At 47.6% G+C, this 288358-nt stretch overlaps 1 protein-coding gene across 7 annotated transcripts; it reads right to left on the bottom strand.

The window, feature by feature from the left end:
* Positions 1–47943: 47943 nt before the first annotated feature.
* Positions 47944–285127, bottom strand: for (cGMP-dependent protein kinase for). 7 transcript variants are annotated; one of them, XM_065432857.2, is made up of 18 exons: positions 284406–285127; positions 96185–96351; positions 95467–95580; positions 94750–94855; positions 94003–94066; positions 92836–92913; positions 91792–91898; positions 90499–90570; positions 88712–88789; positions 86783–86870; positions 85175–85314; positions 82114–82203; positions 74597–74738; positions 74065–74228; positions 73049–73171; positions 53166–53228; positions 52857–52923; positions 47944–51811 (listed from the first exon to the last, which is right to left on the bottom strand). In XM_065432857.2, the coding sequence occupies exons 1-18, from the start codon at positions 284795–284797 to the stop codon at positions 51713–51715; spliced, it is 2154 nt and encodes a 717-aa protein (XP_065288929.1). In that variant the 5' UTR covers positions 284798–285127; the 3' UTR covers positions 47944–51712. The 7 variants fall into 7 exon arrangements, with proteins under 7 accessions (XP_065288929.1, XP_065288928.1, XP_065288930.1 ...); XM_065432856.2 differs by lacking the exon at positions 284406–285127 and adding an exon at positions 187594–188233; XM_065432858.1 differs by lacking the exon at positions 284406–285127 and adding an exon at positions 149885–150261.
* Between the last annotated feature and the right edge of the window lie 3231 nt (positions 285128–288358).

Raw genomic sequence — 288358 nt, 5'->3', positions numbered from 1 at the left:
CCTTTTAGCTTCTCTAAGTTTTAATGCATATTGTCCGAAAAGACTTGCAGGAGTTCGCCTTGCCATATCTTGACGATGTAGCAATTTTTTCGGACAGCTAGGAACAGCACGTATCGCACGTCAAACAGGTGTTCTCACGGTTGAGGGAAGCCGGTTTAACGATGAAGGCGGAGAAGTGTAGGTTTGGCTGTTCGCAGGTTACTTATCTGGGCCATGTTGTCGGCCAGGGAACGCGACGGGCGGCCGAGCTGAAAACAGCTGCGATTGGAGAATTATCACAGCCACGCACTACAACAGACATTCGTTCATTTTTGGGATTTGTGGGGTACTATCAACCGTATATTCGGAATTACTTGCAAATGGCAAGTCCTTTAACGGACGCCCTCCGAAAGAGAGCACCGAATAGCGTGCACTGGGATAAGGACAAAGAGAACGCTTTCCAAAGTTTGAAACGCTATTGGTTTCTCGTCCTGTGCTTCGTGCGCGAGACTACGCAAAGGAATTCATAGTTCAGTGTGACGCAAGCGACATGGGTATGGGCGTGGTACTTAGTCAAGTCGGCGACGATAATGAGGAACGTCTCATCATCTATGCGAGCCGTAAACTAACTGTAAGAGAGGAAGCATACAGCGCTTCATAGTAGGAATGTGCTTGTTTAGTTTGGGCAGCCCAGAAGTTGTCGTGTTACTTGTACGGAGCAGGTTCATCTTCGAGACCGACCACTGTCCTGTGATGTGGCTCAATCAAATGTCACACAGAAATGGCCACTTGCTCCGATGGAGCCTCACTCTTCAAGAGTGCTACTCCGTTAGATATAAGAAGGGAAAGTTGCATAGCAATGCGGATGGTTGGAGCAGGTTAATTTGAATTCTGAGTTTAGGGATCCTGCCTAAATTTTGGGATTGTTATTGATTTTGTTAAGCCAAGAAGATCCCCTCTCATTTAGCAGAACACCCTCAATGATTGCCCAATTTCTCAGCGCGAAATTCCTTCCAAATTGGCGTAGTGAAATGCAGCATTTGTTGTTTCTGCACTTATGTTTTCTTTGAAGCCTAGCGGGTCTAAAGTCAGATCCAAGATATGTTATCTCGGCACAGAGCCGTGTTGTGAGGTTCGTTTTGCAGTTGCCTGTCCTTGTTGGATGTTTTGGGGCGGTGTCTTCATTTCACAGCTGGTTGCTGCAAGCCAAGGCGTCCCCCCCTTGCCACCAGCCATTCTCTTCCTGCCCAGCGGTTATCAGCACTGGCCAGTCGAGATTTTCCGAGCCATGGAGGAGCTGTTACAAGCGGCCTGCAAAGGTACCGACCTACAAGATTTTCCCAGCCAGCTGCAGCTGCGGAGGTGGCGAGCTTCGCAGAAGCGACCCTGGAACCCTTCCCCACCTGCTGCGGCGACTCGTTTTGTAGGGACGACGATTTGCAGCGTCAACACCCCCTCGGCGCCGCTATGAGAGATGCGGTCGGCGGACCAAGTATTGTTAGTAGATTCGCCGTCACCGTCACGGCTTGTTTGAAGCGGTGGAACTTCTGGGAGAAAATGTCTTGTGGACGTCTCACGGGGCTTAGAACTCATGGACAGACGGGGCGGCCATTGTCTGTCTGGTCAACATTTGGATGAAGAGGCGCCTGCTCGGGGCAAGACCCGTGTCTGCGAAAACCTTCTCGCCGTACAACGAACGGAAGTGACCTGCTTCATCGCCCTCTCAAGCATGCTGAGGAGCCTTCTTCGTTGGCCTAAACTACAACGCTTTGCGCGCAAGAGTGTTAACGGCGTGGTTGCCTGTTACGTCAAAATGTGAGGGTAGCCATGGCTGCCCTGACATATTGCGAAAAATTGGTTTTACTATCGTTTTTCAGAGCACTGAAAAGCAGTAGTAATACCGATGTTTAGTAATTATTTTAAAACATTTTAGGCAAGCGGAATGCATTTGTCACAGGGCAACCTGCGTTGTAAGAGTTTCAGCTGTTTGAAAAATAAAACTGCAGGCTGCAGCTGGTCGGACTTCAGTTTCCGCAAGGCTGCTCCAGTGGCAACACTTTCACGTACGGAAGCTAGAGGACATGACGCGGCCAAGTCTGGCAGCCCATGAGACATTGAGAACCGAGATCAAGAAGCCGCTGCATTAACTCCGTTTTCTTTGTCAACTAAGCCGTCAATGTATAACTGGAGGTGGCGGTTGTACATTCTGTCAGTGTTCTGTAACACTGGAAATCTTGTTTGCGCCGAAGCTGAAAAGCGCTTGGTGCGAACATAACGAATGTTTAGCTGAAAGTCCTCCTGGTACGACTAAGGTGGGTCTTGATATTCTACTTTCCTAAATGAATTTGAAGGCCGAGTACGCGAAATGTGTTGACTGCCATGCAAGCGCGAGGTTCAGTACAAACAGTTATCTGATGTCTCTGGAGGACATAACGTGTGCGCGCGCGCGTGCGTGCGTGCGTGCGTAGACTGCCTGCATTTATTCACTTCACCACGTGCCCTCTAAACGTTTTCCTCGCCAGGGCTCAGGCGATCTTATTTGTCGCCCCGGCCTCTAAAGACAAAGTCATAGGCCACATCATCGAACGTGCCTGCGTGACGCTGAGGAATAGTGTCGTTAAGAATGCAACGGCTTCAGCTACTACTGGAACCGAGTAGTACAGGCTGAAATGTGAGGTCAATCGAACATGTCTAGTGAAAGTGCACAACTCAGGGTTAAGACCCATTCAAATCGGTCTTGTAAAGACTGATTTGAATGGTTCGATCTGGAAGGAAGAAGTCGACGAGGCCGTCACCATGTCCTGTGTTTGAGGCGACAATGACAACGTATACGCTCGGAAGACGTCATCTGCACATCGCAAGTGATGGTGTATACGGCAACCTAGCATGTAACCTACTTCCCGACTGTGAAATATGTCTAAAGTTTTACTCGGCGCTAAGATTGCAAAATTATACATGAGGAAGCGCAAATTTTGATCTGTATGATGAAAGGAAACGACACGTGAGCAGACACACGACGTGTTTTTGTAAGCGCGAAAGCTTCCTTCCTCGTAGACGAAATTAAAGAAAGCTTTTCGGCATGCGAGGTACATAAAAACCTCGCGCGTGTCAAAAATAGCGCTGCTGTGTTTACGCTTTCTTTGTCCTCATCGCTTTTGAGCTACGCTGTCCATGAGCAGGATCAACCATCCGAACCCACATGGGAAGTTCCGCGACCTTTTGTGGCAATGGGTAGTTTTTCTTTCTGTTCGTTAATAGCCTTCGCCAAGAAATAAACAGAGGAAAACGAAAAAAAAAGAAAAAAAAGCAGAAGACATCAGAATGCAAGTGGCAGTGCGCGGCCTATCTAATAGAAGCTTTAGTTCACATCTATACAGGGTGTCCCAACTAATGCACGAAGACCTAAAAATATGCAAATGCCACGTACCTGGACAGAACCAAGGTAATGTTGTTTGCCGTCGCTTGAAAATACTCAGATTATTTTTTGCACCCCGCCTAATTGCAGAATTTGTCATAATTAACTAATCAAATGAAAAGTGTCACTGAGAAAATTGTAGAGCGACATGAAAAACTCCCGATACAGTTTTCTATTGCTCAATACGTGCTACATAAAAGTTTCTTCCGAGCGTGAAAGAAGTCCGCGAATGCACGCGAAGTGCCCCGAGCGGCTACTCCCCCGCGCGCGCGCCCGTGCGTGCGTGCGTGCGAGATAGAGAGAGAGAGAGAGAGAAACAGCCGCAGCAATCTCGGGAGCCCAGCAAGCAGCTATCCTGGTCGAGATTGGACTATAGGGGCGAATTACAACGCTGGATGGCTGACTGTATAACAAACGTTCGGCGCGTTATATTGTGCATATATGTATACATTTTATATGTTATTTCTTATATGTTATATGCTATTCGTATTCTTATGTATGAATGTAATTTTCTGAGAAAATAAATTGAATTATGGGGTTTTACACGCCAAAACCACGATCTCATTATGAGGCACGCCGTAGCGGGGGACTTTGGATTAATTTTGACTACCTGGGGTTCTTCAACGTGCACCTTAATCTAAGAACACTAGACTTTTTGAAATTCGACCCCATTGATATGTGGCATCCACAGCCCGGATCGAACCCGCGACCTCTAGCTCAGCAGCTCTACGCAATAGCCACTGGCCTACCGCTGCGGGTTTAATGTAACGTTCGTGTCTATTTTATTGAGCATAAGATGGCGTCCTTTTTAGAGCGCAGCTGTCAGGCGCCCGTTCCTGTGTTGAGCGACGGCGTGCCTCGACGTCGTACCTCTTAACCGAGCGAACGAGCGCAGCGAAATATGAAAGCGTACGTGGAGCGCAGCCGGGCATGAAAGAAGAGAGCGCGAGGAGAAAAGTGGAGGAGGAGGAGGCTTCAGTGAAAGCATGGGGCGGAAAGTGGAGGAGGCGCGGAGTGGAAACGGCCTGCGCATGTCCTGAGTTGGCGCCGGCCACGGCATCCGCAGCCGCGTAGGCGATGTCATCTGCGCCTCCGACGAGGGGGGGGGGGGGTGGGGAGGCGGCGTGAGGTAGGGAGGCCTACGCTCGTCCGCGGTGTCAGCTGCCGAGGTCAGTCCGCGGTACCAGCGTGTGTGACGGGGATCACTGCTTCGATGTGATGATCCCTTAGGTGGTGTCGCCGCTGACACTGGTGGTACGATTTTCCCGCAAGGAAGTGCCGCTTTTGTCGTTGGTGGAACAAAAGCGTGAGAAGAAAAGCGTAGTGCAGCGCAAGACGGGCTGTGCGGCGACGGTGGTGACGATATGGCGCCAGCGGAGGTCTGTCTGCGGCGGCTGCTGTGACTCGCGCCCACGCGTCAGCCACGCGCTGCCTATCGCAATTTCTCGATTAGCGAGGCAGTCGCGCCGCACTTCGCTCCGTTTGCAACGTGCCGCACGAGACAGATTGTCCGCGCCAGCTGCGCTACTCACAGCGCTCTCTTCCTAATATAAGCCGTGTACCTATACAATCATAATACGAAATATTGACACGCGGAATGAAAACACTTGTAGAGCTGCGCTAAAATTTCGCATTAGGGAGTATCGTAATCGTCGGTGAACTTTTTTTCGTCCTTTAGTGTCGGTCCTTCTCTCGTTCGTCACGGACCTGCAGCGATAATACAATACTGACAGTTGTCACTGCAGGAACCTACAATAACAATATCACATTCGCAAAAAAAAAGTTTTTATTTTTTTTAACATAGCACGCCGCTACAGCTAACATGAAAAGAACGACAGAAGCAATGGCTCAGTTAAACATCTCTGGTAAACCATTTTATTTAAAGCTTTTAATTGTGCACATTGTGTGTTCAAATCAAACATTTGTGAAAAATCTCGGATTAATAAACAGTTCTTGCGGTAAGAAGAGGCATAAACTTACATAAGAGCAATGGTAAGCAAAGGTGGCTGAAATTTCAAGCTCGCACTTTCAAACTTGGGCACGAAAATAGTGAAGGAGGGAATTTTCTTCTTCATGTCATTCTGCGTCTTCGTTCCCAGTAAGTGCTCATTTTGCACCCATTTTTTTTTTACTTTCGTGGGAACAAAGTTTGTTTTGAAGAAACAAAAAAGAAATCAAAACTTCAACGATTTTTCCTTTCGTCCGCTAAGGTACGTAAGAGCTGGTTTTTCCAACATGCCACTTACGCTTCGCGAAGGATGCCTCGGATATATACAGAACTTTAGCGAGTGCTCTAAGGTCCGACCTAGGCTCATCAGTGAACAGCCGCGTGCACAACCCGGCCCGCGGCTTCAAGCGAACCCGAACCACGCGGGCACGCGGTCATCCCGGTCTTGCCAGAGAGAGAGAGAGAGAGAGGCGAAAAAAGAAGAAAAAAGCGATTAAGCTCGTAAACAGCAGCCATCTACTATACTGAATATATGCCTACATCGCTATATAATAACATTAGCCATGGTCTTTATATCTTCTCCCGCCATGGAACCTAAGCGTGAGCTCAGTACTTTATCCGACGTTGCGTGAAGAACGGATGCGAACCTGAACTCTTTCCTCGCTGGGCCAACCGGGCCATAGGAAATCGATCGACTTTTCCACACATTGTTTAGTATTGCGCACGAGCAACGCTGTGCGCCGTATAAAATAAAGACCGCGCTTGAACTTATGCCCAAATTTGGCAATAATGCGCATATTGAAAAGTTTTTGAAAAATCTAACTTCTAGAGAATCGAGGCATCGTCAAAAGAGGCCTCCACTGCTTACACTTCCCAAATCAAACAACGCAGCTTGTGCGCGTTGGTTTACTCCCATACATATTTTTTAAATGACAGCAGCAGTATTTCTTTTCAGTTCTTTATTTCAGACAACAAGGTCTCGGATACAAGAGCAAAAGGCAGATCTGATCTACCTAACGGAACCCGCACATACTCAGAGCATGCAGCAATGGAAACAAGAACACCATACACTATCGTTTTATAAACGGAACAAGGTGCATACTATTGCAATCATAGAGAAAAATTCATACAAATAACGAAACCTCACTAACATAAAAATTTCTGCTATGCACAACCTATTAATTATAGGACAGGAAAGGAGCTAAGCTTTAGCATTCGTGTTTTAAAGCGTTCAGGGACAAACATTACTGAATAATTTCTATTGCCTGTGTATGTCTGTTGAGAAGACTTGGAATTAAATATGAAAGCATTTGGGTTCCATAGTTGGTCCGCACAAGTGGAATTCTGTAATGGTCCTACCTTTATTTATAAGGCACATTACTACTTGAGTAAGGAACCAACAAACAAAGAAACCAAGGACAACATAGGAGAAATTACTTGCGCTTACTAATTGAATTAAAGAAATGATAAAGTAATGACAATTAAAGTGGGTGAAAAAACAACTTGCCGCAGGTGGGGAACGATCCCACGTCTTCGCATTGCGTGTGCGAAGCTCTAACCGATTGAGCTACCGTGGTGCCGTTTCCCCATCCACTTTCTTTGGTATTTACATTTTTACTGCAAGAACTAACCTTGGGAGTGTTAGCCAGTGCCACTACTCACAAACTTTGGCGGTGGATGTGGAACACCCTTTCTGCCGCAGGCGTCACGAGTACGTGATTTTTTTTGGGTGAAGGCAACTAGTCAATAAACCCACTCATGCTACCTGAAGGCCCCTCGGGTCCCTCGGTTAACCCCCTTTTTTCTCGTTCATTACTACTAGAGTGCAATCCAAGATATTTAGAAGTATTATGCTTGATTTCGTTAAAGAAATAAGAGAGAAATTTCAACTCATATAATTGATTCACTTTTACAACGAAGTGTTCTAAAATGTACAAACATGTGTGGTCGTTGTATGAAAGATTTTTGACATATCGTGTCGCTTTCTTCTGTAACGTTATGAATTTCATAAGATTACTTTTGGTTGTATGCCGTGTTAGGATCGGCCTGCAGGGGTACTGCTCTGCAAAGCTATTTCAGCCCGCTGCAGGTGCGTCGATCGATCCGCGGTGGGGGCGCCCTACAGAGAACCAGCGAGGACAGCGCTAACCAACCATGAACTTACTTCAGTGAACTGCGGACTACGGCAGCTCTGGAATTTAGAGGCGCCGGCTGGGGTCGGGCGTGACCACCTGGCTACGGGGACGCAAGACAATGGACAACCGACGGCCACGCTGCGGGGGTCAGCTCGGGGAACCCACGCGCCGTCCAAGACGCAAGACAATGGGCACCCCGCCGCGCTGCGGGGGTCAGCTCGGGGAATAAAGGGCACCTTTCCTGACACAAGCCCCGAGTTCTACAAAGTCCGTCTGACGTCGGCTCCGGACCGTGAACCTCGCGCAAAGAAGTGTGTGTGCGGAAGTGTGTGTGTGTAAACCGTCCCGCAGAGAGGCGGCTTGTTTACGATCACTGGACGAACGTTTTTGCCTCACCTAGGGATCTGGGGAACACGATGTGGTTATAAGCGGCTGTTGTCGGCTGCTAGTGTGTGCTCGTCGTACTCGTGAGCTGTGTGCTCCTATGCTGTATGTTCGTCTGGCGTGCTCCATTTGGGAGCCACGCTATACTGTTGAATGTATCCTCTTGTTTAAAATGTAAATACTGTAAATAAACCCTGTACGCCTAGTTCCTCCCAAGTTCCTCTCTACGACCTTCAACCCTTACAAATCCCCATCCAGAGTACTTACAAATGGTGGCAGCGGCGAGATCGTCCGACAACTCCTACAACTGTATGCCAGCGGTGGGATCGTCCGAGAAATCGTACATCTGGATGGCAGCGGTGAGATCGGCCTACGGCTCGTAGTTCGGCCTACGACTCGGAGAAAGCAACGGCAGCTCACGGACTTTGGAACATGGTGACCGACCGGTATCCTGATCAAGTTGGAGGTGACTTGAGATTGACCACCTCTTGCAACTGACTGGATACGGTGGAGAAGGACTGGTGATATGGTACTGCTTCAGTGGCTAAGCGTTTGGTTTTGGCTGTAAGATTTACCAGGCTTCAATTTGTCTGTGTGTGTTGATTTGATTCGCTGGGGATCTTTTACTTGCATTCTGATTTGCGTGGGTATCGCAGCAAGTATTGTGTGACAGCAGAGCCAAAGCTTAAAGTAGCGACCATAGTCCTAATGTGTTTGACGGGAGCTGACCTGTTGTGGTTGTGTGAAGAGTTCATGGTAGACGTAGAGGAGGACTTGACAGAAGCAGAAATTCGTAAAACCATTTTGCAAAGCGGCAATGATTTGAAACTCATCCAAAAACTATGTAAACGAATTCTAAGCAAAAGACAGGAACAGGAATCAATTAGGCAAGAATGCCAAGAGCGCGAGCAAAAACAGCAGGAGCTTGAAAAGGAAAAGGCAGCAGTGAACAAACAAATACAGGATTTGCAGCAGTTAAACGCACGATGTCAACAACGGCTTCAGAAATCTGTAAGCTGGACGCAGCGAAAATGGTAAGAAGTCGATAGCAGATTTCAGTCGAAAGCCGAGAAAAGTAGTACCTGCGATATTAGCAGCACGTTCATAAGTGAACTCGAAGTGCTAGCAGCTAACGATGCCTTAGTGGCAACAGAGGCCATTAAAGGCCGTAATGAGAGCGACGAGGTGCTGTGCCCACAGAGCACTGTAGAGACAGCTAGGCCAGCTGTGAATGAATTGGCACAGTTACCGCGCGTGTGCGTCGCTTGTAACGTTAGCGAGGTACAGAGTACTGTTGACCCGACAGACGCGAGCACCCATGTCGAGTCAGATCTGCGTGACGAAGTGAAGTGCGAGCGGGACGATGCAGTTGAGGTTAGTTCTCAGGATTGCGAGCTGCGTAGCTCAAGAGAAGACAACTGGATGGTTCAGGGATCGGTGCAGCTCTCCGCCAGTCTAGGTAGCCAAGATAGGGATGATATAGTGTGGAATCATTCGGACTGTGCGGGTGAGACAGCAATAGAGACCGACGGGCTGTGTGCCGATGCACAGCGTGAGCTGGACAATGCAGTAGAGGGCAGTTCGCAATAGCGCGAGTTGCATAGCTCGTGTAAAGACTGCTGCATTGTTCAAGAGTCGGTTGAGCTGTCCGCCAGTCGAGGCAAAGAGAGAGTAGATTTAAATAATAATCACTCAGACTGTGCGGGTAAGAGACCGATCCGGGCCGACGAGATGTGTACCGGCCAGCACGAGGCGCGAGACGGCGGTATGAAAGCGAGTTCAAAGAGAAAGCGCCGCAGAAAGAAGCGCCGTAAAGATCAGAAAGCGGTAAGTAAAGTAGCGCAGCCAAAGACGGCGAAAGACGCGAAAAGCCAGGGCGCGAGGAAAAGAAAGGTGCGGTCGTCGTTGAAGATGTTGACGCATCCAACACGTTGGAGCCACCGGTCAAAGTGAGACCGAGAAGCATGTTCTGCACGGACGCGGACAAAGGGCACGGGGCAGTTACGTTACGGGCAGTTACGGACAGTTACGGGGCAGTTAGACAATGGACACCCGACGGCCACGCTGCGGGGGTCAGCTCGGGGAATAAACGGCACCTTTCCTGACACAAGCCCCGAGTTCTACGAAGTCCGTCTGATGTCGGCTCCGGACCGTGAACCTCGCGCAAAGTGTGTGTGCGGAAGTGTGTATGTGTTAAACCGTCCCGCAGAGAGGCGGCTTGTTTACGATGCCTGGACGAACGTTTTTGCCTCACCTAGAGATCTAGGGAACACGAAGTGGTTATAAGTGGCTGTTGTCGGCTGCTAGTGTGTGCTCGTCGTCGTACTCGTGAGCTGTAGCTCGTATGCTGTATGTTCGTCTGGCGTGCTCCATTTCGGAGCCACGCTAGACTGGTGAATGTATCCTCTTGTTTAAAATGTAAATACTGTGAATAAACCCTGTACGTCTAGTTCCTCCCAAGTTCCTCTCTACGACCTTCAACCCTTACAAATGGTGGCAGCGGCGAGATCGTCCGACAACTCCAACTGTATTCCAGCGGTGGGATCGTCGGAAAAATCTTACAACCACCAAATCAGTATAGAACCGTGAAGATGTGAATAAATTAGCATGTAATGTAACGGCCACTTCATACATTTAGGAACAAGGTTTCTAATCTTGTACAATACGTAGACTGACTTTGATATATTGGCATGAATTTCAATAGTGTGCTGGTTCCAACTTAAGTGTTCTTGAAAAAGGTCATCTAAAAACTTGTAGAAAAGAACAGGTTCAATTACATTGTTTTCAAATGTAAGTTGAAGTTCAGAATCATCAAGCTTAAAATTATGGGGCTTTGCGTGCCAAAACCACTTTCTGATTATGAGGCACGCCGTTGTAGGGTACTCCGGAAATTTAGACCACCTGGGGTTCTTTAACGTGCACCTAAATCTAAGTACACGGGTGTTTTCGCATTTCGCCCCCATCGAAATGCGGCCGCCGTGGCCAGGATTCGATCCCGCGACCTCGTGCTCAGCAGCCCAACACCATAGCCACTGAGCAACCACGGCGAGTGATCATCAAGCTTGTTGCGTACTTTAGGGCACTATAACGTAAAACTATTCTTAACTTTTCTATTCCAATTCTGCAATCAGCCCTCCACGATTGGTGAAAGACATTTTTGGACCACCCCCACTTCACCTGTCTGTCACGGGACGTCATTAAAACCGCGATAGTTTCCTATCTGATATGACGTGTACACACTGATTTTGCATGATTTGACCGAACAAAAGAAAAATAGTTATTTCTGATTCGACGCCTTTTCGCCATTAGCCCTCGGATATTGGTCAAAAGCTTTCTGGCTGCACCCACTTCACCTGCCTGTCACATGACGTCACAAAACCACAAAAACTCACCGCGTCAAAGTGACGTGTGCGCGTTAAAGATGAATTAATATGCCGAACAATACTGAATTTTCTTCGGAATAGCCGCAGGCTGCCCCGTTCCGAAAGGAATAAAAGATGGCTGCCGCCGATCGTTTAGGCACTGGCTACTCGTACCTGCCGAAGAGCATGGGTTTATTTGCATGTAATAAAACTTTTTCGGGTGGCCGTGTAACGTTTTCGAGCACTATCGGCAAGTTTACGACCTCGTTCTGCCAACTCTTCTTTGCTGAGGATCCGTTTCAGCGTCATTTTTAAGCTGCCGTTGCATGCGGCCACGATTGTCGACGAGCCACCGTAAGCTAAGTAAGGGAAAGCGGACCAATCACAGACGCCGGCACCACCCTCTTCATCCGGTTACCGATTTTCAGCGCAGTTGCTCGGCCCCATTGAATCCCTCCCCACTTGAGCGTGCTCCTCGCCTCTTGTGAGGCAATTAGATAAGACAAGCCGCTCAGTGTAGGCAATGTTATTCGTTTTTCAAGCAAACAAAAGTGACCTCCTATGAACGAGCTCGGAGAACATTTGATTGGTCTATTGAGACAACCCTGTGGGTGACCGCCCGATACTTGCGTCGGCAGTTATGCAAATTTGACGTCAGGAGATTGGAATAGTTTTATGTTATAGGGCCCTTAAACACAATAACCTCTGTCTTACTAAAATTTAATTCTCGTTTATTTATATTCAACCATAAAGATAATTCTTGCAAGCATGTATTAGCTTCAACATGTATATTATCAAGATGTACACCAGAGAAAAACACACTGGTACCATCAGCATACAGAATTATTGCAGGAGTTCTTATTATCTGTGTCAGTGATATAGATAAAGAATATTGGACCTACAACAAACCCTTGCGGTACAACATATAATAATTGTTGCAGTTGTGACTGATGGCCATTCAAACATGTATACTGCACGCGACCGGAAAGATAACTACGAATCAGATTTAAGGCAACTCCTCGAATGCCATAAAACAGTAGCCTGTAAAATACAATTTCATGTTTAACAGAATCAAATGCCTTTTCGAAATCTAAAAAAAAGTCCGACTGTGAATCGTTTAGCATCGGTATTAGAAATTTTTTTTTCCTTTATGCTAAGCAGTACCATTTCAGTTGACTTCCTCTCATGAAACGCGAACTGTTCTTTCACAAAAAATTTCCTGCCGTCAAAACACATACAAATTATATTTCTTATCAAATATTCCAGTAGTTTGGAAAACAAGGGAAGGGGAGATTAGGCCTATAGTCATTTATGCTATTATAGAGGCCACCTTTGTGCAAAACAACCACTCTTGCAATTTTCATGCCGTCTGGGAAAAGACCTTGGTCTAAAGCATCATTGCATATATGCTGTAATGGCAAGCTGATTAGGTAGGCAACAGCAATAACTAGCATGGCCTTAATTTCACCTGCTCCTGCCGCAGTGGATTTATCTAGGTTTCTAAGGAACGTGAACACTTCATGTTCACTGCACGGATTTAAGTATATAGAACTTACAACTGGAGAGAGAGAGGCAGTGTAATGGTTAATTTCATGCTTTCCATCTTGTTTCTGAGACGATTCACCGGAGGATAGGAAATGCGCATTAAACTTGTCTGCCTAAGCAGCGCCACTGTAGTCGACGTTATTTCTGCAATTTCACTAGATAGGGGTCGATAAGTGCAAGCAACTATGGTTTCGGAACACTCCAAAGCAATCGATTCGTAGTGCGTACGAACAAGAGAAACGTCTGACAAAACTTGATACTGAAGACTTTACCAAGCAACGCCATTGCCTCTACGGTAGTCTCTGAACGCCCCTTAAAATTTGCACTGTTGGATCTGGAGGAAAAACCAAATTGCTGTCCCCCAGATATAGGACCTTGCCGTTGGGTGCGGGAGGTCGCCGAGGTTTAGGAGGACTTTAGATGTAAAACTGGAGGTTTATTTACATGCTTTACAGTGACAGTACAAAGAAATTAACAGTCATACAGTCATTACGGGCCGGCAGCAACTCGGACGCTGCGGCCCGTGGCAAGAAGCTCGAAAGAGATGAATGAAGGAATGCTCCTTTTCTGCTCCCGGTCTCTGGATTTTAACCCCTTCGGTGTCTCGAAGTCACGTAACGTTCGGCCAATCGGCGAGCCCGCTCAGATGGCGTCATTTTCGGCCAATCAGAGAGCCCGCTCAGGTGTCGTCATTTTCGGCCAATGGTAGGCGCCCGTGCGAGTGTACGTCACATTCGGCTCAGAGGGTCACTCCTTGTGCTCCAATTGTCCGAGGGATTATTTGTCTGCGGTATTGCCTCCCCGGTCTGCAACTGCCTTCACAAAGGCGGATGGGGGGATTGCTGCCAGGGCTTCACGGTGGATTACAGCCGTCTTGCCTCGGGACCCACGTTACCTGGAACAGTGCCAGGCTCTCGCTACACTTTCGGGAAGAGTCAAGCAGTGAATAGCTCCAGATGCGGCGCACGAGGTGGGGGACGCCAACTTGTTTGGACGTGCTGCGCATCGGGAACGTGGTAGATCTGCGTCTGCGTTCCTTACTTAGGTGTGGTTCGATTCGATGTGGTCTGGTGAATTCGAAGGAGGCTCAGGAAAAGATCCCGTATCTAACAGTACCCAGGAATGAATACACAATTTTCACTTGTAAACCACGTTCCCGTGTATGCTAGGATATGAAACCTGATTCAGGGAACCCAAAGCCGTCGGTACTTCAGACTGCTTATCTTTTTAGGCTTCTAATATTCACATGAAAAACAGACATCCTGCCATTTTCTTGAACAAGAGAACTGCGCACAGCAGAATTGGAAGATAAAGCATCATTGTAGAAAAGCCTGATTTGTGACGCTATGAAAGAAATTCACGATACATTCCACTCTGTGAAGGAGGATGACAGCGAAGCTGTTTAGCGCACGACAATGAGGAGACAGAATTTTGAACAAAGGTACGGACATATTTATTGTGGTTATCGTGACGAAACTTGGCAGCTGCGACAGCATATGGACCACAAGTACTAATCGGGCTCTTCCTCACGTTGCAGATCTGCCATCGGCAAACCAGCACAACCGCATCCGCATCGCTGCTGAACGGGCCTGCGTAAAGGGGTACGGGCGACGAAGCAAGGCCGCTGCGCAAAGCCTGGAGCATTCCAGTCCCGGCGGCGAAACACAGTGGGACCTCGTGACCATCGCTAGACCCATAAATAGACAGCGGTGCTCGTGGACAGATCACTTGGCAGCAGCGACAGCATATCGACCACAACTACTAATCGGGCTCTGCCTCGCGTTGCAGATCTGCCATCGGCAAACCAGCACAACCGCATCCGCATCGTTGCTGAACGGGCCCGCGTAAAGGGCTACGGGCGACGAAGCAAGGCCGCTGCGCAAAGCCTGGAGCATTCCAGTCCCGTGTCAGAGTTGTCGGACGATCTTTCCGCTGTCAAGCAGAAGTAGGACTCGTCGGACTACCTCGCCGCTGCCACCATTTGAAGGAGTCGAAGGTCGTAGAGATGAATTCGGTGAACAGGATTTATTTACAGGTTAACATATTTTAAAACAAGACATACATCGGCAGTCTAGCGCGACTCCCATATGGAGCCCGCAAGATTAACATTCAGCAAAACAGCATTCGAGCACACAGCTCACTACTACATTTTCAGCATAACAACGAGCACTCAGCTCCCAACGACGAGTACGACACGAGCACCAGCACGACACGAGCACGCTCTAGCAGCCGGCAAACGCTGCTTATAAGCCTCCGCTTGACGTCATCGTTCGGCGTGGACGGAGCACGAGTGGTCGGGAATGTTCGTCCAATCATTGTAAACTTGTCAGCGCCCCGCCGTTTGGCCCACACACAAAGGCTCCGGAGTCGACGTCAGAGGGCTTTGTAGAACTCTCGGTACAGCATAGCCCGTGGTGTCGTCGACCGAGGGCCTCGTAGAACTATGCGCCGTCCCGGGTGGCGCGGCGGCGCACCACATTCCAGAGCTGACCGCGCGCCACGTGGCCGCCTGTCATCCGTAGTTCTCAGAAGGCGCCTCGTCAGGGGGGCTTGGAACACGCGCAGCGGGCTGAGAGCTGGCACGTTGCTACCCCGTACGGCCATTCCTAACACCCGGCGGCGAAACACAGTGGGACCTCGTGACCATCGCTAGACCCATAAATAGACAGCGGTGCTCGTGGACAGATCACTTGGCAGCAGCGACAGCATATCGACCACAACTACTAATCGGGCTCTGCCTTGCGTTGCAGATTAGCCAATTTTCCATTTTTTTCACCTCATTAAGTCACTTGTAAGTGCTTCTGTCGCTGCTGCCACAGTGTGTTGTGAAACGTGTTTGCGCTTTGTCCCGGTCGCTAATAAATGTCGAAGGAAACGCAAAAGTGCTTCCAGGAATTCAAAGAGGAGCTTCGAAATGAATTCAAGAACCTCCGAGAATCTCTGGAAAGAAGTATCCTTCTAGAAGGAAGAAATCTTCGGGAAGATGTAGGAGAGATGAAACGCAGCATGACTTTCATTAGCAATGGCCTTGATGAAGCTAATAAGAGGCTTGAAGCCTCCCTGACTGAAAATAAGCAACTACAAAAAAGAAAACGAAGCGCTCCGACTGCAGGTCATCGCTCTCGAAAGCGACCTTACTACATGCCGAGCTGACCTATAGAGAAGTCAGCAATACTCGCGTAACCGGAACATGAAAATCAAAAACATCAAAGAAAACCCAAATGAATGCCTTTCAGATATCCTCAGCAAAACTGGCAAGGAAATCAATGAGCCAATTTCAGTCACTGACGTAGACGTATATCGCAGGGTTTCAACAAAAGATTTAAAAAAAAAGAACATCGTGGTCCAGTTCGTGAGACGAGATGAGTGGGACGAGTTTGTTGAAGCACGCAAAACAAGGCTCACAAACGACAAGTTGGGCCTGCCGACTGAATAGTCTTTGGGTTCATCGACAGACGAGCCCATTTACATAAATACGCATCTTTGTCAGTATATGAAGAGACTTTTGGGCATGGCTGTAGCGTGCAAACGCGAAGCCCGATGGAAATTTGTATGGGTTAAAAAACTAAGTGCCCTTCCACTCTGTGAAGAAGGATGACCAGCGAAGCTGTATGTGGGCCCCTTAATGGCGAACTGCACCTCTGCCGCGGGTCGGCCCGGCATTGCACTATCTTCGTGATCGGCCCATGTTTAACGCCTGCCTATCTTCCGGCGCGGGTCGAACCGGTATTGCACAGAATTCGGCATCGGCCTGGGGAGTGCTTAACGCCTGCTTCACCTCCGCCGCGTGTCGGGCCGGTTTCGCACTATCTTCGGCATCGGCCCACGTATGGGGAGTTTTCTGCTTACCACGCCAATGACCCAAAAATTTGCTTGGACGGTAGAGGTACACAGCTTCGCTGTAAAACGGCAACATTTTCGCACGTCGCGACGATAAATCTCAAATTGCAGCGACAAAGTGTGAAAGTGATCTCGGCGAGGTCTGCGCCGACGGCTAGAAATGCAACGTTTTCTTTGGGCAGTCTGCTTTCTGTTCCAGTACCAATATGGCTGCCGATTGTATTCCTCCTGGCGATATAACAAATCTTGTGCCCTGTGAACTACACAAACTGTTTACACTCTTTTACCTTAACACGAGATCCATTCAGCGGATTTATGATGACACTACTGTTTTATTAGAATCATTAAAATTTCTTTCGATGTAATGATGTTCACTGAGACTTGGTACAATAACAACTCTGATCATTTTGTTTTACCTCGTTACAATCATTTCTTTTTAAATCGTCCTAATAGCGAAGGAGGAGCGGTGTCGATACAGGCAGCAGTACCAGGTTTTGACGTCATAAGTGAATTTAGCATTGTTACTAGAGACTTCGAGTCTCGAGATCATCTGCGTTAATCGGGGTAGAAGGTTGTTTGCCGTGTAGTACAATGTCCTCGACTCTCTGCTTACGCGTGCTAATGAGTGCAAATGGCTGCTTACAATTGGGGGTGGGGACCTGCACATTGACATCTTAAAGCATTCAGTCCCCACCACAGAACTCTTACTCTTATTACAACAAAATGGTTTTGAGAACATTATTGTCACTCCAACGCGTGTAACTCAATCAGCGACATTTCTACTAGGCCTTTTCATTATTAATGCTGTTAGTGAAAAAATCGCAGCTGGTGTTGTAACTTGTGATATTAGTGATCACTTGCCAATTTTCTGCATGCTTAAAGGGACCCTAAAGGTTACTATGAAGTCAAGTTAAAGTGATAAAGCAATGCTCTAGAACGCCTAAAGCGTCAATGTAACCGCGAACATAGCTTTAGTAACCGAGAAATTGAGGTAAATGCATGGCACGATTTGAGACTCCCCAGCGACATTCCGGTACTAGCACTCCTCATCATAATTTATGTCACTAGTACTCAACTATTCGTATTAAAAAGATCATTTCATTAGATTATAAGAGGGAAGAAAATGGTACGTGTCTACTTCTATTCGATTCTAAGAAAAAAAAAACATTTTGACGTTACCCTTGAGTAGTATGGGTGATCGAGAGGTTTCGTTTTCGCTCGACTCTGCTCCGCGCGCGCTTTGGAGTTTCAGTTGTTTCGTTATCGCGTCGTGCTGCGCTGGTACTGCTGGCTCGCGAAACTTGCATTTGGAACAAGCAGCGAGAATGCCACGTCCATGTGATGTTGTGGGATGCGCGAACGGTCCGTGGAACTTGGCTAAGGGCAGTTGCAGCGGCGAATCCAACGTTACTTATCGATGTGTGCCAACGAGTGCACAGCCGTACCTCTGCCACAGCGCGCTGGCAAAGAGACGAAAAACCACGTAGTGTGCTCACTGCGCTTTCGTCTAGAGGATTACGAGTTCAACGCCAATTTACTGAAGTCGTGTGGAGTACCTTTCAAAGCAGGCCGCCGTCGTAGTACTACGCAACGACGCCGGCAGCGCAAGCCCTCAGCAGCACGTCACGTTCATCAGTGCTTAAATCGCTGAAGTCGGGCCCAGCGTTGTCAGGGTCGTCCATTGCAACGAGCGTCGAACTCGGCGCCATAAAATAAAGAACTAGCTTATCGTCGCGCGCTTTCCCTTCCGCTAGCCAACATAGTTCCGCTTTCGCACTGCTGTCGGCTCTGTCTAGGTTCTGTTTCTGGCCGCGCGTTCGCGTTTTGCGCAGAAAAGCCGTAGCGCCGTCTGCGGGCGCCGTTTTACTCACCGACGGCGGACGCCGAGACGCGCTCGCCGAGTCAGCACGGATCCACATCTGCTCCTCGAAGTTTTCACCCTATCAACGGAACCTTCTTCGATAGGACTCCACACTTGTGCTAAGAAGACGTCTCGAGGTACCCACCTTCCGGTGAGACGAACTTTTCAACGTTTCTCCGCAATTAATGGAAGAACTTGGCCTGCTTAGCCGGCCGCCGGCCACTAAGCCTAGTCCTTGGCTGGACGCCACCTCGACACCACCGACGCCACGCGCGTTCGTGGGCTTCTGAAGCATGGAAATCGAGCAAGCAGCGGCGTCCGCTTCGACACTCGGCCACTGGCGCACCGTAGGGACAACGCCGCGTCAGCCACAAGCCACCACTGTGATTGTTAAATTCACAGCATGCCTGAACCTTGCTGCAATCGATGTCGGTACCCTCGGCAACGCTATCCGCTCGGCGGCAGGACTCAACACAGTGGAACGCAGCGACACGTACTTCAAAATCCGCACCACACAAAACCTGGTGGCCGTTGACACCTATCGTCGATCTGCTGCCGACAAGCTCGCGGAACTCAAGAGCATCACTATGAACGATGCAGCTTACGAGACAAACACCTACGTGGCCGCTGATCCTATGAACGCACGCGGCGTCATACATGGAATACCCACCTCGGTCTCCGACGGAGAGCTGCAGAGTATTGTGGAAGTGGAACAAGCGAAGCTCCTGACAATCCGCCGAATAGGCACGTCCAACACCGTGATGGTGACGGTGGAAGGCCCACGTTTACCCAGATTTGCTCTTATTAATCGCGTTGTCCAGCGCCTCTACCCATTTCGACACAGAAGTTCACTGTGCTCGCACTGCTTCACGCTCGGTCACGCCACCGACGTATGCCCAAATCGTTCAACGTATTGCATGTGCCATCAATGCAGTAGAACATTTTCCAGTGCGCAAAGCATACCTCCCCATGAGTGCTTCCCCTACTGCCATAATTGCGGCGGAGAACATTCGCCGACTTCGAAAGACTGCCCAGCAAGAAAAGAAGCGGACCGCGCGGCGCGTTCGCGGGCATCCAAGCATCGTCACCGACGGATACGCAACACGAAGCCCTTCCAGTATACATCAGATTTCCCTGCATTGCCACCGGGGACACACCGTCCCCGTCAACAGGACACAAGAGTCACTATAAGTGACAAGACCCCAGACACCCCCATCGCTACTTCCAACCGGTTCTCCGTGCTTGGCCAGACGAGTCGCAGCCGGAGCCGCAGTCGCAGCCGGAGTCGCAGTCGCGGCCGCAGCCGCGACCGCAGTCGCAGCCACAGTCGCGGCCGCAACCGCAGCCGAAGTCGCAGTGCCAACCAAACCATCACAAAAAAATCTCCAAATGGAAGCCCGCCGTCAAAGGCCGCCAAGCGATCTACCACTCCGGAGCCAAAACGTCCCAGAAATGACAAGAGCCAGCCAGCCTCTGATAACGGTGAGCCAGTCCGTCCAAACCTCCCTACTAATTCCTCACAATCCTCACCTAACACTTCACAGTCAACCCGTTCTATTTTACGGACTCCAGTCCTTCATTACTCGTACTCTCAAGCTCTTCAGCGCCCTATGACACCATCTACAACACCATCGCACATGCCGGACCAAACAAGCATGCAGCGCCTTGAAAGAGCAGTCCAGGTTTTAACAGCTAAATTAGACAGCCTCGCGAATGAAGTTGCAGTGATTCGCACGGTACAGGCTGAAATGCAATATCTAAAACAAGAAATTGCACGCACTGATGTCGTCGTTCAACAGCTAGTAGCCAACGCGCAAATATTCGCGCGTGCACAGACATCCACGCAGTCCAAGGTCGATGAGCCCTCCGGCTCCGCAAATCTGTAATATGGCAGGCACTAATCGACCTTTAGTAATATGGCAATGGAATTGCAGGAGCCTTCGAAGGAAGAAGGCTCTCTTACAACAATTCATCTGCCGAGAAGCGCAGAAACCAGATATCATTTTAATTCAAGAAGCTTGCGGACTTATATCATTACCGGGATATGAACACTTTACCCAAGGAAGTATTACTAAACGAGACAAAAGAGCTCCACAGGGTGTGACCGTTCCCATTACCACTGTAACATACGTGGCCAAACATATCCCAGCTATACAAATCGATACTGATTCTATAAACAATTCGATTCAGGAGCACGTTACTGTCCAGTGCCGCTTCGGCAGCCGTGACGTTGTAATTATCAATGCATACTGGGTCCCAAGGCTCGACTGTCCTTCTCTGAAATGGTTGGACACGTACACAAAGCTACATAAGGACAAAGACATCATTATAGCTGGGGATTTCAATACACATAACATATCATGGGGCTACCAGCGCACAACTAAAGCAGGGCAGTGCCTCGAAAGGAAAATGCAAGATAACAAGTATACGTTTCTTAATGACACAACCGAGCCCACGCGCCAAGGAAACAGTGTTGAACGTGACTCTAACCCCGACTTAAGCTGGTACCGCGGAATCGGAAATGTAACTTGGGCGAATCTTCACGAAAGTCTTGGAAGTGACCATTACATCATTGAAGTTACTCTAAGTATTCCTCGTTCTAAGGCTCGCCTTGCTAACGCAGCTTCTAGAACACAACTTACTGACTGGCACCGATTCCGATCAGACCTAGACAGGGCCGACGAACAGCCGGACCTACATTCATGGGTGAAGTATATTAGCGAGACGAGGAAAAAATACACCAAAATGATTGCGCGTACTGCTGAAAACCCACACATAGACTCTCATCTGCTTAACTTATGGGATAAAAGACACAGGATAGTGCAGAACTGGAAGAAACATAAACAGAATCATAGCCTTCGCAAACTTATTGAGCAAATTACAGTAGAAGCACAAGAATACGCGCAAAAACTTTGCACCGAGAACTGGTTAGAAACATGTGACAAGCTCAACGGCCGCCTACATACTGCGAGAGTGTGGAATATCTTAAGATCACTTTTGGGCCAAGGAAAACCACGACACACCATGGACAAGATAATGATGAGCTCTGGCCAGACACGCGAAGAAATAACTGATGAAATTCGTCAGACGTTCTATCCCTTGGACCAAAATGCAGAACAACTTCCGGATTACCCAACTGAGTCACTGGAAGAGAGTACAACAGGCATAAACAGCCTGTTTACTTTAGCTGAGCTACATACGGCTCTATCTTCGCTGAAACGAAACACAACGCCTGGCAAAGATGGGATTACTTATAGTACACTTCGTAACTTACCCTCTTCTCAGTTAGAACAACTTTTAGAATACATCAACAATATTTGGGAATCCGGAATCCTTCCAGAGGAATGGAAAACGGCAATAATAATACCAATCCCGAAACCCGGTAAACCGGCCAACTGTATCACAAACCTACGTCCTATATCTTTAACGTCGTGTGTAAGCAAACTGATGGAACGCATGGCCCTTAACCGGCTCAACTGGCACTTAGAAAACAGCAGTGCTTTTCCTTACACAATGACAGGCTTTAGATCACATGTTAGCACTCAGGATACCATGCTTCGTATCTCGGAAGATGTGTATCAAAATCACAGTCTCGTACAAACCAGAGTAATCGCAGGTGTAGATATACACAAGGCGTTCGACCACGTGAAACACTCCGCTATCCTCAAGAACCTCTTGACCTTACGAACCGGCGCCCGCCTCTACAATTATATTAAAGATTTTCTTACCGGTCGCTCTATACAAATTCAAATCAATGGAGAGCTGTCAGCGCCATACCCTCTGAGTATAGGAGTCCCTCAAGGCTCAATCCTATCACCCACCCTCTTCAATATTGCTTTGCTCGATCTGCCTGCCCGGCTCTCTTCCATCGCACTACTCGAACACAATATTTATGCAGACGATATTACTATATGGTGTTGCAAGGGGTCCCTAGGTGAACAGGAGCACACCATCCAGTCAGGCTTAGATACCATTCACGAATACGTTAACGGTATTGGGCTTAAGTGTTCTCCAACAAAATCTGAGTACATAGTAGTAACTAATCAAATAGGCCGCCGCGCCGAAGAGCAGCGCCAAAGCATCAGTCTCCATATCGAACACAATGAAATACCGCGCCGATCTAACATCAAAATACTGGGCTTCATCCTTCAGGATGACGGCAGAGCTGAAGTATGGTTGGAAAAAACGATCCGACAACTAAACCAGATATACCACATGTTATCTAGAGTAACACGTAAACACAGAGGACTAAAGGAGCAAGAACTTCGAAGGATTATTGAAGCGCTTGTCTACTCCCGTGTGCTCTACCAACTTCCATATCAATCTCTCACTAAGACCCAGCACTCCAAATTAGAAACAGCGCTCCGCAAATATACGAGATTAGCATTAGGAGTACCCCGATTCGCCGCAAACGACCTTGTGGCCGCCACTGGGCTTTTCAACACACTTGATGAACGCATTACAATTTGCAGACAAGCGCAAATTCAAAGGCTTCAAACATCCCCACAAGGGCGCAAACTGCTCGAACATCAGGGATACCAGACAGGTGCCCTACCGCCTTTTCCACCGTTGTATTCACCACCATGGGACTCACTACCCAGATTCACGGTCCTACCCATACCACAACATATGCAGCCGCACAAACACGAAGCTCGCCGCTCCCAGTTAGTCAAACGAATAAATAGGGAAAACCCACTACCAGACACTACGTATTATTATACGGACGCTAGTCACTCGGAGGGTAGATGCCTAACTGCAGTAGTCGGCCCTGACTACGAGCATGTTAACGCACACATAGGAGTCCCCGACCCATCCGACGCAGAGGCTCTTGCTATTCTCGAAGCAGTCACCCGGCCTCATCATCCTACCCAACGCATCTTAATTCGCACCGATAGCCAAGATGCATGCCGCATGTTTCGCGACAACTTGCTACCTGAGCATATACACAGCCTACTTCAATGTCACTTGGATGCACACCCTTTGCTCTGTGTTACCTTGCAGTGGATACCTGGGCACCAAGGCATGGGGGGGAACTCCCGAGCTCATGAGCTCACCCGCGTAGTTAGTTTTCCGGGTCCCCCGTGTCTATGGCCATCCGAATTTAACCCAAGGGAACACAGAAAGACTTTGCACAAGGAGCGCACATCACTTTTAAAGCAACTTCGCGCGAATGCCGTCACCTTTATTACTCCCCCTGCTAACCTCTCGAGAGAGGACAGCGCTATTCTCCGAAGACTTCAAACAAACTCAATAGTGACTCCTCTTTTCCGTCACTATATTCAAGGCCTACCTGGGCCACCGAAATGCCCGAACTGCATGGAATATCCGTCCCTAGAGCATTGTCTATGGCATTGCCCTCACACTCAACCCAAACTGCAGTCAGCCCTCTCCATCATTCCCACTAACATCAAGCCACGGTCATGGACGGACTGGCTCACTCCACCACCCCATGCAACTCACATTCTCCTGCCGGTGCTTATCCAGCACGTCAGAGACGTGTTGGGTGAGGACTGGTAGCTGACCGACCAGGGTTGAGCGCCGGACGCTGGCGTAAAAATAAAAGTTTTCTCTCTCTCTCACCGACGGCGCAACGTCGCTATGAGACCATGACGTCGCCACTCCTCGATCGGAGGGCGGGTGATTTTAACTGCGCTAGAGGTACGCGGACGCTTCAGAACGCCTTTTCTCTTCTCTTCTTCGCACGAAACAAGCGTTTCGAGGTTTCTGGGATGGGATCTCAACCGGCCACGTAGACTTAATATTAACCTTTAGTGTCCCTTTAAGCGGCACAAAGACTTGCAGACACATGTATGGCCGGAGATAACATATTGTAAAATATCGCCACATACATTAGACATTCCCAGGTTGACTTTCCCAGGTTGACTGGAACAAAATGTATGCAGCAGGGAATAGCAACAAGAGGTACGACGCCTTCTTGAGCATTCTAAAAAATCATTACACGTGGTCTATCGATCCCTTTACACACGTATCGCAAGCAAAAAAGCTGCGCAAGCCGTGGATAACGTGCGACCCCATCAAGCTAATCAAACAAAAAAGCAAGCTTTTTTGGGTTCTTTCGTTCATCTCGGAGGCTCGAACAACTTAAAGAATATAAAACGTTTCTCAATAAGCGTAAAAAAATTCTAAAGAAAGCCGAAGTTGATTATTACAACCGTATGTTTGACGAAAATTCCCTTTGAAACAGTGCCATCTTATGAAAGAACCTTAACGAATTTTTGAACGACAAAAGTAAAGCAGCAGTTGATAACCTGACAATTGGAGATACGGTGGTCACAGGAACAGATCTTGCAAATTGTTTCAACGACTTTTTCGTCGGAATCAGTACTGTGCTGAAACGACCCGCCGCGGCTGCTCAGTGGCTATGGTATTGGGCTGCTAAGCACAGGTCGCGGGATCGAATCCCGGTCACGGCGGCTGCATTTCGATGGGTGCGAAATGCGAAAACGCTTGTGTACTTAGATTTAGGTGCACGTTAATGAACCCCAGGTGGTCCAAATTTCCGGAGTCCCCCACTACGGCGTGCCTAATAATCAGAATGTGGTTTTGGCACGTAAAGTCCCATAATTTAATACTGCGCTGAAACAACAATATTTCAAGAATACCACAATCAGCAATTTTTCACCCGACGAGTGTGAACGACATTATTGGCACTTTTCATGGACTAAGAAACAGCGGCAGTCAAGACTATTATGATGTTCAAGTTAGGCCAATTAAGTATGTGATTGATTTACTTGCGCCAATATAACTCACATATACGATTTGTCGCTCACGTCGGCCGTATTCCCGAGTAGAATGCAAATAGTAAAAGTGATTTATATATAAGAACGGCGATAAAAACAACTTGAGCAATTAATTACCGACCCCTATCTGCACTACCTATTTCTTCGAAAGGACTAGAAAAGGTCATTAACGCTCGCATAGAAAATTTCTCTAAAAAGCACAACCTCCTTACTGATTGTCAACCTGGTTTCAGAAAAAGACGAAGTACTGAAACTACACTCCTCATTCAAAAGCAAGCTATTCTGCAGAACTTCGAAAATAAGATCATGACGCTAGATATATTCTTAGACTTTAGCAAGGCATTCGATCGAGTCAACCATTTGATACTACTCGATAAATTAGAACACTGTTGTTTTAGAGAAGCGGCTTTGCAACTAATTAGAAGATATTAAAGTCCCGCCTACAATACGTCGAATTAATCACAAATGCAGGCTGATGCCCAACTGAATCCGGAGTTCCTCAAGGAAGCATATTAGGCCCAATATTTTTTTTCTTTTCTACATAAACGATATCGTACGAATTTATGATCAATCCCAGTACCTTATATATGCAGACGATTGCTCAGTCCTTATAGATGGTGTAAATATGGAATAAATACTACCTAAAGCTACGGCCTTTCATCAGCGACTATATGTGTGGTGCAAAAGAAATAGGCTTAGCCTAAATGAATTTAAAACGAAGTGTCCTGTTTCGTCCACAGGGATCTGGGGAAATAACAACTGGGTGCATAACCCTATCAAAGCACCATTGAAAGATCAGTAAATTTACTTGGAGTCGTTTTTACGGAGCACATGTCATGAAATGACCACATAAAAAACCTACTAAGCTGCCGGTGTACTAAGCCATTGTCGTCACATTCTTCCGACTAATGTTCAAAGGACTCTGTACTACGCTTTGTTGAGTTCCCGCTTGTACTACTACGCATCAGTATCGGGAAACACCACACTTACAGACCTAAATAAACTTACATTAATACAGAAAAAGGCACTACGGTCTATTGATAATGCCCCGTTTCTAGAGCATACAGATCCACTTTTATGTAAGGATAAAATCATAAAATCGGACAAAAATTTACACCCACACATTTCTAACGATCTATGAAAGCGCTCAACTCGGCAAACTTGACAAGTTTTTAGACCTAGCAAGTTTAAAGGAAACCATAGCGTTGTATTCCTTTAGGTACCAACCGCCATTTGAAATTCCTTTCGCTCGCCCACATTATGGTACAGAATGGGTTCGACACACAATGCCACTTACATTAAACGCATGCTATGCACGACATATGGATATGCTAACACTAACGAAGAAAGAAATGTTCGATCACTGCATAGCCCAAAGAAAAACGTTGTACCGTAAAATTGATCCACTTGATCTAATTATGCTAAGATATTTGATTAGTACTTATGGTATTACGCCAGAATTTTGGATGAGTGCTTATGGTAATTAGCTAATACGTGTCTTGATGCAGTTTTTTTTGTATTCTGTGCACTTCTGAAAATGTAAAAAAAAGAAAAATGCTTCTCTGTATGCTGTAATGGTTGAGGTCAGGCATGAAATAGATGGTAGCTGGCCCATGCCACCGTCCAACTTATCCACGCTGAGGACGTTGTTGAAGGGAAAGACTTGTTTTCATCGAGAACGACGAATATGGGTTTATTTACAGTATTTACATGAGAACGTTACAGATCATCAGTCTAACATGACTGAAAGAGAAATGCAAACTGAGGAGCCGCCAATGGCTCCTTAAGTACACTCTGTCCTCCCAAGATCCCTAGGTGAGGCAAAACGGCCGCTCCACCTTCGACCAAGGGGAGCGTCCAAAGTCATCGTCGTCGACCCGCCTTTGAGGGGGAGGGTTTACACACTCACTTCCGCACAGGTTTCACTCAACACACCGAGGTGAGAGGGTTTCTCGCAGACAGGGGTCTTGACCCGAGCAGGCGCCTCTTGATCCAAGAACTGACCGCGTAGTCAGTGGCCGCCGCGTCCGTCCATTGATTGACGACTTCTGGCACCCGTGAGACCGCAGCTGCAAAATATCTCTTTCCAGGAATTCCCCCGCTCCAAACAACCCGTGGTGGCCACGGCGAATCCACTAACAGTAGTTGGTCCGCCGACCGCGTTTAGTCATAGCGGCACCGAGGGGGTGTTGATGCGACACATCGTCGTCCCTACAAAACGAGTCGCCGCAGCAGGTGGGGAAGGGTTCCAAGGTCGCTTCTGGGAAGCTCGCCACCTATGCAGCTGCAGCTGGCTGGGAATATTGGAGGCGAGGAGTTACGGAGTCGCCATCTATCGGAAGCGCCTCGCTGGCGTAGTATGAGGGATCACGTGGCGCGCTCCTCGTAGGTTTTGCTGTCAGCGCTCACTGAAAACACCACGCGCGAGCTCTCCCGGACATTTCTGTAAGTACTTTCGAAACAAGAGAAGTTTCTTACTGTCTAAATAATAATCTTGGGCAAACTGAAAGCACACAATCGTTTACAGACGGTATCTCTTTACGGAATACGTACAGTGAACGCCACTGCGCGCGGTCGCCGCGATAGAGTCTCCCGAACCAGCTTCTTGCGTGAAAGGTAGGTAAACGCTGAGAGCAAACTATGTGCAATATGTTCTTATAGTGTTTGTATAACTTAATGGAGTGTAATAGAACGAAGCCTCAATGCAGCGATCGTGCAGATTCGCAGCGACCGACTGCGCATCTGCATGTTTGTCCGCGCACTGTTTCGCTTTCCCCGTGCGCGCGTTTTCGCACCGTGCCATGAGCTTTAGGCCGCAGAATATGAGCATTTGACAGTATACAAGCAACAATTGCCGCGTGGGCGCTATCACAGCTGTTCAAAAATACATGATCAAAAATAACGTACAGCGCAAAGGACAAGGACAGTGATAGACGACATACACAGCGCTGACTTCCAACAAGATTTTATTGCGTCGCCACATCGTGTGTATATACAAGAAGAGGCATGCGCAGAAAATATACGACAGTCACAGGGGGTGTCCTAACAGCAAGTCATTGAACTAAGAACATGGTCACCAAAAAAATTAAGCATTACGATTACTATTACCAACTAGCCCAAGCAACCACCCTAGTTCAAAAATAATTTCATTATAGAGACTTCGACGCCTACGGGGACTGTGATGTGCCGTCGCGACGATTCAATCTTTTTTTTTCTTCTAAATTCTTTGACCTTTCAATACTATTTCTCGAGTTGCGTCGCACTGTATGTTTATCGGTGTTCTCAGCGTGCAATTTCCCGCTGCTCCTTTTTTGTAATCCAGTGCATTAATTCATAACACAAACATGACCATATGCCATGCTTTCTTTAAATGTGCTTCTTACCGCTGCCTTTCCACTCCACTGAACTTACCAGTATCTATAGCATCGACTAGTTCATAGACCAAACCGTCACGACATTAGTCGGGCAGCGGACTCGGGCGAGCGTCTCAGTGCGCGTTTTCAGAACATCGCAGACCGGGCGCCGTAGCAGAAATCTTCCTCGCGTCTGTGCTTGCTGCATACCCGAGTTGTAACCGATGACTGTTTGCCGGTTTTATGTTTCGCGAGCCAAGCTTCACGCAGCTTCTTGTCCTGCGGCTACGTGTGAATAAGGCTGACACCGGCCTCCGTTACGTGCGTCCGGCCCTGCGGCACCGAGCAGTAGCCTGCCATGTTGCGCGCCTTCAAAGGCAGCCACTACCTATTGTAGTGCTTTCAAGCGTTGTAAAGGAGACACTCGAAGCGGGAAGATTTCGCCACTAAATGAGGACTGCAGCGTACGAGGGAATTTAAACTCGTTTTCAGCTTGCTTCGGCGCGCCCGAAGCAGCCGACGTGGCCGCTATGTCCACATGATCCCTCCTAGCACGTCACGTAGACGGTGGCGCCAGCTTTTCCAGTAATGGAGCTAGAGGCCAATATTGTAGTGTGGTACCCTTGCAGGCCGTTCGTAACAGCTCCTCCATGGCCCAGAAAATCTCGACTGGCCAGTGCTGATAACCGCTGGGCAGGAAGAGAATGGCGGGTGGCAAAGGGGTGGGGGGGGGGGTGCCTTGGCTTGCAACGACCAGCAGTGAAATGATGACACCGCACCAAAACATCCAACAAGGACAGGCAACTGCAAAGCGAAACCCACAACACGGCTCTGCGCCGAGATGACGGATCTCGGAGCTCACTTTAGACCCGCTAGGCTTCAACGACAACATAAGTGCAGAAACAACAAATGCTGCATTTCGCTATACGCCAATTTGGAAGGAATTTCGTGCTGACAAATTGGGCAATCACGGAGGCAGTTCTGCTAAATGAGAGGGGATGTTCTTGGCTTAACAAAATTAATAACAAACCCAAAATTTAGGCGGGATCCCTAAACGCAGAATTCAAGTTAACCTGTTCAAACCATCCGCATTGCTTTGCAACTTTCCCTTCTTATATCTAACGGAGAAGTTGTACTCTTGGAGAGTGGGGCTCCATCGGAGCAAGCGGCCATTTTTGTGTGACATTCGATTGAGCCACGTCAGAGGACAGTGGTCGGTCTTGAAAATGAACCTCGCTCCGTATAAGTGACACGACAACTTCTGGGCTGCCCAAACTAAACAAGCACATTCCTCCTCTGAAGCGCTGTAGTGTTCCTCTCTTACAGTTAGTTTACGGCTCCAAGTTGAAAAACACAACAGGAAATTTTCACAGTCTGTCGTATTTTGGGACGTTGTTTCTGTAGTTCTGTTGCCTGTAGTTCTGTTGTTTGTAGTGTGACGTCCTGTAGTAGAAAGTTCTTTAGTTCTTGATCAATATTTAATTAAAAATTGACAGAGACCCCCTTAAGGCTATGTAAATTTGTTAGTACAAAAAAGAAAAATATAAAAGTAAAAAAAAAACGTCTTTGCCTAGGATTCGAACTTGCCACCTCACGATTCCGAGCCCGGCATCTTACCACTGCACCAACCCCTTTTTTTCCTTTATTGCCTGTTTGCAGCACAAACCAAGAACACATTCAAATGCTAAAACATGTAAACCACACTTTGGCTAACATTATATATTAAAATCGCTTCAGCTTGATCAGTTCATCAAGAATAGCCACCCACTCGGGAGGCTCACTCTGGGCACGATATATTTCCCGAATATACGCGACACTTTCGATGAAGTTGACATGCTTTTCCAGTGTACATTTTGGCCATGTCAATAGTACGACGTGCTGATGCGCTGATGTTTACATTTGCATTTTAAGAGCCAAGATCCGCTATCACTCCACCGCGTCAAGTGCCGCATCTCTAGAAAATCAAGTGTTCGTACCATCGACAGGTACATCGTGGAGTGCTAGAACATCGATTTTGATGTACGATATCCATATTAAATAAGAAATTCAGAAATAGACAACGTTGACTTTTAGGGTTATTACTGCTAGTTTCGACAGTTGTCTCTCGTTCTTTACACTTTTGAGTGCGCATATAATTCGTGTGTTCAATGCAAAATATCTAGATAAACATTCGTGGACGAGAGTTCTTTCTGACAGCATACTGGCTTCTCACGGCAGCACTGTACCAGATTAATGAGACCCGAGCGAGACAGCTTTTCACGCAACTTTGTGGAACAACCCAAATCTTTTCCGCTTCGCATGAGCTTGTGAAATATTCCTGGGAAATTAACGAATGTGTCAGTGTAACAGCACATGTAAGTCCACAGGCCTGTGTGCCACATCTTACAAAAAAAAAAACGGATACGCAGCCATTCCCGCAGATGGTATGATTTTGATCAGCGGCCGATTTTTAGGAGGCCGGTAGGGCGTTGCTGGTGCCGCGTCGTCACGGCACAATTATAACTATTCGCCACGTCGACTTTAATACCGGTGTCGGTGCCATCAGCATTGCCGGCTTCAGAGAAGCGCGATTGAATACCGCGCAAGAGAAAAGTACAGTGTACACCACCGATGCGAAACTAACAATTTTAAAGGGCCGCGACGGAAAGCGCTTCTGTTGCGACTTCAGAACTCTTGGCCGTCGCGACCGAATGTTTCTGCTGCGACGTCAGAATTGGTGTCGTAACGTCGGAGTCGCTGTCAGGATATAAAGCTGTTGTTCCGACTTCAGAACTCTTGTTGTCGCGACAGAACGTTTCTGTTGCGACTTCATAACTATTGGTCTTCGCGACAGAATGCTTCTGTTGCGACATCAGAATTTCTGTCGTAACGTCAGAAATGTCTCTCAATTAAGAAATGTCACGAACTTCTGTCGTACAACAGAATTTCTGTAGTTGCGACAGGAATTCCTCTTGTCTTTTTCAACTGGGCACTACAGAAGCTTGTCGCATCGGCCAATTTCAGTGCACTTCTGTTGTCATCATTGGGTACATGTTGCGACGATAGGTTTCCGTTGTGGAACAGTTCTCTGTAGTACAACAGAAGTTTGTCCATTACTTCAGGAACACTTCTGTTATGACAACTGGGGGCCTGTTGCAATGACAGGTTTCTGTCGTACAACAACATTTTTCTGTAGTACAACAGAAGTTGGTCGCATTACTTCAGGAAAACTTCTGTTGTGACAATTGGGGGCCTGTTGCCACAATAGGTTTCTGTAGTACAACAGAAGTTGGTCGCATTACTTCAGGAACACTTCTGTTGTGACAATTGGGGGCCTGTTGCCACAATAGGTTTCTGTAGTATTTCAACAGCTCTATGTAGCACTACAGAAGTTTTTCGGGTTACTTCAGGAACATTTCTGTTTGGACAACAGGGTGCCTGTAGTGATGACAAATTTTTCTGTAGTACTACAAAAACCTGTTGTAGAGCTTCAGCTTTCTGTTGTAACAACAGACATACGACAGACTGTACTTCTGTAGTCACAACAAGAAATGTCTGTTGTACACCAGAAAAGTATGTCGCTCCATCAGGAATCTGTAGTTACTACAGAAAAATCCTGTTGTAGAACAGAAATTTCTGTAGTACTGAACACAACCTCTGTTGTCATTTTCAACTGGGCTGGCATAGAGGATAGGATGTTCCTCATTATCGTCGCCGACCTGATTAAGTACCACGTCCGTGCCCCTGTCGCTTACGTCACACTGAACTATGAATTCCTTTGCGTAGTCTGGCGCGCGAAGCACAGGACGAGAAACCAAGAGCGTTTTCAAACTTTGGAAAGCGTTCTCTTTCTCCTTATCCCAGTGCACGCTATTCGGTGCTCCCTTTCGGAGGGCGTCCGTTAAAGGACTTGCTATTTGCGAGTAATTCGGAATGTACCGTTGATACTACCCCACAAGTCCCAAAATTGAACGAATGTCTGTTTTCGTGCTCGGCTGTGAAAATTCTCCAATCGTAGCTATTTTCAGTTCGGCTGGCCGTCTCGTGCCCTGGCCGACAACATGGCCCAGATAAATAACCTGCGAACCGGCAGACCAACATTTTTCCGCCTTCATCGTTAAGCCGGCTTCCCTCAACCATGAAAACACCTGTTTGAGGCGCGATCCGTGCTGTTCCCAGCTGTGCGAAAATATTGCTACATCATCAAGATATCGCAAGGCGAACTCTTGCAAGTCTTTTAGGACAATCTCCATTAACTTAGAGAAGCTAAACGGCGCGTTCTTCAGCCCGAAGCTGAGTGCGAGAGGGCGAAAAGTGCCTACAGGTGGAATAAATGCGACATAGCGGCTGGCACTTTCTGAAAGGGCAACTTGCCAGTATCGCAGCACGAGATTTATAGTTGAAATGTATTTAGCAGCGCTAATTCAATCGATTTCTCCCTCAATGTTGGGTATTGGGTACAGCTGATCTCTAGTGATGGCATTTAACTTCCTGTAATCAACACACTGACGAGGGTCCTTATTAGGGGTTTCTACAAGTATTAGTGGTGACGTGTAGTCACTCTCAACGGGCTCAATAACTCCCAACTCTAGCATGCGCTGTATCTCTGCATGAGACTGAAATAATCAGAAGAATAAGAATGGGCTGGAGTGCGTTTGGCAGGCATTCTCAGATCATGAACAGCAGGTTGCCATTATCCCTCAAGAGAAAAGTTTATAACAGCTGTATCTTACCAGTGCTCACGTACGGGACAGAAACCTGGAGGCTTAGGAAAAGGGTTCTACTTAAATTGAGGACAACGCAACGAGCTATGGAAAGAAGAATGATAGGTGTAACGTTAAGGGATAAGAAAAGAGCAGATTGGGTGAGGGAACAAACCCGAGTTAATGATATCTTAGTTGAAATCATGAAAAAGAAATGGGCATGGGCAGGACACGTAATGAGGAGGGAAGATAACCGATGGTCATTAAGAGTTACAGAATGGATTCCAAGGGAAGGGAAGCGTAGCAGAGGGCGGCAGAAAGTTAGGCGGGCGCATGAGATTAAGAAGTTTGCGGGGACAACATGGCCACAATTAGTACATGACTGGGGTAGTTGGAGAAGTATGGGAGAGGCCTTTGCCCTGCAGTGGGCGTAACCAGGCTGATGGTGGTGGTGGTGGTGCTGGTGGTGGTGGTGGTTAATTTCGCTCTGTCGTGGAGACAGCCTGTAAGGCTTTGATCTTACGGGTTCGGTTGATGTCAGCTCTATTTCATGCGTTATTAGTTCGGTTCTACCTGGCCGATCACTGAATCTGTCGAGATATTCCCCCAACAGCCCTCTTGGCTCATCTAGCTGCTCGGGTCTAAGAGCGCGCGAGCTTACCGAATGTTTTATTACTTCTTCTAGGCTGATTTCAGGGTTGAAGGTCGCCTTATACTCATGATACTCAGCTTCAATAATTCCCATTTTAGCATTTCCTTGCGTACCTCCAGGCCCAGTTCCTCACCAACAATCAACAATTCGTCTCTCAGCAGTGTCCTTAACTCCATGATTGCTGCTTTACTGCCTTGATCCTGCTCGCTAAACGTACCTAGGTAAACACAACCATGCTGTCAATCAACAATCCAGCTTCTCTACTGTTCTAAACAGAACAACCCCAAAATAAAGCCTCGAGAGTCAAAGCAAGAACCAAGCACTCACCGCAGACACAGCACCACGTCTAAAGTTCGTCTCACCGTTGAGGACGTTGTTGAAGGGAGAGACTTGTTCTCATCGAGAACGAGGAATATGGGATTTGTTTAGAGTATGTACATGAGAACGTTACAGTTCATCAGTCTAACATGACTGAAAGAAGAATGCATGCTGAGGAGCCGCCAACGGCTCCTTAGATACACTGTCCTCGATCTATAGGGAGTACATAATCTATAGGGAGGACTAATCTACAGGGATCCCTCACCTATAGGTGAGGGAAAACGGCCGTTCCACCTTCGACCGAGGGGAGCGTCCAAAGTCATCGTCATCGACGTCTCACTTTCGTCCTTGTCTTTTTAACGCGCTATAAGCCTCACGATGTCTTACCAACAAGCCCAAATCACTGATTTACAGCTCAGTCAAGCTGCTACGAAGCAGTTTTTTTTCTTGCCACCTTTTTTGTTCTATCGTGTATACGAAAGACTGAAATAAAGACTGATCGATTGATGATTGATACACATTCGCGTATCACCTCTGTTAATGAATATGTCCGTCACGTAAGACAATGAATGGCTCATACCCCCGTAAACGCGGCCTCCTTTTTTTTTAATTTGCCGGCTTTGACATACACAAACAATACACAAAAAAGAAAAGATGTCAACAAGGATTTTGCTGGCACGACATATTAAAATTTTTTTAATGCTGCAAGTTTATCGAGCATGTCGATCCATGTTAGCTGTTCAGGGAGTGCCCGATGGACATCCCTGAACCGAACAACATATTCAATGAAGTGATCACGTGTAGGTCGCGAATTGGCATCAGCATTGTTGAACTGCGTTCTAGCTTTCCACAAACTGTGGAGGCCCAGGAGCATTATAGCGTCATACGGGAAAGCCTCCGTTTCTACCGGTAAGAATCTTATTCCATGTGGATCTAAAGGTAACTCTTTCTTTTAAGTCCTTTGTAGCACGTCCCAGAAAAATATGGGATCCCAGCAATCTAGAAACGCATGCTCTATCTTTTCAAGTTTCTTGCATAAGAAGCAGTTAATGGACCACGGGACAAAAATACCCCTGTTATGCATCCATGTTTTAACTGATATTGTGTTAGTGTGTAGTTTAAAGAAAAAAGTTTGTACTGAAGGGTGTACTGGCATTCTTTTAACCCTTTTGAGGACATCTCCTGGGCCTCCATGGTTTGACATACGATAAATCGGTACAGGGAGCATAGCGTCAATCAGGTCGTTATACAGTTTTTTCCTAGTAATATTGGCGACATACTGTACTGAAAACCGCACATGCAACATTCTGTACGCAAGCACAACTTCTCGCAGGTAACCTTTAACGGCACCATGCATTGCTTCACACGAGCATACAACAAATCCTGGAAGGTGACGACATAAAAGCACTTGCATGACTATGCGAAGGAACACATCATTCTGATCGCGAAGGTACATCAAGCGCGACACAACTTGTCGCACAAATAAATGTGCCAACCCAAGGCCCCCTTTCTTTACTGGCAACCCGCCGTGGTTGCTCAGTGGCTATGGTGTTGGGCTGCTGAGCACGAGGTCGCGGGATCGAATCCCGGCCACGGCGGCCGCATTTCGATGGGCGCGAAATGCGAAAACACCCGTGTGCTTAGATTTAGGTGCACGTTAAAGAACCCCAGGTGGTCAAAATTTCCGGAGTCCTCCACTACGGCGTGCCTCATAATCAGAAAGTGGTTTTGGCACGTAAAACCCCAAATATTATTATTTACTGGCAAGAACAAGTTTGTACGCCTGGTCCTTTCCCAAGTGGATGCCCATATGAAAACGGCGAAGATACGGTGGATTTTTTGGATGTTGATCCGCGAAGCACATAGCACATTCATGACATACCAATCTTAGACGTAAGAAATAGGTTACAGACTGTGGCGCGCGAGAACATTGACAGCTGTCGCCCCTGCCACGCGTTAGCCTTTTCCTTTGCTCTCGCCACTTGTTCATTCCAGTACGGCTCAGGGTCGCGATAAGAGTCGAGAGGCACGCCTAGGTAGGTTGTTGCAGTGATTGACCACCGAAGTCGAGCGAAGTAGTCTGGCGTTTCTTCCCATTCAACATGCCAAAACCCATAACTCTTCTCCCAGTTTATTTGAGCCCCGGTGCACTTGCAGAAGGATTCAACTACCGCCACGGCCTCACAAATACTATTTCTATTTGAACCGAATATGGCGATGTCATCGGCATACGCCAATATTTTTACCTGTGTTGACTGTAACCTGAAGCCAGTTATCCGTTCATTGTTTTGGATGGCCTTACACAAAGGCTTAAGGTAAGCCGCAAATAGCAGGGGCGACAGCGGACATCCCTGCCTCACAGAAGGCAGCACTAGCACGCTGTCTGTCAGGTCCCCGTTTACAATGACCCGCGTTGAGCAGTTAGCATACGCCATCCTGACACCATCTGTTATTACGCTTCCTACGTTGGAGTGCTCTAATATGGCGAAGAGAACGTCGTGGGAAACATGATCGAAGGCTTTAGCAAGATCTAGTTGCATCATAGCCACTTGATCGCCATATACATCACAACATTCAAGCACACTTCGAGCTACGTGTATGTTCGTGGCGATGCTGCTACCCTTTATACCACAGGTCTGATGCGTGCCAACCAGCCTCGTTATCACACCCTGCAACCGTTTGGCCAATCGTTTGGCAATCGCGGCCTCCCCATTACGACAACAGAAGTTAAATTCTATGCTGGAAAGAAGAGAGGCAACGGAGCCAGCTGTGGAAGAAGACGACGACGACGACGAACGCGTGAGCAGTGGCGCGAGCGCGTTGTCGGGGTTGGTGCCTAGAATTTAAAGTCCTTTTTGAAAAGGTCGTACATTTCTTTTTTCAAGAACATTTGTTCTTACCCTTGAGCCTGGGACGTCTTTGCGTCCGAGGTATGACAAGGGCAGTTCAAGGGCGCGTTACAGGTCCCCGAGCCAACAACGGTATGTGCCATTGAGCTTGGACCCTCTCGGCACTATTACCAGGATCGGACCACATGATCATAGTTTCTGAACACAGAAGCCAGGAAACCCCGAATCTGAGCCATATATAGCTTCGCTGTAAAAAGAAACGTGAAACAGATAAGCAAGACGCAGGAACAGCGGCGTCCATTTAGATTATCTCTTCGAGGTCAGTATCACATGCAATCTGTATTGCCAGTTCACCCTTGCACTTGCGCACAAATAGCTTCCCATTACTATGCCAAGCATATTCATACTGATTTTCAGTGGCCTTTGCCCTCATCATCCGCATGAGCTTCTTGTTCTGCGCTTTTAAATTATCAAGAAAGTAGACCGCAGACTTAGTTTCCCTCATACTTTGCTTCTTTGCCATTCATTGATTCTTCGTTACACGCGAAGAAAAACGAACCAAAACTGCCTGCGTTTTCCACGCTTAGTTTGGCAGTCTATGAAGGCCTTCTACGTCCTGTTCAGTCAAGTGAGCCAGTTCTAAGTCCTTTGCAGTAGCATTGATCTTTTGGAACAGATATCATTTTCAACATGCGCAAGTCCACGTACTTCCAAGTTATTCCTTCTACTATATTGTTACAGACTGTTTATTTGTTGTCGTAGTTCCACGACTACCCGATCAGTGTTCACTGAATCAATCTTTTCAGCTCTTTTCTTTAAAGCAGAATCTCAGATGACTGAAGCTTCATTTCTGCCAGCACATGATCGTACTGATCGGAAAGATGCATGCTGGACAGACCTTTCCATACTTTCCACAGTTTCTTTGACATGGAAAAGGAGATCTAGCTTCTGTTTGACATCTGGCAGTTCACAAAGCTTTTTGTTGATTTCTATTAGCATCTTCTCGGTGAACGACTGCTCGTTCTATACCTGCTTTGTTACTTTCGGGGGCCTCAAGCAGCTGAAATTGCACGTTTGACATCCTCCGCCTTTTTTTAGTAGTGTCTGCCATTGCTTTGTAGGTAGCCTTGTTCGTACCAGAACAGGCGCCTAACTGATAACCATTGTTAGATATGGGGCTGTTTCCTGTGCCTACTTCGAGTTCCCCAGACCACATCGAATCGCACAGCTATTGAGAAGCGCAGAAAACACGGAAAGCACATTCCAGAGGAGCGCCCGAGCAAACAAGTTGAAGGCCACAAGTTCACGTGCAAACAAGTTCGTACGCCGCCGGTGGAGCTATTCAATGCTTGAGTTTTCCAGAAAACGAAGGGATAGCCCGGCATTGTTGCAAGGAAAGTGGGTCCCGAAACAAGACGGCTGCGATGTACCGGGAAGGCCTGGCAGCGTCGCCCCCACCTGGCTTTTGTCAGCAAGTCAGCAAGGCAAGGGGGATCAAGCGATCAAGCAAGGGGGACCAAGCGGCGACTCTCTTCGCCGGGTATGACACCATCGCACGGGCGCCAACCATTGGCCGAAAATGGCGTCATCTGAGCGGACTCTCCCATCGGACGAACATGACGCGACTTCCAGTGCTCGAAGGGTTTATAAGAAGCCTTCCGAGAGAGACCAGAGCATTCCCCGATTCCCTGATTCACCTCTCTCGAACTTCTTGCCGCGGGCCGCAGCGTCCGAGTTGCTGCCGGCCCGTAATGACTGTACAACTGTTACTTGTCTCTCACCTCCCTGTATATAATGTAGAATAAATCCTCCCAAGTTTTGGTTTTCATCCGCGAAGTCCGTCCTTCAAACCCTACATCTGGTTGGCAGCGGTGGGATCGCCTCCGAATGCATCAGCTGGTGGCAGCGCTACGGAGGAACCTTCGTCGAGAGAGATCCTAAGGAACCGGGAAGAGCGAAGAAGAGAGAGCCTTCGTCGAAAGAGGTCCGAAGAAACTGGGAGTAGCGAAGAAGGAGCGAGCCTTCGACCCAGGGAGTCCGGAGGAACCGGGAACAGCGGACGAATGAACCGGATGGCAGGGTGCTGCAACCGTAAGTGAGCGCGTGGTTTTTTTCCTTATGATTCGCCAGACTCAAATGTTGTGTGTTCATTTTGATAGTTCTGGGAATCGGGAGTTTGATGCATTGTGTGTTTGCACAAATTAATTAAGGAAAACAGTTTTAACCACCTGTCGGGGCAGCTGCCATGGATCTTAGAAGGTTGACGAGGTTAGACTTGTTGTTGGTGTGCGACGATTTGGGAGTTGAGGCGGACGAACGGATGAAAACGCCAGCTATCATAAAGGCAATTAACAGATAGTGGCAATGATGACAAAAGCATTGAGCTTGCTTGGGAGGTGATACAGGAGCCACGGGAGCGTGAGCGTCGTGAACGTGTGCGAGAGCGTCGTGAACGTAAGAGTGAGCGTCGTGAACGTAAGAGTGAGCGTAAGCGTGAAGAACGCGAGAATGAACGGAAGCATGAGCTTGAAGAACTTACTCTTAGCTGTGAGCGTCACGAACGTGAGGATGAACGCGAACGTGTGTATCAGGAACGTAAGCGCAAGCGTGAGAAAAAGTATGAGAGAGAGAAGGCAGCACTGATCAAAGAGATACAGTATTGTGATCAGTTAATGGCACAGAGACAACGGCTGTCCGATAATTCTGTAGGTAGTACAGAGCGAAAGAATGAGGCAGCATCGAGCGGATTTTCGCCAAAAGCCGACGAGAAGAGTAGTGCCTGTGAGATTGGCTGCTGATTCATAAGTGAAGGGAAAAGGCTAGCTGCTAACGATGCCTTAGTGGCAACAGAGGCCGTTAAAGGCCGCAAGGAGAGCGACGAGGTGCTGTGCCAACAGATGACTGTAGAGACAGCTAGGCCAGCTGCGAACAAATTGGCACAGTTACCGCGCGTGTGCGTCGCTTGTAATGTTAGCGAGGTTGCTAGCGAAGAAAAGGGTACTGCTGATCCGACAGATGCGAGCACCCATGTAGAGCCAGATCTGCGTGCAGAAGTGAAGTGCGAACTGGACGATGCAGTTGAGAGCAGTTCTCAGGATTGCGAGCTGCGTAGCTCAAGAGAATACAACTGCATTGTTCAGGGATCGGTGCGGCTCTCCGCCAGTCTAGGTAGCCTAGGGAGGGATGATTCAGTTATTAATCATTCGGACTGTGCGCGTGAGACAGCGATCGAGACCGACGGACTGTGTGTCGATACACAGCGTGAGCTGGGCAATGCAGTAGAGGGCAGTTCACAAGAGTGCGAGTTGCATAACTCGAGTAAAGCCTGCTGCATTGTGCCAGAGTCGGTTGAGCTGTCCGCCAGTCGAGGCAAAGTGAGAGTAGATTTAAATGTAAATCACTCAGACTGTGCGGGTAAGAGACCGATCCGGGCCGACGAAATGTGTACCGGCCAGCACGAGGCACGAGAAGGCGACATGAAAGCGAATGTAAAGAGAAAGCGCCGTAAAAAGAAGGCGCGGTAAAGACTGAAAGTCGGTAACTAATGTAGCGCCGCCACATATGGCGAGAAACCCAAAAGGGCAGGGCGCGAGGAAAAAGGTGCGGTCGTCACGGACGATGTTGACGCATCCAAAACGTTCGAGCCACGGGTCAAAGGGGGACCGCGAAGCATGTTCTGCACGGACGCGGACAAAGGGCACGGGGCAGTTAAACTCCTCGTCGTTCCGTAGTTCTTTTCAAAGCTCAGCGTGCAGTTCGAAGAAGCGCAGGGTGGCAGGACGAGACCAGGTGGGGAGTAGCGACGCGGTCAATCAAGTTTGTGGGGAAAGCGGGCGCCAGGGCGCAAATTGGCAGGAGACCGTAACGTCTTGGGGGAGCTGATAGTGAGTCAGCCCTTTTGTTGTACCTTGGCAGCCAGAGTAGCTTTCAAACCGCGACCACCTCGAGTCCGACTCAAAGTACGAGTCAGACATAAGCGTTTGGAAAGGGAGGCCAAGAGCGCTTGCGTAGACATGAAGTGTTTGTTTTTTATTTTGAGCATCGGAAGGTTTTCGCGATTTGCGACTAGGATTTCTTTCAATGTGTAAGGTTTGAGCTTTGTTTGTGTTTTCGTTTGAGAAGCTTCGAGATTTGAAAGATGAGGTTTGTGTAAACATGTAGTCTCGTGAGTGTTGGTTAATGAGTAAATAGGCTTTCTTTTTTGTGTGTGTGAGTAACCTGAAGGTCAAGGTTATCGTTGAGAGGCCTATGGTAACGCGCGTGTTTTAGTTAACCTACTTTTTTTATAAGCGTTTTTTTATTTTCTAAGGTTAACCGCGTAGTTTTCAGTAAGTGCATCATTTGCATTGAGAAGCGCTCTTAGTTCCATTAGCGCGTGTCTTGTGTGGACGGATGGAAGCAGATTTATGACTGGGTTGCTGGTGTGTGTTGAGGGCAGCCGTATTCTGACTTCTTTAAAGGGACCCTGAAACGATTTTGGCGATTTTCTACAAACGTACTGAGTCTTTAGAGTAGGTTCTTCTGATCATTAATTGATGCATCTAAGTGCTCTGCGTAAAGCGTGTAATTTATTATAAGGTTTTAAAAATACACATCGCTGCCGATCGCAGCGCACTGTTCGGCGGAATTTTAAGCCGCCCCTACCCATATGATGCAAATAACCCATATTACGTCACATGGGCGAGCTATCTGATTGGCTGACCAGGGCGCGTGGTCGATAATTTTTCCAACTTTATGGTGAACAAATGATGCTCGTAATAGTTGGAATGTGAGTTACTTTGTTTTTGTAAAAAGAAAATAACTTAAAGAGAATACACAAGAATAGTTTTTTAGTACACTTCAGCACTTCCGGCACACAGCAAGTGTCATCTGCTTGTGTTACAACGTACTCCATTTTGACGAGAGCTCCGCGGTCAGAGTCGATCTCAGTCTTTTCGCGAGCACTATGATTCGACTTTGTTGCCTTGTGGACTGCAAACCTAGCGACCTGCAAACCGCGAGTCCAGTATTAGGGCAAACACAAGCGCAAGGGGACAGGGTCTGGCCGCTTGACTGTGCCGGGATGAGCCACGAGATGAGCAGAAGGGCAAATGTGAACGGTCTGCATGGTGCAGCCACCTGGTGGCACAGAGCTCAACCATACACAGTAGCAGCAACGAAGTGTATTCTTTGCTGCTGGTGTGTATTTTTCGCAGGAGTGTAATCATCAACACGTTGATTTATAAATGTTTAAAATGCTTTACACTTGGTTAGAGCAATATTAGCGCTTTGTTTGACTGGTTAAGCGCTGCGCCAGCAAGTGTCTGGACCGTGCAGACCGATCAGGCTGCTCACGTACGTCTACGCTAAAGTTCCTTCATCAGCTTGAGTTTATGCCTCCAGTCATTTGCCGAAATGACCAGCTTGCCTGTTTTTAGCGGAGTACCGGACACGTTCGGCGCTACGACAGAATGCTCGCAACGCACGCTGCTTCGATAGCTCTCGGTCGACGGCCAAGCGGCTAGCGGAGAGGTCTCGCGCGGGAGGGGGCGTGCTCCTAAACAACCGGAAGTGAGCGATGTGACGTCGCCTCGTGACGCTGAACCAGTGAAGGCGGAGCTTAGCGCCGCTTGCTCGGCGAGCGAGTTGAGGAGGAAAAGCATAGCTAGGGAGGAGGGTAACTTCTAATCGCTTGCAGCTCCATTAATACGTAACGCTTCACTTAAATTGTGGTGCGAATGTTCTAAAGCTGTACCCTACGCGCCTACAAAATTTGTCCGAACCGTTTCAGGGGCCCTTTAATAAGTATGCGTGGAACGAGTTATTAAAAGACGCATTATTTTAAGGGTCCTGCGGCGTGTGTAAATCCCGCAAGTTTAATTGTTCGTTTAAGTCACGTGTCCTGTAGGACTTTCAGGGAAGAAACGTGAGTAAGCGTAAATGAAAAGTTTGCCTAAAACGCAAGTACGCGTTCTGTTTAGTGACCACAAGGCTAGTGCGCTTGTGATTACGTACTTGTGAGGTTGACCAGATTGTTCAGTGGCACCAATACATGCGATAAGTACGCCACTGCGATAGATTGGAAATATGCTGTTCGTGTAGTTAGGCCACTTAAGTTATGTTCAGCTGTTTTCATTTGTTGTTTGCAACGTCAACGACCCTTTGTTTTGCAACAGCAATAGTACTCTGGTCTTGTCGGCATTCGGGGAGAAATGGATAGCTGTTTGGAAGGGTGGTTGGAACTGTTTAGTCAAAATTGGGGAAATAAAAGATCAGGGTTCATTTTGACTCAGTAATAGCCTGGCGAGTCAGGGGTGAAGAGCCTGCGCTTACACGTGGTGCAGCGCTGTGTTGTTTTGTTTGTTTGACGTATGTTCTCCAGGGCCCAGGATCCCGAAGTTCGTCAAACGAGGCTCGACACCAATACCCTGCAGGTTCTTTCAGCGTTCCTCATGGCCAGCGAATTGAGTTCACCGGCCATTCAGAAAAACCGGGGCCAGGACGAGTTGTTAGATATGGGGCTGTTTCCTGTGCCTACTTCGAGTTCCCCAGACCACATCGAATCGCACAGCTAATAGAAGCGCAGAAAACACGGAAAGCACATTCCAGAGGAGCGCCCGAGCAAACAAGTTGAAGGCCACAAGTTCACGTGCAAACAATTTCGTACGCCGCCGGTGGAGCTATTCAATGCTTGAGTTTTCCAGAAAACGAAGGGATAGCCCGGCATTGTTGCAAGGAAAGTGGCTCCCGAAACAAGACGGCTGCGATGTACCGGGAAGGCCTGGCAGCGTCGCCCCCACCTGGCTTTTGTCAGCAAGTCAGCAAGGCAAGGGTGATCAAGCGATCAAGCAAGGGGGACCAAGCGGCGACTCTCTTCGCCGGGTATGACACCATCGCACGTGCGCCAACCATTGGCCGAAAATGGCGTCATCTGAGCGGACTCTCCCATTGGACGAACATGACGCGACTTCCAGTCCTCGAAGGGTTTAAAAGAAGCATTCCAGAGATACCAGAGAATTCTGGATCATTCCCTGATTCACCTCTCTCGAACTTCTTGCCGCGGGCCGCAGCGTCCGAGTTGCTGCCGGCCCGTAATGACTGTACGACTGTTACTTGTCTCTCACCTCCTTGTAAATAATGTAAAATAAATACTCCCAAGTTTTGTTTTCATCCCGAAGTCCGTCCTCAACCCCTACACCATATCCACATTCTGAACAGATAAAGCATGGGCCATTTGTTGGAAGTGACTGCTCACAAACCAGACATATACTAGAAGTTGAACCAACCATTGCACCCGTGAAGGAAAAGCATGCGGCACTGAAACAGCAGTAAAGGCTCAAGCGCAGGCATACGCGCCTGTGCTTATGCAGCTGTAGCGCACCAGTACGTGCCACATTGGTCCGTTCACAAACTAACTAATGCTAACAGTTCCTTCGCCGCCCGATTCATGGCCGATCCCCCAGAGTGGGTTGCGCCATTCCACTAGGGTTAACAAGAACAAGGCGGAATCAGGCTGCCGACTGATTGAGCGGGCTCGTCTAACGATATAATTTGTGGACACAAGGCACCAGCGTCTGTCTGTTTTTTTTTTTCACCCACACAGTCAAAGTAAATCGGTAGCGGTATCACTGGAGTCGTTGCTGTTGGCTTTGTCTTGGCTCTGTTTCTGGCCGCGCGTTTGCGTATTGCGCAGAAAAGCCGTAGCGCCGTCTGCGGGCGCCATTTTACTCATGGACGGCGCAACGTCACTGTGAGACCATGACGTCACCACTCCTCGATCTGAGGGCGGAGCGATTTGAACTGCGCTAGAGGTACGCGGACGCTTCAGAACGCATTTTCTCTTAAAATAAGTCTCTTCTTCGCACGAAACAAGCGTTTCGAGGTTTCTGGGATGGTATTTCAACAGTCCACGTTGACTTAATATTAACCTTTAGTGTCCCTTTAAACAATATTGAAACATCACAAGCCGTTAAAACATGATGACCATGCAAATACTATAGGTAACAGAACTGCCTCTATGAGAATTAGTAGGGTAGTTGCATTGCACGAGAAATGTCACCAAACTATACTATCCCTCGACCTTGGTAGCGTGTTTTTGCAGTTCTTAACGCGTCTGATGACATTAGGTTTATGGTGCGTTCATCGGTACCTCGATAAAACTACCAAGATGCCTTTCCTACGTTGAGGAATTATATGAATGGAATTGAACTGCCCGGCAATTCCCGGAATGGGAATGAGCTAAGTTTTTTTTTCATTCCGAGGAATTGAAAAGCATGAAATTGCGGCAAGTTCTAGTTCCCCGGAATGGAAGTGGAATGGAATACGGTGCCCATTCCGCAACACTGGTACTTGCACTCTGCCGTAGTGAGGGCACGACTCGCATACGCAACTACTGTACTTATTCAGAGAAGCCCGGCTTTCGTTGGGCCAAGTCCGACAAGCACTGGCATCCGTGTTTACCTCGGTTGGAGTGGTAGGGCCGAAGTGACGTATATTAGGCGGTGAAGTCAGGAGATGACGCAATGTTGCGAAAGCTTCATCGCACGCCGGTGACCAACCAGACAGGTATCCAACGCCGGTGAGCAGCTTAGTCGGTGGTTCACAAAGGAGCGAAAGTATGAGCACAGACCAAAGTTTCGAAGCGCTTTTACGGTGGTAGGTTTCGGAAATTCAGCAACAGCGCGAAGTTTTTGCGGATCGGGAAGGGGTCCGTCCTTCGAGACTGCGTGGCTTAGTATGGCGAGTTGGCGAGCTCTGAACCGGCACTTCTTGATGTTAAGCTGAAATCCTACGCACGTCAAACAGCTTAATACTTCGTAAAGACGACGGAGGTGAATGTCGAAATCAGGGGAGAAAACGACGACGTGATCTAGGTAGGACAGGCATGTCTTACATTTTAACCCACGCAAGACACTGTCCATCATCCTTTAGAATGTTGCTGGGGCATTACATAGGCCTAAGAGCATAACATATATTAACTTCGTACAGCCCATCAGGAGTTACGAGGGCCGTTTTCGGGCGATCGGATGATGCCATAGGGACTTGTCTATAGCCGGATCTTAAGTCTAGTGATGAAAAAAATTCGGCTCCTAGCAAGCAGTCCAGGTCATCGATGTGTGGCATAGGATATACAGCTTTGCGTGTAACTTTGTTTAATCGGAGATAATCGACGCAGAAGCTGATCCAGTCTTTTTCTTTGACAAGAACAACTGGTGACGACCACGGACTGCAGGACGACTGAATGATGCCACGCTGAAGCATGTCGTCGACTTGTTCGGAGATCACACGACGCTCAGCAGGGGATAGGCGGTAAGGGCCGGCGCTGTCGCAGAGGCGCTTGGGAGCCGGTGTCAATCGGGTGGAGAACAGTGTGCGTTCGGCCAATATAATGAAGCCTTCTGGAAAGCAAACGAGCCACGAAACTGGTGCAGAAGTGCAAGAAGCTTCTCGCGGTGCGCCTCTGCAAGTTCGTCGACGATGGCGGAGTCAAACTGTATACTTAAAGGTGGGCGATCAGGCGTACCCGTGGAAGGTGCCAGGGCACTAAGTTGCAAGTTGTCAAGGCAGAAGATGGAGGACACATCAAATGCCTGAACTGTACCTATACACCCTCGACGGAATAAGGTTGAGGGTACTGGCAACGAATTCGTAACAAACAAGAATGTAGCGCCGTTGGGCATGTCGAGAACGGCAAATGGCAACGCGAGATTCGTGCGGTGTTGAACGGTATCGAAGGGTTTAAATAGAACTATGAAATCACCAACACCGGCACAGGTCATGGAGACAAGGGCTGTACTACTGGGTGGTATGTCCGTATCGTAGCCGACAAACAAACTTTGCCAACGTAGGTTCAGACGATACGGAACACAACGCACAGGACGCCACCTCGGCATGAGCACAGTGAATTACAGCATCATGGCGAGAGCGAAAACCCCAACCGAGGATGACATCATGCGAACAGACCGGTAGCACAAGGAACTCAATGGGATCGACGCACAGCATCTTCAATGACGACGATGGTTGTGCAGGCGGCTGACGGCTGAATATGGTAATAATAATATTTGGGGTTTTACGTGCCAAAACCACTTTATGATTATGAGGCACGCCGTAGTGGAGGACTCCGGAAATTTAGACCACCTGGGGTTCTTTAACGTGCACCTAAATCTAAGCACACGGGTGTTTTCGCATTTCGCCCCCATCGAAATGCGGCCGCCGTGGCCGGGATTCGATCCCGCGACCTCGTGCTCAGCAGCCCAACACCATAGCCACTGAGCAACCACGGCGGGTACGGCTGAATATGGTGTGCGCTGGCGGTACCGAGGGGCATCCCTTTGACGTCGTGGTAACCTTCCTCAGCAAGCGGCAGAGTTTTATATCTGTCACTGAAACGGCACGAGTGAGTGTCCACAAGCGCAAGGGTACGAAAGCCATCCACAAAAACTTCAACGAGGTTTGCTGGAGAAATTAGAGGGGTTGAATTATTCGACGTCGACGCAGTTCGTGCCTCGGGAACTCGCGTCAGAAGGGCACGGTCGATGGAGCATAGGTGACAGAGAGCGACGTCGGGGTGATGAGGGTCGGCGGCTAGCTAGGGCAGGAGTTCGGGCGAAGGGGATTGTTGTAGCCACGCTGTGCCGTCAACACGTCTAGATCGTAGGCACACGGGCGCATGGCATCACTTTTACGTCTTCGCATTCCGCGTGCGATCATCGCACGCGCAATACGAAAACGTGGGATGGTCACCCACCTACGGCAAGTTGTTTTTTCATCCACTTTCATTATCATTAATTTATCATTTCTTTAATTCAACTAGTTAGTACAAGTTCCCCTATGTTGTCCTTGGTGTGCACATTCACATGAAGAAAAACAAGCTGGCCAGCCTGGCAGCAAAATATGAATCCTTTATTTTCCTCCTAAGTTGATGCCACATAAAACGCTTGCACATTACACCGGTTCGTCTGGCACATGTTCCGTGAAGATTATTTGACAGCTTTCCTGAAAGTCAAGCTAGCCATAGAAAAAAAGACACATGGTCGCACACTTATTGAATGGCCTCCACATTTAAGACATGCTTTCCTATAAATGTGCAGAACAGCACAACTTTAATTCATCAATTCGAAAGTTCTTTGAGATTTCGTCTCTTTTTCACTATCAGTGAAAAAAAGAAGACAAAGAAGAGAAAAAGAAAATGAGCTGGAAGGAAAAATTAAACAGCATGTCGTAAGCTAGACAGAAGAAAAAAAAAAGACAGTGTCAAGCGCTGCAGCAGACTTGTGCCTGCTAAGAGTGGTACAGCCAGAAATATCTTAAGGGATGAGGGCTTTTGCGGCAGTTAGCTGTGTCTTGCCCTTGGGAGAGGGGAAAATAGGGCAATTTACAAGGTGGCTAGTAACATTTAAACAGGAGGAGGCAATGTGCCTGACTTGTTTTCAGTATGTCCAGGATAGATGACACTCTGAAAGCAGAAATAGAACCATGACATCAGGCCAGCAGGCTGATGATCCACATGTTCAAAAGGGCTTACTGGCAAGAGAGCAGTGACACTTTTATCACAGTTATGTCCTCTTCACTGGGTGCTTTGCATAGAAAACATCAGCCCACCAGCATGATGTGATAGTTCAAAGCTTCCAGGCCTCTTTTATTATCTATGAGGCATTGGTTTGCCCCTAACAATGCCATTATTCAGACAGACAAGTGCTTAATGTCACTGCTAAGAAGAATACAGCAGCCATACTAAGCCCATTTTGCTAATATGCACGTCAAGAACATGAATAGAAAAAAAGATAATTTTTTAAGCCTATAAAGGGTGTCCTAGTTATAACAGGCACAAAAAGCACTGCTCTGTACAATAACAAAACAATAAAGCTTAATATTGCGCTAAAACTGAGATAAAGCTTGGTATTTTTATATATAAACATTAACTACCTTGCTTACATGCAGCAATTATTGCATTCACTGTAATGTGAACAAAAAAAAACAAAGAACAGAAAAAACATATGGCTGATGCATTCAGGCACCACTAATCACGTGGACAAAAGTTTGCAGTTGATAGACAATGCATAGCATGTTCTTCACTCAATCATCGTTGCAAAGGAGTTTTTTACTATAGTCAAAGGTGAAATCTTTGCTTTTGGCACGAAGATGTTGAAAAACAAATGGCAAAGGCTCCACAGATGGATATGTTTACATTTGTGTTTGAAAACTTGAGCAAGCCGGTGTAAAAATAACATTACATAGAGAAACAGCAACACCTTTCACTGCCCTTCAAGCCCAGTCTTTATCGACCACATATACCTCAACGCAGTGGTGCAGAGTCAATATTAAAACATTTTTGATAAGGTCAACTTAATCTTTTCTGAAAGTAGCCATTTAAAGAATACTTAATGATCCATACATAATGCACTGCCGCATGCTGGCACATTATGCCAGCAGAAGTATGATGAACTGCATTGCGTAATTCACACATTAAGCACAGATTCTTTTGACTATTCTACATGTAAAGACAAGTGGTCTGGTATCATTACTGACTGTGTGCACAATTCATTAAAAAAGTACTGCACTGATAACACAAACTAACAAGAAGCCATAAACACAGTGATTGTGTTGCACACTTTGTATTGCAATGCACATGTAAGATGTTTCCGATTTTAGAGTCTCATCAATGAAACTCAACCCATGCCCTTACTGGACTTCTCATATACTTCTGTTTCCATTATGCTCTCCCCATATAAGTTTTAATGTGCCAGCTGAGCAGGTTACATCTGATTTCCGGCAAAATTCGCCAAATCCGCCAAAAATGCAGCCTCCATGTTGTAATCAATGATTCTTTAGAAGTAGAAGCACAACTTGGAAGGTAGCCTGCATATAAGTCTCTTTTTGCCTAAACCTCCTTGCCTTTCAATAGTGTCCACATGACATGCAGTTAAGAAAGCTGTTGTCAAAGTGATTCCATATTCATTTTGAACCAGTAAACTTTGAACCAGACACAACTTTTGCTATGTGCAGTGAGCTACTAAGTATGAAAACAATCATAACATTTGTATAGTGGGATTCCAAGAGGCACAGTTGTGGTGATTACATAAATGGAAACATTAGCTTTCTAGCACATTCTCAACATTCTGAGGCAGTCACTATTCAAATGCAGGCTGATTAGACTGAATAATGCCAAAGTCATAGAAGCCATACGGCTTGTAACATCTGCATTCTTACTAACAAGACCAACAAAAGAATGGCATTTAAGTTCTAAGGTACTGTCAACATATAACAGGAGAAGCACAATAACAGACAGACAGCTTATTGCATAGTAGAGTACAGAAAAGCTATTCTCAACACTTCATGAAACAAGCAAACTATTCGGGCCAAAAATAATCAAATTTTTGGCATAGTATGCAGTAGCACTTACAGAGCAACCATCTAAACCACTGTTCAGAAGCTGTGAAACAACATATTTAAATTTGGCTCTTTTCCATTGTGCTTTTCACTTCTACTTCAGCTGACCCTTTTATGATAGTCACATTTTGCCTTGCCATACAAATAAAAAAGAAAAAAAAAGCACTTTGCCATATGCACCATCTCTCTCTGCCCCAATTCATTGATTAGCACAGTGAGGAGCTGCAGTTTCATGCAAACAGGCAGTCACTATTTAAAAATGTAAAATCAAAACAATGAGTTTAAACCAAAACCATGCATGCCACCAACAAGACATGGCTTAAAAGCATGCAGTTCAAACACTAGTCTCCCTAAAGTTCTAAGGTTACTCATTTTGTACTGGCAAAGACAATATGTCTTCATTGCAGGTGTGAGTCCCACTGCACAAGATGTGATAGTGAAATAGAATGATGAAAACTAAGTTAAAACCTTGGGACTATTTGAAAAGCAAGCAATTTAGGTTTCAGAAACAATGTTGCCAGTTTTCTCACAAATGACTCCATATTTTCACTTTCAGGACAAATCGCAAAAGTAGAATGCTGGTGAACGTTTTGTGCATACAGCAGATCTGTGTGATCATGAACTGCTAGTTGTAGTCAATGCAGCTACTGCTACCCACATGTGGTCTAAATTGCCAATATAGCTGCATCTGTATACCTTCTACAGCTACTATGACCAGCAGTGAGGGCTTCTACTACTGGCCTTCAAAACACGACTACCCATTCAACCAGTGTAACAAACCCCAAGATCGGCCATTTCATTTCATGACCGCTGTGCAGCAGTGTCATACTTCACTGACACTTGTCACAATGTGGTTGCAAACGAAGCCAGAGGAGCTGGCGTCACAGCACCACAGCACGACGCATCAACTTCCACAGCCAGATGCAAAGACAAGACGCAGTCTTTGGACACGATCATCAAAGACTAGAGTCAGGGCCCTTCTTGTGACACGTCGTGAGGTGCCCGGTAGGGAAGGACACTCTTCTTAATGGGGTGTTTTTCACTGGGGACCACAATCATTCGGCAGCTGCACGCACCACTCTTGTGTTTCTGTCCGAAAGTAGGTCACATATTTTACCGGGTTCCGAAGGAGGACAACGGGCGAAGAGCACTGGAGGCTGTAGTGAATGGCCCGCTTGGATGTTCCGGCGGTTGGCAAGAAAGAGTCCATTTGAAAAAACACACAAGGTTTGAAAAACTGAGTCCTTTCTGTTTTAAGTTTCAGAAGTTGGCATCCCACCCTGTCATGTCATCAGGCGGCGGACCATCTGTGTCTGGTGGGTATCGGTCAAAGTTGCTCGTGTCCGTCATATGCCGCACCTGTTAAGAAATATAAGTGACTCAACGGTGTACCATTCAACTTTGACAAGGACTTGTGTTGTGGATTACACAAGTATTTAGAGCACAGCACAGAAAACACTCATCATTTGTTTTTGGTTTACAGAAGGAATTCTCTAGAAAGTGACTTTTTACAAAATACAAAAAGAAAGTGCAGATCTAATGCACATGCTGGAATCTATATGAAGCAAAGCTTTCACGAAGCAGCTCATTAAATGCCACACAAATTAATACAATGGCTACAACTGTGCTTGTTTTCATCCTATGTGATGTGCAATATTATACAATGTTATTTGTGCACCACACAGGCCAAACTTTAATGTCATGCAATGTTCATGTTTATGCTTTGCATTGTGTAGAAGCTATGCTGAAATGCAAACACCAGTTCATGCAGATGCACTCCATGAAATGTTGATGCCACGATGTGACAAAGGGAATGTCTCTCCTCATGACATGATGTTTGTTGAGGGAACAATAGTGAAGAGAGGTGTACGCAGAGAGAAGTATGACACATATATAAATACACACATTTAAAGCTTCTGATCACCTTGTGTAAAGAGAGAGAGAGAGACAAAGAGGAGGAAAGACAACCTTGTGTGAAAGTGGCCCATACACATCTGCGTGAATGGCCAAGTGTGGGCACATACCCAGTGGCCCAAGAATGTGGCAGGCCAATATAAGAAATCTAAGAAATTCAAAGGATCTGTTCAATATTGTGTACTATTCCATTGAGAGGTATGCAGGCTTCAGAGATACCCATCAGCCGACATTATATGTACAGGTTTTATTTGTGGTTTATTCTTTGATTGGCAGACCTCTGGTGGGTGCCACCCCACAAACACAACTATTCACCCCTGTCAGTACGCTGGTGCGAGGTGGCAGGTAAAGAAAGCTTTGCTTTAAAAAAATATGTATTCTCTGTATGTCTTAGGTCACAGGAACAAAATGTTGGTTTCTCATTTCAAGTTGAGTCTGCGGGAGAAAAATTACAAACACATATTAAGTTAGGAAGCAAATGCCCACATACCTGTGGAATTATAGGTGGCTTCAATGTTCTGGTATGGAGGCCTTCCCAATTGAATCCATCAAACCACCTAGAAAGGAAAAAGAAACCTGCTATGTGCCATTCAACACATGATGGAGGTCACACCAATGTCTACATTACTTAATTCATCAGATGAATAAATTTACATTACTGCATTTACTTTTAGTTTCATATGAAACAATGTGACACTGTTAGGAAGTATTATATTTGTATGCTAAAATTAAAGTGCTGGCACTTTAAAAAAAATATGCACTGTGACCAGGTTGCCAAAAGCAAGGCTGCCAAACTTACTTGTGTTTCATAATGTCCCTGATTCCTCCTTTACCATAGCCTAGCCTTTCATTTGGGTTGTCTCTGAAAGAAATTCACAGCTTTAGTTTTGCTGTTTCCTTGACTACATGTGTAGCAGATCATACTTGCTGCTGGCTCGACTAAAATAGGAGACCCAAAGGTTTCTAGATGTGAAGACAATATGAAATGAACATTTGCCAAAATAAAATAAACAATCAACATAAGTCAGATGGTTTGCTGAAATAAAGCTTCACAGCACTCACTATAACATGATTCATTAATAAAACATATGCACGAGCATAAACAAAACTATCATAAACTATCAGATATTGTTTGGGATATCACTGGCCTTAGCAAGATTAGAAGTGGTGAGGTTTATATACAGTGCTGACTAATGGCCATGTCCTCTGCTATAGAGGTCTCCCAGATAAGAAGTAATGCGGGGTAGGATTCCTAATCTATAAACACATAGCAGGCAACACTGACAAATTCTACAGCATTAATGAGAGAGTAGCAGTAGTTGTAATCAAACTCAATAAGACGTATAGATTAAAGGTAGTACAAACCTACACCCCAACATCCAGTCATAATGATGATAAAGTAGATCTGTTTTATGAAGATGTTGAATTGTGATGAGAAAAGCTCAAACTCAGTATACTGTAGTAATGGGCGACTTCAATGCAAAAGTGGGGAAAAACAGGCTGGTGAACAAGCAATCGGCAACTCCAGCGTCAACTCCAGAAATGCTAGAGAAGAGATGCTGGTAGAATTCGCAGAAAGGAATAAGCTGGGAATAATGGACACCTTTTTCAGCAAGCGTAGCAACAGAAAGTGGACCTGGAAAAGCCCTAATGGTGAAACAATAAATTAAATTGATTTCATACTTTCTGCCAATCCCAGCTTAGTGCAGGATGTAGAAGTGATATGTAGGGTGAAGTGCCGTGATCATAGGTTAGTGAGGGCTAGGATTCACCTCAATTTGAAGAGAGAAAGAGTGAAATTGGTCAAGAAGAAACAGGTCAACCTAGAGGCCGTAAGGGTAAAGGCAGACAAATTCAGGCCGGTACTTGTAAACAAATATGCAGCCTTGGAACAGAGACATGAAGATGACATAGAGGTAATGAATGAAACCGTAACTAGGCTCGCTTGAGAGACAGCATCTGAAGTGGGAGGCAAGGCACCAAGGCAACCAGTAGGCAAGCTCTCCCAAGTAACAAAGTACCTAATAAAGAAATGACAAAGAATGAAAATGTCCAACTCAAGAGATAAGATATAATTTTCGGAACTGTCAAAACTGATCAACAAGGGGAAAATAAGTTATATTCGAAATTATAATGTGAGAAAGACTGAAGAAGCAATAAAAAATAGAGCAGTCAGTGAGAAGGAAATGTGGCATAGGATAAACCAAGATGTATGCACTGAAAGATAAGCAGGGTAATATCATCAGCAATCTCGAAGGTATAGCAAAAGCAGCGGAAGAATTCTATACTGACCTGTACAGTACCCAGAGGACTCAGGATAACTCCATTCGAAACAGTAATGAACACGATACAGAAACTCCTCCTATAACTAGCGATGAGGACAGAAGGGCCTTGCAAGACATGAAATGGGGAAGAGCGGCAGAAGATAGAATAACAATCGATTTAATCAAAGATGGAGGAGACATAATGCTTGGAAAACTGGCGGCTCTCTATACGAAGTGTCTATCGACTGCAAAGGTCCCAGAAAACTGTAAGAATGCAAACATTATACTAATCCACAAAAAGGGAGATGTTAAAGAATTGAAAAATTACAGGCCGATTAGCTTACTCCCATCCCAGTATTACATAAAATATTCACCAAGATATTCTCCAATAGAATAAGGGCAACACTGGACTTTAGTCAACCAAGGGAACAGACTGGCTTCAGGAAGGGATACTCTACAATGGATCACATTCACATCATTAATGAGGTAATCGAGAAATCCGCAGAGTACAATCAGCCTCTTTATATTATTTTCATAGATTACGAAACGGCATTTGATTCAGTAGAGATACCAGCAGTCGTAGAGGCATTACGTAATCAAGGAACACAGACCACTTATGCAATTATCTTGGAAAATATCTACAGAGATTCCACAGCTACCTTAATTCTACACAAGAAAAGTAGAAAGATACTTATAAAGAAAGGGGTCAGACAGGGAGACACAATCTCTCCAATGCTATTCACTGCATGCTTGGAAGAAGTATTCAAGCTATTAAACTGGGAAAACTTAGGAGTAAGGATCGATGGCGAATACCTCAGCAACCTTCAGTTTGCCGATGACATCGTTCTATTCAGCAACACTGCAGACCAGTTACAACAAATGATTGACGACCTTAACAGGGAAAGTGCAAGAGTGGGACTGAAGGTTAATATGCAGAAGACAAAGATAATGATAAGTAACCTGGCAAGGGAACAAGAGTTCAAGATCGCAAGTCAGCCTCTAGAGCCTGTGGAGGAGTATGTTTACCTAGGTCAACTAATCACAGGGAACCCAGACCACGAGAAGGAAATTCACAGAAGAATAAAAATGGGTTGGATCGCATACGGCAGACATCGTGAGCTCCTGACTGGGAGCTTACCGTTATCATTGAAAAGGAAAGTATACAATCGGTGCATTTTACCGGTGCTGACATACGGCGCAGAGACTTGGAGACTGACAAAGAAGCTTGAGAACAAGTTAAGGACCGCGCGAAGAGCCATGGAACGAAGAATGCTAGGCATAACTTTAAGAGACAGAAAGAGAGCGGTTTGGATCAGAGAGCTAACGGGCATAGACAATATTCTAATAGACATTAAGAGAAAAAAATGGTGCTGGGCAGGTCATGTAATGTGCAGACTAGATAACCGTTGGACCATTAGGATGACAGAATGGGTACCAAGAGAAGGGAAGCGCAGTAGGGGACGGCAGAAGACTAAGTGGTGCGATGAAATTAGGAAATTCGCAGGTGCTAGTTGGAATCGGTTGGCACAGGACAGGGGTAATTGGAGATTGCAGGGAGAGGCCTTCGTCCTCCAGTGAACGTAAAATAGGCTGATGATGATGATGATGATTATGATGATGATTATGAAACAAATGAAGGCATTACAGAGTAATGCAAGAGCTTTCATAGAGGTCATTAGTTGGCATAATTCTTAATTTAGGTAAAAGAGTAAGGAATAGCATAATACTATTATGAATAGAATGGACACAAGCACTAAAACATGACTAAAATTTAGAGCACATGGAAAAGCATACAGATAAAGACAGAATGTTCGTGTCAAGCAGAGTTGCAAATTTTGCTGACATTTACTTGATATGAAAATTATGTTTTATGTTTGTACTTTTTTAGCTACCTTTCAACTGAACAAAATTTATTGCAAAAGGAGCTCAGGAATACGTAATACAGTGGCATTAGCTCTGCATTATTCATTCATATTAACAAGACCCTGTACACTTTAATGTCTCATTTCAACTACATTGCACACTTTGCAAAATAGAACCCTCTTTTAACTGCTTCAGGAATCTGGATGGCCTCACCTCATTACAAGTGACTGCTACTGTTTGGCTTATGGCAGGCTCACCTTGTCATGGATATGTCGAACACTTTCTGAAGGGTTCGTAACAAAAAGAGGCCATCAAAGGGTGTTTTTCCTTGAACAACATAGACGGCAGGAGCAGTTCTAACATCAGTGTTCTTACTGAGTAGGATTTTAGTGTGATCTGCATTCTTGGGGAATTTTACCTACTTTCTAGTTGGTCTCTCTGTATCTAAGCTCTTTCACCCACTGACCCAAGCTGTCTACAAGCTTTGGTCACTAATATGTGCTGGGTGCTTTCTTGTCGAGCAGACAACTTGCCGCTGGCTGCTGTCTGGCCAAGTAGACAACTTTGGTCACTGGGTATGTGCCACTTTGGCACTGCATATGTGATAATGGTATGTATGCGCCCATTCCTGGCCATTACACCAGAATGGATGTGCCTATGTGACACACGAGGTATGTGGCATTAAACATATCAAAGTGATAGTGCCCCCTCCACAATAGACCACTCCGCATCAAGTGTGGCTGCTTGATAGATAGTCATTGTAATAAAGTTGCAGCCAGGATACTAACGATAGTAGGGGTTGCTATGGAGTTTCAACTGGGGTGCAGTAATTACAAAAGATACTGTGCGATGGTATCATTCGGCATTGTGCTTAGCAGCGAGATTGCCACTCGAGGTTCTGTGGTTAACAGATGGCATGGGGATATGGCGTGAAGATACAATAATCAACATAATAATCAGTATAACATATGAGACACGTCACCAATTATACACGTATCATAAGAAAAATTGCTCAATGCATCAACGTCGCCAATAATCTCCAAAGGATGGATGCACCAATAATTTTGCACACCAGATGGCAGCTAGTAATCCCGACATGCTGTTGCATTGTCCGTTACATGGAAAGGGACCGCAATGGTAAGAACAATTCAATTCAAACAATCTTTTCCACAAAATTCAAAGAAGTGGTTTGGGAGGTTCATAACACCAACTTAACAATTATTATTTGTCGTACAAGGCTTCCAGATATCGTTATGTGTTTTCATTTTTAAACAAGTTTTAGAGTGCAGCTCTTAAGAGCCCGTTCCTGCAGTGAGCGTCGGCGGCGTAACCGAGCGAACAAGCGCCATGAAGAATGAAAGCGAACATGGAGCACAGCGGTAGATGAAAAGAAAGGTCACAGTGAAGAAAGGAGGAGGAAAGAACAGGAGGAGGGTGCAGAGGAACCATGAGGTGGAAAGTGGAGGAGGAGCGGAGGAGAGATGGCCTGCACATGTGCTGAGTTGCCGGCGCCCTTGGCATCCACAGCCGCTTGGGCGATCTCATCTGCGCTTCTGAGGTGGGGAGGGCTATGCTCGTCTGCGGCATCTGTTGCTGAGGTCAGTCTGCAGTACCAGCGTGTGTTATGGGGATCACTGCTCCTGCAAAGGGCGATGCCGAGCGGCTACGAGTAAGGCTCAACGTGACGCTCCCTTGGGTGTTGTCGCCACTGACACTGGTGGCATGACTTCCCCGCGACGAAGGGCCGCTCTAGTCGTAGGTGGAATGAAAGCATGAGAAGAAAAGCATAGTGCCGCACAAGAAGGGCTGTGCGGTGACGATGGCTACGATATGGCGCCGGAGTAGCACACATCCTTTGTATGGAAACAAAGCGCTGCATGAGAGGAGGTCTGTCTGCGGTGGCTGCTGTGAATCGCACCCATGCGTCAATCATGTGCGACCTCTCGTGATCTCCTAATTAGCCAGGCAGATGCGCCACACTTCACTCTGTTTGGAATGCCGCACAAGGCAGATTGTTCGCACCAGCCAATATACAGGAAAATGAAAACACATATAGAGCTACGCGCAAATTTTGCATCAGAGAGTACTGTAATAATTGTCGGTGAACTTTTGAAGTATTTCAGGTCATTAAAAAGTGAGCCAAATATTGAATCCTCTGCTAAGCAGAGCAAGTTTGCTTTTATTCTTTAACTTTTGCGCCTAACAGGAGTGTACTTCAATTTCTTTCCTTGTTACATGCACAAGCGTTCACTTCTGGTAGCATGCACCATACTGTCGAAGGCTGAGCACACCCAAAGCAAGGTGCATCTGTCAGGTCAATCAATCAGACTTGACTGTCCACATTGTAATTTTTCGTGCCACTAATACACTGTAAGGAATGACACATAGGAACCGCTATAGAGATAATATACTATGAGGTTATTTGTAGGCTTTTCATCACGTGCATCCAACACTTGAATTACTGCGACCACTGCTCCTTCCTAGTGCATGCTTCCAAGTGCACATCCATTTTAAAAGTGTTGTAGCACTGTGACAGTTCCCATAAGGAAGCTGTGCCAGTGTAGACAGCTCCGTCTAGTGGAAAGCCAGACAATATTTTAAGCATATCAGTCTGCGGGGGATTTCAAGCCTTTGTTGTGAAATCAGGTACTTCTTCACTTGGCCTTGTGCAGGGCTTCTCAAGCAATAAGGCTTAGGTAAAAAATTCTAATTAGAAAGTTATAGAACGGTTTGGAAAATGTCTGATTCAACAGTTTCTAACTTTCTATCTATTAGGTATTGGCGTTTTTCCGCTTACATCAGATGCCCAAGAAAAAAAAAAAAAGAACACATGACATGCTCGCTTGCACACCGTGATTGCAGCGCTCCCAAACGTTCCGCATACAAATAAACACAGCATCTAGCAGGGTGTGTTGCCACTTAAAAGGCAACAGGGCAGTGACGCAGGTGTTGACTGTGCTATTTACGCCAGCGATGTGCGTCAGGGAGAAGGCTGGGTTCAGGAAAGGTTACTCTACAATGGATCACATCCATGTCATTAACCAGGTTATCGAGAAATCCGCAGAGTACAATAAGCCTCTCTATGTGGCTTTCATAGATTACGAAAAAGCATTTGATTCAGTAGAGATACCAGCAGTCATAGAGGCATTGCGTAATTAAGGAGTACAGACCGCTTACGTAAGTACCATGGAAAATATCTACAGAGATTCCACAGCCACCTTAATTCTACACAAGAAAAGTAGGAAGATACCTATAAAGAAAGGGGTCAGACAAGGAGACAATTTCTCCAATGCTATTCACTGCGTGCTTGGAAGAAGTATTCAAGCTATTAAACTGGGAACATTTAGGAGTAAGGATCGACAGCGAATACCTCAGCAACCTTCGGTTTGCCTATGACATTGTTCTATTCAGCAACACTGCAGACCAGTTACAACAAATGATTGACGACCTTAACAGAAAGAGTGCAAGAGTGGGGCTGAAGATTAATATGCAGAAGACAAAGATAATGATAAATAATCTGGCAAGGGAACAAGAGTTCAAGATCGCAAGTCAGCCTCTAGAGTCTGTGGAGGAGTATGTTTACCTAGGTCAACTAATCACAGGGAACCCTGACCATGAGAAGGAAATTCACAGAAGAATAAAAATGGGTTGGATCGCATACGGCAACATTGTGAGCTCCTGACTGGGAGCTTACCGTTATCATTGAAAAGGAAAGCATACAATCAGTGCATTTTACCGGTGCTGACATACGGCGCAGAGACTAGGAGACTGACAAAGAAGCTTGAGAACAAGTTAAGGACCGCGCAAAAAGCCATGAAATGAAGAATGCTAGGCATAACTTTAAGAGACAGAAAGAGAGCAGTTTGGATCAGAGAGCAAACGGGCATAGATGATATTCTAATAGACATTAAGAGAAAGAAACGGTGCTGGGCGGGTCATGTAATGTGCAGACTAGATAACCGTGGGACCATTAGGATAACAGAATGGGTACCAAGAGAAGGGAAGCGCAGTAGGGGACGGCAGAAGACTAGATGGTGCGACGAAATTAGGAAATTTGCGGGTGCTAGTTGGAATTGGATGGCGCAGGACAGGGGTAATTGGAGATCACAGGGAGAGGTCTTCGTCCTGCAGTGGACATAAATAGGCTTGTCACACTGCTTCAATTCATACACAACACAGGCCTCACAGCACACATATAATACACATATACGCTCCAAGAATTATGCCTTAAGGGCAAGCCTTTATCGCAAAAAAAAAGGCTTATGATGATGATGATGTGCTTCCCTCACGATGGTTCATGATAGCGATAAGCAGACACAGCGGCAGCACACACGGCTAAATGCTATGTTCATTTGTACACAGAACTTTTGTGGGAGCTGTAATCACAGTGCGCGAGCAGGCATGTCCTGTGGAATCTTTACTTTGCGGGCATCTGCAGCAAGCAGGAAAACATTAATACTTAGTAGACAGAAAGTTAGAAACTGTTTAATCAGACATTTTTCAAACCACTCTACAATTTTCTAATTGGAATTTTTTGCTTAACCCGTTGGTTCTGAAGTTGGTTAATTAATCTTGACTAATTATGCAATTAAGCCCTACACAAGAAGTAGTGCGACTTATTACATACAATAGTCAGCAACATGCATTTGGTCGCATTGTCTTAGAATGCATCAGCATATTTTTAAACTCTGGCTGCAGTTAGCTAGGACACTGTGTATGTATGTATGTATGTATGTATTTATGTATGTATGCACGTGCGTGTGTGTGTGCACGTATGTATGTGCTGGAACTGCCTTCGTCAGACTAAGATGCTTGGCAAGGCCAAGAATCGTAGTTGAACAAGGGTGGTGACAGTCATGTGCAGTGCCTCGGGAAGGTGCATGCAAATGTACGACAATGCCTGCTTTCCTGCTTTTGCTCGTACCACACCAGCCGGTTAATCGCGATTAAACCATTCATAGAAAAATTGGAGCTAGAATTGCCCCTCACAAGGCATTACTGGCAAGAAAATCACCTCCCACACTTGTCGCATGGGTGCTGCAGTGCTACAGTTGACCTGCCAAGGGGGGGGGGGAGCCCCTCCTTAGAAATGGAGTGGGTGCTGGGCTCCCCTAGGCCCCACCTGACTTTAAGCACTGGCCCTGTGCTTTCAAGCAAACAGATATCATTGCTCCATGTGATACTGCTCACCAATGTATGAGTACATAAGCATGCATGTCTGGATATGTGCACTGCATATAAGGCGCGTGCACATACCTGTACACACACACACATCTTTGTATACATACATGCACATTGTCTGGACTTATAATACACCAATTATTCCAACAAAATGGTGGCACATACTTCATTATACAACTCGCCATCCTCAAGGCTTAATATTTTTTCAGAGCTTACTACTACTACTGCTACTACTACTACCGGTTGTTGCTGCTGCTTTAAATGTTCACTTTATGAAAGAAAGTTGTAGGAATGGTTAAGAAGGCATGGGAGACTATTAATATACTGGTTTGTCTGATGGCTCAAAACACGCTGATATATATATATATACATGTCTATTACGTTTTATGTGACAAACTGTAGAGAAATGAAAGAGGAAAAATGAAAGTTCAAATAATATCAATTAAAAAAAAATAATCACTGCAACTTTGCAAATGCTAAAACTTACCTCTGGGGCAAAGTGCAAAAGCAATATTAAAACACTGCTCACTTTTGCTGCATCATTTATCATTTTATATTAAAAACAAAATTAGCTTGAAGGTAAACAAAGACACTTAATGACATCTTAAATCTACATTCCAAACTTACTCACAAATACTACTTTTCCTTTTCGCTTGTACTACCTATGCTTATCAACTCAAAAGTGTAAAATCAGTAGTATTAGATTTGTCATTCTTGGTGCTTCGTCATGCATTTATAAGTTTGTTGGCTACCGAGTACTGTTTTGTAAGATATATTGTCATGCTACCATGTATCCAGTAAACTTGCTACCCTGTGTTTGTTAAACTAGTACTGTTTTCCTAGTCACTTGTACTACTCTGGATTATACTGTGTGACTTATTAGAGGTGTAGAGGTATGCAAATGTTCAAAATTCTAAATATGAATAAAATAGTCTTGGCTATTCAATTCATATTTGATTGAAATACCATATTTATTTGAATATGCAAGGAGTTATTTTTCCCAGAATTCTTAGCCTCCAAGTCACACCTCACCTTATGTGCTAGGCTGATAGATTCAGCTAATGTTTCATGAGGTGGCAGCAGCCTGACATTTCTAGTGATCCAGATTTTAGACAGCAAAGCAAACTGTAGCAACTAATACACCTTGGCAGATGAGGCAGTGGCATATTTTTTCGTGTATAACCCGCAGCGAGAATTTGAATAGTTTAGCAGTAAAGGCGGAGTGCGGGGTGTATGCGAATTTTGCCTTGAGATGCGACTTCATGGCAGCACAAATTTTTCCTCACAGTGCGGCTTTGCAGTGTGCTGCATGCTGCCATTAAGCCATACCATAGGGCAAAATTCACACGGTCATGAAGTTACACCCGAAGGCGACATTTGGATATAACCCACACCGATTATTCTGAAGGCTTTTAATTATACAGTATTCTAGGCAATTACCACCGAGTCCTAATAATCCATCAGCTAATCTATATCAAGTTGTACAACTTGATATAGATTAGCTGATGGATTGCACACCAATACTATTGATGGAAGTATGCACACTAATACTATTAGTGTGCACACTTCATTTCTTTTTCTCGGGTCCCCAAACTGCACCTGCACCTTATACAATAGAACGTCATTCATACGTTTTCGAAAAATGCGCAAGAAAAAACGCACTAACCGAGAAAGCGTACGATTATAAGTAAGTAAACAAATTTGAGTCTCAACTATGGTTAACATCTACGTAATGCGAAGCGTCGTGTGGATCGTTGCGGCACGAGACGCCTACGCGTGTGGAGCTGGTGGTTGTCCGGCGTCCCGGGACGCGTTTTGTTGTTTTCCTATCGCGTGGTATTTTAAGAGGGCGATACCGGATGCCGCCCACCTTGCCGCCGAAGCGAAACGTGATGCCCACATCGGGCCGCCTGCAGCAGGGAACGGCGGCGCGTTTGGATCATCGCCTGCTAAAAGCGTGCAGTGCGCTGCCAAACGCACCACGCGCTGTAAAACAGATAGGTAAAGATGCTTAACGCAATAGGTTTGACGGCTATAGCTGTGAATGTGGCGTGCGACGACCCCGGCGGAGATTTGTTCGTATCGGAATAATAAATTGAGCGCGCCGTCGTTTTCACATCGAGACAATCGAGCCATTCTCGATCACGCGCGCCTCGCGCCTTTTCTTGTTCACATGCGATCTAGCGGCCGGAAAAGATCGCAGTCTGCAGCAGGGAACGGCGGTGCGCGTTTCGCTTATTGCCTGTTAAAAGCGTGCGCCACGCTTCCAACAGCTCCACGCGCAGTGAAACAGATAGGCGAAGATGCTTATCGCAATAGGATTGGCGGTGATAGCTGTGAACGCCGTGCGACGACCCCGGAGAATATTTGCTGGTACTGTCAAGAATGGCGAGTTGCGCAACAAGATTGCCACCTTGCCACCCGATTACGACAAGGGGTGCAAGACGCGCACCTCTCCCTCTCCGTCGCCGCAGCTGGGAGGCGTTCAAAGAAGCGGCCTTTGCGCTGGAATCCGCCGCCTTCCTCCAGCCCCTTCGACATTGTGACGGGACGAGTTCGGTGCGTGGACAATGATTCCAGAGTTCCCCAACGCGGAGCTGATTTGACACGCCTGGACAAGCCGCCGTGGGGACGACGTATTTTTGTGCTTCTCACGGTTCGGAGTGGCGCGGAACAACGAGCGACGCTCGATCGGCAACGATAGTTTCCCGGAACGGCACCCCGCGCGGTTGCCTCTGTGTACAGAGCGCGGTTGCCTTTGTGTACGTAAACTGATCTTCAGAGCAGCTGCGAGTTGGTGATGTGTAAACGAACAGTCGCCGCGTCGTAGGAACGGCGGATCGAGTGTATAAAAACTGTGGTTGTGCGAATGCTGAGGACACACTTCTCTTGAGCAGTCATGTTAGACTGGTTCACTTCTCTCATGCAGTCCTGTTGGACTAATACTCTTTTTCTCAAGCAGTCATGTTAGACTGAGTTAATTTCTGTAAATAAACCCTTTTCCTCGTTCTCGATGAGAAGCAGTTCTTCACTTCATCAACGATCTCAGCGTAAATAAGTTGGACGACGGCATGGGCCAGCTACCTTCGAATTCATGCCGTACTCCAATCTTGGCAAAGGACCACGGACGATGGGATTGAGCCCCCAATCCTGACAACTGGCTGACAGCGGTGAGATGGACTTTGCGACATGGTGCTGTATCTGCGGTGAGTGCTTGGTTTTTGCTTTGACTCTCTAGGCTTCATTTTGTGGTTGTTCTGTTTAGAACAGTAGGGAAGCTAGATTGTTGTGTGTTAGCTAGGTTGTGTTTTCCTAGCTAGATTTAGAGAGCAGAATCAAGGCAGTAAAGCAGCAGTCATGGAGTTAAGGACACTGCTGAGAGACGAGTTGTTGATTGTTGGTGAGGAACTGGGCCTAGATGTACGCAAGGAAATGCTCAAATCGGAATTATTGGAGCTAATTTCCAATCAGGCCAGTGAGCAAGATATTGAAATGGGATTGGAACTTCTCAAAAAGAGAGAGAAACGGGAAAGAGAAAGAGAAGAACGGGACCGAGAAAGAGAAGAAAGGGACAGAGAAAAGCAAGAGAGAGAGGAACGCGATAGAGATCGCGAGTTTCAGTTAAGGAAAATGCAACTTGAACTTGAAAGCAAACGTTTGGAGTTGTCTCAAGGAAGTGAAGGCGCTCTGGGACGATCAAGTGAGGCAGAATCGTACCGCATGGACAGGCTATTAAAGCCATTTGAGGTCGGGACCGATATAGGCTTGTTCCTTTGCAATTTTGAAAGGACTTGCGAAAAGATGAACTTCGGCCCGAGTACATGGCCACAGCGGTTGCTGTCTATGTTGCCGTGTGAGGCAGCGGAAGTAATCGCCAGATTGAGTGTGCAGGATGCATATGATTATGCAAAAGTTAAGGCTAGTCTCCTGAAGAAATACCGCCTTTCAGCCGAAGCTTTTCGGCAAAGGTTTAGGAGCACAGGCAAGAAAGATAGCGAGGGCTATCCGGAGTTTGCATATAGCTTAAAGGCCAACCTAGTCGAGTGGCTTAAAAGCGCGGAAGCGTACGACAGCAGAGACATGATCATTGAATGCATGTGTCTAGAGCAGTTTTACAAAACCATCCCCCAAGCTGTGAAACTGTGGGTGCAAGACAGAGGTAACGTAAACACTGTGGAAAGGGCGGCTGAATTAGCCGAAGAGTACGCAACCCGTAGAAAGTTGAACGCCGAGGAGGGAAACTGGGACGGTCGAAATGGACCGCGGAAACCATTTCCGTTCAAAAAGGGTGCGCAAACTAGACGATCAGAGCCTGTAGACCTGGCGGAAAAGCCCGCAGAAAAGAGCGAGGAGAAACTTAACGGAGAAACCGCACAAAAAGAACAGAAAAGAAAATTCGAATCTGTTAGACCAATTCGCTGTTACAAATGCCACAAACTGGGACATATAGCTGTAAACTGCGAGAAGTCTAGCGTAGTTTTTTCCTACGTGGAGGAAAAAGATGAGAATATGGAACTTTTAAGTCCATATATCCACGACCTGCAAGTTAATGGAAAACCATGCCGAGTGCTAAGAGACAGTGCCGCCACGCTGGACATTGTCCATCCGTCTTACGTGATGGTAGAGGACTTCACCGGAGAAGTAGCATGGATAAAACAGGTTGTAGAAGAACACAGCGTGTGTCTGCCCATGGCCAAAGTCAAAATCAGTGGACCATTCGGGGAGCTAGAGACTGAGGCTGCAGTTTCCAAATTTTTGTCACTGCAGTATCCCTACATCTTTTCGAATCGTTCGAATCAGTTACTGCGTGACAAAGGGCTCAAACTGGGAGAGGGCATAGTACAGGCATTGACCCGAGGCCAAGCTCGTAAGATCGCGGCGCTTTCGGCTGAAAATGCTCAAGCTCCTCCAGCGGAAGCAGAAAAGGGGATAACTTCGATACCCGAATCCGAGCTAGGCCCGAGGGACAAAAGAACAGTTGAGGAGAGCCTGCCAGCTGACCAGCTCAATGAGAGCGTAGCACTAGAGTGTCAGAGTTCTAGCCTGCAGGAAGAGCAAGCAGACGCGCTCCCAAGCGAGACAAGGTCGTTATTATCACCGGCCTCAAAGAACTTTGATCAACTCTTACGCGTGGATAGAGAGTCACTGGCAGCTGAGCAAAAGAATGATGAGAGCTTAGCTAGATTACGTGACACAGCTAAAGAAGGCATTGCTAGGCGCAACGTAACGATACATGAGAGAGGAGGATTGTTGTATCGGCATTACAGAGATCGAAAGGGTAGGATTTTAGATCAGTTAGTCATACCTACTAAGTATAGGGAGGACCTTTTGAGTCTTTGTCATGGAAATGGGTGGTCCGGCCACCTAGGCATAAACAAATCAAAGGAAAGATTGCTTATGGAATACTACTGGCCTGGCTGTTTCAAAGATGTAGAAAACTTTGTAAGATCATGCGACGCCTGCCAGCGTTCTGGTAAACCAGGAGAGACTTGGAAAGCTCCACTGAAGGTAGTGCCCTTAATAACAGAGCCTTTCAGACGACTTGTAATAGACACGGTAGGGCCTCTTCCAAAAACAAAATCAGGCTACAGGTACTTGTTTACCATGCTGTGTCCGGCCACCAAGTTTCCAGAAGCAATCCCTTTGAAAGAGCTCAGCTCCACCGAAGTAGTAGACGCGCTTTTGACAGTGTTTGCACGAGTTGGGTTTCCAGCCGAAATTCAGGCAGATCAAGGGTCAGTATTCACGAGCGCACTGACTTCCACATTCTTGCAAAAGTGCGGGGTAAAGTTAATTCACAGTTCTGTCTATCACCCTCAGTCAAACAGTGTAGAGAGGTGGCATTCGGTGCTTAAGCGAGTTTTGCGTGCGCTCTGTTACGAGCACAAGGAGGACTGGGAGAACTGTCTGCCGGCAACTTTGTTTGCTTTGCGAACGGTTCCACATGAAGCGACAGGGTTCTCACCAGCAGAACTAGTGTATGGGAGGACACTCCGTTCTCCACTGAGAATGTTAAGAGAGATGTGGGAGGAAAGAGGGGAGAGTACAACCGTGGTTGAATACGTGCTAAATTTACTGGAGCGGCTAAGCGCAACCCAAGAACTAGTCGGAAAGAACATGGAAATAGCTCAAAGGAACGCCAAATTCTATTACGACAAGAATTCGAGGCTTCGTACGTTTAAAGTTGACTTAACGATGAAAGCGGAAAAGTGTAGGTTTGGTTGTTCGCAGGTTACATATCTGGGCCATGTTGTCGGTCAGGACATGAGACGGCCGGCTGAGCTGAAAATAGCTACGATTGGAGAATTTTCTCAGCCGCGCACGAAAACGGACCTTCGTTCATTTTTGGGACTTGTGGGGTACTATCAACGGTACATTCCGAATTACTCGCAATTGGCAAGTCCATTAACAGACGCCCTCCGAAAGGGAGCACCGAGTAACGTACACTGGGATAAGGACAAAGAGAACGCTTTCCAAAGTTTGAAAACGCTATTGGTTTCTCGCCCTGTGCTTCGCGCGCCAGACTACACAAAGGAATTCATAGTTCAATGCGACGCAAGCGACAGAGGTATGGGCGTGGTACTTAGTCAGGTCGGCGACGATAACGAGGAGCATCCTATCCTCTACGCCAGCCGTAAACTAAATGTAAGAGAGGAAGCCTACAGCGCTTCAGAGAAGGAATGCGCTTGTTTGGTTTGGGCCGCCCAGAAGTTGTCGTGTTACTTGTACGGAGCGAAGTTCATCTTCGAGACCGACCACTGTCCTCTAACGTGGCTCAATCAAATGTCACACAAAAACGGCCGCTTGCTCCGATGGAGCCTCACTCTCCAAGAGTACCACTTCTCCGTTAGATATAAGAAGGGAAAGTTGCATAGCAATGCGGATGGTTTGAGCAGGCTAATTTGAATTCTGCGTTTGAGGGTCCCGCCTAAATTTTGGGGTTACTAGTGTTAGCTTTTCTTTAGGCGAAGAAAATCCCCTCTCATTCAGCAGAATTCTCTCCATTAATTGCTGAATTTGTCAGCAGGAATTTGCTTCAGAAATTGGCATAGTGAAATGTAGCATTTTTTTTGTTTCTGCACTTATGTTGTTGTTGTTTTTTTTTGAAGCCTAGCGAGTCTAAAGTGAGAGCCAATGCACGTCATCTCGGCGCAGAGCCGTGTTGTGGGGTTCATTTTGCAGTTGCCTGTCCTTGTTGAATGTTTTGGGGCGGTGACATCAATGCACAAGTGGTCGCTGCGAGCCAAGACATCAATCCCCCCCCCTGACCAACAGCCGTTCTCTTCCTGCCTAGCGGTTGTCAGCGCTAGACAGTCGAGACTTTTCGGGCCATGGAGGCGCTGTCAAGAATGGCGAGTTGCGCAACAAGATTGCCACCTTGCCACCCGATTACGACAAGGGGTGCAAGACGCGCACCTCTCCCTCTCCGTCGCCGCAGCTGGGAGGCGTTCAAAGAAGCGGCCTTTGCGCTGGAATCCGCCGCCTTCCTCCAGCCCCTTCGACATTGTGACGGGACGAGTTCGGTGCGTGGACAATGATTCCAGAGTTCCCCAACGCGGAGCTGATTTGACACGCCTGGACAAGCCGCCGTGGGGACGACGTATTTTTGTGCTTCTCACGGTTCGGAGTGGCGCGGAACAACGAGCGACGCTCGATCGGCAACGATAGTTTCCCGGAACGGCACCCCGCGCGGTTGCCTCTGTGTACAGAGCGCGGTTGCCTTTGTGTACGTAAACTGATCTTCAGAGCAGCTGCGAGTTGGTGATGTGTAAACGAACAGTCGCCGCGTCGTAGGAACGGCGGATCGAGTGTATAAAAACTGTGGTTGTGCGAATGCTGAGGACACACTTCTCTTGAGCAGTCATGTTAGACTGGTTCACTTCTCTCATGCAGTCCTGTTGGACTAATACTCTTTTTCTCAAGCAGTCATGTTAGACTGAGTTAATTTCTGTAAATAAACCCTTTTCCTCGTTCTCAATGAGAAGCAGTTCTTCACTTCATCAACGATCTCAGCGTAAATAAGTTGGACGACGGCATGGGCCAGCTACCTTCGAATTCATGCCGTACTCCAATCTTGGCAAAGGACCACGGACGATGGGATTGAGCCCCCAATCCTGACAGTACCCAAATGAGAAATTGAGTGCGCGCCAGCGCTTTCACATGTTTTCACTTGAGACGGGCGGTTGATCACTGCGGTGGAGCCAGCTATATACTATTCTCGATCGCGCACCCCTCGCGCATTTTCTTGTTTACATGGGATCTAGCGACCGCAAAATCTATCATACGATCGCTGTTTGGCGACATACTGAACGGTGGTGCCGAAAAATCGTGTTTTCCGCGAACGCGTAACCGGCAAAAAATAAGCGTAACTCTAAGGTCATTTTTTTTTATGTGTTCTCGATTGCGAACGCTGGCGCCGCGAAAACGTACGTAACGGGAACGTATTAATGAGGTTCTCCTGTAATCGTGACCGCCTTATTGTCGCGAAGAGAGTATATCGCGAGCCCCTTTTCTTCCTTTCCGTGACTGTTGTGGGTTCGTCGATGAGGGGGAGGCCTTTGTGCGGGAATGACCGCGACGGTGCCTCCGGCATGTGCTCCCGCCCGGCCGACGCCGCCGTACCTGACAGTCACTTCGTGCACGTGTCGCGCGGTCTTCTCATGCTCGACTGTGTCAGGGGGCAAAGATTAATTAGTGTGCGAGTGATATGTAAATGGCAGAAAGGGAAAAGTACAGCGCCGTTACTGCCTCTCGTGCGAGGGCACCTCCACAGCGCTGTACGGGTGGGGGAAAGGGATAAAAAGAGCAGGGGAGAAAGAATGGTGGGGATATGGGAGAGGAGCCAAGCAGTAAGGGACGTACTTGAGATTAATTAGCCATGGGCTAATTGGCGGTGTGTGCAGGGTGTTTTCGCAACCATTTTTGGTCGCCTAAACGCTGGCCCCTATTGGATCTTGTCGGCCTGTCTGATTGGCTGGAGTAGGTCATGGGTGAAGAAGCCTGCGCCTCCCGCCAGTCCGCGGGTCCCTTGGATGCTGCAGAAACTTATTTAAGGAAGGGCTCTGAGTATTGGAGGAGTGAGCAAGGTGACGGCAGTTCATGGCGCCACTTCATCACGGGACTGTCCATTCCGCAGCCCGTTCACGGTCTTCTCGTGAAAACACGGCTGCGCATTCTAGGTTTCCAATGCGACCCAGACGGTCTGTCTCCTGAAAACTGGCAGCAAGCAATGGAGAAGTTTGAAACCAGGATTCAGGAATTCAGCTCATTTTCATGTCCATTGACGGCTCGAGCAACAATTCTTCGCTCGTTTCTGTTTTCCTTCCTTACATGTGTCTCCTGTTCCAACCCGAACCAAGCTTATCTTGGAAAGGGTCCTCTTTTGTTTCCCAACCAAGCTTATCTTGGAAAGGGTCCTCTTTCGTTTCCTCTGGAAAGGGACAACTGGTTGTGTAGTTCAGCAGGTGCTTAAGTTGCCCAGGGATAAGGGAGGACTCGGAATTCCTGACCTTAGCATCGTGGCTACTGCACTACAAATCAGGTGGACCCAGGTTGCTCTTAACTCGTATATGCTCCTGACTTGAAGCTTTACTTCCTTTTTTCTGAGTACCCGACTCCATGGGTGATCTCCATGGTTGTATGCCTTAACCTCTTTTGTGTTAAGGCAATCCGAGGGTCTGTCAGGACCGTGCCCTGTAAGACCGACATGGCTGTTTGTGTGTTGAGTGCAGTAGCTCAGTTGTGCTGCACCATAGCAGCCCCCTTGTCTGGGAAGGACCATTGGTCCGAACCAAAGCCCCCGCCCAGTCAATCCGGGTAGAGGGGGAGCGCCGGGGTCAATATACCTAATGATGTTGGGTTGACGAGTGCATGTAAGCTCTGGGACGCGGTACCTCGAGTGCTAAGTCCTCTTCCAATCTGACAACAGCACCAGGCTGGTCAGGCAGGCTGTCGACGACAGGTATGACATCGTTTTGCATGTAAATATGTGTACAGTGTAAACTTCAAGTAAAAGTAAATGCTGAGTTTACAAACCTAGTTACCCAAACGATACCTCTCGTAGCCTTCATACCTGCGGATCTGCACTTGCCCCTGCTGGAGCTCTTCACCCTTCATCATCATCTCTCTAGTGAGTTGATGCGTTAGAACACTAACAGCTGCATCACTTCGCTACATTATAATAAAATAAATACGATTTCACGATTAAGAATTGCTGAATATACGTGTCTATTTTAATAAAAGTGATAAGAATGCCTATTGGAGTCTACAAGGATAAAGATCAATGTAAGTAGTCACTGTTCCGAATGTTTATACTGTTGGAGAGCCGCTGTTGTTCTGCAGAGAGGCCAGCTCCTGAGCAAATGCAGGGGGAAGGTAACTTCTGCTCAATAATTTGCAATCGTTCAAAAAGATTGCCTGGTTTTTAGGTAGCCTGTGAATTTGTTGTCTGGATTTCTGGAGGGCAATTTATTACTATTTAGCCAGTTTCACCATGTTTGCATTCCTTTAAAGCAATATGCGGTGCTCAAGTACACTATATTCCTTCAACAAACACACATTAGTAGTACATGCATCTTGTGACATGTTGTTTTTTGTATCATTACTGTCATTGTCATAGTACACCAGATACGATCACTTTTCAGTTGTTTCTCGTTTACAGTTTAGCTTTTCAGTAGACCAGACATACAACTGTCCATGAGATTACACATACCAAATAATATAAATGAGCACTTCTTTTACGAAAAGGACAGCACACAACTATTATATTAAACACAGTGCAAAATGAATAAAATATTTGATATCTTATCCAATATTTGAATGACAAATTTTTTGGATATATTATTATTCAATCCTATTTGGAAATTTCTTCACTCAAACAACCTTATTTTTTTATTCATTGTGTTCTGTTGTATTATGATCAAAAGTTCTTGTGCCCTTCATGCAAAAATACTGTACAGCATTGGCAGCATGTTTAAACAAACAAACAAATGATAAAAATCACAACTTCTGGGTAGCCTGTAACTGCAATGATTGGCACGTCATGTTGTGATAAGAAGTAGTGATGGCATTAAGGTTGCTTCGAACATCTCTAATATGGGGGCATTCATTAAAATTAGTATGCCTTTCCAAACAACTTAAGAAAGCCATGAAAGAGAGAATGCATGAGGGCTCAATACATTCAATTGCAATTCTCACAGAACATGCTGAGCGAGTGGAGGAGCGTACTGGTACTGGGAAAGATGGACACACCCAAAGTACTTTATTGCAAACGGGACTAGCTACTTTGATTAGTTCAGTCTCTATGCAAAGTTAAGTTTAATCTACTGATCCAACCAGTGAGTATAGTGAGTGCTAACACTCTAACTGACCTTACCTGCACAACTTCTTGATAAGCGCTGTTGCATTGCGTGTGATGCACCTTGGGAAGTCTATAGCATCAATCCCTTTCAAAATGATGTTGTAGGTCTTCATGAAATCAGGGTCCGTAAATGGAGGTCTGCATCACAAGAACATATGCATATTTTTGCTTGCTCCGGCCTCATAAACAATGTTCATGAGCCCTTGGTGTTCTCCTAGCAAGCAATTGCAAGATTAGTGAAAGCAATACCTCCAATTAACAGCCAGCCCCACACAAATGCTTTCACTCTTGCAGCACGGTCACACACTTATTATACTAGTGAACAAATTTTAAATAGCGAAAGAGCAGCCACAGTTTACTTAAGGTATGAAGACTGGAAAGCAACTTAAAAATTGGACGGTGAATGCTTGTGTACACAAGTAGTCAATGTGACTCAAAAGTTATTGCTGCCTTTGTTTTTTAGGCAAGATCTGCATGGGAACTTTTTGATTGCTTTTACTCTGGCAGCTAAGCAGTCAAACAAGAAGCTGTACGGGTATAAACAATGCCACAGCAGAGAGGCTACTAAACTTGCTAAACAGCTCTATGTAGTATCTAATGCAACAACTCGCTGTAGCAATGGGCACCCTGTAAATATAGTACTAAACTCGAGCGTTACACAACTGAAAATGTCACGGATAGGTGTGCCGTTCCTTCTGTCATATGCCCTGCTGTTGGCTTATTCAACTGATGCAAACTCAAAGTGATATTCCTAAATTGAGCAATCAAGAATACAACCCGTGAATTACTGATGGAAACAGAGAAAATTAAACTAATCAATTCACTGGGACATAAAGCACTGACCACTACGAGAGCACTAATCACTACCACGAAGCACTAACTATGAGAAGATGACAACACGGGCACTGAGCACCCGCATCCTCATTTTCTCATAGAGCTGTTGTTAGCACTGTTTGTTCAGTACCTTAACAAGACTGATTGATGTTACGAGTTGGAGCACAAAGCCAGAGAGAGTAGGACAGCCAACTCACGCGCCAGTAAGCAGCTCAAACATGAGCACTCCCAGGGACCAGTAGTCTGCCGAGATGTCATGCCCTCGGTTCAAGATCACCTCAGGAGCAACGTACTCAGGTGTGCCACAGAAAGTCCACGTCTTACGCCCGTTCACCAATTTCTTGGCAAAGCCAAAGTCCACCTGCATACGTGTGCATTATCCAGTTTAACATGTGATGTCAATACTATGTCACGAGAATGCTATTCACATGGCTCAGTCCTCAGCAAAGATGGCTGCGCTAGAATAGAGCTGCCTGTAGTCGCTGAGTACAAGACTGGCATACAACGTAAATTATACACATAGCCTTTAAGAAAAAAAAAAAAAAACTGAAGCACAAATATCCGATTTCTTAAAAAAACACTCTGCACTTTTATTAAACGGCTTAAAAATGATAATGGTCATCCAGTAATTCTAAAACAAATTATAAATGAAAGTCCACAGCATAAATTTACACATTGGAAGCATTGTAATCGACAGAGACAGAGTGGAATACACTGATAAGTGCATACCAGTTTGATGTATCCTTGGACATCAAGCAGCATGTTCTCTGGCTTGAGATCACGGTAAATAATATTCCTTGCATGCAGGTAGTCAAAGGCCTCCACAACGCAAGCTGTGTAGAACCTTGTAGTGTTGTCATCAAAGTTGCCACTGCAGTAATGACAGTACTCGAGTCAGCTGACAAATACTGATGACAGCACAAGGCGTATGTGGCACTATAAACACAACTTCTGAACATTCCTCATTTACACTACAAAAGAAGGGCGGGAGGTATCTGCAATTGTTTTTGTGTTTGTGCGGCAAAGAAAAGTGTTTTCTTTGAAAAGAAACTTGGAAATAAACAGCATAATTCCTTAATTTGCATGTCCAGACAAAATTGCAACATCAACACAAGAAAGTGAAAAGGTCACATTACATCAATGAAAACCAGTGCCCCCTGTCAACAACAAAAGAAAAATGCAATGATAATTAATGAAAAAGAAGGTGGTGCCTCCATGGGGAGTGCACAGCCCCAGCCTGCAAACACAGAGTTTACAGGAGATGAACTGGCAAGTTATGACGATGCAGGAACAGATTGGCTGCGACCAACCCTCTGCAGGCACCTACTATACAAGGGTAGTCCCAAAAGTAAGGTCTTGTATAACTTTAGATATAGAAACAACCGTTTATTTACTACATGGTAGTTGCATCATTTTAAAGGTTGAAGAATGCTTTATTTTTCTCATAGTTGCAGTCAGTTTGAGGTTATGGAGTTGGTGTTGCTGTTGTTGCATTGCCCAGTTTATGTGAGTACAGCAGGCGCAGGATGATTTCACACACTGCTGTATCGGCCAATGACCGGAAACAAAGGACGCAGGTAGGTTCTGCGAACAGGGAATGCGGGAGACACCCACCCGTGGAAAGAAATCTGCTTAAGGGAGACAGTCCGAGCTGAGCTGAATGGGAGCATTCGGGGAGACGCGCGTGAAGATAAGAGGAAGGGGAGTGCTTGGAGTCACTGCCACCGCTAACGTCCACGCGCTTTCCACATGTCCCGTTGACTTTCTGCCACGACTGCGCTTTGCTTGTGGGGCCAGACAGGCAAGTGTAGTCATGGAAAGTAGGCGACACGACACATGCCCATCCGATTTGAGTGTCATTGTTTGGCACCCGCCCGTGCCTTTTGAAAATGCCTTGTGAAAACAGCAGTATTTTTATGACCACTTAGCCGGCTACGACCGATGAATGCTTTTGTGTGCGACCGCCATTAGGTCCCAATTATGGTGTTTGGAGCGTTCAAGAGAACCGGCCCACAACTACACGGGGGACCGAGTTTTCTTAGTACTGGCAAAGCAGCTCACTGTCCGGCAGACATGCCGTCAATAAGCCGTGGTTTCGTGGAAGCATTCTCGTAGCTTGCGTGGCGGGAGAAAAGAGGAGGCCATCAAGGCTGATACTCGGAGCCTAACGTAGGGGAGAGGAAGATGACACGTGTCTCCGAGCAAACCTATGCCCTTGCGTGTTGTAAAGTGTGCCACTGTTTCCACCAATGCTGTGTGGGTCACGAAGGTTGTGCTATTGGCTGCAATGGGGTGAACCTGCATGTGTTATTGGCTTGTTTGTGACTCTCTTGTGCAACTGAGGGTTTAAAAAATCATGCTTTGGTTGTGTGGGGAGAGCCGAGGTTTGGGCTTCGACCTGAACAGACACCTTGGCGTATCATTAAAGCGTCTCTTTGCCGGACAATGGCTTTTCCTTCGTGCTGCCACTGTGCACTCGAGTCATCGAGGGGCGCCGACTTCGGGCCTTAAACACCTTCCCTCCTTAACTAGTGTTGAAGCTAGCAGAGGATAAAGGGAAAGGAAATTAACTGTTGCTATTTCGGTCGATGCATTTTTATGGACGCTGTGGCAGTTTTACAATGCCCATGTCACACCAGCTCACCACCATGTCCTTGACGAAGCATTGAACCTCACCTTTCACCTTGTCGTCGGAGCAAAACCACCATCCAGACAAATTTTCCAACTTAGAGAACAGATGGCAGTCACTTGGTGCCAAGTCTGGACTGTATGGTGGGTGGGTGATGACGTTCCAACCAAAGTTTTGCAGGAGATCGACGGTTTGATGGGCAACGTTTATAGATGGGCGTTGTCATGGAGCCTGCTAACGCCGTTGCTCAACTTTCCTCTTCTCCAGTTCTGAATTGCCCTTCTGAGTTTTTTCAGTCTTTCACAGCACCTGTCAGCGTTTATTGTGGTCCCAGCAGGCAGAAAGTTGACCAACAGTAACCTCTTCCAGTCCCAAAACGCTGTTGCCATGGCTTTACTGGCAGACTGTGTTTGAATTTCTGCAGTTTGGGCGAAGAGGGATGCCGCCACTCACGTGACTGTTGTTTTGTTTCAGACATAAAGTGTAATGCCCAGGTTTCGTCACCTGTGACAATCGAGTCCCAGAAATTGTCCCCTTTGTCTGTATAGCGGCGAAAAAATGTGTTGGAAGAATCAACTCGTTACCGCTTGTAATTTTCTGTCAGCATACGCGGTGCCCATCTTGCACACGTCTTCCGATATTAAAATTTTTTTGCTAAAGTCCTGTGCATTGTGCTTCAGGAAATTTCAGGAACCAAAATGCAGAGAGCATCCAGAGTGATTCTCCGATCTTCACGCTTGATTTCCTCAACCTTCACAATTGTCTCATCAGAAATCGACAGCCTACCACTTCTTTCTTTGTTGTGAATTTCAGTACAATTGGCCGTAAACTCTCTACACCCTTTGCAAACGTTTTTGACGTCCATGCACGACTGTCCATACACTTCTGTCAATTGGCGATGAATTTCAACCAGTTTAACATCTTTTGCATTAGAAAATCAAATAACTGCGCGAACTTCGCACTTGGCAGTAGTGTTCAATGGGAGTTACACTTTGAATGGCTGCCAATCCAAGACTGAGCATCAGCATCCGAGCGAAGGGTGCGGGTGCTTATTTAGGAAGTGCCACTCACAACAGTGTGGCCAACAAGTGTATTAACAGTTTCTCTACGTGCCCAAAAAATAGCAGACCTTTTTTGGGGGGGACTGCCCTTGTACAATGCCTGGTTTCATGTGAAAATGATTGGTATGTCTACATCTGTACGGGACGTTGACACTACCTTCTAGCCTGTTGAGCACAATTTGCACTGAAAGCACTGTCTGTTGCTGTCTAGGATAGTCTATTATTTTAGCTTAACTTGGTTTTTGTGTTTATAGTTCCTATAATGCAAATAAATAATACTAGGTGTCTGAACCTTTGTCTATTTATGAAGGGTTAAGTTGGCTTTAACCATGTCACACGAGCAGTCTGCTAGGTCGCCGAGCCCTCTCATTGTTTAACGATTGCCCAGGCCCATTTGTATTGAATAACAGTTGTAGCCACCTCTGTATGTTTAGCAATAACCACTAGCTCACTCCCACAACAAGTGAACCACACTTCATTAAGCAGTGCTGGATTTCTACCTTCATAAACCAGCTAGTAAAGTTTCAATGCTGAGTGCCTTCAATGAGAGTGCTTGTGCAACATGGGTAACATTACCTGAACAGAATGTTGGAATGCTTTCATTGTGCTTTAAACAATTACATGGCACCACTGAGAGAAGAACCTGCACAAAAAAAATATGCTGTATGCCTCTCTAATCCACCTATAAGGCTGACATAACTAAACTTTAGGTGCCGGCAAAAAATGTAAAATACGTTCAGAAAATTACATTCTTTTTTTATTGCATATCTGGATAGCAAACTTCTTGCAGATTCGAAATATATATGACATGTGGATAGCAAATTCCCAACTTATGTCTTAATTTAGGCAATGGCAGAAGGTTCTGTCAGTTTTGTTCATTGCCACACCATTTCAGAGCTACATATCGTCATAGTCAGCGACATCAGAGTTACTGGATGTGTCTATATCACAGAAAACATTGCCATGACTGTCAATGCTTTCACGCAGAGGCAAATCATGTTATTTTCAGACATTTATGACACAGTCAAATGAAAGCCCCCTTTCACGACGGGTGCAGCAACATGTGAATGTGAGTCAGTGGGGTAGCCAGAAATTTATTTGGGGGGGGGTTCTCCACCAACTGCTCTTTCTCTCTCTCTCTCTCTATTATATATATATATATGTCTATCTATGGAGGTTGTACACCAGACAAAGACAAACTGGAAAAGAATGCTTTAACAACGAGGACGCACGCTTTTGCGTTGCCAAAACAACACTTTGCATAATTCCTGACAAAAGTGTTTTTATTGCTAAGGTGTGCAGCCACTTCACATCAAATTATGTTATCCTTATGCTATATATTTAAAAATGAGGGTATATAAAAAAAAAGCTAACATTTCGTTTATGAATTGATGCCTTTATATAACGTAGGTCGATGACCCAGCTGGTATATGACTTGGATAAATGAACGGTGCTAAAAATGTGGCCAAACAAAAACAAGACAGTGCACTATCGTGTGTGTTCCTGTTTGCAGGCCAGACTTGTTGCAGCCCAGGTAACAGTGGGGTTCACCATTGTTTTCCAGCCAGATCTTCTAGTGCGAGGTACAGCCATGGCTATGTATGGCAGAGGGGGCGCACTACCTTGCAAGTCACCTATTAGTCAAATGCGCTTTCAGTGTTGTGGACATGCTATCTTACTCTAGATTTAAAGCTACAGCAATGAAGCATTGTGCTAGAACTTCGATAGTATCATATGATGCAACTTTCACTGACTTTCAGTGACCTGCTGTCCAAGTTGTTTGAAGAGATGTTTGGAAGTAACTTGCGATCATGATATTTCAGTCATCACGCGATGCACACTGTTATTTGATCACACTCGGGAATCGATGAGCCAGACAGTCCGAAGCAGCGGCTGCTTCCTATTTAGAAGCCTTTGTGAAAATGACAGCATCAGTAGTTCACAGTAAATTAAGGGCCAGTAGCTCCGAGATATTTGGAAGTGTCCATCTCATAAACCCTTTTATTCTGAAAATTGCCGAGACGTTTAGTTAGGATGGGCTCTCTGCAGCAAGCAACATATGCTACGATGGGGTAGGTGAGTCTCAGCTACGCGGTTGGCCACGGTCGTCTGGTGTTGAGCGATTGTAACGAGTTGCTCTTACTATGTCCATAATTATCCACCAACTTTGTTCTTGATGCCTTTTATGTGCAGGCGAATGTTGACGGCAAATGTTGAACTTACCCAACGTCTAGTACAACATGTGAGTCCAACAACATAGAGTCCAACAATACGGACTCCGGATTAATTTTGACATTTTGTGGTTCTTTAAAGTGTCCCGAAATCTAAGTGCATGAGCATTTTTTATTTCGTCCCCGTGGAAATGTGGCTGCCACGGTCGGGATCAAACACGCAACTTTGAGCAAAGCCAAAGCTGCAAAACTACTAGGCCGGGTAGAGAAGTGTTGAATTGATGTGTGACAACTTCCGTAGTGTCGGCTAGACCCTAAGATGTGCTTTAATGCGACTCTGCTTCTGCCCGCCTGCGCAAGTTGTCTGCTCGACAAATTTGCATGGTGTTTATTTTTCAGAAATAGCAGAAACATACTGTACCGTACCTTGAACTTAATTTACCCTATTTGCCTGCAACCGCTGTCATGTCTACGGTAGCAGTGTTTCCTTGCCTTATTACCCCTTCGCCCCCCTCCCCTGCCCTTGTATGGCAACTATGAGCGAAGAGCGGCAAAGCTGTTATTCATTCATTCATTTCGAGACGGCGTAGGTTCTACTCCATTCTCTGCCTCCTCTCCACCTCCTCTCTAACATTCTATCTAGCTTCCCTTTGGACTTGCACTTTAGTAGAAAGGTAAGCGCTGCAATTTTTGCAATGCTTTTGCGGGCACTCACGGATAATTACAGCTCACTCATTTTAAACAGCACAAAAAAAAAAAAACGAACTCGGGCAAGGAAGAGCACAGGACAGCGCTGGCCCTGTGCTCTTCCTTGTCTGTGTGTTTCTTTATTTTTTTTACGCTGTTTAAAATGAACGTCCTGTACCAACTAGCTCGCACTACCCTTCTAAGTCATAATTGCCGCTGTAGAGAGGCTAATGTGGCAACGCCCAGGGAGCTCCAGGGGGCATTGTGTACATTCGACATGGTGCAAAGGTCCAAATGAGTTTCTCGCGTCGCCTTTCCTCTCTGCCCGCTCCTGTCATGTATGCACAAGCTCTGAACACCCCCTCCCGACACGGTGTGCCAGACAGCAGCAGCACCAGAGGGCATTGTGTACATTCGGCATGGCAAAGGTCCAAATGAGTTTCTCGCGTCGCCTTTCCTCTCTGCCCCGCTCCTGTCATGTATGCACAAGCTCTGAACTAACCCCCCCCCCCCTCCCCCGACACGGTGTGCCAGACAGCAGCAGCAGTGGGAAAGTCGAAGGAAGAGACACAGAAAGCTTCGCTTCAAAAAGGGGGGGTGGAATGTTTATTATACGTATCCTAGACTAGCCAATAAGAGCTGAAATTCGGGCGAGTTTGTGAGACTGTGTACTTGACTTACTTGTACTTGAAACGCAAGAAAATATGGAAAAAGAGCAAGTCGCATTATTTTCAGAATGCTTTTCTTCCGCACAGTGTGGTTGACGATTCGGTCAAGTACCAGAAATGAGAAGCTCTTCGACAACACGAAGGCCTGGTGGGGAGCAACAATGCTCCCAAGTTTTATGCCTATGTTCATCCCATCTTTATCTGTATGTGGAACCTTTAGTGCTGATCCCCCCTCAGCAGATATGGTTAAGATGATCTGGATAGAGGCGCGGCCATGAGTGTGGCCGCAATGTTCTGTGCATGGGAGAGGGGATCACCGCCATGGCAACCCCCCACCTCACATTCAAGCTTTCCCTTTCATCCACGTCCCTCTTTTGAAGCCCACCTCCTGAAACTTTGTTCCGTGGGAAAGGGGGAAGGCGGGTTCGCCAGAAAATCTCGGGGCAGGGGAGGTTGAACCCCCCAAACTTCCCCACTGGCTACGCCAATGATCCGAGTGGTAGCGGCCATTTTTAAGGTCTCTACCGGATGGGCCTAAATGAACGGAGTCTGTAGGCTCCCTAGCGACCAAAGAGGCAACTCACCAGAATGTCAAAATGTATTAGACTAGCCCTGCCCATTACTGGCACTCAGACAGAACGCCCAGACACAGGGATGAGACAGACTCGTCCTTGACACTAATTGCAAAAAAAATTTCAACCGAGTAAGACTCATCCACAGCATTTAGAGGGCTAAGCATATGTTTCTAAAGCCTACACACTGCAAATACAAGGTATGCTCGTCATCCAATGAAGACTTAGCCACAAAGCAGTTTTCCAGCTATCTTAATGTGCCTCATCACAGGATCCTTACAATAGAGGTAACCTAGTCTTAAACAGGAAAAAAAAAAGAAACCTTACACATTGTGCATACAAAAGAAAGGAAAGTGAGAGGAACCTCGCTTTGCATTTTGCATTTATTGGCACTTTACATGTGCCAACAAATGCAAACTTTGGCTACTCTGCATGGTGCAAGAGACTGCACCACTGACCGGTCTCGAAGGATGGTCCACAGCTCTCCCCCTAGACATGGCTCAAGCAGCATGTACAGGTACTTTCTGTCCTTGAATGTCTTGTATAACCTGCAGTACAGAAGAGATAATCGGCTTTATGATAAAAGGCCTTTTCAGAGCAAGCTTCAAACACAAAGCTTACATTAATTTTCAATGCTTATTTTTTAAGTTCTTCCCTGAATAAATATTAGCCACAACATCTACAGTCATATATTGCATTTTAGCTTGGTGTTTCGTATGGAAGAAAAACAGAAGCAATATCAGACAAAAGGCTTCTGAAGTTTTTCCAAAGCTTCCAATAAAGAAATAAAAACATAAACCAACATTACTAAAAACACAAATTTGAGATTGTACTGAATACTAGAAGTAAAGAAGGTCTAACATGTGCGAAATTTGTGCTTTGCCCAACATTTTCAACTTTGCTACCTTAATTATATGCCAGAAAAGTTACTCCCGATGATGTTGGGGGGGAAGCTCATGAAATGTGGGTAACTGCTCACCTGAGAAAGCTGAGGAAGAGATAAACATAACTAACCTTGTATAATACATTCGTTTTGATACCTTGTAGCATAACTTCTAGTTACTTTTGTTCTGCAGCTTTTTAGGATTTTCAAGCAATGTCCGTAAGGGCAGGTAATGCCTACAAACCTACTCAAACTTGACCAATAATTCTCGATCAGCTTCTCACAGAAACCAATCTGGGCCCACCAGGCACCTTTAGCTAGTGCAACAGCCGCTGGATGCCATATTGGCATGGCAAACAAATACTAGGCCTGTTTGCACAAAGCTATATTGAAGAAATCGGCAAGCTACTACAGAGGGTTGAGGTGAAATCAACACTATCAATCAACACTTACACAAATAGCTTGACTCACTTTCACACCAACGACAAGACTGTATGGTGTCATAATGACGCATAACCATTTGCTGAACATGCATCAGGTATGACTCTATGTTGAAACATAAATCATGGCTTACCTATATTAATTTAGAAATGCGATAGAGCACATGTTCTGATTTAAACTTGTAAATTTTTGGTGAAATGAAAACACATACACAGTCGAACTCACTTATAACAACATTCATTATTCCATGAAAATTCCATTGTTATAACTGATAATTGTTATAACTGGGTTGCATGAAAAAAATAAAAACAGGGATGGCGGAGCTGTTGTGGAGGAGGAGGGAAAGAGATAAGAAGAAGGCAGGGAGGTTAACCAGAATCATGTCCGGTTGGCTACCCTACACCGGGGGAATGGGAAAGGGGGAAAACAAAGATAACAGGGAGAGAGAGGAGGGAAGGAAATTGCAGTGAGTTCGATGACGTGTGTGGCTTTACAGAAAATGCATTAATAGTCACAAATGGTTGCACAAGCCCATTGTCCTTAAGAAGCACAGCGGAGCTGTTGTGGGGGAGCTGTTGTGGGAAAACTATAATGGCAGGGAGGCCAGTGCTCGTCCCCACCACTTTCCTCCATCCGACTGCTAATAGTGTTCACTCATTTAACTGCTTAACTCTGCTTCCAGCACGCTCCGATCGCTTGCAACAGGCCACGGCTGTCAGCGTTCAAGAATGGCACTGCTATAACAACTGCAAAGAGGGGTCACCGGCAGCAAGGAATATGCAAGCTCTGCCGAGGCATCGCTTTGGTGGCCCCAAAAAGGGCCTTTTAAAGAATGTGAGAAGGTTGCCACAGCAACCACTCAGCTTGAGAAATTCTTAAGAAATACTGGAGATCCCCACAAGCATCTCACTACCCACATAACTTTTCCCTGGCTTGCATGAGAAAACCCCATGTCTGTCGGTCTTGCTTGCTTTACATGGAGCAGGCCGACATCTTTCTCCAAGGCATCCAGGTGCTCCATGCAGTGCAACGGAAGGTTCCTCACGAAAATGAAGCCCCAGAGGGCCTAAATCAGCTGCCAGGCCTCTTTTAAGGACAACGTTGAGGCAGCCTATCTTACCGCGACATCACTGCCATCATCACCGTCGCTATCTGATGCAAGCCCGTTTCGTGACGATGGCCTCATCGGTTAGCAGTACTTAGTTTCCAAATCTATAGCAGTGAACTTTCTTTTCACTGGAAACTTCATGCATTGGCAATTATCAGGGGGCAGATCAGCCATCTTCCATTGCGGCAGCGAGTCAAACAAGGCTGATAAACCACAGGGCCAAGAATGAGTTCGACGCAACCAACAAAGACGAGCACGAGCGACCTAATCCGTTGGCAGAACTGCGCAGAATGAGGAGCCAGTGAGCAATCTGGGAGCTGCTCAGATGATGCTGTCTATTCATGTTTTGGAGGGTGGTGCAGCCTAGAGCTATGGGCACAGCCAATTTGCATTCAGAGCGGTGGAAGGGCAGCGGGAAAGAGGTACACAAGGCTGGCGATGCGGAGAAGGCTGGAAAATGAGCGTGCGGCGGCTGTTGGGGCAGTGGGCCATTGTGCAGTGGCTTGAATTTCTCTTTTTATTTTTTATTTTCAAGGATTTCGCATTTTATTATCGTTCGGCATGGACACCCAGTAGCCAGACTTCATCATTATAACCGATAATGATGCATGGGTGAGCATTGTAGTAAGCGGGTTATTTCACAATAGAAAACATACAAAAGTTGACGGTGCAGCAGCTTCTCATTGTTACAACCGATATATTGTTAAAACCGATATCGTTATAAGTGGGTTCGACTGTAAATCATTTTTGTTTAGCTCCAAGTCTGACATGCAGAGGCTGATATCTGTCCTAGAAAGACCAAAAGGTAAAGCTGTGGGTGCGCATGTGAGAATTCCCGTAAAGAACTGTACTGACAAATGGTAGTTGAACTGACAGCACAGGGAAAGATGTGACATATATTGCCTGAAAATTTGGTAGCTCTGCTCTACTGAGAATTTCAGATTAACAAACTCTAAAAACGATCCTTTCGTGTTGTTGCATGCAAATCTTGAATGCTAATACATGGTGTTCATGAGTAATGTGTATACATAGAGAAGAAGCATTTGTTTGCTTGCAATAAACAGGACTGAGTGAAGCTGTAGCTTACTTTATGATGAAGTCACAATTGGCTTCCTCGAGAATCATCTTCTCGGACATGATATGCTGCTGTTGTCTTGTCTCCACAATCTGTGCCTTTTTCATGACTTTAAGTGCAAATGAACGCATCGGGTCTTGCATGCTTTGTACCTAAAACGCAAAAAACAAATATGGCGATGTCACACTGAGTTAACCACAAAGCACATATAGGTTCATGACTGTTTCTAGAAAACGCTTTTTGCACACTTGTTTTTACAGACTTAATCTGACAATCTCTAAATGCTGCCATACTGTTATACATTCATTGCTTCACTTTCCCCCACTTGTGCCTACTTTTACCCAACTATCATCATTAGAGAGTTTTAGCCCAGCGGGTTTACGGCCAGCGGAGCGGAGCGGGCGAGCGGAGACGCGACTGCGCATGCGCACCACGCTGAGGGGGCCAGCGGTTTTACGGAGCAGCGTTTACGCCCGCTGGAAAGCACTCCCCAGCGGAGGGTATACGCAGCGCGCGAGCGTGCGTAAGGGCGCGCGGGCGTGTATGGGAAATGCAAGACGGCAGCCGCGAACGTGAACGCCGGCAGTTCTACATCGAAGACGGCGACTGCCGCGCTGACCCGTACATTAGTACTCAGTACATTATTAACAAATAATGCACTGAGAACATGTAATATATCTTTATGCAGCATTTCTTGCATAATAAAAGCAAGCGTAATTCAATTTCATTTCTCTGTAACTCCTATTCGAACCACTAGGTGGGGCAGCAGAGCGCCCCGCTCTTTACCCCGCTCGAGCGGGTGATCCGCTGGGCTAAAATTCTTTTTTCGCGAGCTGCTCCGCTGGCGCAACGGTGGAGACCGCTCCGCTCCGCTGGCCGTAAACCCGCTGGGCTAAAACTCTCTATTATTTCTCTTGTGAAAGACATGCTTGCATTATCAGAAACTTTGCGAAAGTTGCCGTCGCTTTGATCATACGATGGACCATCATCATCAGATTGTACATGTTTCGAACAAAATAGTAAACTTGAGCCGAAACGAGTGCCACTGACTGCTGTGGAGGGTGCATAAATGAATGTGCAAATAGCTGATAAACTTGAGCAAAGTGATTCGATTTGATAACTGCCGACTATGCTTGCCACTTTAGTTGTCACCCAAGAGTTGCCCTGCTTCTGAGGCACAAGTTCGCCGAATATTATTTTATTCTTAATCAAACTTTTGGCCATTGTTTCTGCCTGTGAACCGGCATTATGTCATAACAATATTTTGGAAGGTTCAATCATGGTAGTTTTGTACTCTCGTAGAGAAATAATTGCAGCATTTTTTCTTTACTAGCACACTGTAACAGGCACATTATGTAAACTGTGCATGGAAGGGAGATTTGCAGAAGTGGTAGCACACTTTGCGGAGAGTATTGTCAAGCAAGGCTGACAGGTGGCTCAGTCTATTCATGCCATGAAACCAAATGACTGCATTTGTTGCACATCCAATATATGTGATGTCATTTCTTGATGTAGGATATTTCTCAGGGCGCAAAAGTTAAACAAGTTTTTCTATAAACAGATGCCTAGCTTGACATCAATATTTAAATAAAGATGCTTAGCTTGGTAATTTTTTCCTACCAGTTCAACCCGGCCAAAGCCACCAACTCCCAGCGTGGCTATCACACGGAGATCACTCAGCTTCAAGTTTGCAAACTCTTCATTGATCCTGTTCATAAAAGAAATAACAAAAAAAGGAAAGAAACTCAGTATAGTGACATACACCATAACAACAGAAAACACTATAAAACTGTTAAAAAAAATCAATAGTTTTGACATAATGTGACATGCTTACCCTTATGACAGGCTTCCAAAGAAAGCATCAAAGCAAGTACGGCAGTAAATTAGAACAATTAAACTTCATGACACACATAGCAATATACAAATCTATATGATAACTGCTCCTACCTTTTGATCACTGCAATGCTTACACGTAAACAATGAAATGAAGGCATGGCAGTGCTCCGCTGCATGGTTGCACAGAAAGTGTTGCGTGTGATTTGAACGAAACTCTTAACAAAATGATAACTTACCGGGGAAACCAAGAATGCATGATTATCAGTCATCTTGATCACATCAGAGTAGCTTTTGTAATGTACCTTCAGTTGGGCTAATTAATTAAATTATGAAAATTTATGTAAATATTCATTTAAGGTGCTCTTCTGTTATTTGGATGGTTGTAGAAGAATGTACGAAAAAAGCCAGCTGTAGTTGGTTGCTTAAAGTTACCACCTGGCAACTATTTTTCAAAAGAACTACAACAGACATACTGCATAACTCTGCACATGCATGCCTGCATTGTACGTTCAAAAGTTTGCATTGAATGAGTGAGGTTTGCATGTGGGCCACAAAGCAGCAACCAGCTACAAAATGCAGTCTTGGTCAAAGAGTCTGTCAGTTATTTAGTTCCAAAGATGGAAACTATGCATGACACACGCAGTAAGCTAGCACAACTTTTATTGAAGCCCTTTTTGTTTCTATGCCATGGGCCTTGTTAATAGATTAGATAGGTGGCCAACCAATACATTTGTTAGCAATTAGCAGCTTAGCTGTGTGCAATAAACAAGACTGGTGTGAGCTGAATTTGTGAAGCAACATCATCAGCAGAAGGCACACCATTTGGCATTTTATGCAGGATGTCCCACTAACTTAGCCAGAGTTTAAAAATATGTGAATGCCACGTAGCTGGACAGAACCAAGGTAATGTTGCTTGCTGTCGCTTGGAGATAAACAAATTGTTTCTTTTTCATTCCGCCTAATTAGATAATTAACCTTGCTTAATTAATGAACTTCTCAAATATTGTAATTAGATGAAAAGTGTCAATAAGAAAATTGTAGAGCAACATGAAAAACCACTGATACAGCTTTCTTTTGCTCAATACGTTGCTGCATAAAAATGTTTTTCCTGAGCTTGAAAGAAGCCTGTAAATACACGCCAAGTGCTTTTGAGCGGCCAGTTGCACAGCAATTTTCGTGCATTTGCAGGCTTCTTTCAAGCTTAGGAAAGACATTTTTATGTAGCAAGTATTGAGCAACAGAAAGGTGTATCTGGAGTTTTTCATGTCACTCTACAATTTTCTCACTGACACTTTTCCTCGAATTATAATATTTGAGAAGTTAATTCATTAATTAAGACTAATTATCTAATTAGGTGAAATGAAAAACTAATTTGAGTATTTCCAAGCGACGACAAACAACATTACCTTGGTTCTGTCCAGCTACGTGGCATACGCATATTTTCAAACTCTGGGTAGAGCTAGCTGGGACACCCTGTAGATATCCTAAGGTGCATTAAATGTTTTTAGGAGTAACAGGTTTAAATGCCTGAAAGCCATTAGAAGCTATCAAACAACAACAGCCTCATATAGCGTGTGACATACAATAGAATAGAAGAGTATTTTGAGAACATGCTGCACTTCTGGGTTGATAAGTGATTTATGAGTAACTTTGAAAAGCAACAGCATGCTTCAATGATACAAAAGAAGAGCAGCTAGCAGAAAAATAGCTCACCTCTGCCTTGCACCAACATCCTCGTCATACTGCTTGCCTCTGATCTCATCAATGTTGCTCATCAGCTGGTTGAAGGAGCTGCAGGGAAAGTAAGAAAATGGTGTTCCAAAGATATTAAAACAAGTCCATTTTAATCCCATGATATGACAGTATAATAGGAAATACATGACAGAACAGCCCTCCCCCCCCCCCCCCCCCCCTACTCCTAAACACACTGGAATGTTTCTGCTGGAACAGCAAATATCATGACACTGCCGTGTACTCATGTCAGGCTTCCTATGCTAAGCGTGTTTCAAGATTTCCCGAATGGCCATGCAGGTTTGCCGTTTAGCAAGCGGGCGCCGCTAAATTGACTTGCATGCCTGTGTCAACCCAAGCATACTTGCCTCCTGCATGAGTGAAAGTGTATCAAAAAGCTGCTTTTGATATGCAGTTGTGGAAGATGCAATCCAGCAAACTCATAGAAGTCAGTCTCGCAAAACATCTCTGACTGAATTGACAAGATTACACATACAGAGACTCGCAGGGTTTAGGCCCCATTTATGCACACTAGTGTATTCGATGGAGTAGTAAAATTTACCAACGCATGAAGTAGTCTCATTAAAGTTTACTACAGCTAATTCAACTCACACTTTAATGGGTGACATAATGCAATGACCATAATTAAAGGGACACTAAAGAGAAATTAAGTATGGCTGTAACTATGTCAAAAGACCCACTATTACGGCTGTAACTATGTCAAAAGACCCACTATTACTGCAAAAGGAAGCTTGATAAGCCAGAAAAGATGCTAGAAAGGAAGACATGTGGCGATGCCACTCTGTAGGTCCCGTACCAGGTGGTAGTGATGTGGATTTTGATGGTGTCTTCTCAAGCGTAGTTAATTTTTTACCTTTAAAGATGGACTACACTGTATTCTTAAGGATCAAAAGACTGAACTTAGCAAGTTTAGAAAACGCTTACTGTACCACAATGGTCCAAATATGAGAAAATAAGTTTGAAATTCCTGATGCTACACTGACATAGTGACTCTGGGATTTTGGCAGAAAATTTTGGTCTTCACTTTCTCTTCTAGTAATGAACTTCTTACTGCGAAGTTAACAAAATAAGAATTATGAAAGAATGTTCTATAAGTTTTAGTGTTCTGCTTTAGCAAGCCTATAAGTCTTTTGCATCATAAAGGGCTCACACAAGTTGGGGTGACATAATCTAGACAGAAACCAGTACACATTCAAACATAATGGCAAGCAACACAGCAGTAGAAATTCCCTTCAACAGTTAATCTACCATGTGAAACAACTGAATATGCATGTGAATGTCTATGCTGCAGCCTTCTCCCAGAAATGGGAGGAGGAAAAACACTGTGACAATATGCTCACCATATTGAGTATGAAAACACATCCCCCATGTAAAGGAAAACAAAACTGACTCATGACACTATGTGTGAGCAATAAAGTATTTGTGAACATTCTGCCCAATGACAATTATTTGCCTTTGAATTCAGTGATATCTTAAACTGTTATACTTGAACTTACCTGCATTTGACTTTCACAGTGCCCTGCATCTACATGCCCATATGCTTCCGTATGTGCTCTAAACCTTAATTACCGAATACCTGTATTGTTTATAAATGTCTCTATGGTTACTGGCAAATGTGCGCGGGCACACAGCGACTGGCTAAATAACTGTAGGTTCAGTCCAAGCAATTTGTATAAAATTTATAGCTAAAGAAATATAAACATAGGAAGTGCTTAGGGGTAGGCAAGAAAATAAACATGCATCCTTACTCTCTGTCGATGACTAGACATGTCACACCCTCGGGATCGTCTGCTATTATGTTGGCTGTACGACATTCTTCACTGCAGAAAAGAATACAGCGAAATGACATAGGAGAAAAGTGCAACTACACTATGGAAATGACACATCATGACAGGAAAGTGAAAGCAAAAATGAAGAAAACAAGGTGCACATAAGCACTAAGGGGCCACTATCAAATGCTGGGATGACAGCTGTATGCATTTCTCTTCAGATATCATAAAATCCTCTAGCCAAGATAGTGCAGTTTTAATGCTGATATTTCTTAGATATCAACTGTACAAAGCCACACTTTCCAAACACACAGCTCATAAACGACACAGGGGATACTCTAAATACATCAATTAGCATTGTGAACACTTTTGGAAGAGTTTCCATTACTAACAGTAATAATTGCTGATAAACTCAGGCCTTAAGGTTATGAAGCAGCCACACATCTATTTATTATACTGTGTGCAGAATACTATAGTGGGGAGCTTCAGAATAATGTTGTGGTATACATTGAAGAAGCAAGGATGCTTTAGCCAAAATTCTAGAACAAGAGTCTGGCATTACAACTTCATCGAGCACTGCAAATGCCACAGTCAGGATTATGCTTTACATTTGTACATCTATGCCATTAATCCCACAAGTGAGAGAATTGATCACAGTAGGAAACATACTCAAGTTATTCATAGTTATACCTTAGAGTTTTCTAACAAAAAAGAAATGACAGGAAAACATAAAAAAAAATCTGTACTTTATTGAAAGCACTCATGATCTTGACAGAAGCCACAACAAATTCAACCTAACATAATGGCAAGAAACAAAGCAGTAGAAATTTCCTTCGACAGTCAAGCTATCATGTAAAACAACTGAATATGCATGTGAATATCTGTGCTGTGGCCTTCTTCCAGATAACAAAAGAGAAAAAACACTGACTTTATGCTTACCAGAATGAGTATGAAAACACATCCCCCATTCCCACCACGGGACAAAGGAAAGTGGAGTTCACAGACTATGTGGTGTGGCTGCTCGACTCAACAGCAGAAAAACACAGCGCCCTTAACTCAACAGAACAAAGTAAAAATAATTATGCTATATAAGCAGACACTATATATGTGGAATGGCACAATTGCAAGCAGTAAGGACTACACTCACCTGGATCACACATCAACTAGAAAACATGTCAGCATGCATGTGTAAAAGAGAAAGAAAGCAAGAGCAGATGTTGGCACCTTGAAGAAAGAGTGAGAGGTATGGGGCAAACACAAGAGTACACTCACCCTTGCAGTGCTTTTTCTCCAAAGAAGTCTCCCCTGTGTAATGTCCTGATGAACATCTCCTCTCCTGTGCTACCTGCCTCCTCGGGTGCTTTCCTGGTTACTTTTACCTGGCATAGCCAAGAGGCAAAAACTCTCTCATTTTCATAACACAGAAATTCATCTGAGAATTCTCAGCTGCAGTAAGTGGCCAGAAGAGAGGTTATCCGAGAGAATGTGTGAGGGGGAATGATTCCTTTTTCTTTCCCTTTTTTTTTTTTGCAATTGGCTATCCTTTCTCTTTGCCAATGACCACAAATGAGCAGGATATAAATGCAGCTGCTGTGACTGAATACTACAATGTAATTAATGTGCTGGCTTATTGATAACAACACGGGCAGCGAGTCCACAAAAGCTCTATGGCCAGAACACTTCTAACACTGTGCTTCAACAGAGCAGCACTGCTGCAACAAGAGTGGCAGCAGCTAGCGGCACTGCAGTCATTGTGCAAGGATACCTGCATGTCAAAATCAGCAGAATGCAATTACTCATGTGCTAGTTGCTGTTGATCTTCACCAGTTTTCAGTTTTGCTTTGAATTATCAAGTAAACAAAGGGCTCCTACCTAGTTCAAGATACTGCACGAGAAAAACTAAAATAACATTGATTATAAGACAAGTGATTGAACCTACCTACATCAAAGCACAATATGAAATCAAAAGATGCAAATTTTTTTTCACTAGTGATGTATGATTTGAGCTGAATAAGAAAGTAAGGTTCGAACAAATGTTACGAGCTTGTATTATTCACATTTGAAATACTCTGAAATTTATCTAATAAAATAATGTTTGCAATATATTTTTCACGAGACAAAATATATTGCTTTTTCTCATTCCATATGGGAACTCCGATAAAACAAAAATCGTAGTAACAGTGCTATGCATTTCTGTTTTATTTTTTTAGCTGGAGACGCAACTGCTTTAAAGTTTTTACATTTTGCTATAGCAGCATGTTTTGAAGTGGTTGTCAACACAATGTAAGCAGAAATATGTAAAAGAAGTACACGTACAGTTCCTTTGCTGATGATGAAGAAAGTGTCACCTCTAGCCCCTTGCCTGATGATATAGTCACCTTGTGCATAAGTAGTCTGCAAGAAGATAGTAAATGAGAGAGAGCCGTTAGTGGCCTGTGCAACAAAGAGAAACCAAGAAAAAGATATTGAGATTAATGACATGTAAAACACTGAGAAACCAAGAAAAAAAATCCAGAAACCCTTTATCATTATTTCTCGACATAGACGTAATCCATTGTATACTTCCACAGATTGAAAAAGGTACCCATTTCTTAGCCTGCCTGCAGTTTGTGCCAAGCCAAGATAAATTATTTTCTTTACCTTGAGCAGTAAGAAGACTTAAAAGAGATTCTACTACATTAATTGATACTCTACATTTAATAAATATATAGCACGTGTTCCAGTGGCTTCTGCGGTTCCTAAGGTATAGCATGCAGTATACATTCCACCCCTGGTTTCTCTTATGCTGGAGCAGAGCCCACGTCATGCTGCACAACAAGCACTGCCTCCTCATTTCTCTCCTTCCGTCCATTTTTTTCTTCGATGTGCCCTACTGGTAGCAGTTTCAGGCACTTTTCTTTTAATGTGCCATAATCTCTGATAGACCATCGGAGACTTGTGGCATAGTAGGCAGAGACATGTGGCCTAGTAGGTAGGGATCTGCAATGACGTCTTCGGGGGCTGTTCTGAGAAGGAGGCACAGGCTTTAAGTAGAACTTTCTGCTGTTTTTGTGGCCCACCTAGGTATAATATTTTGCAGACACGATGATCATCACATTATCTATGCCTTAGGTTCACTCGTTTGCAATGCTTAACCCTTGCAAGAGGTCCTTTAAGCAGATATGGAGTGTTATGGAGGACAAACTGAATAGCCTACTTACCATCACCTATATTCACCTCATTTATACTAAGCACTTCCAATGCCCCTTTGCATGTCTCATGTACAGGAACATATTCTAACAAAAATACAAAGTAAACAAATTAGCTTGGAAATCAAAGTTCACCCATGCTACCACATAGCTGGTTTCTTTAACTAGTCACCTGGACCTATTGGGACTGGGAAGTCTATGTAATTGTTGAAATTCTCATTTACTTTATTAGCCCCAAACGTCCTATAAACAAATGGCACAGCTTTGCATGCTGTAAAATTGGAGGGCTACATACCTCTTCAAGAACATCAGATATTTTGACAAGGGTTTCCTCCGGAAGTTTCCTGAATGTAGGCACACTGGAAGAGAGTGACAAGGAATGGTGTTATCAAAGTGCAATGATATGAGTGATGGTAAGAAAATATGCATAAGCTGTCATGTATACTGTGCTACAAAGAGGCAACATCTCAGTACTGTCCTAGCACCCATTACAACTCAGTTTGGCAGCTTTGCAACATACTATTTCTTCAGCAGATGTCTGCCAAGTGCATAGTAGTGGCCATTTTTAAAATAAAGTAGCACAAATGCTGGAATTATATTGGCTCAGACGCCAATTCCAATGTAGAGAATTCATATGTCAGGTTTACCGGTGCTGCCTTACTGAAACATAACATGCTGCCGACTATCAAAAGGTAGCAGCTATAAATTTTTCTGTAAAAGAAAAGCTACTTTTAGTGAGCTAAAATGCTTCTTTGCAAAGAGACACGAACAATTCTTTCAATATTACTAAACAGTGCTGTTCTTGAATTAATGCTCTTCTTATAGAGACTTTATGGCTGACAATGGCACCAGGAGACTTGTTTTCAGAAACCATAACATGGAAAGCTTTATACTATATCTTCCCTGGAATGGTAAAACGATTCCTAGTGAACAAAAATTACCTTTAGAAATAACCCACAATGACTCAGGAAGATGGCTGGTAATCATGGCTAGTCATTAATAAGGTGGGCAAGAGAATTTCAAGTGCATAGTCAACACTCACCTTTTGAGAAATTCAGTATATTCAGACTGCCTAACCAGGCCTGTCCTCATCATGATGGTCTGGAAGCATTGCCTTTCAATGGCCCAAAGCTTGCAATCACTGATAGCTGCAAGAGGTGACCTAACTATTAATACACTATTCCAAAAAAATATTTTTCTCATGGCCCGAGATGAAATCAAGAAGTATAAAAATGAGCTCTACATGCTGGAGGGACTGTTCCGTGCAATGGTAACAAGTCACATGCTCAACACAAAAGGTGATTTCTTTGTAATCTTACAAATAATTGTGCATAGGCTTGCCAGCTATCCCAAATAATCTAGCGGCCAAACAAATATCTAAGCAAGACCCACCAATATGAAACTTTAAGTCAAGGTCAAATATTATTTTCTTTCTTTTTGTTTTCCAATTGTAAAAAAACTGTAAGAACATGTTCATATGCTTCTTGTAGTCAATGACAGCATGCATAAGAATGCTGAATATCCTTTTGCAGCAGATTTATTTTGCCACATTTTAATGCTTTTGTGTATAGGTGCATGCCAAGACATGCACTTTAATAATTTGCAAATGCACACTGCAAAAGTGTTAGTTCACCCTGACATCAGCATTCATTCTGTCTACCTTCCAGTTAACTGCCTCTTTTCCTCTTGCACTGTTTTTGTAGCCAATGTAGAGCTTTTTGGCACAAGCCACTACACAAAAATGTGAAGCTGTTCATACCTTTGACTGTAGCTGTCCTCGTACAATTGTAGAGGATGGCCAGCTCACCAAACACTTTGCCAGGCCCCAGAGTGCAGAGAAATTTGCTCTCCTTTGTGACCTCCACTTTGCCCTCTGCACAGAAAATCAGCAATATAGATGCCATGATTCATTCAGAACATAGTGCATGATGTATAACTCTTTTCATTTAAATACAAAATTATCTTTTCCCATGTAAATACTCAATAACACAGCAACAAGTTCACTAGTTCTTTTTGAATACGAAATGTATAGTTGTTGATACTCGATTTCCATTCGATTCAGGAATTTATATTCCAACTTATCAAATATTCATTTCCATTTGAATATAAGGAATAAGCACATTTGTATAGTACAGCGAGAAATTAACTAATTCTTAACTAGTAAATTTGCTCCTGTACTACTGATCCTTTAAATGTGAAAAAATGCTTTCGTAGAAAGATTGAAGCTGATAACATACCATCCATTCCGATTCATGAGCATACACCAGATAGTTTAAATTGATTATCAAACATGTTATCATTAGGTTTAGCTCTTAGCTACTATAATGACAGGCCATGTAGGATCAATTGCACTGTCACATGATACTTTATAAGATTCTCTTTTATAAGGTACAAGATGCTTCAAAAATTATTCCCACAGAGCCAAGGGCACATGGTAAAAATGTGCAGTGCTACTGCTGTGGTTTACAGGGTCATACCTTCCATGACGTAGACAACAGAGCCGACATCACCCTCCTTGATGATGAGGCTGTCCTGGGCATACTCGACTGGGTACATGCAATCAGTGATCTCCTTGATCTGCACAGTCTCTAGGTTCTTCATGAAGTCATTGTCTTGAATGGCTTGCTTAATTAGCTCCCGGGACCTGCAGTGGCAGAAATGGTGCAGGCATCAGCAGGAGACTTAGCATTGAGAAAATTAATGACTGTGCTACCCCAAACCTCAATCAGTTGTTTGGTTCACTTAACTTAACATGGGGGTAAAATTTTGTCACACCACAAAGGTATTGTGGTGTGACAAGCACAATTTAAGCAGCAGCACAGCCATGCAAAATTTTTTTTAAAGCTATTCTGGAGATTTGGCCAGCCATGTCTAACAATAACAGGAAAATATGACTTCAATGAAACTATATATTTGGTACTGTCTCTACAACAACAAAATTTTAGTGGGAGTATGTGCTGTGCTCTTCAAAGGTACCACCACAATTCTGGTGTTAAATAGCACCATGTATGCAATGAGGACATGTGCTACCAAGGTGAAAAGAGGGTTACCGTCACGATTAATGATAACCCAAAAGAGGGTTATCTCAACTTCATGGTCATGATTTGGAACAACGACATAACAGAGCAAGTATACACTACTGTTCCTAACATATATGACCTGTTTGCAGGAGGAATAGCCAATGCTCTTGAAGACAGTGCAGTGCAAATAAAATGTATAATCAGGAAATGTGATTCTCACTAATGAACTAATAATTATCCAAATTTACAAATTAACATTTCAGTTGATTACATGCACTTTTTTTGCTTGTTGAATTAAAGCTAGTGAGTGTTTACAGGACACTAGTAGCAGGAATAGGACACAGGACTAGTAGCACTTCGGAAATATCCATCTCCAAACTAGCAGGGAAGCTAGCAGTTCTATTTATTATTCTCCCACCGCCTTCTTTGCACACTGCCGGGAAATATAAGCCGAACAATAATGTATGTTGTGGCAGGTTTTGAGGATGACTAGCTTGAATTTTGCGCAAGTCTCGGGATGCCTACTTGGCAGGCATTCCTTTAGCACTAACTGGCTCAAATTCTGCAATTGCAACATGTGCCCAAGAGTAAATTAATCATAAGCTAATATCTTGGACTCTTACTTAGTTAAACAGCGATCATCTGAAGCCTGCATATAATACTGTGTTGTCAAAAAGACCCTTTCACCATTGCACTGCTGTCAAGAAAATTGGCTTTTTCTCCTTGCAGTAGGTGTGTCTACACAGCTATAACTTTTTTCCTTTTTTTAAAGAGCAGTCTGTTCTATAGCAAGCTCATCTTTGTATAAGGCTATTTATTATAATGTGCCTTATGTTCTATATATCCAGGAACAATGGCAATGTCCACTCAGCATCTTTCTTGAAGTGCATGGTTTGCGCGAAAGCCATATGAAGAGCAGTACATGCAGAATTCCTTATGAAATTGAAGCATACTTTTGGTCTAAGTCATCATGTCAAATGTCCCCTTCAGGCTCACTGCAAATGCATAACCAAAATCTAGAGAACCATTTTTCAACATTAAACAATTTGTGGCTTTGTACAATTAAACGTAAGTTGAACTTTACGGTAAAATCAAATCAAAGTTGACAGTCGGGCTAGGCATCAACTGAAAATTTTAATTTGATTAACTGAAACTGTTTGATCTATTACTTCATTGATTAGCCATACTATTTGTGCACTTAAGTATTTGTGCTAAACAAAAGTCAAAACTTATAATTTTTGCCCATATAACCTTTGAAGAAGAAACTGTATAACTGCATGTGCTATTTGTTTATTCTGACAACAGTGGAAAGCAGACAGTGAAACACAGATAAAGAGGCACCCAAGTCCTGGATTGGCATAATGTAGATATTCCGTTCACTCGATTTTATCTAGTTTTCATCATTCATCGAAGAACTCGCCAATGCTGGTGATAGTGTAGGCATCAGGGCGCTGCTTGGACCATTGACAAAAAGCAATAAGAAAAATAATTGGAATAGAATTGTTACATTATCCTGACCCTGTGTACTTCTTTCTGCGTCTGTCACCACCTCTTTAATATTGAAGATAAAGCAACTCGCCTAAGTTTACTCTATATTTGAATCAATATTTACCTATAATATGATGTGAGTGGCATCTTACTTAAGTGTACATATACTAAGCATATCAAACTGACTCAAATATAATCATAGGCCCAGCTTCAGTGATGGTAATCACTTGACCACATCCTGCTGGCTTGATGTGCAGCACCATGCAGCACTCAGGGGTGGTGTTTATCCCGAGAGACATGAAGGCACTTCCTTCCTGCTGAATAAGCAAAGAAGGGATGTTGATGCCTACTGGTGCCTGATTTTTCTCATTTGAGTGCAATCGATTAATCACAATAAATGAGAATCAGAATACTAATCATGATTACAGCATTATATTCTATTAATCTCTAGGTCAACCGATCACTCATCCAGCCCTAGTTGAAATGTTGTTTCATAGATATTAGAAAGTGGCATTGCATCGGTGATCGAGGGTCCCTTTTAATTGTGCGACAACATTGCGTCTGAAGGTTGGTGCGATCCAGAGCGATGGCCGCCAAGCAAGCGAACAAGGGACAGGCCTAGATCGATGCCCCTTCTCGCCAAATCGGTTTCCGACATGGCTCGACATGCGACGCCTGAAACGCAAACGCTGTTCGCAGAGTTGAGTTTTGGTTAATGCGTACGTTCCCGCTGGCTTTCCTCGCTGGGTGCTCCGATCACGTTCACCGCAGTTCCGGCGGTCCAGGGCGAAGTTCGGCGGAGAGCTTAGTCGACGGTGCGCCGTCAACGAAGCCGTGGCGGCCGATCCCCTTTTCTGTTTCTCAATGAAAGCAATAACTCCGCGTCCGACAGTCGAAGAAGAGCCCACAGCACGACAACAACAACGCCGGCGCCAGTGCAAACCTGCGCGAGACGATTCGCGCGAACGCTGTTGTGGCACTTTGCGCGAGCGCGGAATTGTCTTCGGTGTCGCAGACGGCCGCAAACAAGTCGCCCGATCACCGGAAGGTGCCAACGGAGGCGCATCTCGCATGTCCGAGCAACAGGTGCGGATTGTCTCCCCGCCTGTTTCACGTCTGTCACGCACAAATCCCAAAGCGCTCGCCGCATGCATGTTGTATCCGTCCATTGTAGGCTCCAGTGCAGACAACAGCCGGCGATATGCAGCCGCAAAGGGCATTGATGGTTCATATTCGATGCCTTCGACTCGGAGCGTATAAACATGAATGAACTCCCGTACAAAGATGCAGATTGACACGGGAGAGCCGCCAGCTACGTAGACTCGTTTTTCTCGCAGAGGCTGACTTACAGTGAAATAGTACTGAGTAAAGGCAGCCTCCCCTCCATAATAGCGCTGCTTCCACGATCGGCAAATGGTAATTCTAAAAGCCATTAAGAACCTCTGAGCGAATGAAAAATGCAGATGTAAATATCATACAATATTATAACGCCTTGTAAGCAGCATACAAACGTCTTGCACGGACACATGCCAAACAGTCCCTTGTATATCACCGCGCAATAACGTTTTAGGATATTTTCCAAAGTTTCTGTTTTGTTTCACGTCTTCAATAGTTCGGTTAATTTTACATCTTTAGCGAGCAATTTTATTTCCTTTAATATGCAGAATCAATGGAAAAGACGCGCCACGTTGGACGACTGGAAGGCATGCCAGGTTCTTGTATTTAATTAACGTACCCGCCAATTTCTTGAACGAAGAAAAATGTGAAAAGAAATAAAAGAACAACAATTGTGAACGAAAACGTAAAAAAATAAAATAAGAAAAAATAGAGAACGTACACTGAGCTTTACATTATGGAAGAGTGAGCCGTAAATAAGAAAGGGCGGGGGGTGTTTAACCGCACAGACTGCATCTTGCGATAATAAACTTTTTAACACCCATAGGATGATCAGTGTCCTTTCATAGTCCGTTCTTCAAGCGAAACTCGTATTGCCGCACTCGTGTCGGCATCGGTGCCGTACGAAAAAAAGCCGCGCCAGAATTGCTTGTCGGATTGCGGATTCGTACCACCAGCCCTGGGTTCCGAGACCACCACGCTTACCGATTCAGCCACTGTCGGTTCATCATACGCTACCTTTAAAGCGGGGTTTTATATGCACGAAGAAGTATACGCAGCGCAAGGCGCGAGCCAAACACAGGCGTCCCCTCCCTCCGGATGAGGAGGGAAAGGGTGTGATCGCGTGTTCACTCGCCTCGCGCTCGCCGTTTCCCGCCAGTTCAGGCCCGGCAGTCAGATCAGTGACGCCACGGTAGCTGATTTATCAGTAGACCTACTGATTTTTAATATTTCTGCTGATTTAGTGATAAAATGCTTGAATCTACTGATTTTCTTGCTTTTCTACTGAAACGAAAGCAAAAGCTGTTACTTTTTCAGTACAGAGTTTATTAATGTAATGCCACCTAGCGAGCGAGAAAAAAAAACGCAGTTGGCTCCGAGGTTAACATACATTCTTGCGTTTCCAGACTCTCAAACGTGGCGCTACCTCTGTCTTTGAGCAAAGTGGGGAAAAGGTGAGGCGGTGAATTTCTGAAAGTGGGTGCACTACCGCACCACACAGCTATGAAACCACAACAATGAAACCAAAACTATCGAACCAGAACCAATCACTCTCTTCATGCGGCGCTTCGAGCGCCTACTCTGTTCTACAGGAGAATAGAACCCCACTTCCTTATTAGTTCCGAATAGTGCAGTCAAGTTGTCGGCTGCTGCTTGTGTACTGCAGTACATACTGCATGTGGCAGATCACGTCACCCAATGCTTCGCATCAAGTTCAGCGTGCGCGCTTCATTACGAGCTCACCAGGTAAGAATTATTTGTATGTCTTGAGTTCTCGATATGTGAGTGTTAATAATTTAGTGATTCACCCGCCGTGGCTACTAAGTGGATTTGGCGTTGCGCTGCCAAGTGCGTGATCTCGAAACCATATCCCGCGGCGGTCGCACTTCGATGGGGGCGAAATGCAAAAACGCTTACGTACCGTGCACTTACGTGCTTACGTACCGTGTACCGTGCACGTTAAAGAACCGCAGGTGGTCGAAATTAACACGGAGTCCCCCACTACGGTATGCCTTATAATCATATCGTGGTTTGGACATGCAAAACTTCATAATTGTTACTGTAGTGCTTTATTCCAGGTGATCTCGGCGCCAGATTTTGGGCTGCCCTTCATTAAGTGCCCCGCATTAAGTGCATCGGTACTTGCATTACAGGTGTATTGGAAGCTTCAGCATAATGACAAGTGGCAGTGACACTGGTTCAGAGTCTTCAGACCGAAAGAAGAGCAGTCCAAAACCGAAAAGAAAAGAAAAATACCAGCAAAAGTACAAGCAAGCTTGGGAGCATGAGAAAGTGTTTCAAAGTTGGCTGCAGCCAAGCAAGAAGGGCAACCGTTATGCGTGCTGCAAAACATGCCATGTGAACCTAGTTGCCGGCAAGAAACTGTTGGAACGGCACATGAAATCTGCGAAACATGAAGAAAATACAAGAAAGCTTATGGCCCAGACAAAGCTGATGCAAGCAATGCCTAGCATTGCTATGAATGGTTAATGGCTATGAATGCCATAAGAATGGCTATGTTTGTCGCCGAGCACAACCTGCCCTTTGCAGTCATGGGCCATCTGCCAAAGCTCGTGAAAAAAATTTGCCCCGACTCCAAAATCGCAAAGCAGATTGCCTGTAGCAGAACAAAAACATCAGTGATAACAAAGGTTGTGACAGACGAGGAGAGCAAATCGCTGCTGTGGAGGCTACTTCTAGAAAAGAAATTTTCAGTCATGGTTGACGAGTCAACGGACGTCAGCTGCAACAAGCACTTGTGTGTTGTTACAAGGGTTTTCGAAAAAGATAAAGTGACTCATGCCTTCTTTGATCTCATCCCTGTGACGGATGTGAGTGCCAATGTCCTTTATAGTGCCCTTACTGGTACTTTTCAGAGAGCGGGGGTTCCTTATAAAGACAATCTAGTTGGCTTTGTACCCGCCGTGGTTGCTCAGTGGCTATGGTGTTGGGCTGCTGAGCACGAGGTCGCGGGATCGAATCCCGGCCACGGCGGCCGCATTTCGATGGGGGCGAAATGCGAAAACACCCGTGTGCTTAGATTTAGGTGCACGTTAAAGAACCCCAGGTGGTCAAAATTTACGGAGTCCTCCACTACGGCGTGCCTCATAATCAGAAAGTGGTTTTGGCACGTAAAACCCCAAATATTATTATTAGTTGGCTTTGCTGCAGACGGCGCAAGTGTCATGATGGGTAGTAAACAATCTGTGATGGTACTGCTGAAGAAGGAGATTCCCGGCTTGTTCATTCTTAAGTGCACGTGTCATTCATTTCACTTGTGCGCATCGTACGCTTGTTCGAAACTTCCACGTGTTGTTGAAGATCTCGTGCGGGACATCTACAGCTACTTCAACTCAAGTCCTAAAAGAGAGGGCACGTTGAAGAAATTTCAAGCTCTTCTTGAACTAAAGCCGCACAAGCTTCTTCATCCAAGTCAAACAAGGCGGCTCTCATTGCTTGCTGCAGTCGACCGCTTTCTAGAGCAGTATGATGCCCTAGAGGCATATTTTGCATCTGCTGTTTCCACAGACAGGCTTTCGGCATCGGAAACAATCTACCAGAGGCTGAAAGATCCTTTGAACATGTTGTTTTTGATGTTCCTCAGCTTCGTTCTGCCTCTCTTTAACAATTTGAACAAACAAATGCAAAGTCATGCTCCACAGTTGCACAAGCTCTTGAGAAGTGCAGAAGCCTGCGTGAGGACAATTATGGATTGTTATCTCAAGCGATACTGCACACAGGGAGTTGAGGTGGCAAAAGTTGAATTCAAGAACCCCAAATGCTTTGTGTCTTTGGAAGACATGTACGTCGGCGGTCAAGCAACTGCATTCTTGTCATCCAGAGAATGTTCAGTTGCCACTGAGCAACGTCAGTTCTTCCACTTAAGGGGCTTTGATATTTACATGGAGACTATCGACCAAATTCTGAAGCGTATCCCCTTTCAAGAGCCGGTTTTAAAACATCTCGAACTCCTAGATCCTACTGTGTCCATGACGGGAAAGGCAGCGTCTCTTGCACCACTGGCGCAAGGCTTTCCGAATTTAGTCTCCGGCAAAGCCTTGCAATCTTTGGATACCGAATGGCGATATTTCAGAAACGGTGATATCCCGACAAGCGGAGATACCTCGTTGCACTAGTTCTGGGCAGTCGTGTTTACTCAAAAACATTGTGATGGAAGCGCCGCTTTTCCTGACCGAGTTTGTCACGGCTATACTGTGCTTGCCACATTCTAGTGCAGCAGTTGAGCGGGTATTTTCTGCTGTAAACAAGCTGAAGGCAAAACTGCGGAACAAGCTTAGCACGGAGACTATCTGTGGCCTTCTGCACACGAAACGCCTGATGACGTCTTCAGCATGTCACAGCTTCAACATTGACAGGCCACTGATAAGGAGAATGGACGACTGGCACAAGGATAAGCATGAGTGCATTTAATGTGGCTTTACTGGCATAGCCGCTTGTGGAATTTCACAGCATATCTAGTCATACACATGACCATTTTGAAGTTGCCTGTTCATACGCAATAAAGTTTATTTGCGTAAGCTATAGACCAGAATACGATAGCCTCGCGCCCAGACTATTTGAACGCATACTCTCGCACCCGGATTCCCCGGTCGACCAGCGCTATTTTGTTCTGGGCTGCCAAAGTGTGTTCGCCGGCGGCCAGCAGACATGGCTAGCGCTAGCTCTAGGACTCCAAAGTGCGGAAATGTGCCCGTTCACGCGGATCCTAAGTACAAGATGTCATCTGGGCATCGTTGCGTCGTGTTTGGATGCCAAAATAACCAGCGGAAAAGGAGCAGGTTGCTTAGCGCTGTTTGCGAAGTGCACAATACTCGTAGGGAATCGTGCCGGTGCGGTGTTTTCAGCCTGCACCGATTTCCATCCGCAACGAAGAATGACAAGCTGCGCCACTGGTGGATAGCTGCAGTGAATAGGAAGAACTACCAACCCAGTGAAAATGCGCGAGTGAGTATTCGATCTGTGTATATTTTGGTGCCACGTTCAACTTTGCGCCCTACGAACGTAATATGTGTAACACGCAGGTTTGCTCCGAGCACTTTCTGGCCAACAAGCCTACAGAGCAGAATCTCGCGCCAGTGCTTCGCCTTGGCTATAACAAGAAGGCAAGCCTTTTCGTGTTTTCATTCAGGCAGAGCTCCCGACGGTTAAGCGGAACAGTTGAGTTTGCGGTCAGCGATACTTGCAGCTGGTGCACGGCATGACCATTAAGCGTGAACGACAAGTTGTAGGCGATAGTATGTTGTCCTGCTGGTGAGCGTTATTGCTAATGAAAGTAAACCGAAGTCTGCTCATCACGTAGCATGCGTCCACAAAAACGTAAACGACGACTGCTCGTCGACGAAGGCGTTCTTGCAGCGCGCCTGTCTTTACGAGCTGGTGTTGCAGGTGTCATTCGTAACGAATTCACTTGAGCCTCCTGAGCTCTAAACTGCGTGCGGGCTGTTATGCAGGGCAAAGCGCAAAATTTTTCCGTTCATAAGGCGAGGAAAATAAGGTGCTTAATTATTGTTGTATATTGTAACAAAATTTTGCTCGTTCTTACCATTTTTTTACTGTTTTTTTTCTAAGGGAGCGCTAACAATCCCATATGGCCTCGCACAAGCGAAACAGGTCTGAAACCAGGTAGCTGCAGTTGGTGGGGCTAATTTTTTGGAATGCAGGTGCGGTTGTTGTCTAGTACCAAAGGCTTCCCTGATTATGCAGCTTTAAGTAGGGGTGGTAATTTTATGTGCCCTGTCATGGTTTGTGCAACTGTACAACACCTGCATCCGTCATGCTCTCCCTGTTATACGGGCTTTGACTGCACATGTAGTTGAACATTATAACTACTGTAGTTCCTCATTTTCCAATGAGTGCAGGTTTAGCATCATATGCTGCTTGTTCGAGTGCTGTAGGCTTGTGTTCTGAATGTTGTACTCTTAAGTGGTTGCGCGATACAATTGACCTGGTGCATTTTCTATTTCATTTTGCGAGGACTTTATATCTTCGCAACAGTGATGGCATGGGAAAGAACTACAGCCCTTCTTACTATAACATCTATTTTGTTTTCAATGTGCAGGTGGTGAAGGGCTGGCGTCAGCTAATCAGGCAGTCAAACGACCTCGCCAGTTGGTTGCCAAACGCGGCCAACCCAGTAGTGACCATGACAAACAAGACCAAACTGAAAGTGCAGAGGACAATGTTCTGCGTTCTTTAATAATATATGTCACCAACACAGTGCCGTAAAATCCTTCACAGGTTACGTGCTTACGTGGTTACCCGATGTATTCGCTTCTGCAGTCTGCACATCACTCAGTGTGGCCATTGCGGACTTGCATGAGGTCTTGAAGTTTGATTGAATCGAGACAGCGAAAATGACAGGCTAGAAAAAACGCGAAACACGCCTTCCGCCCAGCTAAAAAGCCCAAGTTTCGCCTTCGCGCCGGGTCGCATCTCCCGGCGTGGCAGCCCAGGCCTGCTACTTCGCGGCGCTTGGGATAGATGGCGCGACCGGCGCTCATCAATATGGCGGCGCCCTTTGAATTCACGGTGTTCTGGTGTATAAGGGGCTCATGTTTTCTTATTTCTGGATCATCATCATCATGATCAACCTATTTTATGTCCACTGCAGCCCGGAGGCCTCTCCCAGCGATCTCCAATTACTACTGTCTGGAAAATACTATACTCTAAAGCTTTCAGGTACTAACTACCATCTGGCGCCTTTGAATAGGCAATCGGAGAGCTTGAGTTTTTTTTAATTCGCGCTTGACAATGGCTCTCTGGAGCCCCGAGTTTTTCAAAACAATCACCAATATACTCGGGGTCAATTTTGTACTATTTCTTAGAAGCTACAATACTACAACAGACTACTAATATAAGCGCTGAATTCGTGGGCTCATAAACTGAGTGCAAGAATTCAAATAAAAAATCTACTGATTCTACTGATTTTCCCGAAAAAATCTACTGCTATTTTTATTATTTGTCGTGGCAACACTGAGTCAGATGGGGCGGCCGGATTGCCGAAGAGCAGGCTGCGTTGAAGGAACGGCAGCGGGAGCCGGCCGCGCGTCATGCGTTCGACCGGAGAACAGGCGGCGTTTGATGAACGCCGCCGGGAACTCGCTCGAGAAAGGGCTCGTCGTCGACGTGCCGACCTCGCCGTGAGGGAGCGCGAAGCCGAGGCGTTACGACAACGAAGAGCCGCGGGCCCCGAGCTTCGCTTGCACCCCTCTTCACAGTAGTGGAAGGACGGTCAATTTTTTACACTAAAGGTGGCTCATGCGTGACGTTTCCGATTTTTAATTTTTTGGCGGTAAATGAAGATTCAAGCCCTCTAAACTTTATAAAAACACTGGCAAACGCCAGATCAACAAAAAATAATTTAGTTACTCTAATACTTCTTTCTATGAAGCAGTTTCGATTTCGGTACTTAGGAGGTGGGTTCGCGTGATGTCACGATGTAATGGCTCGCTCCGTTACTGCGATCGCTGTGGCTACCACGCGCGAGTGCAGCCAGAAGAAACGCGCGCTCTTTATTGGCAAGGTCATCAAACCTGGGTCGGTATAACGTAAAACTGTTCCGATCTGTTTTTATTCTAAATCGGGCATTAGGCCTCCGGGATAGGTCACAATGGCTTGGGTTCTGCCCATATGGGCTGGACCCGAACCATTCTGACCTATCACGGAGGGCTAGTGGCCGATTTAGAATAAAATTCGAGGACACCTAAGCACAAACCCTATGACACAATTGGTGAAGTGTATGGCGCGAGGCGGCTGACTTGGACCTGGTGCTGATCACTGACCCGGCGTTCCCCACTAGGTGCGGCACGTCGACGAGTCGAGACACGACCCCGGACATTACCTTCGTGCGGGACGCGCTGGTCCAACCTGAACCAAGACCTGGGAAGTGATCACTGCATGTAGCCACGAGCCTGCGGATCAGACAAAAGAAGCTGCGCAAGTTCCAGTTTGTCGACTGGGACGCTTTCCGAAAGACCAGAAAAGGGCGAACGAAGAAAAGAAACCGAGTCTGGAACAATGGACTGCGCAGTTGAGGGACGACGTCGGCGCCGTTACCATGGAGGTGCTAACGGACCTGCCCATCGAGAAGATGGACAGGCGCCTGGCGCATCTCATAGAAGCGAAACAATCCCTCCTAGAGAGGTGGAAGGGTCAAAGATTGAACCGCCGACTGAGAAGTAAGATCGGAGAAGTCAAGCGTGCCATCGAGGAGCACAGTACGACACTCGCTAAACAACAGTGGGACGAGGTCTGCAACTCAATAGATGGCCGAATGCGAAGAGTGGGCATCTGGAACCTCCTCAAGCACCTGTTAGATGAAACAAATACAAAGTCGAACCAGCGTAGCACGCTGGAGAAAATTTTACATACTGCCAGTAAAGAGTCCTCCGAAGAGGAGGTGATGGCTGGACTGGTCAAGAAGTACCTGCCGGTGGAGAGCGGACAGCGAGCGCCGCCCCCCACCTCTTTACCCGAGTATGGCGGGTCGGAGAATCCCACCCTGGACGCCGATTTTGGGACCGGAGAGATCAGAATTGCGCTGCACGACTTCAACGGAAGATCGGCCCCTGGGCACGACAGGATCACTAACAGGACACTCCGAAACCTGGACGACGACTCGATCGAGTACTTGACCCAAATTGTAAACGACACGTGGAGAAAAGCGGCAAGGTCCCAGACGGGTGGAAGACGGCCAACACCATACCTATCCTAAAACCGGGCAAGGCACCTGGTCTCGAGAACCTATGCCCAATTTCGCTTACCTCGTGCGTGGGAAAAGTCGCAGAGCATGTCATATTGAATCGCCTCTCCCGCTATCTGGAAGAACACGAAATCTACCCGCATGCGATGATCGGATTTAGGCCGGGCTTATCTACAGAAGACGCCAAGACGCCATAATCGACTACAAGACGAGAGGCACGAGGGCCGTCCTGAGCCTGTACATGGAAAAGGCCTTCGACAACATCACTCTTTCGCACTGAAAACAATATCGGACCTCAATCTGGGAAAGCACTTCTACGGCTAGGTAAAATCTTTCCTGATCGGCAGAACAGCCACGCTTAAGGCTGGTAGTCTGACGGCCGAAACGACGAAGCTCGGCAACAGGGGCACGCCGCAGGGAGCGGTCATCTTGCCGACCCTCTTCAACCTATCGATATATCGGCTGTCCAAGAGGCTCGCCGAGATTGACGGCGTCGATGTCACGATCTGGTGCACAGGCGGCAGCGATGGGAACGTAGAACCGGGACTGCACGAGGCGATCGACATCATGGAAGAGTATCTCGTCCCCACGGGGCTCAGGTGCTCACTTTAGAAATCGGAACTCTTACAGTGCAGACCAAAGAGAAGGGGACACAAACACAAGGGCTGGAAACCCCTGGAGGAAACCGACATCACCCTGCGTGCGAGGGACGGCAAAATCATCTCGAGGGTGGATTCTATCCGGGTCCTCGGGATGACGATCGAAGCCAACGGTTCCAACAACCAAATGATCGTCCGTCAAACCAAGAAGGCGGACAACGCCATTAGACTCATCAAGAGAGTCACCCACCGACAGCAAGGCCTATACGCGAAGACAACGTCGTCCGGTTGGTGCACGTCTTCGTTCTCTGTCACTTTGCCTACGTCGGTGCAATGCACGAATGGCAGCGGGTGGAGAGGGACAAACTCAACGCACTCCTGAGAAAAGTGATTAAGAGAGCCCTGGGATTACCCTTATATACGAAGACCGAGAGGCTCATGCAGTTGGGCATGCACAACACTCTAGAAGAGATTGCCGAAGCGCAAGAGAGAGCTCAATACATCAGACTCTCCACCACTCAGTCCGAAAGACAAATCTTGAAGAGGATAGGCATCTCGCCCGCCGTGGTTGAAGATAAGTACTGTGAGATGTAGAGGAAGCTACGAGGCTACATCACGGTTATGCCCGTTCCAAAGAACGTACGCCCAGTACACAACGATGGCAGAAGGCGAGCTAGAGCCAAAGCCCTGCTCGAGAAAGCCAGGGAACGAGTAGAAGAAAAGACTTTCGTCGATGCGGCGTGCGAACCCAGCAGGCGAGCGTTCACCACGGTTTGCCTGGATGGTAGAGGAAACGTCATGAATTCCGCGTCTCTATATACAACGGATCCAGAGACGGCCGAACAGGTAGCCATCGCGCTGGCGCTCCTGGATGGCAAGAGAACCAGAATATACAGTGACTCGAGGGCGGCAGTGAGAGCCTTTGCCACGGGTACCGTTTCCAGACAGGCCCTGGCGATCCTCCGAGGCAAGGACGTTAACCCGCACATGATCATTTGGTTTCCCGCACACATGGGAGAAATTGACGGAGCCCCGACTAATCTCAACGAGTCAGCTCACGACGCCGCGCGAGGTGTTAGATATGGCGCCGTTTCCGGAGGCTACTTCGAGTTCCCCAGACCACATCGGATTGCAGCACAGCTAATTGAGGAATGCAGAAGCAGGAAAGCGCATTCCAGAGGAGCGGCCGAGCAAACAAGTTTAAGGCAACAAGTTCACGTGCCAACAAGTTCGTGCGCCGCCGGGATTAGCAGGTGGGCCTCGGACAATGGAGCATGAGCAGCCCTCCCCTTCTCCTCGTTAGAAGTGCATTGCCAGTCTGCGAGGCAAGACCGCAGAGAGCCGCCAGGTGTGACACCGCGACACGGGCGCCTACCATTGGCTGAAAGTGGCGTCATCGGAGCGGACTCTCCCATTGGTCAAACATGACGTGACTTACAGTGCTCGAAGGGTTTATAAGAAGCCTTCCAGAGAGACCTGAGCATTCCGGAGCATTCCCTGTTTCCCTGATTCACCTCTCTCGAACTTCTTGCCGCGGGCCGCAGCGTCCGAGTTGCTGCCGGCCCGTAATGTCTGTACGACGGCTACTTGACGCTCACCTCCTTGTAAATAATGTAGAATAAATCCTCCCAAGTTTTGGGTTTATCATCCCGAAGTCCGTCCTCCAACCCCTACAGAGGGCTTACAGACCGCGTGGCGCTAGGATAACCAGGCTTGGAGGTTGCGTACTGCAGGGACCATCTTCTCTCATACAATGAACTCATCAAACACATTTACTTGGCGCGCAGATCATATCCGCCTCCGTACATAAAGCTAAACAGACCCCAAGCTCTCACCCTAAGGCTCTTGCAGACGGGAACCTATCCCAATCCCCTATTAATAAGCAAAATATTTCCCGAAGCCTCGACTTCATAACTTGCCCTCGATGCGGTAGCGTAGCAGACTTAGAACATATGCTCTAGTGGAGTTCCGCGTTACGCAGCGACAAGGGCAACGCCAAAGAACGTTGGGACGCGCTCTCCGTAGCACCGAACTAGAACAGACATGGGCAGTCCATCGGGCCCGCGATACGGCCGAGAGGCTGTGCCTTTCGGTCCCGACGTGGGAGCGGCCCACTTCGGGCTAGGAATCTAGCGCGACCTGAAGGACCTGATTAAAGGTTTTCATACCATACCATACACCTAAGCACTTCTTATGAGTTGTGAATGCGAAAGCATTAATGTCCAATTGAACGCTGCTGAGCGGTCCTTCGAGTTTTGCGCTGCGAGTAATGTTTTCTAGTTTTGCTGCGGGTATGTTATCGAGTTTCGCAGATACGCTGCTGTCTCCCTGCATCGGATAGACGCATCTGCACTTCGCGCTGCTGTGCTAAATATTCCCGACGTTCCTCGGCGCTCATCGTCGCCCCTCGATGCCGTTCCGCTTCGCGCTTTCGAGCCAACAGACGCTCGCGTTCTGAGCCACCCTTCGCTGCATATTGTCAGGATTAGGGGCTCAATCCCATCGCTCGTGGTCCTTTGCCAAGGTTGGAGTACGGCATGAATTCGAAGGTAGCTGGCCCATGCCGTCGTCCAACTTATTTACGCTGAGGTCGTTGATGAAGTGAAGAACTGCTTCTCATCGAGAACGAGGAAAATGGGTTTATTTACAGAAATTAAATCAGTCTAACATGACTGCTTGAGAAAAAGAGCATCAGTCCAACATGACTGCATGAGAGAAGTGAATCAGTCTAACATGACTGCTCAAGAGAAGTGTGTCCAGCATTCGCACAACAACAGTTTTTATACACTCGGTCCGCCGGCCATACGAGGCGGCGACTGTTCGTTCACTCATCACCAACTTGCTGCCGCTCCGCAGAACAGTTTACGTACACAAAGGCACACACATTCCGATGCCCAAACGACGGCGTTGGAGGGGTGCCGTTCCGGGAAGTATCGGTGCCAATCGTGGGTAGCTCGTTGTCTTGCGTCACGCCGAGGCATGAGAAGCACCAAAATACGGCTTTCCCGCGGCAGCTTGTCCATGCGTGTCAGATCAGGTCCGCGTTGGGGAACTCCGGAACCATTGTTCGCACACCTAACTCGTTCCGTCACAATGTCGATGGGGCTGGAGGAAGGAGGTGGTTTTCAGTACAAAGGCCGCTTCTTCGAACGCCTCCTAGCTGCAGCGACGGTGAGGAGGAGATGCGCGTCGTGTCGCCCTGTCGTAACTGGGTGGCAATCTTGCCTTGCAGCTCGCCATTCTTAACAATATCGAAGACGTTCTGCGTCGCGTCGCCGAATCTGCTCCGTCGAGGCGCGCTGGTGACGCAGCGTCGCGGCGATGCCCTGGCGTGATGCCCTGACAGCTGGCGCGCTATAGCAGCAGCAGGTGTTCCGATTCGCCAGATCTGCTCCGTCGAGGCGCGCTGGTGACGTGGCGTCGCAGCCAAAGGGAATTTATGTGCCCTTTCGACAGACGACGCTGGCTTTCTAGCTCATTGGGTTATTCGATGCTTTCGCATCAAAAACAGATTGGAATAGCTTTACGTTATACCGGCCCTATAGCCTTTTATTTCCACACGACCTCAGCAAATCTTGCTCTGTGTCATGCCGTCACTGTAATGTCGATGATGCTAGATCCAGAATTTCGAGACCAACTTTAGAATCAAATTAATATATCTTATATGTTGGCATAGTACATACTTGGGCTTGTAGGTGCATGTTCGATGAAAGAAAACAGCGCACGCACAGAAAACGGGGCCGGAGGCAGCGCTGTGATGTTGTCCATGCCTACATCCTCATTTTCTGTGCGTGCGCTGTTTTTTCGTCTGTGAAATATCTAATATGCACTTCCCAACCTGCATACTAGCTAAATGTCTTTTTTTTTTACGTGCGAGCAGCGTGCGGTAGAGCTTAAACAACTTCAAAATTAAGGGGGGGAGAGGAGGCCAGAGCGCTTGCGCGAAGCTCCTTGTTTGAGGCACGCGCGGGCACCACGTGGAGAACAAAGAACCCGGTAAACGGTAGTGCACATGATCGAATTGATGTGAGACGAAACACACGTGGCTGCATCGGCACGGTTTATTGTCACGTTATTTTCTGGCATTTGCCTGCATTATCCTTTACTATTTCACTTGTCAAAGATAACCGAATACCTCTCCGGGCGCCTTTTTGAGCGCAAAAGAATGTCTGTCTTAAATCACGTGACATTGGTTTCCGCCACAACGGCGAAGGTGCGAGCGAGCTCTCATGAAGGAAGTTATGAAATTTGCAAGGCGATGGCGTGAGGAGACAAGTTCACCTTCTCGCAGTGGAGGCCCTCGACTAGCGGCCGCAATTCCTCTCCTGCCTTCTTCCATATCGGAGCTGAGAGGTCACGTCAAGTTAACATCACGCTACATCCCGAGCATGCATCCAACTTTTTTCCCTCTTTGTTGCATTCCGGCGCATTTTCAGTGGCGGTTTAGCGGGCCGTGCATGCATTTCACATAAATGTTTCTGGTTGCTGCCGTTTATTTGTGCGCTGCATCGCGTCATCTTCGAAGTCGCAGGCGGGACCTGTGACGTGGTAGACGAGACCGGTGATGTCGTCTTTGCTGGCGACAAGGCTGGCTGCTCTGATTATAAGAGTGTGCGGGCTGTCATTTGGAATCTAGAGATGGGCAAAACGGCTCACTTCAGTGAGCGGCTCCGAACGGCTCAGCTCACTGAAATGAACCGGTTCGCTTGAACGGCTCATCAGTTCACTTAAATCTGTAACCTGTGGTATGCATAGTCAAGTTATTTGGCTTTGAACAAGTTATACATGCTTTAGTAGCATAAGCATGTTATCGGCATGTGGAGCACGCTTGGTGACTATTAAACAATTTCTTAATTAAGAAGTGCAAAGTTTTCATATTAATGAACCTTTCTTTCATGATATTGGCGATAAAATACGTCTTATACTGTAATTGGTACGTCACTGAGTAGGCGGTGTTCACTCCCGTCTTGCCGTGATGACGACGGCAGACGAAATTGTGGTGCTGGCGAAACACTATGGCGCAAGCGAACGTTCGGAAAGCAAGATGCTTGCGCGATCTCGCCCCTGTGAGCCGTGAGCTGAGCGGAGCTGCACTCTAGCGGAGCGGAGATGGGTGAGAGCGAAAGCAGTGCACAGAAACAGAACGGCAGCCGAGTCCGAGTTGAGTGGAACTCGAACGAACATGGTCGAACGGTTGGAAGCGGTTAGAACGGGCATAAAAACCGAGAACTGCCGAAGTCGCACCCAGAAGATCCGGTTCAGACGGAACGGCTCGGCACGGTTTCATCTCTAGAAGAACCTCCGCTCACTTTCATTTTAAAATGGCTCATTCGTTCTTTAAATAGAGCGGACCAAAAGACCCGGCTCGCTCCTGAGCTACCCATCTCTAATGTGAATTGTGAATTGGTTTCGCGGTACACAACAGCGTAATATTTCGCAGACACGATCGTCACAGCCTGATCTATGCACCTCGCAGATTCTGTGCACCTGGCGAGGATTCCTTTAACCTGCATATATGACGCGTGCTTTGGCAGCACGGACATTATTTTCTCCTGTACAGCTCACTTGCTCGCTGTACCTTTGTTATAAACTGCGCAACCATGGACTCCATGAAAGTTCCGGAATGCATCATCGCCAGTGTGTTGATACTAAAATCTACATACTCATTGCTAAGGAAGCAGGGTGACGTGAACTAGCGATCATTTTCATGCACAGAGCTTCGCGGAGGTACAGCCGCCACGCACCCCTGTGCACGCCTGAACAGACGTGTCGATCAAGTATAGCTTTGGGAAACCGGTGCATGGTTCAGTGAACAATGAATACGATGGCCGAATCCGTAAGTATATGTCCTCCCAGGCCGCCGATCACACAAATCGGAAACAACAACGCTCACCGAGACTGCAAACTGGGACTGCGCTTCCTGTCATGTAATGCGACCAGGAGTACGACGAAGTCGAGATGACAGGCGGCAGCACCGGCGACGATGTCGTCCACAACTCGGACCACAGATGGCATTCGCAGGCTGTGGCAAGTACTCGTTAGGTAACCACGGTGCACGACACCGTCGGCGGAGGACACCGCGGAGCAAAGCGACCAGCAGTTGCGACTCATGACAGTGGTCGCTAGCGACAGAGTGGCAGCGTGCCCACGGACGCTATCGCCATCAGCAAGGCTACCTAGACGACCACCCCGCGCCCCAACCCTGTCCGCTACGCAGCTGCGTTCGATCAACAAACCACGTCCCTATCTCCTATATTAAGTGGTGCGGCCGCGTTTGGCACAAACCACGGCGATCCGTGGGGCATTATGATGAGCACTTGCTGTTGAGGTGTGTGATACGTCAGTGTGCTCAAAAATGGTTTGTGTAAAGGGGAAATTCGCGGCCATGCCATGCCAAAGAAGCCATGCCAAAGGACTCTTCGCTAGAGTGCACACGCGCTGTCCTCTTATGGCCAACACAACTAAGATGAAGTCGCGGCGATTGTCGAGGGTATATGAACGTGAACATATGCCAATAGGCACGCTTCGTAGCCGGCCCCGAGCGCTATAGTTTTTTGTAGTCATGTCTGCATCATGAGCACGTCGAGTCTAGAGTGCATTAGAATATGGTTCTCATTGTAGTAGATACTAATTTGGACCGCAGCGACACCGTGGCAGCGTCGACAGCACGTGCAGCTCGCCAGAGTGCTGCAACCTAAGCGGCACCGGAGAGGGAGGCGGTGCGAGAGATACACAGGCGCGTCCAAATTTGTCCGAGGCCTCGCTTCTTCCTCCACGCGACAGACAACTGCACCGTCAGCTCCCCCGTCTCGGTTCTGCTCCTCTAGAAACAGGCCGACAGAAACTCGTAGCGAGCACATTCCGTGCGAGCTCGGACTGGGTTCGGGAGCTTCGGTCGAAAAAGCCGCGGAGGAGGGGTCGGAGGCAAACGATAGGAAACTGGGCGTCGCACGCGCACAAACCCGGGTGTCTGGTCTCTTGTAGCGATGCGCAACCCGCAATACACGTGCACAGAAGTGGAGGAGAACGTTGCCCTTAATCGCGAGCGTGAAAGCAGAAACCGCGCTTTCAACATTTCGAGTCTTTGTGCGTGTACTTTGTACAGGCAGCTTCCGCGTGCTAGTTCGTACGAGGTGTGACCTATGATGAAGGTTCTATACATGATGGCAAAAAGCGAAGGCAGCCGTCTGACAGAACAAAAAGAGGCGCGCAACTTTCGTAAGGCCCAAGAAATATGCGCGCGGACTGCAGTTGTTACTTTTGTATGTGTGTGTGCGTGTGAAGTTTGTAAAGAAGAATGATGAATTTGAGTTCTACATCTGAGACGGCTGCGCGATTTGCAACAGGCACCGGGGCACAGCGCTACAACGCGTATGGCTCTCGCCATCATGGTCACGCTACGACTGAAAACATTTATGATGGCACACTGAAACGCCCACGTTGGAAACATTGGTCACGCAGTGTCACCTCGACGTGTACAGACGGTTTACAATTTACCCAGCGCGACCGTGCTTCAAGAAAGAAGCGCACTATAAAATGCTATATATGATTAGGAAAACGGTCGGGACGAAGCATTTCACACTGGTGGTAAATTGAGGAAGCGGCTACGAGGCTTCCTTACCAAGCGTAAATGGGAGCGCACACGAACGCTCCTGCGTCGTGTGCGCTCCCATTTCATTTCTCCCGTCTCATTTCATTTTCTCCCATGTCCAGTCCGGTTACCAACGCTTGGTGCATTGGTGAAGGCGTATCGAGTCCACACTGTTGCAATTTACGCCACGAACGCGAGCTTCGAAGTCGTGGACCACTGCGATCAGTCCCCCGTACGCGGTGACACAATGAACATGCATGGACCTCTTATCAGCAGAGGAGAGACCAAACACAATAGAGAGTTTTAGATTAGGGGACGCGAGCGGCTCGCGTCCCCTAATCTAAAACTCTCTAATTAAAGTCGCACCGCGGAGCAGGATTCTATCTGCGAAGCAACAACATAAAACTGTAGACACATCGGTCGTGCAACGGAGTTGAAAGCAGCTTCTGTAGCAGCATGACGGCGCAGAATCAGCGGCTTGACATTATTATACTAATGCACGCACGCACGAATGCCAATTGCCAGAGAAGCTGTTCATGACATATGTCAACAGCAGCCCACATGACGACCGTGCCGCAGCAGCTTTATCGTGAGAATTAGACCTTCAGCGCGAGAAGGTCGAAGGCGACGTATCAGTTGCGTGCGTCCGGCCGCTCATTTCTCTTTTTCCCTCGTGAACTAACACATATTTGCAAACAAGGATGGTTAGCCTGCAAAAATTAATGAACTGAAACCGAGACCAAAGGTTAAAGGCAAAGTAAAGGATTTTTCACAGGTCCACTCGTTTTTTCATTCTAACGCATTTCAGGACAAAAGTCTGTGCCTGCTAGATTTGACTGATTTATTGATTGACTGACTGGTTTTGTTTAACGTCCTGAAACAGCACAGTGGGTTGTGAGAGACACTGTGGTGGGGGCAACAGATTAATTTTCACCATCTGGAGTTCTTTACCATGCATCTAAATCAAAATACACGAGCGTTTATTATTTTTTTTTCATAAAACAATTCGAATGAAACGAGGGGTTTAACGCTTTGAAACTGCACAGTGGGTTATGAGGGATGCTGTCGATGACCCAGGATTAATATTGTTACGTTGCAGAAGTCACATATAAAGATGTATTTACAACATTTACAAGAGAGACAATGATGCATAAACAAGATGGCTGTCGAGACCGATTCAACCTCTACACGTCAAATCGTTTCCTAGGTATACTTTGTGGCGCAAAATACATTTCTTGAAAAAGGACAGAACAAAGGAAGACAGTGTCCCTTTTCAAAAAATGTATTTCGCGCCACAAGTATACCTAGGAAATCTATAAGCACCAACTTGCCCAAGAAGAAGTGTTTTTGGAACGTCAACTCGTCTTCTTCTGACTGGCGCCACTCTTGGTTGCGCCGTAACATAACCCCGCCCATAAAGGCGCCGTCTCGGCGATAGCTATAAGGGAAATGAACTCGCGGCAAAGTAAAGCTTCAACCGGGACACATGCACAACGTCCGTGGGGACACGCGAGTCCCGCGGAGCGATCTCGTAGTTGACATCGCTAAGCTGTAGGGCCCTGTGTAGCGCGGTAGCAGCTTTTCAGACAAGCCGACGCGGCGACATGGAATCCACAGATCAACGGATCCAGGAGGAAATCGAACGTCCCGATGTCGGCTGTCGAGCGGCATCTTCTGCGCTGCCTGAGACTCGGTGAGCCGGAAGCCGGCAATCTGGCGTGCCGTGCGAGCTCAGGCGAAGACGTCTTGGGCGTATTCAGTGGGAGTGTTCGTCGAGGAAGGAAGTGGTGTGTCAAAGGGAAAAGAAGGGTGGCGTTCGAACAAAAGGTAAAAGGTGAAAAGCCAGCGGTCTCGTGACGGGACGAATTATAGGTGAAGTTCACGAAGTGTAACGTGCTGTCCCGATCACTACGGTCGTCGGAAACGTACACAGACAGTACTTCTGTCAACGTGCGATTGAGCCGTTCCGTCAGTCTGTTTGTCTGCGGGTGGTAGGCGGTGGAAAGCTTGTGTTCGGCAGAACAGGAGCTAAGTAGGTCTTCAACTACTCGGGACAAGAAGGTGCGGCCGCGATCAGTGAGAAGCTGACGGGGTGCGCCGCGATGGAGGATGACGTCATGTAAAAGAAAGTCTACCACCTCAACTGCACAGCTTGTGCGCAAAGCTCGCGTGATCGCGCACCGGGTCGCGTAATCAGTCGCGACAACGACCCACTTATTGCCAGATTTCGACGTCGGAAAAGGGCCGAGAAGATCGACACCGACGCGAAAGTATGGTTCTGAAGGCACATCGATGGGGTGAAGGCGTCCAGCGGCCAGCACAGCAGGTTTTTCGGGCGCTGACGGAGCGCACAGGCTGCAACGTACCGGTGCACAGAGCGGTACAGGCCTCGCCAATGGAAGCGGCGCCGTACGCGGTCGTAAGTACGCGAAACGCCGAGGTGCCCTGCAGTGGGGGCATCATGCAACTGTTCAAGAACAGATGTCCGGAGATGGTGTGGTACAACGAGTAAAAATTCAGGTCCTTCAGGGCGTAAGCTGCGACGTAGAGAACGTCGTCGCGGAGCACGGACATTCGCAGCGGGGGCTTCGAATGTCCAGAGTTGAGACGATCGACGACCACACGTAAGCAGTCGTCACGCCATTGTTCAGTGCGAATGTCTTGCAGATCAGAAATGGCCAGGACGCAAGAGCCAGTGTCATGCGCATCATGTTCAGGGCGGTCGACAGGATGACGGGAGAGGCTGTCGGTGTCCTTGTTCGAACGGCCTGACTTGTATAAAACAGCAAATGAATATTCTTGAAGCCGTACGTAGTGCCCATCTACCCAATCGTCCAATGGGGTCAAGTGAGGAGAGCCGGCACAAGGCGTGGTGATCGGTAGCCACGGAAAACTGTGTGGCCGTAAAAGCAAGGGAGCAATTTGACAACTGCTCAAACGAACGCTAGGCACTCCCGTTTGGTAATTGAAAAATTACTCTCGGCGAGTGACAGGAGGCGGCTGGCGTATGCAATTACGCGCTCTGCGTTACGCTGCCATTGAACAAGTACAGCCCCAATTCCATAGCCAATGGCACCCGTGTGAAGTTCAGTGGCGGCAGATGCATCACAATGAGCTAGCAATGGGGCAGCCATGAGCAAGCGTACGAGGACGGAGAATGCTTTCGTTTGAGAAAGGCTCCATGTGAAAGCAACGTCCTTGAGTAAGTCGGTGAGTGGGCGAGAGGTTTCGGCGAAATCCTTGATAAACCGACGGAAATACGAGCATAGCTCAACAAAGCTTCTTACGTCTGCGGCGGAAGACGGAACAGGAAAGTTCTGGATAGTGCGAATCTTGTCAGGGTCGGGTTGAACGCCAGCGGCACTGACGAGATGGCCAAGAACGGTAATTTGACGACGACCAAAGTGGCACTTGAATAGTTCAATTGCAGGCCGGCAAGTTGGAAAACAGCAAGAATAGCCGACAGACGCGTTAGACAACTCGTGAAAGTTGGTGAAAAAACTATGACATCGTCTAGATAACACAGATATGTGGACCACTTATAGCCGCGAAGTAAGGAGCCCATCATTCTTTCGAAGGTTGCTGGGGCATTACAAAGGCCGAACGGCATAACCCTGAATTGGTAAACGCCGTTGGGTGTTACGAAGGCAGTTTTCTAACGGTCCATGTCATCTACCGAGATTTGCCAATAGCCTGATCGGAGGTCTCTCGATGAAAAGTACTTGGCTCCGTGCAAGCAGTCCAAGGCGTCATCAATACGTGGCAAGGGGTATACATCCTTGCGTGTTATTTTGTTGAGATGTCTATTTTCCACACAAAAGCGCCAACTGCCGTTCTTCGTGAGAAGGACAACAGGGGACGCTCATGGATTGCAAGATGGCCCAAAAACGCCTTTAATCAATATTTTATCGACTTCTCGCATCACTCGTCGTTCAGTATGTGAAACACGGTACCGCTGGCGGCGTATCGGATTGGCGTCCCCGTTGTAAATACGATGGGTGACTACCGATGTCTGGGCTAAAGGGCGGCCGTCCAAGTAAAAAAATCTCGCGGTAAGTTTTTAAGAGACGGCGGAGGTCAACAGCTTGTGCCGGAAGAAGATCAGGTGCAATGATCTTGCTAAGCTCGTCTATGAGAGTCGGTGAATAGGAGGTTTTTGTAGAAGGCGACGGAATTTTGGCGTCAAGAGCCGATACCTTGCTATCGTTCACAGGCGAGATGTCGCCCAAAGGATGTCGCCTCTGGGAAGAATTTGAGACGAGTAATTAAAATTAAGGAGAGGGAGCGATTTCTGATTGCCAATAACAGTGAACACTGTATGGGGAAAGACCAAATTTATTTCAAGCAGTATGGCAGCGGTGGGACATAGTACATAAACAGCGTCAGAAACAGATGGGAACGACAGTAGAGTGACGTACGTATAGTGGCTTGCGGCGACAGGTGTATGTCTTCAGAAGAGCATAACCATGGTTGTGTGACTGGTGCACTATAGCAGCCGTGGGGCAGTTCAAGTTGAATGTCACTAGACGCGCAATCAAAGAGGCCTGAATGGGACGACAAATAGTCTAAGCCGAGTATAACGTCGTAAGGGCATTGTTCCAAAACGGCAAAAAAAGAAAAACAAAACGGTAGGCGTTTTTCCGTCGGCGACGCGGAGGGTGCGTGATGTAGCGGGTGTGAGAACTTTGTTCAGCCATCGGCGCAATTGGACACTCATCACGGATACGTGTGCGCCAGTGTGAATCAGTGCTGGGAGACTGACGCCATCGACTAAAACGTCCATCAAGCTCTGTTTGGTCGGCAAAGTGATCAGAGAGTTTTACGGTCGAGTCGTCAATGCAGCGTCACCTCCGGGAGCTGCATCGCTTAGTTTTCCGGAGACGGTCGTAGGGACTGCATAAGAGACGGAGGGCGACGAGCCTGCGGCGATAGGGGCAATGGTCGACGAGCTGGTAGCGAACGGGACTGGTGACGTCGGAATGACGACGAGGGACTGTTTCAAGGATACGAGCGTCATTGTTTGGCTGTTGCGGTGCCAACAAAGGCTGGTAAGGACGCTCGCTCTGTTCGGAGCGATAATAACTGGGGCATGGCGGTCGCAGAGGGGAGAAGACAGTACGGTTGTTACAATGGCGAGCAACGTGAACGATACGCCGGCAGGCAAAACAGATTGGCCAACCGTCTGCGGTTCGCCAATCGGCTGGATTTCGGTAGCATGCAGGATACCGCGGACCAGTCGATGGACCTGGAGCATGAGACAGCTGTGAAGTGGCAATGGCACATACAGAATGAAGTCCGAGATTAGCGAGTTCTTCGCGGACAAATTGCCTGCACAAATGGTGCTGTAGGCAAGCTGTTCGGGTCACTGGGGCGGGAAAAAAGGGGTGCAGGAGCCATGGCCTCCAGTTCTCGTCGCACTATCCGCGTCAGGTCATCTGATGATGATGGTAACTCCTAGCCTGTCGTCACAAGAGGATGTCATAGCTGTGTTCGGCAGACGTGCGAACGGCGTTGCGATGCGGCGGTTCTTGGCCAGTTCAAAGCGTTGACACTCTTTTATGATTTCCCGTACTGTTTCACAATTTTTGCACATGAGCAGGTTGAAAGCACCGTAAACGATCCCCTTCAGTACATCCATTACATCCTGACTCAGACATTTCGCTGTCGGCCTTACGGAACAGAGCCAGCACATCCTCGATGTAAGAGATGTAAGAGTCTGTGGACGTCTGGGCGCGGGTCGCTAGTTCTTTCTTCGCGGTGCTTTTCCGGTCAGCGGGACGGCCGAACAAGTCCCCCAGCTTCTGTTTGCCCGTATATCAGTCGTTAAGCTCTTCCTCGTAGTTGTCATACCACACCGTCGCCGTGCATTGTAGGTAGATGACCATGTTAGCCAACATAATCGTCGGATCCCATTTGTTGTGGGCACTTACACGCTCATATGTGGCGATCCAGTCGTCCACGTCCGCAGAACGTTCCTGGATCCCGCGGCTGAGCCAGCACAAGCGTCGGGGCTGTAGGCGTTGATGTGAGCCACGCCATGCCGGGGTCCTGTTTCGTTCGTCGTGTTGTCCAGTCCGAAATGACGACCACTGCGGAGCTCCGTTGTTCTTTCTCGTGGGTACCCCGCAACTCTCACCAGTTTATTACGTTGCAGAAGTCATATATAAAGATCTAATTACAATATTTACAGGAGAGACAATGAAGCGTAAAAAGGATGGCTATCGAGACCGATTCAACCTCTACACGTCAAATCGTCTTCTTCTGACTGGCGCCACTCTTGGTTGCGCCGTAACAATATTAACGTGCACCCAAAGCGCGGTACATCAGTGTTTTTTGCAATCCGCCTCCATCGAAATGAGGCCACCGCAGTCGGCAATCGAACCTGCGACTTCGTACTCAGCAGAGCAACGCCGCAGCCATTGAGCCACCGTGAAGCGTATTTTCCGATCCGATATAACGCAGTGCGGCCGCTGACGCAGCACCTGGCTCTACTTAAATGGTGCGACTGGTTAGGAAGTTAGTGCTCTAGCGACAACAGGCGCACTACGTATATCGTTTCTGATGACGATTTGCTGCGTTGTACTCAGCGCTGCTTCTTAAAGACTATAGCAGAAGTTGCCACAGCCCTGGGCCTATTCACGGGTCCCACCATGAATTCAGCTCTTGGAAGGGGCAGCGTCGGACGTGGACTACCTGACTGAAGCCGCACCTCGCAACCTTCGACCACAGGGCTGTGGCGATTGGGGTCAACAGTCAAGCAGGCGAGCAGCGAATGTGACGCTACTGCGACTCTATACGACGAAGCAAGCATCGTCCTCAATTATCCTCCTGCGACTCATCACTGACTGAGGGCAATAAAGTTTTATTCTTCGTCGCGGCAGGGGATCAAACCCGCGACATCGTGCTCAGTATAGCGGAGCGATATAACTGGACCGAGTCACCACTGCGGCTGGGAATTTCCCAGTTTCAATGGCAGTTCTGTCACCGAAACAGGAAACCAAGGGCCTAATTCGCAAAGCATTTTGTTCACGAGTACATCTTGCCTTTAGCCGCTCGCCTTCGCTAATAATATGTTACTAATAATATTTGGGGTTTTACGTGCCAAAACCACTTTCTGATTATGAGGCACGCCGTAGTGGAGGACTCCGGAAATTTCGACCACCTGGGGTTCTTTAACGTGCACCTAAATCCAAGCACACGGGTGTTTTCGCATTTCGCCCCCATCGAAATGCGGCCGCCGTGGCCGGGATTCGATCCCGCGACCTCGTGCTCAGCAGCCCAACACCATAGCCACTGAGCAACCACGGCGGGTAATAATATGTTACGGGAATGGTGGGAGTATAGAAGATTGTATTTACAATATATATATACAAACTGAGCCAGAGTAGTTAAGATGGCTGACCACCAACAACACGCAGCAGCCAGCGTCTCGCGATCTTATTCTTCCTCTCTTCTTTCATCCTTCCGTAACAATGTGACCAGCAACACGATTCGCTGACATCTGCTCTTACGAACAGTTGTAACGGAACTTTTCGTGGATACTGCACGACATGTCCTGGCACTAACGCGTTGGCTTTAATGTTACACACGTGTGCACCGTCCGTTCTTGGCGACGCTGCGAGGGACTGTGCAGACGTCTTTGACAGCTCAAATAGCGCACTTCCTCGGGGATGCGTTTTAACTATACTTTGGAATTGTTCGTTGTCCCTACCTACAGTACATCTGTCATAGCGGGATGTAATACCGGCCACGGCGGCTGCATTTCGATGGGAGCGAAATGCGAAAACACCTGTATACTTAGGTGCCCGTTAAAGAACCCCAGACGGTCCAAATTTCCGGAGTCCCCCACTACGGCGTGCCTAATAATCAGATCGTGGTTTTGGCACGCAAAACCCCATAATTTAAATTTTGTTTTCTGTCATATTACTGCCTCCTACTTTTTAGCTTCGGGTGGAGATTCTACTGTTACTTTAGTTATATTCCTTTCCTTTATTCGCCCCCAGTATGATATTTAGTCAAAATTCAACCCATACCACAGAAATCACGCAGAGCCACGCCTACAAAAATACTTATGGCGCGTTTGTTTTTCTCCTCAGAACACCGTCCTCTCATTGCAATGCTACCCCGGTTACCAATAATGAAGGGACGACATATGTACCCTGGGCAGCCAATAGGTTAGCTCGCCCTACTGGCGTCATTAGGGCAACTGGCGTCAAATGGTCAGGGGCGGCTGAAAATTCAGCCGAGTGACGTGCTGCGATATATCCTTGGGTGCCGATCCGATAAGAAGGCTACGCTATACAGACTTCCAATACAGAGGTCGAATGCACAATGCCTTTCGTTACGAGAGCAATTTGTCATTGGACGATCGCCGGCGTTAAAACATGTTCGGTGTTGCGATTAGCCGGCTCCTGTTCTTGCGAAACACCGCAGCATAGCAACTGTTTTGTGAATACGGGCCCAGTAAACTAATTTCATTATGTACACCTGCCGAGTCAGTATAGCTGTATAAGCCCTATCACACTTGGTATCAAACTATCAGCTTAATGAAACTACAGGTCTAGTTGACCGAGGATGCCAGCACACGGTGCAGAGCTTACGCCGACAATAACTTGTAGGTCGCCAAAAACGTTTGCCACCTTGGCCACGATAGCGTGCGTACATTTAGTATTACTGCTCGTAGGATGCCAGGCTACACCAGGCCCACAACCGCTTTTTTTTTTTAAGGCTAACACGCACCAAAGGGTAACGAAAAAGAATAATCGTGCTAGCGGCACCCATGGCGACACGACTGACAAGCCAGAAGCAGTATAGTATACAAGGGATAGATTACAAACAAGGGATAGATTACAGCAAGATGGATGCCTGAAGTGATTAACTGTGGTGGAACAACGAATGTCGCCGAAGCCAGCGTTTCGACAAGCCCAACAACGAATGTCGCCGAAGCTAACGTTTCGACAATTGTCGAAACGTTGGCTTCCCGGCGACATTCGGTGTTCCACCACAGTTAATCACTTCAGGCCATCATGTATGAGGGTGCATGTATGTATGAGGGTGCACGTGGAAGCCGGTCCGCGAAGCCGGCAGCGCCACTCGCTGCGAGCTACACACAGGAGGCCGGCCGGAACGAGGGACCCTTTTAATTGCGCGCCAACATTGCGTCTCAAGGTCGGCGCGATCCAGAGCGATGGCCGCCAAGCAAGAGACAGGCCTAGATCGGCCAGCGAGCGGGCGCCGCCGCGGTGGCGCGTGTTTTTGTGCTCTTGCTTTTCCTCCTCCTGGTTTATGGTGTTTTTTGCTTTCCCGGCGAAGGTTATCGGGTGTTCCGCCGTCCGGCGAGAGTGAGGCAGAGGCAAACAAGAATGTTCGCACCCCAATCACAGCGCGCAGCAACCCACCACATAGTGACCTCCATTATATATATATATATGAAGGAGAAGAAAGGGGGTTAACTGAGGGGCCCGACATTTATTAATCATAGCATAAGAAGCTAACAAACATGTGTGTTGTTGGTGTTTGTTGGCTTCTTATGCTATGATTATATATACGGTATTTAAATAACAGTGGTTAACCGCAACTGAATGAAACCAACGACATGTGCTTTGCCATCATGTGTGAAAGTGATCTGCGACGTGGGCAAAGTGCACGCCCACGCGGGCCTCATCTTCAAAGCAATCTGCGATGTTGGCAAAGTGCGCCTATAGTGCAGGTACCTTAGTATGCGCTGTGATTTCAACGTTCCTTTCGCGTTGAAGCGAGAGACAGCACGAAGGTCAGTTCGCTCGTTGCTGCTGCCGCGATTCCTCACTCAAGCGTTTGACAGCGAGTTTCCGCGGTCATCGAGCGAGATGTGCTCATGTTTAGCTGTGCGCACGTGACACCATGCTTGTTAATTTAGTTAGTAAGCGAACGTTTAGAAGTTTATACGGCCGATAAAACTATATATCCTTGCTTCGTATAGCTGTCTACTAATTTGCTAACGCAATCGATGCTTCACCTTTAGGGCAAAACTGCATCTTTTCTCATTCGCTTTACTCAGTACATGTAACTTCCCCTACGCTGTCCTAGGTGTGTTTGTTGGCTTCTCATGATATGACTAATAAAAATCGGGCCCTCGGTTTGCTTTCTTCTCGTTCATATATATCTGCATCCAGAGGCCGCTTCAATGCCATTGATGAGCACCTGGGGCAACAAACACCCACCACGCGCTTGCAGTGGCGTATAGGGCGCACATTAATAAAGCGCCTTTTTAAAGCGCTTCGGCGCAAATCTTCTTCACAAGGCATACTGGAGATGACAAATCATAAATGCTGGTTGTCGCACAATGTTTACGATCGACGGCATTCAAGGCCACTCAGGTAAAAGTGTACTCATCATATGACTTACAAAAACAAGCCTCGCTGTAGAGTTCATTTGGTATCTTCTTTAAAGCACGGACAGCTGACGAATACACAGAGATGCGACAGAATCATGAAATATGCGTAGCGGCGGCTTTCATGCCGGGGTCAGGTTGGTGATATTCCGAGTTGGGCTGCTTGTTGACGCTGCGCCCATTTGTGTTCGATGCAGCATGTTTGGAGGCTTTCAGCATGTTATGAATCGACGGATAGTTAGAAATGGTTACTGAACATGTTCCTATGGGTGGGCAGCGCAACCCGGAGAAACACAAAAGAAAGTACACGATACGAGCGCAGACTAACAACTGCATGGTTTATTTTTTTCAAACAAGTGATTAAATATACAGATAATGCAAACACGTGTCAAGTGACGCTTACAAGTGGTGAATGGGTGTCAGGCTATCTTGCCATTCAAAAACTCGGTTTTATTATCATGCAGAGCGATATAAGTCTGGCTGACGCATGCGCCTGAGTTGACATGCATGAACAATCCACAATCCACAATCTCGCGGTTGATTTGATTTACATTTTTATACATTTTATGCATTTTTATACCATTTATACCCCTATAGGAACATATTTAGTCACCAACTCGCCCAGCTTGCTGTGTTATTTAGATATGCTAATCCAGCAGGCCTGATCTACTATTACTGGCCTTAAGTGTCCCCTCCTGAAACGGACGCTACAACAAGTTTGCATGCCATTGCACGGGAGCTGTATGATGCTACAGGGCTGGCTGCAGCCTGTGCAACGGCTACAATTCTCGTTTGGTAATGAATAGCTATGCGCCGTTTAATTTTATAGCTTTCTTTGTCAACTTCGGCCACTTTGGATGGTCGGACGATCTCGGGCAATAAATAGTGGCACACAGCCAGAGACCCAAGTTATCTACAAGCTTGGGCCTCTCTATGTATGTGCTGGCTGCTGTCTTGCCTAGTAGATAACTTGAATCACTGGGTATTGTAGGAGTTGACGAGGACGTCGGAATGAAAAACTTGGGAGGTTTATTTACATTATTTACAGTGAGATTCAATTAACAGTTTTAAAGTCATTACGGGCCGGCAGCAACTCGGACGCTGCGGCCCGTCGCAAGAAGTTCGAAAGAGATGAATCAAGGAATGCTCTAGGAATGCTCTCTGCTGCTCCCGGTCTGCATCTTTTAAGCCCTTCGGTGTCTCGAAGACACGTCACGTTCGGCCAATGGGCGAGCCCACTCAGATGACGCCATTTTCGGCCAATCGGCGAGCCCGCTCAAGTGTCGTCATTTTCGGCCAATGGTAGGCGTCCGTGCGATGGTGTCATACCCGGCGAAGAGAGTCGCCGCTGGGCCCCCAATTGTCCGAGGGTTTACTTCTCACTGCGGTCTCGCCTTGCTGACTTGCAATGCACCGTCACAATAGCCAGGTGGGGGCGACGCTGCCAGGCCTTCGCGGTGCATTTCATCCGTCTTGCTTCGGGACTCACGTTACCTGGAGCAGCGCCAGGCTCTCGCTTTACTTTCGGGAAGAGTCAAGCAGTGAATAGCTCCACCTGCGGCACACGAAGTGGGGGCCGCCAACTTGTTTGCACGTGCGCGCCCCAGGAATGTGGTATCCGTGCTTCTGCGCTCCTTAATTAGCTGTGGTGCGATTCGATGTGGTCTGGTGAACTCGAAGTAGGCTCAGAAACGGCCCCGTATCTAACAGTATGTGCCATTGGGAACGTGCCCGAACAGACAACTTCGGTACTGCGAGTGTGATGTTGGTATGGTGCCTATTCTCCGCCAATCCACCAGCATGGATGTGCCAAGGTGACACAAGGGATATGTAGCTTTAAATATATTCCAAGCGATAGCGCTCCATCTGCAATTGACAACTGCGCGTAGAGCGCGGCCGATCGATCGATAGCCATGCAAACGAAGTAGCATCCGGGGTACAGTAGGGATATTAGGGGTTGCATTGGGAGTTTCAAGTGGGGTAGAGCGAGTAAAACAAGATATACTGTGTCGTTGTACCATTCAGCGTTGTGACTGGCAGCGAGGGTACTGCTGATGTCTTCATGAGGTTTCGTGATTGACGGATGGTATGGGGATATGCAGCAGGTTACACAGGAGACCTGTTTCAGCAATAGTTTCAGCCACCCCGTGCGCGTGAGTGTGTGTGTCAGTGTGTGCGCGTGCGTGCGTTGGTCAGAGAATTAGAAACCGGCCCCGTTTACAATGTCAATAGCTAATAATAATAATAATAATAATAATAATAATAATAATAATAATAATAATAATAATAATAATAATAAAAAGACATTTCACTAAGCGATAAACCCTGGGATTATGGCTTCGTACATCGCGACGGCAAAAAGAAACAAGAGTGCTGCTGCGATGTCTACAGTCAATCGGACTGAAGTCTTGCTACGGTTCACTTTGTGCGGCAATGAATGGAACAGATGCCAAACGCCTGGGGCACGGCGCGCCTAATCGTCACGTTTGTAAACATGAAAAGACTTGTCCGTCGCGTGTGTGCGGCGGAATTATGCCCGGAATGTGCAAATTTTACTCCCCTCTGCCCTACGTACAACCCCTCTAGCCCAAGGAGTGGTTTCCCTCCCGTGACCATCTGTGTGGGTTGACCCGACGTGGCCGCTAACCCCCTTTACGCCAAGGAGTGGTTTCCCTCCTATGACCCTCTGTGTTGGTTGACCCCACGTGGCCTACGTTCAACCCCTTTTTTAAAACTGATGGTTGCGCTAAAAGGGACGAACACACGGTGAAAAGACGACACGACGACGAGGGAACGTCGTCGTGTCGTCTTTTCACCGTGTGTTCGTGCGTTTTAGCGCTACCATCAGTTTTAGAGAATGCGTCACCAACTAGCCCAGCACCAAGTTTTATTGTTCAACCCCTCTACGCCAAGGAGTAGTTTCCCTCCCATGACACTCTGTGTAGGTTGACCCGACGTGTCCTGACAAGGACCTCTACCAGGGAGCAACAGAGAATGAGGTTGCCCGGATGGTGGAGGGTATAGGAAAGCAAGCGAGCTGCCGCGTGTGGACACATCTTCTCTGCCCCTGCGCGCAGGTGCAAACACGCTGAACGTTTCTGTATTTTTGTCTTGGAGCGCACAGCTCAACTGTAATGATGTATTGAACTTCTGTTATTTGTTTTTGCATGACCTCGTCTTCTCTGCCGAACCCTGTCTGATGGTCAACCTGGTTCGAGCTCCAAGCAGACGCTGTTGAAGGTCAGAAAACCCTGTCCCCATAACAGTCGGTGAGACAGTGCTGAAAGAGCTCGCCTGTGTCTCCAGCTTGCCTGAAGTTTGTCCTTTCCCCCAATGTAGAGTAGTCAGCATGGCTAACTTGGGCCCTGGTTAACTTCACTGCGTTTCCTTTGTCTCTCTCTTCATTATCAATGTTGAAAGAGACAATACAATGACAACTAACAAAACACTGAAAATGGTTGGAAACACGGGGCGCGGACTTAACACATAAGGGATCACCTAACGGAGATCCCTTATGCAGTTGCTGAGAGTTTCGCAACACAGACCGGGGTTCCAATTCGTATTCGAACACTGGTCGCAGTGTATAATTTCTTCTCGATCTTGCTTCGTGAATCCCCTGTTGTCCAAATCCTCCCCGCCCCCCTTTTTTTCTTCTCCTTATTCTTGTGCTGTCCTGAGGTTTGCTTCGCTGGAGCACAAATTGTTCAGGGGTCCGGGCCTCAGTCATGCGCATGCTAGCGCCTTTAGTCGTGATCCTTTTGGTGTTGTGTAAGAAAACTGAAGAATTTAAAAATGAAAAAAATTCCCAAACTGTTGCTCGTAAGAAATATCTGTGACTGGCCGCTATATATATATATATATGTATATATATATATATATATACGGAGAAGAAACCAAAGTGAGTGATTACATAAGTAAACGTAAAAGCAGTGAGAACTGCATGAGCATGTCGTTGTAAGGGCAGTTTAGTTAATTCAACGTGTAGTGATGATGAATACACTGAACTAAACTGAAACGAGAAACTGAAGATAAATATGACATAGCGTTCCCAGATGTAGCCTTGTCTACAACCCGGTGTTACGAGGGCGAATCAGAAAATCTCTGCCCCTATTATTTTTTTGTAGCCAAATTAAGGCTGTAAATGCGAAGTCACCATATCCATTCCCAGCGGTGGACCTTTCTTCGACCGGCCCGGCCTTATCTGCCGGAAGCTCTGTGGGAGACACAACTCGCCAGCTCAGAGCCGAAGGTGGAGATGGCTCTTCTGGGTCCCGCTCAGCTAGCGGCAGAAGCCAGTGGAGCCCTGCACTTGGGGCGCCACCCATCAAGCTCCTAATCCCCTAATCCCGCTTTCCCCAATTCAATAAATTTATTCTCTCTCTCTCTCTCTCCGCGGCACGGCACCGTTGTCAGTTGTTGATGCTAGATTTTTGTGAGCAACATAACCTCGTTATCGTGAATACAGGGCCTAAGTGTGAAGGGCAGATCACGTGGGAAGTGGGACACCGGCAATCGACCGTTGATTACTGTCTGATGACAGAAGGAATTCATGATAAGTTGAGATGAATGGTCACTCACGAGGAAGGGTATAGCAGCATAGGGAGTGACCATAAACGCATCATTTTGAAAATGGGATATGTAGTTGGGAAAGAAAGCAAGGCGTTCAAAATAGCCAGCCCAAATTTGAACGCTGAACAAATAACAAATATAGTCACAAGAGTCGAGGAAGAACTTCGCAAATGGCGAAGTAAAGAATGGTAATATAGTGAGCTTCTAAGTGCGATAACGACAAAAATACCGAAAGAGAAACAACATGTTCGTTGGAAAGGAAAAAAATAAACCGAAAAGCTGGTGGCACAGGGAGATACGGGAAGCGATCGCCGAACGACAGAAAGCATCGCGACAGCACAGGCAGACAAAAATGGCGCAGTTGCCGCAGGATGAAGTAGCCAGTAAATGGGTAATATACCGGGAGAAAAAGCATATGGTTAAAATACTGTTGCAAGCAAAGATAAAAGGTGAAAGTCAACGTCGGTTGTCAGAAGTATGTGAGAAAAAGGAGGCCGCACCTAGAATATTCTGCAACCACATAAAATTATTAGGCAGGAAGTCAACAACAATACAACATATCTAGACGAAGATGGAAACAAACTGGAAGAGGAAGCGGCATTAAATTACATCTGAAAAGTAACAGCCCAATCTTTCCAAGGCAATGACGAGGTTGTATTTGAAGAAAAAAAGAGCATGAAAGAGAAACAGATGGAAAAGGAGCTGGCGCTGACAAATTTCAACTGGAAGAAAGCCGAAAAGAAAATTCCTAAGCGCACAGGCACAGGGCTAGACGACGTTGCCATTGGGCTGATTAATGAACTAGGACCAAAAATTAAGGAAGATCTGGTGACAACAATGGAAAAAACTTTAAAAGATGGACGAATACCAGACAGTTGGCGACAAAGTAGAATGAATTAAATTTATTAAGGTAAGGGGGAGAAAGATAGAATTCACTCGTATAGACCGTTGATCATTACATCGGTAATATACAGGTTAGCAATGCAGGCAATCAAATAAAAGCTGCAAGCATGGGCAGAGAATAATGACATTTTGGGAGAACTTCAGATTGGCTTCAGAATAGGTAGGCGTTTGGATGACAACTTATTTGTTCTTACTCAGTGTATTGAAATATTAAGAGTAGAAAGCAGACCGTTATATGTGGCCTTTTAAGACATTACAATAGTGTATGACAACGTAGACCGCAATATTTTGTGGGATATTCTGGAAGGGGAAGGCTTAGGCGACGACTGTCTGCACCTTTTGAGAGAGATTTACCTAGAAAATACCATTTCCGATTAATGGGAAGGCATGAGGAGCGAGGAGAAAGTTGATATCAACAACGGTCTGACGCAGGGGTGCCCCTTATCCCCACTCCTGTTTATGATGTACATGGTGAGGATGGAGAGGGCGCTAGAAGGAAGTAATATCATGTTTAATCTCTCATACAAACCGGCGGGTACAGTAGTAGAGCAGCAGCTTCCAGGTTTATTTTACGCGGACGACATTGTGTTGCTAGTTAACAAGCAAAACAATTTGCAAAGTCTGACTAATATCTGTGGACAGGAAGGCGAGAATTTAGGTTTGAATTTTAACGTTAGAAAATCAGGTGTTATGGTATTCAATGAAAACAGTGAACAGATAGTGGCAATACATGGCCAGGAAATACCTCAGGTAAAATAATATAAATATCTTGGTGTGTGGATAAACGAAGGCGATAGATATATGGAAACACAGCAAAAAACAATAACAGTAAAGGAGAAAAGAAACGCAGCCATGATGAAGCACAGAGCGCTATGGGAATACAATAGGTACGAGGTGCTACAGGGTATGTGGAAAGGTGTAATGGTTCCAGGACTTACTTTTGGAAATGCGGTTGTTTGCTTTAAATCAGGGGTACGATCAGGACTCGATGGCAACCAAAGGTCAGTGGGAGGGCTCGCATTGGGCGCTCACGGGAAGACTACAAATGAAGCTGTACAGGGTGATATGGGCTGGACTAGTTTTGAAGTTAGGGAAGCTCACAGTAAAATTTATCATGAAGAACGACTGAGGAATATGGAAGAAAGTAAATATGCTGGGACAGTGTTGGGGTATTTGTACAGGAAAAACATTGATTCACAGTGGAGGAAAAGAACTAGCAAGCTTACCAGCAAGTATGTGGCCTGTAGGGTGAGCAACACAGAACAGCAACAAAGGACGTCAAGCGGAAAGTCAGAGAGGCTGAAGTAATCTCATGGGTGGCGGCAATGGAAAAGAAACCTCGATGAGTAACTACATAAGAGGAAAAAACTAAATCCGGAAAGAAACAATTTATGGTAACTCAAAGCGAAGCTCATTACTTTTCGAAGCGAGGTCAGGATGCCTTAGAACAGAAATTTATAAAGCGAGATATAAGAAGGAAGAAGAAGCATGTGCTTGCTGCGGTAAAGCTAGGGAAACAATGGAGCATGTTTTATTAGAATGTGAAGATATCTGCCCAGCGGTCGATTTAAGCGCCACTGGACTCCTTGAAGCACTTGGGTTCAGTGAGAGCAGGGGAAAGGTAAACATGTCCGCAATAGAGATTATAGGAAGATTGATGGAAGAAGAGTAGGGAAACGACAAAAAACGGAGACGTACGAAAACAAAGTTCACAGTAGTGGGTCAGAAAATTTGTTTATGGGAATTCATCGTGCGGTTTTCTTTCTTTTTCTTCTTTTAACCTAGGTAGGACATTAGGCAGTATAATAGCAAGAGCTTGGTGGCGCAACCCACCGCCCCGTTCTAAAGGGGACGCTCATAACACACACACACACACACACACACACACACACACACACACACACACACACACACACACACACACACACACACACACACATACATACATACATACATACATACATACATACATACATACATCCAGATGGCGGTTGTGCTTCACACGTCCACGGTGTATGAGCAACGAGGTGTGATTCGTCTTCCATGGAGCAAGGGAAGAACACATCGAAATGCAGCCCACGTATGGAGAAAGGTGTATCGCTTTGAGAAGTGTGAGGTGGTGGTGTTGCGATTTCGCAAAACGCTGTGAAGTATTGCATGACAATGAGCGTTCGGGGAGGCCGCGTGCGTCGCAGACTGCCGACAAGCTTGGATCATTTTACTGGGAGAGTCTGGGCCACCCACCATACAGTCCGGACTTCGATCCTGGTGTTTTACACGTTTTCGGTCCGCTGAAGAAGTTTCTGTCAGGACAGCGATTCACGTGTAACGATGAAACCAAGACAGCAGTACGACAGTGGTTCCACAGTCAGCCGGACGAATTCTACCACAGGGGCATCTCAAATTTAGTGCTACGATGGGACAAATGTCTGAAACGGTGTGGGGACTATGTGTGAGAGTAGTATAAGGTACATAGAATAGTACGCATATTTGTAATTACCTGTGTGTACCTTACTTTCGCTTATAAAAAATAGGGGCAAATACTTTCTGATTCGCCCTCGTACTGTATTATTAGTTTTCTGTCTACTATGCGACAACATGGTGAATTATGCATAAGACATATTCTGCCTTTGCCAACTGTATCCATTTTACTGTAGCTTGTATGCGCCGGAGACACCACTATTGAAAGCGGCGTTTCTGGCACCGGGACAAGCATGAATGGCAATATGCATTGATTCGGAATAAAATTATAGAAAACATTTGATCCGGTCTCTTGCCGAAGCCGGACAGTCGAAAGAGATACAGTGTCGCAAGGTCTTAACCCTTTCCTATTGTAAAACGATGTAGTGCGACGTAATACACCCTTTGCCGCTAACAGTACTGACAACCAAGACAATGGCGCGGCCCTTTTTAACGCATGGCGTGACGCCGCCGCCGCCGCTCGCCATAACAGAAATAGGATCGCGCCATTGTTTAACATCATGAAGTGAACGCTTGCTGTTTTCGAGTTTGCGCTTGTATACCGCACCGTTCGCATTTCAATCGCCCACGATAGTACGCACACCTGGGATGATGCAGCAACGTACCGGACTCCATCTGGCGATATCACACCCACCGGAAAGACCACACACGTTAAGTGGTCAATTATTAGTTTCATATGCCCTGTCAAGTGTATATACTTGTTGCAGTTCGTGACCACGGTCGTGTTAGTAGCGTGGGAAATGTGCGCTGACGCTGCTTACAATGTCCATGATGCCCGATCTTGGGTTACCGACTATCCTTCAGCCCGTAAGAATGCATGGGACCGAGAAGTTTCTAATTTCTCATTACACGGCGCCCTTACGAAGGGCTTGCACTTTCAAAAACAATGTTCTTTCCACATGTTGGAAGAGCCCGCAAAAACAAAGCGGCGCTATTCAAACCAGGTATGTTTTAAAAACACAGGTCTAGCGGCAGAAGAAGCTGTCAAGAGCTAATCGAGCCCATGCTGCATGGACGTACGCTAGATAGCAAGGTTATCACTGCCGATTTGGAAAACTATAGGCCGTAGCACAAAATTGTAGTTACGTGCTGAGAGGAATGGAGCGTAGCACGCAACATAGCGCCCCCGCGCCCTCACAACCGCATCAACTTTCGCGAGTTTTATTTCTCGCAGAGCGCACAAAAATGAGCATACACTGCGTATCTGAATGGCGCATAGCGACAGCTTTATTAAACATCAAATTTTTTATTACAAGTCATCAGGACAGGTGCTGAGGCTATCCTTTAACGATGCGCACTGGGAAAGAATACGACGCGAATCCTCACCGAAGCGTGGAACACAGCAAATGAGTGCTATACGTATATACGCAAGACGCAGCAACAAAACATTCGACTATAATTGTACGATAAGAAATCGGCAACATATATTCAATGTATTTGACGTTTAGCATGTGGTACTCACCGATGAGAAAATTCGAAATGTAAATAAATAAATAAATAAATAAACGATCAGGGGCGCTATAACATAAAACTATTCCAAACTTTTCTATTCCAATTCTGCAACCAGCCCTCCGCGATTAGCCAAAACTTTTTTGGATCACCCCCACTTCACCTGTCTGTCACACGACGTCACGAAAACCGCGATAGCTCCCCATCTGATATGACGTGTACATACTAATTATGCATAATTTGACCAAACAAAACAAAAATAGTTATTTCTGATTCGACGCCTTTTCGTCATTAGCCCTGGGCTATTGGTCAAAAGTTTTCGGGCTGCACCCACTTCACCTGCCTCTCACGTGACGTCACAAAACCACAAGAACTTACCTCGTTAAAGTGACGCGTACGCGTTGAAGATGCATTAATATGCCGAACAAAACTGAATTTTCTTCTTAATAGCCGCAGGCTGCCCCGTTCCGAAAGGAATAAAAGATGGCTGCCGCCGATCGCTCAGGCACTAGCTACTCGCACCTGCCGGAGAGCATGGGTTTATCTGCGTATAATAAAACTTTTTGCCTGGCCGTGTAACGTTTTCGAGCACTTTCGGTACGTTTACGACCTGGCTCTGCCAACTCTTCTTTGCTGAGGATCCCTTTTAGCACCATTTTTAAACTTCCGTTGCATACCGCTGCGATTTTCGACCAGGGCCGCTATTTTGTAGCGATGCCTTATGCCTTATTCTATGCTATTCTTATCATCCACCACACACGGCCGCCTGATCCCGTTGATAATGCGGGCAGGCCGTCGCTCTGACCACTGGCCAAGCGCGAAAAGCCTGAAAAAGCATAGCATCGGAAAAGGCATCGCTACAAAATACCGGCCCAGCTACCGCAAGCTAAGTAAGCGAAAGCGGACCAATCGCAGACGTCGGCAGTACCCTCTTCATTCGGTTATCGATTTTCAGTGCACTGGCTCGGCCCCATCGAATCCCTCTCCACTTGAGCGTGCTCCTTGCCTCTTGTTAGCCAATTAGACAAGCCGCTCATTGTAGGCAATGTTATTCGTTTTTCAAGCAAACAACAGTGACCTCCTATGAACGAGGAGACCGTTTGATTGTTCTGTTCAGACAACCCTGCGGGTCACCGCCCGATGCTTGCGTCGGCGGTTGCGCAAATTTGACGCCAGGAGATTGGAATAAAAACATACTGGAATAGTTTTACGTTATAGGGGCCCAGGTGCATCTTTCAAAAATTTGGAGGGCGCTTAATCTTCACCTTTAAGAGTGGAACGCGATAGCATTCAAAGACCCCTGACTGCTTCTAAGGCTTCCCTGCAACTGCAGCGTATGTAACCGTAATGTTTACCGGGAAACGCTCGCGGCGAACGCTATGCACGAAATCGGGCTTTCTAGTAGAAACGCAGCCTCTTGCGTGGACCGTGATGCGGCGGAGGTGAGCGCAATCTGGAAGTGTTTCAAGTGAACGGACGCGCCGCTCCATGGCCTCCGATATAATCACGCGCCGGCGTGCGCAAATGGCGGACGCCGTGGCGGCCTATGAATGGTAAAAACGCAGGAAAAGGAGTTTGATGCAGTTTTCGCGTAACAGAGTTATGTGTTCTCGTATATTCAAATTAAAATCCGACATTATCATGTCTGTAGGTTGTGCGCAAGTCGTACTTTACAATTTTTATGCGTATTTTAGCTTGAGGAATTCAATTAGTTCAATAACTTCCCTGCGCCACATGGAGGGCCTGGGTATGGCTGGTTCGAAAATCATATTGGCGAAACAACGTCCGACGCGGGACGCCGAATTTATTGCGATACGGGTCCCTTTCCGAGTGCTAAAAGTTGAACGTTTCTGTGCCTGTGCGCAGTCAGTGCTTCTAACGCTATAGCGTTAAAAGCACTGACTGCGCACAGGCACAAAAACGTTCAAAAAAAAAAAAAGCCTATCCCTCAGCATTCAGAGAGGCATAGCTCAGCGTTTCTTGTGTCGATCCAAGCTGGAGTCGCCGCGTGTGAGAGCTCACTCAGCCATAGTAGGTATAATCCATCAAACTCAAACTGATGATTATTAAGCGTTGTAAGGCCTACAAGTATGCAATTTGCTGCAGATATTTCACGCTTGCTCGGCTATAGCCCCACTGCGTTCGACGCGTACGGTCCAGAAATAGCGTGAAGAGACTCGGGCAGCAAGACAGAGGGATATTCAGCCCTTTGACCACGGCAGAACATGTCCGTGTTCATATGGAGCGCAAGCGCAGGAGCCCCAACCATCTGCGGGCGCAGCGGGCTCGAGCAGCGCAGGACAGTCTCGGGCATTATTAGTAGGGGAGTCATTTCCTTGCCCTAGCGCCCCAACTCTTTGCGGAAAACAAACGGGCCCACTACGAATCTCTAGAGAGCTCGCCCAACTTCAAAATTAGACTGTAAGACTCCGACTAGCTGTAACATAAGTTAGGTATATGTAAGATTTCTAATGCGTGAATAAATGCAACTTGTGAATATGGTCACCTCATTTCTGTACCCTTGTGCCCACACACCCTCTGCAGCACGCACAAGGCGTTTTACGTGCCCCACTGCGGCTGCGTCCCTGGTGCAGCCTACCCGATTTCTTTAATGCCGGTGATCTGGCTTGCGATGTTACCATGCTCTTTGGTTTGCGTTGTCTCGGACAAAGACTGCATCATCATCATCATCATCATCAGCAGCAGCAGCAGCAGCAGCAGCAGCAGCAGCAGCAGCAGCAGCTTACGTTTATGTTCACTAAAGGGCGAGTGCCTCTCCAAGCGATCTCCAATTACCCCTGTCTTGCGCGACCCGATTCCAACTTGCACTTGCAAATTTTCTCATTTCATCACCCCACCTAATTTGCTACCGTCCTCGACTGCGCTTCCCTTCCCTTGGCACCCACGCACTCTGTAACTCTAACGGTCCACAAGTTATGTGCCCTACGCGTTGCATGGTCCTGCCCAGCTCCATTTTTTTTTTCTCTTAATGCCAACTGGAATATCGGCGATCGCCGTTTGCTCTCTGATTCACAAAGACTGCATACTATAGTCGATACACGGAACGCGCATGCTGCAAATGGCCTCGCTGAGGCATGTGTCTGATATTTAAATACTTCAGGTATGGTGTTTGCGCTGTCCGAGCTTGCCATCGTGACGCGCGCGAAGGGCGACCTTAATGACCTTTTGCTGTATGAGCCCAGTAGCCGAAAATTGGACAAGAAAGTACTTCAACTGGCCAGTTATTTTAACCTGGGGTGTCGCGAACACGTCCGCACGCAGCCATGGAATCCGACTCGTGAGCGCTATTGTCGGCGATTTTTAGGTGTTGGTGTTCTACAGAAAGCTGATTATCCCGACATATGTAATTTATCTCTGCATGCATCCCGAAACACAGCGAGATCCCGCCACTCTCTATATTATAGTGCGAGTCAAAGCCAAATGAGGCATCGATGATCCTTTTTCTATTTGCACGTTGATGTCCGCTTGATCTAAATTCAATATCCGGACATCTCACCAGGAGATGTCTGCTAAAGAACTATCTAACATGGCAATCTGTTTTAAACCTAACCATGAGCCGTTATTTTGCAGCAAGTGCAGTATAGATACGACCAAGACGCAGATAATTTCTTATTATCTCCTATCCAAACGCACTGTTGTGGCAGGGCGAAAATACCCGAAAGACAAAAGAAGAAGCAAGAAATAAAACGAGGCAGGCAGAAAGATACTCGAGAATTATATGGAAATAACTTCCCTGCCCAATACTTCTATAGCACCACATTAACAGTTGTCTGTGAACATGAAGCCGCTGGATTTTCGCAAGGTTACCTGCCGTACAGAAGAAAAAAAAAAGAGGAAAACAAATGACAGAGCGAGAGAGAGAGAGAGAGAGAGAGAGAGAGCAGTGCTGGTGCATTTTTTTATAGTTTACTAATACTTAGGGACATGCGAATATGCAAAATTTCAAATACGAATCGAATTGTATTTGCTATATTCGATTAGTATTCGGTTCGAGTATTCCCTATCCTAAATAGACGAATTAAAGGATATCAAAACTGTTTGAAGTATCGAGGGACAGAGACTGACGCAGGGTCTGCATGATTCTGATGCAGGAGAGCAGCGGCTGTTGCGCAGGCATCAGTTCTTATACGAACGCACGGACCAGATCCTCCCTTCTATACTCAATAATTTCATTTAATAAGAATGCTTCGCTTTTAGGCAAACTACGCACGAATTCGTTGCCTCAATTTAGGCAACACAATTTCTTATTTGGCCTGTCTCAGCATGCGGTGCTGCAGTATCAGACGTCTCCCCTTCAACAAATACACCACTCTACGTGCATATGGTGACGTGCTCTTGTTTCATTATTGCAATTCTATTGGAGCTTTAGATAACTGGAAGTGATCGTTTCTCATTTACTAACGCCTCAGTTGACTAGACGTCCATTGCGAACGACTTTACATACATCTGTCAAACAATGTCAATAAGCCTGCCTCTCCTCGCCCCTTTTCTTTGTTTTAACAGACACCACGCAAACTTGATGTTTCGCCTCGTTTAGAAATAAGAAAATATTCGACATTCGGAGGTCTCTTACCTCGAATATTCACACTCGATTCGATTCGGAAATTTCACTAGCCGAACAACCCTATACTATTACTACTATTACAACGAGGATATGTATGACTGCAGCGCAGTAAATATGCGCCACTGTTTCATCTACTCGTCGCGCATTAGCTCGCACAAACGAGCAGCACAACAGAAATTGAAACGAGAGAATTGACATTACGGAGCCCGGCGACAGCGTCCGCGGTGCGGCAACGCGGAAGCCAGCGTGCGTGATGCCGCTGTCGGAGGACAGCAACACCGAAGAGCGTTGACACTCCGCGCAAGTGGCCGCACCTGTACACATTGCGTTACGATAAAAAAAACAGCTGAAGGCTTCGCGCAGCTCTTTCGAGCCATGCATGCAGCTGCGCGAGATGACCCTCCAGTAGACGTTGCCCACGAAAAAGGGAGCTTCATCAGGCACGCATTCGCGCTCAGTAATTGTCCTGAAACACACTCGCACGCACGCTAATATAGTTGTCGCATTCAGAATATGAGAGCAAGAGGGGAAAATGTTTATTAAAAACAAAAAAAAACCACTGTGGTTGTTGCGGCTGTTGCGCAGGCCCCAGTTTTTATACGAACGCACGGACCAGATCCTCCCTTTTATACTCAATGATCTCATTTAATAAGAATGCCTCGCTTTTAGGCAAACTACGCACGAATTTGTTGCCTCAATTTAGGCAACACAATTTCCTATTTGGCCTGTACAAATACAACACTCTACGTGCATATGGTGACGTATGCACGTCTAATCTAATCAACCTAATCAAGCTAATCTAACCTAATCAACCTAATATAAGCCCCGACAAGGGGCTTAGATTAGGTTTATCGTTTCACTTCTCATCAGGTGTAGCGCAATTATCGTTTATGGGTGCCTCTTGGACGGATTCGAAACGTGAGAATATGCAGTGCGTGTTTAGTTCTTCACGCTATTCGACAGAATATCCCGCACACCAACAGCGAAGACGGGGCTGGGCGATTGGGCACGGTTAAGCGTTGCAATGCTATTGGGTGTTCTAGGGATCATATTACGGGTATCGTGCAGCTGCCGCATGAGGCTGGACGAACGTACGCGTGGATACTGCCCCTTTGTATCTACATGGTGATCGGTGTCAACTTGCAACAATGAAAACTTTATGGTGACCTAACTTTCTTGCATTTACTGATAGGCCTACGCCCAAACTTTTCTCCACCAACCATCCAGACTCCTCGTGCTTGTCCCATCGCGTGTTAATCTCTCCGTAGGGAATTTTGCTTCTGGTGCTTCTCGGTTTTCTGGGTTTGTCTCTCCAATTTGACGCTGAAGGAAGTATATTCTAGTAAGATAACTTCGCTCGTTTCCATGCACGCCTGGCACGCAGCAGCAGCAAACTTAATCTACATTGCCAAACTATTGCGTGTGGCATTCTGTGCAGAAGCACCCAGCCTGTAGTATCATAAGGAAAAAGAAAGAAAAAAAAAAGAAAACTACTTTTTTTTCCCGGTGTACTTTAGGCATCCTGTAGAGTTGTAAAAGCCCGTTTATTTAGTGCTCTAAATCTCAAGTTCAATTGGAATTTATTGGTTTCGATGTAACTTGGCTATTTCATGGTCCACTTACAGATCGGTATTTGTTTACAAATTGCAAGACATTGTGTTCTTCGTCTACAATCAGCATTCACATGCAGCGGTAGAGGTAGCTAAAAAATCCCGCATGTTTCTGCATTTACCTGAACAGTTCCACAGGAAGTTTGCTTTTTTCCTCTTGCACTTTATATGATGACCACCCCTTGTTTATTCCCCTGGATTGCTTCATTTCGTCTTGTGGCCGAGTGCGTCTAATACTAGTTTAAAAAGCACTCTGCATAATTGCAAGGCTAGAAGTGACGTCTGATCACAGGAATACTCATGCATATACAAACGTCGTACCCGGTACTATCGCGCCACTTCACGTTCCGCGTTTTACTCGATATTTATTATGACCTCAAAGAGTCCTGTGCTTCATGACAGCAGCACTACTTTCTTTTTTCGTATTTTTTTTTACTTTCTTTCTCTACTCTAGCGTTTACTCACTCCCATGATTTACGCAAAGAATAACCTATTTATTTATACGCACAGACGATAGACGATTCCGCGCACTGTAACATCACTGTGTTGCTTTCATCGTTAGATACCACAGCACTAGAACTTTTCTCGCCCTACAAAGCGAAAGTGTAAAACATAACCCTCCGTAACAGAACTATTAAACAACCTTGGAAATCATTGCTGATGTCTGGCAGCAGAACAATATCACAGGCATTTATTAGGCATGGTGCTAATGCTACTCCAGGTTTGCCTAACCACCGGCACAACAAGTTCAAACTTAACCCAGTCGTTTCTACAGCCTTTTTTCTGCTCCTGGGAAAATGATAAGTAGCTGCGGTAATAGTGGGCCTCCTTACCGAACTCCTTTTCATATATATATATATATATATATATATATATATATATATATATATATATATATATATATATATATATATATATATATATATATATATATATATATATATATATATATAGTGTCCCACTATACGGTGATCTCATTATAGGCTTCGTGTGATAACGACACAGCTGCACTACTCACACCTTCGTGTTTCAAAATATGCCACAAGAGTGAGTATATATATCGCGTTATGGCGGCACCTGGGGCATCCAGGAATCCTATCCACAGAGGGCACTTCTGGTCTTTAGCGATAAACAATTTCCATAGACCTGGTTAAAGAGAACCAATTCCCCGCTCACCGGCGGCCCTTTTTAAAAGTAATTCTGAAATTCCCCAAATAACCCGACCTCTTCTGCCCACTCTTGCAGCTGGAACTCCACTGCTTGTATTGTTACTCGGGCCAAGTGAGGCTTCGCGTTCTTTCTGCTTTCTCATCGTATATCAGACACACCCACCAGGTTGTTGTAATTTCCGTTCCTCTTCATTCGTGCTTATACGCGTCAACTGTGTATCTGTGCCGAAGCTGCGTGACGAAGGAATAGCACCATTTCGACGTTTGTTGCTTAAAATGCAAATATAGCTTACAAGTCAACATCGGGGAGCGGCTTTATACTAACCCATAGAGGCATATAGAATGTTTTCCGAATATATCATCCAATCATAAATATGTCCCATAAATGTTCTGCCTAAGCATCCTACCGCCGTATGCGAGCCACGAATCTCTGACAACCACCGATCCTTACAGTCTTCATCGTTTCTTGAAAAGTTGTTCGAGCATTTACTTCTGCGTTTTGCATTCTTCCGGTTACTCTTGTATTTTTCTAGCGGCTTATTCTTTTTTTCTTCTTCACTTTCGTTTTTCCCTTTCGATGCTTCTTGGCGGCTCACCTACATTCACAAATCGCACACCATTAGGATTTTGGTTTCCAATGGCTTTCAGTGGGCCATAAATGGAATTAACTTCGCCGTAATCATCGCTCTTGTCTCATCGTATGTGAATGGCTTCAGTGAGGCTTCCTTGAGACGCTTCTCCACTGAGTTTGCTACAGTTGTCAAATGCATGTCGCTCATGTACTCAACATTCACGTTTCGTGTCTGCACAGTGCTTTCTCTGTACGAATAATTAAGCTTAACCTCGTATGGTCGTTCCACGGCTTCTCATGCATTTGATCTGTCGGGCTAGACAAGCGTCCACCGGTTTCACAATGGCTGGCAGCTGCGTGACTCATTAACTAAGAATATAATCACAGCGTCACAGGTAGAGTACAGGGCCGGCATATTGTAAGGGTTTGTTGCACTTGATTTTATCCCTTTCTTGTCACGCATCGCTCACAGCTGGCAGATCCAGGTGATGACGCAGGCGGAGCGCAGCTCGGATTGCTCGCAAAACGCGAAATTGTAAAGACTGGGAATAGAATTGTTTTATGATTATCCCGGCCCATGTGTTCTTTTTTTAAGAAAATGCCTGACTTATCCTAAGTGCAGTGACTCAGTGGCTGTGGCGTTGTGCTGCTGAGCACGCGGTCGCGGATTCGATATTTGGGTGTGGCAGCCACATTCCGATGGAGGCGGAATGAAAAGCGCTCGTGTACCGAGCTTTGGGTGCATGTTAAAGAGCCCCAGATGATCAAAATTAATTCCGAATCCTCCTCTACTGCGTCTGTCACAGTCTGCGCGGTGCTTTGGGACGTTAAACTCCTTGAATAAATAAAATAATGAGATGTTATAGATAGATAGATAGATAGATAGATAGATAGATAGATAGATAGATAGATAGATAGATAGATAGATAGATAGATAGATAGATAGATAGATAGATAGATAGATAGATAGATAGATAGATAGATAGATAGATAGATAGATAGATAGATAGATAGATAGATAGATAGATAGATAGATAGATAGATAGATAGATAGATAGATAGATAGATAGATAGATAGATAGATAGATAGATAGATAGATAGATAGATAGATAGATAGATAGATAGATAGATAGATAGATAGATAGATAGATAGATAGATAGATAGATAGATAGATAGATAGATAGATAGATAGATAGATAGATAGATAGATAGATAGATAGATAGATAGATAGATAGATAGATAGATAGATAGATAGATAGATAGATAGATAGATAGATAGATAGATAGATAGATAGATAGATAGATATCACAGAAAGGAAAGGCAGGGAAGTCAACCGGACCAGCGTCCCGTGGGCTACCCTACACTGGGGGCAAGGGAAAGGAATCACTCTTGGAAAGGTCGCTTGAGGTCCGTGAAGATGATCGAACAGCGAAGCTACGTTGGTTACACCGAGTGTTACACCATGCAAGTCTAACTTCACAAGCAGTCTATAGTGTAAATCGCAAGCAAGGCAGATGACGATTATCACTGTGTGGCAGATATACATCCCAAAGGGTGTAAACTTTAGCATTCTCACAGGGGGAAAGGGGTCACTTTAACCCATTTCCCCCTGTTGAGCTCTTCTTTTCCTCTCCCGCTAGGTCACATGGCCCCTTTTTAGCGAAGTCCGACAACGACGGCGCAGGGTCCGCATAAAGTTTCGCTGCAAAACGGTGCGTGTGAAGCAGCGAGATCTGCTCACTCAGTGGAAATTTCCAAGCACGGACGGCGCACGCCGGCGCGGGCAGAAAAGTTGCACGGACCGAGTGAACACGTTCTTTTTTTATGCAAGTGACGGGTAGGTATCGCTCGCCGTGAACGTAGCACGGGCGTTGTCCTCTCACACGAAGCGGACAATTTGGGGTAACCCACAAATGCTGAACAGCTGCAGGAAGGAAGGAAGGAAAAAGTGGAGAAGGAAAGGCAGGGAGGTTAACCAGTTTAGCTTAACCGGTTTGCTACCCTACACATGGGAGAGGGATGGGGGCGATGAAAGATGGGGAGGGGAGAGAGAGAGCCCATAGCACAGCTGTTCAGTGGACCATCCAATGCGAACTGAACAGCTGGAGAGATAGTGCATACCTTCGGCGATAAAGCATACATCATTAGTTAGCTGTAGCAAATTTCTTTTTTCGTTTTGGTGGCGGGAGGGGGCGGGGGGGGGGGGGGGGTGGACTGCCTATAAGACGTGCATTTTGTCGCGTAAGGATGACAATCACGCCTCGGAGCCGATGCAGCTTTGCGAAAACGCCTGAGGGAGACGAAGAAAGAAGGAAGACAGAAAAGGTTCAGGAGATGGAGCACAGCCTTTAGTTCATGTCAAACAAATCTGACGATTTTGAAATAAAACAATCAATCGCCAGGTCAATGAAATTAAAGAGCTGAGAAAGAAGCTAGCAGAACTAGATGCAAGAGAGGCTACTCGCGCAACCACACAAAAGTTATCTTGAGCGACGGATAAATCAGCTAGAATACAGAAGCAGAAGGCTGAACTTGGAAATTCACGGGGCCTGTGTAGTGCTACACGAAAAGCTGATCGCATCACTAAAGACAGTCGCTCACAAACTTAAAGTTCTTACGGACGTGGTATCTGTTCAAAGGCTACCAACAAAACCAGAAAGAATAGCAGAAATAATTGTTCGCATTGTTCAGCAGCAAACTACGGATGCATGGTTAACAAACAAAAGTAACCTGAAACAGTCCAACCCGACTGTCTTCATTGTCGATTGCATGTGTCCGAGTGCGCTCTAAGCCAAAAATACAATTTCTGAGTAAGTCCGAGTGAGTTGCGTTTAATTTAGCCGACCTACGCTTTCGACTTCTCTGTCCGCCCTTAGCCAGCGCAGCGTGCAGATGCGCAAGGAAGATGGACGTATGGTTCAGCACAAACCGTCCTTGTCGATCGTTCAGAGGCATTTGTTTATCCGTTTGGACCACCTTACTTTCCTCCTCATTTTTTTATACGCTTTCCTCTTCTTCCAGGACACTGTAGCCAACAGGACTGGTAATCCGGTTAAGATCTCTGCGTTTCATCGCTTACTTTCTGCCTCTCTCCCTCAAACGCGAACAAGACAAACAGCTGAACATCGTTCTTCGCAAGGGGTGTAAAGGCGGGATCGAATCCCGGCCACGGTGTCTGCATTTCGATGAGGGCGAAATGCGAAAACACCGTTGTACTTAGGTCTAGGTGCGCGTTAAAGAATCCCAGGTTGTCGAAATTTCCGGGGTCCCCCACTACGACGTGCCTCATAATCAGAAAGTGCTTTTGGCACGTAAAACCCCATAATCTAATCTAATCAAGGGTGTAAAGGTATCCTTACGTGTCCCCGTCGACGCCAGCATGGATCACCTGCTACGCACTGGAACGTGCTACCACACCATCAAGGAAGTCCTCAGCCTACACCGCTATAACCAAGAACAGCCGCTTCCACCGAAGCAGGTGAGCACATCTTCTGTGCCAGTCATAAAATTCAACCATGGCACTAAATACTGAACAAAGACCAACACCCTTCAGCGTTTCACTGCAGCGCTCGCTCACGACGCCAGAAGTAAGCGCAGAAAAAAAGACGGCCCCGTTGTCAACTACTGCGCCAAACGCACCACACGGCAGCCTGACTACAGTCGAACGCCTTCTACAGCGAAATGGCCTGTATAACAAAGGATTCATCATGTCCCGGCCGAATTACTATATTTTATATGTATTGTGAATGACTCTACAACGAAGACCACTAGAGCGAATTTGCCTGCCCAACGAAGGAATATAGGCGTCCCCGATGGCTGCTTTAGAGCGAACACCACGTGTAGCAGTGCCGCCACTGCCCTCAGCAGACGTCACCAAGGCAAGCTCTACGCTAGCGCCAACGGCGGCGCTAGCGACGCACTTGATGAGCGTGACGGTCAGACGTAGTCCCACTGCACTACTGCAGGAATCGCTCAAGTCGTACGCTGCCTATTGCAACACATCAGCTGGTGCGACGGCTGAGGAATACAACCGTCGTCGCTGTTGATGACGACGTGACGATGTGATCGCAAATGACCACGGACGACGTATTCAAAGCCATCGATCTTAGCCATCTAATGTCAACTAAGGCCACAGTGATGAAGATCCTGTAAACTAATCAAGAATTTTGACGGCAAGGGAGGCGACAGCGGGGGCGCGGCTTCATGCGACCTGCGTGCGTGTGTGTGTACGTGTGTATGTATATGTGCGCGTGCGTTTTATAGCAAGCACATGTGGGCCGCGCTTTTACGATACTGAAGTTACCAAGTGACAACCCACTCTTTTGACCAGACGGAAAGATATATAAATGAGGCATTTAAAATGCACATTGATGATAAATGTACAAGAGTGCCATCAACAGCTCTGTCTGTAAAATACGTATACAATTTTCGAACGCAGCGCATGTTAAAAAAATAGAAGGAAAAAAGAGGAAACGGAAACGGAAAGGAAACGGAAACGACTTCAGCACACATGTTAACGAGGGAAGTAAACTGTTTAGTCTGTGTCTCTTTTTCTTCTTTTATAGGTCCAGATTAGGTCTCTGTTATTTGTTGTTGTTTGACTTCTGTACATAAAGCGCATGCCGTTACGAAATAAATCAGTTGTGAGTGCGCGCTTCGTCTTGTCTGTCTTCTTGTCGCTCCTAACATGCCTTTTGGGGTTACGGTTTGAAGTAGCGCGTCTAGCCATTATTCCTTACATTTAGCTGCGCAAGGATTCAATAGTACAGTCGGAATAACAGAACAGTCATTACAAAAAAGGGCATAGTCGTCATCTTACTAGTAACGTCTAGTTTCTCTGCATTGCTCGCCGTGGGACTAGTGGGAGCCGCAAAGTTTGACACCTTCGTTCGAGAAATCCCACACCCGGCAATGGTCGCAGCACACACCGTCGTCGCGGCAAGGCTTTGGCAGCGCGACCGCGGCAAAACACGAGCCACGCAACACCCTGCCGCCGGGTCTCCTGCCAAAAAAATCCTCGCACGCGCGAGGTCGCAAACGCCTCTCGGCGCGGCGCGCTTTTTTTTTCTTCATCCAAATAAGCACGAGCGTAGCCGGTCGTATAAGGGGGACACGCTGTCGTTCCGCGAGACCAACAACCTCGAGCGTTGCGTGGCATGCGGCGTCTGTCCGACGAAGGCGGGAGTGCGTAAGTGCGCGAGTCTTGTCATCCGAGTGAAGAGACGACACAGTCTAACAGGCAGTGTTGATCAGGCTTGTCAGTGTCGTAGGAAGCAATGTTCAAAACTGAACGCATCCATGAGTATTCTCAGGTACTATGCAGGCTACGATGTGTGTATACTGCTCGCGGGTATCCTCATTCACAATGAAAAATATCGTTCGTTGACTCTCTGCTTCTTCAGAACACCGCAGGATCGCTATGTCTCAGAGAAAGTTACATGCGTGATAATGATGTTTATTGTACCAATGTTAGAATGTGCGACATCAAGCCACCAAATAGAAGACATCATAAGCCATGAAATACCTATCCATGTTTCTTCCCCGACAAAACCTCACTGCCCCTTAGATCGCCAAGTCATTGCGCATTCCATCCCGCACGGAGACCGCAAAAGCCACAAGGACTGAAACAAGAGCGGCATGTTTGGGATGCGTGATGACGTCGCAGAAAAAAAAAAAAAGCAGGAGCGAGTAGCAGACAACGGGAACTGTGGCGCATTGTGCTATTATAGTTCAACGTAATATAAGAGACCTCGTTTACAACGTCGCTTACATGACACTAGGACGTGGCGCGGTAGCCTGCTGCGCCTAAGGCCATCGCGAGCGCGTTGAGTCAGCGTATAAATCACTGCGAGCAATTTTTCGCCGACCGGCAGCTATCAGGACGGGCTATTAGACGCGACAGTCCCATTGAATGTGGCGCATACTCACACGTCGTTCTTAAGCACCTTGGCCGGCGTGTGCTCGAGCCGCACGTCCACGGGTTCCGCCGAGATAGCGAGACGCTTGAGGCGAGCTCCTCCGGCGGGTAACGCAGACTGGTCGTGCCGGCGAGCCGACAGCTGCAGGTTGTGCGTCAGCTGCTCCGTGAGGGGCTTCAACACTGCGTGGAACTTGCCCAACTGCAGTTCCAGGTCGTGACTGACGCCCTCTTGAAGCTCCAGGCGAGACCTGAGACTGGCTATAACTCCATCCTTCTCCGACAGCTCGATTCGACACTGTTCGAGCGCTGCGCGCAGTTCCGCAACGGATAGGCCGTCCAAGCTAGTCTTCTCACAGGAGCTGCGCTCCATGGTGCACAACGTTTGAGATGGCACTGGCCACTATACGATAGCGACTAATAGCGCTATTGCGGAATACAGTTTAGCTGGGACGCTTCACAAGCACTGAACTAAATAAATCGTTCGCTGGACAAGGTATCAGCCTCTACAGACACTCGGACGGTTTTAACAGATATGGCTCATGTTGCGGCTTGAATAAGCGAAATCGAGCCACAATGGTGGAGTAGTAGCAGCTTGGCCGTCTTCGCACGTAAAACACGCAATAAATTTCGGCACTCCGAACTGGTGTCGCCTCCAATCTTCTCGACAGACAGCAGGCTTCCTAAGCGATGACTGTCACGGCTTGATGAGTTGCGGGAACGGTTTCCAGGAAAGCTGGACCCGAGCTTGCGTTTAACCAGAACGCTGGTTCAGGACATTCGCGGCAATCTGACCTTGAGAAACATGCGCGCAAAACGCCGCAAACAGAGTCCCGCGGAGCTGGTCTGAGAGCGGCTCAGGTGCGAACGGAGATGCAAGTCAAAGAGTTAAATATTCACAGCACAAGCATACAAACGCACCTACGGAGGCTGTCACGTCAGCGGCACGACGAACTCTTTGAGGAGACTCTTGACCCTACTGTCATGTTGCTGCGGGCCAGGCTTGTCACACGAAATCGTCCCCTTGACAACTTCACAAAACTAGAAAATCGAACTTCTCTCTTCTTGCGCGCGAGAGCTGAGAGTAAAGTAGTGCTCGTATTCGGCTACAAAGCTCGAAGCGGCAAGCGGCAATGTTGCGCAAACGTGCGTACGCATAGGACGGCAGACGTTCCGGCGCACTGAGTCGAACGAGAGAGCCCGGGCAATAGGAGCCTATCGACTGGACTCTTTCTTCGGGTTGCCGGGGAAAGTACCGGCCTGCAGTCCAGCAGAGGGCTACGCCGCGTCTCCGTTGGGAGCCCGCCGCCGCGTGGTGTCAGCCGCATCATCCCTTCTCCGCCCGCGTTCAAGGCCGAAGCCGACGCGTGCTCACGCGGACGGTTGCTCAGAGCAGGAGCAACAACGCCCAGTAGCAGCAGAAAAAAGAAAATTCTGCAGAGCCCACGCACTCTGGGAACCGATGCAAGCGAAGCTTTATGTGTAGTTTGCTTTGATTGACAATAATTAGCGGTGATGTTGACCGCGAGTGTTTAATTTCATCAACGTTTTGTCCAACACGAGAGTGGTGAGTTGGTGTTAAACGTTACCTTGCGTGCACCACTGCTGTTTGTCTGCGTAGTACGCAGAACACACAGGGAGAGCTGTTTGCTTGAGGCGTTGTTATACACCATATTTCATAACCTACAAGATGGTTCAGCATTGTCATTGCCTCACATGACACATCGCATCGTAGCGGAAGTATTAAACTTGAATAGAATTATGGGGCTGTACTTACCAAAACCACAATAGGATTGTAAGGCCCGCCGTAGTGGCAGACTCTGGATTAATTTTGACACCGTTATGTTCTTTAACGTGTCCCAAAATCTAATTTATTTCTGTTTCACCCTCCATCGAAATGCGACTGCCGCAGTCTGGATCAAATACGCGACCTCTAACAATGCCATAGTCACAAACCTACGGCGGCGGCCACAGAAGTGTTGATTTCACGGTCAACCGCTTCCGTAGTATTGCCTGGACCATGCGGTGCTCCTTAATTAATGCGGTTCTGCTTCTGGATGCCCTGCATCATTTGTCCGCTTGACATATTTCCATGGTGTTTATTTTTCAGAAATAGCAGGAACGTACTGTACCGTACCTTCAACTTAAGCTTATCCAGTTTGCTGCTGTCGTATAGTAGTAGGGTTTCTTTGCCTTCTCACGTCACTTTCTCCACGCCCCACCCCCCTCGTATGGGAACTGCCTCTTCTTCCCCTCCTCTCTACAGTTCTATCTATGTCCCCTCTAGACTCGCACGTTAGTAGAAAGGGAAGCGCTGTACTTTCTGCAGTGCTTCTGAGGGGAGTCACGTATAATTACAGCTGTCAAGAGGCTAATGGGGCGACGCCCAGGGAGCTACAGAGGGAATTGTGTACATTCGACGCGATGGGGTTTAAATGAGTTTCTCGCGTCGCCTTTCCTCTCTGACTCGCTCCTGTCATGTATAAGCACGCTCTGAACTACACCCCAACGCGGTGTGCCAGACAGCAACAGCAGCAGCAGTGGGAAAGTCGAAGGAAGATGCAAAGAAAGCTTCGCTTTAAAAAAAGGACTGCTGGCCCCTCCAGCTCGGAATCCTCAGACGCCTGTTAAAATTATTTCAGCCCAAGACAAGGGCTGGTATGGAACGCAGTGGCCGTCCACGCTCCCTAAACAAGAACCACAATGCACTCCTGAAGGCCGATTTACGCTCGAGCCGCCCCAGCGACGCCAGCCGCACTGCACGCGTGCGATCGTGCGAAAAATTGCACATGTCGAACACTTGTGCACAAATTTCGGTTTACACGTAAACCAAAATTTGTGCACAAGTGTTCGACATGTGCAACTTTTACACGTAAACCAAAATTTCTGCACAAGTGTTCGATATGTGTAACTTTTACACGTATACGAAAATTTGTGCACAAGTGCTCGACATGTGCAATTTATCGCACGACCGCACGCGTGCAGTGCGGCTGGCGGCGCTAGGCGGATTGAGCGTAAATCGGCCTTAACACTCGGAAAAATTGAGGCTGGAGCCACGCCAAAAAAGCACCGGGCCAACTGAGGGCTTCCGTAATGGCGAACGAGCCATACACGCAGCTGTGGTTTGGGATAGGGTTCCTGCAAGAATGGACTGACTGACTGACTGACTGACTGACTGACTGACTGACTGACTGACTGATTGATTGATTGATTGATTGATTGATTGATTGATTGATTGATTAAGTAAGTAAGTAAGTAAGTAAGTAAGTAAGTAAGTAAGTAAGTAAGTAAGTAAGTAAGTAAGTAAGTAAGTGACTAACTGATCGGGCTTAACGTTCAAACGCAACACAGAGCGAGGGCTACGAGAGAGGCGGATTAGTTTGATCACTTGGGGTTCACGTTCGGCAGACGAGCGTTTGTTACATTCCGCATCATTGCATTCCGGATGTGGCTTCCAAGGTTAAATTGAACCCCCGACTACGCGTGCTCAGCAGTCAGAGTCGTTGTCGCACCCCAGTGCACCGAGAAGACCCATGGGTCTTCTCGGTGAAAAGGTAAAAAAAAAGGAATGAAAAAAAAAGCGCCCGATCGCTAGGCTCCTTCTGTTAAGACAACGACAATTAGGTGCGGCGCGCCGAGACCACTCGAATTCTTCCACGGCAACAGCGCAGGCCAGCACGCTTTGCCGTGCAGAAAAGCAGTTGAGACCGCGCCGCAGCTGCCGCAAACAACGCTCACGTTCCGATCACTCGAGACGCACGCACACACGCAGAGTCGCCGCGACGTGGTCGCCTACACGACTGCTTCGTGGCCTTCCCGCGCGCCTTCAGCTCCGCGGAGCTATAGACAGCCGAACTGTTCGGGACGCCCACCAGGTAGATAGAACCCTTATGATTTTGTGCCTCTATCCCACGAACAGATAAACTCTTTTGCTGGTTCGAAATGAAGAGTCAGCAGAAGGTGTATACAGGATGGCTGGACCTGGACGCCGCCTATAGCACGGCGCGGGATTTCACTCGCCTTCGTTATATTCGCACACGAAAGACAAAACGGGCAATGGACAAGCACGCAGCGCGCGCCAAAGGAAAATAGCGGCACAGCGAGGAAGTGGAGAGAGGGGAGGGCTGGCAATTTGTTTCTCTGTGGGGTGGCCATGTGAAAGATGGAAGTTTCGCGCTGCCAGCGCCGTTCCAGCGTCTCGCCGCTTGGCTTCGTGACGCAACACTTTTTCCCCTTCCTGTCTCGGTCATGAACGCCGACGTGCGCGCTAAACGAAACCGACGGCGGCCCAAGCATAGAAATACAAGAGCGGACGCTGCGAAAACCGGCAACAGGAAATACGTCACGCTAGTGTTCATACCGTCCGTTAGCTGACGCGAGCATCGGAAAAAAAAGGAATGTGAAATGAAGTTAACAATGTTTTACTTTTTATGATTTCCCGCTAACTAAAAAAGAACTTATACTTTGCGACATATTTTTCTTGCGTCCCCTAGAAAAAAGGCAATGACGCGCCAGATACACACGCGTGCATACGCCATGCGCCAGACACGCCACCGAAGCGAGCGAGACCTGCTGCGCATGTGAGCGTGCGCTTGTTCGGCAACCCGTCTGTCAGTCTTTTTTTTTTTTGCGTGTGTGTGTGTGGAGGGGGGGAGGGCTGCAGCCTGGTTTCTTGGGCCCCCGGCATACTCTTGTGTAACTTCTGCACTGCGACACAGCACTATTACGCTATTGCACTCCGGCAAGGTGAAAAATTTTGTTTGACAGTCTGCGCTGCATGTCAAGCAATTTAGGCTTACGGCACGGCACCGAGCATTCTGACGCAGCCAGCGAAAAACAGCTCTACCGTTGTGGCGCTGTTAGTTTGGCGTGTACTGAATCTTTATGAGACATGTCTGTGGCGCTTTCTCTGACTACTGTAACTAATTTCTTTAAATTTTGGGGTACTTTTGGGGCACGTTGGCCACACCCAGCGTTGTGAAGCAGTCAGCAAAATGCAGCTCGACCGTTGTGACGCAGTTTGGCATTGACTGAATCTTACGGGGTCACGTTTGTGACGCTTATCATGAGCCCCTCGACAACATATACGTTCTTTCGGGACTCACGCTTGTCGAAAACGCGACGAGCGATTGCCAAGAGTGATAACACGGGAATATGTTGCTTGCGACGGCAGAACGCACAAAAGATAACGCCGAGGAACTAAAAAACCTGAAACTTGTAACTCGAAAATTCTGAACAACAGAAAATAGGCTTTGCACCCACGCATTTGTTTTAAGTGCGAGTAGAAGACACTCTGCGAGCGTCTAGCATGGTCTGGCTGCAGGAGCCTTTGCTGTGGCCTCTTCTGCGTACGTGGCGTACCATCGCGTCGACTGAGGCCAAGCTGTTGAAAATGTGCAGTCGCCCATGTATGTGCTTTTAAAGTGCAGGAAATGAGACCCGGGAATGGTAGAGTGCTTGTAAATGACATGTTTTCGTCATATTTTATGTGTGCACGGTATTGCTTGGGATGAGTCGGGTATATTCGACACCATGTATATAAAGCGAAGTTTTTGTTTGTAATGTCGCCCATTCACCACTTTCGCACGTTTCGCTTCTACACGCAGTTTTCCTATAAGGTTGAAATACCAAAATGACACATGCATGTAATTTGCTTTCTTTTTCAGCTGATAAGTTTTGAGTTTGAAGACCAGCTCGGGGCCGTCCGGCAAGTCGAAGATGCCGCCCGAGTCGAGGGACTTCGAGGCGCCACCTGAGGCCACCGCAACAAAAACTGCCGGACTATTCTTTTTAATAAAGTTCTTTTTCAGCCGATGCCATCCGGTGGAACTTCATACATGAACTACTGCTGCTTACCAGGTGCCACATTGGATGAACGCACCAAAAGCGCGGAACGAACATTTACATAGAGCAAAATTAACATTTTCTCATTTCACAAGGCGTCTTGCGCCTACTGAAGGAAGTAGCACGTTGCAGAGATGACATATTCGATGAAGGCTTGTGGAGATCGCTCACAGTCATTTGTTACAAAATAAAAAAAAAAAACGATTTCTCACCAAGACAGAGCGTATAAGCAAAACATGCCGCACCCATCAGCGCAGCCGGCGTAACGCGTACCAGCTAGCAATAAAAATGCGCGCGCACAAAACCGAAACCGGAAGCATGGTTCAGGTTTTAATACCAGCCGCTTGGTGCGCTACAGTCATTTCGGCCGCTGGGCTCTATGGGAGTGTGCACTCTTGTAGAATTTCTCTATAGTACAAGCCCCATTCGGAGGCTAGGTACGTCAGCATCTCAAAAACCATCTCAAAAACCATCTCAATCACACCAAACTGTTACAAGCAAGCAAATAAAAAAAATGTCTTCTGTAGAAGATTGCGGCACCTTGGCGGCGTATTCACAAAAAGCTCTTACGTTATAATGATTTACAAAAACAAATTTCAGCCAATCGTGCATCATTTTAGACATATCATTAACGAAGGTAGCCGATCATTGGTCTAAATACGAATGAAAAGCTTTGTGAATTAGGATTCTAGATTTTAAAAGCAGTCACCTGGCAGTCAAGTAATCTCCACTATTGTTGTGCGGGACGGTCGGTTAGTTGGTTAAGGTGTTTGTACGAGCGAGGCTACTCCGGGTGTTCTGCGCCAGCAATTGCCGCCCAGAATTCAGTTCACTGCCGCGTATGAATGCAAGTAGGAGACGCGAGACCTCCTTTCGCACTATCCTCGCAGCCACAAGGAACACTATGTTGCACACAGGTACGTGCGAAAACTTCGGCCGGCATCATGGAACGAGTCTATTCTAATGCTTCACCTTTTCCCGCTCGTCAATGGTCCGAGTGGCGCCCCGCCTATACACGTTATCACTGGGGTCGGCCCCTCGTGAACGATGGATTACAGGAAAGGAATTAAACCTAGCGAAAGGAATCCTTACATTATACCAACCTTACTCTTTGCAAGTTGACAAAAAAGTATTTCTTTCGACGATGAAGCGCCTACAAGACGAAGTGAAATGCTCCACGTAACACAATGCACCGCTTTCTGTGCATAACGGCGACAGAACCCGTCTAGACTTTAAGGCCCCATCTGGGGCGGGGGGTGTTCTATAAACCAACGTGGCTTTCATGCTATTAAGCCCCTTAACTACGGAGGGCTTATGTCGCGGTGGCCAAATCGATTAACCCTCGTATTCTAGAACGTTCTTCCACTTAACGTTGCACCTCGACTTGATGATGATGTTGATTACTTATTGACATCCCCTTCAAAACGGAGCGGTGAGAAATTGTCACCTAGCCCGCTTGAGCTAATCAGGTAATCAAAACATGCCTATCAGCCTACCATTTTGTCTATCTCTCCTTAATCGTTTCTCGCTTCCTTAAAGGACATTAAGGCAAGTATGTCAAGCTAAAGTGATAGATACGTGCTCGAGAACGTCTAAGGCGTCAATATTATCGCGAACAGAGCTTCAGTATTCGAGAAATTGAGGTAAATACAGCACACGATTAGAGACTCCTCCGGGACATTCAAGTGCTAGCTCAATGACGAATACACTCATATTTCTGTCACTAGTACTCAACCTCTCGTAATAGAAAGATCATTGTATTGCATTATAAGACGAAATAAAATGCTGCTTCTCCAGTTGTATTTGATATTTAGAAAAAGAACTCATTAACGTTACCCTTGGAAACGGCGCGGGTGGTTAACATATTTCGTTTTCTCCACTCTGGAAGCCGCCCACGTTTTCTCGTTTCAACAGTTTCGCTATAGCGTAGTACTGTGCTGGTTTTGCTAGCTCCCGAAACTCACACAAAGTGCAAGTGGCAGACAATGCCAGGTCCATGTGATGTCTCGGGATTCCCGCACCATCCACATCACTTGACCAAGAGAAGCTGCAGAGGCAAATCCAACGCTTTGTCTTGGCTTCTCCATGGACGTACGTTAGCGGTTTGCGCATAAAACCGTAGCACCGTTTGTCAGGCGCTTTTTTATTCACAGACGGCAGTAAATGGCGGTGATGGCGTATGGAACGTCACACCTCCCCCGCTCGGGGGCGGGCGATCCGAAGTGCGCTAAAGGTATGCGGACCCTTCAGACACAATTTTCTCGTAAACTAAGTTTTTTCTTTGCACGAAACAAGCGCTACGAGGTTTCTATAATGGTATTTTAACAGTTCACGTCGACTTAGTATTTGCTGCTAGTGTCCCATTCAGACCTCTATATCCACCTTCCAAGTTACCTGCCGGTATCACATGCGGTCCGATCAATCTCTCCCCTGTCGCCCCTCGGCAGAAATGGTCACTGCGCCCTCATTGATCGTTTACGGCAATTCTTGAGCATTGTAGCGACTTCTTCAGTCGAGGGGAGGCGCTGTGTTCAACTCGGTCATGGGAGGCCTAAATGCAAGCGCGAAGTGCTTGTATTTAGGTTCGCTACTCGTTGAGTGGAGGAAGAGCTTTGAATCGAGGATCGTTTGAAAATGCGGGCGCAAAAGTTGGCGAATTGCCTCCTTTAGGAACTGCAGCTGATCGGTGCTTTGACAGTTGAGCCTTCGCGAGACGCCCATTTTGCAAGAGAAATTGCTCTTTCCTTGTCAGTGACACAATGAAGGCGTCCATTGGACTGCCGTTCTTGGAACCCTGCTTCTTCAATTTTCGAGCAAAGCCAGCAACTGTCGACAAAAATATGTTATGAGGTGCGCAAGGAGAGAGTTGTTGAAGCGCAGACCACGAGTGCGTTATAATGGCGGCGTTCCACGAAATACACCTTTTACGCCTACACAGCGCAAGCTGCAATCATTGATGAAAAAGGGATTAATTTATTTGTTGCAATGCTCTGTCAACATCGCCGACCTTGAGGAAGCCATGTGGTCGAGTCGACCGGATCCGTCATGATGGTAGCTGTGACGGACGCCACAAAATCTGCACGCTGCAATTTGTGCGTGGCAGACAATGTAAATGACGTATTTAGCCAGTTACACACGTGATTGCTTTACACTAGCTTCTCTCTCCGATTTCGTAACGTACAGCAGGGGCCCTATAACGTAAAACTATTCCAATATGTTTCTATTCCAATTTCCTGACGTCAAATTTGCGTAACCACCGACGCAAGCACCGGGCGGTCACCCGCAGGGTTGTCTGAACAGACCAATCAAACGCTCTGCTCGTTCATAGGAGGTCACTTTTGTTTGCTTGAAAAACGAATAACATTGCCTACACTGAGCGGCTTGTCGTATCTAATTGGCTGACAAGAGGCGAGGAGAAGGCTCAAGTGGAGAGGGATTCACTGGGGCAGAGCCAGTGCACTGAAAATCGATAACTGGATGAAGAAGGTGGTGCCGGCGTCTGCGATTGGCCGGCTTTCCCTTACTTAGCTTGTGGTGGCTGGTCGAAAATCGCGGCGGCATGCAACGGAAGCTTAAGGATGACGCTAAAACTGACCCTCAGCAAAGAAAAGTTTGCAGAATGAGGTAGTAAACGTGCTGAAAGTGCTTGAAAACGTTACACGGTCACCCAAGAAGTTTTATTATACGCAAATACACCCACGCTCTCCGGCAGATACGAGTAGCCAGCGTCACAGCGATCGGCGGCAGCCATCTTTTATTCCTTTCAGAACGTGGAATTCCTAAAGAAATTCAGTTTTGTTCGGCATATTAATGCAACTTTATCGCGTACACGTCACTTTGACACGGTGAGTTTGTGCGGTTTTGTGACGTCACGTGACAGACAGGTGAAGTGAGTGCAGCCCGAAAACTTTTTACCAATAGTCGAGTGCTCATGGCGAAAAGGGATCGAATGAGAAATAACTGTTTTTCTTTTTTCTGTCAAATCATGCATAATCAGTGTGTACAAATCATATCAGATGGGGAGGTATTGCGGTTTTCGTGACGCCGCGTGACAGACAGGTGAAGTGGGGGGTGGTTGGAAAAAGTTTTTGTCCAATCGCGGAGGGCTGATAGCAGAATTGGAATAGTTTTACGTTATAGCGCCCCAGATTACATAATTTGTTTCGTAAACTTGATTTTTCTACCATAGTGTCGCTTCACATCTGCCTATATCCTCCGCTGTTTTGTTCAGAATATTCGATCGACAGGTCAAGTGAGCCTCACACAGCATTTTTTTTTTCTGTTACAGGCTGCCTTACAGATCCGCAGAAATTCTGACACTACCGCTGCAGCTGATGCAGTCAATCGCGCAACACTTCCATGCTCGCGCCTTTCGAAATTCATTAATATTATCCACACTGGGAGTGAAGGCTCTTCACTCGAGCGGATACAAGCCACTAACAGCTCCAAAATATAACGAGGCACTCACGCCTTACTTTTAGCAATTCGAGGTCCAGTCTCTACGCTTCTGCATTACTGTTTCTTTATTGGCTATAAACTTGTTACAGAGGAGGGGCTCGTTCACCATCTAACAGCCGCTGATAACGAGGCGTATAGAGGGCTTACTATTGTTAGCAGCTAACTGTGTTGTTCTTAAGTCGCTATAACTCGCGAGTGAGTTGGCGCCAACACTTGTGATGCACCAAGCAAACAACCGCCGAGCCGTGGGTTACACTAGCAGGCAAACAAGCCTCGCATCGCCACCGTTGTGGATTCCCATCCGGGGGCCCCATCTGTTTACATGGATGTGCCCGAGTAGCTATATATACTCCGCTGAAGCAAGAATGCGCCAACTACCCGCCTACCTTTCCTAAAGGGGCGGCTGCGCTATTCTCCGCGCCACTTTACACGTTTCCAGGACAGCATCGAAAACCGCGGCCTCTCCTGCCTTCCGTGTGCGAACGCCGCAAATCAATTTCGCGCCTGCAGCATGTAGCCTGTGACGCGCTTCGTTTAACAGGCCGCCTAATCGACAGTCCGCCAGCGACGACGTGTACGCTGAGCGGTGCCTCGGAGCAGACCCGGCACCTTCGGCATGCCTGCAGCTCGCCAGTATAACGGGACGTCCGATAATTTCCCATTAATCCCATGATACACACATCGGCCATAGCTTTAGTCACGTACTCTTTGCGCGATAGACGCCTACATTTAATGCACTAAACCCCTTTCGAGTGAGCGATACGTGGCGGAAGTGACGGAACGGTCAGAATGATGAGGCGATGTCCTCAGCGCAAAGAGACAAGCAAGACCACAACGTCGCCCTATGCTAAATGGCAGTAGTACGCTGCCTCGTCACAGCTCGCGCAGAGAAACACGTCAAAGAAAAAGTTGGAGATGGGGCGTGAATATAGACCGTTTTTTCGTAGGCGCCGCCATATTGTGAACGCAGTGGCGCCGCCTATGAGCAGCGCCATACTGGCTTGGGTGAAAGCGGTGTTTTGCATGGCAGGTATACGCTCCGCGGTAGTTTCTGGCGTTCGTTTTCGCGGTCGCGCGGTCTGTTTAGTATGACGTGCGTCTTCTACGTGATAAACGGTTCTGTGAGACGTGCTGAAGTGGTTTAAGGCGTCATGGCCGGAATTTCTGCTGGCGTTGAGGTGGACGGAACACGCAGCGTGATGTGTGCGCGCATATTCGAGTCTACAATCAGCCTCGGAGATCAATTGTGTATATTTGAATGTTCCAACCACTAATGTGACCATATTGCAGTACTATCCTCTGTTTCTAAGCTGCGGTTTAGGAGCCATGAAACATACGCGACGATCGTAACACCGTGAGCATGGGTACCATTCTGCTACGATAGGAGCTGTGATGTTATACTTTGACAAGCGTTCAAACTGTTCGCTGCAGGTTACATTGCGTGACTACTCGGTTCGATGGATGAAGTTTCCGCCCCTGAATAAAATAGTTTTGGCAAGTAACAGCAACATACCTTACAGTCTGAGTTACGCTTGTCCAGCAAAGGGTCTGTTTACGAACTGCGCGAGCATCCTAAGTAGTGGTATAGTGCTGGATTACATATATCTTTGTTCTATATAGCGTATGGTCCAAGCATACGGCATCAGCGGTTATATATTTATAAACGTTGTGCGGCGTGACTATGCGAGGCCCTATTGCGGCTTTAGCCCGTTTTCTCTTGCTTTTTCGAGAAAGAGGATGATAACCGAATTTTTTTTTCGGTTGTGTTCGTTCCGTTCTCTACGACGAACTCACACGTATTACGGAAATTTTGTCCTCAAAAACAGGCATCGCATTCTTTTTATGCAATCTCTCATATATTATGGCTGTATGCAGGCCAAAAAGGCAACGCCGAAGCGCACAGCTTACATATGTACCATGCTGGTTCACCAACCGCAGTGATCGTTGTGTTGAGCAGCGCCATCGGCCTCATGCAGGAAGGCTAGCGTAGACATATGGTAATTTGAAGCCTACTAGACTTGAAATGCGTGAGAGCGATGCCGGTGCATCACAAATATTTGATAGCGCCTGCCGCTTAGATGTTTCGTGGTTGCCTTAGGTTGGCCGTGCACGAGCGTGCGCTCTTATGCTTTATGTTTTACTCCCTACGCCAAGCGATCAGATATTGAGCAGATTTACCATTTCATGCTGCTAATACAGAGATACCACTTTTCTTTGTTGAAATAAAACCGATATAAGCAAAATAGTTCACAACACATACACACACCGCGACTGATAATGTGCGTACACCGCGGCTGATAAAACGCGTCACATTTTTGCGCCCCCAAGAGATATTTCCGCCTACTGTAGTTACCGATGCACCGAAAGGTTTCCCTGACGACCTTATATGAACGGATATGGCGTAAATTTCACAAAGTACCATCTAAAACATCTCAATATCGTTCCGCAGCATGCGACAGCAATACTTTCAAGCAGCGCCGCACCGGAACGCCCAAGCCAGAGAGGAGGAAAGGCTCTCCGCGCGCCCTATCCTCCTCGCCCGATGAAACGGTCTATACGCAGGCAGGTATACAGCTAACTGGTGGGTAGTGGTTGGAAACGCTTTCTACCTGCTACGTCATTTCACGTCTAAATTGATACGAAAGATCGACGTCCAAGCGGACGCCACGCATCCCACACCTTGAGGATGTGAGTGCTAAGGCGCTATGAATGATTAAAGCGATGGAAAACGAGAAAATAAACCTACTACTGAAGAGTTGCTGCTTCAGAAGACATTAGACGGAAATGCTATATTTTACTCTATTAATATTTTCATTTTACATAGGCGAGAGACGGATAGCTATAGACCCCGTTCGTTCGTTATGATCTGTTACACCATGTTGCGAACACCGAAAGAGAATGAGATATTCAGGGAGGTTAGGGCAGCGTATTGGAACCGATGGCTATACCTTGTACTGAGGCAACGGGGTAAAGATCTTCAAAGGTAATAGAAGCAGAATATCGTGAGTTGTGCCTCATGACTTTTTGGCACCACGTCGGGGAATCCAGGAGAAAGTCATTTGAAATGATTCAATAAACCTATGACAGGATGGCCATCAGTCACACGAGCTGTTTCGAGCGTTATTCGCGTTTCAAAAGCGGAGTGATCGAGCGTCACTGTAACAACAGGGGTCAGGGCAGCTTCACGTGAACACGATTCATGAAATTGTTGAGCAAACGCCAGAATGCTCGCATGACCCGCCGTGGTTAGTGACTATGGTGTTGCACTGCTAAGCACGAGGTCGCGGGATCGAATCCCGGCCACGGCGGCCGCATTCCGATCGGGGCGAAGAAAACACCCGTGTACTTCGATTTAGGTGCACGGTAAAGAACCACAGGTAGTCCAAATTTTTTTGTATACGGTGTTTCCTATACACTGTATACGGTGTGACTCATAACCGAGTCGTGGTTTTGGCACGTAAAACCCCATAATTTTAGTTGAAGAATATGAGCATGACTACTTCAGAATATTTATTCATGGCGTTGTTTGCACAGCTTTATTACGCGTAAGTGTGCAGGCCACTTTACCGTTTGTTTTTACATGCGCATCATTGCTGCACACTTTGTCTCCAGAATCCAAAGACAGCGTACAATACATCGAACTCTGCCGTGAAGTCTGCCAGTAGTGTTGGCTGAGCTAACTTTCCCACAATGTCATTTCCAAGGATAAAGCTTCAGCCAGCGATTACAATCGGAAGGCTAATGCAACAGTGATTGCTGTGGAAGAGCACAGAATCTGAGACTCGGAGTGAAGAAGGCATCGTATTGGTCGAGAGCGCACCTAACGCATCCTCGTCGTTTTCTTCAGAATTCGTGGAATTCTGCAAAGTGAATTCAAGCCTGACGGCAATACTATCAAACTAGTGGAATTGTCTGAAGAGTGTCCATGAAGAAAATGAAGTGAAAAACAAGAACAAAACACGGCGCCCAATTCACAAAGATTTTCGTCTGCGAGAAACACGGGCGGTCAGCTTCGCTAATCATATGCTCGCTATGATGATTAGCCAGGGCCTATTCTTACAAACGGCTCTGACGTATGTAGTACAGCTCTGTGAGCAGGGGCCCAGCAATGTGGCATAAGGGCAACTGGACGCTCCTTCGCAGGAATATATCCGCTTAGAGAGACCTAGAAAAAACATGCTTTCTTTTATAAAGGCCCTGAAACTGTATTTGTACTAAATTATATCCTCACAGCGTCAACTTGAGCTAAGGAGGAGTGCCAAAAGACAGAGTAACCTAAACGGAAGTAACTGCTTCAATAAGGCGATAAGCAAAGGTCATGCCGACTACACGTATACCAGGAAACGCCGCCATGGACCACATAGAATCACCTTACAACCGCACAGGGTTCCTATATATGATACACGCTTAGATGTCAGTGCAGCTGTTGCGGCTGCGCACAACGCATACGTCACTTCGAAGTCAAAACAGACGAGCGACACTTCACCGTGGCAGATTTGTGAAGAGACGCGTATACGTCTTACGAATATTTATGTTTAAAAAAAATGCATCGTGCATATAGTGTTCCTCCTCCCCCTCTTGTCCCCCCTCACTTTCTCGCAGAAAAAGAAAGAAACCAACGTCTCAAATCTCAGTTCACAAGACAGCCAAGAGTAAGTGACTGATTCTTCATTCACCACATTCGCCCACGCTCTCTAGCTTCATTCCTAAATGCAGACATAATCCCAGGCTCGGGTCACGCGCGGCCCCGAACCGTCTTCCAGCCACCATTCTGTCACTGCATGTCTCTTCGCGGAGCCACTGATTCGGGGTGCGCGTCCGGACCGGACGGGAGAGTCGCCCTCGAGCCGGCGGCGCTCATTAGCGTCCAAATCAAAGAGGCCGTCATATCTGTGACGCAAACGCCTTGCGTCTGTTCGCGGCGTTGTGGCCGGCAATTACGCGTCCGAAGAACACAACGCGGTGCCTTGTGCACGAAGCGAGACGTGCACAGACGCCATGAGGCAGGATGAAATTATCTGAGAAAAGAAGAGCGCGGATGGTGAGAAAGATGCTGGCGAAGAACAATTAACTTTTTTTACGCCATTAAGCGTGTCTGGACGCAGCAGCCGCGACTTAAAGAAAACAGGAAGCTGTATGAGAAGACGTCATGACAAAGACGTCACGATCAAGGCTTGTCCGACTGCCGAATAGGTGAAAGACATAAATGACAGTCAGCGGTGAAGCTTTTAAGTTACGCTTTCTTTCTAAACATATAGCGATACCCTGTCTTCCTAACTGAAACTATATCGCGCATGTCGAAAAATGTTGTGAAAAAGACGCCTGAACCATGAGGAAGGCCTGCTCAGAAGCATTAAGGCAGGACGGAAGCCTCAGAGGGCGGGATATGGAAAAGGAAGGGCAGATGTTTATCGTGCGGTAGATCTTTAATGAATCTGCAGGTGAAGACATTGCTTTAGGCGCAAACTCCAGAGACAAAACAAGAGGGCAGCTTCTAGGCGCGTTCTGCGCGTGTCCCACCCCAACAGTGTGCGTCACAATGCCCGAAGGCGAAGACTTGCACAACCACAAGGGCCCAAAGTGCTTCTTTTATTTCACTTTTATCTTTATGTAGTTTATGAGCCACTTTACTCATAGCAGATTATCAGCTTAACTCTTTATGTGTGACACAAAGGGCTCTATAGATGACAGCGAGTGGCATGCCTACTCGTTGAAAGAAATAGACAGACGGATTGACGTAATCTTTTGTCTCACAAGTGGTCTTTCCTTTTTATTTTGTTGGCATGGGAGGGAATGCTGCTTCATATAAATATTTTCTTTCTTTGGCTGCCACACTCACGCGGAAAAAAAGGCGTCTATAAAGACGAAAATGCTCCGAAAGTCCATGCCTTTGGAATACAAAATATCGTTATCACGCGGCTGTGCACATGACGACGTAGACAGGCTTGTTAAACGGGTCCTTCCATTGTAGACATAATGCGCTTATGCGTATGCGAACAGGGAATGAAACAATACTATGTTCTGCGTCAGTCATGTATTGTGTGGATAATGCATTGACGTCAGCGGATGGAATGAAGGATAAACGGGGAGACAACTGATGGAGCGAGGCTACAACGATGTCAATGGCGACGCCCTGCGAATAGTATGGAAGAGCGGTAGTAACAAACGACGACAAGGCTGTAATTAACACTCGCTGTACTTTCCTTCGGTCCTACTAGTCTAGTCAGTCCTACTAGTAGTCGGTCCTACTAGTCATACTAGTCTCTCTTGGTTGCGATTTAGTTCCACCTTTAGGCTCGCAACAATGACACAAACGAAATGTGGACTACGATGAGCCGAAGACTGGTTCAGTCTGCATGCTTGTGCGTGCGTGTTGCTCAACAGACACACACATACAAACAACGCGCGTGCGGTGGCTGAAACCATCGAATATTAAGTTAAGTTATGGGGTTTAACGTGCCAAAACCACTTTCTGATTATGAGGCACGCCGTAGTGGAGCACCCCGGAAATTTTGACCACCTGGGGTTCTTTAACGTGCACCTATATCTAAGTACACGGGTGTTCTCGCATTTCGCCCACATCGATATGCGGCCGCCGTGGCCGGGATTCGATTCCGCGACCTCGTGCTCAGCAGCCCGACACCATAGCCGCTGAGCAACCACAGCGGGTAACCATCGAATATTATTGGCAAAGTTAGTGATAGCTTTCCTGTGTAGACTGCTGCATATCCCCATACCATCCGTGAATCACAAAACCTTATGAGCGCACCAACTGACGACCGACGACGTCTTAAAAGCCGTCGATCAGCCATCTAATGTCAACGAAGGCAACAGCAATGAAGATCCTGCAAACAAACCAATAATTTTGACGGCAAGGGAGGCGATAGAATGGAAAATGCAAAAAAAAAAAGACTACCTCTCTCTCTCTCTCTCACTGTGTGTGTGTCGACGGTGATGAAGATCCTGTAAATGAATCAAGGGTTTTGACGGCAAGGGAGGCTATAGAATGGAAAACGGGAAAAAAATGAATCTGTCTGCGTGTGTGTGTATGGGGGGGGGGGGGGGAGGGCGCTTACGCACGTAAAATAAAATTGCCAGGTTTTTCGGCGAGAATGGAGTCATAAGAGCAGCTTAAAAAGCAAACTCCATATTTCGCGAATATCCCAGGACTTGCCGCGAGACGCTGCGTTGGCTTTGAAGTTTTGCTGCTGGGCAGGAGGTCATGCGTGGGATTCCTGGCAGCGGTGGCAGAATTTCGATGGAGGCGGAAGGCAATAACACGCGCGTACTTAATTTAGTAAGTAAAGCCCCGACAAAGAAGCTCTTCCTGCCAGCACAACAATGTGGCATCACCGATGCTCCAACTGCTGCGCCAATCCAGCGACTGTTGGTTAGCAAAACAATTTGGAGGACGCTGGAATTTCGCCTTTAAGAGTGGAACGCGATAGCATTCAAAGATCCCCGACTGCTTTTCACGCATCCTGGCAACTGAAGCTTATGTAACCATAATGTTTACCGGGAAACGCTAGCGGCGAACGTTATGCACGAAGGCGAGCTTTCTGGTAGAAACGCGGCCTCTTGCGTGGGCCGCGATGCGGCGGAGGTGAGCGCCATCTGGAGGTGTTGCAAGGAACCGGGTACGCTCCTTTATGGCCATTGAGATTTGTGTGCGCCGGCGCGGGCAAATCTTGGAGGCCGTGGCCGCTCTATGGATGGTACAAACGCTGGAAAAGGGGATTGTGCTTCGAGTTTCCGCGTATCAGACTTATGTTTTCTCGTATATTCAAATTACAATCCCACACTATCATATCTGCAGGTTGTCTGTAAGTCGTAGTTTACGATTTTTCTGACGCATTCTACCTTGAGAAATTCAATTATTGCAGTAACTTCCTTGCGCTACATGGACTTGCGCTACATGGACGACCTGCGTGGTTCGAAATGATATTTGGCAAAACGATGGTCGACGCTGGACGCGGGCGTCGGATTTTCTGCGACGCGGACCCTTAACGCTGTCGCGTTAAAACGCTCGATACGCCGGTCAGACCTCCCGACAGAGAAGCGGCGTTTGATGACACTTGCGGAGAGAAGGATTTTACAGAGTAACAATGAGTGCAACTACGCAATGAAAATCTGGCGGTGTCCAGACCTGCTCGTTTTTGCTGTTCGAAAAAAAAAAGAAGCCTCAGACTCCAATGACACTCTGGTGACCTCAAGTGATTTGAGCGGGAACAACACTGGACGAGACTGCAGCGTCGCTGGGTGCGGTGTCCGGCCAGAGCAAGATATGCTCGTGCGCATTTGCCCCCGTGCTAAAACTCAGTGCGCTTAAGTGTCGAGATGTGGCAGGGCATCATCGTGCTTCATTTGCCGAGTAACGTTGCAAACCTACATTCTATCAGACGTAACTTTTCGCTACATGCAGCCGACCAGGATTCCCTGCTGTATCCTAAACACGATGTTTAGTTTCACATAACAATATACAAAACGAAACAATATCGAAATTCTCAGGAAGACAGACGCCTGAAATGATGAACTGCCAACATTTCGACAAGGGGAGTTGTCTTTCTCAGGGCAGCGGCTAGTTGCTTTTGCAGTTTTTACCCTGAAAAAGACAAGTCTCCTTGTCGAAACAGTGGCTCCAGAGTGACATCCCTTGTTCTACCATTGTTATAAACAAACCGAATTTGATGCCAACCTAAATTTCGGTTAGGCATTTGAAGCGACGAAGAAATGACAACCACTTCCCTACAGAAAGTGCGAACAGCAGGATGGCGCAGTATCTATCTGCCATCTCACGAGCGACATATCCCGATCGGGTCGCGGACAGACAATATGCGCCACTGCCTGGACCTCATTACGGTACTATACATGCCCTGTATGCCTGCTCTCCGGTCTGCGCAAGTATTGTTCGGACCATACATGAAAGGCGTGAGGGCAGCAGCTGCTGATCGCAGTGTAGCGACGAAAAGTACCACGGCGATTTCGCCCAAGTGGTTGAGGAGTATATGAGGGCCGCGACAATCGCTACCACCGCAGTCGCTACGGCCATTCCGCCGTCGCTCCGGCAATGCTGTTCAGGCGCTTCAGCAGTGTCACTGTCGCTGAGCGTGGCCCTGGGCGACTGAGCGTGCCAGATGCGCCACTGCGAGCTGCTCAGACTCTAAATACCTTACAACCGGACCTCCGCACGAGCGGTCATGTGGCGTTCGTCAGCGACAACAGGCTTCTCCCCGTTCCCTGCAACGCGTTCGACCGTGTCGAAATGAAAGCACTAGGCAATTAACTTGGCTGGAACGAACAGACACGCCCTACATTGAGCGCCGGTTGACTTGTCGCAAAGCTTCGTGAACATATACAGTTCGCACGGTATTTAATTTCGGTGCACCGAAGCATGCAATATCACTCTCATCGTTCGCCCGTGTCAAATGCTCCACAACTGGAGGTGAGCTTGATGACGAGCATTCTCCCACTGTAAATTGCCTTTTTTTTTTCTTTTTTTCGCGAATCGTCTTTAAAATCAGTCAGAGGGGTCGCTTGCTAAAATCGCATGTAACGACATGTTATAGGATTATTGCCTAAATCTTTGCAACCATAAACCACACGTGCCTTATTTTGGTATCGTTGTGTAGAGGAAGCAAGACATCTCTCTATCATGTGTGTGTCTTCTGCACAGATGGCGCCGCTGGCGCACGACGCATGACGCAATCGGAGCTAAAGATAGCCTCTTGCCCGGCGTTCAGACAGGCCTAGCTCGGTAGTACGATTGTCCATCCAAAAAGGAAAGGTCGCGTTTGAAAGAGCTCAATATACCACAGCAGGTATAATTTATCAGCCTCACACTGGTGCACATAAAGAGTTATAAATCCTAGAAGTGTGGCAATTTGTTGCAGAAATTTCACGCTTGCTCAGCCATGGGCGCCTCTGCGTTCGACACGTACGGTCCAGAAATGGCATGCATGGCGACGCTCGGGCAGCAAGACAGGGGGATATCCAACCTCTCTGACCGCGGCGGTACGTGCCCGTCTCCATAGGGAGCGCAAGCGCATGAGACTGAGGAAAGAGCAGAAGCTCCAACCATCTACGAGTCCGGCTGGCTCAAGCGGGGCATGAACAAGTCTCGGGCGCCACCAATAGGGGGATCATTTCGTTACCCAAGTGCCCAGACACCTCTGCGAAACAAACAAGCCGGCAAAGCTACGAATAGGCCGCGACCACAATTGCAAAATTGGGCCGTAAGAAGCCCACTAGCTGTAAAGTAAGTTAGGCATGTTAAAAGGTGAAGACGAAGTGATTCTCGTAGAGACCACTATTCCTTCGCGCTGCAGTATTTTCGGCTTTTTCCCGTGTTTTACTGGGAGACGCCGCTCTCATTGCCACGGCAATGGAAGTGGAGTCGGCAGAATGCCGACGCGACGTGACTGCTTCGTCAGGTACCGGCCCGAGGAAGAGAAATTGCCCACCGAGTCAAGCTGACAGCGAGGACACTGCGCTGTACTACTACTCAAGCGATGACGCCTCAGATGACGAAGGCTTCGAAAGAGTGGTACACCGGAAGGCCAAGAGAAGAAACATCAGCGGACGGTCTTCGTCAAGTAAGTCTACCGTCATTCCACAGCGCAGGCCATCGGCGCACACAATTCTTTTTGTGCCGGACGCACCTGCCGACAACCTCAACCGCCTTAATCGACAAGCGATTTCCGTTTCTCTGGAGGCTCTTGTCCCAGGAGAAATCAAAGATATCAGAATTAATACTCGAAAGAACATCCTGGCTATTGACGTCCACAACCGAAGCGCAATCAATGCTTTGATGGTAGTCAAGCTCCTGGGCAACATTAATGTCCACTACCTCATTCCGCAAGACAACGAAACAACGGCCGGTGTTGTTTATGACATTGACACATCCATTAACGACAGCGACCTGCCAATTTTAATCAAACCTGCGACAGACGGTGTTGGCTTACTACAAGCTCGGCGCCTTGGCAAGTCGACCTGTGTAAGGCTCGTGTTTAAAGGTGACTGCCTACCATCACATGTAAAGGTCGGCCACTTTCGTCATGTGGTACGACCTTTCGTACCAAAACCACTTCAGTGCAGAAGGTGTCAAAGAATTGGACATGTGAGTGCTGTCTGCCGAAATACAACGATATGCCCACGATGTTCCGAACACCACGACACCGACACTTGCCGTGCAACAGAGCTCAAGTGCCCAAATTGTCAAGGATCGCACGCTGCGTCCTCAAAAGACTGTCCACGCCTAAAGAAAGAGCAGAAAATCTTGAGAAAAATGGCCAGAGACGGATCGTCACACAGAGATGCTTCTGAAGCGATAAGGCGACATCGCTCCCGGAAACGAAAGTCCATGAAACCCTCTTCCGGTTCAAGGGAAATGTCTCGTCCGGCAACGCCACCTGCTGTTCCATCTGTCTCGAGTAAGAGCACGAATGTCAACGAAAGAAGTGGCCATGCTTCATCAAGTGATGCGTGGCCGGCACTGCCGAGAACATGCCACGCGCCAGAGCCACAGCAAATGACTCGCCATTTACAGTCAAATGTCACTACAGTTGACCAAATGCAAGACAAGGACTCACAAGTGATTGCCATGCTCAAATCGCTCACGAATGTCATGCGTCTGCTACTGACGAACATGGACACTCCAGCTGCTCGTAGCGCACTGCAAGTATTGGACGCGCTGACTCCAGTACTTGAAAGCATCGCATAGCACCATGGCCCGCCCCTCGCTGCCCTTCCACAAGGAAGTCAAGAAAGCATCTTTACTGCAGTGGAATGCCCGTGGTCTCAAATCAAGAATTTCAGATTTTAGACATTTTGTCTTCGAAAACCGTTTTCCCATCCTTGTAATTTGCGAACCGAACGTGCAGAATGTTATACGTATTTCTGGCTATGAGGCATTCGTGTCCTCTACCTGTGGTGATGTAAGCAAGGTAATTGTATATATTAGAAGTGATCTGACTTACGTGTTGCACCCAGTTCCGCCTCACGACGACAACCAGTACGTTTGTTTAATCGTGAAATCGAATAAGCTTACGTTCACACTCGTTGCTGTGTACATTGCTCCTTCAAGTGGCTTCGAGTCTAAACGACTACACGACGTGCTATCAGCGACACCCGGCCCTACGATTCTCACAGGAGATTTTAATGCTCACCATCCGCTTTGGGGGAGCCTGAAGATGGACTCCAGGGGAAGGCGAATAGCATCCTTTGCCACACAGCACGACCTTTACTGCCTCAACGATGGTAGTCCGACATATGTACGCGGGCCTACCTACAGCAGCTGCCTAGACTTGACCCTGGTTTCTCGGCTTCTTGAAAGAAACGTGCAATGGTTTACAGACATTGAAACACATGGAAGCGACCATATTCCGACGTACCTGAAGATCAAGGGCCTATCGAAATGCTCCTCCATGACGCTCCGGCGAATTGACTGGTCGGCGTTTCGGTCGCACATGGAGGGAGTATGTCAGCAAGGGAACCCTTCAAGTCCGGAACACGAAATTCAAAAAGCCATGCAAGAGGCTACGCGTAGTTTCCAGCCTTTCCCGAAATATGCAGAATTTGAAGCAGAACTGCAGCGACTACGAGCAATTCGCCGGCGGGCTGAACGAAGATACAGGAGAACTAAATCCATCCATGATCTCCGAGAGGCAAGGCGGATGCAAAAGAAGATTCAACGTCGCATCGATGCACTACAATCTCAAAGATGGAAACGTTTCTGTGAGTCCTTGGATCCACGTCAGCGATTATCTCAAATATGGAGAACCGTGCGTGGGCTTCGCGTATCACCACAACAGCGTGTCCCTTTCAAAGCCCTCGCTTTGCACCAAGGTCGCAGCGAAATTGACATTGCTGAGGAATTTTGCTCAAGACTTTCCAGCTTGCAGTTCCAACGCGCAATTACACCATGTGCTACTCCTGTGCCACGGGATTCCCGCATGGATGTAATTTTTTCGATGGAGGAGCTTGAAGCAGCACTGGCGACTTGCAGGCGCTCTTCGTCACCTGGCCCGGACGGGGTTACCTATGCGGCGCTCGCCAATCTTGGGCAGACAGCACGACTCATGCTACTAAACCATTACAACGAGTCTTGGCGCAACGGTTTGGTTCCACGTGACTGGAAATGCAGCCGCTTGGTTCCACTTCTCAAACCTGGCAAATCACCGTTAAACCTGTCATCGTACCGCCCCATCGCTCTGGCCAGCTGCATAGGGAAAATAATGGAACGAATGATTTTGACTCGCCTGGAATGGTACCTGGAAAGTTACAACGTGTACCCAGATGCTATGGCTGGCTTCCGGCGTGGGCGCTCATCCATAGATAATGTCATCGATTTGGTTACATTCGTTCAGCATCAAAAACGCCGGAAACGACTCACTGCTGCATTATTCCTAGACATAAAAGGCGCCTATGATAATATAGCACATTATGCCATTATAAATGCTCTTACTGAAGCCGGAATCGGTGGCCGCACTTTTCAGTGGCTGTGCAGTTATTTGACCGACAGGCATTTCTTCGTGATGACCGAGGATGGCGCCACGACTCAACACCAAACGTGCCGTGGAGTACCACAAGGCGGAGTGTTAAGCCCGACGCTTTTCAACCTAGTGCTCGTTGGCCTAGTCCGATCCTTGCCCAACACAGTTCAGGTATCAATATATGCCGACGATATCTGCATTTGGGCGTCTGCCGTAACACGGCTGCAGGTACGAGCACGGCTGCAAAAGGCAGCTACGATAACATCTCTGTACTTGCAAAAACAAAACTTAGAGCTGTCTTCAGAGAAATGCTGCCTTGTTACATTCACTCGGAAGGAAATGAAGCGTTACAGTGTAAAGGTCAATGGGCAAGCAGTAGCAAATGCACGAAAACACCGCTTTTTAGGGGTAATTATTGACCGAGACCTATCATGGAGCCCGCATGTTTCATACCTGAAGAAGAGATTATTGACAATAATACATCTCCTCAAATTTCTCGGCGGAAAGTCATGGGGCACTTCGGTGCGGTCAATGCTGCAGCTGTATAACGCCTTGTTCCTCGGCTTCGCAAGATACAGCCTCCCTGTGATTGGCAACACCTGCAAAACAAACCTGCGTGTACTCCAGGGACTACAAGCTCAGGCCCTAAGGACGTGTCTCGGTCTTCCGAGGTGTGCGTCTACAGCCGCAACGATCGTCATAGCTCGAGATCACCCAATATCAACGTACTTGGCAACCGACGCTCTCAGGGCGCATATTCGGCACGTTGCCCGATTACCTTCTCACCATCTTGCCGCTCTACCCACAGAAAGGCCACACACAACCTTCAGTCGTTTAATTGATGCCAATCGCCCCTCATTGCCATCGAACTACATGCCTGCAGCAAGACCATCCTTACCTTTATGGTGGCTGCACAGACCTGACATACGCCTCACCATCCCAGGAATCATGAAGAAAGCCAACATGTCCTCGTTTGCCCTTAAGCAGGCCACGTTAGAACATTTACATGAGGTGCACAGTGGCCGCGTACACGTTTACATCGACGGTTCAGTCACATCTGCAAGCGCAGCTGCCGCTGTGCTGATACCAAGAAGATCCCTCAAGATACAGCTAAAGACGTCACATGTATCCTCAACGACAGCCGCTGAACTCGTAGCCCTGCGTGCGGCTCTTCATTTTATTAAGGAGGAACCATCCCAGGCATGGTCAATCTTCTGTGATTCCAAGGCAGCCCTACAGAGTGTACTCTCAGCACTGCGCCACGGATCACATGAGCAGCTCGCCGCAGAAATCAGAGAAGTCCACCATCGACTAGTTGACGAAGGACACGATATAATATATCAGTGGTTGCCTAGTCACTGTGGCATACATGGCAATGATCGAGCTGACGCAGCTGCCCGATCTGCCCATGACGGCGTCAACTGCGTTGCCATTCCTCTTTCGAGAGCCGACGCAGCGAAAAAACTTGCCACACTTGCGCGTGACCTGACATTAGCCCAGTGGAATTCATCCGATTTCACAAGTGCACGCCTCCATACTCTGGACCCTAATTTACAGCTCCATATTCCGTGCGAGCTTCCACGACGTGACTGCACCCTTCTTATCCGTCTATGGCTTGGAGTAGCATTTTCAAATGCCTACTCTTTCCTTATCGGAATGGCCAACAGCCCACTGTGTGACTTCTGCGGGTGCAACGAAACGATCGAGCATCTTCTTTGTCAGTGCTCTCGTTTTAACCTACAAAGAACTGTCCTCTCAGCCACCTTAGACCAACTGGACAAGCGCCCAATGACAGAAGACAAGATCCTTGGTACCTGGCCTACGCGAACATCAGCGCGATCCGCTATGAAGGCGCTGCTGCGATACTTGAAAGACACGGGACTTTCTGGCAAATTGTGACAGTACACTGTGTGGCGCAGGACTGTACGGTGACACTGCGTAAGACTAGGAATGCCTTTGCGGGTTGCGTGACAGTGCCCACAGAAATAGTTCGTGTGTACGTGCGTGTGTGTGCTTAGGTTTCCTTTTTTTTCCTTTTTTTATCCTTCTTTCTTTCTCACCTCTTGCATCCCCTTTCCCTTCCCCCAGAACAGGGTAGCCAACCGGAGATAATCTCTGGTTAACCTCCCTGTCTTTCCTTTGCCTTTCTCTCTCTCTAGGCATGTAAACTATCTAATGCGCGAATAAACGCAGCTTGTGCATTTGGTTACGTCATTTCTCTACCCATAGTGCCCATACGCCGACTGCATCACGCACAAGACTTTTCATGTACCCCACTGCGGCTGCGTGACTGATACAGCCCACACAATTTTTGTAAAGGCTTTTTTTTGGATACTGATCTGCCAATAAAGCTATACGACTTCCAAAGAACAAGAAGTAGCAGTGAGAGGAACTATTGTTTTGGAGGACCTGACCCGCACATAAGTCAACTGTATCTTTTTAATTCGTAGACGTGAAGCAAGGCATTCTACTTACGTTTGGTGCAACAAGTGATTTTATGGGGATACGGCCATTGAACTCTGTAGGCGGGCGGTTCTAAACAGCTGTCACGGCGGCTGAATTTTGACAAGAGCCCGAGCGCAACACTATCGTTATTTGAGGTGTCGGTGTTCATAAATCAGCGAGAAAGGAGGTTCAGTAACACGTATACTTCCCTTAATTGCGTATAACGTTCCAAAATAAACCAACGTAAACTAAACGAAACATCCTATATAACCCGGGACACAACGGTTCTCGTATTCCTCCACAAAACTGGTGCACTCTAGATGTTTAAAAAGAGAGTGCCACTGTTCAGAAGCCGAAAACGAAGACAAACGGCTTCTGCACCGTTCGTCTCACTCACACGATGCCTTCCGTCAAGTCGCGCCTTAGGAGACGGCCTTCTTGCAGAGGTTTCTTTCCTATATACAATAACTGAGTAGCCCCAACACATGCGATCGCCGCGGGAGTCCAGTCGCAGCAAGGAATCGCGGGTCAGTGACGAGTAAACCCGCAGTTGGAGAGAGAAAATTTATTTGAAAGAAGGCAGAGAGGTCGGCCTGAGCTAGCGTCCTCCAACGCGCAGTCACTGCGACAGAGCAGAAGCGCCTCCCGCGTGCAGATGTTCCTCAGCACCGCGGTAATGCCAGCAGTTCTTTCACCCATGCTCACTATGGCTGAGTCACCGCTACGTGGCCGGCCTAAACAGGAGAGAGAGAGTAAACGTTTATTGTAACAGAGACTGTTTGGTTATGGTGGGTGGAACAGGAAACGCACACACGACATTCCGCTACTGTTTCTTAGACAATATCCACATCCACTCCAGAGTCCGCCCATTACTCCTACGCACTCGCACGGGAAAGAAGGGTTCGTCTGCGTTTACAGCTGCCGTAGCGTGTGTAGAGCTAGCTGACGCCGAAAGAAAGGGCACAGGCGCCAGTGAGGACGCCGAAGGAACAAAACATTGAAGTGTGCTGTTCTCTAGGGGCTTGCTTCATGCCAACGGCGCGCACAGCCAGGATATATGTTACTAACAAACTTGGGTGCCGCGACGACGACCACAGCTCCCGCGCCCGTTCGGAGCATGCGTGCGGAAATGATTCTACATTTCAGCTTCTCTTAAACTAAAGTGAAGGAACGGCTGTTAAGGCGACGTAGTGACAGTGGCGGCGGTATATTGACTCAGATTTTTCCTACCGCACTGGCATGCGATCGAGAGCACGGCGACCTCCGTTGGCTGTACATGCACGTAAAAGATCATGTGCTTCACCGCGATTACATGGTCGGCTGCTGCTATATAGATACACGCCGATTCCTGAGCTGCCAGAATTTCCGTGTGCTAGAACAAGCCATCGCCAATAAGACAATTAGAGATGACACACAATGCGGCACATTATTTTTAGACAATGCATTCTATAGCGCACAGGCGACATCAAGAGAGAAATGGCCACGATATACGAACTAAGGGCGGCTCGCGGGAATAAGTGAGAGCGGGGAACGAGGGAGGCGATAATGGGGGGAAACTCCCAATCCCGGCAGGTTGTCATCTCCGGTTATTTCCGTCGCTGAGGGGCGTTAGACTTTTCGGAAACGTGACTCACTCGGAAAACGTATATATAGCGTGTACGTGCACGACATGAAATAAGAATAGATAAGTGCGCAAGGCGCAGTAAGGAAGGTATAAAAATATTTGCAAGGTCGAGGTGGGAATTCCTTTTCGAAATAAAGCCGGACTTCACGATTCAGCTCCCGCGCAGCGACATAAATGTGCGCGAACTCGTGGCACGAAACGCCGTCGCGCGTGTTCTGCGACACACAAATGAGCCAATAATCTCGCTTCCCATTGACTTCTCTATCATAGTAACTCAAACGTGTGTTTGTGATATATAAGCGCATCGTCGCGTCTACATAATCAAATAAATAAATAAATAAGGAAAGAAAGAAAGAAAGAACCAACGAAACCAAAAAAAATGAATAAATATCTTGTATATTTGTAAAAGGACCTAAATATACTACTTTCATTATACGTAGCAATACCATACGCCTAATGCAATTCCAAAAGACCGCGCGAAGCTGTAGATGCGAAGGAGCTGAACTATATTTTCATGATAGCGCGCAAAGAGACGCCAATTGAACTCACTATAGACAAAAGAGCACTGGTTCTGTATACGACTCATTTACTGTTTTCATACGGGACCTCTACAAGCTGAGAATTGGCGGTGTTATAGCAACCTTTTATTCATTGCAGAAATTGCATAAGCTTGCGAAGGTAGCCTTTAGTTATTGCAAATGTTCCTCGCATACACCTTTATCAAACACTTTGTGAGTTTTTTTTTGTTTACTTTACAACGTTCAGTAGCGACAAAATCTATACTAAAGCAGTATATGTTGACTTCACAACACAATACTCGTTGCCTGCATATGTTTCTGACCGCAGGTGCCTAAGACGAACATATACCGGCGTTTCAAAGACATATTATCTAAGAGTAAAACACTGCTTTCGCAACTGCTCTGTATTGAGAACAGTGGCATATCTTGCTTCACGTATGTGCGTACTCCATATTATTGTGACGATCCTCCCACTTGTCGGAATTTCTTTATTTTTTAGTTGTGTTACTCTCAAGGCCCGAGGGCATTGCAGAGGGGAGTCTTAAAACGGGAAGCATAATTATGAAATACGAAAAATAAAATAAACAATCCAACATGTTACTAATTCCTAATTATACAATGTTATGCATTTCTTGCCTAATAGTTTGCAAGTACGACTAATATGTAATGTGGAAAGTTGGGCGAGTTGGTGATTAATCACCATACCGTGTTGGTGAAGCAGCGCACTGACCAGGACAAGGGGGAAAGACACAGGATAGCGAATGTCGTGTGTTCTCGTGTATCTTCGCCTTGTCCTGGTAAGTTCGATGCTTCATGAACACTGTGTGACTATACTAATAAGGTAAACAAAATAACATCTTGATAATTCCTGTTAATACAATGTTAGCGAATGTCTTAATCGTTTGCAAATACGGCACATAAACGAAAAAAAAAACATGTTAATCATTCCTAATTATAGAACGTTAGCTAAAGCCTTAGGAAATAGTTTGTTATCGGCAACGGCGACAATTTCCCCGAGAAGGTGGTTCCCTGGGATCCTGGTTGCCTGGTTCCCTGAGAAAGTGATGACCTGGGATGTACTACATGTTTACACCGATGGCTCTGTCACTCCTACAAATTCAGCGGCCGCGGTGACATTTAAACAACGCAGCAGTGCCTTCACTTCAGGTAGCGCTGATGTTCGTGTGGGCCAGTTTCCGACGATGTTGTCTTCCATGAGCCGGCGCTTGTCCAGCTGGTCTAGCGTGACTGAGAGGGCTGCTCTGTGCGGTTTGAAACGAGGGCACTCGCGAAGAAGGCGCGCGGTCGTTTCGCTGCACCCGCAGAACTCACAAAGTTGGCTGTTGGCTATTCCGATCAGAAAGGAGAACGCATTTGAAAGTGCTACTCCACGCCATAGACGGACTAGTCCCACGTTCCACGTCGTGGAACGTGGGACACCGTCGGTACGGAACTGTAAATTAATGTCCAGGGTATGATCGAAGGCGTGCACTTCTGAAGCCGGATGAATTCTATTGAACCAGTGTTAGGTTACGTGCAAGCACGGAAACTTCTTTCGCGGCATCGGGTCTCGAAAGAGGAATGGCAACGCAACTGACGCCGTCATGGGCAGTTCGGGCAGCTGCGTCCTTCCGATCATTGCCATGTATGCCACAGTGACTAGGACACGAATAATATATTGCATCGTGTCCTTCGTCAACTACTCGATGGTGCACTTGTCTGATCTCTGCGACGAGCTGCTCATGTGATCCGTGACGTAGTGCGGAGAGTAAACTCTGGAGCGCTGTCCTGGAATCACAGCGGGTTGACTACGGATGGGGTGGTTCCTCCTGAACGAAATGAGGAGCCGCGCTGAGGGCGGTCAGTTCAACAGCTATCGTTGACGATACATGTGACGTTTTTACCTGTATTTTGACGGATTTTGCTGAAATCACCACCCTCCACCCTCATAGTCCGTCTATGGCTTGGAGCAGCCTTTTCAAATGCGTACATCTTTCTGATCGGAATAGCCAACAGCCAAATTTGTGACTTCTGCCGGTTAAGCGAAACGATCGCGCGCCTTCTTCGCGAGTGCCCTCGTTTCAACCCGCAAATAGCAGCGCTCTCAGCCACGCTAGACCAACTGGACAATCGACCACTCACGGAAGACATTCTCGGCAACTGGCGTACACGAATATCAGCGCGACCTGCAATGAAGGCACTGCTGCGTTATTTAAAAGTCACCAGACTCTGCAACAAGTTGTGACTGTGCACTGTGTGACGTAGAATGTATTAGTGGGACGTTGACACTGTGTAATACTATGTAACGCCTTAGCAGACTGCGTCCACAGAAGCAGTTCTGTATTGTATGTGTGTTTGTATGTGTGCCTATCTCTCTCTGTCTGTGTTGTCAGCATTGGGGGCTCAATCCCATCGCTCGAGATCCGTTGCCAAGATTGGAGTCCGGCATGAATTCGAAGGTAGCTGGCCCATGCCGTCGTCCAACTTATCCACGCTGAGGACGTTGATGAAGGGAAGAACTGCTTCTCATCGAGAACGAGGAATATGGGTTTATTTACAGAAATTAAATCAGTCTAACATGACTGCTTGAGAAAAAAGAGTGTCAGTCCAACATGACTGCACGAGAGAAGTGAATCAGTCTAACATGACTGCTCAAGAGAAGTGGGTCCAGCATTCGCACAACAGCAGTTTTTAAACACTCGGTCCGCCGGCCATACAAGGCGGCGACAGTTCGTTTACTCATCGCCAACTTGCCGCCGCCCCGCAGAACAGTTTACGTACACAAAGGCACACACATTCCGATGCCCGACGCCGGCGTTGGAGGGGTGCCGTTCCGAGAAGTATCGGCGCCAATGGTGGGTAGCTCGTCGTCTTGCGTCTGGTCGAGGCCTGGGAAGCAACATAAAACGGCTTTCCCGCGGCAACTTGTTCATGCGTAGCAGATCAGGTCCGCGCTGGAGAGCTCCGGCACCATTGTTCGCCCACCGAACTCGTTCTGTCACAACGGCGATGGGGCTGGTGGATGGAGGCGGTTTTCAGCCAGAGCCCGCTTCTTCGAACGCCTCCTAGCTGCAGCGACGGAGAGTGGGGGATGCGTGTTTTGTCCCCCAGTCGTAATTGGGTGGCAATTTTGCCTTGCAGCTCGCCATTTTTAACAGTATGCGTATGTATGTTTGCTTGTTTCGCATTCATTATCTCTCATCTATCGCATCCTTTCCCCCAGTACAGGGGTAGCCAACCGGAGATATTGCTACGAAGAGGAAGCGCGATGCACTAATGTATGTACAACTATTTACACGGGGAAAAGTTAGTGGTAATCGCGCAGGCTGGTACAAAGATCACAGCTCCAGGAGACTGTCTATCGCTTCCTCTTCGTCTCCCTTTTGCGCGCACGGTCCCATCCAAATGCACCGTAACAATATTCTCTGGTCAACCTTCATGTTCTTCCTTTACCACCCCCCCTCTCTCTGTCTCTCTCTCTCTCTCTGGGAAAAAAGCGATTGACAGAAAATGTTAGTGCTGCCTGTTTGAATGCCGACTTTATGCGAATGATCGGTGCGGCTCGACAGGCAATGCGGCTGAAAAATGAAGTCACTGTGAAAGGAGGAATGGTAACAAAATTTGTGAAGCAGGGTCAAACGTGCTATTGTTCTACAAGATGCAAAATGGAAGATGTAGTCTTTCATTGATGCTGTATATGCTAGCGGTACGGTAATAACTTAAAATCATGAATCGGACTGAATTATTTTTAACAAGCTCGAGTAAATAAATAAGCGCCCGTATTCACAAAAAAAGCTTTTACGGTAAAACTACTTGTGCTCAACGACGACGACCGGCCGATGGTAGAGTGCACTAACGAGCGAAAAGCTTTGCGAACTGGGCCCCAGGGCTCGGCTGGCACTCGCTGTAGAAGAAAGTTTGTGCACTCAGTGCGCATTCCTTACACTAGGAAAAACAGAAACAAAGTTCAAAGCCTATCCAAACCCTTATCGCGTGCACTTAAGTAAGGGCATGACCATGCACGATCGCAGAGAAAGTAACCTAAACTGCACAATTGAAAGATGTCCCGACAGGCGGGAGTCGTCGTCCACATAACTCGACAAAATTCGACGGACTAGCCAGACGATTAAAAAGGTATATTTCTTCGAAAAAAAAAAACAAGATGATGGATGTGCGTTTAGGAATAAGCACAACCTAAGGCTTAGACATATTCCCTTGTTGACATATTCCCTTGTTGACTTGTTGGCACGTGAACTTGTTGCCTTAAACTTGTTTGCTCGGCCGCTCCTCTGGAATGTGCTTTCCTGCTTCGGCATTCCTCAATTAGCTGTGCTGCGATCCGATGTGGTCTGGGGAACTCGAAGTAATCGCAGGAAACAGCTCCATATCTAACAACAGCCGGGGTCGGGACCTACCACTATGGACATTGTCGAATTCCGCCATTGTCAAATTCTGCAATGTGGACATTTTAAGCAAATCAGAGCCCTGCGGGGCGACCAGATTTGACAAGTTGGGGAACTTTGCAATGTACTGCGGTATTTGTTAACGTCCAGAATTGCAGCACGCGTCCGTCTCGGCGAATTCTCACCCGTTAGCACTGCGGGCAGTGAATGGGCCCGACGCTTCTTCCTCGCCGTTCATCCGGAATGCGCACCATCAGCGCGACCAGCCAAGCGCAGCTGGCTGCAGCCGAGGAAGCTCGCAGACATGCGCCGCCGAGCATGCACACGGGCGGTGCGCGCGCACACGCACGGCCAACATGCGTCCAGGCGCCCGCGCGCGGCGCGACGGCGACTGCTTCGCGCCGATGCCTCCTCTGCTCCCAGTGGAGAAATCAAGGCCGCAGCGGTTGTCTCCGAGGCGATGTGCCTCGCATAGGCGACAGGGGTACGCCGCAAGAGAAGCACCGCGGAGGTGCCCAACATCTTAGCACGGCAGAGGCGCGGCTGAATTTATTCCTAGCAGCATCTACAATGTACAAAATAACTTCATCCACTTTGCACGTGCCCTGGCACGGATATCCTGCGAAAGTGCACTTACGGGTGTGAAGTTGAAGAGGTGACCAACCTGAAGACTGCGAACGATGGTTCGTGGACGATCCATTTTATAAGTCGCTTTTGCACAGTCTGCGAGAAACGGGACTCCATGCTTATTTATATTCCATTTCATTCCCATATTATATCGCGGGCCAACCCAGGCGAATGAAAGACAGTGCTTTCGTTTCAATTTTCAAGGCGAGACGACCAGAAATAATTAAACTAACTGCTTCACGAAGAGCCCTCGCTTCATTCCCTCGCAGCCAAAGGCCAGGCGCGTTCCTTCTCCGCGCGTTGTCGGCGCAGACAGTGCGGAGCAACGGCTCGTTGCGCGTACCTCACGCTCTACAAGACCAGACAGCGTCCGTATTCCCGCGAAAGGTGGGCCTAGGCGGCCGTCGGTAATAGTTCTGTTTTTATCAAGGCCACCAAGCAACGCCGTCAAAGTCACCAAAGGTGTCTCGTGATGCATCCGGCACGTTACTGCTTATACTGGCAGTCTCTCATGATGCATGTTATTACCATCGATGCACACCCCCCCCCCCCCTCTATCATGCACTAGCGCCACTATTAAATCATTTTCTCGGAACGCTTATCTTCTGTCAAATCATGCGTACACACCGTGCGCTGCGCGTGTTTTGACAGAAGCTTAGCGACGACAAGAGAGGTTGGCAGCAGGCGTGGTGTGTAAAAGCTCCAGCTCGGATGCGACAACCGACCGCGGTCAGAGAAACTGTCCTCTACCGCCCTCACATACAAAGACACAAATACTGTCCTCTACACCGTTAGAAGGGGCAGTCTGCTAGCCGCATTTTGCGCAAGACGGCGGGGCTGCGAAAAGCATGACCTCCGAACAATAGCGCCCAGAAGTTTCGAGCGAGCAAACATGTCAGAATGCACTGACTAAGCAAAATGCTAGAAGCGAGTGTGCGCGCTGCATCGCTTTCCGACTATACTGCGTAATAAAGAAACTCTGCAAAGGCGCGCAATGCGCCATTTATGGGATCCCATGTGCAAGCGTCACGATCAGAATGCTGCCTACGACCTATGTTCACTTTTGTGGTTATTGAGATAGATCGCCATCAACCATTACCTTTTTTTCTTTTCTTTATCAACTTCCCTCATCAGTTCCAAGCACATGCGCTTGGAGCGATAACGTACGTTTGGACATTCCCAATAGTGAAAGCAGTGAAAAAACGATCCTCTTCACAGCTTCATACCTTAATAAAGACTTCGATAAAGCAGACATGCATCGTGCGCACCTGCATTTGTGTGTTTTTACACTTATATATCCTGCACTAAAAATGTCTACCTCTTAGTCATACTTTAAAGAACAAAGCGCGTCACACTAATGTCAATGCCCTTGCCCGCACAATGGCAAACATTTTTTGCAGGCGTATAGAACGAGAATTGGTTTTGAAATATAACGACGCAGCTCGTCTTGAACACATCATGCACGAAAATAATAATAATCAAAAAGCCCACGGCCCAATAAATTATTTCTTCCTTTCTTTTCTCGAACAAGCCACATGCGCTTTCATTCCTTCAAGTCAATCCTGCGACGGCATCACTATCTCTGCATCTTAGAACGTGCAGCTATAGTGACGGTCCGCGTACATAAATATGCGCGGTGACAACCTCAGAACTTATTACAAGCTCAGCCTACAAAAACGCGCTACACATGCCTGCCCTCTGTGGTTCCGCACTTCAAAACATAGTTCTCTGAGAGTCGCTGATATTGGTAGAAGCTCTCTGCAGCCAGGGGAACCGACAAAATGTTGCACAGGGTAGTCGTATTTAATAAATCAATGTTAACATTGTATATATGTCTGTCGCGCAACGAAAGGCTCGTATAAAGTGAGTAACAAATAGAAGTAACAGATACTAACATTTTATTAACTCTTCTTTTCACAGAGCGTTTTCCGGTACGCGGACCCCGACACCCGAACGACCCGCAGACACAACTTGACGGACTTCTACGGCTGATTCGAACGTTGCGAAGTTGCAACCTCGGACCGCACGGTGACTTTAAAAGGGCGCTTCCAACAGCAACTTTACCTTTCCCCTTCGCGCGTTTCCGTTTTTCATTACCTCGTCTGTATGTAAGGCATTATAGAACGCACGCCCACGTCAGGGGACATGATAGCCACCATTAATTGGCGGGTTGGAGACCTTAAGGGTGCACGTTGACTGACTGCTCGGCGATACGAAAAGAATATAATAAACGTGACGCAGCAGTGTAGTGCGCGAATATGGCCACTTATCCCGAGTAGGTATTGCAAGCGGTGCACTGGGTCTTATCGGGCACGGTGGCAATCACAAAAGGAGAGTGATAGCCTGCGCGAAGGGGAGAAAACAGAGCCTCGCGAACATAACGCCGCGTTCTTCGTTGCTGCAAACCTCCAACCCGATCCTTCCTCGTCTGCGCATTTGACGAGCGGGCCGGGCTGACTCAACCAACTGGGGCGATGGCCCAGCTAGACCTGGCGGATCGCCCGAATGGCTGCGTAACATGAGCGCAAAAGGCAAAACTTTAGTCCGACATGTAGAGCTTGCGAACAGGGGCCGCATTCACAAAGCTTTCCATTCGTAAGCACTCATTGTCAATGGCCGGCCGCCATCGCTAATAATATGTCCAGCATCAGGACTGACTGAAATTTTCTCTTACGAAAAATTATAGCGTAAGAGCTCTTTGTGAATACGGGCCGAGATCTTCCGGGCCGGTATTCAAGAATAGTTCTTACACAATAACTGTTCGTAAGAGAAATTTCTTCCAGCCAATCCTGATGCTAGAGACATTATTCGCGAATCCACCATGCCAATGGCAAGGAGCACTTAAGAGCGGAAAGCTCTGTGAATTCGGCCTCCAGTTTTTATCTGTTGGCTGCGCACCGCCGATCCGACACCACCATGCACGTTCGCATGCCCTTTCCACAGCGTCACCAAGACGAGTCGACCAATGGCTGCGCTGGCTAGCTCACGCAAGTACATATCTGGCCGTCCAAATTCAACCGCCGGGTAAATTTCAGGCCAAAAACTTCTTTTGTCGTGGTCATGCAAACACACTATGACAGGTTGCCGGGCTGCAGCTACCGTCTTGAAGGGAGCGCATGCACACACTAACGTAATGAGGGATGCGGCATGGCAGATGGTGGTTGCGGAGAGGTTCTGCAGTGTACAACACGGATCAGCTACTCTGCTGCCATTACAAAGGACTTGCGCAACCGCCACGCAACAGCCGTGCAAGCGGCATCCCTGCATATACATATCGTGGGGCCACTCACGTCGGGGCCAGACAGACAAGAAGCATCGGTCCACAACGCTTGTTCTCTGCGTGCTCACCGCACGTTTTGGAAAACGACGATTAATCACGCACCTTGCTCGTCTCTTTGCGCAACTGCCTCGACAAGGAGTGTTTCCTTGCGCTCATTACGCGGCGAATTAGACACTCTAAACTGCGCTGAAAACAAGAAGTGCGCGCTGCGAAAAAAAAAAAAAGTCAGCGACAGAAATTACACGCGAAACTGCGAAAGGAAAGCTTCACGAACTTTCCTCCTGAGGCATAATTTCTTTTCCGCCTCAAGATAGAAGATACGCTCAGATGGCGCTATTGTGACATGAAGGTACGGTGTCAGTTTTCTCTCAGGTGAAGAGAAAATAGGATAGCATCGAGTCGCCGAATTCGGTCGCAAGAAAACGGCGCATAGAGACAAAAGGTGAGACGAAGTACGAAGTGCACTCGGCGTCGCTCTAGACCGTCTGTGTGACGTAAGCGCCCTTATGCTCTGCCATGCACGCTATGAGAGGTATTTTGACTGCTTCGAGGAGCAAGTGACCGTAATGGTTAAGATCACAGTTCTTGCCAACGTAGAATTGTCGCACTTCGGTGCAGCGCAATAAGCCTCCGAGTAGCGTTCACAAACGGCGCCAGAAAACATATAAATAGGACCCACGAGAAAAAGGCGCATGAGGAGACCACAAACACTGCGGAATAACGCAGGTAAAAACCCGGCAGTACATCAAACAAACAAGACAGAATTCTGCACTCATTCTCGCCACGCGTTCTCTGCGAGTTGTTACGCACGTTAACCTATGGCAAGAAAACCTCGTCCAGCAAGCCCACCTTTGCACGAGACCTCCAGAATGCTGCCCTCACACAACAGGACATGTCTACTCCGTGTGCTACACGTCCAGAAGAAAGTGCTCGCAACAATGCCGTACTTGATGTACTCGATTCTCTCTCTCTCCCCGCTTTTCTGCTCACCCACCCATTTGCAAAAGGACGACCGCGTCCGGCTCGCCTACCGTGCCTTCCGCAGGTGGAGCAGGCAGGTCCGCAACCTGGCCGCGCAGGCGTCGCGAACCTTGGCGCCGTAGCCGTAGCTGAAGCGGACGAGCGTGCGTAGCACGCTCTTCAGGAGGGCCGCCAGCGCGCGCAGCCCGGCGACCAGCGAAGCCAGAGCACGCTCGCACGCGGCGCGGCCCCGGTGCAGGCAGCCGAACACCAGTGTTGCGTTCCGGCGGCGGGCGCCACCGGCGTTGGTAATCCACAGGAGCTGCGCGTCGAGGGCGAACGGCGGAGCTTCGTCGATCAGCAGCGACAATGCGGGGGTCCAGCCGAAGCACGCCGGGGAGAGCACGACGCACGACCAGCCGGACACCGAAGCCGTCAAGCCGGACGACGCCGACGAGTGGCCGCGCCGCACCTGAGCGAGACGCTGCGGCTGCGGGCGGCGCCGCGCGCGGGGCGACGACGATGACCGCAGCTGACGGCGTGCGGCAGCCGGTGGACACCGCTGCAGCCGGCCCGCCGGCGAACCTTGCGAAGACGTTTCGCGGCTGCCGCCGCTCTCCAACGGAGCACTCGCCGAGGCGGCGCTGATCATTCTCTCAGCGCGCGCACCGACGCGAGCTGCTGGCCGCGGGCCGGACGAGGAAATGAAAGGACGAAGCCGACCGCGCTTGCCCGTGTTGCCAGGGGAAAGAAAGAGCGGGGAAAAGTCGGCTTAAATGACGGCGCAAGCACGACAGGTGACGCGCTGCGCGCCGCTCAAAGGGGACCGACGCCGCGAGAAGGGCGGGCGGGAGACGTCCACGGAGATATTGCGTAGCCTTTGTTTCGGTGGCCCTTTCTCCGCTTCGGCAGCGACAAAGGCCAAGCTGCGTTTCTCTCTCCTTTTTTTTTTTCACTTCGCATAATACGCGCGCGCCGCGCAGTGTGTCATAACGCCGACTCAGACGAGTGGTGCGTCAGTCCAGAAAGCGATGCATCGCGGGGAGGCATCTTCTTCCGTCCATCAATCTTGGATCCCTCAGTGATTCAACTACCCCCAGTGCGTGTCGCTATACGAAGACTGCAAGCTCAAGTACGCTTTTGAACAGGGGGCGGTGAACCTATGTACACTGCAGCAGGCGTTCGCTCTCCGCGTACTTGAATCGCTATGCCAGTGCCCCGAACGACATCTGGCGACCGCATCAAAAGGTCACGTGGAGGAGAAAATATGCCGGGATATCCACGCCGCGGTGGTAGTGGCATAAGAGGCGTCTTCGCTCTCTTAGTGCTTTTATATCCTTTCGCGTCGCCGAAAAGGTCCCGCCTGCACACTTCACCGGGTCACCTGGCAAATAATTCAGACGAGGGTACTCGCCTTGCAGATCTAGATATAATCTACAGGGTGTCAGGATTGGGGGCTCAATCCCATCGTCCGTGGTCCTTTGCCAAGATTGGAGTACGGCATGAATTCGGAGGTAGCTGGCCCATGCCGTCGTCCAACTTATTTACGCTGAGATCGTTGATGAAGTGAAGAACTATTTCTCATCGAGAACGAGGAAAAGGGGTTTATTTACAGAAATTAACTCAGTCTAACATGACTGCTTGAGAAAAAGAGTATCAGTCCAACATGACTGCATGAGAGAAGTGACTCAGTCTAACATGACTGCTCAAGAGAAGTGTTCTCTGCATTCGCACAACCACAGTTTTTATACACTCGATCCGCCGGTCCTACGACGCGGCGACTGTTCGTTTACTCATCACCAACGCGCCGCTGCTCTGCAGAACAGTTTACGTACACAAAGGCAACCGCGCTCTGATGCCCGACGACGGCGTTGGCGGGTGCCGTTCCGGGAACTGTCGTTGCCGCTCGAGGGTCGCTCGTTGTTCCGTGCCACTCCGAACCGTGAGAAGCACAAAAATACGTCGTTCCCGCGGCAGCTTGTCCATGCGTGTCAAATCAGCTCCGCGTTGGGGAACTCCGGAATCATTGTTCACGCACCGAACTAGTTCCGTCACAATGTCGAAGGGGCTGGAGGAAGGCGGCGGATTCCAACGCAAAGGCCGCTTCTTTGAACGCCTCCCAGCTGCAGCGACGGAGAGGGAGAGGTGCGCGTCTTGCACCCCTTGTCGTAATCGGGTGGCAAGAGAGAGAGAAAGCAAGGACAGGAAAGGTAGGGAGGTCAACCAGAAGAGTATCCGGTTTGCTACCCTACACTGGGGGTCGGGGAAAGGGGAATAGAAAGAAGAAGAAAGGGAGAGAGTAAGCACAGAGTACGTGTGGGAGGGACACTATGCACAGGGACACTATAAACGGTCTCTTAAACCGGTGTACCTCAAGTATTGCAGTAATGCACGATTCGCTTTTCGTGCCAGTGACGGGTGTGGCCACGGTCCGAGTATCTTCGACTCGGTGAAAGGTCGTAAGTCTAGTTGGTGTAAAGTTTCCTGCAGAGAGAGGCGTTGCACATCGTAGTGGGGGCAAGTACACAATAGGTGCTCGATGGTCTCCTCGCACCCACAGTAATCGCACATCGGGCTCTCGGTCATTCCCAAACGAAAGGAATATGAGTTTGTGAATGCTACTCCCAGCCACAAGCGGTACAGCAAGGTTGCTTCACCGCGGGAAAGGCTAGATGGCACTTGTAGCCGTAGGACGACGACGAAGTGTTTTTGACACAGAGCTGTTCTTCCTTGCTCCAGTTTATTTCTGTGAAATTCTAAGTTCATCTGCTGGTCCTCACTCCCTGCTCGGTCGTGATGGAAGTGGACGACCCTGCACGTCTGCCGGCGACGGCGGCGTCAGCGGCGGCCGCCTCCAGGAAGCGGAACGGTCAGCAGAGCGACAGCGACAGCGAGGACACCCATGTCTACTCTCTCAGCAGTGAGGACACTTCCGATGACGACTTCCAGCTGGTGCAGAGCCGCAGAGCGAAGAGAAGAAACACCAGGACGTCCTCATCGTCAAGCATGCAAACAGTAAGACACACGCAGAGGCCGGACGCCAATACCATCATATTTGTGCCCTTGCTTCCCACCGTCAACATGAAGCTACTCAACAGGCAATCTGTGTCGATGTCACTGGAAGCCCTGGTGCCAAATGAAATATTGGACATTCGAGTCAACACTCGGAAAAATCTACTGGCGGTTGATGTCCAACATGCGGCTGCTCTGAACACTCTACGCAGCGTAACGGACATCGATGGCATTCAGGTGCGCTCTTACATCCCTCTGGGATCTGACGTAGTCAGTGGCGTTATCTACGACGTAGACGTCGCCATCCTTAATAACGACTTGCCGATTCTTATCAAGCCAGCCAATGATGAGGTCATTGTTGATATTAAGCGGCTAGGCAGTTCACGCTGCGTGAAGATTGCATTCAAGGGTAAATATATACCCTCGCATGTTAAGGTGGGACACTTCAGACATGCAGTGCGGCCTTTCATTCAGAAACCTCTTCAGTGCCGCAAATGCATGAGACTGGGGCACGTGAGCAGCGTCTGCGAAAATCAGCCAGCATGCCCCCGTTGCGCCGAGCCCCACGCTGCAGATAAATGTGGCGCGACTGTGATGAAGTATTCATACTGCGGACGGTCACACGAAGCTTCCTCGAGGAAATGCCCGCTTATTAGGAAGGAAATGGCTATCTTGAAAGAGATGGCGAGAGATCATTCCTCTCATCGCGAAGCCGCCGAAAAAGTCAGGAAGCGACGTTCCCGTCGCCGGCGCCCCTCAAGGAAGGCTGTTATCTCTGCGACGCGCATGCCACTTCCTACAACACTTCCTCCTCCTCTGCCGCCCGGGCCAGACACTGTCGAAAGGACCGCGCAGAACAAGGCAACTGAGAAGACCACACCTGCAGAATCTTGGCCGGCTCTACCGAAACGACAGCATCCACCGACAGAATCACAGCAAAATTTTGCTGGACAACCCCCGAAGTCTACTGTCCGTGATTTGTGCGACCAAGACAAGCAGGTGGCTGATATGCTGCAATCGCTAATTAATACAATGCGCATCTTACTGAACAAGCTGCAAACCCCAGCAGCTAGAAGTGCTCTGCAAATACTGGATGCACTAAATCCAGTGCTTGCTAGCATCGTTTAAGTATCATGGCTCGCCCAATAGTCCCCTTCCGCACTGAAGTTAAAGGTGCGTCGATCTTTCAGTGGAATGCTAGGAGTCTAAGGACGCGCATAGCAGACTTTCGCCAATTCATTTTTACACATCGCTTTCCCATACTGGTCATTTGCGAGCCAAATACGTCAACACCACTCAGACTGTCCGGTTACGAATCTTTCGTCCCGTCCACATGCGGTGCGAGCGCGAAAGTAATCATCTACATCCGCACGGACTTTACATATGTCGCTAACGCGGTAGAGCCTCACGACGACAACCAATATGTCTGCCTGAATATCCAAAAGAAAGATGTGTCATTCACACTAATTGGAGCCTATATATCCCCAGCGGGTCACTTTGACGGTGAACGACTCAAGAAAATATTATTGATGAACAATGGCCCCTGGGTTATCACAGGTGACTTCAACGCGCATCACCAGCTATGGGGAAGCACTAAAATTGATTCCAAAGGCAAGAGTCTCGCCTCCTTTGCTGCCGACCATGATTTGTGCTGTGTGAATGACGGCAGCCCTACGTTTTTGCGAGGCACCACCTATAGTAGCTGCTTGGACTTAACTTTGGTGTCACGGCGCTTTGCCTCGAGCGTCGACTGGTTCACGGACATTGAAACACATGGAAGTGACCATATTCCAACCTACATAAAGATTAGAGGAGTTGAGCAACGCTCCTCTACTGTCTTGCGTACAGTTGATTGGACAAAGTTTAAGAAGGATATGGATGACGCATGTCGAGAACGCCTTTCACACACCATCGAAGATGCAATCGCAGAGACATTGAAAACATCCATCTGCTCGCTCACAAGGTCAGCAAGGCGAACAGACTTAGATATGGAACTGGAGAGGCTTCGTGCGGAACGCCGACGGGCGGAGAGGAGGTATCGGCGCACGAAGTCCGTCTTGGATCTGAGGGCTTCACGACGCATACAGAAGAAAGTACAGCGTCGTATAGATAAACTGGATGACAAGCGATGGAAAACTTTCTGTCAGTCGCTTGATCCCAGAAAATCGCTCTCGCACATATGGAGAACTGTTAGGGGACTTCGCTCATCTCCGCATCAAAGGAAGCCCTTTGCTGCTCTGACCCTATACCAACTCCGCTCGGAACTTCAAGTGGGTGAAGAGTTCTGTGCACGGGTTGCTGGGTCCGCGGCCACCATTACTGACGCAGCATTGAATGACATCCCTGAGGCACGTGTACCAGAAATGAACGTGCTCTTTTCACTCGAAGAGCTCGATGCTGCGTTGGCGACCTGCAGGCGTTCGTCGTCACCAGGACCTGATGGCATCACGTATGCTGCCCTATGCCACCTTGGACATGACGCACGTGACGAGCTGCTCAGCTACTACAATGAGTCTTGGCAGAATGGCGCCGTTCCTAGACAATGGAAATCGAGCCGCTTGATCCCCATTCTGAAACCTGGAAAGTCTCCGCTTGAGCTCTCATCATACCGTCCGATTGCGCTTTCGAGCTGCGTCGGTAAACTGATGGAAAGAATGATTCTTGCTCGCCTGGAATGGTACCTATAGAGCGATTCAACATCTATCCGGACGCCATGACGGGCTTTCGTCGAGGTCGCTCGTCCATCGACAACGTCATTGACCTCGTAACCTGGGTCCAAAATCAAAAAAGCCTCAAGCGCCTATCAGTGGCACTTTTTCTAGATATTAAAGGAGCATATGACAACGTCGCCCATGAGGCCATACTGAACTCCCTTGAGGCTGTTGGAGTTGGTGGCCGGATGTATCAATGGATTCGGGACTATTTAACTGAGAGGTGCTTTTTCTTAGAGACTGAAGACGGCCCAACTTCGGGACATTACATCAGGCATGGTGTGCCGCAGGGTGGAGTGTTGAGCCCCATTCTGTTCAACCTCGTCTTGGTAGGACTAGCGGAGTACCTACCGCGGTCAGTTCACGTCTCACTATACGCCGACGACATTTGCATCTGGGCTTCTGCAGTGACACGACCTCAGGTACGAGCCAGGCTCCAGCGGGCGGCAACCATGACGGCATCTTATCTACGAGAACAAGGCCTCAGCCTGTCTACTGAAAAGTGCGCATTGGTTGGCTTTACGCGCAAACAAATGTCATCGTATCCTGTTTCAATTAATGGTCAAGCGGTATCCTATTCTAAGACACATCGCTTTCTGGGTGTAATAATTGACCGCAACCTCTCGTGGAGCCCTCACTGCGTCTATCTAAAGAAGAAATTGGTTGCCATTGCTCACGTCTTTAAATTTCTCTGCGGCAAAAACTGGGGTACATCAGTCCGTTCTATGATGCAGCTCTACAGTGTACTGTTTCTCGGACTCCTACGTTACAGTCTACCAGTGTTGTCAAATGCATGCAAGACGAACTTTCGCGCCTTGGAGAGCATACAAGGTCAAGCCCTACGCACGTGTTTAGGGCTGCCTCGGTGCACGTCAACGGCAGCAACAATTGCCATCGCTGGGGACCATATGCTCCAGACACACGTAGTTGTCGACTCTCTCAGAGCGCACATTCGCCATCTGTCAAGGATCCCCAACCATCATTTGACCTCCCTACCAGCCGAAAGACCTGGAGCGACCTTTTCAAGAGTGATTAGCGCTCATCAAGAGTGCATACCGTCATCTTTTACACCGGCGACAAAGCCCTCATCTCCCCTGTGGTGCCTACGACAGCCTCAAGTGAATTTTGATATTCCTGGAATTACAAAAAAGTCCAATCATCCATCGCTGGCTCTGAAGCAACTTACGCTCCTATTACTACACCAGAAGTATCATGACCGCATACATATATATACCGAGGGTTCGACCTCACGTGCCAGCTCAACTGCCGCATTCGTCGTTCCAGCCAAGAAGGTTACAGTTAAATTCAAATTGTCGCACACGACTACATCGACATCGGCAGAACTTGCAGCTCTCCATGCCGCTATGATGTACGTCACCGAAGAGCCCACGGAGAAATGGGTCGTATTTTGTGACTCTAAGGCAGCGCTTCACAGCATCAAGTCTGCATTACGTCACAGAGTATACGAGCAGATGATATCTGACATCAGGGAAGTGCACCACCATGCTCTGGAAAGAGGGCACACCATTACATTTCAATGGATTCCTGCTCACTGTGGCATTGTCGGCAACAACCTAGCAGACAAGGCTGCCCGGTCTGCCCACGAAGATACCCAGACGCGTTCCATACCTTTGGCGAGGTCTGACGCTGCCAGGGAACTTCGCCTACATGCACGCAAAAAGTCGCAAGATCTCTGGAGTTCAGGTGCCTTCAACTGCCGATTATATAAACGGGTGGCAAGGTGGCAATCTTGCTTAGCGGCTCGCCATTCTTGACAGCGCCTCCATGGCCCGAAAAATCTCGACTGTCTAGCGCTGACAACCGCTAGGCAGGAAGAGAACGGCTGCTGGTCAGGGGGGGATTGATGTCTTGGCTCGCAGCGACCACTTGTGCATTGATGTCACCGCCCCAAAACATCCAACAAGGACAGGCAACTGCAAAATGAACCCCACAACACGGCTCTGCGCCGAGATGGCGTGCATTGGCTATCACTTTAGACTCGCTAGGCTTCAAAAAAAAAAACAACAACAACAACATAAGTGCAGAAGCAAACAAAAAATGCTGCATTTCGCTATGCCAATTTCTGAAGCAAATTCCTGCTGACACATTCAGCAATCATGGAGGGAATCCTGCCAAATGAGAGGGGATCTTCTTCGCTTAATAAAATTAACACTAGTAACCCTAAAATTTAGGCGGGACCCCCAAACGCTGAATTCAAATTAGCCTGCTCAAACCATCCGCATTGCTATGCAACTTTCCCTTCTTATATCTAACGGAGAAGTTGTACTCTTGGAGAGTGAGGCTCCATCGGAGCAAGCGGCCGTTTTTGTGACATTTGATTGAGCCACGTCAGAGGACAGTGGTCGGTCTCGAAGATGAACTTCGCTCCGTACAAGTAACATGACAACTTCTGGGCGGCCCAAACCAAACAAGCGCATTCCTTGTCTGAAGCGCTGTAGGCTTCCTCTCTTACATTTAGTTTACGGCTGGCGTAGAGGATAGGATGCTCCTCGTTATCGTCGCCGACCTGACTAAGTACCACGCCCATACCTCTGTCGCTTGCGTCGCATTGAACTATGAATTCCTTTGTGTAGTCTGGCGCGCGAAGCACAGGGTGAGAAACCAATAGCGTTTTCAAACTTTGAAAAGCGTTCTCTCTGTCCTTATCCCAGTGTACGTTACTCGGTGCTCCCTTTCGGAGGGCGTCTGTTAATGGACTTGCCAATTGCGAGTAATTCGGAATGTACCGTTGATAGTACCCCACAAGTCCCAAAAATGAACGAAGGTCCGTTTTCGTGCGCGGCTGAGAAAAATCTCCAATCGGCGCTATTTTCAGCTCAGCCGGCCGTCTCATGCCCTGACCGACAACATGGCCCAGATAAGTAACCTGCGAACAACCAAACTTACACTTTTCCGCTTTCATCGTTAAGCCGGCTTCCCTCAACCGTGAGAACACCTGTTTGAGGTGCGATACGTGTTGTTCCCAGCTGTCCGAAAAAATGGCCACATCATCAAGATAAGGTAAGGCGAACTCCTGCAAGTCCTTTAGGACAATATCCATTAACTTAGAGAAGCTAAACGGCGCGTTCTTCAGCCCGAAGCTGAGTGCGAGAGGGCGAAAAGTGCCTACAGGCGAGATGAATGCGGCATAGCGGCTGGCACTTTCTGAAAGGGGAACTTGCCAGTACCCCCGCACGAGATCTATAGTTGAAATGTATTTAGCAGCGCTAACTCTTTCAATTCGTTCCTCAATGTTGGGTATCGGGTACAGCTGATCCCTAGTGATCGCATTTAACTTCCTGTAGTCAACACACGGACGAGGGTCCTTGTTAGGGGTTTTTACGAGTATTAGCGGTGACGTGTAGTCACTCTCAGCGGGCTCAATAACTCCCAACTCTAGCATGCGCTGTATCTCTGCCTCCATAATCTCTCTCTGTCTTGGAGACACCCTGTAAGGTTTTGATCTTACTGGTTCGGTAGAGGTCAGCTCAATTTCATGCGTTATCAGTTCGGTTCTACCCGGCCGATCGCTGAATCTGTCGATATATTCCCCTAACACCCCTTTTAGCTCATCTAGCTGCTCGGGTCTTAGAGCGTGCGAGCTTACCGAGTGTTCTACTACTTCTTCTAGGCCGATTTCAGAGTTGGAGGTCGTCCTATACTCCTTAAACTTGGTACCAATGCCATCCGGCTCTTTGACGGTATAGTTAACGACTCCGCTCCGCTCTACATACGGCTTCATCAAATTACAGTGATATATCCTCACTTCCTTCCTGCGACCGGGCATTCTCAAAGCATAGTTAGTATCTGAAAGTTTGTGCAACACTTTAACGGGCCCGTCCCAGTGAACTTCAAGCTTGTTCTTTCTTGAAGGTTTGAGGATCATTACCTGGTCTCCGGCGTTAAGCCTGTTTCACATGATGCGATTTTCGTCGCACCGGAAGTGCGATTTCCGTCGTTTGCGATGAAAATCGCAGTCGCAGTGCCGTCCCCCCGATTTTCGGCTGCGACCAACCGGTTGGTCGCACAGTCGCACCGTCGCACCGATCGCTGCGATTTTCCGTCGAAATTGCGCGGAGAGCTGTCAACGGAGCTATTTCGCCGGTTTGTTTTGATGGCGTCTCGCACGACAAGTGCAATCGCGGAAACGTGGATCGTCGAATTAGGTACGTGCGCGAATTAAGGGAGAATAAAAAACTTGTACAGATTGCATTCTCCTATTGCTATGCGTTTGTTGACACGCTACACAGCAAATGAAGTGCATTTTCACGTTTGCTTCGTGCGCCTTTGCGAGTTGTCAGTGCTAGCTAGAGATGTTCGATCCCCAGCAGACGACGAGGTTGCTACAATGTTTTGTTGAGTAGCATAGAAAAATCGCGCTTACGGAGCAGCTTGAATTATTTCAACCTCGGCAAGGGCAAATGACAAGACAGCAAAGTACCCGAAATTTCAACGTTGCGCTGAACGCGGTACCGTTCAGTTGCATTTTCTTGTCGGTTTTCAAGCATGAATTTCCCGATGCATCTTGAAAGCTCATCTTGCCTCTTATTAAATTTGACAGAGCAAAAGTGTAGGCTATCGTAATGAATTTGCTACGATAGCATTAAATCCGTGGCTCGAATAAACTATTACATGCACGTTAAGTTGCACCTCTTCTCTGGAGAATTTTTTTTTTCTTGCACAAAAACCAATAAACATCGACTATGTTGCGGACTTTGTATCCTTATTGCATCTGTATGAACAGTTGCTCTGCAAGGTAATTAACTGTACAGCTAGTAGATTAAGTAAATTGCTTGCTATAGTGGCACAGTGACAACGTACCCTCCTGCACAATCATGTAGAACTGGTGCAACAATGCAAAAAGCAGGCAAACGGCCTGTTCTTGTGGGGATAAAACAGTATAAAACGACACGCTGAAGAAAAGTAAATCAAAACTGTGCAGTGAAGTCGGCCGGTACAAGCAGTTCTTGCACGTTCACAGCTGATCAAATGTGCAGAAACATTCATGCCTTACATGTTTCTAATAAGTTTGTGATCACATATATTAGTGTGTAAACCCATACAACGATATCCGCTGCGATTACTATCTTTATAAGTAATGAAATACCATGCTACTTGCAAGAACATATATCACCCGAGGATCTTAGAACAAATTTCTGCATTTCAACAATACACAATATGTGGTTTATTCGATAAAGGACCACAAACTGGGCTTTTTTTGCAATGACAAATTTATTCCAAACTTTACTTGCATACAGGCAAGAAAAAAAATAATAGACAGAAATATTGTTCTTCAATTTGTTCACCTGCCACTGTGTCTATAGCATTCTGCTGCTAACACAAGGTGAGGGGTTGATTTGCCAGCCATGGAAGTCGCATTTCGATGGGAGTCGTAGGTGAAAAATAAAAAAAAAAGCTCTTGCACTTAGATTTAGTTCATCACCTTTTATTGAACCCTTAGACTTCAAAATACTATTGCATAGGGGGGCATGCTTATGCAAAATATAACACCAATAAAAAAGCAATAGAAAGCAGAGGGCAGAATTGTAAAACAGCCATCTTTCGTGATAATTCGAGTGTGTAAATATTCATTGCATCAATATGTATTGTTCAACAGCACTGCACAAATAAGCATGATCAGGTATAGCAAGTACTGTGTCAGGAAGCTGGTTCTACAGATGTATAAATGTCAAGGCATGAATGCTCATACTACGTCGCACACATAGCACAAAGAAAACCTTTTTCAAGAGTTGTCCCTTCTGGCAGTTATGAGTGGGCCATAAGCAGCAGAAACTTTATCGCAGGACATTGTGTAATACCGCTTATGAAAGAGTGAAGAGGCCTTTAACAGCAGTACCTTATGCTGCTCTAATAAGAGGAACGATGAGCAAAAAAAATTTCTGGTACAGCACTTAAACAGTAACTTTCTGCAAGACAGAAAATTCCAGATCAAAGTTGGAGGTACATTTGGCCCACACACAACAACAACACGGGCATACTACAAGAAACACTACAGCCTATGGCGTATTACAGTCTATGTGAAAGCTATCTTATACAGAAATCAAGAATGATGCAACAAGCCCTCGACAACACTGCAGACTTTCTTGGCCAGTCTGGCCTCTCGCTTTCTGATAAGTCAGCTCATATCGACGTCGGAAAAAAAGAAAGACTAGAATCAAGAACTACCCCAGATTGCACATTGTGATCCACATAGCTGGACAAGTATGCCCGCAAGTCAACGTCCACAAATCCTCAGCTAGTGTAAGCCCATGACGGCAGAGCCAGCACGTGGGTGAAACAATTATGCAATGCCTGGACGCAACTTCCACACCTGGTGAAAAGAATAATCTCAAAATAATGGGGGTGGACGAGTGGATACTGTAGAAAATCGCAGATGCTTTGCTTGTGTCCAAGGTATGGTACGGTATGAATTACCTACAGCACAAAAAAGACAACTCATCGAATACAGGCATCGGGTAGTAATAACAGGTCTTTCCAACTGTACCATGCTTGAAGACCTCTATGAGAAAGAGCTAACGAACAAGCACCTAGACAGAGTAGAATTGCTGCCTGCAGCACAAATTCTTTGTCTCAAGAGCTCAGAACCTCGTACCAAGATGCTATGCCAGCTAGCATATGAGATGCAAAGACGACTACCCCTCCCTTCAGAAACACAACCTTGGGAGTACCTGAACTTGAAACACAACAGGCCCATACCGTGGAATATGGGGGTAAACAATTAGGCCAGGAGACTATATGCAACTGCCAAAACCACAGGGGAGGTTGCTAATCATGAAGATGCAAGCAAACATAAGGCACATATAGTACACTGATCTGGCAATAGCAGTGTAACAGTAGTATGACACTACATAAAACTAAACCCCATATAAGTGAGTACCATTCCAGGTCATCCTACACCTAGAAAAGCTGAACTGAAAGCAATCAAAGCAGTACTTGTAGTGCAGATTACACCCTGCACAACACCCTGCATGGATTCACCAGAAACTGTCTGGGCCTGCACATCACATAAGATTGTCAGGAAAATCAGGAGATTGACACGCGACTTGCAAGCACATGGCCAGAAATTAAATTACAGGATACATAGCCATGCAAATATTCCAGGACACAAGCGGGCTTATAAGCCTGACATAATAACTGAAAACTAGAGTTTGTATGTATTCATTATTAACTAAAGTGCAACAGATAGACAACAGACAAGAACAAAGCGCTCTGTGTGTTCACTTCGTTCCTGTCCATTGCATTTCTATTGCACTATAGTTAATGAATTCATAAGGCTGCACAGGAGAAGAATGATACCTCTGCCCAAGGGCCCGATCTCACATACAAATCCACATGTGTGCACACACACGCACACAAATGTTGCAAGAGTGCATAGCATGAAGCAGTATCAACAGGATGACACTAGATATGGACGAGGACTAACTTTCAACTGCGGTTCATTTGTAAAAATGTGGCGAGTTATACAAATTACCAGAAAAAGAAAGGACGACGAGCAAAACGAGAACAAGGTGAAAGCAGGAGCCAACGTCTCGACTAGTGGACTTGTCTTCTTCAAGGTCCACGTTTGGAAACGTTGGCTCCTACTTTCACCTTGTTTTCATGTTGCTCATCGTCTTGAATTTCCATCTCCTGCCTTCCCCAAGTTTTCCCCAGAAAACGAAAGACATCTTTGAAAGATAGATAAAAATTGGTGCTTGATGCAGCCAAACATAAATAAAAATGCTACAGAAAGAAAACAGAGAAAAATTCCAAGTGCAGGAAAAAATCATTACAATTGCCAATCCTGCATGCCAGCACCTTTCAAGAAACACTGTTGTTATTCCAATAGACAGACTGATAGCTTGCTTATGCAAGCACATTCTTCCAGTTCCATGCCATCCGGAAAAAATTGAGTTTCCTGGAAGGTAGCCACATGCACACTTGGTGATCACAATGTTTTTTTTTCCCCTGGACTTGTATATCTATATGTATTTTCTCCCTTTCCTGCTTTTATGCTTGGTTTCATCAAGCACTAGTCTTTATCAGGTGTTATTGTTGTACTACTTTGTGGTAACCTTTATAGATCATTGCATTTTCACAATAAACCTTTTAATTAGAAGTTAGCATAACCTGTTCTTACTGCTTCACACTGTACGTTCTTGCTACATTGGCCAAATAAAAGATTTTATAAGGTCTCATGAGGGCCATTAAAGTGACTTGTTGCAGTCTAAAAAAAAAAGACGAATAGCCTAGCTGTAATTGGCACCAGAGAACACATAGGACAAACAAGAAAACCGAGATGATCTAACAATCAAAAGTTTAATGTACACACCGAGTTAATGCTCGCTGACAAGCAATAGACTGAACATACACAAAAAGAAGCAAAAATTCATGTGCATTTCCTGACAGGAAATGCATCCATTTCTAACAGAGGCCGTGCTGACAAGATTAACCCAGCATTTTTAGATCTACAGCTTCCGTAATTTCTCTATGCAGCCGATCTGCACAGAATGCTAGCTTCTTCCTCTACAATGCACGCTCAGATGTGGAGAATGCATTGTAGAGGAAGCTAGCATTCTGTGCAGATCGGCTGCCTAGAGAAATTATGGAGGCTGTAGATGCAAAGACACTGGGAGAATCTTGTGTCAGCATGGTCGCTGTTACACTTTCAGAGATGGATGCGTTTCCTGTTGGGATCTGTATGGACACACATCAGATCTTGCTTCTGCTTTTTGTGTAAATTTGATTTATTGCTTGTCGAACAGCATTTACTCGGCATGTTCAATAAACTTTCATTTGTTAATACACCTCATGATTGTCTTGGTCTCTAGCAGAAAGGTGTTCATTCTTTTTACAGTGAAGCTGTGTATGCCTAGGCGAAACACTCGTGGTCCGATCCCAAAAACCCTAGTGCAGGGGTATGAGCCATTGTTTAAGGGGGTGTGAGCCATTGAATTCGTCTTCCATGATGGACGGAGACATTTCGTGTTGGGTAGACATAGAAATGCTTATGCATTTCAAACATACATTTATCTGCGTATTATTGCAGGGAAGGGACACCGAGAGGGATGGGGTTAAGACAAGATCATGATGTCATTATTATCTCGCAGCGAAGGTGTGGTGGGCCATTGGCTAGACCGATAGTGACGTCGTTTCTCTCTAGCAGCAGAGTGCGCGTGCAGCAGTCTCTCTCCGACTTCCCAAGAGGTTCGAAAATGTGTCCCTGTATTTAATTAAATGAAATGTGCAGATCCGGTGTGTCACTTCGTAACTACGGTGCATAACCGAGTCATAAACATTATGATTAATGCATTACAAAACACAAGTGCGTAACATAATCCAGAAAGACTTTGATGGATCCGCTGGATTAACACAATGAACCACTCATTGCATCTTGCAAAGTGCAATGTGTGGCATTCCAAACAAACAATGTGATAAACCCAAGCCAAACATGTGCATAACCTCATTAAGAAACACAGACATAACCAATAAAATAGAAAGACTTGAATAAACCATTGGAATTAACTCAGTGATAAACACCGAGGCCGCACATTTCAGCTTCGCAGGTTTACCGTCTGTACAGGGTGCATGGGCAGTAACTTTTTCTGTTATTGTTTGTTAAGTATTGTATAATGTTGTGCCAGTAAAACATGTTGGGCTAGTTGGTGCAATGTATTGGTACTGCTTTTTTTCTTAATGTTGTGCCCTTCTTCCTTTTGTAACAACTTTTTCATTCCTCCTTGCATAATACTCCAACCTTGCAGCCTGCGAGGTATATAAATAAATAAGTACATAAGCACGTCATTCATTCATCTGCATACACCTCGCACCATTCCTTGCTCAACAAATGTCACTGTGTTGATGTCTCGCAGCATGCATCTACATTAACTGTCATTTGCGTTTCGGTATGGTTGGTGAACAGTGTAATGCATAAAGATTACATGACATTAAGGTTGTGACTTATGCGGTGCATAAGCAAACCTTGCAAAAGATGACATGTTGGATTGTTGAAAGTAAGACAAATTGTATATATCGCAGTTACTTTAACCGCATTTAATTGACCACTTGACAAAAACTTCACTTCGCATAGATTCCAACACGTACACTGAATCTGCAGTTTTTTTTTTGCTTATTAATATAGTTGTAACTGCATGGCCACATTGTAGATTTGAAAAGAAAGTTAAATAAATTTGTTTGTAGCAACATAACAATATGTGTAGATCACTGCGATTGTAACACCAGAACTTGATACAAACATGCACACTATAGGATGCAAGCAAATGCTCAGGACAAACTCCAGAATGTTTCCATCCTGATACTTATGAAAGTGAACGGTTTCATTCCATGGCTGTCAAAAGAAGGAGAGAGAAAACTTAATTGTGTTCGTGGAACAAAAACGCATTGATAAGCTTAGACATATAGTCATTGCTTAAAACTTTTGAAATGAATAATTATAGCTTGCTATCGACATTGAAGCAGCCTTTCGACAGCAAGAAAAGGAATCAGTTTTTCCAGCTCTGAACATTGAATTGCTGGAAATGCAAGCAGGCATAAAATTCTGCCAATATAATCTGTTTAGGAATACCAAATTCGAACAAACATTGAGACTTGCATTTGTACTTTCTCTGGCTGAGCAATCTAGTTTGAAATGACTCCCATAAGCATGTCGTAACAATGTTTATCTAATACAGGTTAAATGCACGCCTAGCTTAAGAAATCTGGATGATTGCTATAAATTACAGTGAAGAAACTATAATATCTAATAACATTAATAATATAAGAATAATATTTATTTCCACAAAACAGGCTAACCGTGAGAGAAGTGCGAGGCTGAGCAGAAAGCTGAAAAATTCTACGGCAAGTGCGAATGCCGCAGGCCTACGATCCTGCTTTATGAATAGCGCGTATTGATATGGTCTTCTTGTTAGAAGTTCCGAGTATACTGCCAGCGCGAGACACAGAACAACAAAGTGGACGAGAAGCGTGTCCTTTAGAATGATATGTTACAACGTACAGGTTTCCACAAAAGTGACGGTAACTGCTCGAAACATTTGATGCGTCGGCTTTTGCGCCTTTAGAAATATTTAGAGAGGGCTCCCATATATATATTCGCAGCGCAAGCACGGCGATGGACGAACCAGGATAGCGCTAAGGTTGAATTTCACAACACAATTTTCATTCCACGTCGTAATCACACAGATCATTTGAGGCTTCGTTCAGTGGCACACGCGTGCTTTCGGGTTGGTGCTTCTTGTTGCGTTTGGCGTAAGAATATGGCTAGTAGCAGGCACCACATATGCGCAATCACGGGCAATATACACGCATCATTTCTTCAGAAGCTGGCGCTGAGCACGGGTAGCGCGAGGATCTTGTTGGGCTGACACGACGACTTCGTGGCAGCCGAATTCCGAATACTGCATATGTGGTGAGGGTAGCAATACTGTTAGATATGGAGCTGGTTCCTGCGATTACTTCGAGTTCCCCAGACCACATCGGATTGCAGCACAGCTAATTGAGGAATGCAGAAGCAGGAAAGCGCATTCAAGAGAAGCGGCCGAGCAGACAAGCTTAAGGCAACGAGTTTACATGCCAACAAGTTCGTGCGCCGCCGGGATTAGCAGGTGGGCATCCGACAATGAAGCAGGTGCAGCCCTCCCCTTCTCTTTGTTCGAAGTGCATTGCCAGTCTGCGATGCAAGACCGCAGCAAGCCGCCAGGTGTGACACCACGACACGGGCGCCTACCATTGGCTGAAAGTGGCGTCATCGGAGTGGACTCTCCCATTGGTCAAACATGACGTGACTTGCAGTGCTCGAAGGGTTTATAAGAAGCCTTCCAGAGAGACCTGAGTTTTCTGGGACATGCCCTGATTCCCTGATTCACCTCTCTCGAACTTCTTGCCGCGGGCCGCAGCGTCCGAGTTGCTGCCGGCCCGTAATGTCTGTACGACTGTTAATTGACGCTCACCTCTCTGTATAGAATGTAAAATAAAACCCTCCCAAGTTTGTGGGTTTCCATCCCGAAGTCCCGTCCTCCAACCCCTACATCTGGTTGGCAGCGGTAGGATCGCCTCCGAATGCATCAGCTGGTGGCAGCGCTACGGATGAACCTTCGTCAAGAGAGATCCTAAGGAACCGGGAAGAGCGAAGAAGAGAGAGCCTTCGTCGAAAGAGGTCCGAAGAAACTGGGAGTAGCGAAGAAGGAGCGAGCCTTCGACCCAGGGAGTCCGGAGGAAACGGGAACAGCGGACGAGCGAACCGGATGGCAGGGTGCTGCAACCGTAAGTGAGCGCGTGGTTTTTTTCCTTATGATTCGCCAGACTCAAAGGTTGTGTGTTCAATTTTGATAGTTCTGGGAATCGGGAGTTTGTTGCATTGTGTGTTTGCACAAATTAATTAAGGAAAACAGTTTTAACCACCTGTCGGGGCAGCTGCCATGGATCTTAGAAGGTTGACGAGGTTAGACTTGTTGTTGGTGTGCGACGATTTGGGAGTTGAGGCGGACGAACGGATGGAAACGCCAGCTATCATAAAGGCGATTAACGATAGTGGCAATGATGACAAAAGCATTGAGCTTGCTTGGGAAGTGATACAGGAGCCACGGGAGCGTGTGCGTCGTGTACGTTTGCGAGAGCGTCGTGAACTTAGGAGTGAGCGTCAGCGTGAAGAACGCGAGAATGAACGGAAGCATGAGCTTCAAGAACTTACTCTTAGGTGTGAGCGTCACGGACGTGAGAATGAACGCGAACGTGAGCGAGAGGAAAAGTATGAGAGAGAGAAGGCAGCACTGATCAAAGAGATACAGTATTGTGATCAGTTATTGGCACAGAGAGAACGGCTGTCTGAGAATTCTGTTGGTAGTACAGAGCGAAAGAATGAGGAAGTGTCTAGCGGACTTTCGCCAGAAGCCGGCGAGAAGAGCAGTGCCTGTGAGATTGGCTGCCGATTCATAAGTGAAGGGAAAAGGCTAGCTGCTAACGATGCCTTAGTGGCAACAGAGGCCGTTAAAGGCAGAAGTGAGAGCGACGAGGTGCTGTGCCAACAGATGACTGTGGAGACAGCTAGGCCAGCTGCGAACAAATTGGCACAGTTACCGCGTGTGTGCGTCGCTGGTAATGTTAGCGAGGTTGCTAGCGAGGAAAAGGGTACTTCTGACCCGACAGAAGCGAGCACCCATGCAGAGCCAGATATGCGTGCAGAAGTGAAGTGCGAGCTGGACGATGCAGTTGAGAATAGTTCTCGGGATGGCGAGCTCCGTAGCTCACGAGAGAACAACTGCATTGTTCAGGGATCGGTGCGGCTCTCCGCCAGTCTAGATAGCCTAGAGAGGGATGGTTCAGTTAATAATCATTCGGACTGTGCGCGTGAGACAGCGATCGATACCGACGGGCTGTGTGCCGATTCACAGCGTGAGCTGGGCAATGTAGTGGAGGGCAGTTCGCAAGAGTGCGAGTTGTCTAACTCGAGTAAAGCCTGCTGCATTGTTCCAGAGTCGGTTGAGCTGTCCGCCAGTCGAGGCAGAGAGAGTGTTGATTTAAGTGAGAATCACTCAGACTGTGCGGGTAAGAGACCGATCCGGGCCGACGAAATGTGTATCGGCCAGCACGAGGCACGAGAAAGTGACATGAATACGAGTGCCAAGAGAAAGCGCCGTAAAAAGAAGCGCAGTAAAAACCGAAAGTCGGTAACTTATGAGGCGCCGCCAAAGATGGCGAGAAACCCAAATGGGCAGGGCGCGAGGAAGAAGGTGCGGTCGTCTAGGACGATGTTGACGCATCCAGAACGTTCGAGCCACCGGTCAAAGGGGGACCGCGAAGAATGTTCTGCACGGACGCGGACAGAGGGCACGAGGCTGTTAAACTCCTCGTCGTTCCGTAGTTCTTTTCATAGCTTAGCGTGCAGTTCGAAGAAACGCAAGGTGGCAGGACGAGACCAGGTGGGGAGTAGCGACGCGGTCAATCGAGTTCGTGTTGAAAGCGGGGCGCGGGGACGCAAATTGGCAGGAGACCGTAACGTCTTGGGGGAGCTGATAGTTAGTCAGCCCTTTTGTTGTTCCGCGGCAGCCAGAGTAGCTTTCAAGCCGCGGCCACCGCGAGGACGGCTCAGAGTATGAGTCAGACATAAGCGTTTGGAAAGGGAGGCGAAGAGCCCTTCCGTAGAAATGAAGTGTTTGTTTTTTATTTTTGAGCATCGGAAAGTTTTCGCGATTTGAGACTAGGATTTCTTTCAAGGTGTAAAGTTTGAGGTTTGTTTATGTTTTGGTTTGAGAAAGCTCCGAGATTTGAAAGACGCGTTTGTGTAAACATGTAGTCTCGCGAGATGCTCATTAATAAGTAGATAGGCTTTTTTTTTCTGTGTGTGAGTAACCTGAAGGTCAAGGTTATCGTCGAAAGGCCTAGGGTAAAGCGCGTGTGTTATTTAACCTTCTTTCTTTTTAAGTGTTTTTGAATTTTGCAAGGTTAAGCGCGTAGATTTTCAGTGAGTGCCTGATTTGCACGGAGAAGCGTTCTTAGTTCCATTAGCGCGTGTCCTGTGTGGACAGAAGGAAGCAGATTTATGACTGGGTTGCTAGTGTGTGTGGAGGGCAGCCGTATTCTGACTTCTCTGATAAGTGTGCGTGGAACGAGTTATTAAGAGACGCATTATTTTAAGAGTACTGCGGAGTGTGTAAGTCCCGCAAGTTTAATTGTTCGTTTACGTCACGTGTCCTGTAGGACGACAGGAAAGAAACGTGAGTAAGCGAAATGAAAAGTTTGCCTACAACGCAAGTACGCGTTTTTTTTAGTGACCACAAGGCTAGTGCGCTTGTGATTACGTACTTGTGAGGTTGACCAGATTGTTCAGTGGCACCATTACGTGAGATAAGTACGCCACTGCGATAGATTGGAAACATGCTGTTCGTGTAGTTATGCCACTTAAGTTATGTTCGGCTGTTTTCATTTGTTGTTTGCATCGTCGGCGACCCTTTTGTTTTGCAACAACAATAGTACTCTGGTCTTGTCGGCATTCAGGGAGAAATGGATAGCGGTTTGGAAGGGTGGTTGGAACTGTTTTGTCGAAATTGGGGAAATAAAAGATCAGGGTTGATTTTGACTCAGTAATAGTCTGGCGAGTCAGGGGTGAAGAGCCTGCGCTTACGCGTGGTGCAGCGCTGTGCTGTTTTGTTTGTTTGACGTCTGTTCTCCAGGGCCAAGGATCCCGAAGTTCGTCAAACGAGGCTCGACCCCAGTACCCTGCAGCTTCTTTCAGCGTTCCTCATGGCCAGCGAATTGATTTCACCGGCCATTCAGAACAACCGGGGTGAGGACGAGCTGTTAGATATGGAGCTGGTTCCTGCGATTACTTCGAGTTCCCCAGACCACATCGGATTGCAGCACAGCTAATTGAGGAATGCAGAAGCAGGAAAGCGCATTCCAGAGAAGCGGCCGAGCAGACAAGTTTAAGGCAACGAGTTTACATGCCAACAAGTTCGTGCGCCGCCGGGATTAGCAGGTGGGCATCCGACAATGAAGCAGGTGCAGCCCTCCCCTTCTCTTTGTTCGAAGTGCATTGCCAGTCTGCGATGCAAGACCGCAGCAAGCCGCCAGGTGTGACACCACGACACGGGCGCCTACCATTGGCTGAAAGTGGCGTCATCGGAGTGGACTCTCCCATTGGTCAAACATGACGTGACTTGCAGTGCTCGAAGGGTTTATAAGAAGCCTTCCAGAGAGACCTGAGTTTTCTGGGACATGCCCTGATTCCCTGATTCACCTCTCTCGAACTTCTTGCCGCGGGCCGCAGCGTCCGAGTTGCTGCCGGCCCGTAATGTCTGTACGACTGTTAATTGACGCTCACCTCTCTGTATAGAATGTAAAATAAAACCCTCCCAAGTTTGTGGGTTTCCATCCCGAAGTCCCGTCCTCCAACCCCTACAATACGAACTGGTCGATAGGTCATCTTGGAGATTGTTGTAGCGCAGGCAGAACGAAACGGTCATAGAAGGCAGATGAGACAACACACGGCGCAGAACCACCTGCGAACAGCTGTTTACGTGCGCCATGTCGCACTGAACTACCGAAACCGCCGTCGCGCACTCCAAGACAAATCTTAACTAACGTTTTAAATTAGTAAACGTACATATTATTTGCTTCTAACCAAGAAAAGTCAAGAACATTATACTGTAAACGTTTTATTCATTACAATAAAAGAATTATGCAGCGTGTGCCACGAAACCTGGCAGTAAGCAACCCTGGGCGTCGCACCAATCGCATTGATGAAATCGCAATCATGTGAAATGAGCCCTCTAAAAATCGCATTGCGACGCGTGCGACAGCACCGATTTTCGTCGTTGCAGTCGCAGCATGTGAAACAGCCTTTAAACGTACGAAGCCTCGCATTCTTGTCGTAATAGAATTTGGCGTTCTTTTGAGCTAGTGCCATGTTCTTTCCGACTAGTTCTTGGGTTGCGCTTAGCCGTTCCAGTAAATTTAGCACGTATTCAACCACGGTTGGACTCTCCCCTCTTTCCTCCCACATCTCTCTTAACATTCTCAGTGGAGACCGGAGTGTCCTCCCATACACTAGTTCTGCTGGTGAGAACCCTGTCGCCTCATGTGGAACCGTTCGCAAAGCAAACAAAGTTGCCGGCAGACAGTTCTCCCAGTCCTCCTTGTGCTCGTAACAGAGCGCACGCAAAACTCGCTTAAGCACCGAATGCCACCTCTCTACACTGTTTGACTGAGGGTGATAGACAGAACTGTGTATTAACTTTACCCCGCACTTTTTCAAGAATGTGGAAGTCAGTGCGCTCGTGAATACTGACCCTTGATCTGCCTGAATTTCGGCTGGAAACCCAACTCGTGCAAACACTGTCAAAAGCGCGTCTACTACTTCGGTGGAGCTGAGCTCTTTCAAAGGGATTGCTTCTGGAAACTTGGTAGCCGGACACAGCATGGTAAACAAGTACCTGTAGCCTGATTTTGTTTTTGGAAGAGGCCCTACCGTGTCTATTACAAGCCGTCTGAAAGGCTCTGTTATTAAGGGCACTACCTTCAGTGGAGCTTTCCAAGTCTCCCCTGGTTTACCAGAACGCTGGCAGGCGTCGCATGATCTTACAAAGTTTTCTACATCTTTGAAACAGCCAGGCCAGTAGTATTCCATAAGCAATCTTTCCTTTGATTTGTTTATGCCTAGGTGGCCGGACCACCCATTTCCATGACAAAGACTGAAAAGGTCCTGCCTATACTTAGTAGGTATGACTAACTGATCTAAAATCCTACCCTTTCGATCTCTGTAATGCCGATACAACAATCCTCCTCTCTCATGTATCGTTACGTTGCGCCTAGCAATGCCTTCTTTAGCTGTGTCATGTAATTTTGCTAAGCTCTCATCATTCTTTTGCTCAGCTGCCAGTGACTCTCTATCCACGCGTAAGAGTTGATCAAAGTTCTTTGAGGCCGGTGATAATAACGACCCTGTCTCGCTTGTGAGCGCGTCTGCTTGCTCTTCCTGCAGGCTAGAACTCTGATACTCTAGTGCTACGCTCTCATTGAGCTGGTCAGCTGGCAGGCTCTCCTCAACTGTTCTTTTGTCCCTCGGGCCTAGCTCGGATTCGGGTATTGAAGTTATGCCCTTTTCTGCTTCCGCTGGAGGAGCTTGAGCATTTTCAGCCGAAAGCGCCGCGATCTTACGAGCTTGGTCTCGGGTCAATGCCTGTACTATGCCCTCTCCCAGTTTGAGCCCTCTGTCACGCAGTAACTGATTCGAACGATTCGAAAAGATGTAGGGATACTGCAGTGACAAAAATTTGGAAACTGCAGCCTCAGTCTCTAGCTCCCCGAATGGTCCACTGATTTTGACTTTGGCCATGGGCAGACACACGCTGTGTTCTTCTACAACCTGTTTTATCCACGCTACTTCTCCGGTGAAGTCATCTACCATCACGTAAGACGGATGGACAATGTCCAGCGTGGCGGCACTGTCTCTTAGCACTCGGCATGATTTTCCATTAACTTGCAGGTCGTGGAGATATGGACTTAAAAGTTCCATATTCTCATCTTTTTCCTCCACGTAGGAAAAAACTACGCTAGACTTCTCGCAGTTTACAGCTATATGTCCCAGTTTGTGGCATTTGTAACAGCGAATTGGTCTAACAGATTCGAATTTTCTTTTCTGTTCTTTTTGTGCGGTTTCTCCGTTAAGTTTCTCCTCGCTCTTTTCTGCGGGCTTTTCCGCCAGGTCTACAGGCTCGGATCGTCTAGTTTGCGCACCCTTTTTGAACGGAAATGGTTTCCGCGGTCCATTTCGACCGTCCCAGTTTCCCTCCTCGGCGTTCAATTTTCTACGGGTTGCGTACTCTTCGGCTAATTCAGCCGCCCTTTCTACAGTGTTTACATTACCTCTGTCTTGCACCCACAGTTTCACAGCTTGGGGGATGGTTTTGTAAAACTGCTCTAGACACATGCATTCAATGATCATGTCTCTGCTGTCGTACGCTTCCGCGCTTTTAAGCCACTCGACTAGGTTGGCCTTTAAGCTATACGCAAACTCCGGATAGCCCTCGCTATCTTTCTTGCCTGTGCTCCTAAACCTTTGCCGAAAAGCTTCGGCTGAAAGGCGGTATTTCTTCAGGAGACTAGCCTTAACTTTCGCATAATCATATGCATCCTGCACACTCAATCTGGCGATTACTTCCGCCGCCTCACACGGCAACATAGACAGCAACCGCTGTGGCCATGTACTCGGACCGAAGTTCATCTTTTCGCAAGTCCTTTCAAAATTGCTTAGGAACAAGCCTATGTCGGTCCCGACCTCAAATGGCTTTAATAGCCTGTCCATGCGGTACGATTCTGCCTCACTTGATCGACCCAGAGCGCCTTCACTTCCTTGAGACAACTCCAAACGTCTGTTTTCAAGTTCAAGTTGCATTTTTCTTAACTCGCGATCTTTATCGCGTTCCTCTCTCTCTCTATCCCGTTCCTCTCTCTCTCGTTTTTCTCTGTCCCGTTCTTCTCTTTCTCTTTCCCGTTTCTCTCTCTTTTTGAGAAGTTCCAATCCCATTTCAATATCTTGCACACTGGCCTGATTGGAAATTAGCTCCAATACTTCCGATTTGAGCATTTCCTTGCGTACATCTAGGCCCAGTTCCTCACCAACAATCAACAACTCGTCTCTCAGCAGTGTCCTTAACTCCATGACTGCTGCTTTACTGCCTTGATTCTGCTCTCTAAATCTAGCTAGGAAAACACAACCTAGCTAACACACAACAATCTAGCTTCCCTACTGTTCTAAACAGAACAACCACAAAATGAAGCCTAGAGAGTCAAAGCAAAAACCAAGCACTCACCGCAGATACAGCACCATGTCGCAAAGTCCATCTCACCGCTGTCAGCCAGTTGTCAGGATTGGGGGCTCAATCCCATCGTCCGTGGTCCTTTGCCAAGATTGGAGTACGGCATGAATTCGGAGGTAGCTGGCCCATGCCGTCGTCCAACTTATTTACGCTGAGATCGTTGATGAAGTGAAGAACTATTTCTCATCGAGAACGAGGAAAAGGGGTTTATTTACAGAAATTAACTCAGTCTAACATGACTGCTTGAGAAAAAGAGTATCAGTCCAACATGACTGCATGAGAGAAGTGACTCAGTCTAACATGACTGCTCAAGAGAAGTGTTCTCTGCATTCGCACAACCACAGTTTTTATACACTCGATCCGCCGGTCCTACGACGCGGCGACTGTTCGTTTACTCATCACCAACGCGCCGCTGCTCTGCAGAACAGTTTACGTACACAAAGGCAACCGCGCTCTGATGCCCGACGACGGCGTTGGCGGGTGCCGTTCCGGGAACTATCGTTGCCGCTCGAGGGTCGCTCGTTGTTCCGTGCCACTCCGAACCGTGAGAAGCACAAAAATACGTCGTTCCCGCGGCAGCTTGTCCATGCGTGTCAAATCAGCTCCGCGTTGGGGAACTCCGGAATCATTGTTCACGCACCGAACTAGTTCCGTCACAATGTCGAAGGGGCTGGAGGAAGGCGGCGGATTCCAACGCAAAGGCCGCTTCTTTGAACGCCTCCCAGCTGCAGCGACGGAGAGGGAGAGGTGCGCGTCTTGCACCCCTTGTCGTAATCGGGTGGCAAGGTGGCAATCTTGCTTAGCGGCTCGCCATTCTTGACAAGGGGCAGAAAAGCAAAGCAAGCAAGAAACAGATAAAGAGAACCTTAGACTTCTGTCAAGCAAAGGACCAGGCAGGATTCCGTAAAGGCTACTCAACCATAGACCATATTCACACTATCAATCAGGTGATTGAGAAATGTGCGGAATATAACCAACCCTTATATATAGCTTTCATTGATTACGAGAAAGCGTTTGATTCTGTCGAAACCTCAGCAGTCATGGAGGCATTGCGGAATCAGGGTGTAAACGAGCCGTATGTAAAAATACTGAAAGATATCTATAGCGGCTCCACAGCCACCGTAGTCCTCCATAACGAAAGCAACAAAATCCCAATAAATAAAGGCGTCAGACAGGAGGTATTCAGAGACCTGGATTGGGAAGAATTGGGGATAAAAGTTAATGGAGAATACCTTAGTAACTTGCAATTCGCTGATGATATTGCCTTGCTTAGTAACTCAGGAGACCAATTGCAATGCATGCTCATTGACCTGGAGAGGCGAAGCAGAAGAGTGGGTCTAAAAATTAATCTGCAGAAAACTAAAGTAATGTTTAACAGTCTCGGAAGAGAACAGCAATTTACAATAGGTAGCGAGGCACTGGAAGTGGTAAGGGAATAGATCTATTCAGGGCAGGTAGTGACGGCGGATCCGGATCATGAGACGGAAATAATCAGAAGGATAAGAATGGGCTGGGGTGCGTTTGGCAGGCATTCTCAGATCATGAACAGCAGGTTGCCATTATCCCTCAAGAGAAAAGTGTATAATAGCTGTGTCTTACCAGTACTCACCTACGGGGCAGAAACCTGGAGGCTTACGAAAAGGGTTCTACTCAAATTGAGGACGACGCAACGAGCTATGGAAAGAATGATAGGTGTAACGCTATGGGACACGAAAAGAGCAGATTGGGTGAGGGAACAAACGCGTGTTAATGACATCTTAGTTGAAATCAAGAAAAAGAAATGGGCATGGGCAGGACATGCAATGAGGAGGGAAGATAACCGATGGTTATTAAGGGTTACGGACTGGATCCCAAGGGAAGGGAAGCGTAGCAGGGGGCGGCAGAAAGTTAGGTGGGCGGATGAGATTAAGAAGTTTGCAGGGACGGCATGGCCACAATTAGTACATGACCGGGGTTGTTGGAGAAGTATGGGAGAGGCCTTTGCCCTGCAGTGGGCGCAACCAGGCTGATGATGATGCTGATGATGATGAAAGAGAACGGAACCATATTCTTATTTACTGGCATATAACGCGCGTTAATCGTAAGCCACGGTGTGTTCTTGCGCGACTACGACACTGATATTATCGCACGCGAGACTGCCAGGGCTTTTAATTGCTAAAATGATGCGAGCAAATGCTCCTATATAACAACACCGAGTGGTTCATTTTTTCCCCCCAACGCACGCGCACCGACAACGCACATGTACGAGCCCCTGCGGAGTGAACAACCTCATGAACGCGCCACCGACGTTATCTGCCGAACTGGCCCTAAGACGCATCCTATCGGACTGACTCGTTAATGGCAAGACACTGGAAGGGAATTTGAAAGTGTGATTGCGCGAAAGCGGTCATCAGTGAAAACGTGCGTAGTAAATGAAAACATCACTAGATATGCAGTTGCTTAAGATACTGCCCTCCTCCGCCTCTTTCATCCATTTACTCGCGTCTTCGACCGAGCTCATAGAGATGCACGGTCCATATCTTATGTTTCGTTGTCCATCCCACATGCATATGCAGGGTCTTCAAAGTTAAACCAACGCTAACTTTAACAAGAACGCTATTTTATTTTATCAAAAACACATCATCAAGTTTGAGACTCGGACAGCTTATTTCGAATACAGAGGCGCGGATTTCGACTCAACGTCAAGCACCAACGTGACTGCGTGTGCCACATAGTTTGCAAGCTGAGGTTGGCTGGCGAAAACAAGCAACGAGTGACTTTTTTCCCTTTCCCTCGCATGCACTGCAGCGTAATCGTCAGCCTTCTTCATGTAACGCGATAAAAGTTTTGTATAATCCTTTAGCGACGGAAATCTGTTACAGCTACGTCACAACGGGGGCTTGACGCTGCGTTGAGAACCAAGTGCAAGCCTCTGAATGCAAAATTAGCTGAGTGTCCAACTTGATGATGAATATTTCGGAACAGAACCGCTCCAGGAGAATCTTCGAATGTTTTCAAATACGATTGTCTTAATGTATGAAATTTAAACGTACCATAATCATGATAACAATCAAGCAGATTAAGAAGTATTTCTTATTAATTACACTTTTGTTGACAAACTAGTTTGTTCGCTAAAATTGTACCCGCCAAAGCGCATACCCGCTTGCCCAAGCAGATTTTGCGTAGCTCGCATCGCGTTTTTTTTTAATTTAAAATTTCCATTATTTCAACTTTCAGGACCCTGTATATGCGCCCTCTTTGCATCGCAGACGACTCACGAGAGCGGTTCACGCCTGACGGCACGAGACTAGGAGCCAGCAACAGGTCCGAGTAACTCGCGCACTGAAATACGAAGTAAAATTTCGTGCGAGAGAGATGGGCTTGATTTACTGTAATTGATGTTTCCAGAAACGTCGCATGTTTCCAAGCGCGCAAGTTTGCTGTAATTTACTCCACAGTTTGCTACTATAACATGCTTTCCTGCGCTGCTGCCAACAAGCGCTGGAATCATTTTTTTCCGTTTCCAAACGACAGTGTGCGCCATCTTAGACTGCTACACAGTAAAGCCTGAATTTAATGAAATTCGATTTTACGATTTTTTTTAATTAACCAAGTGGTTTTTATACCCGGCACATATTCATAGAACTCAATCAGTTGAAGCTAAGATGCGAACTAAATGTCCCGCACGAAGCAACATTGATTGGAAGGTGAGTGAAAGGGGGGCAGGGGTTATATGCATGGTAAGATATGGGGAAAATATGGCTTGCAGTTCCATTGACGCGTCAAGGGGCCGTATAACGTAAAACTATTCCAACATATTTTTATTTCAATCTCCTGACGTCAAGTTTGCGTAACCGCCGACGCAAGCATCGGGCGGTCACCCGCAGGTTTGTCTGAAAAAACCAATCAAACGCTCCCCTCGTTCGTAGGAGGTCACGTTTGTTTGATTGAAGAACGAATAACACTGCCTGCACTGAGCGGCTTGTCTTATCTAATTGGCTCGCAAGAGGCGAGGAGCGTGCTCAAGTGGAGATGGATTCGATGAGGCCGAGCCACTGCACTGAACATCGATAATCGGATGAAGAGGGTAGTGCCGGCGTCTGCGATTGGTCCGCTTTGTCTTCTTTGCTTGCTGTGGCTCGTCGACAATCGCGGCGGCATGCAACGGAAACTTAAGAATGACGCTAAGACGGATCCTCAGCAAAGAAAAGTTGGCAGAACGAGTTCGTAAACATGCCGAAAGTTCTCGAAAAAGTTACACGGCCACGCAAAAAGTTTTACTACACGCAAATAAACACATGCTCTCCGGCAGGGGCGAGTAGCCAGTGCCGGGCGATCGGCGGCAGCCATCTTTTATTCCTTGCCGAACGGGGCAGCCTGCGGCTATTCAGAAGAAAATAGAGTTTTGTTCGGCATATTAATGCATCTTCAACGCGTAACGTCACTTTGACGCGGTAAGTTCTTGTGGTTTTGTGACGTCCCGCGAGAGGCAGGTGAAGTGGGTGCAGCCCGAAAACTTTTGAGCAATACCAGGGCTAATGACGAAAAGGCGTCGAATCAGAAATAACTATTTTTGTTTTGTTCGGTCAAATTATGCATAATCAGTATGTACACGTCATATCAGATGGGAAGCTATCGCGCTTTTCGTGACGTCGCGTGACAGACAGGTGAAGAGGGGGTGGTCCAAAATGTTTTTGACCAATTGCGGTGGGCTGATTGCAGAATTGGAATAGATATGTTGGAATGGTTTTATGTTATAGCGAGCAAGGTTTGCTGTTTCCGTGAAGGAACACAAAACGCCCTCAACGGGCTCAATAGGGATGACTTAGAAGTGTAGGGGGGCGAGCTAGTTGGCTCGGGTCATTCATTTGAAACAGCGCCAAAAAAAAACACACGGGCAAGGAAGAGCACAAGGCCAACGCTGGTACTGTATTCTTCCTTGTCCGTGTGTTTTTTGGCGCTGTTTAAAATGAGTGCTCAATGGGGAGTTATAGAAATAGGGACCCAAAGTTAGCAGAGAGGACGCGGTCGGCTTGGCATGTTTCTGACTACGTGGGCTTCGTCAACGTGCATCCAAATTTCGGTGCACAAGCGTCTTTGCACACCGCCCACAGCCGCAATCGGTCACTGTGACTGCGGCTGGGAATCGTACCCGCGACCCAGCGTCGTGCACTGCACCATCTCAGCGGGTACCGCGCTGTCCACGATAAGGCTCGCTGCAGTCAGCCGCGCATCCTAGCCTTGTTATGCGCCACTTCCCGCTGGACTGTATTGCTGTTTTGAAAGGATGCGAGGCGGAATTCCAGAATTAATACTGTTTCCAGCAAAGGGCTTCCTCTTTGCGGAGGGGTCGTACGAAATGAACTGCAGGACAATGGACTGATAACTTACTTTAATTCCTATGAGAGTATGGTACAGCAACATTTTTTTCCAGTGCAGGAGAGGTAAGCGTGGGATTGTACGCAGTTGTTACAACTTCAACAGCGGTATTTGTTAGTAGTGTGTCTCTCTCTCTCTGTCTCTTTCACACAAACGCACACACAGATAGCAGATTTTTGGATATTCTTAAATAGCAAACCACCACAGACCAACATGGCCATAACGAGATTATTAGCATATATTTAAAGTACACGACAACGACAACGAGCAACATGACTAGAAAATTGAAAATTGAGAATTGTAACTAAAATGACCGATGTCTGACTTCTCGCTACGAAGTCGAAACATTTTCCAGTCTGCCATTTAGACTACCGAGAAATATGAGCTCCGAAGGGCGCTAAAGGAAGTGGAATAAAGTAGTCGACGGCTAAATTAAACTTCTATCAATGTTTTATTGCGCGCGAAAGTAAGGGGACAGGAACTTCCTCCGCCTTTTACAATGTTTGCCCAGTGAAGAAAAATACGACCAGGCGAATCAAGATGGAAGTGAGCAGCTGCTAATTCGTAGATGACGAATTGTTTCGTGGAGGGGGGAAAAAAGAATGAAAAACAAAAAACTGTTTTAAGGCAAATTTTTCTTTGCGGACTCCGCCATTCGAAAAACAGTTTATTTGCGAAGCGCAACACGTCGTCTTCGACGGCTATACGTATATATATACTTGATGCTGCTCTCTTCGCCGTATGATTGAGAGTGAACTGCGAATGAAGAGGTGGCCTGACGACGACACGATAAGGACGGCTAGACGACGCCGGCGCAAGGGAAATGATGTAAAGACGGACACAGTAAACCCACGAAGTGTGCAGCTCTGTCGCAGTAAAAATAGCGGCGAGCGAAGCGTCCGGTCACGCTGCATCGCTCGCTTGGCACCCGTCGGCGAGTTGGGAAAACTAGAAACCGCCAGTGGCCAGCAAGAGAGGCGGATGAGTGCGATGCAGAGAGGATAGTGTGAATCGTGCTTCCAGTGGCAGAGGCCACCTGCGCAAAGAGAGAGCACGTACAAGGCGCGCAGGCAACAAGCAAGTCGTGGCGTGTTCAACAAACACGCCCAACAAAAGTCATTTTTCCGGCAGTGGAAAACACGTATACGTGTACGCAGCGGGAAAATAATGCGGCGAGGGGGCTTTAATAAATATATAGGTGGGCTGCCACTGCCACATCACTTCAGTGGCGTCACACGATGATCAACATGATGATGAACACACATGATGATCAACAATACTATATTACGCGGCATAAAACTTACGCAGCTGCCCCGCTTATAGAGTTAAGTGCTAAAGAATCAATTACGAGTGAGCTCACCAAATGTCTTGCTATTATTACCCTACTACGCTAGACACTGTGCTCTGTCCAAACTTTGTCTGGTGGCGCGGTATAGTGGATTGAGCTTGGTTCTCGGGCAGCGCGTTAGCACTGCATGCCTCACTAGTTGTACTAGTTGTACAGCGGATAAAGCTATATTAGGCTGCGAGCGTAACGCGTAACTCCAATGTGAACTTGGCCTGAGACAGCAGGGCATCTCGCGCGTTTGCTAACTGCCCGAAACTCCCAAGACGACATAATTCACCGAGCCATCGGGGAGCTCTCCCACGTCTTTTTTTTTTTTTTTGCTTGTCTTTGTAAACGAGCGGTCTTCCGTCTCAGGCCTCCGGGGCTGCCGGTGTTAAGGCCTCGTGAACTTCATTCAGCACTGACAGCGTGCCACATTCCAATAAAGGCAGGAAGTGAAAAGTTCGACAGTGCAATACAGACGCCACGCTGCGCGGCAGCTGCCGGACCTGATCGAGCGCCAAACTGCCCCGACGTCCGTGCTACGTATACCACTCGCTGCTCCGTCTGTATTGCGCTACATTCTGCCGGGGCTATAGGAGCCACCGCTTATCGACAGAGTCGGTACTCCTACGTACCTCCACTGTGGCCTGCGTTGAATTAGAGAAGAGTTATCGAGCGTAAAGCGCACTGAGGACGTCCTGAAGGGGCGAAGCAGTATACCGGCCGCGATTGCATGACAGATTGTAAATCCTGTGAGGTGTTCGTCCATGCCCTTGTCATCTATTATGTGATAATAAGATGCGAATACAGGTTACCTCAATTCATCAATGTGATCGATTCAAGGTGAACTAGAAGCGTATAAAATTCCACCAGATTTATATCACCAGAAAATTTGTTTCACCGTGAGCACAGCGTACGCGTAGAAGAATCATAGCAACTCCCACTATCGCACGGGCGTACACGAGTGAACTTGCTCGTCTGACCACGCCTCATGAGCAGATGTCGCCAAGCGCGAGCCTATAAACGCATGCGCGCTCGCACGTACATGCGTGCGTGTTTCCGGTATGCAAAAAAAAAATAATTATAATAAATTATGGGGTTTTACGAGCCGAAACCACGATATGATTATGAGACGCGCCTTAGTGGGGGCCTACAGATGAATTTTGACCACCCGGGTTTCATTAACGTGCGCCTAAATTTAAGTACACGGGTGTTTTTGCAATTCTCCTCCATGCTACCGGGGCAGATAGTACAATTCTTCCTCTCGACAGAACTACCACCAGGGGCGGATTTACTCGGATGACAAAACACAATGTTAAGTTTTGTTTAATTAGGAAACAAGTTGCCACTGCGAGCATAAAACCAGGCTATGATGAAATCAAACCCATTTATTAGAGATACTCACATTAGCACCTCTTTCGAGATATCCGTTCCCGGAACGGGCCACGATATCCATTGACATTTCCGTTCGTTCCATGACTATAGACATCCTACACTTAAGTTCTCTCTCTTCCTCTTTCACTCCTCATTCCCCTCCCCACGTGTAGGGTAGCAAACTGGACTCAGTCTGGTTAACCTCCGTGCCTTTCCGTCTTCCCTTCTCTCTCTCTCTCTCCATCCAGCAATGCGCAAGAGAGGCCTTTGGGAACCTGTTTATTGGAACTACAATGCATATTGTAGCGGACTTTGGAGCCGGATACCTGGAAAATTATGTTAATACCAGGATATCTGCTAAACAGATATGACTTTACTAATGCTTGGCTTGAATTTTGCAATTGTAACATGTGCATTTAAACAGGCATTAGAGGAAAATATTAAGTCAAGCTATGTGGACAGATTAGGCTTCTATATTAACGAATTTGTCATTCGTAACGAAACCAGAGCTTCTTACTATAAGCAAGATAATTATGAAATAGCAGGTCGGAGTGGCGCCGCCTGTTCTGGACTACGGTAACCTTAATATGTGACGTATATCATTTCTGATTCACAGAGAGCGGCTGCTATGTACCGCCACTGCGAGCAGCGTCGCATTCTCTGTTACAACCGCCGAGGCGGCAACCCCCCTCTCCCGTTCCGGAGGCTCAGGCGACCGTAAACGTTGTACTGAACCCAAGCAGAGCCGCAGAGCGACTCACGCAAGCAGAACACCTGCACCGGCCAAGCATTACGCATCGTATGTAGAGGTTATAAAGAGTCTCTAAATGACATAACAGCGGCACAGAGGAAGGTTATGTGGAGAGGACAACTCCGTCTTGGCCCGGGCAGTGCAAATTGAGGAGCAGCAACGGGACTGCCGGCGGCAGTTTTCTACGCAACAAAGTGATATATTGACATCCAGAAAACAATGATAGAGTTCTAGGCGAGTACTCTGCTGGTCTAACTCGACTTATTATTTTCTTTTAGTGTCCCTCAAAGGAATAATTAGAAACATGATTAGTGAAGGCTTGAGGATTATCTCACGAAGCATTGTGATTAAATAGCAATGTTTGATGAGGTAATCGGACCGATAACGCAGGTCCTTTCAAGTAATCCGCGTGAGATACGGAATTGCGATACTTGCCACAGGCGGATAAAAGAAAGCTGTAGTTGTATAGATTTCCAGGATGCGAGCGGATGACGCCGATTATACTACAACCTCCCACCCCCCGCCTCCCTTTAAATAAATGTAGTAAAAGGAACTAACTGTAGGTCAGATTAGTGCCTTACAGGTTCCGCATACACATGACTACATGTCGTTCAGACTGCTGCCGTGGCTGCGCATGCCGACAGAGGCCTCTCAACAAGGTTTGCAAAGATACAAATATAGCAGCCATTCGAGCATATCGCCAAGAGACTGCAAACCCTCAAGATACTGTGGTGAGCGTTACTGACAGCGGTTAAGGCGAGCAGCTTGTCAAGAGGACAGCTGCGGCTAGCTCCACGACGGAAGGAAAAATAACGGGGAAAATTGCCCATCACCTGAAACAAACACTAGGGCTGCAACGAAATGGAATAATTATAGGGCCTCTCTCTAGCAACTACCACTCTACCACTATTACTCTAGCCACTCTAGCCACTACGAGATGTCAAGTTCGTGAAAACAAAGGTTGGAAGAGTGATGCAGCCTTGCGCATTGCTGCTCGAAATATTTGACGATTCTTTTTTTTTCCCTTCCTATAGGCCATTTACTGCTCAAAGCAGTTCAGTAGGCACTTATTTTCGTTTGTTTTATTCAAACGCGGAGCGAAGGAGCTTGTCCACATTTCACGGGTTCAATGTACATTGAATCCTGAAATAAAGGTGACAACTAATTCGTTGTAATACATATACTTACAGTTTCAACGATGACGAAGGCACGACCACGGCGACACTTCGCTGACTGACATAAGAGGCCCACTGCTGACATCTAAGCTGTATTTGAGGGAGGAACGCTGGGAATACCCCTGCGCTTAATGTCGCGCTGAGAATGACTGCGCTTCAATTTGTCCACGACCACACGACTTCAATATCTTGAAACCTCATGTTCAGTTCAGCTGCAGTACCTCTTTTAGCGTATCGCGCATGAGAACTATTTAATAAGTGTGCGTGTGCATCGTCACACAACAGCCCCACACGACAGCGTTATACGACAGAGTTACACTACAGCGGTATGCGCTCAAACTACGCAGGCTCCCTATGGGATGCTATACATTGTTATGCAGTAAAAAATCTGAGGAACACTCTGCAGAAGCTTAAGGGAATCAGCACAAGGATGTCAATGTGTCGTGCCAGTAATGCGTACATAACGCAAAGCGCAGGAAAGCGAATCGCATCATGAGCGTTTAGTTAATATAACGTCAACGTATGTAGTATTATGATATCGTATTATGCACGGTAAAAAAAAAAGAAGAGAGAGAGAGAAGAGTCGCTTTAAATGAATTTTTAGCGGAATCTTAGCCGTGGAGAACGAGACGGATACGTCTATCTGGTAGGATGACTAGCTTATTTATTCAAATACCGAAGAAATCGAGCGGGCTCCCCGACCGCGCCGAACAGTGCCAAAGCTTTTTTTCTTGGGGGGGGGGGGGGGAGGGAAAGGAAAATAACAGAGGAAAGCCGAATGGTGAGCAGTCTTCGTGCTAAAAGGAGAGCAAAAGAAAATATTTCCGAAAAAGAACTTGCGACCTAAGCGAGGTTCGACAGCAATCAGGTGTGAAATGATCAACGATCAAGCGTCCATGAAGCCTGGTCTGCGTCCTTCGCGTAGTCCGTTCCGCCGCGAGCACTAGAGTTGTTTACAAAAAAGAATGTGGGGTCGCCACGCGGCTACACTAATATGCAGCGCCGCAACCAAACGCGATCAAACGACCTCACAAGGCTGCAGACCCATTTATATCTCAAATCAGATTTGACATTACTGAACCTCACTTCCTGCCTGAGAGGTTGAGGTGTTTTCAGGAAACATTCCCCCAAATTTCGGCGGCCACCAGCGACCTCACCTCAAACTCATCTCAACTTCTTTACTAAGGCTGAGCTCTCGATTTCCGGGATTCGAGGTCGCGTCCTATACGTGGAATGCACTCTCTCCTTTTCATGTTGCCGTCTCCCGGTACTCCTCTCCAAGGGTAGCAAACCGGATGTTTCTCTTCCAGTAAACCACGCTGCTTTTCCCATCTCATTTATTTCTCTCTCCAGTTATTTGCGTTTTCTGAGCATTCGCCATGCGTAAACTTGTTCTCGAATGCAATTGATACAGGCCACTGAAAGACTCTGGTGCAGGCTCCCTCAAAGCGAAAATGCTAGCGCAATTATACATAATGCTTTGTAAAAGCACTTATACTTAGTAGGGGGTTTTACCTGCGAATCATGCAATGGCAGGGCTTTCTTATGGCCGATGTAGGCTACACCTGTTTTTCGAATAAACGCAGACGCCCGCACCTCTTCAAAGCGCAGAATACTTCAGTAATTAGCGGCTGTCTGCCATAGTCTAGTCTGGAACACTCCAATGGCCATTTTATTTTTTTTTTTTTTGGGGGGGGGGGATGGGGAGAGGTGTAAAAACGTACATACCTATGAGTAGGTTAAATTCCCAGCAGCTAGTGGCCGGCCCGTATCAGCGGGACCGCGGAAAACAGGAATATCCTCGTTTTGCGGAATACGCAGCAGGACGTAGTACAGTTGGTCTAAATTTCAGGTTGTTGAACGGAATTGTTTTTTTTTTTCGTTCCAGTATCTTATTTCTCTCCCCCCCCCACCCCCCCTCCTGCTTCGAAAAATTACGCCTGAACCCAGTTCGATGCGCTGCATGTAAAATCGTGCGCATGCATAGCCGAAGAATAATGACAAAAAGAACGCGTGAATTTACTCTGTACACAAGCACGAAACAACGTGTGCGGTGCATAAGCAGCGGAGGTGAGAGCTACCCCGCGCTGGTAAAATACATTAACATTATGGAGTTTTACGTGCCAAAATCATGTTCTAATCGTGAGGCACGCCGTAATAGGGGACCCCGGAATAGTTTGGACCATTTAGGGTTCTTTAACGTGCACCTAAATCTAAGCACACGAGTGTTTTCGCATATTGCCCCAACGAAATGCGGCCGCCGTGGCCGGGATTCCATCCCGCGGCTTAGCTGCTCGACACCATAGCCACTAAGCAACCACGGCGGGTAGCTGCTACATAGAGCGCGGTGTTGCTGATGCTTCATCCTTCGCAGTCTCGCACTTTTTTATTTGTAGTTCATGTACCCTTTGAAAAAATTCAGCTAACTCTACTGCATGCCATTAAAACAGTGAAGCATTGCCGGAGCCCCAGAGCTAACTATAATTTCGCCAGAAGGTGCTGATTCGTTCATTTATTTCAGCTTAGATTTGGGTTAGAGGCTCAGCCCCCCATAGAACTTTTTCGTTCTCACCCGGCGGATTAGTTTCGCGCCTAACTGTGCATTTTGCAGAGTCGCCGACAATGGACGTCGTAGCGGATATCCGCGGCGCGGAGGTATACCCATCCCATTGCTATACGGCTTCTCTCCTGATACATGGAGGCTACCGCGACCTTTTGCACCACCGCACCTCCCTACTGCGAGGAGGTCGGTTGTGGGGAAACATCAACTTCCATTTGACGAGGCGTCAGAACAGAGAAGTGGCTACAGCTGGGCGCATATGCATGGCCGGGCGCGACATCATGTGGCTTCACAGCCAGCGTTCTCTCGAAATGAAGCCAAGCTGAGACTAAGCCAAGACTAAGCCAACTAAGCCAACTGGGAATAAGCCAACTGAGACTATATATATATATATATATATATATACTGTAGCGATATTTATTTACAAGGTTTCGTTAAGGCTTAACATCAGTAGCGCGTAACGCACAGGTGGTGCTGCCAGTGGTTTCACGGGAAGTGAAATGTACTGACTTACAGTGTCGGTCGTTCTCGGGTTTTATATTGTTTTGAAATTCGAAGGGGCATAAAATCGGGTGCTATTCTGAAGAGGGAAACCGCGGAGACATCGGGGGTTTCGTTGCTTGACACGAAAATCGGGCGAGAATCGCGGTTTCGCTGCCCGGCAGTCCAAAGTTCGCGATTTTTCTGGTTGTGCTTTAAAAACAACTAACACAAGCAATGGTCTTCTATTGGAAGCCAACGTTCTAATTAAAGAAGCGAAATTAATCACACGAACGTGCAATGGCAAAGACTTACAGGGTGCCCCAACTATCATGCACCAAGATTTAAAAAATATGCAAACGCCACGTAGCTGGACAGAACCAAGGTAATGTTTCTTGCCGTACTTGGAGATACTCAGATTATTTTTTTTGCATTCTGTCGAACTACATGATTAGTCTTAATTAATTAAGCAAATTCTCAAATATAATTCAATGAAAAGTGTGAATGACAAAATAGTAGATCAACATGAAAAACTCCCGATACAGCTTTCTGTTGCTCAATACGTGCTACATAAAAGTGTTTTTTCTGAGCGTGAAAGAAGCCCCTGAATACACGCAAAGTGGTTCGAGCGGCCAGTCGGGCGACAAGATGGCGCATACTTTTGGGTGTGCTGTTTTCTCGCCGCTGTTTGCGTTGAAGCGATAGAAAGCACGAAGGTCACTTTGTTCACTGCTGCTGCCACGCTTGCTCACGCCAGCGTATTGATAGCGAGTGTGCGCGGTCATCGAGTGCGATGGGTTCATGTTTGCCTGTGCGCGCAGACACCATGCTTGTTATTTCAGTTAGTAATTGCGAATGTTCCGAAGTTCATACGGCCAATAAAGCTACCATCCTTACTTCAAATAGCTGTTAACTAATTATCGCCATCGATGCTTTGCCTTTACGGCACAACTGCGACGTTCTTTTTTTATTTAGACCGTCGATTTTATTATAAATATTGTTAGAAATCGCGAAATTTAAAGAAGAGACGAAATACGGAATTAGCAAATTTGCAGCTCTAACTCGGCAATGAAAAAGGTACATCACTATTCTGTAAACTGCGCCTGAAAACACAATTACAGCGAACAAAATGTCTACATTATACACCACTCATAAATATACCCCTAATACGTGAGTAGGGCTTTTGCAAAACCTTCATAAACACTGTAACAAATTTACGTGAGCTGTAAATTCATAAATCAAGTTTGTCCCCTTTAGATGCCCTAATGGATGCACTTTACAGAACAGCGATATCTGTTTTTGGAGAAGACTTTCCCATTTTTAAAACTTCGTGCATCTTTTATATTAACCTGCCAATTTTCGGCAATTTATCCAACAAACTCTACTCCCCAATCCGAAATTCGGCTTCTACAGTCCTTATAACTTAACCTTCCCTCTCAAATGCCACAAATTTAATTGAAATCGGTCGAGGGATTGTCTCATACAAGCACTTCTGCGTTTCACATGTACTCGAATAGGGAAATCGGAGTTAGCCTCTAGCTAAATCTTAGCAGCCTTAGCTTTAAGAATCCAGCCCCTGATGTTGAAGTGCGCGGTCTTCGCAATTCCATCTTCAGCGTCTTCGTATATCAATATTGTAGTATTGACAATTGATAATATTATAGTACAAATAACACCATAACTGAACGCTAGCGTTGCGGCACGGCGTATTCACTCTATATGCCAGATTACGAGCGCTTCGTTCAGAACTGCGCAATACCTGTTTCGCGACGACCTCTCTCAGATAAATACAGCGATTGACGACCAGGAACACAGCTCCACGCTGAAGCCCAGATGCTTTGTAAGGAACTAACATGCTGCTTGAGCTTCACCTGCCTGCATCCGCCTTCCCAGGCCCATAAGAGACAGTTATTGGTGCCTTAGTGTGGTGCTCCATTAAAGAGGAAAGCAGGCACGCTAGTCCCATCTTTACCTAAAAGGCTAGATTCGCGGGGATAGACCAAGGCTGGCGTTGCAGCCTGCCGGAGTTGGCACTGGGAGGCGCCACTTATCCACTTAAAATTAAATGCCCCACGCTTTCCATTCCGCACGCTGGCTGCCTGTACGAGGAAAAGCGCGTCCTCCGGGCGACGCAGGGGACAAACGGCGGCCCTTTCTCGGGCTTATCGCTCGGCGGGACAGAAAGAAAGAAGTAAAGAGAAATAAAGGAACGAGAGAGACAGAGAGAGCAGGTCTACGGCGCGGCGACGACACTGTCGGGCACTTACATTTGTTTGTTCATCGCGGTTTTATTTGGTTTTTCGGTCGCTTGCCGCGTCGTCGTAAGCGAGGCCGCCGAGCTCGATTGCCTTCGGAGCCAGAAATAAACCGGGGGCTCCGCCATTCTCGTTATCTGCTCGACTCCCTTCTCTGTTTCCGTTCCCTCCCCCCGTTCTTCAGCTTGTTTTCTCGCGAAGTCAACGACGGCGCTAGCAGCGAGTGAACGAGCGCCGCTTCGCGCAACGACTCGACCTCACGGCCGCAGAAGGGCGCCCCCCCGTGTCTTGCCAGAGCGCCTCGAAGTGTCAAATGGTGGCCGGAGCGCAGGAACTCGAAGCCGAGGGAACGCTCAAATAACGCTCAACCAGCAGACTCGCTGGACGCAACCTTCGCAGCGAGCACCAAGGCGGCGTGCACCCGCTTGCACGACTGCGCTAAGCGCCGACAGTGCGGAGTTGACGCAGTGCCGTATCAACATTATTATACACTAGAGTGTACTAGACAATAGAGTTACTGTATACGCTACCGTAGGTAGCACATACAGTAACTCTACTAGACAATGGTCGAGCGCGCCGAACGGCGCTCTCTCGCAGAGGCGCCGCATGTGGAAAAATGTTTAAATTTTGCGAGGGCGCTGCGAGTGAACTGCGTTGGGGCGGAGACGCGCTTCGCGGCATATTCAACGCAATTTCGCTGCGGGCCCTGAGACCTATTGCGCGCGTATGCTCTAATAAAAGTGCTTTATTTCCACTGCAAATTTATGCTGACACCTTTTTTCTACGTATACATATTTGAGGCACGAGTTATGCAACATGACGTCTTCAATTTTGCTATCGTTGTCAAGTGCGTCGTCTGCTAGCGAGCGCGCGTTCGTTGCGCGGACGCTGGTGGACGTCCAGTTTTTTCTCGCAGAAAGTCTCTGCAGTAAGATTTTTTATGGTTTTACTTGCAATGGTGCGCCCGCGACTATTGTCGGCCGGTACCACGTGAACTGCTATTTTTAACATTGTTTTCTAAAGGTAACACGTAATTTTTGCCACAGAAGCCGCCTATCTGCAAGATGAAGTTACGCAATAAAATGCTATTGATATCGTGTCATTTGACGCGTGTTTCTTGTCCGCGCAAGCGAACGTTCAGAAAGCGAGATCCTTGTGCGATCTCGTCCCTCTGAGCCGTGAGCTGAGCGAAGCTACAGTTCAGTTGAGTGCAGCTGGCTGAGAGCGACGGCAGAGGACAGAAACAGAATGGAAGCCTAATCCGAGCCGAGCTGACTGGAACTCGAACGAACGTGGTCGAACAGTTGGAATGCAGAGAAGCACCGAAAACTGCCGAAGTCGCACGCAGAAGAGCCGGCTCAGACGCAACGACTCGGCACGGCATCCCCTCTAAAAGAACCGCCGATCACTTTTACTGAACAATGGCTCACTCGTTCTTTAAAAAGAGCGGCTCAAAAGAGCGGCTCGAAAGATTCCGCTCACTCCTGAGCCGCTCATCTCTAGCTGGTAACGAGCACCAGTTCAATATGCACGACGGCCAACAAGCAGACGAATGACGCGTGGTGCTGTAGCCGTCAAGGTGTCTCGATGGGCTCCCAGGTAGCGGATTGAGAGGCACCCTTAATTTATTATTAAGTTATGGGGTTTTACGAGCCAAGACCACGATCTGATTATGAAGTACGCTGTAAAGGAGGTACTCCGGAAATTTGGACAATCCGGGGTTCCTTGACATGCACCTAAACCTAAGTATACACGGGAAGAGGCAGCCTAGGCGCCGTCAAACATATGGAGTATTGCAGCATACGATACATCGCGAAATACTGCGCACCACTTGTGGAAAAACAGATAACGCTCCTGCAGTGAAGAGTGTGCTGCCGTTGCCATCTTCATGTATCGCGCGCCGAGCAAACAGGATTTTGCGCCAGATATTTTGCAGCAAATAGTTTCCCATCCTTAGCGCGACGGATGACAAGAAGGGGATACTGTCGCTGTTATAGTGGAGGCGCAATCGTGAGAACGACCGAACAACTGGAGATCGCGCAGGATTTTTCCGAAACCTGCGCGACCTCTTTCACCGCCATTGCTGAGGTCTACGTGGCAAGGCACACATGACTTTTTCCTTACCAGATCAGAACATACAGCCTTTCGAAGATGATTTCTGCCGTATGATGAAACGCCTCATGAATCACTATGCACTTGTTATTTATTGTGTTAGCATTCCTAAGGTACTTGACGCACTTTCCGGGAGGGCTTTGTATGTTTGTATGTATCTAACCTTTTTCCCGACTACCTGGGTCACTGGGTCGAATGGGTAGCGCATCGGGCTGCTGTGATGAGGGAACAGGGTTCGAAACCAACGGTCGGACCAACTTGGGTGTACATATGTGCCGTTCTTCAACGAACCTATTTCACGCCGACATGAGTCACTGTAGATGCCGGACTGGGTTAATGAAAGTATTTGACGGCGACTTGGAGCACTGTGCCCCTCTGCGTGTGCTGGTATTCAATGAGCCCCTTTGATGACAACTTGGGTCACTGGGTACGTGCCAATAGGCGTGTGCCGTTCTTCAATGAACGTCTTCGACGCCAATTAACTAGGGCAACTATAGGTATGCGCCACTGGGAATGTACCGCTCTACAATGACGGCAGAAAGATCCTTTAAATGTATCCGATGCCAGGCGAAATCAAACCCACGTCACAAGGGTTCCTCAAGGATAGCAACCCGACGTTTTAGAAAGCTGCGCCACAAATGAACTCGGTATGCATGTGCCCCTTTTCATTGAACGTACATCTTTCACGCCAACGCTTTAACGAGCTGCTCCCTGAATGCACAGGATATTTGCTGCTCTTCAATGAACCTGTCGCCTACTTGGGTCACTGAGTGTCTGCCACTGGGTGTGCGGCAAGCGAGGGAATCATTCTCAGCGTTCGCAGGCACCGCCGCGCCATCGTCTCGGAGGCAATGCGCGCACTTCTCGTCAGCGCCACTAGAAGACGCAGCGTATCCAGTAAGAGCGAGGGAGAAGCCAGGCTGCAGCATGACGCGTTTGCAAGCGTCCGCGCGCACCGGTGTGCCATGCATTTCGGAGGCCACGCGCAGGCTTTACGGCGGCGGCGCTGCTAGCCTGGCGCCGAGTGTTTCTCAGAGAAACGCGAAAGAGGAGTCGCGCTGCAGTACACGCATCGTACACAACGCGTTTCGACGGCGGCAATACGTTGTGTCCCTATATTGATTCAATGCTAAACGCAGCTGCCATCGACAGTCATCGTAAGATGGGTTCTGCCGAATTTTTTTACCTTATAGCAAAATACCCTAAAAGCGCTGCTCGCACGTATTGCCAACTTGCCATCTCCCTTCACGACTTGTGCGACATATTTTTGCACTCTCGATACAACCATAATGACCTTGAATATTGAGGTGAATATCTCTGTGTATAATCCTGTTCAAGAAACTTAATCACAGGCACTTTCATAGCTTATGGTAGCGCACGCAGCAGTGAAAATTGGCTTAGTTCGGGCTTACTTTCCTCCGGAGGCGTGCTTGCGACAACGCGAACTTGCGCATTTCGTGGAAAGTTCGAGTGTGTGCGACAACTTGCGAGATACCGAACATCATCGAGGATTTGCCAGTCGCCGATTACGTTTGTTGTGAAACAACCGATAACGGCGCAGGCGATACCGTTCGCTAGCACTGGTGCGCTTAGACATCCTCTGGCAGATTCTACACCATAATAATCAGCATGCACCTGCCTCGTAGAATGTGGCCACGCGCGCAGTCGGATTTCCTTCACCTTTGCTTCTACCGATGCGCCTGCACTGCTGAAACCAAACGTTCCTTCCGCCATCGATGCCTCCCACCCTTCCGGAACGGCTGCGCATGCGCCTGCGCGCACACATGCGGCGCGGGAACTGCCCACCCACGGGACGAGTCGGAATCGGCTTACGCGCGAACCCTCCATCATCACCACCTGCAACTGTGCTGCGAAACTAATTCACCGCCGAATCTGTTTGCTGGGCAGGCCTCTTGAAGAAGCGTCCGCTTTGCATTAGCAAGGCCCTTGCACGCTCCTGCCGAGCACGCTGTTGCCAAGGTGTCGCGTGTGTGCACCATACTCAGCGGCAGCGTAGCGCAGCGCAAGGCATGGCACTGTCTGTCTCTTGAGCAGCTCCCAGCGAACGCAGCGAACGCATCTGCCCACTTGGTCATCGTGGATGAGATGGGAACAAACGCGGCGAGTGCTGAGCTTTGTATACTATGTTGTCTCTCTCACATTTGAATGAATGGTGACGATTATGACGACGACGACGACGATAATAATAATAATGATAATAATAATAATAATAATAATAATAAAATAATAATAATAATGACATCTCCGACGCATGGGCACAGAAGCGCGCAGTTGCACCAGCTTTACCAAAGTTACGTTCTCTGCTTTTAAACCAGCAGTTCTCGACAACATCGAAAAACAACAAAAAAAAACAAGAAAAAACGCGCAGATCATTGCAACTTTGTCCTTTCATTGCGGCGCTCGTCTTTTTTCGCCTTGTTTCACTATGCTCCAAATTTAGTGTTCTTGATGTGTGGGTCTTATGTGTGCTATTATTATTATTATTATTATTATTATTATTATTATTATTATTATTATTATTATTATTATTATTTGTTAACAGAACAAAGAACAGGGGAGACATACAGGCTGTCAAGCAGGCCTCTTGAGAAAGCGTTTGCCTTAGTAAGGCGTCTCGCTTTATAAGGAGAGGACAGAAATGGCAGATGCAAGCAGCGTGAAACCTGGGAAGAGCAGAAGTGAGTCGATAAAACTATAAGACTGCAGAACCCTCCGGTGAAGCTTTTATGCAGATCACAGAGAGAGCTGACATTAATGAGAGAGAGAGAGAGAGAGAGAGAGAGATTTGTTGTGTTGCTCTCCTCTCTTTCTTTTTTTTTCTTCTCTATATTGAGCCTCGCAGCCGACATTCCAACTTGAGAAGTATTTAATTGGTTTAAAGAGGGCTTTAAGCGTACACACGGTTTCGGCAATAAGCACGAGCATGGGAAAGAGTATACTTTCCACGTAATTGGCCGCTGGAATTCAAGACGACCGCGTACGCCGAAAAGTATAGCACGGTGCATGTCTGCATAACCGCGCACTCGTGGGTTGTTTTGTTTGATCGTCACTGCCACGTGCCTATTTACGCGTTTTTTGGCCACGTTACGCGACGACAAGTATATAGCCTGCGTTGGCGCACGGGACGCACATATATGATATGTGTTCACGCAAATAATGCTAGATAAAGAACAAAAGAAATGAATAAAAATAAACTGTACGTCCACCCGGCCGCTGTGGCTCAGTGGCTATGAAGTACTATCACTGAGGTCGCGGCTGCGATTATCCGGTGGGGCAATCGCATTTTGATGGGGAACAGATGCAAAAACACTCGTGTACCGTGACTTGGGTTGTGTTACAGAGCCCCAAATGATCAGAGTTAATCCGGATGGCCCCGCAACGGCGCTTCTCATATAGTCAAGATAGTGGCACTCGGACGCCCCAACACACTACGATTTTTATTTCACTCTCTTTTAGATACACGTCAGTCAGTGTGCACGTGCGAGATGTTTACAGGCCATACACGTTGTTAAGAATGGCGAGCTGCGAAACAAGATTGCCACACAGTTACGACAGGGCGACACGACGCGCACCTCTCCCTCTCCGTCGCTGCAGCTGGGAGGCGTTCGAAGAAGCGGCCTTTGCGCTGGAATCCGCCACCTTCCTCCAGCCCCTTCGACATTGTGACGGAACTAGTTCGGTGCGTGAACAATGATTCCGGAGTTCCCCAACGCGGAGCTGATTTGACACGCATGGACAAGCTGCCGCGGGAACTACGTATTCTTGTGCTTCTCACGCTTCGGAGTGGGGCAGAACAACGAGCGACCCTCGATCGGCTCCGATAGTTCCCGGAACGGCACCCCGCGCGGTTGCCTCTGTGTACAGAGCGCGGTTGTCTTTGTGTACGTAAACTGATCTGCAGTGCAGCGGCGAGTTGGTGATGAGTAAACGAACAGTCGCCGCGTCGTATGACCGGCGGATCGAGTGTATAAAAACTGTGGTTGTGCGAATGCTGAGGACACTTCTCTTGAGCAGTCATGTTAGACTGATTCACTTCTCTCATGCAGTCATGTTGGACTGATACTCTTTTTCTCAAGCAGTCATGTTAGACTGATTTGATTTCTGTAAATAAACCCTTTTCCTCGTTCTCGATGAGAAATAGTTCTTCACTTCATCAACGATCTCAGCGTAAATAAGTTGGACGACGGCATGGGCCAGCTACCTTCGAATTCATGCCGTACTCCAATCTTGGCAAAGGCCCACGGACGATGGGATTGAGCCCCCAATCCTGACAACTGGCTGACAGCGGTGAGATGGACTTTGCGACATGGCGCTGTATCTGCGGTGAGTGCTTGGTTTTTGCTTTGACTCTCTAGGCTTCATTGTGTGGTTGTTCTGTTTAGAACAGTAGGGAAGCTAGATTGTTGTGGGTTAGCTAGGTTGTGTTTTCCTAGCTAGATTTAGAGAGCAGAATCAAGGCAGTAAAGCAGCAGTCATGGAGTTAAGGACACTGCTGAGAGACGAGTTGTTGATTGTTGGTGAGGAACTGGGCCTAGATGTACGTAAAGAAATGCTAAAATCAGAATTATTGCATATCATTTCCGAACAGGCCAGTGAGGAAGAAATTGAACTGGGGTTTGAACTTCTGAAAAAGAGAGAAGAACGAGAGAGAAAAGAAAGGGAGGAACGCGATAAAGAAAGGGAGGAACGCGATAAAGATCGCGAGTTAAGAAAAATGCAACTTGAACTTGAAAGCAAACGTTTGGAGTTGTCTCAAGGAAGTGAAGGCGCTCTGGGACGATCAAGTGAGGCAGAATCATACCGCATGGACAGGCTGTTAAAGCCATTTGAGGTCGGGACCGACATAGGCTTGTTCTTAAGCAATTTTGAAAGGACTTGCGAAAAGATGAACTTCGGCCCGAGTACATGGCCACAGCGGTTGCTGTCTATGTTGCCGTGTGAAGCGGCGGAAGTAATCGCCAGACTGAGTGTGCAGGATGCATATGATTATGCAAAAGTTAAGGCTAGTCTCCTGAAGAAATACCGCCTTTCAGCCGAAGCTTTTCGGCAAAGGTTTAGGAGCACAGGCAAGAAAGATAGCGAGGGCTATCCGGAATTTGCATATAGCTTAAAGGCCAACCTAGTCGAGTGGCTTAAAAGCGCGGAAGCGTACGACAGCAGAGACATGATCATTGAATGCATGTGTCTAGAGCAGTTTTACAAAACCATCCCCCAAGCTGTGAAACTGTGGGTGCAAGACAGAGGTAATGTAAACACTGTGGAAAGGGCGGCTGAATTAGCCGAAGAGTACGCAACCCGTAGAAAGTTGAACGCCGAGGAGGGAAACTGGGACGGTCGAAATGGACCGCGGAAACCATTTCCGTTCAAAAAGGGTGCGCAAACTAGACGATCCGAGCCTGTAGACCTGGCGGAAAAGCCCGCAGAAAAGAGCGAGGAGAAACTTAACGGAGAAACCGCACAAAAAGAACAGAAAAGAAAATTCGAATCTGTTAGACCAATTCGCTGTTACAAATGCCACAAACTGGGACATATAGCTGTAAACTGCGAGAAGTCTAGCGTAGTTTTTTCCTACGTGGAGGAAAAGGATGAGAATATGGAACTTTTAAGTCCATATCTCCACGACCTGCAAGTTAATGGAAAACCATGCCGAGTGCTAAGAGACAGTGCCGCCACGCTGGACATTGTCCATCCGTCTTACGTGATGGTAGATGACTTCACCGGAGAAGTAGCGTGGATAAAACAGGTTGTAGAAGAACACAGCGTGTGTCTGCCCATGGCCAAAGTCAAAATCAGTGGACCATTCGGGGAGCTAGAGACTGAGGCTGCAGTTTCCAAATTTTTGTCACTGCAGTATCCCTACATCTTTTCGAATCGTTCGAATCAGTTACTGCGTGACAGAGGGCTCAAACTGGGAGAGGGCATAGTACAGGCATTGACCCGAGGCCAAGCTCGTAAGATCGCGGCGCTTTCGGCTGAAAATGCTCAAGCTCCTCCAGCGGAAGCAGAAAAGGGAATAACTTCAATACCCGAATCCGAGCTAGGCCCGAGGGACAAAAGAACAGTTGAGGAGAGCCTGCCAGCTGACCAGCTCAATGAGAGCGTAGCACTAGAGTGTCAGAGTTCTAGCCTGCAGGAAGAGCAAGCAGACGCGCTCACAAGCGAGACAGGGTCGTTATTATCACCGGCCTCAAAGAACTTTGATCAACTCTTACGCGTGGATAGAGAGTCACTGGCAGCTGAGCAAAAGAATGATGAGAGCTTAGCTAAATTACGTGACACAGCTAAAGAAGGCATTGCTAGGCGCAACGTAACGATACATGAGAGAGGAGGATTGTTGTATCGGCATTACAGAGATCGAAAGGGTAGGATTTTAGATCAGTTAGTCATACCTACTAAGTATAGGGAGGACCTTTTGAGTCTTTGTCATGGAAATGGGTGGTCCGGCCACCTAGGGATAAACAAATCAAAGGAAAGATTGCTTATGGAATACTACTGGCCTGGCTGTTTCAAAGATGTAGAAAACTTTGTAAGATCATGCGACGCCTGCCAGCGTTCTGGTAAACCAGGAGAGACATGGAAAGCTCCACTGAAGGTAGTGCCCTTAATAACAGAGCCTTTCAGACGACTTGTAATAGACACGGTGGGGCCTCTTCCAAAAACAAAATCAGGCTACAGGTACTTGTTTACCATGCTGTGTCCGGCTACCAAGTTTCCAGAAGCAATCCCTTTGAAAGAGCTCAGCTCCACCGAAGTAGTAGACGCGCTTTTGACAGTGTTTGCACGAGTTGGGTTTCCAGCCGAAATTCAGGCAGATCAAGGATCAGTATTCACGAGCGCACTGACTTCCACATTCTTGCAAAAGTGCGGGGTAAAGTTAATACACAGTTCTGTCTATCACCCTCAGTCAAACAGTGTAGAGAGGTGGCATTCGGTGCTTAAGCGAGTTTTGCGTGCGCTCTGTTACGAGCACAAGGAGGACTGGGAGAACTGTCTGCCGGCAACTTTGTTTGCTTTGCGAACGGTTCCACATGAGGCGACAGGGTTCTCGCCAGCAGAACTAGTGTATGGGAGGACACTCCGGTCTCCACTGAGAATGTTAAGAGAGATGTGGGAGGAAAGAGGGGAAAGTCCAACCGTGGTTGAATACGTGCTAAATTTATTGGAACGGCTAAGCGCAACCCAAGAACTAGTCGGAAAGAACATGGCACTAGCTCAAAAGAACGCCAAATTCTATTACGACAAGAATGCGAGGCTTCGTACGTTTAACGCCGGAGACCAGGTAATGATCCTCAAACCTTCAAGAAAGAACAAGCTTGAAGTTCACTGGGACGGGCCCGTTAAAGTGTTGCACAAACTTTTAGATACTAACTATGCTTTGAGAATGCCCGGTCGCAGGAAGGAAGTGAGGATATATCACTGTAATTTGATGAAGCCGTATGTAGAGCGGAGCGGAGTCGTTAACTATACCGTCAAAGAGCCGGATGGCATTGGTACCAAGTTTAAGGAGTATAGGGCAACCTCCAACTCTGAAATCGGCCTAGAAGAAGTAGTAGAACACTCGGTAAGCTCGCATGCTCTAAGACCCGAGCAGCTAGATGAGCTAAAAGGGGTGTTAGGGGAATATCTCGACAGATTCAGCGATCGGCCGGGTAGAACCGAACTGATAACGCATGAAATTGAGCTGACCTCTACCGAACCAGTAAGATCAAAACCTTACAGGGTGTCTCCAAGACAGAGAGAGATTATGGAGGCAGAGATACAGCGCATGCTAGAGTTGGGAGTTATTGAGCCCGCTGAGAGTGACTACACGTCACCGCTAATACTCGTAGAAACCCCTAACAAGGACCCTCGTCCGTGTGTTGACTACAGGAAGTTAAATGCGATCACTAGGGATCAGCTGTACCCGATACCCAACATTGAGGAACGAATTGAAAGAGTTAGCGCTGCTAAATACATTTCAACTATAGATCTCGTGCGGGGGTACTGGCAAGTTCCCCTTTCAGAAAGTGCCAGCCGCTATGCCGCATTCATCTCGCCTGTAGGCACTTTTCGCCCTCTCGCACTCAGCTTCGGGCTGAAGAACGCGCCGTTTAGCTTCTCTAAGTTAATGGATATTGTCCTAAAAGACTTGCAGGAGTTCGCCTTACCTTATCTTGATGATGTGGCCATTTTTTCGGACAGCTGGGAACAACACGTATCGCACCTCAAACAGGTGTTCTCACGGTTGAGGGAAGCCGGCTTAACGATGAAAGCGGAAAAGTGTAGGTTTGGTTGTTCGCAGGTTACTTATCTGGGCCATGTTGTCGGTCAGGGCATGAGACGGCCGGCTGAGCTGAAAATAGCGACGATTGGAGATTTTTCTCAGCCGCGCACGAAAACGGACCTTCGTTCATTTTTCGGACTTGTGGGGTACTATCAACGGTACATTCCGAATTACTCGCAATTGGCAAGTCCATTAACAGACGCCCTCCAAAAGGGAGCACCGAGTAACGTACACTGGGATAAGGACAAAGAGAACGCTTTCCAAAGTTTGAAAACGCTATTGGTTTCTCGCCCTGTGCTTCGCGCGCCAGACTACACAAAGGAATTCATAGTTCAATGCGACGCAAGCGACAGAGGTATGGGCGTGGTACTTAGTCAGGTCGGCGACGATAACGAGGAGCATCCTATCCTCTACGCCAGCCGTAAACTAAATGTAAGGGAGGAAGCCTACAGCGCTTCAGAGAAGGAATGCGCTTGTTTGGTTTGGGCCGCCCAGAAGTTGTCGTGTTACTTGTACGGAGCGAAGTTCATCTTCGAGACCGACCACTGTCCTCTGACGTGGCTCAATCAAATGTCACACAAAAACGGCCGCTTGCTCCGATGGAGCCTCACTCTCCAAGAGTACAACTTCTCAGTTAGATATAAGAAGGGAAAGCTGCATAGCAATGCGGATGGTTTGAGCAGGCTAATTTGAATTCTGCGTTTGAGGGTCCCGCCTAAATTTTAGGGTTACTAGTGTTAACTTTTATTAAGCGAAGAAGATCCCCTCTCATTTAGCAGGATTCCCTCCATGATTGCTGGATGTGTCAGCAGGAATTTGCTTCAGAAATTGGCATAGCGAAATGTAGCATTTTTTTTGTTTCTGCACTTATGTTGTTGTTGTTTTTTTTTGAAGCCTAGCGAGTCTAAAGTGAGAGCCAATGCGCGTCATCTCGGCGCAGAGCCGTGTTGTGGGATTCATTTTGCAGTTGCCTGTCCTTGTTGGATGTTTTGGGGCGGTGACATCAATGCACAAGTGGTCGCTGCGAGCCAAGACATCAATCCCCCCCTGACCAGCAGCCGTTCTCTTCCTGCCTAGCGGTTGTCAGCGCTAGACAGTCGAGACTTTCCGGGCCATGGAGGCGCTGTTAAGAATGGCGAGCTGCGAAACAAGATTGCCACACAGTTACGACAGGGCGACACGACGCGCACCTCTCCCTCTCCGTCGCTGCAGCTGGGAGGCGTTCGAAGAAGCGGCCTTTGCGCTGGAATCCGCCGCCTTCCTCCAGCCCCTTCGACATTGTGACGGAACTAGTTCGGTGCGTGAACAATGATTCCGGAGTTCCCCAACGCGGAGCTGATTTGACACGCATGGACAAGCTGCCGCGGGAACTACGTATTCTTGTGCTTCTCACGCTTCGGAGTGGCGCAGAACAACGAGCGACCCTCGATCGGCTCCGATAGTTCCCGGAACGGCACCCCGCGCGGTTGCCTCTGTGTACAGAGCGCGGTTGTCTTTGTGTACGTAAACTGATCTGCAGTGCAGCGGCGAGTTGGTGATGAGTAAACGAACAGTCGCCGCGTCGTATGACCGGCGGATCGAGTGTATAAAAACTGTGGTTGTGCGAATGCTGAGGACACTTCTCTTGAGCAGTCATGTTAGACTGATTCACTTCTCTCATGCAGTCATGTTGGACTGATACTCTTTTTCTCAAGCAGTCATGTTAGACTGATTTGATTTCTGTAAATAAACCCTTTTCCTCGTTCTCGATGAGAAACAGTTCTTCACTTCATCAACGATCTCAGCGTAAATAAGTTGGACGACGGCATGGGCCAGCTACCTTCGAATTCATGCCGTACTCCAATCTTGGCAAAGGACCACGGACGATGGGATTGAGCCCCCAATCCTGACAACGTATACGGCGGTGCACCGGGATTTGGCTAAAGGTCGGGACGCTTCCGTCCCCTTGGCAGACGCAGTATTTTTCAGACACACAGTGGCAGCCCACAAGCGCCGCGTCCTCGCACGAGGCCCCCGATTGTGGCCAACAGGCGGTCCCCATCTACGGCTATCGCCGACGCCCGCCGGTGATAAGCGCGTACGTGCGTGTGCGTGCGGGCGGGCAGGCGATAATCCACAATGAAGTGCAACCTCCCTCTTCCTGCTTTTTCTTTCTTTCATACTGTAGCATATCTGCAGGGCCCGCATCAAGGTCGGCACTGTGAGCCCTGAGCGACAGATTGTCCCTGCATGGGACGCGGATAGCAGACAATGCGAGCGTTCATTATCATTTACTCATGCCACTTTCCGCGAGGGTGCTCGTTATCAACGCACATTTCATTCAGTGCAAACAGAGTGCAGGGCGCGCAAGCGTTAATAAATTAAGGATAGGACGGTTCGTTTCATGTGCACACGGCAACGAAAGTGTCAACTCGTTGAATCGACGCCGGCCCTTCACCCGACGGACCGAAACGCCGATGCAGTCGGTGCGCCGAGCGTGACGTGGTTCGTGCACTGCGTGTTGGACTTGCATACTAAAAGATAACGCTCCACGCGTCGCAATTCGGTGCCGCAAAGCCATGCCATGCTCGGTACGTGGGTTGAATCCGTGATTCGGTCCGTCGTGTGATACCAATCTTGAAGACAACAGGTATGGATTCGTGCAAACGTCCCAAAGAGAGCAATAGGCATCCAATGTGTAGCAGCACTTAACACAATGATGAAATCTAATATGGTCCAGTGCTCGGTTTAAACGCGCAGTTGAAGCAAGGTCGATTCAAATAGGCCGCGAAGCTTCGGGCGAAAAGCGGTTCAGCACAGATTGTCACCGACATCAGCATGGGGGGTTATGGGAGCAGCGATTGAAGCGCGACTATGTTTGGAGGGAACAAACATTGGGAAAGAAAAACGCGTTTTTTTTTTTAATTCAAGCGAGACACAGATTGATTCAACGAAAATAAAAGTCCTAGTCATTTTATATGTTCGTGAAGAGTTGAGAAAATATAAGTTTATTTAATTTTATTTTTATTAATAAATGCGTTTCTTTTCAGCGCCCATCGCTACAGGGGGTGTTCACGCTACTATCATTCGCAATGCAATGCACGTCTTGAAATGGGCAGAAAGGCACACTCGTAAAGTTCACCTGTTAAAATACACCCCCCTCACAGTTTGTGCTTTCTTGCTTGTCGAAGTTTGCCTGAATTTGGTGACGCGGGTAGCTTCATCGCTTCTTAATCTGTTCAGTCAAAAGGAGTGGGCAATGACCGCCAGAGAATTGTGTACTTGTTTTCGCGCGACTGCGCTGGCCGACGGGCTTGGCATCTGACAATAGGATCAGCACTCTACACCTAAAGCTTTCGTCGGCCTTCAAAGAAAGTATGTCCTGGGCAGGGATGCGATTTCGACAACCGCACGGCTGGCCTTTTCCTGCATCGCTTTCCACGCTGAAAGTTCGAAACGCCCATCAAGTCGAATGGCGGGGCATTTGAATATATAGCTTCAAAGGCAGGACAACAAAACAAATTTCGCGCCTTCGAAAACAACATGACGTCACTACTGCTTTTAATGGACATGGCGTCACATTATTTTTTTCTTCCGCCGGAAGCGTTCCCACCACATACAGATGGCGCTAAGCCCCATGAACCGCCGATGCACCACCATGTTTTGAACGTATGGGCTCCTATGGAAGCTTCGCTACCAGGTATATGTACCTTGGTTGAAGCACCATAGAGGATTGTTTCTGACGGTTGCCATGGTGATCGATCACGCAGTAGTCGTCAGTAACGCAGCACGCAACATTCCAGAAGACTACGCCATCTTTAAAAAGACACTAAAGGCAAATATCAAGTTAAGCTCAAGTGATAGATTAATGTTCAAAAAAAAATGCCGAAGGCGTCAATATTATCGAGAACAAAACTATAATAAGCAAGAAACTGAAATAAATGTACTACACGATATGCGGTTCTATACCCAACCCACAGTGGCTGACGCCCTTGTATAGGCACGTCCTCACTTGCGGAAATAAGTGCGCGCAAGGCAGCGCGCGCTTATTTCGGCAGCGTTTGTGGTGTCGTCTTCTTTTCTCGTGTCCCGTCTACGTTTTGCGCTGTTAACACCAGGGTGGAAAATCAACAAGCCCAAGCTGCTATTCTAGAGAATTCTTGCCGCGAAAGCGCCGTTCGCGGCGCGCGTGTTAAGCGCCGATATGCGCGCGCTTATTTCCGCAAGTGAGGACAGGCGCATACACACCAGCGGAAAAACGCGCGCGGCGCGCCGCCGGCAGAACACCCGCCGCGAGAGCTGCCTCGCGGCACGAGACGTTCATTTGAGGGATCGCCAGCCGTTTGTGCGCAGGCGCGAGTAAGAACGGACGCGGGAGGGAAAATCTGGTGGCTTTTTACGGAGGAGGTTTCTTAGCGCGTGTTGTATGCGTTTGTCCCCTAGGCATGCCGGCATCGCGGAGTGCGGTCGAGTTTGTTTACGCTCTGCCGCTGGCTGCCCGCGCGGTGAGGCAGCAGTGGGCGCGGACGCCCCATTTGGTGATCGCTATGTCTGAAGGGGCAATGTTCTGACTGGTGTATAAGTTGCGGGTCGCTTTTTCGTCGCGACGATAGATTCGATTTTTTACAAGCACTGCTCCAGAAGGGCACGTGTAACCGCCAAACAGAGGCCTCAGGAGAGCACCTGCGGTTATAATAAAGCAGGCGGCGCTGGACCTCCAGGGCACCCAAGGGGTAGCGGGGTGATCAAAGCTGGAAGCAGGGCGGCCCGTGAGTTGGAGCCGTGGAGGGCCAACCGTGCCAGGGGGTGTTCACATAAAAAAAAATTGGCTGTCCGCGATAGCCGATCTACACCCCTGGCTCGCGCAGGCCTCGGCAAGCTCCAACCCACGGACCAGGTTCTAGCTTTGGTGTCCCCGTTGCCGCTATATAAACATTCGCTTACGAACTGAATAAACAAGCATGGTGTCACGCGCGCACAGGTTAAACATGAACACATCGCACTCGATGATCGCCGAAACTCACTATCAAAACGCTGGCGTGAACAAGTGCGGCAGCGAGCGAATTGACCTTCGTGCTGCGTCTCGCTTCCACGCAACTAAGCACTAAGCGTCGAAAGCACAGCGGAACCGATGCTACCGGCACTCGGCGCACTTCGTCCACATCGCAGATCGCGATCAAGATACGGGCGCACGCGCGCCGTACGCAGCAGCCGCCACAGTAGAACAACCCCCCCCCCCCGCCTTCCCGCCCCGGTACCTGCGCTGCACCCGGCGCCCCGCGCACGGGATTGAGCCGCGATCGTCACCTGACCCTCTCAAGCTTTCACTCGCACATACAGCATGCGTACGGCGCGCGGTGACGGTGTTAACGCCCTTAATCTTTATACGGGAGACCACGACGACGATGCTGACGGCAAAAAAAAGGCGCCTGGAGCGTCCATATAATTGCTATCGTAATAATAATTTGGAATTTAGAAGTGAGCTGTTCAAAAGTAATAACAGCGCTTGACCAAGCAATGGAACACAAAGCTTGGCACTATAGTACTGTGCCGTGGGCGACGAAAAGAGATATACGTACAGCTTTAGTTGACCTTATAAATAATTACCCACCGCTCCATTTACTACTCCAACACGACAAAAATACAATAAACACCGGAAGCACCTTAATTTGCAGCGAACACGCACCGCGCTCAAGACGCAGCGAGTGAGAGAAGGTCCATGCCTGCAATATTATAGGGACACGCAATGAAACATTCCCAGGCAGCATGTTGTTCGAAACGTGCCGCGCTGACATGTAGACGTATGCCGGAGGTAGTGTAATTTATGGTGACAGCGAAGGCACACCGGGAAAAATGGGCCCCTCAAAAAATATAAAATTAGACATAGATACCGTGATTGTACGTGCACCTGACAGCCTATACCTCGTGCCGCATATGGCTGTAGGCCAAACAAAATCAGAAGTGAGGGCGTTCTATTAGGCTTCTCATCCTAGACTAAAAAGCGTGCAAACAATATTGATGAACAACGAAACATGCTTTTTGTACGGTGAAGTAAATAAATAAATAAATAAATAAATAAAGCAGAAACGTGATGACCGATCTTCGAGGATGTCACGCCAACAATCGCTCACGCGCACAAGGTGACACGTAACCACAGCTCAAGGAGAGAATCTCAGCGGAACAGGAACGTCCAAGTATTCTTCGAAACTTCGGGGATTCAGCGCTTGTATATATATATATATATATATATATATATATATATATATATATATATATATATATATATATATATATATATATATATATATATATATATATATATATGTATACAGTGCCAATAGGGATCCTATCATTACATTCTATGCCATTCGGATTGAGCTGCAAGGCCTGAGTAAACGGCGACTGGCACCACAATACTTTAAAGATGGTTTGGCTTTGCGCCTCAATGTACAATGTGGGCCTGCACAGCGTACACGCCGGGACACTATACGCCTCATTGGCTGCCGGTTCAATGCAGTTTTGAGCAGCGGGTCGCTCGTCATGCAGTTACTGCATATGATTCTAGTAAATCTAACTCTTCAAGATGAACCGCGCATCCTGTGGTCAGAGTTCTCTGTAAGCAATTGTGCAGCTTTGTCAACTCGGAAAGGTGGTACACGCCGTACAGCGTAGCTCCTGTCTCAATAAGTTGACATGTAACTTGTAGCTGCAGACGGGCCGGCAAAGTAACATTTTAGAGGGCAAAAAATAATCAATACATTAACCCGTTTATTACCTCTACACACGTATTTTCCGCTTTCATACGTTGAGTTCGTCGCCATATTTGGGAGAAAGCAAGCGGTTCCGATTCCTCGTTTCAATTTCATTTTTCACGACACAGTCTTTACTGAAGCAGAAAATGCAGTAGCACGCATCCAGTAGAACGCCCGCAGCACTGTGTCAACATGCGGTGTACTGCACATATATACCCATAGTGCGGTGCGGAACTGAGCTGCTAAAACGATTCCGCATTGGTAATGGAATTTAAGCCCAGAAGAACCGGTTTAGTTTCCTAAGAGAGGCACAAATCCAGTTTCTTTCTTAATTTGGTTTCGTCTTCCCGTTTTCCTCATACAGGTTTTGTACACAAGGTCATCTACGCTGAGTCACCTACACGCCTCCAAGCCCCGGAGTATCGTCGCATTAAAGGAACATACTGGGAAACGCCACTTTACCGAACGCAATTATAACAGAGGCATATTCTTGTTAACGAACACTTACCCTATGCTTGTGCAGGTGGGAAGCTTCTATAGTATTCAGGCTTCATTAGAGCGGACTTTCACTCGCACGGGCCACTTTCATAAGGTCCCTTGAAGGTCTTTCGTGAATTTTTGCCGTATATGCCCGAGATTTGGAAGACATCATTCGCTCTATATCACATAAGCTCGCTTCAATTAAATTGAAGCGAGCGTATCTGTTCAAAACTGCTAGAATTCAGCCTATGAAGGCGTAAACAGGGCAGAGAGCGGCGTTTTCGTCTAAGCTTTCTGTGTCCTTCGCGTTTCCGTTTTGTTGCTTATGTTTCCTCACAAGATAGAATTCGCCTTTAGGCTTTCTTTCAGATATTTAAGTTGCCAGCTCGGAGATAGCTCTTTTGTAGTGATCTGCACCCAGATCGAAACGCCAGCCACCCCATCATTCATTAGTGAAAAGAAAAGCGATGACGAAATGCCAGAAGTGGCGGTGTCTCCCATATGAAGATGATTATTACGTAATGCATATAATGTGTTAAATGCAATTAATAAAGGTGCTCTACAGATTGTACATCTCCGACGTTCGAGAGGAATATGGCCAATGCGGGCAAGATAAGGGTTTTTTCATCGCAGGCCAATTAAAGACCTCAAACGAGAGGGTAGCGGGAGAGGCGCGCAAAGCTGCGGAGCATGGACTGTACTTGAATTAAAGCGAGGACGTGCATCAATTCTTACGCGCTGTTGTCTCGGTGGACGCTCAAATAACAATAGCTCTGTATACTGGCGCCAATGTCAGAACTCTTCGGTACTCCCTGTTTGATAGAGTGTGCGTAATTTTAGGTCGGCGCACCCTGATTTGATTATTACGACCACCTTTAGATGCTAAGGTACTATATAGACCCTTCGCGCATTACAGACGAGATGCGGAGGTAGCTTACGATGATAAACCGGTCCACATAGAAAGTAGCCTGTTTTCTACAACTACAACCAGACTACCTGCGAATTTTCCGGTGCCCGACTTAAAGGGGTTGGGACACCAAATTTCGAGGCTCTAAAAAGCATGTTGTAGGCTGCTTCCGTATGCAAGGACACCCAGAACGAGGTATCGGACGCTGCAAACATTTCAAAATAATTTTAATTCAGCTCCAAAAAGTCATTAAAAACTCCTTCTCGTAGTCGAGACCCATCGCTAGCGCGGCAGCTACTACGTCACAGAGGAGGAACGAAAATATTGACGTCATAGCACACCAGCACAAAAACGTGACGTATGATGAGTAGCGATGAAATGCCGATTACGGAGCCTGCTGAGCCGAGCGACCGAGCATAGCCTCCACTATGACCAAGCTACAGGCATATAGAAATCCTTTCTTAATGCAAAGAAGGGGTAAGGCGTGCAGACACGGACACAGGAGGAGAGAAGTGCACAAGACGAACGCCATACGGCGGCCCGCGAATGGCAAACTGCGTGCGGCGAGTTGCCGTGCCGACGGGCCTTTGCACGTTTTAGTGTAAAACAGTAGCCGGCCGACTCCGAAAGGGACCAGGATATGCGGCGTTCGTGTGTCCACTTCTCTCCTCGCATAGTCGCATAGTTCGGCAGCTCGGAGCGGTCTCTCCTTCGCTTGGCCTTTCTCAATGTGAAGGCCCGTCCACGTTACCGGCACGGAAACTCGCCGCACGCCGTTTGCCGTTCGCGGGCCCCCGTGCGACGGCGGTTTTGCTCGCGAACGGCGAGATTTACTAGCCGTAGAGAGCAGGGGCCCGGGACCCATTTGCAGCCGTACGGCGAAGCGGCCAATCAGCGTCCGAGGAATGGTCACTCTGTGCACCGACGGCAGCTTCACCGCCTCTGATTGTTCGGCGCCGCCGATGTCGTGGCTAGGCCTTTTCCGGTTCACTTCGAAGCTAAAGCTTACGGCGCTTCGGAATGAATCACCGACCCTCACAAGCCGCAATATTTTCTTACCGTTGTTGTCGCTCTTCGCAATAATTATAATAATCGCGACATGCACTTCCAATCGCCAGTTGACCTCTGCTGGCAGAGCACGCGTATGCGCGAGCAGACGACGCAGCATAGTTTTACGTCACCATTTTTTGTGGCCCACGTGACCAAGCCATGTTGCGTTTCCTCCTCTGTGACGTCATAGCATCCCCCGGAGCCCAGAGACCGAAACCGAAATCGCTCGGTGTAATAATGCTATTATTAAAATATTTATCGGATATATATGAATCCCGCTGTGTGTATCGTGCTCCCTGAAGCATGACGCAACGTTTGAATCAACAAACGCATGAACGAAAATTTTGATGTCTCCACCCCTTTAAACCTGAAATCACCTGTGCGCCGCACTAAAAAAAAAAAAAAGTTCAACAACCTATGCTAAAAGAAGCCGGGGCTCCGCAGTGGAAAACCGCTTTCAACCAAATAAGTGCGGCGACACGATGGTATACAAAGAAGCTCTAGAGATAACAATGGGCTTCTCCTTGCGCCGACATCAATAATATATACGAGCCACCTTTCGGATAAAAGTCGTCCCGACCTTTCGAGGCGCTATCTTTGAGCTTTCAATTTTAATAATAATAATATATGGGGTTTTACGTGCCAAAACCACTTTCTGATTATGAGGCACGCCGTAGTGGGGGACTCCGGAAATTTTGACCACCTGGGGTTCTTTAACGTGCACCTAAATCTAAGTACACGGGTGTTTTCGCATTTCGCCCCCATCGAAATGCGGCCGCCGTGGCCGGGATTCGATCCCGCGACCTCGTGCTCAGCAGCCTAACAGCTTTCAATTTTATGTAAACACTGCATTGAAGGGAAGATCTACGTCCCCAGCGCTGACTGCCCTCTCCACGTCACCATATGTTACATGGCCGCTCCGTTATCTCTGCGCAGTTTCGAACAACTCGACTAAAGCCAACGCTGCGCGATCGGGCATAATTGCGACTGCAGCCTAATAATATTTATTCCCAAAGACCGAATGATTTTCTAATGCGCCTTCGCAAAAACCGAATGATCATTGGAAATGTAAAGAGCCTGGGAGACAGGCGACACGGTCATTTACTTAGCTAACAACTCGGATTGCTGTTCCTGCTGTAAAAAAAAAGGGGGGGGGGGGGAGGAATGACCTCAGGGACCCGATGTCCCCAACTGTAGTAAAAACGTTCCCTAACTGTAGTAGGAAGGTCTGTGTACCAGACTTGAGCACCTACTTGCTACAGATAAAAAAGCACACGTACCCACGCCGGCATGTTCTTAAGTATATATAGTTCCCAAGCCAACGCTTCCACTGCGGCTAAGTCGATACGAGATACGGTGAAACAAACAAGTCAATTCACCAGTGGTCACATAACTACAAGCTTGGTCGTCGCTTCTGAGTCGCCACGTAGGACGTCAGGCTGGGGATACGCACAGCGTGAGTCAGTAAGCAGATGAACTATTCATCAAAAAACCCGCGCACAACATATTCGCAATCAAGCCAGAAGCACTTCTCGATTTTGGTTTACCCTGAGGCTAGATAGCAACAGAACAACAGAAGAAGAAAAAAAATATCAATGTATTTTCCACCACCGATATGCGCAAGCTGCGACAAATTTCCTAATGCTTGCGGAGCAATTGGATCTGAACGTACACTGACATCTCAATATTACGAGACCGCACATCACCTTTTACTCCGTATACCTTTCATTTACTTTCATCTTCATCTTCCCCTTACTTTCACTTTCTCTATTTTACTCCTGCGATACATTAGCGGACACCATGGACTGTAGCTGCACCGGAACGTGTATCGGACGCTTGATTTCACACCTAACGAAATACATTAATGCAGAGCTCGCGCGTGTGGTATCCGCTGCGAGCGAACCGTTCGCGTGATTTTGAGTCGACGCACAGGCAAAAAAGACGAAGAGCAAGAGAGAGAGAAAAGGACGCATAGAAGGCAGGGGGGTTAACCAGAGGTATTTCCGGTTGTCTGCTCTGCACGGGGGGAAGGGTTGAGGGGGATAAAGAGAGAACGAGTGTGGAAGAGGGGAGATAGAGAGAAAGAGAGAACGAGTCCGAACAAACCGCGTACACTATAGAGCGGTAGGGGGCGGCGTTAAAGTCTATCGTGAAGCCCCGTATTAATAACGCGAGTAAGGCCTTCGGCGCGGATGTTTTTTTGGAGCACTGACATAAAGCTTTGAGTTCTGATAGTGGACGATTGTCCAACTGGTCCAGCGCAAAGCACATCACTTGTCTCTGGGTACTACATCGCGGGCAGACACAGATAATATGTGCGAGCGTCTCATCGATGTTGCATGTGTCGCGCGTGGGGCTGTTGGTCATTCCAATAAGGAAAGCATATGAGTTCATAAATGCAACGCCTAGCCAGAGACGGTACAGCATGGTCTGTTCACGTCGTGGTAACCCAGGCGGTAGGTGCATCGGTATGTCTGGAGACAACGCACGCAAACGATGCACGGTGAAAACGTTCGAGTCCCGCAGGGGCAACGTACATTCACGGGACATCAACAGCAGTCCAGCCACAGCGTCTGTTCGCGAAAGCGGAATCAAGACACGTTCACCACTTTCATGGCAGATCGGGCGGCTTCGTCGGCGTGGTCATTCCCGCTGATGTTGTAATGTCCTGGAAGCCACTGAAAGATTATGTTGTGTCCCTTGTCATAGCTGCGATGATATATCTGTCGAATTTCTGAAGCCAGTTGTTTATTGGGTCCGTGGTGCATTGGGCTTTGTATGCACTGAAGGGCTGCCTTGGAGTCACTGAAGAGTGTCCATTGTTGTAGTGGTTCTTGATTAATGAAATCAAGTGCAGCACGGAGTGCCGCAAGTTCTGCATACGTCGATGTAGTCACACATGAAGTTTTTAATTTGATTCCTTCAGATTTTGCCGGTACGAAGAGCAAACAATAAGGAGTTGGCTAATACAAAAAAAGTGGATTCCGTTCGGTGTGTGCGTGGGGACACCGCCTGAGAGAGCGTGGCGCGAATAGAAAGCGCGTCCGCAGGCGGAGCGCGCGACCCTTCGCCGAAAAAAGCAACCAGCCTTGACTGCGATTCCCTCCGAGGTCAAGGGCGCCGGGCTCTGCTGTTGCTGCTGCTGCACAGCTGGGCGAGCGCTGCCGCTTGGCCGACCGGCCGGCGAGCGCTCGCCCGACAGCGGAACGCCGCGTGGAGGAGAACAGCGCGGCCGGCGGCACTGCCAACAGCACTGCTCGAGCTGCGAGCGCAGGAAAACGGGTTTATCCGAGGCAGCCGCTAGCAAAGCGCACCGGGGATGGCAGAGCGGAGGCGCCAGCTTCCGCTGCGCACACACCGGCTGCGCGCCCGCTGCACTATTTTATATCGCTCTGCCAAAAGCGCCTTTTCACTTTCATTGCAGACTCGCACCGTAAACCTCCGTGTTCCGATTTTTTTAAGGCTTTCTTTTTCTTTTTCCCCCATCAGGCATCTCACTCGCCCGTAGATTACCGCTGTAAATATGTCAGGTGTCTCCAGCTGTAAGCTGGCTCTCTTGCGCCGCTCAGGAACAATAATGTCACGTTGTAGTGATGCATAAGTGCGAGAATATGCTGCTACGCCACCGCCTCCGTCATGCATGTCGCACTCTGTGCGCGCTAGCGTATCCGTCGAGTGCGCTGGCGTGATCGTCTGGTTCGTTAATTACGCTGCTCAAGAATAAAAAAAAAAGAATAAAACAATAGACAGTGCAGCCATCCTTTAGTGATGATTGGCGATTTTAATGTTATTATTCGTAATCTACGCTATGGTTGGTCGGTAATTGTTCGTGACATGCCCTCATCATCATCATCAGCAGCAGCAGCAGCAGCAGCAGCAGCAGCAGCAGCAGCCTATTTTAAGTCCTCTGCAGGACGAAAGCCTCTCCCTGCAATCTCCATTTACCACTCCTGTCCTGCGCTGACCGATTCCAACTAGCGCCTGCGAATTTCCTAATTTCATCACCCCACCTAGTCTCCTACCGCCCTCGAATGCGCTTCCCTTCTCTTGGCACCCATTCTGTAACCCTAACGGTCCACCGGTTATTTAACCTACGCATTACGTGACCTGCCCAGCTCCATTTCTTTCTCTTGATGTCAATTAGGATATCGGCTATCCGCGTTTGCTTTCTGATCCACACCGCTCTCTTCCTGTCTCTTAAGGTTACGCCTAACATTCTTCGTTCCATCTATCTTTGCACGCAGCCCTTAACTTGTTTTCGAGCTTCTTGGTCAGTCTCCAAGTTTCTGCCCCACATGTTTTACCTAATGATTGTTATTAAAGACGGCACGTGCCCAGTTAAATTATATTCATTTAAATGCACAGTAGCCTTAATGACCGTATCGATGGCTCATCAGGATAGACTCACAAGTGCAAACTAATGACGCTTAAGGTGAACTCGAGTTTCGGATTACCGCCGGTTATTCTAACCAGCACAAAAAAATGTAGCTTCAGACACTTTAATAGCTGCGGTAAATGCACAGTGAATGCGAATATATAGCGAAAGACTGGAAAGTTGAATTCTTAGTGGGTTTCGCGCAATTACTCTAACGATAGCCGCGCCCCTCGCCTTGGTGGTGTTGGTCGTGCAGAAACCTTCAGTGCTGACTGCGCACAGGAAATTGCGAAGGCCAGACACTCCCAGACGGCGCACTGCTGAAGACGTTTGCACGACACAGGAACGGCAAAACCTATAGTGACGTCCTTTGACGCGCAACCCGGTCGATGAAGGAGGCACCGAGAAGCTTAACGTTGTATTCGGTACAATATCACTTTGAGGTTGCTGATGCGGCTGCGAAATCACATCTCTCGTCCCCCAACCACCATCTCAACATCACTTATGGTAATGTTTATCCAGCTTAGCTGGTAAGGAGATAACGTATTTTAATTGGTCGCTCTCCGCGACTCAGATGTGGCGCCGCGGCTGCGAGCGTATACAGGAAATGGTGCGATCTGCATCGGCGCATCTCGCACGCTGATGGCAACGCCGATATGCGCGCCGAAGCGTGCCGGAAAAAAAAGAAAAGAAAGGAAGAGAGAGAGAGAGAGAGACTCAGGGCGATATTCATGTTACAGTCTTCCCTTAAGATTTGTTACTACGAATTTAGCACTAAGATGTGAGCCTTATCGACAGTGCACCTATGCGAAACGAAGCCTGTCCGTAAAGCCGATGGCACCTGTCCGGCACCACATCAGGTGCCATGTGCTTACGCTGATGTCAAGTTGGTCAGTGCTGAAAACCGAGCGTGCAAACGAGTTGAAAATTTCTTTACTATATTACCTCAACGGCCGCAAAGCCCACTGCCCTTTCCGCGCAACCAATTGCCTTCTCGTGGTTCGCGCGAATATCATAACTATGCACACACATCCACCTGCCACTGGGGTGTTTTTAGTGCAGCACAACTGGCGTAACAATGTTTTCTCCGCCCGTCAATCCGTTCCGTTACGCTGCGGCATGTGTCGTCGTTGTTATCGTCTCATCGTCGTAATCGCTGTCGTTTCGTCACCATTTCCTACCTTGATGTGTAGGTATGAAAGAGTTTTGTAAGAACTGCGACGCGTAGGCACAAGACTTAGGAGTAATTGTTAAAGCAGTCAATCAGTTCAGAGCCGTAGGTGTCGCTGAAGTCAGCTCACTTTTACGGCTGAAATGGCTACGGATATCCGGCAGTGAGGATAAATGCATTGTGATGTGTTGCACGTAAGCCGTATAACGCACAAAGTACGATGCTACACAATTACGCCAGGAAAAATGAATGGTACCTGCTATGTCAACGCCTTCGACACCGCACAGGCCGTATTTTCGGCAATTTTTCGGAAATGTTTGCGCTATTTTATACGGACTTGCCTTTGTTTACGTCTTGTCTCCTGGCCTTTCGCGTGAGAGAAGCGACCAGTCCCACCATTATTTTGCCCCCCTCTCGTTTGAAGTGCTGTCAGATGTCGTAGAAACGCCTCGTTTTCCTAGCCGAGTTCACAGACGCCTGTGTACATGAGACACTAGAACTACGAGGTCCGAACCGTTTAGAAATCATTCTATATTGTGTTAGCCATTGTGATGGTACACCGTTCGCGGATAAATCAAAATTTTTAGGCAGGTAAGATCCTCTGAGCTGAAATTATCCACCATAAGACAGCCTTACAGCCTGCAGGGTTATCTGACTGAGCTAACTTGTATGCTCGGATGTCTTAGTCAGAAGTTCGAATCCTCAAGTTTTCTTTTTTTTTTTAATCTGAATGTGGTAATCATGAATTCACCACCTGCAGTACTCAAGCATCTCCAGGCTTGGAGTGGCGCCTGACACCGGCTAAAACGCCGAGAACCAGTGGGCCTATTCCAATTAGGAAGGCTCACTAACTAACAAAGACACTCCCTCATCAGAACAGGAATTGGCATCCCTGGTGCAGTATTCGGCCACTACCTCACTCATGATTTCTACAATTAACCCATGGCCCTCAGTGCCCAGCAGCTGCGGGAGCGCCTGACCAAGGCAGCGGTCCGACCTGCAACGCAGCAGAGGGTGCTAAGAATCTCTGGACCCGGACAGGCCACCGATGGAAACTGACCCTTGACCCCTTTAACACCCGAACGCTTTAGAGTGAGACTAACTTAGCAGGGCTCTTTGAGGAACTATCAGACATTGTTTAGGATATCATTGGCCTTAATGAGGTTACAAGAACTGGTGAGGCTTATACAGTGCCGACTAACGGCCGCGAAATCTGCTATAGAGGACTCCCAGATAGAAAGTTATACGGGGTACGATCCTTAATACATAAGGACATAGCCGGTAACATTGACGAATTCTACAGCATTAATGAGAGGGAAGCAGTAGTCGTAACAAAGCTTAATAAGAGGCATAAATTAAAGGTGGTACAAGCCTACGCTCCAGCCTCCAGTCATGATGATAATGAAGTAGATCAGTCTGATGAAGATGTGGAATTAGCCACGAGAAAAGTGCAAACTCAGTATACTGTAGTAATAGGCGACTGCAAAAGTGGGGGGAAAGCAGGCTGGTGAACAAGGAATTCGCAACTATACAGTGTCAGTTTTAGAAACCCTATAGAGGAAAGATGTTGGTAGAATTCGCAGAAAGGAATAAGCTGCGAATAAAGAACACCTGCTTCAGAAAACGTAGCAACAAAAAGTACACCTGGAAAAGCCCTAATGGTGAAACAAGGAATGAAATCGATTTCATATTTTCTGCTGATCCCAGCATAGTGCAGGATATAGAAGTGTTAGGAAGGGTAAAGTGCAGTGATCATAGAATGGTGAGGTCTAGGATTCACCTCAATTTGAAGAGAGAAAGAGTAAAATTGGTCAGGAAGAAACAGGCCAACCTAGACGCAGTAAGGATAAAAGCAGACCAATTCAGGCTGGTACTTGCAAACATATATGCAGCCTTAGAACACCGAAATCAAGAGAACATAGAGGTAAAGAATGAAGCCGTAACCAGGCTGGTTTCAGAGGGAGCAATCGAAGTCGGAGGTAAGCCACCAAGGGAACTAGTAGGTAAGCTCTCTCAAGCAACGAATGACCTAATAAAGAAACTACAAAGAATGAAACAGTCCAACTCAAGAGATCAGATGGAATTGGCGGAATTGTCAAAACGGATCAACATGGAGAAAATAAAGGATACTCGAAATCATAACGTAAGAAAGACTGAGGAAGCAGTAACAAATGGACGCAGCATGAAATCAGTGAGAAGAAAACTTCGCATAGGACAAGCCAAGATGTATACACTGAAAGATAAGCAGGGTACTATCATCAGCAATTTCGCAGATATAGTAAACGCAGCGGAATAATTCTATACTGACCTGTACAATACACAGAGCAGCCAGGATACCTGCATTGAAAGTAGTAATGAACAGGTTACAGAGGCTCCTTCTATAACTTGCGATGAAGTTAGAAGGGCCTGAGAAGACATGAAACGAGGAAAGGCGGCAGCAGAAGATGGAATAACAGCCGATCTAATCAAAGATGGAGGAGACATAATGCTTGAAAAACTGGCGTCTCTCTATACGAAATGTCTCACGACTTTAAGGGTCCCGGAGAACTGGAAGGATGCCAACATTATACTCATCCACAAAAAGGGAGACGTTAAAGAATTGAAAAATTATAGGCCAATTAGCTTTCCAGTATTGCATAAAATATTCATCAAGATAATTTCCAGTAGAATAAGGGCAACACTTGACTTCAGTCAACCACAGGCTGGTTCCAGGAAGGGATACTGTACAATGGATCACATCCATTTAATCAATCAGGTAATCAAGAAATCTGCAGAGCACAATCAGCCTCTCCACATGGCTGTTATAGATTACGAAAAGGCATTTGATTCAGTAGAGATACCAGCAGTCATAGAGGCGTAATAAAGGAGTACGGGAGGCTTACGTAAATATCTTGGATGATATCTACAAAGATCACACAGCTACCCTAATTCTCCACAAAAAAAGTAGGAAATACCTATGGTTGTGGGATCGTTCCCCACCTGCGGCAAGTAGTTTTTTCATCCACTTTCATTTCATTAATTTATCGTTTCTTTATTTCATTTATTAAGCACAAGTAATTTCCCCTATGTTGTCCTTGGTGTCAGTGTTTGTTGGTTTCTTATGATATGAGTAATAAAAATCGGGCCCCTCGGTTAGCCCCCTTCTCGCCTATAAAGAAAGGGGTACGACAAGGAGACACAATATCCCCAATGCTATTCAATGCGTGCTTGGAAGAAGTATTCAAGCTATTAAATTAGGACGGCTTAGGAGTAAGGATCAACGGCGAATATCTCAGCAACCTTCGGTTTGCAGATGACATTGTCCTGTTCAGCAACAGTGGGGTCGAGTTACAACAAATGATTGAGGACCTTAACACAGAGAGTGTAAGAGTGGGGTTGAAGATTAATATGGCAGAAATCAAAGATAGTGATCAATAGCCTGCCAAGGAAACAAGAGTTCAGGATCGTCAGTCAGCCTCTAGAGTCTGCGAAGGAATAAGTTTACCTAGGTCAGTTACTCACAGAAGACCCTGATCATGAGAAGGAAATTCACAGAAGAATAAAATTGGTTTGGAGTACGTATGGCAGACATACTCAGATCCTTACTGGAAGCTTACCAATATCACTAAAAAGAAAGGTGTACAATCAGTGCATTCTACCGGCGTTAACATATATGGGATGGGGCAGAAATTTGGAGACTGACAAAGAAGCTCGAAAACAAGTTAAGGACCGCTCAAAGAGCGATGGAACGACAAATGATAGGCGTAACATTAAGAGACATGAAGAGAGTGGTGTGGATGAGAGAGCAAACGGGCATAGTCGATATTCTAATTGACATTAAGATAAATAAATGAAGCTGGGCAGGTCACGTAATGCGTAGAAGAGTTGATTGTTGGGCTAGTTAGTTTTTAGTTAGTTAGTTGGGCTAGTTAGAAGTAACTTAGCGCGATAACAGCGACCAGAAGAGTGGACAAAGACAAGCTCTACTCACAACTGTTGTGAATAGCGCTTGTATTTGTCCACCTTTCTTGTCTCTGTCGTCTTTATCGCGCTAAGTTACTACTTCAATTACGTAATGCGTGAGTTAGATAACCGGTGGACCATTAGGGTTACAGAATGGGTGCCAAGAGAAGGGAAGCACAGCCGAGGAAGGCAGAAGACTAGGCGGGGTCATGGAATTAAGAAATTCGCAGGCGCTAGCTGGAATCGGTTGGCGCAGGACAGGGGTAATTGGAGATCGGAGGGAGAGGCTTTTGTTCTGCAGTGGACTTAAAATAGGTTGATGATGATGATGAAGAGGAAGAAGAAGAAGAAGAATACTGGTGCATACTGATCGAAACTAAATGCGTGCGGCTGTAATGACAGAGCGGTCACTAAAAAAATATATCGAGTCACTATGTTGCACATTTAATTTACGCGCTTTACAGAAGGAGGTGCGCAAGCGACGACGCAACTTTACCTTCCCGTGTTACGACGTGACACTAGGAAATGGGCATAGCGTTTTATCTCTCGCTCCGCCTCGCCTAAAAGGGGTGACGACACGGATTTTGCCGTTGCTAAGGTGCTTCTTGCTTCTCGTGCGTGCGCACTATAGGCCGCGCGAAATTGGGACACACATATGCTGCACTTAAGCACATCTGTCTCGTTCAAGCTTTTCTTCGTTGTTTTTCTCCGCCATATTTGAACGCAATTACTCAAACCAATTCAGCACATCCAGCTCGGGCTACCACCATAAAAAAGAAAGGGCGACCATGCTGGAAGCGTGAACGAAGAAAAAAGAAAAGGTTTTTGTGTGTTAATGTGGCCTTAATTTTGTGAACAAGGGAACACCCTATGCGAAGTATATATAAAGATTGCTTACAGAGCGCGGGATCAGAGGAAAAAAAAATGACAGACGGAAACAAAACACGACACGCCGCCCTTCGTGGAAGCAAAAACCAACCGTGACTACCACTTTACCGGAACCTGACCGTCACGAATCGCCCGCTAATTGATAAAAGGAGCCAAAGTTGAGGACTTCCGTGGACTTCGACTAAATTTCTCGGCTTGCCACGTCGTTCCCTCGTATGCGTGGGGGGGGGGGGGGGGGGAAGGAGGGGTGATGTGCAATATTGGAGGTGGAGCCCGGCGGAACGATGCGACGTCATGGGCGGATTTTGCGAACGGTTCAACGATTGTGCTTGGCCGAGAAGAACAGTCAATTCCCCTGACGTGAGAAAGGGAAAAAACGAAGTGCATAAGAAGTAGATCTCGAGTGCTGTGGGAGTGTGTTTCCACTCGTACTAGTGATCCTAGTCGTACGGGTGCTCCTACTCATACTAGTACTACAACTCGTGCTAGTACATTTAAACTCTCATAAAATAAATTTCTAAATACCTCGGACTTCTCGTTCGCCTGGCGCCTGGCACATTATTTAAATTAATTAAGTTATGGGGTTTTACGTGCCAAAACACCTTTCTGATTATCAGGCACGCCGTAGTTGGGGCCTCTGGTAATTTAGACCACCTGGGGTTCTTTAACGTGCACCTAAATCCAAGTAGACGGGTGTTTTCACCTTCATCGAAATGCGGCCGCCGTGGCCGGGATTCGAGCCCGCGACTTCGTGCGCAGCAGCCCAACACTATAGCCACTGAGCAACCACGGCGGGTACCTGGCCCATCATCAGCCACAAAACCGTAATGGCCCCTCAGATGCAGAGTCGCAACAACTGTACGACAGCGATGGAACACGTTAACGTGAGTCCCAACATTGGTCTTTGTACACGTTTCTTGAGGTGTTTCCCACACTTTTTATGATGGACCAGCTATAGCCCAACGTTTCAGATTTTTTTGCAAAAAGCGCTTATAATGGTCTTCTGACATGAGAGTGTAGGAGAACACCGAAAGTTTTCTCCTCTAGGTCATTAATGCCTTCGCCAAAGCAAAGTTATAACTGTGACGCAAGTCTAAGTCCCCTGTAAATGTTTGTTACGTTTATTATCTGCCATCAGCCATATCTAGTTTAAAGCTGTGGCAGCGAACGCACGCGCTATGAGGTGTCTTGCATCTGCGTTGCACGGCCTGCATTGTGATATTGTAGATGTACGCAATTCTCGAGAAGTTATCATGTAAGCAGATGATACGAACAACATTTACAGCGAAGCTGTTAGCCTCTAGTTGGTCGGCATATCTCGCGGCGCCGTCCTCACGAAAAAATACCTTCTGCGATTGAAGCGAAAAGTGCATATTGTTACGTTTCGCCTGTGACGCGCGCTGTAGCCGGCGCGGATTCAACGGACGCCGGGGCTTCGTTCAAAGCGGCGGACATTTTGGCCCGTTCGGAGCGGCCGCGACGCATCCCCGCCGAGCGCGTCCCGGCATGTTTCAGTGCCACGTGTTTTCGTGTGTGCGTGTGTGTGTGTGTGCCCACGCTTGTCAAAGCGCGGCAGCTGGGGAGAGGAGCTCCCCCCCCCCCCCAGTGTGAAGCGAGGAGGTCTGACCGGCGCCGGCCCGGCTGATGCGTCACCTCCTTGTCTCTACATGTCTTTCAGTCCGTCCGTCGCCGCTGTCACGTGGTGTCGTCCCGTGACCTTCCTTCTTGCCCGCGACGCCAAGAGTATAAGAGCAGCTGCCCCCGGACGCCAAGAGAGAGGCTCCGATTTCTTCTGTTGAGTAACGTGCTCTCCCGTCTCTCTACTTCGGTCGACCTGACCGCCCGCTCTTTGCGATGCTAGAATAAACAAGTTGTTCTGTTAGCAGTCGCCTCATGCTTTGCTGGGACCTTCGGATGCTTCCAGTGTGCCCCAGGCCGCCAGGCCAACGCTACCCTTGGGGCTTGCGACTCATTTGCAACAACGGGTGTCAACACTGAGGTTCCAATAGCTGGTGGCAGCGCTGAGATTCGAACAGCCGGTGCCATCAGTGCGGATCAAATAATATATTCTTTGGAATCACGCATACAACGTACAACAGAGCATTCGTTTCAATAAAGAACCAGCACAAAACAAGCATTCACACCATATCATTGATGATAAGGCGCTCCTGATAACACTGCGAAGCCCTGAGCGCTCTCCGCATAGGTTTCCTGGCAAATATCAAGGCCCGGATATAGTCCGGCGTTGCCAGCGTGCCCGGCGAAGTCGGATACGTTACGCCGACGACGCCTCGATCGCCGGAAACTCGCACTGTATGTTGTATACGGCGCGTTCATCGTGGCCCGCAGCCCCGCGGCGATCAGATGTTGCCGCAGCACATGCGCACAAGTGCGCGGCGAGTGAGCCCTTTTTCGTTTGGAAAAGGCGCAAACTCCGCGCAATCTCTTAATTGCATGCGAACTGTAGGCGGGGCGCGTGTTTACAATTGCTAGTAGGTACAGCGGGGCGTGGCGCTTGCGGAGACGATGGATGTTTGCGCACATGCGCGAGTAAGAGCGGGTGCGAGAGAGGAAATGTGGGGACTTTTGCTTCTAGAATATACGACCCTGCCTAGGCCCTCACTAAAACTTCTTTCTGGGCGAGTTGGTGCATACTTGACATAAAAACTGTTACAGCGCAAACACATGCAACCACAAAGTATGAAGGACAGGACACAAGCGCTGTTAAAACTTCTTTCTGGGCGAGTTGGTGCATACTTAAAACTTCTTTCTGGGCGAGTTGGTGCATGCTTGTGTCCATGCTTGTGTCCTGTCCTTCATACTTTGTGGTTGCATGTGTTTGCGCTATAACAGTTTTTATGTCAAGTATGCCTAGGCCCTACAGAGGAATTTCTTGGCGCGCATTGTATGCGTTTGTCCCTAGGCGTGCCGGCAGAAGTCGCGGGGCGCGGTTTAGCGTCGCAAGTTGGCGGCTGGACGTAAATACATTTATTCAATCCGTGTTTTTTGCTATTTGAAACAACGTGTCGTTATTTTGCATTGTTGGCGGCGTCTCCAGGACACCAAAGTGGCACCGGGGACACCAAAGCTAGAACCTGGACTGGTCCTGCTGCCAGCTTTGATCCCCCCGCTACCACTTGTGTGCCCTAAAGATCCTGCGCCGCCTGTTTTAATATAACCTCAGGTGCTCTCCTGAGGCCTCCGTTTGCCGGTTACATGTGCCCTCCTGGAGCAAAACTTGTAAAAAATGCAATCTATCGTCGCGACTAAAAAAGCGACCCACGACTTATACAACACCAGTCAGAACCTTGCCTCACCAGACACAGCGATTACCAAATGGGGCGTCCGTGCCCACTGCCTCACCGTGCGGGCAGCCAGTGGCGGAGCGTAAACAAACTGGACCGCACTCCGCAACGCCGGTATGCCTAGGGGACAAACGCATGCAACACGCGTTAAGAAACCTCCTCCGTAGTGCCTAGGCAGACTCACATATTCAAGCAAACGCCCCCAGATTTTCTCTCTCGCATCCGCTTTTACTGGCGCGTGCGCAGAAACGTCGAGCGCGGTGAGAAACGGCCCGGCCCGCTGTACCTACTAGCAATTGTAAAAAACACAGGCGGGGCAGCCAAACTAGCGCGCGAAACACTCTGGCCATGCCAACGTGCGCCGAACGACGTCAGTTATGCGGTGATGCTAGAATATATATATATATATATATATATATATATATATATATATATATATATATATATAGAGAGAGAGAGAGAGAGAGAGAGAGAGAGGAGAGAGAATCAACTTTTTTACTGAGCCCTTAGTAAACGTTGGTGCGCACTGGCACCAGATGGGGTCGAACCTTCTTGTCAGGTCCCATATGCGTCCAGCAGTTCCTGGTCCCTATAGCCGCCAGCGCGAGCTGGGTCGGTAGGTCGGGCTGGACAACAAGGTCTCCCATCGCTCGGGGGGATTGGGGATGGGGAGGGTGGGGGGTAGAGATGGTGGGGGGTTCTTGAGCTTAGTGCACTCTGCAAGGATGTGTGCTAGAGTGCCTTTTGATCGTCTGCAAAACGGGCATAAAGTGTCACGCTCTGTTAGGAACATCTTGTGCAAGAGCACGGGATGCGCTAGCGACCCCGCTTGCGTTCGTCGCACGATCGTTTGCTGCTTTCGGCTGAGTCGTGGATGCGGACGGGGAAGCCTACATCTGCCGCTTCTATACATTTGGGTTATTTCTTTGTAACTTGTCACGGGGTGCGGTAGCTCTGGCTCGTCCTCGGCCCGGATTGACAGTTCTAGGGCATAGTGGTCGGCGAGCGCGTTGCCTTCCACTTGCGAGTGAGCCGGGACCCACACCAGCTCAACGGCCCGTCCCGCTGATTTGCATTTGGTGAGGATGGCTAGTGCCGCGGGAGAGATGTTCCCCTTGCGGTAGCTTGCGTAGGCGGTCTGGGAGTCTGTGACCACGCTCCTCACTCCCGGTTGTGCGAGTGCGAGGGCCACGGCCACTTCTTCTGCTTCGGCTGTATTCGTCGTCCGTACCGACGCGCCTGTGACCAGTTTATCGATGGTGGTGACGACCGCCGTTGCTCTGGTTCCATGCTTGGGAAACGAGGCGTCCGCGTAGAGAACCTTGGGGTCCTCTTCCAGCTGTCGAGCCAGTGCCTTGGCCCGCGCAGAGCGTCTCTCATCGTTTCTGCCCGGCTGCATGTTCCGGGGGAGGGGCTTGGTCTTAATAATGTTTCTCCACGTTGTGGGGAGCGGCTCCATTGTCGGTTGCTGTTCAATTTGCCATCCTATCTTGCGTAGGACGGCCCGACCATGCTCTGTATATATAGAGGCGCCCACTTTACGCAGGCGTAGCGCAACTGCGCCGCGTGTACGCCGGACTGTAGAGTTGCGCAACCTGCCGCGGCGACGACAGCTTGCGACGTGCGGAGTGACGTGACTAGCCTGTCATATATAAAAAAAAACAGCCTAGCGACGGATTTCAGTGTTGCAGCACTGCTATACTTAGGCAACGCAGTCATGACTCGCAATGAGTGCGTGAATACGAGGAGCGGGAGGGAAAGGGAAGGAAACAGCAATACGACCAGCGCTAGCGTGCTGCCTAAATTGATTAACTTTGTTCCCAAGACGCTCAGCGCAAGCACCAAGACAGGGGGACCGGAATGTTGTTGCTCAAGATGCTCAGTGCAAGCGACAAGTCAGGCAGGGTGAGGGTGTCCGCACTAGACATGCCTAGCGCAAGCATTGCCATACCCTCACTCAGCAGGTGTGGTGATAATTTTCAAGAGCTTCTCTCCTTGGTTTTGCTGCCTGCTGGCTTTATGTGGCTGAGACTACCGCACGCCCGCGCAGGCACGCACACAGACACGTGCGGCACGTGCGGCACGGGCCCAGGCCGAACGCCGTGAAGGACGGGCCCCTGGTCAGAGGCTGGTCCTGCACAAGCCCCGACATGCCACTGAATATGCACGCGCGATGCTGCCTGTATGGTTCATGTTGTCCCTCAGAGGCACTAGCACGACGGACTTGAAGCAAAGTGCCTAGTGGGCCAGACTGTGCCAGTAACAGTAACCAACTCAGCAAACGGCACAGCGACATGGCAGGATGCGGTGCTCCCAGGTCGGGCCGCACAAGACGTACAAGCCCTTCAACGTGGAGCTTCCTTCGCACGCTTCACCTTCGCTCGGGGCACTTGGAAATCGCGGGCCGGCGGCCTCCATCGAGCCGGCGGCAGCAATCGCGCGCGCCGCGGCCGACCTGCGCGTCTCGCGCCGGTTGCCGGGCGCCCTTTGGACGCTGTTGCGCGGACGGACCGCCGCTTCTCCGCTGGGCTGCCTTGGAGCGCTTCCAGATAATTTATTATCTGCCGCCAACAATAGCCTCGGCGGGCTATTTCAGTGGACCGAAGCACCGACGCTGCGCGTGCGGAGCATCGCCGCGGCGCGCGGATGCTTCCGGCTTAACCTCGGGCGCTGCACCGCGGCTTGTTCCGATAGCGGTGCGGGTAACACTGGGCCCATCGAGGGAACCGCGTGCGCCGACCGAAGACGTGCCAGATTGTGAACTGGGCGGAAAGAGAAAGCAGTGTATTTCGATACACGAGTCCTGCGTCGATTGTTTTCAATCAGCACAAAGTCAGCAAGATCGCAGACACGTCGTTTTGCTTGTCACTGACGTGTATACATCCTCAATCACACTCCTCCAGCGCTCTGGTGACATCTAGCGGCTGATAGGCTGATACTTGGTCTGATAGATCCCTGAGCATCGCAGAAGCTGCACAACGCCCGTGTGACGGCGGATCGTTTAAGAGTATACAAGTGATATGGCAATGTTTCTAGCAAAATATGGGATTGATTAATTAATGCGGTTCTGTGATGTTTCATAGACGTCTAGACTCCAGTAACATTTCTGAAGGTGGAAGTTCGAGCTTAATTTAACCGGGAAAAACAGAGAGGCCCGATTTGCACTCGAATCTCTTGAGTCACTTCTTCACCTGACAAATTAATGGCTCTTCGTTCGCGCCGCCACCGTCCAGTCGACTCACAGAGGGACGCCAACCATAGACCTACAACACTTCCTTTTCCCGACTGGTGTGTTAAACTATAGATTGCCATCTGGAGAAAGTACAGTGCACATTTAGCTGTTTCCCAGTCGCTATACATAAAGGACACCATAACTAGAAGCCCGTTAGGACATCGGCGCTGCTTGTTCGCGTCCGTGGCACCGCAGTGGTGAGCGCAACGACGACGGGGTCGATCTATCTGCGTGCGCATCAGCACACGCGCGGCTTTGCTTTCTTTTACGCAAGTCGAAGGATCTTTACATACCGGAACTGTCACTGCAGGACGCCACGAACGTACGATTAATCGCTCCTCCGGCGGAAACTTTTGCAGACTTCCATTCTGCGCAGTGCTATGCAGGGAACGCGTCTCTCGGTGAAAGGAAAGGGTGCAGATAGATACGCGCTTCCGTCTTAGCGGCCGTGTCTCTTTTTAGAGCGCAGCTCTATGGCGTCCGTTCCTGGGTTTCGCGTCGTCGTCGGCGTTGTCGTCGGCCTCGTAACCAGCTCGCCGACGAATCTGCTCCGCCGCCGCGCATGCGCGCTGTCGGCTCTCCGGGCGAGGGAGGATGATGGAAGGGAGGAGGAGAGACTGTGGAGGAGGGCTGGCTACACAAATGGCTCTTTGGCGTCCGTTCCTGGGTTTCGCGTCGTCGTCGGCGTTGTCGTCGGCCTCGTAACCAGCTCCGCCCCCCTTTCATCCCCCCAGCGCTAGCAGCGACCGACTGATACCGCTTTCGTGAGTCCGCTACCGCACTCACGAAAGACGTCGTGCACTTCCTGCAACTCGCATTAACCGTCCATCGATCCACACCGATGTTAGTAGTGGGGGACTTTAATGTTGACATAAAGACAAACAGCAATTTCCTAACACTTATGCGGGAGAACATCCCGTTCCTCTCGCTCGTAACGCGTCCCACGGCTGTGACAACCTCGCGAGGCACTTGTATAGATCTCGTCTTTGAGAATCAAGCATTGGTGTACCAAGTCGAACATATATCAGTCTATTTCTCCGACCGCAAAGCTTCCTTCATGACTGTCAAGAACTGTTAGTGGAGTCTTTGTTAAAGGAATACGTGTGAAAAATAAAAAAAATTTCTGTGATAGCGCATACATGTGTTGCTCGATTTCTTTGCCTCAATCTATCGAAAAGGTGAAACAGCTTATTTGCTGCGCTCAAATTTCGCATTAGGAAGTAACGTAATCGTCGGTAATTTTTTCCCCTCTACATTACTAAACGTGGCTGAATAGAACGCATCGACATCAATTTCATCTCACGCCAGGGAAGGTCTCGTTACAACTTGAGCTGCAGTTCGTCGCGTCTAGTATATTCTACGCAAGCCAGTACTAATTGCAAGCTATCGCGTTGAACGAAGATTCCGATAATTTCGTATTGACAACGGAGAACAAAACCGCATGCAAGGTTCACGGATTGTCACTACGAGAAAATGCGGGCACGGGTATTTTACCACACATTGTACGCGACAAGTAGAACGAAAATCAGGAATAGAAACTGACGGAGTGAACAAGCAGATGAACCATACACAGCGCTGCCCATACGTTTACACAGCACGTGCAATCGGCTCCGAGTGCGCTGCAACCACTGAACGCCCTGAATCCAGTGCATGATTGCGGACCTAGAATAACAAATGCGATGGCTCAATCGCACCAATGCTACTGTGTGTGTGGGGGGGGGGAGGTGAAGGGGGGGGGAGGTAGCCGCCGGAGCCACGGTTTATTTAGGCCGGTCAGCCATATGTACAGCTGTATCGGGAGTTTTTCATGTTGCTCTACAATTCTTCCATTGACCTTTTTCATCTAATTATATTTTTTTGAAAGATATAAAGATATCTTTTGAAACGGTGCTCCTATGAACGACAGAAAGCTGAGCTAGTTGGTAAGGATTCATTGTGCAAAATAGAATTGAGGCGTGCAGACAGGACACAAGAGTAGAGAAGTGGACACGCGGCGTTCGTGTTGTCCACTCCTCTACTCTTGTGTCCTGTCTGCACGCCTCACTTCTATTTTGCATAATGGCTCCTATGACTAGTTATTCGTGAAAAACGACGCTCTCCCATAGAAAATGTGCATGCTTGCAGGGGCGACTGCTACGGGCGCTTTTTGGCGATGTCTTACAACGGAGGAGTACAAAAACAGACTTCCCAATAGCGGTTCAGAAAGTTTGATGCTGGGAATTCTTCGTTTTCTTTTGCTTTTCTAAAAGATAGGTAGGCCATTAGACAAAATAATAAGAAGAGTTTGGTGGCGTAACCCACCGCCCCATTTCAAAGGGGACGCTGATAGCATCCATCCATCCATTAGATGGAACAAATACCGAGAAAAGAACCGGGTGGCGAGTGAGCTCGTGCAAGAGAAAATTAAACGCATAAGTGAACGTTGGGTGCATAACATTCGCAAAAGAGACAGAGGTGCACCAAAAAGATTCTGGAACCATGTAACATCACTAGGAGTTTCAACTAAAAATTCGCGAATGGATATGAGGGAGGAAAACGGTAACACCTTCGAAGGAGACGATGCGCTGCGGTACATGAAAGACGTGAAAACGCAACAGAGTTGTTGGAAGCGTTTCATATTAAAAAGAAAGGGTCTGATTGCGTCAGCGATTCATCTATCGTATTACATTCCGCCGAAGTGTGCTTTATCGAAAGTATGTTATCATGACCATGTTGTTCTGTCACACCTTGGCTCCCTGCGCATGAGCGGAAGTTGTCTTTTCTTCTGTACGTTTCTTCAGACTGTCATTAGACAGTTGGTAGTTTGGCGCTTCACTATCTTCCTTTGTTCTGCCCCTTTTTAAGAATGTATTTTGCACCGCAAAGTACACCTAGGAAATAGAACACCTTTGTCATGTCTGCGATGGCCTCAAATATAACGGACTATTCCAGGCACAACGAAGATAAAAGCTAGAATGCCGTTGCAAACTTTCCAGCAAGCGATCTTGCAATACCTTGCAGACGTGCGCAGAAGTCGAAAGTATGCTTACAAAGATATTTCGGCAAAAATCAACAGCTCTGCAGCAGCAGTCATCATGCCGGCGATGTTGACTGAGAGCACGGAACCTTATGCCTTTTGTTGACTGATCGGACCTTCGGACACTAGGAGTTACCGTCCCCACATATTGTTTTTTCAATTGTTTTTTATCTCAAAAATAAGCGCTTTGGGTAAATTTTAAAAACCCTTTATTCATTTAATGTCAATTGGCTTTAAAACCGTTATTGCATACTAGTAGGAACGGGTTCCCCCCTAATTATTTCTTTTATGACACCTGGGGACCAGAGACAAAACAGGGGAGCAAGGTGAAGGCATCTTGTGTCACTACGTCAACGGATGCAAGCTGATGCACTAGGTGCTGCATTTAAGTTCATTCATGAGGAGCCGCCTGTCGACTCTAATGCAGTCCTCCAAAGGATTCGACGTGCAATGCGCTGTAGACCGAATGAATCGTTGGTTTCGGATATTCGACAAACTCAACACCCTACGTATTTTTTTTTTCAATGGCTTCCGGCAGACTGCGGTTCAGTGCAGCACCGGCGAAGTCGCCCTGTCTGCACATGCGAACGGTCGGCCCGTTTTTACTTCACTTTCGGGCAAGGCTTCGCTCGATGTACTGTGAATATGCCTGTGCCTATGCGATTCGAACGTTTTCATCACATCTCTTCTACGTTCATTTTCTCTTGACCAGCAACAACATCTACTTCCTAGGTGACCACGACACGAACACGACCTGTCCTGCCGTTTGTGGATAGCTCTCCAACCTTCCTGTGAACACAGCCGATTTTTTAAACAGCGCGACACGAGACGAAGGAAAGAGGCACAGGACAGAGCGCTGTCTTTCTTTCGTCCTGTGCCGCGGTGTTAAAGAAGTATGCTGTGTGACAAGATGTACCAGCCAGACCAAATGAATACGTTGCTAAGCTTCCTGTGAACTCTGGAGTTGTCGACAGCCTCACCATACACAAGCGCGACTGAGAAGAGACATCCACAAATTTAGGGAGGCAAGTGATCTCCAATGTCCCTTCACAGGCTGGACAGTGTTTCACCATCCGAATACAAGGTTATCGGTCAGCGCTATCACTTTGCTACTCCAGTTCCTGAGGTCTACGGGCCTACACGCTAAACTTGGAAGACGCCGGGTGCTGCCCTTGGATTGCATTCGCTCTTTCCGTTTTTCGTGCGTCACTCCTTTATCCCCTTTGCCCACGTGCAACGTATCCAACCAAAACTGCATGCTTCTCCGCACTTCTATAATCGTTTCGTTCTCTTCACACGCAATATTACACACGCTTGTGAAGCGCGATCTCGTTAACGCCGTAAATGATGGCCGAATTGTCCGGCAAGACATAACCACAAAAATGAACTAACGAGTAGTGGCGCTGATTGAAGGCTTTGAACGCGAACGAACTGAACGAGTCGAAATATCCCAAGAAAGTCCGGAGCCAAACTGACTAAAGTATATTGCGAGTTCGCGACAAGGCCAACCGAAGATCACGCGCGTAACAAATCGTCGCATAGCTCGGCTCGTGTGTCTTTTTTTTCCCCCCTCACTCAGCACTGTCCCGTATAAGTGGCGAGAGGGTGGTTCACTGCTGTTCGAACAGAACCGTGAACAGATAGATCCGCGAGTGTTTGACTACGTAAGTCAGCCAATACTCTTTTTCACTAAGAACCACTTATTTCTCTCCACAACACGCACGCATGAAAATAATTCCTACGGAACCGCAACTATTTTCCGTCATTTCAAATTTCTAATACTAATTAAAAAGATAGCTGCGAGAAAGTTATACTGAAGGGGAGGAGCAGAAACACAAGACAAGGAGCGCTCCGTGTCATGCTTCTGCTTTAAGTATAAACCCCATGCAAGCGATCTTGCGCGCGATAGCGACAAGCGACGCGATGGAGATGGCTGTCGCGTTCGTTCGTCGCTTACAAGTCGTACCCCATGCGAGCGATGGCTTCGAGCGACGTCTCCCCAGTGTTGCCGGTATGAGGGCAGCAATATAGGCGCCGAAACTAGCGTGACGCGTGCTTTATTAACTTAAGTTGATGTGTTTTACTGTAAAAAGCAGCATAAAATATTTCTGAAGGTCTTCCAGTAGGTTCTTACCCTTGCACTATATAAATTCAATCGTTTGCTCGTTCCGTGCCACAATCGGTAGTACTTGAGTGATGTACATCCAGTTCCGGTTTGGCGCTATTGGCTAGTCGCTCGTAGCACTTCCGAGCGACGAGCGACGAATTCTAGATTTGCAGAACCGAGCGATCGCGCGACAAGACCGAGCGATCTGTTCAAGCGACGGCCCGATCCGTCGCTCGAAGCCGTCGCTCACCGCTGTCGCGCACAAAATCGCGCTCATAGGGTTTAGCCTTTAGTTCTTCGAAGCTACAGTGAACATTGAGGTATGCCGAAGCAACTCTCGTGCTTTTATTTTTAAAAAGTAAATACCGAGCGCAGCAAGCGGCCACTTGACGCGAACTAATCGTCTCCTGACACGCACGGCGCCGTTCGTTCCAAGGCAGCGAGGTAGTAGAGGCAAGCACAGCCTGGTGCGCGGCCCCGATTGCGAGCTCACCTGCCGCCCAGCGGATGGTTCGTATAATTGCTCCGCGCTTATCTGCACGCGCCCCGCTGGCGACAGCCACGGCGACAGCGAGACCAGTTGGCGCGCTCCCTGGAGCGCTGCTTCCGCCCTCCTCATGCGCGCTTGACTCGTAGCAACGACTGCACAACGGCGTTCCCTACGCGTTCCTTGCAAGCCTCTCTCGTGACGCACATTACCAACGGCGAAAACGAACGGCACTTACTGCTGCAGATAGATGTGTGAAACGTATGTCGAGGAAGATGCATGCGCCATAAGAGAGAGCGATAATACAAGTAAGTATGCTGGACGAACGCGGGACTCGGCGGTTCCTGCTGTATGCATCGGTCTTAGTGTTCCATACAAAGCTTCCCCTTGCGACACGCTCATCGCCACTTCAGTAACCGTGCAACTGCACCATACTCACTATAATGCTTCTCCTATACCGGCGATCCGGCATTGCCACAGTGGGACAGCTTTTCTGACTCGCGTTAACGCATGTTCAAAATATCGCGGCTGTTTTCGAAGCATGTGGCATATTTGCGATGAAGGCGTCCAGGTCACCGCGGGAACAGCTGCGCAGCCAACGCGCTACCGGTGCTCCCCCGCCGCTGACCTTTCGTCGTATATATACAATGGATTATACGCCTGATGTCTATTGGACAGGATGATAAGCCGGTATCGTGTTTCGCATAAAGAATGCCTAGACAGGCTTTGTTACGTAACGTCAGTGCAATACGACTATATTCCTACTGGACGGCAACACCACATTAAATGTCTCAACGTATGCTTCAGCGACACGTAAAGTGACATCACAATCTGTCCACAAGGGTGCACAAAACTAATTCAGGGTATCTACCAAGTTGACATTTCCAAATTCCCCGAGTTCTTTAGGTTTTCCATGAGTGGCTTTGCAAAATTCCCTGAGTGACACAGAACTTTGTTTTATGTCAAGGCGGGCTGACATGTCCCCTGATGCTGTCACTCTCTAGTAAGCATATTAAAAAATAAACAAACTACTTAATCCTGTGTTTATAATAAGGAGTAGTGCTTATTTTATTCAATAAGAAAACATAAAAGGGTGGGAGGGGGGGGGGCTAGTAAAATTCTCAGCAAATAAAACACCTTCGAAAAAAATTGTCAAACCTATTGAATTGAGTCGAACGTTCTCAAATACGAATAAAAAGGAGATGCATACAGAAGCAAATATTTTCGAATATGAGCTATTTCTATTAATTGATCACAAGCTCGTTGGTATGGTGTCAGAACTTTGTCAGAAGTGAGATTCTCTCTCAACAGCTGTTCAGTCAGCCGCAACTGGCCAGACATACTTTCAGCCCGCGCACAACGCCTCAGTGTTGCGTTTCACTGCTTGAAAGAGTTTATTTTGGTTTGGATGAGGGACACCTGCATCTCGGCGTCAGCCAATACAATTTTTTTTTTAGCTCAAGCTTCTTTAAAGAAGCGGCAGCACGCTTCCTTTGCCGTTCATTTCTCAATGCTGTTATCGTCCTCCTTCCGACACCCGTTCCCTTCACGAACCATTTGAACGATCCTCTTAGTCAGTTGTGCAGTCACCGTGCGATTTTTAGTACTCCCTAGGGGCCGCGAAAACACACACACAAAAAAAAATCGCCAATTCGACAAAATGAATGCATGTCTTTTACTGCCCTTAAAGGGCCCCTCATCAGGTCTGGCCATTTTGAGCTCACAAGCGCAGAGCATGCATTGCGCGATAACGATCGTGTCTGCAAAGTATTACATCGCTACGAGCCGCGGAAAGGTCTGAAATTTCACACCAAACGCTCGTTTTTGCTTCTCCTCGCGGCCGCCGCGCTCCAAGCCGGACGGTGACGTAGTTGTGCCTCTGCGCCTACGTAGTCGTGTCCGCAGTGTGACGTCGCTCGTGGTGACACGTGACTTCTAAAATTATTCAAGGCAACACCTGTTATCAGTGCGATCTGTTGCTTGAATTGACGAATTGAAGTTTGGAGAAATAATAAAACACAAACGGAATGTCTGCGTATTTTTTGTTTTACTTCTCACCGAAGCACGAGAGATGTACTTCCGCTTCGTCTGCTGCGGTCATGCGGTCACATGCGTAGGTACCGAAACTATGCCATTTTCTACCGTGTTCCAGCGCTTGCTCATGCTCTGCGATCCGCTTGTTCTGTCTCAGTATTCGTGTAGCACTGAATTATACCGCTAGTCATCTTTCCTTGTGCACAGCGCTCAAAACCGTGCGCTGCGCGAACGAAACAGCTCGCGCGCGACGCCGTTGGCGGAAGTGCGTAGCGCCGAAAAAAAAAAGCGAGCACAAAAAAAAATGAAGGCAGAGCCCGTGACGTATGCGTCACGCGATGCTCGAGGTCCGGTATGGGAGAACGCAGGGAAAAAATTTCGTTTGCGTAGGCTAGACGGGGCGAGTGGAGAGAGCGTCTTGCTTGGCAGTGGAGCCGGCCTGCTGAAATCATGGGTTCAGGGCACTGAAATAGTTCTATCTCGGCTATTAATGAGCCAAATTGTAAAAAGGTTTGCGGCAGACCACTCCCTAGAGGACATGTAACAACTTCCAGCGTATAACCAAAATTTGCTATAGGGTCTGGTGAGGGGCCCTTTAAAGGGGCATGACACGGTCACCCAACAATTTGTGGTTTCCCGCGAGACATTGTAGCAGAAGGTTTATTATGGCTATACATGCATAAAAACTGGGCAGTAAAAGGACATTTCTGTCTAAAATATGAGCTAGAACTCGCTGGCTCTAAGCCCCGCCCTCCGGCGCCCACCGCCATAATGCCAAGCCATGCGTGACGTCATGCGCTGCACGGAACCAAGCCATCGTGTGCTACAATATCGGCCACCGCGCCATGTGAGGTCGGGGCACAGCTGCCGTTTCTTGCCGTATTTGCTCCAGATGTCGCGTGCCTTGTCTTCGACACTGCCAACTTCGCGTGATGAAGGAAATAATGAATCTTTGAGCAGCACATGCAGCGATGGCGTAGTATACGCTGCGAATTTTCACTTCGACCTCATCGCCACCAGCTCAAGTGACGAAACACGGCCTCAGAGATTCGCGCGCGCCGGCTGGCTTGCGCAAATCTCAGAGGCCATGGACGAAGACCGCGTGGTAAACGTGGTGAACATAGATGGTGAACATTGGTGTTGTGCTAAATGCTGCTGATGCCTTTCGTACTCTTGATATTTTATGCGTTCAGCGCTGCTTAGCCAGGAATCTGGTGCTACTTCGCACAATGCAAATAGTTAGGCGCGTAGATTGTTTGCTGGCATGGATTTCTCTAGGATCCGTACTCAACAAAACTACGATGTTGTTAAGCTGCCGCGCGTTCCCACCAGTTCTTTTTTTCTCCCCTCTGTAGAAGCGTGCAGCATATGTAAACAAACGCCCGCGCACATGTGTCCGCGGCGCAAGGATTTGGCGAGATGTACGCTTGGCTGAACCTTCACCTGAACTTGCTTTATTGCACCCGATATCGATAAAACAAATAGGAAGGCTAGCGTTTGGCCGGGGCGCTGCCTACCGGATGGGTCGGTGCGCGAACACGGTCGGCATCGCGTCTGGCCGCAGTCTCAGCTTTTTCACGGGTATCCCAAACTCGGCGAGCAGGCGCAAATCGTCGTTGTAGCTGCCTGGCGTGAAGTGTTCTGAGAACAAAACAAAAGCGTAAGATAATCGCCAGTCCTTGCTGCCCACATTAATCTTCCAAGCCTGAAGTTTGACCGGCTCCTTGGGGAACCTGAAGTGCGATACGGGGCACTCCTTGCTCCGTTCGCTCTAGCAGCCCACATCGCTACATAGGCGCCGCGGTGGCATTGTTTCAGCCGCTACAAGTTGAACAATTCCTATGGCAAACCGAACACATCAGAAGTTTCCCGCACGCCGCACAGCTGACACACCGATTCTTCGCCGGAATATACAATATACTGTTGTGCCATTACCACAAGCCCGGATTCCGAATATGCAAGATGCGGAATCTATCCTGCGAGCGCCATAATTCTCCCTTCACAAGTCAAGATGCTGCGCCGTCGTGCGGGAGAAGCCTCGGCGAGCAGCGTGTTTGGACGTGTCCGCGTGTGCCAGACAGCCCGGCGCCGCACCTCCCTTTGCCTGGAGGTCACCGCGCGCGCGAACTTTGAACCGGGTGGCCAGCGCGGTCGCTGGTTGGACCCCTCGGACGACCGTCGTGTGCTGACTTTGTATTGGGCCGTTTGAGTGACAATGGTCCTCGGGGATTATAAAAGCAGCGACACGCCGCCTGAAAAAGAGGATCCGCCGACCCCACCGGGAGAGAGTGTCGCTCCCGACTGGGGTGAGATGTGTCACGCGTTTTCGCCGGACGTCGTCGTGCGAGAACAGTCGCGTTTGTTGTGAGCACTCGGCCCCAGTGCCGACCCGTTCATGTCCTGTATGATAACCTGTATATAATGTATAAAGTCCCTTTTGTTATTCTCATCGACGCCAGGCTCGGAGTCTTCGCTACCAACGCTCTGTCACGAAACGGGTGACGAGCGCTACGGGACCACAAAGCCGTAATCGTGGTGCAGCGGTACAAGTTCGTAACACTGGTGGCACCGGTTGGGTGTCGTAACACTGGTGGCACCGGTTGGAAGTTTATAACAATACACGCTCGCTCGGCAGGCATGCAGCCTGTGACGTCACCGCTCGGGAGCGTGCCAGTGTTGCCCCATTGTTATGCCGTTCGAGTGCAATATAAAATAAATAAATTACAAATTACATACTAGCTCAAATACGCTACAATTTTGCCAACGTGTTCTTGAACGCACAAAGATTATCTCACACATTACAGATTACGATTGAAAATTGGGTGTAATGACCTCTTTAAGGGCTCAAATCGTCACAAGCACATCCGAAAAAGCTCTGAATGCCTGCCAGTACACTTACTAGGCATATCGGTACTCGCACTGTGACAGGACATCGCGAGTGCATACTGCATCCCGTGACTATTTGCCCTTCCCACGCTTGTTATGCTTCGCCACGTAAAATTACTGTGTCAAGGCGAAGATAACAGTCAGGAACCGGCATTATGCAACGCTCCGTGCTTTCTGAGCTTCGAAAATAATAGCGGTTACCACAAAGGCGGAGTCGCATTGCTGACAGTGGCGAATTCTTTCAATGAAAACGGCACCGAACGGCAGGAAGCTTAACAGCGAACGTCGAAGCATGTAGGCCTAGCGCTGCCGCGGTGGTGGCTACGGCTGCAAGCGGATCTGTACGCGAGAGCGCCGTTCGAGGCTGCGAGGTAATCAATATGGCGGCGGTGGTGGCTTTGTTTCATTAATGCCATTTCGGACCTGCGGTCACGGCAAAAAGTCCGGAAAATCGGACGGCGAAGGGTTCTTGCGTCCGAACTTTCCGACGTTCTCATACATTGACTCTATGGGCTACGTGGTGGTGCCGCGAAGCTGTCCGAATTATCGGGCGTCCGGAAAATCGGTCGTTGACTGTACACTGGCAACTCCTCCAGCCGATGGCACGGCGTCAAAGTAGATTCATTACGATTCCTCTTTGTTACTGGAGCCAGCGTTACCACGACTTTCGTTCCCTTTCAATAAAATTACAGCTAATTTTCCCTGATAAAAGCACAAAAGCACAAATTCCCTGAGTATTTCCAGACCGCTAAAAATCCCCGAGAATTCCCGGTTTTCCCGGTTGGTAGACACCCTGTAATTCCCTTTAAATTCGCTATAACAACAGCCCCGCAGTCGAAAACGATAAGCGTCGTGTGGCTACCCCAATAGGCGACGTTAAAAAGAAGTGCGGTCCAGTTAACAGGCACGCGAGCCGCTCTGGCGGCCGATGAGGGAAAGAGGGTTCAGCGTTCGCGCAGCAGAAGCTCGGCAGAGAACGAACTCGGACAATGCCCGCGTGTGTACGCAGGCGAGCCAGTCGCGGCGCGTTAAGTTCCGCTTCGCGCAACACAGACAAACGATAGCCGAAGCTCGCTCACCCTGTCAAAGCTGCATGCGCCAGAGTCGAGGTGTATCACGTTAAGTTACACAGAAAATCGATTTACAACTACTTTTTTTTTTCATATGTCTGTATCTCAGCCCTTACATACCTCGAAAGCGATGTTTTCCATGGAGGCCTTAGTGGTGCAAATGCCAGCATAACCCCCTTGGCCACGTCAGATTCTCGTAGGTGTAATTACTCTTACGTCCTTCAGGCAAGAATAAAATGCAATTTAAAATAATATGTCAGTAGACATACAATTCAGCGCCTTACAGGCTCCTTACAGTGCATTTACTATATATATATATATATATATATATATATATATATATAGTTAGAAAAATACGACGGATGCTTTGACAGCACATGTGCGTCGACACTGCTGTGCGAAGACGGAGCCACAACGATTATAACCAATTTCTGTTGCACCACCGAATAGCGGGAAATTTCAAATGGGTAACTGCGCTATTTGCATACAATGGACGGCACATGCTCTGTGATAAGTGCGCATAGTATCGGGAAATAAATGGCGAACTGCCGTACGTTAGCGAGCTAATAGTTATTACAGAATTTTTTTGCCACCTTTCTCATTCTGTTCACTCAGGAAACGCCACCTTTCTCGCGTTGAGATCATGTACTTTCTTTTCTCATCGGGAAGCCGTCCTTGAGAGAATCTCACTCCGCGACTCGAGCGCGGCGCTATCATGTTTACGCGAACCGGAAGACCAGCGGCAAGCCGAACTCGGCGCCCTGGCGATCACATGTACGTGACGTAGCCCCTTCGGGGGTGCGAACTGCGTCCGCTTCGAGGCATTCCCAACACGTATGCCGTAGCGCTCAGGGCTGGACGTCCACTCAATGGGGAGTCGCTGCCAGAAGAGTGCACGGCCGCTGACATGGCGACATCTTGACTTCTGTCACTTTTTGCTTAAGTGTTTGTGGGTAGTTTAACTGTTTATTAAACGATCAAGACATGGCAAAATAGGCTACCGAAGAGTAGGCTATTCCAAGATCGCCATTAACGGACCCACGCGGCGACGAGAAAGACGACACAAAAACAAAGGAACAAAGATAAATAAACAAACAAATAAATTGATAAATAAATAAATAAAACGAAAGAAAAAGCAAGCAGAAAGAAATGCGTGGCGATTCAGCAGTAAATTCCGCAGCAATGCGTTAGCATTGCGTCGCACCTCTTAGAGGTCCCTGAGGTCCCTGGTCCCTGATATATATACACACATACCCTTATTTCCACTTTGACACTCGTAATGCGAACGCATTAAAACGGGGAAACAGGCCCAACCGGAATAGAACTTCAAAACTGGAACACCAACACTTGTTTGTGTGGATGATTTCTTTTTCTTATTGATCTGTAATATAGTGAAGCTATAATAGTACAGCCCACGAGAAAAAATGCAATCACGCAGTAGAGAAGATTTGAATAACACTGCAGCAGTATAAGCATGCAGACATTTTAACCGAAGCTGAAAGTATGCTTTATGGCAAGACTGCCTCGAGCGCTTTTTCTCTGAAAGACTGCTTTCCGGCTGCCGCCCAGTGGATCGGTTGGTGTCTCGCTGTTGCTCGAACTTGCCACTTTTCCAATGACAGCTGCTGCCATGCGCGCTCCCCGAATCAGCACCGCCTTGCAGCAACAGAAACCCCCCTCGTTACTTTCAATGCCTGCGGAGGAGACGGATGAGCGTCAAACAACGAACTTGAGCCGCTGTCACGACGAACGTGTATGCGCGCCGCCATGGGCAGCAGGAGAAACCCGGAGCGCCGCCACTCGCGGTCGCATAAACTACGCCCCCACCCACAAATCAGCTCCGATTCCAACCGGCGAAATAAATTGTAAAGATCAATCTGCACTCGCCAAAGCGGCCAAGGCACCGTATAGCCAGCTACAAAGTATTCCTTTCGTCTCCCTCGTCGCGTTCGAGCGCAACTTGTTTCGCGCGTAGAGGGATCAAGGCGGCGAGGAGAGAAGGAAAAAAAAAAAAAAAGTCGGGCAGACGAGGTTGCAAGCTGTCCTGCGCAGCGCGGTCGCCGTGGACACATTCCGTGCTGCCGAGATAAAGGAGACCCCTAAAACAGTGGCGCGCCGCACGATAAGCGGCGGAAGGTGGGGAGGGGAGAGCGCCACCCCACCGTGCTCCGGACTTGGACAGGGCTGGCGGTGTGCCTCGGGCAAGCGGCCGACCCACAAAAGGATTTCTCAGCTGCGAGATGCAGAGGCGTGTATACCGACGGCACTCCACGGCACGCGAAGCCTTGCCTCTGTCGCCTGCAATCGACTACCGATTCCAGGCCGCCACACACTGTCGAGGCTGCACAGCGGCGCGCTGGTGTTCATGCACGGAGGTTCGACGCAAGCGCTGCTGGAGGCAGCACAGACAGGCAATCGCTAAAAGGTTTTGAACCTCAGAGGAAGAACAGCCGTGTTACACGGACGTGTTCGCGCTACTTTTTCTCGCTTGCAGAGCTGATACTGTGGTGCACAGATATATAATAGTACACGCATGGGTACGCAACTGTAGCCATCAAAAGCAGGTGTGTCCTCATTATCAGCCTCTGCATTGATCCCTCAGCGCTAATCAAAACTGTCAAGTTGGGTTTCGCATATTTTTTTTCGTTCGTAAAAATTACTCCCACTAGCCCGCACGTTTCCTTATCACGATGCCCTGGCCCCTCGTTCCCTGTTGGAACAATATTTTGCATCGAAACAGGTTTGCGAATTCGCGCCGAAATTTCATAGCTGCATGCACGAGGCGAAAGTGATGTCACCGGTAAGATCGATCGTTTATTGAAGAGAGCCAGTTAAATTGAGTGATTTTCAAATGTTAATCGTCTCGACTAAATTTCTGGAGGTATAATTCAAATATGTGTGAGGGCACATATCTCGATCCTTCTTGAAAAAGCTGCACTACTATGCTACAGCTAGTACAGCTACAGTACAGCTAGTACAGCTGTACTAGCTGTACTACTACTACTATGCCCTGAATTATAAATGTCTAGCGGAGAAGAAAGTGGTGGTCGAACCGTAACTCTCAAATCGATAGGGCACACGACACAGCGGTCATTAAAGACCGCTGTGTCATCCCAACCCTAAATTGATGATAAGGTCTCTGTTCGTTCCTATTAGTCGGATCATCCAGAATAAAATATGCTTTATTGACAGTGCGCTAGTTTCGTCTAAGAATGAGCGCGATATCTCGTAGTTATTATTCTTTCCTTCTCAACCAATTCGGGAAAGAGGAAGAGGCGGGCGAAGGGGGGTGAAGCATGCTGGGAACTCGCCTTTGCTGGGTTGTTAAAAACAACTCTTCAAGCCAGCGCTGTGATAGCATCGCCACAGACAAGGCAGGGAAGAGGGGAAAAAGACACGCAACCTCTGTTTGAGAGCTAAAATGCTCACGAGCGCGTCTCCACGCGGGGCTGTCGCTTGGGCTACACACTATGGGTATAGTGCTGCTATGTGTTGACCTGATGGGCAACGGGAAATTTTCAACTAACAAAGCTTACATAGTATTAGAGGGAAGTGAGAGCATGCAGTATACCGCTGCGGCTTCGCTGTTTTTCTTTCGTCCTTGCACGTCCATCTCACCTTTAACACGGCCGACATAGTGTCTCCGAATCCATAGCTAATCTGAGGAATTTAGCCTATAGCACAAGCAGCTAGAAATGTTCTTAGTATTCAGCGTTGTAAAGCTGCTGGAATGCGGGTCAACCTTACGGCGCGTGAGAACCAGCGCTCCGCACATGCTGTAACCCTTCTTACAACGGCGAAAAGCCAAACAACGAAGGAGAAAAGGCGAAGACAACCAGAAAAAGAAAAGGAAACGAAAGAAGGCTGGAAGAAGCGTTCCTTTCGAGTTCGATAAATAACCTCAAACGGCTACAAATAACATCTACCAGGGTCCGGCACTGCACAGAGCATTCATTTCACACCACCGTGATAGCGTACACACTATTTTCTGCTTACGACGGTAACAACCACCACATCCTATGTGAACGAGACAAGTGTCCAGCACGCTTTGTACGGGAAGAAACAGCACTCCTGGCTCTCTCTGTCTCGCACATGTCAAATACGTTTCTTTCTAGGGAGCCATTTATGAGGTGTGTATACAGTATAGCTGCAAGGCCAACCCACAGCCGCCGCTCTTTTCGCAGAGGTCACTTTGAGGGTCGGCAATGGCGGCATGTCTGAACACAAACGCTCGTTCTGCGCAAGCTCTTGACACCGCGATTCCTCGAAGTGGACATCCTACTGATTTCGCGAACAATCCGCGAGCGATAATTTAATCGCAGCCGCCAGACGCCTCCGGATATCAAGAAAAAGAAGACCGGTAACATGCGTGGCACGGCCGCCGGTATCGACTTATCGCCCAGTCCTGTCTCTGTCGCAGGCTAAAAATACAGAGCAACGGTTTCTACTCAAGTGCGCGCCACTGCGGTTGCTCGTAAAAAAAGTTAATTACCCGTTTTTCCTCCTCTCTAGTTTTCCCGAGAGTGCTGGACGCCTGGCGCAGCCAGCTCTGGATCTGATGCGGTGACGTCGATAAAACGCAGAGACGTGGACGGCGGAGCCAACAAATGGCCGCTAGAGTCAGCGGCCGCGCCAGTGCGTCTTTGAAAGCTGCAGCATAACGAGCTTCGTCCGGAGAGGATGGCGCCCTCCGAGTGTGCTGCTGCTGCATGTGCAACTGACAAAGCCCTGTGTCTCAGCCAGGAAGCACAATCTTATCTATACCGAAAAGTGCGAAGAGGCAGCTTAAGCTAATGGGGTCGTCCTTAGACAAGGCTGGTTCAACGATCTTGCAAAGTGGTAACAAAGCCGGCGTCGGGGAAGGACCTGCGAAGACGCCAGATACTCCCACTTGTGGCGGGCGCCTGAAATAAATCGCTGTTGCGCCGGCGTTTGCTCAGTGTTTGCTAAAGTGCGCCAACTCGGTCGGCGACGCTGGCGTATGGCAGGCACACACGCGCGCGCACAGATCGTTTCGTTGTACCGCTTTCGGGTGAGCACCCTCGAACCGTGCTAAGATTTGTGCGATTTCATAGGTCGAAGCACCTGCTTCCCGACGACGTTTTCCATCTCACTCGTTCCTTGAGCACCCCGCAAAAGAAACCGGCTCCGCAGGTCGCGTGGTATAAACGAATGCAAAGGGAGCGAGTGGCCACCAATTGACACAACGCTAGCCACTTATCCTCACTGTCAGAGTTAAAGAAGAAAGTGGTCTATTCCAAGACTTAAAGGAAACAAACAAATGACAACACGCCTACTGATGGCTTATGTTGAAGGATCGCGTGTTTTCATGGGCTACTGGACCTGCTGTAGCAATGAGAGTTTACCATTACCGACCTTATTGTATACCCGGTAGTCGCGTCGCGGGACAACAAATTCGTACACGCTTGGTCACTACAAAAATGACCCTGTCTGTGCCTGCACCGACACTGACGGAGCACGCGTTACACACTCCTGACGGATTCCAAGATTATAAATGAGCCATAAGACGTGGCACTCGAACGTATCCTGAAATGTGAATGTTAAGTTTTGTTTTTAATGTATACACAGGAAACATCGAACTTTTTGCCCGTTACCCAGCCTATGCAGTTCTGCCGATGAGCACGAGGTCGTGCCTGATGTCTTTCTCCGCAACGCGACCTCTTGTTCGGCAGCAGAGGACACATTCCCGAGGAGGTTAGATAAAAAAAACGCTTGCGTTATGTCGGCGCCTCCGGTAGTCAAAATGAATCCAGAACGCTCCGCTAGCCAGTGGTAAAATATATAAATGAATGTGCGCGCAGTCGCACCCGGTATATCAAGCGTCCCGAGCAGCGTTGTTTCGCACAAAATTGTGTGAAATTCGTAGCAAGGGGCTATGTACAGCCTTCGATAACTTTATTGCTGCGTAGGGCACAGTACGTCAGTAGTAATCATTAGCTAGCACGATCAATAATCACTAGCATGCGCAATAATTTAAAGAGTGCATGTACATTTCCTGCTGCTTCAGGCGTAAGAGAACACCAAGCGTGAAGTTTCATAGAGAGTATCGGCATCAGAGAATGTCAACGTGCAAATAAGAGAACTATTATTTTCCCCATGCTCGTACATGTCCTCTCGAGGAAGAAAAATGGATATAAATTCTACCACATTTGGAAACCCCTGCTTACAAAAGGTCACAGAAAGACTTCAACCGAATCATGCGGTGCCAAGGAAGTTATAGTCCTCGCGCCATGAGTAATTATATAGCCGCACAGTACGTGCAAACGAAGTTTGCGAATGGACTCATGTTAGCTCACTCGTAATTACCTTTTCATGACACTAGTATGCGTAAATGTGCAGGTTACCTTCAGATTACTACCCTTGCAGTTAATCACTAGTAAATGTGATGCCCTTGCCTTGTACATATGTCATTTTCTCTCAATATTTCGTGTATGTCCCGCCTTCGTGCGAAATTAGGGTGTGAAAGCAACTAAACGCCAATGGAACAGCAGACTACAGATCTGACCGCTCACCGTGGTTCTAACGCAACTAACGCGCAGCCATACACTACAAGACAGATGAACGAGTGAAGAGATCGCAGCGGGTGCTTTCAATCCCACCCTTAATACTGTCTGCTGCTGGGTTGCCTTGTTCCTCAAACACTCATGCACTCTGTGCGAAGATTATTTACAACTCTTACGTAACCGTTGTTAACTGACAACAGAGACTTCGACGGACAGGAGGTTACGCAGGTTTATTCTGGGTTCAGATTTACTACATACATTGGGATAGCAAGTGCAGATTACATTGCAAGTGCTGCAGGTATGTTGAGCTTAACTGCTTCCTTGACACTTTACTGAACAGAGATCTACTGAGTGCCACGACATCACGCACCGAAATAAATAAATAAACTAGCCCAAGGACCTAAGAGTAACTCATCCAGTGCCACAAGTCACAGGCTACAAACGGAACAAAAACCGTCGCCAAGCTGTCAGTGTTGCAGGCCGAGGGCGGCATTACTAACGAAACCTCTGTTCACAAGAGAACTACGTGGCGTAACTTCTGGAAACGATAAGACCACGGAAACGGCAGACAGGGCTCTCCTCCGTCTTATTTTCGGTTTGGTTTGATTTGGTTTTAATTATTTCTTGGGTTGTTATCTTCAGCTCTCTCTTCAAGCCTCAGCATGCCCGGAGGCTACACACAAGAGACATTCTGCGTCCCACACACGCTCGTGATGAGCGCTGCACAGGTGATTTCGTGATTGTTACAGGATGTGAAATTTCACTTTCGGAGCGACCACACAGCAAGGCTGAAAAGTGAACGGCTCATACGGAGATGCCAGCATTTTCTACATATGCGGAATTCATTTACATTGTCGTGAGGCCTGGTGTGTAATCGACGCCCCATTTTTCATTCGCCATTTTATTTCGCTGTGAATGCAGAAGGTTTCCAAAAGAGTGGCGCAACGCGTCCCCACGTACAGAAATGATAATGCTCAGGGAAAAAGAAAGATAAGCAAGAAATATGATACAGACGTGAAGTAAAGAGGAAGCGATAAAAGTAAAAGCGCGGGTCCCGGGACGAGAATCGTACGGTCGGCAGGTTATGATAATCAGCGCGGAGACCGGCGCTCGCCGCTGCCGAATCCTCCGCATTCCTTTTCGTGCCTGCGCCCGGAGCGAGTCGAGAGAGCGATAAACAGGCAGCTGGAAAAGCGGCCGCCGCCGCTCCTCCCGAGCCGACACCGCTAACCGCCAACTTTTTGCGATCCGGTGTCCTTGGCTTCGGGTGGGCGATATGAGCATGTTCCGCTGCCGCAGCTGATCTCACCATTGCGGCTGCTCAAAAATAAATAATTAATTTTAAAAAATCCTCAGCTCCGAGATCTGGGACTACGCAGCTTATTCCAGCTTAAAAAGCATTTCAGGATAGGAAGGAAGCACTATGTTACGGAAATATCTTAGTCACGAAGGGCTTGTTGTCAGAGGGCAAACGCGTTGGTCCACAATTACGGCATGCAGCAGGAGCGAAACCTCTTCTCCGCCTGCAAGTGTGACACATAGTACTGGAAGAATGACAGCTATACGCCATTCCTGTCCATACAATATAGCTATTTCGTTTCAACCGTAAATATGCACTTATGCTCCAAGGTTCAGGAGGGTGGAAACCGCGACAATAAATGCCTTCCCCAGCTGGCTCCACATCGTGAGTGCCAAGGGAACGTCAGCTTCTCGGTACGATCGGTCACGGGAAGACGTACTGACAATTTATTGCGCAATGCAAGAAAGCACCACAGTGAAACCTTCGCCCACTGGCATGGGCAAAGGGTTACTCACGTGCGAATCGCATGCTCCACACGAGCCGGAAGCAGAGATTGGGGGTGCACGAAATCACCGTTTCCCCAAGTTCTGCGTGGCTCGTCCGGGCGCAGTGCGATGAACGAAAGAAAGAGCAGAGGTCACCAACCTGTCAGATTTTGGATACTCCTGGAACTTGGTCTGTATGAGGTCCTGGATGCTGCGAAGTGACTGCGGCTCGGCCGAGATGCCCTGGGCGCGCTCCTTGCGGCGGCCAGAGCGGCTGTAGCGAGCGTTGTACGGGATGAGCACGGACTGAAACTTGTCCAGTTGGCTGCGCAGCTGCAAAATCTCTTCATCACGCAATGAGATGACCTGCCGCAGATCGTGGATAATCCGTTCCTGCTTGAGCACAGCATCACGCAGCTCCTCCAGTGTGCCCATGCTGAGCAGAGCGGCCGGGCACGAGGACGGCGGCGGACTCTCGTCGCACTCCAGCTTGCGATCGGCGGTCGAGGACAAACAGATCACCACCGAACGACGCGGCCGCGAAGGAAACATACGAAGAGCGGGGTCCAACTCGGCTCACTTCAGTCGACGACGCTCATGCCGGCCTCCTCTCGGCGCACACGAGGTTTGTGCCCTTCCGCGGGCTGCTGCGAGTCGATTTTCGGACACGCGACGACGCACTTGTTGCCGACGGCCGATCACGCCGATCGGGCCACGCACCAGACGCCCCTGCCGTCGCCGCTGCACACGCGTTCAAGAAGCCTCGTTATCGCGGCTCTACAACGCCGCTGGCGCCGCCCCGTGATGGACTCCGCAAACTGCTGCGAAGGACGGCCGGTTTAACGTCCCCGGCGGGTACCGGCGGGCTCGTTGCTGCGTGGCGTGTGCCGTGCCTGTGGGCTGGCTTGGTGGGGACTATGGCAATCTACTTTTCGTAAATGCAGGTGAACTCTGCCTTGAACAGTTGTGCCGCTGGAATTTGAGGGCGCTAGGGGAAGTATGAAGCTGTCCTCGATATTCAGGGGGCTTATCTTCGATAGCGTGCTTCCATGCGCACGTCCTCCCCACTCTCAATCTCGCTTCACACAGCCGCCGTACACGTACTACGTGGTCAGCAGACATCATGCGCATTGCCGGCCTTGCTGTGACGGCTGCAAAATGACTGGTTGCTTCGTCTAAGCAGTGCTCAAATCATTCGCGAAAGGGCTGGCGAATGTAGTCATTTCCGAGAAATAAACAGCCAGTCTATGGATAGTGAATATTAAACAGAGCAATGCGCTGCCACGAACGCCTCGTGCGTGTACAACCTTTTTCCTTTCCAACTACGCTTTATTTCTACGAATGATCAAACCAATACACTCAATAGTTCCTTATGGTAAGCTTTTTAGCTTCGCAGCAATTATTACAATTTTGAGAATATTTTGTGGCTCATTATCTGGCCCTACGACATTCCAATTTCGCCGGCCCATCGTCGAACGTATATGCTCGATTCGCTGGAGCCCTTTGGCGGACAAACTAAACCTAGATTCGCGGCTCTCGCGACCCCGAAGCGGATGCAGGCTAACTAGCGAAAATTGTAGAAACTTACGTAATTTCTCACAATGCAGCTAGTTAATCGAAACGCTCGTAACTTTTCCTCAACGTTACCTCTATCGCCACCACATTGCGTGTATTTTCCAGCTCGCTGCAACATTTGCTTACTCAGACAAGTTTGAGTTCGCGCTCATGCGCCTGTGTGTAAGAGCTTGTTTTAAGCTTCTTTTATTTAATCTTGCGCATGTGAGCTTACGTTTTCGAGCACTTCCAGTCAAAATAGCAGGTCTGGTGCTAAATATTAACTCAAAGATGAGAAAGATGAACAAAACTTCATTAAATAGGTGATGATGTGGAGGGGAGGGATTATTATAGGTGTAACCCTAGTCTAGGGCCCCACTGGCTGCAGCCGCCCGCTAGACTTGATCCAGAAGTGCCAGCTGCACCCCTTTGTCCGTGCTAGCGAGTTGTGCCACTCCCTGCGCCATGCTAGAATTTATGTTATTCCCTAGGAAGTACGTTAGGCCTTCTGGTTTTTTAGCGCACCCCAACGAGATGTGTTACAATGTCGGTCTATCGCCACAACACGGACAAGTATCCGTGTGGAGCGTCGGATACATTTTGGTTAGCTTTAATACATTTGGATAAACGTGCGCTTGAATTTTTCGGAGGTCTGCGGCCTCGCCACCTTTAAGGGATTTCGTCCCTTATCTTTTCCGTGTGAGATATATATATATATATATATATATATATATATATATATATATATATATATATATATATATATATATATATATATATATATATATACACTGGAACGCCAATGCATTTCTACGCAAAGTTCGGGAATTTATATCTCCAAACTGGTGTGGTCTTGAAAATTCGTACCAAGTGGATCCGCCTTGCGAACTCCACGGCTAGAATTTGTAAATTGCAATTTGGGCCATAATGTAATTAGTTAAAAACTGAATTAGCGAATTAGTGCATTTATTAATTAGTCGTTTTTGGATTTTGGATTAATTATATAGCTCGAGAAGTCCTGTCCTAATTATGAAAGTGTCAATGAGGTATATGCAGGCACAGCCAAGGGACATCGAACTACGGTATCTTCAGCGACGTAGTAATTGCGTACTATTTTTTTTTTCCGACTGGTAAGGAAGCCCCACGAAATATAAAAAATACCACATGGCTGCGCTCCCACCCGCATCATAAATCAGCGCCCTCAAATAAGCTGATTGAAAGCAACTGCTTTGCCTGTCTCAAACCTTGAGAAAGAGACAGCCCATCACCTTGATAATGATACGGAAGGAGCACCACCAGCAGGCTTCGCGGCTTCGCAGCTATTCCTTCCTCCATATTCTACGTCACACTTACAAGGCAACCAGCAGGTAAGCTCTCCCACGTAACAAAGGACCTAATAAAAGAAAACGAAAAAAAAATGAAAGTGTTGAACTGAAGAGCTCATATAGGATTCGCGGAATTGTCAAAACTAATCAACAAGCAGAAATAAGGGATATTCGAAATTATAACGTGAAACATACTGAGGAAGCAGTAAAATATGGACGCAGCCTGAAACTAGGCATCGGACAAACTAAGACGCATGCACTGAAAGATAGGCAGGGTAATATCATCAGCAATCTGTTGTCAGGATTCGAAAAGAATAGAGCAAAATTATGAATTAGAAGCAGTGCACTTCCGCGCCAACAATGATGCAGCAAGCAAGCTATTAGCCCTAATAAAATTTTAGGCGAAGAGGTAGACGCAAGCCAAAAGAAATCTCAAATGATGTGGCTGACAAAACTCTAGTAACGACACTTGAGGGGGGGGGGGGGGGGGAGGGAGGGAGTAGGCCTAGGCGTCATCGGGGGGCGGGGAGGGGGAGGGCTCGCCCTCTCGGGCCCCGGAGACCTCCCCCCCCCCCCCCCCCCCCTTGGTAGTTGGCGCCTATGTCCTTGGCTGTTGTCGGTACTGGCATTTGGCTAGAGGGAGCTGAGGGCTCTGCTCGGTTACTAAATTCTGAAAGCTAGAGCGTCAGCCCTCTCGTTCCCATTGAGTTCGGCATGCAGGGAGCTCGAGATCAACCTGTGGTTATGCGCAAGTCTATGTCCCATTAAGTTCATGGCAATCACTGGCGATCTCCACCTCAGTCATAACCAGTCTTACTCCATAAAACTCGACATTAAGACTATTGTCGAGTAGCTTTGTCGATGCTTGTGTGCTCATCGCTACAAATAAAGCACGAAAAGCACACGTTGTAATGGTTGGAGTCGGGCATGAAATAGATGGTAGCTGGCCCATGCCGTCGTCCAACTTATCCACGCTGAGGACGTTGTTGAAAGGAGGGGCTGCTTCTCATCGAGAACGAGGAATATGGGATTTATTTACAGTATCTACGTGAGAACGTTACAGTTCATCAGTATAACATGACTGAAAGAGGAATGCACACTGAGGAGCCGCCAACGGCTCCTTAAATACATTATGTCCTCCCTAGATCCCTAGGTGAGGGAAAACGGCCGTTCAACCTGCTACCGATTGAGCCTTCAAAGTCATCGTAGCCGACCCGCCTTTGAGGGGGAGGGT

The sequence above is a fragment of the Dermacentor albipictus genome, chromosome 1 (assembly GCF_038994185.2).
Source record: "Dermacentor albipictus isolate Rhodes 1998 colony chromosome 1, USDA_Dalb.pri_finalv2, whole genome shotgun sequence".
Taxonomy (NCBI): domain Eukaryota; kingdom Metazoa; phylum Arthropoda; class Arachnida; order Ixodida; family Ixodidae; genus Dermacentor; species Dermacentor albipictus.
The sequence above is the reverse complement of the archived record's forward strand: the minus strand, read 5'-3'. Positions and strand labels throughout refer to the sequence as shown.

What these genes read in the sequence shown, in the direction of transcription:
- for (XM_065432854.2), bottom strand. Translation starts at nt 99,648, where the DNA reads ATGGCTTTTAGAATTACCATTTGCCGATCGTGGAAGCAGCGCTATTAT. An exon ending in CGAGGAAAGCCAGCGGGAAC is followed by an intron (nt 96,352 to 98,938) that starts GTACGCATTAAC and finishes CTGCCACTGCAG; the next exon opens with GTCCCGGGAGCTAATTAAGC. An exon ending in AGCCACCTATAATTCCACAG is followed by an intron (nt 51,812 to 52,856) that starts GTATGTGGGCAT and finishes ATTTCTTAACAG; the next exon opens with GTGCGGCATATGACGGACAC.